General features: G+C 35.7%; 16 protein-coding genes and 2 long non-coding RNA genes across 27 annotated transcripts; 10 read left to right on the forward strand and 8 right to left on the reverse strand.

Moving 5' to 3' along the window:
• Positions 1-959: 959 nt before the first annotated feature.
• LOC135843638 (uncharacterized) lies at positions 960-1803 on the forward strand. Its single transcript, XR_010558362.1, has 2 exons — positions 960-1503; positions 1590-1803. It is a non-coding gene; the product is annotated as an uncharacterized LOC135843638 (long non-coding RNA).
• A 2564-nt stretch (positions 1804-4367) lies between these two features.
• On the reverse strand, positions 4368-40736 carry LOC135846047 (uncharacterized). 2 transcript variants are annotated; one of them, XR_010558874.1, is made up of 10 exons: positions 40488-40736; positions 38848-38927; positions 37693-37844; positions 35959-36105; positions 34336-34459; positions 34005-34126; positions 31807-33083; positions 31243-31372; positions 30934-31067; positions 4368-7636 (listed from the first exon to the last, which is right to left on the reverse strand). It is a non-coding gene; the product is annotated as an uncharacterized LOC135846047 (long non-coding RNA). The 2 variants fall into 2 exon arrangements; XR_010558873.1 differs by lacking the exon at positions 38848-38927.
• A 1789-nt stretch (positions 40737-42525) lies between these two features.
• LOC135843550 (uncharacterized) lies at positions 42526-45110 on the forward strand. Its single transcript, XM_065361482.1, has 2 exons — positions 42526-42873; positions 42944-45110. The coding sequence occupies exon 2, from the start codon at positions 42970-42972 to the stop codon at positions 44734-44736; it is 1767 nt and encodes a 588-aa protein (XP_065217554.1). The 5' UTR covers positions 42526-42873; positions 42944-42969; the 3' UTR covers positions 44737-45110.
• Positions 45111-45807: 697 nt separating this feature from the next.
• On the reverse strand, positions 45808-48506 carry LOC135844095 (uncharacterized protein DDB_G0271670-like). The gene is made up of 4 exons (XM_065362205.1): positions 47440-48506; positions 47161-47301; positions 46962-47030; positions 45808-46868 (listed from the first exon to the last, which is right to left on the reverse strand). The coding sequence occupies exons 1-4, from the start codon at positions 48060-48062 to the stop codon at positions 46676-46678; spliced, it is 1026 nt and encodes a 341-aa protein (XP_065218277.1). The 5' UTR covers positions 48063-48506; the 3' UTR covers positions 45808-46675.
• Positions 48507-58783: 10277 nt separating this feature from the next.
• LOC135845816 (protein dissatisfaction-like) lies at positions 58784-60689 on the forward strand. The gene is given in 5 exon segments (XM_065364654.1): positions 58784-59153; positions 59226-59387; positions 59490-59647; positions 59984-60125; positions 60305-60689. Coding segments are annotated over 5 exon segments (864 nt in total). The 5' UTR covers positions 58784-59023; the 3' UTR covers positions 60577-60689.
• On the reverse strand, positions 60666-62906 carry LOC135845815 (uncharacterized). Of its 2 annotated transcripts, XR_010558837.1 has the most exons (5): positions 62576-62906; positions 62214-62485; positions 61951-62123; positions 61163-61214; positions 60666-61083 (listed from the first exon to the last, which is right to left on the reverse strand). XR_010558837.1 is itself a non-coding variant. In XM_065364652.1 (4 exons), exons 1-4 carry the CDS (start codon positions 62637-62639, stop codon positions 61831-61833), a joined length of 540 nt encoding a protein of 179 aa, XP_065220724.1. In that variant the 5' UTR covers positions 62640-62904; the 3' UTR covers positions 61242-61830. The 2 variants fall into 2 exon arrangements, 1 of the variants encoding a protein (XP_065220724.1); XM_065364652.1 differs by lacking the exons at positions 60666-61083; positions 61163-61214 and adding an exon at positions 61242-61897 and having other exon boundaries at positions 61987-62123; positions 62576-62904.
• Positions 62907-63825: 919 nt separating this feature from the next.
• On the reverse strand, positions 63826-65533 carry LOC135845818 (peptidyl-prolyl cis-trans isomerase-like). The gene is made up of 3 exons (XM_065364657.1): positions 65257-65533; positions 64601-64817; positions 63826-64513 (listed from the first exon to the last, which is right to left on the reverse strand). Exons 1-3 carry the CDS (start codon positions 65434-65436, stop codon positions 64305-64307), a joined length of 606 nt encoding a protein of 201 aa, XP_065220729.1. The 5' UTR covers positions 65437-65533; the 3' UTR covers positions 63826-64304.
• A 209-nt stretch (positions 65534-65742) lies between these two features.
• Lamtor2 (Late endosomal/lysosomal adaptor, MAPK and MTOR activator 2) lies at positions 65743-66951 on the forward strand. The gene is made up of 4 exons (XM_065364659.1): positions 65743-65893; positions 65986-66169; positions 66279-66444; positions 66535-66951. The coding sequence occupies exons 2-4, from the start codon at positions 66087-66089 to the stop codon at positions 66679-66681; spliced, it is 396 nt and encodes a 131-aa protein (XP_065220731.1). The 5' UTR covers positions 65743-65893; positions 65986-66086; the 3' UTR covers positions 66682-66951.
• Positions 66952-67329: 378 nt separating this feature from the next.
• Pmi (Transmembrane protein Pmi) lies at positions 67330-68590 on the forward strand. The gene is made up of 3 exons (XM_065364658.1): positions 67330-67711; positions 67803-68029; positions 68129-68590. The coding sequence occupies exons 2-3, from the start codon at positions 67810-67812 to the stop codon at positions 68440-68442; spliced, it is 534 nt and encodes a 177-aa protein (XP_065220730.1). The 5' UTR covers positions 67330-67711; positions 67803-67809; the 3' UTR covers positions 68443-68590.
• Positions 68591-69149: 559 nt separating this feature from the next.
• On the forward strand, positions 69150-71790 carry LOC135845817 (uncharacterized). Of its 2 annotated transcripts, XM_065364655.1 has the most exons (5): positions 69292-69696; positions 69780-69950; positions 70030-70201; positions 70273-70388; positions 70950-71790. In XM_065364655.1, the coding sequence occupies exons 1-5, from the start codon at positions 69559-69561 to the stop codon at positions 71184-71186; spliced, it is 834 nt and encodes a 277-aa protein (XP_065220727.1). In that variant the 5' UTR covers positions 69292-69558; the 3' UTR covers positions 71187-71790. The 2 variants fall into 2 exon arrangements, with proteins under 2 accessions (XP_065220728.1, XP_065220727.1); XM_065364656.1 differs by lacking the exon at positions 70273-70388 and having other exon boundaries at positions 69150-69696; positions 70950-71090.
• A 7133-nt stretch (positions 71791-78923) lies between these two features.
• Sam-S (S-adenosylmethionine Synthetase) lies at positions 78924-139461 on the reverse strand. 2 transcript variants are annotated; one of them, XM_065364491.1, is made up of 9 exons: positions 139066-139461; positions 137893-137970; positions 125469-125591; positions 99703-99815; positions 85089-85232; positions 81382-81600; positions 81105-81287; positions 79609-79742; positions 78924-79511 (listed from the first exon to the last, which is right to left on the reverse strand). In XM_065364491.1, the coding sequence occupies exons 1-9, from the start codon at positions 139178-139180 to the stop codon at positions 79409-79411; spliced, it is 1212 nt and encodes a 403-aa protein (XP_065220563.1). In that variant the 5' UTR covers positions 139181-139461; the 3' UTR covers positions 78924-79408. The 2 variants fall into 2 exon arrangements, with proteins under 2 accessions (XP_065220563.1, XP_065220564.1); XM_065364492.1 differs by lacking the exon at positions 99703-99815 and adding an exon at positions 120438-120550.
• Positions 139462-140810: 1349 nt separating this feature from the next.
• Sec24CD (Secretory 24CD) lies at positions 140811-148073 on the forward strand. The gene is made up of 18 exons (XM_065361968.1): positions 140811-141064; positions 141371-141557; positions 141627-141745; positions 141820-142034; positions 142106-143447; positions 143519-143701; positions 143782-143977; positions 144055-144170; positions 144249-144458; positions 144553-144759; positions 145220-145346; positions 145426-145586; positions 145665-145844; positions 145933-146134; positions 146217-146411; positions 146498-146689; positions 146775-146968; positions 147111-148073. The coding sequence occupies exons 2-18, from the start codon at positions 141395-141397 to the stop codon at positions 147270-147272; spliced, it is 4164 nt and encodes a 1387-aa protein (XP_065218040.1). The 5' UTR covers positions 140811-141064; positions 141371-141394; the 3' UTR covers positions 147273-148073.
• Positions 148074-148231: 158 nt separating this feature from the next.
• Positions 148232-149554, forward strand: LOC135843921 (uncharacterized). The gene is made up of 4 exons (XM_065361973.1): positions 148232-148455; positions 148534-148643; positions 148729-148932; positions 149019-149554. Exons 1-4 carry the CDS (start codon positions 148445-148447, stop codon positions 149138-149140), a joined length of 447 nt encoding a protein of 148 aa, XP_065218045.1. The 5' UTR covers positions 148232-148444; the 3' UTR covers positions 149141-149554.
• A 536-nt stretch (positions 149555-150090) lies between these two features.
• Positions 150091-151435, reverse strand: LOC135843920 (chromatin complexes subunit BAP18-like). Its single transcript, XM_065361971.1, has 4 exons — positions 151204-151435; positions 151025-151131; positions 150855-150953; positions 150091-150759 (listed from the first exon to the last, which is right to left on the reverse strand). Exons 1-4 carry the CDS (start codon positions 151219-151221, stop codon positions 150369-150371), a joined length of 615 nt encoding a protein of 204 aa, XP_065218043.1. The 5' UTR covers positions 151222-151435; the 3' UTR covers positions 150091-150368.
• Positions 151436-151798: 363 nt separating this feature from the next.
• On the forward strand, positions 151799-155090 carry LOC135843918 (E3 ubiquitin-protein ligase RAD18-like). Its single transcript, XM_065361969.1, has 10 exons — positions 151799-152028; positions 152101-152219; positions 152309-152387; positions 152461-152781; positions 152855-153062; positions 153156-153299; positions 153376-153487; positions 153627-153687; positions 153774-154232; positions 154323-155090. The coding sequence occupies exons 2-10, from the start codon at positions 152136-152138 to the stop codon at positions 154457-154459; spliced, it is 1605 nt and encodes a 534-aa protein (XP_065218041.1). The 5' UTR covers positions 151799-152028; positions 152101-152135; the 3' UTR covers positions 154460-155090.
• A 252-nt stretch (positions 155091-155342) lies between these two features.
• LOC135843919 (EEF1A lysine methyltransferase 1) lies at positions 155343-156558 on the reverse strand. Its single transcript, XM_065361970.1, has 4 exons — positions 156257-156558; positions 155969-156119; positions 155687-155902; positions 155343-155587 (listed from the first exon to the last, which is right to left on the reverse strand). Exons 1-4 carry the CDS (start codon positions 156413-156415, stop codon positions 155442-155444), a joined length of 672 nt encoding a protein of 223 aa, XP_065218042.1. The 5' UTR covers positions 156416-156558; the 3' UTR covers positions 155343-155441.
• Positions 155530-171423, forward strand: LOC135843916 (protein dopey-2). Of its 4 annotated transcripts, none has more exons than XM_065361964.1 (31): positions 155530-155661; positions 157206-157252; positions 157427-157517; positions 157609-157795; positions 157880-158045; positions 158146-158335; positions 158437-158612; positions 158893-159046; positions 159177-159313; positions 159390-159609; positions 159685-160546; positions 160635-160918; positions 161013-161133; positions 161210-161342; positions 161874-162496; positions 162577-162869; positions 162949-163491; positions 163587-163864; positions 163948-164292; positions 164399-164567; positions 164649-164770; positions 164845-165004; positions 165094-165477; positions 165557-165719; positions 165796-165955; positions 166036-166247; positions 166324-166476; positions 166577-166772; positions 169912-170079; positions 170642-170777; positions 170902-171423. In XM_065361964.1, the coding sequence occupies exons 1-31, from the start codon at positions 155593-155595 to the stop codon at positions 171130-171132; spliced, it is 7173 nt and encodes a 2390-aa protein (XP_065218036.1). In that variant the 5' UTR covers positions 155530-155592; the 3' UTR covers positions 171133-171423. The 4 variants fall into 4 exon arrangements, with proteins under 4 accessions (XP_065218036.1, XP_065218037.1, XP_065218039.1 ...); XM_065361965.1 differs by having other exon boundaries at positions 169963-170079; XM_065361967.1 differs by lacking the exon at positions 155530-155661 and adding an exon at positions 156689-156889.
• Positions 171424-179705: 8282 nt separating this feature from the next.
• LOC135845705 (pituitary homeobox homolog Ptx1-like) lies at positions 179706-241018 on the reverse strand. 3 transcript variants are annotated; one of them, XM_065364487.1, is made up of 8 exons: positions 240863-241018; positions 236354-236551; positions 236085-236271; positions 234767-234950; positions 219617-220294; positions 205696-205812; positions 200717-201069; positions 179706-181158 (listed from the first exon to the last, which is right to left on the reverse strand). In XM_065364487.1, exons 5-8 carry the CDS (start codon positions 219963-219965, stop codon positions 180436-180438), a joined length of 1542 nt encoding a protein of 513 aa, XP_065220559.1. In that variant the 5' UTR covers positions 219966-220294; positions 234767-234950; positions 236085-236271; positions 236354-236551; positions 240863-241018; the 3' UTR covers positions 179706-180435. The 3 variants fall into 3 exon arrangements, with proteins under 3 accessions (XP_065220559.1, XP_065220560.1, XP_065220561.1); XM_065364489.1 differs by having other exon boundaries at positions 179707-181158; positions 200717-201066; positions 240863-241017; XM_065364488.1 differs by lacking the exons at positions 234767-234950; positions 236085-236271; positions 236354-236551; positions 240863-241018 and adding an exon at positions 228757-228998.
• Positions 241019-279750: the final 38732 nt, after the last annotated feature.

Below are 279750 nucleotides of genomic sequence, written 5' to 3' on the forward strand. Positions count from 1 at the left end.
AAGAGCATTCCCGTTCCCTCCTGTTCTCATTCCCATACTTTAAATATATACGTTCCCGTTCTCATTTTTTGAAGGAAATTTCAAAAGCGGGCGTTCTTTATGCGTTCCCGTTCCCATTTTCGTCCGTTCTCACAGCACTGTTCGTTGGATATTAGGAGGTCAAAAAATATAATTTTGAGTCAAAAAACATCAAGTTTGATGCTTTATTTGCCAAATTGAAAAAAATTTAAATTTTTTCCCATTTTCATCCCTGAAAATCAAGTGTTTAGTTTGAGATAAAAATAACCCTAGAAATGGAAACTGCAGATTTTTTATTGCTTTTTAAAATTTCATCAGGCTTATTCCGCTTATTCCCATAATGAATAGGAAAATTTAAAATTACAATTTTCTGACATTCTGACTAAAAAAAAACTCGAAGGAATTACCTAGATAGGTAACACAAATTTCAAAGCTCCATCATTTTTTTGACGATTTGTGTGCAATTTTAATTTTCAAGTGGAACTGTTGCCCATTTTTTTCACTTTTTTGGGACTAAATTTTGAAAAAACTTTGTTTTTGACTCAAAAAACAGTCGTTTGTATTTTCTTTTCCTCTTATTATGTGTGTGGATACCTACTTAGGTATGCAATTAGGCTATGTATCTTTTTTTAAATGCAAAGCACTTTCTGAAAAAAAATCCTTACCAGGTATTCAGTTTTCATAGATTACAAAATATACCTATTACTTATCAAGTTATTAGGTATTTTTGCTGGAAAATTTTCACAAATAGGTAACTAATTTATTTTTCAAAAGAATATTTCACCCTAATAAACATATCACATGCTGCTCAAACACATCTCAAAAAAATTGAAAAATTATTCCCTCTGAACACATATGTTTGGAAGGATAAATTAGGTACGCCAACTTCGCTTTATGTTCATTGTTCACTATCAAACTTATTTACAAAGTCGATGGTATAGTTGAATGAGTAACGCGATAACGCGAAGTTGAAAGAAGGATACTGCCGTTTCTATTTTCCATAAATTCGTTCTCCGTTTACCTGTTAACCAGGAATATGGGTGTTTTTCTCGCTGCGCTGTCGCGGAGGTCAAGTCGGTTATCGGTTCGCGTAATACTTGTGATAACGTCAATACGACGTTGCCATATGCAATATTGATAAAATAGTTTCTATGAATTCTATGGAGTATGGATGTCCGTAGAGCGTAGAGCCACATTGTCTATTTCTATTCTATACTACTGGAGAATTGTCAACGTCGCAATCCAGTTTTGAGCTGAGGCCTTGGTGGTATTGCTTGCCGCTTGGTAGCCGTTATAAAGGTAATGTGTTATGTGTTTGTGAGTTCACTGATCTGATCCTCAATACTGTTCATACCTACTGTGAAGTAAATCTATCTGTAAAATTCAATTTTATTGAAAGTTAATAATTAACCTATCAAGTCGAGATGACCGCTAAACCCCCGACTAAATCCCCGGTTGCTACATTTTGGTCCAGATTATCGAAAAGTAAGCATTTCTCCATAGGTATATTTATGGGTAAGCAATTAAGCATAACGCAATGTTGATCTTTTGTTTTGATTGTGCTTGTGCAGGTAATGCTGGTTCAGCTTGTGCGTCTCTCATCATGGTATCTAGTCTCCTTTACTTCTACTTTCGCGAGGAAAAGCACCAACACAAGCCTCTGCTAATCGATACACTGAAGAAAGAGTCTGTTACAAAGATGAATTCAGATTGAAAACTTGTGTTTTTTATTTCCTAAGCTTATCTTGAGTTCGTTAATATTAAATGTTCAAGTTCTGAAAATTACTGTTGAGTTATATGTGTTGATTCATGCTAATAATCCGATTCTAATGTTCAACTTCAGTGTGACCTCGATCTTGACTGTCATATTGTAGTTTTCGCTAAAGCGCTATAAAGGGAAGTGCTCGCATTGCCGTTTTTTTTTATACTGCATATGTCAACTTTAAACCAAAAATTGCCGAAGTTTTCAGTAAATCTATGCATATTTTAATAGGTATACCTATTTGATGATTTTTGAAGCTAATGAGATTAAATATCATGCGAGGTATCGAAATATATGTTTTTGAAGCTCCTGAGCACGAATTTGACATTACTTTAGCGCTAAGAGCATGAGGGACTGAATGGAAGGGGGTGCAAAATTTTAAAAATCGAGTTAAATGCTCAAAGTATTTTTTTTTAAACTCTCGAACACGATTTTGAGATTATTTCAACGATAAAACCAAGAATAGGATTTTTTGAAAAGGTGTAAAAAAATTGAAAATGAGCTTAAAAATAAAACAAATAATCGAAGAATAATTTATATTTTCTATATTTTTTTGAACTTACCGTTTTGGTTTCTTCGCATTTCACAGGACAGGTTACAAAATTGAAAATATCCGGCAATTAGGCACTTACCAAATCTTGTGGTGGGGGAGGGGGTTACCTTAATACTTCCTCGTCAAATTCGTAATTATTTTTTTAAAAAACCTCGAATTTAATTCATTTCAGTATCGAATCGACGATAATTTCTTAAAAATCGCATTCGTTGCAAAAAAAAACCACGTTTCGAATAATTTTTGCGCCTTACGAGTAGGCAACTTCTTTGACACGTTAAATTATTTTTCCATTTTTCTCATTTTTAAATCCCTTTACCGTTTACAAATTTGAAAAAAAGGGATTCGGGGGTGAATCGAGGCCACTGAGTTCAAATTTACAATTTATTTCAGTCAGAGATGCCAACTTACCAGTTTAAAAACAGATCAACATTCCGATCATTTCCATCATAAAAAATTAAACAGTTGAAAACCCCCACGTTTCGAGTAATTTTTGCGCCTTTTGAGTAGGCAACTTCTTTGACACTTTCAATTATTTTCCCATTTTTCTCCTTCATAAAGCCCTTTACGAACGTGAAAAAAAGGCGATTGGGTAAATCGAGGCCAATGAGTCCAAATTTACCATTTCTTTCAGTCAAGGATGCCAACTTACCGATTTAAGAACAAATCAACATGAAAATTGCGTATTTCTCCGATCATTCCCGTCATAAAAAAAATTAAACGTTTGAAAAACCCCACGTTTCGAATGATTTGTGCGCCTTATGAATAGGCAACTTCTACTACATGTCCAAATATTTTCAATTTTCCCCCCATTTTAAAGCCCTCTACGAACGTGAAAAAGGTGAATCTGGGGTAAATCGAGGCCGTAGAGTCCAAATTTACAATTTATTTCTATCAGGGATGCCAACTTACCGGATTAGGAACAGGTTTACATGGAAATAGTGGTTTTTCTCCGATCATTTCCATCAATTGAAAAACCCCACATTTCGAATAATTTTCGCGCCTTACGAGTAGGCAACTTCTTTGACACGTTCAATTATTTTCCCATTTTTCTCCTTTTTAAACCCCCTATGAATGTGAAAAAAAGTGATTCTGGAATAAATCGAGGCCACTGAGTCCAAATTTACCATTTATTTCAGTCAGGGATGCCAGCTTACCGGTTTAAGAACAGATCACCATAAAAATTGCATTTTTCTCCGATCATTTCCGTCATAAAAATTAAACTCTTGAAAAACCCCACGTTTCGAATGATTTTTGCCCCTTACGGGTAGGCAACTTTTTTGACACGTTCAATTGTTTTCCCATTTTTCTCAATTTCAAAGACCTCTACGAACGTGAAAAAGACTATACTGGGGTAAATCGAGGCCACAGAGTTCAAATTTACAATTTATTTCAGTCAGGGATGCCAACTTACCGGGTTAAGAACAGGTTTACATAGAAATTCGTGTTAGTTTCGTTGAAAACCCCCACGTTTCGAATGAATTTCGCGCCTCGAGAGTAGGCCACTTCTTTGACACAATCAATTTATCCAAGCCAGGGTTGCCAATTATCCGCATTAAATTCGTTGAAAAAGCTCACCTTTCGAATACAGTTTTTGCCTTGAGGGTAGGCAATTTCTTTGGCAGCCCTAAACATAATCTTCATTTGATAACCTAATGATATGCACTCCTAACCAACGTGAAAAATCTGGGCTAAATCGGAGCCGTTCAGTTCCAATTGACTATTCAAAATCCGTCAGGGGTGCCAAATAACTGGTTTAAGCACAACTTTACATCAAAATTGTATGTCTTGGTCAATTTGCATCAAATTTAGCGTTCAAAATTCGAGATTTTCCGTGAAAATAAGGAAATGTTCCGAATACGAGTAATTACAGCCATAACGAGTTCCTAACCATTTTTCTAAATGCAATCAAATTCATCATGATTATAGCTGATGAGCGAGTTGGCTTTTCGATCATTTCCAGCGCATTAATATAATTCGATCCATCGTCTACAAATGTGCTGTAAGAAATTACGATAAATAAAATCAAACACCACACAACCAGAAATCAAATCAAATCAGCGGCGAAGAAGAAAAAAATTGTACACTAATTCTACACAGATATGATCGATCTGGGCTAAAAAACACGCCGGCCGCTCGACGTGAAAAACCTTGATCGATCAGTACAAAATATTACATCGCATAAATTGATAATACAATACATACAATATAGGTGCGCACCAAATCAATAATGATTAAAATAACACAGTGATTACAAACTAATTTTCAAGTACAAACACACATTTATAATAATAATAGATTCAACGATAATAAAACAAATTCGGTACCGAAAAATTACGATCTAATGAAAGGTAGGTAGGGCTCGGAGGGGAGGAAGGGGGGGGTCATTAAAATTTCGATTATTCCGTTTTTTTTGCACATGATTTAACATTTTGGTATTCGCGAACAAAAAGAAGTACACCAAATTCAAATAAAAATTAACTGGCTAATAAAAACAAGAGGGACAGGTGGGAAAATGTTGTACAAACATTCGAAATAGGTAACTGTAAAAACTCTACGCCAATTTTTTCCCCAAAAATACACGTTTGTAACCCTCGAAAATGAATCATTCCTGCTCGTATCATCGCGAATTTACTCGAATTACGAAATTTCGACATTTTCAACGCGGCGAAATTCTCAAAATATTGCAGCTCGTATCGAATCGTATCGAAAAATCCAACTAATAACCCTTCGTTTGAAAAAAATCATTATTCAAAGCCCCATCAAATACCAACTCCGCAACTTCGAGTACGATTTTCAAATATTACAACAACCCGATTTAGCGAAAATTTCAACCGATTACCCTTCATCGTTAATTTACAATTACATCCCCACTACGTAATTTTTCATAAAATTTTTAAAAAAATGCAAATTCAATTAACAACCAGACATCGTACTTGGTCCAGATCACCATACACGCTACACACACGCTCACCTGCCTGGCAAGTTGACCGAAGCAACGAGACCAGGTCAGCCTTTGACATTTCTCTCTCAAAAAATCCTCGCTCTCACGCGAGCAAGTGATGCAAAACCTAGAGTGCACCACTGTACTGCGTGGGGTTGGATCGGAGAGACGAATCTCTGGGGATCCAGATGAAGGCAGGACTGATCGTAGACGGCGGGCAAATGGCAATACCGTTACGCAGGATAGGCTGATATTAACCATCCCCGCTCACATCTTATCAGCCCGGAAGTAAGGTTCGCAGATTGAGCTGGTCATAGGCCACGGCTCGCACCACTAGATGAAACGCAAACGTTTCCACCGTAAGAGTCATAACCTCTTATGACAACCCCTTATTTTGACTTGGATATACAGTCGAAGCCGCCGTAATGACGACCCCACTGAGCGTCGCAGGGGTGAGCCAGGGGACTACGTCACCATTGAGCAGGCCGCTGCGCCGAAGCACGATAGCAGACAAGTCGCCGGATGACGCTCCCCCAACACCGTACGGCTTTGATGACCACAATGGCGGAACCTGAGCGAGAGCCCGTGAACCGCGGATGCGTTTCGACTAACTTTTTGTAGATGCTGCATGAAATCCAGCTGATCAGCTCCGTACCGGCCGAATACAGAGGACTCCACGATACGCCGCGCGAGTACGTACGTGGATTCGCGAGTGCAGAACTACGCAAATGGCTAAGGTAGGCGCCATGCTATCAGAAAGTAAACAATTTTCAAGGGACACGACGCCAAGTTGTCGTGAGAGTGGAAAAAGTACAGTTGTGGGTTGATGCTTAACAGGCAAGAACGGACAGAACTTAACAAGACCGGCCACAACCGTATTCCCTATACATAAAATACTCACCACCAGCACTCCTCAAAACATCTCTATCTGCGCACAAAATAAACTCTCCACCAACGCTGCATGCAACTATCACACACCTGGAAAAAATTGTTACGATCTGCAACCAGTACGATACCCTAACTAGCCAAAAAAATTCACAACCCCGCGACACGTTCTGTCGTAGCGTCTCATTCAGCGTGCCTGTCTCAGCTGAGATGAAGACTGCAGAACACCTGCGTCGTGATGACCACCGATTACCTGGCAGAAGGACCGAATTGGTAACAGCGCCACCACCACACCCTCGGATTCGTGTCTAAAGCTGACTTGCTGCCGTATTCTCGGACTCCGAGGACAGTCGCGCCACATCTTTATCAGAATCCTCAGGTCATACCGATGTTGCCAAGTATCACGCGAACGTAATACTTGACAACATCGACGTCTAAAATGAAGGCTATATTTGCCTCGACGACCATCCGAACTAATCGACGTCACAATACGAGATTAATGACGGCGATTAGTTCGAGTAACCGGCGAAACACCTTCATCACCTACCTAACAACCAACCACCCGAGACCACCAAAAAATAACCATCACCCGATTTTTTTAAATAATCCGTTTTTTAGATACCATTCCCATCAAGACAGAACTTAGCACTATATTCGCGAATAGCCAAATGCCAAAACCCCACATAACACCAACCTTCACCTAAGAACCAACCACCAAAAATTTTTCAACCCCTGCTTTCGTAAATAACACCCTTAAAGTTCAAAATCAGAAAAAACGAACGACGAAGACAGATTTCCGCGGGAGAATCATATGTAAAATCGAATCAGAAAAAAAGCAGCAATAAAATATCCACCCACCCTCGATAATGCGAAAACTCTGGTCACAAACGCGAAGCAAGCAATTCGTTGGGGTGGGGGGGGGGGTAAAAAGTCAAAAAACGTTAACCCATTATTAGATATTTCAAGAAAACGATTAAGATTGAATTTGTGCAGGGAGGGGTGTGGGGTCATCGTTATCAATTCATTAAATAAAATCTACGGTAACGCGATGGCAAACAAGAAAATTTCCAAAAAAACATTAAAACGAAACAAATGACATCGTCGCCACATTCGGAAAGAATTTCAATGACCACATCGAGAACAAAAGAGGGAAGGGAAAGGGTGATCAACGCGTAAATTCTACCACAAAATTATCAAAACATACGATACATACAAGTATTAGGTAGAGTATACCTACAAACATATTAAACACTAAAATAAAACGAATAATATATCTATGCTGTACAAATCTTTCGGGAAAATCGAGAGATTTTCCATTCATCTGGTCACAGTCTGGAACAATTCTACTGGTATTTCTTTTCGTTCTCGAGTTACATAAAATCCGATACAAATTATTCCGTTTGCATTTCTCGTATTCGTTCTCAGCTGCGTAATCAATCTAGGTACCGGTGTTTCAATCGATGACACATTACAAAATCTATAAACAACAAAAAATTACAAAATATGAATAAAAAATTGAGATAACATCATCGTCTATGATGAATTTAAAAATATGTTTAAATTATTCTTAGGAAACAGAAAGAAAGGGTCTGTGAACGAATCGCCGCGGTCATGGAAAAATCAAATTCGGTAAAGTTGGCATCATGAAATTCAACAGCATAGTCCGGCATATGACAATAGGAGTAATTGCACCTCCCCCCCCTCCGCCGATCCTCTGGGACAACTTTTTTCTCAAAGGGGACATCCTACGGAACATTTTAAAGCAAACTTGCCAAAAAAAAAGTTGGCCTTACTTACAAAATGGCGGCCATTTTGATTGACAGGTCAGCCGAAATCGTAGATTTTGCGTTTGAACATAAGATTGTAGAGACAGATTGTGATGCATTTTCGGTCGCGTAAGCGAGAGAAATTCGTTCTGCCTCTAGCCAACATTAAATATAGTTTCGTAATACGACACCTAGCGGATTAGTTCTCGCTGTACATCGTAACGAGAGAACACATGCTAGAGAAACCAGTCATTTGGCGACTCCCGATGATACAACATCGGTAATCAATGTTCCGGAGATGGTATAGGACCACCTATACCATGCTATTTGCGTAAATCTAATCGGATAAATTAGTAGCACAAGTCCAGTCATATACGAAATATGAACTGGTGAAGCTTGCGATCAAGTGATCTATTTCGGATATGTTCTGTGTTCCAGTTACGTTGATAGAGTCGTTCAGATGCACTCGGGTCCAGTGGTTATTACGTAAAACAACTGAAGATCCTTATTGTAAATCTATATATTAAAATTATGACCGGATTCTTTTGACTCTGAGATCTCAGGAACGGCTGAACCGATTTTGCTGGGTGATGTCTCAAAAAAAAGCTTTTGACCCGTAGATGTGCAGGTTTTCATTGAAAGTTCGAAAAGTTACGCCGAAAAGCTCAAAAAAGCTCAATAATTGATTTTAGCCTTTACATAGCGCATTTGACGTATACATAGTAGTACGTATATTATACCTTGAAAGAGCATCGAAAGAAGTCTAATGTCGAAGAAAAAAGTTTACAAAAAAGCTGCGCCTTAAAGCTCAAAAAAGCTCAATAATTCTTTTGACTCTGAGATCTCAGGAACGTCTGAACCAATTTTGCTGGGTGATGTCTCAAAAAAAAGCTTTTGACCCGTACATGTGCAGGTTTTCATTGAAAGTTCGAAAAGTTGCGCCGGAAAGCTCAAAAAAGCTCATTAATTGATTTTAGCCTTTACGTAGCGCATTCGACGTATACATAGTAGTACGTATATTATACCTACCTTGAAAGAGCATCGAAAGAAGTCTATTGTCGAAGAAAAAAGTTTACAAAAAAGTTGTGCCTTAAAGCTCAAAAAAGCTCAATAATTGATTTTAATCATTGATTTTAGCCTATACGTAAGTACAGCATTCGACATATACAGAGAAGTGCGTCTATTATACCTTGAAAGAGCATTGAAAGAAGTCCAATGTCAAAAAAAAGTTTACAAAAAAGTTATGCCTTAAAGCTCAAAAAAGCTCAATAGTCTATATATTAATAGCAAAGGTGGTTTTTTTGTGATCTTTGGTTTGGAAGAACCGCCGAACCGATTTTGTTCGACGATGTCTCAAAAAAAAGCTTTTGACCCGTAGATGTGCAGGTTTTGGTCAAAAGTCCAAAAAGTTTTGAAAAAAGCTTTCAAAAGCTTCAAAAAGCTCAAAAATTAATACAGTATAAACAAGCGTGACGATGTATACGCGAAAGTACGTATGGTCCACCTAGAAAGAGCTTTCCAAAAAATACTTTTTCACCATATTTGCAAAAATTTTGGAAAAAGCTTAAAGCTGCAAAAAGTTGAAAAAGCTTAGATATGATTTAAAAATATAATAGCAAGGCAGTTTTTTTGTAATCGTTCTTTTGGAAGAACCGCCAAACCGATTTTGTTCGACGATGTCTCAAAAAAAAGCTTTTGACCCATACATGTGCAGGTTTTGGTCAAAAGTTCAAAAAGTTTTGAAAAAAGCTTTCAAAAGCTTCAAAAAGCTCAACAATTGATACAGTATAAACAAGCGTGACGATGTAAACGCGAAAGTACTTAAGGTCCACCTAGACAGAGCTTGCCAAAAAATACTTTTTGACCATATTTGTTAAGTTTTATAGAAAGCCTAAAGCTCAAAAAAGTTGAAAAAGCTTTGTACATGACATAAACAATTAGAATTCTTCAATATCCCATAAACATTTTAAATTACGTAAGAGGTCTACCTAGAAAGTGCTTGCCAAAAAATATTTTTTCGCCATATTCGTAAAGTTTTGAAAAAAGCTTAAAGCTCAAAAAAGCTCAAATGTCAAATTTTCCTTATATTATTGTGTAATATGTCGATTGATATGTTTTCGAGGTCGTACAGTTCGAATCTGGAGTCATTTTTTTGGTGGGGTTGTGGTATCAAAACTTCGGAAAGTTCTGATTAAAGCTTTGAAAAGCTTTGTTATCGTATACGTAGTTTTTAGTTCTATTTTCGTTCGTTCTAAATAGGTATCATATTTTTAATCGGAAATATTCGTCTATATTCGTGTAGTTATCTGAGCCGATAGAGGCGATCGCGTTTTCGTTTCATTAACTACGTATTATTATGTACGTATATGCGAATGTAGCTCGATGCATTCTCGGTATGCGCGTAAGCGCTTTAAGTTTATTTTTTTTTACTTTGTTACCATTTTTTTCCGTGTAATAAAGATTTTTTTGTACAGTTTTTTAAATATGATCGGTTTTTTATCGTGTGAAGGAAACAATGGTCCTCTGAGCCGGATATAATTACCAAAAGTAATTATGTTTTTTCGATCGTTTTCGTAATGTTGGAAGTTCGTTCAGAAAGTTTTCGGTATAAGGTTTGAAACAGTTCACTCGCTCGTAAGGTATTTGTTTCGTTTTCGTAAGTTTAAAGTGATTCGTGCACCATGTCTGAACTTGGTGAAGATTTAGAGAAGTTGAAACGTGAAAAACGTTGCCTACTCCATTCGATGCGGTCTGATAAAGCGACGATTATTTCATTACTCGAGCAAACGGTATCTAATGATGTAATCAACGCGATTTGGGCGAATTTGGAGTCTTGGTCAAGCTGTATCGAAACGTTGCAGAAAGTAGACGATGCATTGATGGAATTTATCGATTATTCGAAAGGTAATGGCGATAAGGAAGAAGAGAAGATCTTGAAAGATTATAACGATTTTCGTAAAGATTTGATACTTTATAAAGGTAAATTTAAAACAGTTAAAGATACCTTGACACCGGTAGAATCGCCAAGACGAGGTAGAGCTTCGATGATGAATTCTACGTTTTTTGAAGCGCAATTGACCAATCCTGTCATAAGATTGCAAGACATTCCCGTGCCTGATTTCGACGGTACGATTGAAAGTTATCCAGATTGGTTCGCTGAATTCGAAAATATCGTTGATAAAAACGAAGATTTGAATGATTTCCAAAAGATGTATCTGTTGCGTCGATGTCTTACTGGTAAGGCGAAAAAGTACCTGATCGATTTTGGTACAAAGGGTGAATATTATTTGACGGCGATGGAATTTATTCACAAAAAGTTCAACAATCGGCGTCGTATTATTGCGGAACATTTTCATCAGCTGTATCATTTGCCTGTAATGAAAAGCTCAAATATGCGAGATACGCTCGATGACGTTCAACGAATTATTCGTGGTTTGAATGTATGCGGGATTCAGACTCAAGCTTTTTCCCCATATATAACGTATATTGTGTCGCTGAAAATTCCTGAGAAGCTTCGGATTGAGTGGGAAAGCTCTCAACACGATTTTTCCTGTTACCCTCCGTTCGAAACAATGTACTCGTTTTTGATCGATAAGTGTTTTGCATATGAAACTGGTCCCAATCGAGACAAGGAGAAAGATTCGTCGAATGAATCTAAGGTTGCTACTGGTTCGTCGGTCAAAGGAAAACAGTCAGGTTCGAAACCATCGTCAGTTCCGGAAAAGAAGTCGTTTGCTGGTACTAAGGGTCAAGGACCACCGCCAAAAACGTCGAGTTCTCCGCCATCGTCGTTTCCGCCAATCGTCTGTGTTGGATGCGGCGAGCAACATTATCTCGATATGTGTAAGTCATTTTTGAACAAATCGATCAACGATCGTTTCGACTTTGTAAAAAGTAATCGTTTATGTTTACGGTGCCTTAAAACAGGCCATAATGTCGCTATGTGTAATCGTAATATCAAATGTAATTTGTGTAGCGGTAATCATCATAGATTGTTGCATAGGGAAACGGTTCGTTCAAATGTTCGAAATGAAGGAGCTGGTATGGATGGTTCTGGTAATGGTACGAGTACTGGTAATGCGAGTGGATCTACCGGCAGTGCTAATAGTGGTACGAGTGGACAGAGTAATAGCGGTTCGACTGCTACGTCTAGTTTAGGTAGCGTTTGTGCCTTAGGTTCGTCAAAGTCAGTATTTTTAGCCACTGCGGTAGTGAAAGTGCAAGGAGTAAATTGTACCGAAATGGGTAGAATTTTTCTAGATCAAGGGTCAGAAATGACGTTAATTACGCGTGAGTTCTGTGAACGAGCTAAATTGAAAATGGAAAGAAGTGAATCACCTACGATGTTAGTTGGTATTACGAATGATACGGTTCAACTCAACTATTGTGTTTCTTGTGTATTGCGTTCACGGTATTCGAATTTTAGTATTGCGATTAAGGCCGAAGTTGTTGAAAAAATTCCCTATGCGGTAAATAAGTCGAATGTGAAAAGCGTGATTGAGGGTTTTTCGTTGCAATTCGGAGAATCGACAGATCTTCCTTACAGTTCGGTTGATATTTTATTAGGCAGCGAGTACGCTGAGTTTGTTTTGAAGGATAAACGTCATTTTGTTGATGGTTTAGTTTTCAGAGAATCGTATTTTGGATATGTGATTTCGGGATCTGCTGAAAGGTGTTCGTTTTTCGGTCAAAAATTGTCTTTTTGCGGTATGTCGAATTTAGAGCTTTCTGAGCAGTTTCGCAAGTTCGTTGAAGTGGAAGAGATCCCTGATCCAAAAAAGGAAAAGATTGTAGAGCATGAATTGATCGATAAACATTTCGAAAGTACCTACTCGATTGATCAAGAAACCGGTAAATTTGTTGTTAGATTGCCCTTGAAGGAAAGTGTTAAAGTTTTGAATGGATCGTTCGGTAAAGTGTGTGCGATGTTGAAAAAATCGGAGATTCGTCGATCTGACGTTGTACAGAAGGAGTATGAAACGATTTTTGATGAATATTTATCATTGAAGCATATGACGAAATTGAGCGGTGAGCCTGATTTGAAAGCTTACTACATGCCACACCATGTTGTATCGAAAGGGGAAGACTCTCATCGGATTGTTTTTAACGCATCGTTTACGGATAATTCAGGTACTTCGTTGAATTCTCATTTTTTGGTAGGTCCGAAAGTTCAACCGGATTTGGCGGTAAATTTGATTCGTTTTCGTAGACATTTGATCGGTTTGGTGTGTGATATTTTTCGGATGTACCGTGATATTTTAATCCACCCTGATGATCGCATTTTTCAGCGTATTGTTTTCCGATTCAATTTTAATGATGAAATAGAAGTGTTCGAGCTGAATACTTTGGCGAATGGTATAGGACCAGCGTCGTATATCGCGCCAAAGTGTTTAGAAAAGGTCGCATCGTTTATTAAGGATTCGGATAAAATGGTTAGCGATATTATTATGCGAGATTTTTATATGGATAATTTGGCTACTGGTACAGATTCGGTTGAGGGTGCTATCGTTATTAGTCGTCGAGTTCATGAAGTTTTAATGAAGTACGGTTTTCCACTTCGGAAATATCAGTCGAATTCGCCTGAATTTTTAGCTAAAATTTCGAGTGAATTAATCGATACTGTGAAAGTTTGTAATGGTAAGAAATTTGTTACGTTATTGGGTTTATTGTGGTATTTAGATCTTGATGAAATTGGTGTCGATATTCGTGAGGAGGTGCTACCTTCCATTGTGACAAAAAGAGTAATGTTGTCCATAATTTCTAAAACGTTCGATATTTTGGGAATTCTAACACCGGTTATGATTCGTGCTAAGCTTTTGCTCCAAGACCTGTGGAAAGAAGGTAGACTCTGGGATGAAGAAATTTCTGTTGAATTGAAGGAAGAGTTCGCTCAATTTTTATCTGATCTATTGCTTTTACGTTCGTACTCGATACCTAGATGTTATTTTCGTAATTGTGCAATTGTGAAGGTACAATTGATAGGATATTGTGACGCGTCGGTAAGAGCTGCGTGTGCCGTTGTTTATGTACGATCAATCGATCCCGAAGGTATTATTAGGGTCAATTTTGTCTGTTCGAAATCCAGATTAGCGCCTCCCAAGGGAGCAGTTATTCACCGAATGGAGTTAATTGCAGCAGTTTTATTGGCCAAATTGATTAAATTTGTAAGTTTAGAATTATGTATCGAAGAAATTTTCTGTTTTTCGGATTCTCAGGTGGTTCTGAGTTGGATTAAAATTGATCCGGTAAAATTGAAGCAATTTGTTTCTAACCGAGTGTCAGTTATTAAATCGTTAGTTGATAAAAGTCGTTGGTTTTATGTTGAAGGTTTGAAAAATCCTGCAGATTTGGGAACACGTGGTATAACGGCATCAAAGTTTTTGTCATCGGAATGTTGGTTGAAAGGAGCGAATTTTTTGCATGAAAATGAATCGTTTGAGCAGTATGTTTCAGTTGAATTCCATTTGGTCGAAAAAATTCCTGAAATGAAGTTAGAGAATGTGTGTAATGTAATCGCAATCGTAAATCATCCGGTTTTATCTATTTTGAATTATAAGTCTTCGTTTTATTTGTCAGTTTCGATTGTTGCGTGGTGGATACGGTATGTGAGAATTTTAAGAGAAAGATGTTCGAGACGGAAATTAGGAGTGTGGAATAAAAGTTTGCCATCGAACGATGTTGAAAGGAAAGAAGCGATGAAAAAATTAGACAGGTTGACGAATGAAGAAAGAGATGCGGCCTATACGCAAATAATTCGAGTAACACAGTACGCTGGTTTTATGCAAGAGCAAGAATCGTTGTTGAAAGGTAAACCGGTAGAGAAGAAAAGTAAGTTGTATGCGTGTACGGTAAAGTTGGATCCGAATGGAATAATAAGAGCGACAGGTCGAACTGTGAATGCTAGTTTTGAATATGATACGAAGTATCCTATCGTTTTGCCGGTTGATTCACGCTTTCTCGAACTGTACATTCTATTTGTTCATGATAGGTTTCATCATGCCAATATTTCGTTTATATTGAATTTCATAAGAGCAAAGTTTTGGATTGTAGGAAATTTATTATCTCGAATTAAATTCTTGATACATCGTTGCGTCATTTGCGTGCGTGAAAATGGCAAGTGTCAAGTTCAATTGATGGGTGATTTACCCGCGGAAAGAATTACGGTTACAAGACCTTTTTCGTATGTTGGAATTGATTTGACAGGCGCTTTGTCTTTGAAATGTACGAATCATAGATCTGTGAAAAGTTACAAGGTTTATTTGGTCTTCTTCATTTGTATGACTACTAGGGCTATTCATATCGAAATTGTTGCGGATTTAACAACTGAAGAATTTTTGAATTCTCTTGTGAGATTTACGAGTCGTAGAGGTTTGCCTTGTAAAATTTTCAGTGATAATGCGACCAATTTCGTAGGTGCGTTGAACGTTTTGAATTGTAGTAAATTTTCGAAATTCTTACACGAAAATAGAATCGAATGGAAAACCATCGCGCCTCGAAGTCCGCATCAAGGTGGTATTTGGGAGGCGGCGGTGAAAGCGGGTAAAGCTTCGTTGTATCGTGCTATAGGTAATCAAAGGTTGACGTTATTGGAGTTGCATACCATTTCTACGAAGGTAGAGGCTATTTTAAATGCGCGTCCTTTAGCGTATCGTCGTAATAATTCGTTTGTTGAACCGATTACCCCCGGTCATTTTCTGATTGGTAGCGCAATGTTTGAATTACCTATTGATGAAAACGCTTCAGGCGTTAGAATTAAAGAACGATATTTTTTATGGCGTAGAATCGTGAATTCCTTTTGGAATACGTGGAAACACGATTATTTTAATCAGTTGAGGAATCGGACTAAGTGGAAAGGCGAAATACGGAATTTGAGAGTCGGTGAAGTTGTTATTGTGTCTGTGAAAAACCAAAGTTACTTTTCTTGGCCTTTGGCTATTATCGAAGAGGTTTTTCCTGATGATAGAGGTTTAGTGCGGAATGTGAATATTCGTTTAGCGGATGGCGAAATTCGTCGCTCTTCCGTTCAAAATCTAGTAGCTCTACCAATAGAAAACAAGGAATGATTTTTCTTTGAATTTTTCTTGTGTTGCCTGCTAGATTCCCGATTTTGTCTCGTAATATTGGGTGTTTGTTCGTGTTAGCACACCTTATATTTTTTTCTCGGATATGTCATTTTTTTTTTTTTTTGAATACGATGTAATTAGATTTAGAATCGTTCGATAGTGTATTTTTGTTATCATTTAATTCGCGAAAGTGTAATCGAAGAAGTAATATTGTAATTTTTGTTTTTTTTGGTGTTTTTAGTTTTTTTTGGAAAAAGGGATTGTGAACCCCTTTTTGGGGGGGAGTTTGTTATCGTATACGTAGTTTTTAGTTCTATTTTCGTTCGTTCTAAATAGGTATCATATTTTTAATCGGAAATATTCGTCTATATTCGTGTAGTTATCTGAGCCGATAGAGGCGATCGCGTTTTCGTTTCATTAACTACGTATTATTATGTACGTATATGCGAATGTAGCTCGATGCATTCTCGGTATGCGCGTAAGCGCTTTAAGTTTATTTTTTTTTACTTTGTTACCATTTTTTTCCGTGTAATAAAGATTTTTTTGTACAGTTTTTTAAATATGATCGGTTTTTTATCGTGTGAAGGAAACAAGCTTTAAAAATCTCAAAAAGTTCAATGCAGTATAAATGACTGTGTCGATGTATACGCGCGAGTACATATAGTCTACCTAGAAAGTTCTTGCCAAAAAATGTTTTTTGACCATATTTGTAAAATTTTGGAAAAAGTTCAAAGCTCGAAAAAGTTCAAAAAACGTTATACATGACATAAACAATTAGAATTTTTCTGTACCGAATAACTATTTTAATGTATGTATGGTCTACCTAGAATGTGCTTGCCAAAAATACTTTTTGACCATATTCGTAAAGTTTTGAAAAAAGCTTAAAGTTCAAAAAAGCTCAAATGTCAAATGTTCCTTATATTATCGTGTGCAGAGTTGGCGCGATTCCTCGGTTCGTCAGAATCGGATTCCTGAATTACGATTCCCATACCTGAGAGAATCGGGATTCTCCACTCTCGATTCTTTCACAGAGTGAATCCGGTTCTGAATCCGATTCTTTAGCGGTTCTCGATTCCCTCCGATTCCGATTCCCAAATACTAATTTTTTTCAACTTCAGGACTTGACAAATGAATTTTAAATGAAATCAGTAATTTCCCCAACTAGGTATATGATCATTTTTCATGTTCTATTCTTTCGTTTGTGGCTGTGAGTAGGGAATTGCAGAGAATCGCGAGGGCGCGATTCTCCATTAAAGAGAATCCGATTCTTGCATTGCGCGATTCTTTCACTGCATAGAATCACTGATTTGCAATATTATCACACAACAGCCAATCTTTAAAAAAATGTCACCAGTCTCAAACTACAAAATGCAAATGCATCACTAAAAGCCATTAAAAACAGTGCATTTTACTGTTTCAACACGTGAATAATACCTGCAAGGAATCGCAGGGAATCGAGAAGGTGCGATTCTCTATAAAAGGGAATCGGATTCCTGCGTTTTCCGATTCTTTCGACTTGAAGAACCGCGATTCGAATCCGATTCGAATCGTGAGAATCGGATTCTTTCTCGATTCTTTCGCGCGATTCGAATCGCGCCAACTCTGATCCTGTGATATGTCGATTGATATGTTTTCGAGGTCGTAGAGTTTGAAACTGGAGTTATTTTTTTGGTGAGGTTGTGGGGTGAGTCATGGAGGAGCTTAAAGCTTTAAAAAATTCAAAAAGCGTCATACTTCATAAGGACAATTAAAATTCTCCAGTGTCCAATGAATATTTTAAGTATGTATAGTCTCCCTAAAAAGAGCTCCCCAAAAAATACTTTTTGACCATATTCGCAAAATTCTGAAGGAAGCTTAAAGCTGAAAAAAGTTCAAAAAGCTTCAGATATAATGTAAAAATTAGAATACTCCAGTGCCCAATGAATATTTTAAAGTATGTATAGTCTACCTATATCGAGCTTGCCAAAAAATACTTTCTGACCATATTCGTGAAATTTTGAAGAAAGCTTAAAGCTGAAAATTTTTTAGAAAGCTTCAGATATGACATAAAAAATTAGTATTCTCCAGTACCGAACCAATATTTAGAGTACTCATAGTCTACTTAGAAAAAGCTTGCCATAAAATACATTTTGACACATTCGCAGTTTTGAAGAAAGCTTAAATGAAATCCTAAAGCTTAAAAAAGATGAAAAAGCTTCATACAATCAGTATTCTCTACTACTCAATAATATTTTAATTTGAAAATAGCTCTTAAACTTTAGTTGTGATGGTTTTTATCAAAAGTTGAAAAGTCTCTGAAGGGAGCTTTAAAAAGTTTTTCAAAAGCTCAAAACAGAAAAACAATGGTGTTGATGTACACATGAAGAGTGATATTCCAAAACTCGCTTTGTCCATTTTCACAACTTTTCAGGAGAGTGAAAAAACAGTTTCCCTTTAAACGTGTAAATTGGCTTTTTAGGCGAGTTTAGCACTTTATTTGGGTGGATTTATGATGTAGGAGTGTAGGTATACATTTCATCCACTAAATACTGCTGAAAAAAATTTCAATAAAAATGAACAAAGCGCGTTTTGGAACATTATTTTTTTTTAAATTTTTATTGAATTGGCTATTTAGGTGAGTTTAACACCTCATTTTGGTAGGTTGATGATGTAGGAATATGAGTTAATACTTCATCTACCAGGTACCACTGAAAACCCAACTTTGATAAAAATGGACAAAGCGAGTTTTGGAATATCACTCTTCACATGAACAAGTGCTATTTTTAGCACATTGGGTATCAAAATTAATCCTTGAACCATGGTTTCATTTTTTTAAGTTCTGGAGTAGTTATATCTAGCATCTCACTTTTTCATCAACTTATGCAAGTTTTGGACTATTTGGGAAAATCTCTACAGTTGTATGTAGGAGTTTAGATTTTTCAACTACGAGGTTGAATTTTTTTTGTGAGTCCTTGAGAAAATTAGAATCCGTTTTCAGGAAATTCCTAATTGCATTTTTGACTCAGAAATTTTGAAATATTTCTAAAATTTTGTCAAGTATTTTGTTAAATTTTTTTTTCTTCAGTCCAAAAGGCTCATAAATCTGAGGGGTTTAATTTTTTTGTGAGTTCTTGACAAAATTAGAATCCGTTTTAAGGAAATTCCTAATTGCATTTTTGAATCGGAAATCTTGGAATATTTCTAAAATTGTGTCAAGTAAGTATTTTATTGAAGTATTCTTCAGTACCGAACCAATATTTAGAGTACTCATAGTCTACTTAGAAAAAGCTTGCCATAAAATACATTTTGATACATTCGCAATTTTGAAGAAAGCTTAAAAAAGTTCCCGGTCAAAGTTAAGTGAAAGTTTGAAATTTTCAGTCATGTGGTATTAGATCCAATCCGATGTGTTAGTTTCATTTTAACTGTGGGAAAGATACGAGTCTTTTTGGAATTTTTCAGCAACTTCTGCTAAAAAAGTGATAAGTAGGTAGCCTAATTCGCAATTTTGCCTAAAACTTGAAATTTTTGCCAACTTTTTGAAAAATGAAACCATGACTTTTCAGGCAATTGTTATAAGAAAGATGATACTTTTTCTCAATTTTTGTAGAAAAGTAGGACATTATTTTAATGAATGATAAAGCGATGACAGAGTGATGCTTTAATTTAGGATATTTTAGAGAACAATTTACGCTTTGGGTTATTTTTGATTTAAAAGTAAGAATTATTGGAATTTTTGCTTTGAAACAATTTTTTTTCTGTCAATTATTAAAACAGCCATAACCTTTCACAATTTCCGGCAAAAAGCAACAATAACAATGTTAGCAAAAAGCAAGACTTTTTGGGAATTACAGGCGAAAAAAGATATTTTCTAAATTTTCAAAATGAACAATTCACGTCTAGAAGAGGAGCGCAGTATGCGCGAAAAACGGGTTATCTAGTCTCATCTTAATGAGTAACATATATGGACCTTCCCACATCCGTGTACTGTTCCCTACTCCCTGTGGTGATGTGCTTTGCACTTTCTGAGGCATTAAATGCCATCTCTCTCTTTCCGTAATACTGTACAGGCCAGTATAAATAATATAGCTTGAGTAAGTTGTTATTATGTACTTGATAAACAATACATGGAATAACAACTGAAGATGTGTTATTATTTCGTAAGATAAATAATCTTAAGGTAATTGTCTGTGTGGTATACGTAAATACACTCAGTGTCCGAAAAGTAGGTAACGAGGCGGTAAGTCGCCAGGTACCTACGAAGCTCTCAGAAGCTAGGTACTGCTAGACCTCGAGTAGGTAGCTAGCATATGTGAGACCTATACATGGAGATGTGCTTGTAAACAGCATATCGTAATGTGCAGAATATATCTCCACATTTGGCGCCCCCGGGTGGGCGCGAAGTGTTGAAACACTGTTCCAGAATAAATTCCAGCGAATTCTTCGTAATTTCAACACTCCTGAAACGACAACTTCAGGCACAAGCGCCTGCCAATATATCTTCTCTTACCTAGTTTTGCATGGGACACATTTTTATTCAATGTACGTGTTCGTGTCTATTTATAAGAAGAAATAGTTATAAGAAGATTAAATTTAAGGAATTATCCGGAGATATTCCAGAAGAAAAGATTTCGTAAGAACCTACTGCAGAGGTAATTTCGCAACTCAATTCAGATGGATTATTGAAGGCCATTCACGTAATATGATACACGTTGCATGTTCAAAACGTGTTGAAATGTTACCCATTTATTTCATGTGTAATCAGCAACGTGAGGTAGGTATACCTACTCGTCAGCGATATATTACGTAAAACAGCCAATTCGTTACGAAACTTGTTCAGATAACACTCTCATACAATAAGAGTATTGGAGCAGGTTTTTGGCTGAAAATAAAATACATTGTATAAGGTAAAATCTATCGAACGGATATATACGATGTATTATTACGAGACTAGACCATCTGAGCACATTACCTCGAAGTGCAAAGAGGAAGGGAAGGTTATCTACTCCCACTATACCTATTTTTCATCGATGGTACTAGCTAGTGAACCAAGCAACGATACGGAGTTCATATGTTTATTTTCTCTGCTTTGAGAAGGTGTTCCATTTCTGCTATTATCAAGCGTTGCTTAGGCAATTTCATCAACTGAATATTTCGAAATATTCTCTTATCCCTGCGTGAATAATTTTAATTATTCAAACAGCCAAACCATTACGCAAATACAGACGTTAGCCAAACGTGATATTTCGTAATAATTCCATCATCTAGTTTATCGTAAAACAAGACGTTAGCCAAACGTAGTATTTACGCAATAAACTTGGTATCCTGCTTATTGGAAGACATCAACGTTAGTCAATTGCAGTGTCTCGTTAGATTCTATTTTCTAAAATATGAATCTCCATCCAACGAACCAAGGCGGATCTACCAACGGACAAGCGAGTATCTTTCAAAGTACTCCTTTCGTGAATCAAACTGGCACTACTCCTGCTTCAACAGGACAAATGCTCATTCCGAATCCAGTCCCGACTGCACCTCAGGCAAATCCACCGCCGAATAATTATCATTTATTTCATCCGATCCCTTCGATTTGGGGCACAACCCCACCAGTTCAAAATGGACAAAATCCAAATTTGAATCAGACTGTTCCAGTACAAGGTAGCTTGATGGATTCTAACCCACCTCAGCAAGATCTGAATAGGTCACTGAATGTTCAAGCGATGTCACAGGCGAATCAGAACAATCCTCCCTCGAGTTTCTTCACGGCTATGACTCAAGCAAACCCCTTGTTACTTAATCAACAACCTATCGTAAACCAAAATGGTGCTCCGAATAATGGCAATCCGCAGCAAAACACTGCTGGGCAATCGAACCCAGCTGCTACAACCCGTAAAGGTAAAAATACCGGTCCTGTGGAACCACGTTTTCATCAAAGCACAAGGGCTTACGCTCGACAAATGTCTAAACTTGAAGCAATTAATACTACGGAAAGCCCCCAGATGAGACATCTCAAGAATATTGCTGCAAATTTACATACGAAAAAACTACCGAGAACTACTCCCCAAGGCCATCAGCTTATTTATCCAACCAATCAAGTAGGTCGTAATGAACAAATTATGAACAACTTACAAAATGATTTGCAACAATCGGTAGCTACTTCTACTCAAAGAATGTCAGGCCTCTTTGGAGGTCCTAATGTTTCACCTATACGTACCATGCCTCAGATTAATGAGCAAGAAAATGTAGATGATTCTTCATTCAATTTGCAAATAGACGATGACCCGAACGTTGGTAACATGATAGGGAGTGAGATTACGAAGCAAGTAAACGTTCACCAAATTTTATCAGTAGCTACTCAGAGCCAACGTCACGTACGTATATACGATTTTACACCTATCAATCATGAAAAAGAATTTGTCAAGGATGCGGAAAATGCAATTCCGGAAGATCCCGAAACAGTTACGCATAAAGATCATATTAAATGGTCTATTGAGAACGAAACTGCTCGCCGTGAAGCAATTTCTGACCTACAAGCTCGTATAAAAAATCTCGAAATTCAATTAACAAAGTCTCGTGACGACATGAATGATTATGTAGTGAACCAACCTGCCCAAATGGATAAATGTTACAAAAATATGCAGGCATCAATGGCTACTGAGTGTCGACACATTCGTGAACAATTTATATCGTTCCATCAAAAACAAATCCAAATCAGAGATGCCCTGTTTACTTGCATGAACACGTGTATACAAAGCGTGGAAGGAGTAGCAAGATTTTTCATGATTGGAGATGGAGCAATCCAACAAATTGTCCATACGGCCGTAAAAGCAGATCCCAGCTACGTAGATGCGATGAAATTTAATGACTTCATACAGCCAAACATCTCCGTTGACCAACTTGAACGTAATATTGACAAACACCTTTTAAAATCAACGCGTGGCATAATAATGTCGGTAGGCCACAAAGACCTCATGGATGGGACCTGTGAAGAAAAGTTAAAATCTCAGTATTTACGATTAATAAACACTTTGGAACGCAAAGGAGCAGAAACAATAGTGATATTACCTCCAATCTTGTTAAAAGAGTTTAAGGATCAAGGTTCTAGATTACGAGATTGGCTACAAAGGACAGCACATGAAAGACAGGAAACAGTAACTTACGTAAGACAGGCGGAATCCATACTTGATCGATCCACTCCAATTGAAAAAGGCGAAAACAAAGCGCCGACAATGATACAACATATCATTTTAGAATTGATCCTAGGTCTCATTCCATTCCTCACCGAATAGAAATTCATATACTGAATCATTTCGAAAATCTTCTGACCCTATGAAACAATTTTGACACAAAGTATTCAAACATTCCACATTGCGTAACACAAGAGAAATATACTTCCCGTAATGATCGTTCACAAATGATTTCAATGGAAATGAAGATTAAACCAAGCTATTATTCATCATCAAGATGGAAACCTGAAACAGAAAAACAGAAACACATTATTAGTCGTAAATAATTCAAACATTTTCGTAAAACACATACCTATACAATTTCCTAATTTTTATCTTTTAAGCAAGAAGCATTGTATATTTTTTCTATTATCTATAAGCAGTGTTATCAATTTTTTATTTTTTATTCTACAAATTATGTATTTTAATATGTTTTTTACCTAGTACAGTTTCCATTTTATCCATTCATTCATTTTTCGGAAGGTCCATATTCAAACGTAATAACCAAATGTTGACATAATTCGGGGCAGTAGACGAGGAGATCGCAATCATCTCTCAATTTGAGAATTTATGTAAACACTATGCCATTACACAAACTCGGGGCATATGTAGAGACAGATTGTGATGCATTTTCGGTCGCGTAAGCGAGAGAAATTCGTTCTGCCTCTAGCCAACATTAAATATAGTTTCGTAATACGACACCTAGCGGATTAGTTCTCGCTGTACATCGTAACGAGAGAACACATGCTAGAGAAACCAGTCATTTGGCAACTCCCGATGATACAACATCGGTAATCAATGTTCCGGAGATGGTGTAGGACCACCTATACCATGCTATTTGCGTAAATCTAATCGGATAAATTAGTAGCACAAGTCCAGTCATATACGAAATATGAACTGGTGAAGCTTGCGATCAAGTGATCTATTTCGGATATGTTCTGTGTTCCAGTTACGTTGATAGAGTCGTTCAGATGCACTCGGGTCCAGTGGTTATTACGTAAAACAACTGAAGATCCTTATTGTAAATCTCATCTTAATGAGTAACATATATGGACCTTCCCACATCCGTGTACTGTTCCCTACTCCCTGTGGTGATGTGCTTTGCACTTTCTGAGGCATTAAATGCCATCTCTCTCTTTCCGTAATACTGTACAGGCCAGTATAAATAATATAGCTTGAGTAAGTTGTTATTATGTACTTGATAAACAATACATGGAATAACAACTGAAGATGTGTTATTATTTCGTAAGATAAATAATCTTAAGGTAATTGTCTGTGTGGTATACGTAAATACACTCAGTGTCCGAAAAGTAGGTAACGAGGCGGTAAGTCGCCAGGTACCTACGAAGCTCTCAGAAGCTAGGTACTGCTAGACCTCGAGTAGGTAGCTAGCATATGTGAGACCTATACATTAGGGTGACCCTTAAAATGCAAAAGTAAATATTTTTTCAGTCTGACCCCCTAAATTTTTTAATTATATCATAAAATTCTCGAATACAAAATTTTAGCCCATTTGGAGGTCATTAACCCGTGCCGACTTGGCCTAGAATGTTTAAATGGGATTTAACATAGGTTTTTAAGTGAAAATTGCATTTAAATTCCTCTTAGGCGCCAAAAAAATAATTCCGAGGGGTTTTTACAAGAAAATGCTACAAAAGCATGTCAAAGACCATATAAGACAATAACAGGTTCATGGGGACCCCCCTACCCTTCCTTCCCACCCTGGAAATATTGAATTTTCCCCTATATTTTTAGGGCTGGAAGGAAGGGTAGGGGGTCCCCATGAACCTGTTATTGTTTTATATGGTCTTTGACATGCTTTTGTAGCATTTTCTTGTAAAAAACCCTCGGAATTATTTTTTTGGCGCCTAAGAGGAATTTAAATGCAATTTTCACTTAAAAACCTATGTTAAATCCCATTTAAACATTCTAGGCCAAGTCGGCACGGGTTAATGACCTCCAAATGGGCTAAAATTTTGTATTCGAGAATTTTATGATATAATTAAAAAATTTAGAGGGTCAGACCAAAAAAATATTTACTTTTGCATTTTAAGGGTCACCCTACTATACATGGAGATGTGCTTGTAAACAGCATATCGTAATGTGCAGAATATATCTCCACAAGATTTGCACGAACTTTTTCAAACTTTACAAAGATAGATCGAAAGATCATGCAAAAAGTTATCACCTGTCAAAATTTCAAGTGCTAAAGTGCGTTTTTCGATTTTTGGTGAATTTTTGAAAATCGAATTTAGACCAAAAATGAGGGAAAAAATCAAAATTTCACCAAATTGACCAACAAAGCTGAAATTTGGGATATAGGTAACCTATTTTCGACATGCCAAATCGATTGGAAACGGTTTCAACCCGTTTTGAGCAGTTCTGGAGGAGCCTCCAGCAGATTTTTAAATTTCGAAATTCCCACAAAATTCCATCAAATTGGAGTTGGAAAGCAAACATTTATTCTAAAAACTAATTACAATACGCTACGAAGTACTGCAGGTGAATTTCAAGTCGTTTTGGAGCCTCCGGCAACTTTTTGAAAGGTTGTATAACGTTTTTTGGAAAATTGAAATTTCCTAAAAGTAGCTCAAAGCTTTAAAACCATTTGAAACCACCATGTGGTCTGCGAAGTAAATTTCAGCTTGCCAACTCCATTTGATAAATTAATGTTGGGGAAATTTCAAGTTTCAAAAATCTACTGGAGGCTCCAGTAATTTTCAAAAAAGTCGCTGAGGGCCCTAAAATGACTTGAACCCACCTGAAGTCGTCTTCAGAGGGTGTTAAAATTGGGGTGTAGAGTAAATTTCAGCTTTCCATCTCCATTTGATGAAATTTTGTGAAAATTTGAAGTTTCAAAAATCTGCTTAGGCTTCAGGAATTTTCAAAAATTCGCTGGAGGCTCCAAAACGACTTGAAATTCACCTGCAGTACTTCGTAGCGTATTGAAATTAGTTTTTTGAATAAATTTTAGCTTTCCAACTTCAATTTGATGGAATTTTGTGGAAATTTCGAGAATCAAAAATCTGCTGGAGGCTCCAGAACTGCTCAAAACAGGTTGAAACCGTTTCCAATCGATTTGGCATGTCGAAAATAGGGTATATCCCAAATTTCAGCTTTCTTGGTGAATTTTGATTTTTTCCCTCATTTTTGGTCTATATTCGATTTTCAAAAATTCACCAAAAATCGAAAAACCCACTTCAGCACTTGAAATTTTGACAGCTGATAAATTTTTGCATGATCTTTCGATCTACCTTTGTGAAGTTTGAAAAAGTTCGTGCAAGTCCTATGTTAAAACGCAAAATCTGCAATTTCGGGTGACCTGTCAATCAAAATGGTCGCCATTTCGTAAGTAAGGCCAACTTTTTTTTTGGCAAGTTTGCTTTAAAATGTTCCTTAGGATGTCCCCTTTAAGAAAAAAGTTGTCCCGGAGGATCGGCGGGGGGGGGGGGTGCAATTACTCCTATTGTCATATGCCGGACTAGTACGAAGTGATAACAGACCGCCTGAAAGGCGCCAGCCTACATCCTCTTTGATAAGCCGATCCTGTAAAAACCCCGGTCGGCACGTGTACCGCCGGGAAGCTGTAAGCAAGTAGACGGCGCACGGATTTCTACCCTAACCTCGCCTAAGTCGGCCACAAGGGCAGTCCGAGCTCTGTCGACTCGGAGGTCCGTACGCACCAACCTCTGGCCCGTACCAATATTGAGGCGCCGAGCAAGCCCCCTATGTACCAAGTGTACCGTTCTTGCGGACTTGTCTCGAATCTTACCCCATATGCCTATTCTGAAGCCAGCGCCAACTTCGCGCACACTTCACGCGCCTCCTACACGGCGTAGCAGATGCCAGCTTCCAGACACGAAAGACTTTGCACAACGTTCAGCCCGACATCGGCTTACGGTTGCGACTTTTCAAAATTTAGACCCCCTTTTTTGGGCACAGATGGGCTTAGAGTGGTTGCACCCAAAAAATAAGTTTACATTCGTACTCGGCGAGCCCAAAAACATACCACTCGATATATCACACCGACTTGTCACGATTTTTCAAAATGTTGACCATCTTTTTGGGTCACAGAGGGGCATTGAGGAGTTGGAGTAAAAAAATAAGTTCATATTCGTACTCAGCGACCTTGAAAACATACCATTAAATATATCACTCGACTTTTCACGATTTTTCAAAATTTTGGCCCCCTTTTTGGGACACGGATCGCACGACACTTCTTCAAAAAAACTCTAAAAATCACACTTAATCTTGGCTCCCAAAATTCAGCAAAAAATGCTCAAAAGTCTTCGAGTTGAAGCAATATTGAATTCCTCGCGAAATATTTCTTAAAATTCACCAAAAAATGGTGAAAACAGGCATCGCAATTGAATTTTGAAAAAAAATAATGACTTTAATGACCTTTTTTCACCAAAAAAATGACTAAAAAATGACCTTAATATTTTCGATTTCTAGATGTTTAGACCCTATATCAACCAACACAATTCATTTTATTGGCTATGAACTGATAACATTTCAAGCTAAAAATGTACGCGGCAAAAAAGCTTTGAAATTACAGTAAAAGCTCGTTATAACGCTCTTCAATTGATCAAAAAAAAAGAGCGTTATAAGCAAAAGTCTCGTTTTAACGCTGATGAGCGTAATACCGCGAATTCTCGTTTTAAAGCAAAAAAAGCGTAATAAAAGAAGTGAAAACGTGAACTTCATTTTGAATTTGAACAACTGTTACAATTGAAAATGAAAAAAATCTGAAATTTTACTTTGATTTTGAGGTCTGCTATAAATAATAAATGAATAATTATAGTAATGTCAGTTTTACAAAATTGTTTTCTGTGGTCAAAATTTTCAGAAAGCCTTGCATTCTTGTTCAAAATTTTCCAAAAAACTAAAAAGTAATCAATATAGCTTACCAAAGTTTTGAAAAATTTCACTTTCAGTTTTTTTCTCAAGATTATGACAAAAAATTTAGAACTCTACTCTTTTGTAAAAATTCTAGATACTTAACTGCCTTTTTTGTAAGAATTGTAATCAAGCTTCTATTAAAGTTTGATAAGGTTATTGAAAAATCTTACTTTTTCTGGCCAAAATCGAAAGTAATTTTACTTGTTTGTATAACTGCAACTGTTGCAAAATTTTGCCATATAAGTTTTTTTTTACTGTTTCTAAAATCAAAACTGTAAAAATTGCACAAAAAAACTGTTCTTGCGGCCAAAATTTTCAGAAAGTGAGAATTTTTTACATGAAAGTAAGCTTTTTTGTCACAAAAAATTGGTTTTATGTTGTCAAAATCATTTTAAAAATGTGATTTTTCTTAAATTTTAGAGCGTTAAAACGCGATTTATAATCGCTCATGAGCATTATATCGCGAATAATTTTACATTGGTTTAAATGGGGTTGTCTAGGGACCAGAGAAAATCAGCGTTATAACCGAAAGCGTTATAACGAGCTTTTATTGTATTTTTATTTGGAATATTTTCACGAAACTAACAACAAATAGTAACATCAATTTCCATTAAAGTATAAAAATAGAAAAAAATGATGAAATATTTTGGAATAACTGTTACATTTTTCTTTTTTTTTGTGTAAAATTAAAAAAAAATTTAAAGACGAGGGAAAACCATGAAAATAAGGACCTAAAAATGACTTTCTCGAAAAAAATGACTTTTAATGACCAATATTGAAAAAAATGACCAAGTCATTATTAAAATGACCACTTGCGATGCCTGTGAAAAACCATTTTCGTTGAAATTCTTCAAAAATTCTCAAAATCAGCCAAACATTTGTCAAAAATAATCAAGAAACATTTTGGTCGAAATACATAATTATTTGAATTTCTCGCACCAAATTAACCCATTTCAGATAGGTCACATGACACTTCTTCAGAAAAATAAATATGTACGAGTAAAACAAAATCATGCCCAATCTTGAGCTCACAATTCTTCAAAAATGTTCAAAAAGGTTACTTTCGTTGAGATATCGAATTTTTTTATAAATTTTAACTTATTTATTGGACGGCTACTGTAATTTGAGCGGTCCGCCTAGCACCTGGAGTAGGCAACTTATATGACATTGTCCCCCAAATCTTCACCATTTAGCCACGCATGATTCGATTGCCAAACGCGAGCATGTGTCCGCACAATACATAGGTCATATGACAATGACATTTTTTCGATAATCTCAAAACTGTGACTCAATTCAAGGAGCAACATTCTTCAAAAATCCTCAAAAAGTGTTTTCTATAAAATATTCGAATTACACGCGAAATTTTAACCCATTTATGCGTATAGGTTACAGGAAACTTTTTCAAAAATCTCAAAAATCATGATCCAAATTTGGGCTTGGTAAGTATTTTTTCAAAAAATGTTCTCGCGAAATTTTGACCATCTAAATTGATCATCTTTATTACGATGGCAAAAAATTACACCAGAAGAATCATTTTGGAAAGGAAAACTTATTCAAATCAAAGGTACGTAATAGACGGGGAGGGGGAGCGCGAGCGCTTGTAATCCAAAAGACATCAAAAACTGGCAAAAATTAATCCAAGTAAAAAATTGTGAATACAACTTCACAAAAATTTAGGCACAAAAGCAACCATAACAATAAAAATAAGAAAGCCCAAAAAAAAATTCAAAAAAAAACATCGAGTCTTAAAAGTGCAAAAAAAAATAAATCAGAAAGATTCTGTAAAAAGGGGAATTTTTCAGCAGAAAAAATTAAAATTAGAAGAAAATTTCATGAAAACCACGAAAATTCAAGAAATAGATTTCGCCGAAATCAAGAGCAAAAATTGAGGCAGAAAAACGACTCAATAAAATTTAACACAAAATCATGGAAACGGTGAAAATTGGGTGCTCGAGAATGAAACTCAAAAACGAAATTCAAAATGAAAAAAAGCCTCCAAAAATAAGAGAAATTCTGCTAAAATTTAAAAAGTTGAAAAAAATTACGAAGATTCCAGAATAAAAATTTGATTACAATAATTAGAAAACCTCCTACGAAAAAATTAAAGAGCTTAAAACGCACAAAATTTAAGAAAAAGCATAGTAAAAATTGAAAGAAATTCACGATAAAACTATCGAAAAATTGGGAAATAGAATCTGTGCGAGAATTCACGAAAAAATTAATTCGAAATAAAACCATCGATTCATGAAGACCAAAAAAAAAAAAATCAAAAATGAGTAAGTAAGAAGGTGATTCACATAGAAATTCAAGCTGAAAAAATTACCAAAATCTGGGGGCAAAATTTTAAGAGAAAATTTGATAAAAATCACGAAAATTCAAGAAATAAGTTTCGCCGAAATCAAGAGCAAAAAGCCGAAAAACTACTGGAAATTATGAAAATCGAAAATTCAGAACAGAGAACTTACGAAAATTAAAAGTACGTATAAATTCGGAAAAAAATCGAAAAGTTTCAAGAAAAATAATTTGAATTTGAAAAAAACTGTCCAAAGAATTGAAACAACAGTCTGAGATTTCAAAGAAGACCAAAATAGGATAAAAGCCATTAAAATACGTTAAAATTGGCGTAAAAATCGTATAAAATAACTAAAAATAGACATTTCGCGAAAATTGATTGAAATTTTTCAAAAACACGGATTCGAACATTCTCAAAACTCGCTAAAATAACTATAAAAATTTAACATCACAGAAATTTAAGTTCAAGCATGCCAGAACTTCGGGAGCAGTACCAGTAATAGACAAAAAGTACCCGATGCTTCAATCATTTGGAATAATATCACTCACCAAGTATAAATTGTTCACATTTTCCAGAATTATAAAATCATTCGATGAGCTGAGCATTTACTTCATTTCATTTCGTACTCGATTTTTCGTTTTCTTTGTATAATAATCACCGGCATTTTTTCTCGTAACATGTTCTGTAAATACAAACACTAGATTATAATGGTTCTTCATCTTCGAATAAAATGAAAGATGAAAGATGGAAATTGGAAATATACGAAATACGAGTATAGAACAACAAAGATACGGAAAAACAACACGTCTCTATCTTCAAGTTTCAATCAATATCAATTGAATATTGAAATAACTCACCAGCAATTAGGAAACTGATTCCATCTTTGACAACTATGTTGTAAAATCCTTTGACGAGCATCTTTTACAAATCTATTCATTTTTTCATTTCCTTTGCAATTATTGCCAGCATTATTTCTTGTCACATGTTCTGTAAACACAAACACCAGATATAAGTTTTTCGTTTTTTTCTTTTTCATCTTCTAATAAAATGAAAGATCACAGATGGAAACATACAAAAATAGGTACGAGTATACGAGTGCAGAACAGCAAAGAGATGAAAAACACTTCGTCTTCAAGTTACCATCAATTGAAGAGCTCTATTCCAAAGTGGGTTAAGTCATTTTTTAAAAAAAGCCAGTTTTACGGAGATTTTTACTTCAAAAGTGAGTCAAGTCATTGATTTTTCAAAGTGATTTTTTCTACAAGCAATTGTTCAATGTCCAAAGAAGGGAAAGGTGCACTGACCTTTCGAAACAGAACAAATTTTAGCAACAAAAATTTATTTTTTGGCGAAAAAAATGACTTAACCCACTTTGGAATAGAGCTCTTCAATTGAATAACTTATTGAAATATGTAACTCACCAGAGAAAACTGCTTCCATCTTCGACAATTACTTTGTGAAATCCTTCGACGAGCATCATTCACATGTTCATTTTATCGTTGCATTCAATTAGAAGACACATTCTCTCCATCTTGGCAAAGTAAGTCCGTCCTACTTTACTCCTTCACGCATCATCATGAACAAGAATACCCCACCCAAAGGACTGAGAATGGGTTGAGGGAAGAGGATTTCTCAAGGAACCCGCGCCAGTATCGATACCGGGTACGTCCAGGAGAACCTGCGCTACGTCTTCCCTCGAGCGTAGCGATCTTTACGCGCGGTCCAAAAACCTAAAGTGCAGCTTTTTGCAGTACCGCCAACCCGATTAATGGCATTGCGAAGCGGTAAAGTTGGCTTATCCAGACTGTTGCTGCTGAGGGAGTGGGATCTCATGGGACACGCGGAGGCTACGCCGTAACGTCCAAGACATGAGCCGGTTGCGCAACTCCTCCACTCGAAAGTTGCGATCTTTTCGCGAAAATCAAGAGAATGTGCAGAAAAAAAATGTAATTTTGCATTACCAGTACTCCACAGGCCCGCCGGCAACAATTCCCTTGGGCCACTGAGACGATCTGGTAAAGTTGGACATAAGTTATGCACAGGGACAACTTTGATGAAAAAAAATAAATAAATAAAAAAATGGAAAAAATGAAATTTAGGTACATAGAAAACTCGCACGCCATACTTGCCTTATACATATTGAAACCAACCCGTAAAAATTGTTTACACCTTTTATAGAGACGGGAGAAGAATGTAAGAAAATATGAAGCCAAAAATAATGATTGAATTGAAAAAAATAAATAAATAAATAAAAAATAAAAAAGCAAGACAAAATTTAGAAGTTTACAACAGAAAAAACACTTGAATTTCAACCCCAACTAACACAGGCCATATAGCAGACTTTCTCTCCAACCATACCCAAGCTGACAGGATAGGAGAATGGCCAGGTGGAATACCTTTAGTGATCTCGCCACGGCTCGGATACACAATGAAATCAGCATCCACCAGCACGGAAGCACAATTTGTGTCAGGAAGTCCATCTGAGTAAGTCGCCACGTTGACCAATCATCCGGCTCATATCCGTCATCCACAATCATGCGGAGGCACTTCAATTAGTGGCCATCACCGACGGACAATGACGACCACTAATTCGCCTATAACTGCCAAGACAATACCCAATCCAATCCAATCCTAGCAGAAATTCCAAAAATCGCGTCGAATTCATCTTCGGCCAGGGAGGGGAAATATCTCGCGTACGCTAAACAAGAGAAGATGAGAAAGATTATTATAAAAAATCATAAATACAAATATAACTAACTTAACTTATATGTACACTAATACTTAGTAAACATTTCCCCAAAATAAACATTTCCCCGTGTTCATCTGCCGTATAGCTTCTCCAATCAGTCCCCATTCTCAAAATTGAAAAAAAGTGCCACGAAATACACTAAACTGACATAATTATAAATTGCGTACAACATCGTTAAAACTTGAGAAAGTTGATTAAAAACAATTGAAAAGAACAAAAAGTTGAAAAAAGCTCAGGAATTTGACCAAAAAAGATGAAAACACAAAAAATAAAATTTTCACAACACTGATTTTTTTCATCAGCAAACATATTTTTTAAAAAATTGTTTCAAATAAATTAATTAAAACCGCACGAATAATTGTCGATTCCACTTTCAAAACGCGACAAAAGAATAAAACATGCAATAACTAATTTAAAAACTTCAAAAAATAAAGAAGAAAAAGAATTCATTAAAACGACAAGAACTGAATGTAATATGTACCCATAAAAATGAAAAAATTAACAAACCAACATAGAAAATGAAAAATAAATGAATAAAAATACAATATTTAAAAAGCAATCCGAAAATCGAAACAAATAATTTCGAAAATAAACAATAATTTATAACAGGTAACTGGTAAGTGCATATTTCATCAATTTCTATTCTTCTACTTCTAAAAAATTCGGTAAAGCTAAAAGTCTACGGCGCACTCCTCAAAACAGCAGCTTGATAGAGGTACATAAAATCCAACATTTACTCCACAAAAATTGGAATTTCAACAACATCGAATGACAAAGACTCGTACGTCGTTGAGAGAACCAATTTACGAGAATATATATCTGAATAAAATAAACAACCAGCTAGCACATATAATATAAAACAAAACCCACCATTCGATCTATGCAGCTCAGCAATGTTAGTCAAGATTGTTCATAGTTCATATAAGTATCTTCAACCAGAAACGGAATCGTTATCATGTTTCTTCGTAAATTGACACCAAAAAAGTCAGCATCTGTAAATAAAGCACAAAATTAGTGATCAGGATCACAATAGATACCAAAATTTAAAATTTCCTCAAAAAAAAAATAATTAAAAGTTAAAAACTTCACCAATATCAAATTAATAAAACTTGAACATTTCCATTAACAGAACCAATTCACAAAATATCAATTCAAGTAGGTATGTAAACAAAACAGCAAAAATAAATAAAACAAAACGCACCATTCTATTTAATTAATACAGCACAGCTACGATACGTAATCAAGAATATCCATCAAATCATCACCTTCGACCGGATCTTCAACGTGTTTCTTCGAAAATCAACGAAAAAATTGGGAATCTGAATCTGAAAATATTAAGGCAAAAAAAGACCATTGTAATTTGAAACAAAACTAAAATCGCGAAGATTCATCGTTGAAAAAAACTGCCAAAACTGAAGAAACTTTGCCAAAATTTGAAGGAGAATAAAATGGAAATTTCGGGAAAATCATTGAAAAACTAAAACAAGAAAACTCAAGAAAATTCAAAAGAAAAATACCCCTCAAAATAGGGGAAAATCTACAAAACTTCAAAAGAAAAATCACCAAATCGGAGAAAAAGAAAACTTACAAGATTCGAGAAAAGTCATAAAAGTCTCCAAAAATAAGAGAAATTTTGCTAAAATTTAAAAAGTTGAAAAAAATTACGAGGATTCCAGAATAAAAATTCGATTACAATAATTAGAAAACCTCCTACGAATAAATTAAGAGTAAAAGGCACAAAAATTTAAGAAAAAGCATAGTAAAAATTGAAAAATAACTCACAAAAATTAACGATAAAACAATCGAAAAATTGAGAAATAGAACCTGTGAGAATTCACGAAAAAATAAATTCGAAATAAATAAAAACCATCAAGTCTTGAAGACAAAAAAAAATCAAAAAAACAAAATCTGTAAGAAGGTGATTCACACAGAACTTTAAGCAGAAAAAAATCAGTAAAATCTGGGGAAAAATTAAGAGACAATTTTACAAAAATCACAAAAATTCAAGAAATGGGTTTCGCCGAAATTAAGAGCAAAAATTTAGGCAGAAAAACTACTCAATAAAATTCAACTGAAAATCACGGAAATTATGAAAACCAAAAATTCAGAACAGAGAACTGACGAAGATTAAAAGTAGGTAAGGTACATATGTATAAATTGGAAAAAAATCGAAAAGTTTCAAGAATGATAATTTGAACTTGAAAAAAAATTGTTCAAAGAGAGAAAATTCGGAGGACCTTAAAAGGTGAAAATGAAGAAAAAAAACAAACTCATCACATCTTGAAGAATATCCCTTCCCTCCTTAAGAAAAGGTCAAAATTCAAAAAAAATGACTTTTGGAAGAAGAAAAATCACAATTTCACAAAAATTCGAAGCAAAAAAAATTGAAAAAATTGTTGAAAAACCCCACGTTTCGAATGATTTTTGCGACTCGAGGTAGGCAACTTCTTCTACACTTACAAATGTATTCGCGTTTTTCTCGATTTTTAAAACCCTCTAGAAATGTAAAGAAAAGTGGTCCTAGGAGAAATCGATATCACTGACAGTGAGCTCGATACATAAAAATTCAGAACACAATCATGGAAAAATTACTTTGGAATAAAATCTGAATCATCAAAATTCAAGAAACAAAAATCAATCAAAACAGGAGAAAATCCATTAAAAACTATCGAGAAATTCGAAAATAATGAGTAATAGGTCTTGTTAAAATTAGGAAAAACCTAAGAAAACTTTTTTTAAAAATCATCAAATGTGGAAAAGAAAAAAAAATTTGTACGAGCTTAATTCTACAGCTCGAACTATCGTAGTAAGCGTAGGTACTTACCACTGATAAATGTCAGATTCTGCATCATCACGAAGCTTGATTCGTATTCAACAACAATCACAGAACTCTGAAGCTCATTGCGATTTTACAGCGATCGTAGCATCATTTGGAAGTACCAATATCAATTTTCATTCTTCACAAGATCATCTGAAACAATTAAGAATATGTGCGTAAGTTATCAAATCAAATTGTAATAAAATTTTATAAGACTTAACTACCAAAAATTACTCAAATAAAAGTATACATGAAAATTCGAATGAAAAATCAACAAAAAATTACATAGATACCTCGTATGTATCAATAAAACGACTGTAAAAAATCATTGAAATTCACAGGGAATGAACTCAAATTTTTCCTTAAAAGGCAAGTAACTTCAGTAATCATAAAAGCTGGAAAAAGTATAACCAGAAAAAAAAATCCACGAAATTCGAATAAAAACGATTAAAAAAAACTAACGAAAACTCGCAACAGATAAAATCGTAAGTCCTTCAGAATAAAACTCGAGAGCAAAATTCAAAATGAAAAAAATCTCCAAAAATGAGAGGAATATCTATCTAAATTTAAAACGTTGAAAAAAACTACGAGGATACCAGAATAAAAAATCAATTCAAAGTAGAAAAACTCCTACGAAAAAACTAAAAGTAAAAAGCACAAAAATTCAAGAAAATTTTAAAAAAACCTCACGCAAATTCATGATAAAATAGCAGCACAAAAGAAAACATGAAAATTCGGGGAAAATTGTCGAAGAATTGGGAAATGAAATCTATAAGAATTCAAAAGAATAATCAATAAAGCCCCAAAAAAATTCGAAATAAAACCATCAAGTCTTGGAAGTCTAAAAAAACTCTCAAAAACTCTAAAAATAAAATCAGTAAGAAGGGGAATTCCACAAAAATTTTCACCAGAAAAAATTACACGAATTTGGGGTAAAACTGGGAGAAAATTTTACAAAAATCAGAAAATTCACCGAGAATTACTAACAATATTGGTAAAATCAAGATAAAATCAGAGAAAACCAGCTCAAAACAGCAATTAAACTTGTTATACAGCTCACTATCACATAAAAACAAATTGAAACAACAGACTGAGATTTTAAAGATGACCAAATACCTCGAAATTTGAGCGAAATCTTGTAAAAAATTCTCGAGACTACGGGGACTCAGCAAAAACCAGATCACCTATCAAAACTCAGAGGAAATTGAACGAAAAAAAAAACATAATAATAAAGTCGCTGGTAATTAGCATAAAATTAAACAAAAGATTCCGAAAATTGTCAAAAACTTATGATAACAGGCTTAAAATGACCAATAGTTGATGCAGGATCTAGAAATTTAAGCATAATCCAACAAAATGTTTAAAAACACCGAAACAGTTCTGAAAATTACGAAAAATTACACAAAAATCGCATTCGATTAAAATGCCATTAAAACCGATTAAAATTTTCAAATCACCAATAATATAAATGTTTACATTATCAAAACTAAATGAAATTTCGCCATAATTGCTCAAAGTATACCGGTATAGTAAAAATTGCAAAATTGAGTCCAAAGTTTCAAAAAATTACTCGAAAGCAGTCATTAAAGTGACTGAAAATGAAAAAACAGTTTCAAATATTGAAAACATTCAGAAAAGACACACAGATAACTGAAAACAAGTCGAAAAGAACGACGAAAAAACAAAGAAAACGCAGTCTAAAGTAACGGCAATGATAGGTAACAATATCTAGGTAGGTACCTTAGAAATACATAAGTTATTATCCAGATGAAGTAAATCGATTTGATGAATCGCATACTGCTGAGATTTTAATTGTGTTCGTTCGTATTCTAAATCGATATAAAAACGATCAACGGCGCCAATTACTCATCAATGTCAAAAAACTTTCGTATCTGAAAAAAAAAAAAAAATTAAAAGTATGCAACAACTCACAATATGATCAATACGACTAATAATAAGGTAAGAGGATAATCTTTCATTTACGAACATAGTTGAGAAACTCATTACACGACGACACACTGAAGTGAGCCAATTCCAGCCTACACTTCCATAAAACCATCCCAAATAAAATAATATTCTAACATAAACTGAAACATCTCCCTCGCCCCCTCATCAAAGAGGTACTTACCTAATAAAATTTCCTAATTATAAAATTTGAAAAAAAAACCATAATCTAGAAACTCTGAATAAAAATTGTAAAAGTGTCTTAGAATGACGCAAAAACAATACCAAAACGACTGAGAGTTGTTGAGAAAATATATCGGAGTTTGAGCCAAATCTAATCAAAGTTACAAATTTAAAGTCACTAAAAATTAATCGAATACGTAATCAAATTGTAATAAAATCTCAACAGCAGCATTTGATTACCTACATACATGCGTAATGAAACCACGAAGAAGAAAATAATAATTAATTGGAAAGAAAAAACGAATCAAAAGTACCGAACAAGTTAGAACAGAGAACATCAGAACAATATGATCATCAAGCACAGGGTGTTCAATCAATATACTAGCGGCAGCGTACGACATGAATTTATGTGCCGTTCCTACCGGCTACCGTTGAGTCATCGACCGGAGTATAGGTATGATTCATCTACAACGCTACCGCACAATGCTATCTTGTGCATGAAAATTCACAACTAATACACAATAAGATCGAATCGAACTCGGAACTAAATATCGGTGACGAATTTTACTCATTTCAACGAAATAACCTACTAAAAATCGGCGACGAATTCGAAATATAATACCACAATCTGCAGTCTCGATCACGAAATGTGTCTACTATACTACCACTACGTACACGAAAATAGGTATGTAGTTGAAAAATCCAAGGATATGGAATTTGGATACATTTTATTATTCGAATTAAAAGCACTGTAGCACATAACGTTACCTTAATGCCAAATCCGAGTATGTCCAAAATTTTCGATTTTTTGATTTTGGTATCACTGGAAAGCTGATGCTCAGCCGAATCTAGTGAAATAAATAATAACCCTTATAATTATTATGAAAATGTAAAAAAATTGAATTTAAATAAATTTTAAACATCGAGTATGTCCATTTAGAAGCTAAAAGCGAGTATGTCCATTGAGTATGTCCATTAAAAATAAAACCATCAATGATTGAGTGTTCCAGCTTGTGATTTCAACTATTTGTGAGGTTTCACAGATCAGGGTAAATAAATTACAATCCGCATTACAAAATATTCTAAACAGAACTCAATGAACTCATTGTGACTGCATGATAACAGTGATAACACATTTGACCATCTTCCGCAACTTTGATCTTCGAGAGCTTTCAAACGGTTGAAGGTACAGCTTTCGATAAACAATCATTTTAAAGAGGATAAAATTACGAACATTTTGATACATTAAAATACGTATGTGTCCACTCAAAACGTTCAGTAATTTCAGTTTGAAGTTCAATACTTGCAGCTTGCAGCTCTTTTTCGCAACTTCAAACTTCGAAAACTTTTGAACGGTTGCATGTAGAGCTTTCGGTAACAGCTCATTTTCAAGAGGATGAAAATCCGAACATTTTGCTGTATTAAAATACCTATGTGTCTACTGAAAATTTCGAGTATTTTTAGTTTAAAGATGACGTACGTAGTATGCAAAAATCAGTAAAATAGAAGTACTCATAAAATCGTTATTTTTACGCGAAATGATAAAAATTCAACGCCAATCGAATAGGAATTTCATTGTCTTTAATTTAAGACTGCATAACAGTTCACCCAAACCCGCGAACAAACGAAAAAATTTGATTTTTTACATGAAAAATTATATGCAAACTTACGTTCTGTTACTGTTTACTTTACAACGGAGGAAGGAAAATTGCGTATGTCCGCAGTTGTGTTGTTCTAGGCTCTAGTATTTGTAGGAGACAGGTTACCAAACACTATTTGGATTAATGGTTAACTAAATTATCATCAACTTAATTTAAAACCTAAACAGATACCGGAAATTCATAAGAAATTTGGGACATACTCGGATTTCAATTCTTAACAACATGTGGCATATAGAATCAAAACCCGAGTATGTCCATCACCGCTTGAAAAACATTTAATTACAGGTACTAAATTGAGAAATTTTACAAATGTAGCTCAGACAATCTCTTCATAAGAGATTGAGCTATCATACTTCAAAATTTTACTACTCTATATCCCCTCCATTTGTTTTTATCATCTTTCAAACTTTCAATTTCCTCTCCTGAAAAATTCACGTTCTTGGACATACTCGGATTTGGCATTAAGGTAACGATAACACAATCATCATAATTTCTACTGATAGCTAACGAAGAGCGTTCAAACATCATTAGCGAAGCGATCTCGCATGACGCTGCCGCGCTGCCGCCGACACTGCAGATCACCGCTCACAAACACATTGTGACATTGATTCAAAATTTACGGAAATATTCAAAATAATCGAAGAAATAAATTCGATGCACCTACCTACGTGACTTCAAACAAGTTTACCATATTCGAGTGAATCGTTACACAGAAATTACTATAAAATTGAAATATTTAGTACTTACAGCAACTCATGTGGCCGAACCGCCGCATACATTTCTACGATGAAAAAAAATACAAGTTCGCGTGATTCAGAATAATTAAATAGATCGACAACTAATAAAATTCGCAGTACTCTAACCGAAAATGAAAAAAATATCACGACATGGCGGCTAAAATGAAATGAATAGAAAATCAACGCAAAACAAAAAGAGCTGCACAAATTCTACATAATTCATTCGTCCTTCGTCGCCATGATGTCTACTTGTCTAGTTGTCTACTGAAAAAAAGTAAAAACACTTCGGTCTGGTTCAATCACCTCGTATTTGCAACGAAGTTCAATGTCAAGGACATTTATTTTCCTCTTTGGATTCATTTCCGTTCCTGGCGTTTTTTTCTGTGAATTTTTTTTAAGCTCATCAGGGATGTCTAGCCAATGGGATTGGCTAAAGCTAACGGCTAAAGCTAAAAAAATTTAGTGCTTTGGCTAAGCTAACGGCTATTGGCTAATGTCTCTTCATTGGCTGGCTATTGGCTGGCTATTAGCTGGCTAATTTTATGATTTTTTAAAAATCGAGTGACCCCTCTAAATACTCCTCTAAATGAGCACATTCCCATTATAGATATTATTTATAGTTTTAGGAAATGATTATTATTTCACAAACGTGAATCACAATTATTCGCATTCACTCATTATTTGATTATATTCATAAACTGATTTTTCACTAATTTTCTGGAACACAACGATCATTGAAAAAAATTCAGAAAAAAAAACCGGAACCGCCAATGTCAAACTACTTTTTTGGTCTTTTGCTTTTGATTTTATTACGAATTTTAAAATTTTAATTTTTTTTACCCACAGGAAACCCATTTCCTCACCTAATTATTTTCAATTTTAGCCAATCATTTTTAGCCAAAATCAATTGGCTAAAGCTGGCTAATGGCTAAATTTTTTCTTGATTGGCTAAGGCTCTATATAAAGTGGGTGAGCGCATCGGCCATTTTGTTCCCTGAGTGATAACGGACTAGTAAGTATGCATACAATTTCTCATGTAAAAAATACAATTTTTTCGATAGTTCGCGAGTCCGGGTGAACTTACGTGTAGTCTCAAATTAAAGACAATGAAATTCCCTATCGATCGATGTTAAATTTTGATCATTTCATGAAAAAATAACGACTTATGAATACTTCTATTTTACTGATTTCTGCATACTACATACGTCGTCTTTAAACTAAAAATACTCGAAATTTTCAGTGGACACATAGGTATTTTAATACAGCAAAATGTTCGTGAGTTAATCCTCTTTAAAATGAGCTATTACCGAAAGCTCTACATGCAACCGTTCAAAAGTTTTCGAAGTTTTAAGTTACGAAAACAAGCTGCTGATGGTAAGTACTGAACTTTGAACTAATATTACTCAAAATTTTTAGTGGACACATTGGTATTTTATACATCAAAATGTTCGTAATTTTATCCTCTTTAAAATGATTGTTTACCGAAAGCTCTACCTTCAACCGTTCAAAAGTTTTTGAAGTTCAAAGTTGCGGTTGCGGGAAGTGGTCAAATTGTGTTATCACTGTTATCAGTCACTAGTTTTGATCAGTATTTCACTTTCTGAAACTTTGATCTTCAAGATCTTTTGAACGATGAGAGGTAGAACTTTCGTTATAAGCTCATTTCAAAGACGATAGGTAGTCGATAAAATTACGAACATTTTGCTGTATTAAAATACCTATGTGTTCATTGAAAATTTTGAGTAAAATTAGTTCAAAGTTGAATACTTACTGCCCGCAACTGATTTTCGCAACTTTCAACTTCGAAAACTTTTGAACGGTTGCATGTAGAGCTTTCGGTAATAACTCATTTTAAAGAAGACAAAATTCGGAACATTTTACTGTCTTAAAATACCTATGTATCCACTGAAAATTTTGAGTATTTTTAGTTTAAAGATGACGTACGTGGTATGCAAAAATCAGTAGAATAGAAGTATTCATAAAATCGTTATTTTTACGCGAAATGATCAAAATTTAACATCAATCGATAGGGAATTGTATTGTCATTAATTTAAGACTGCATAACAGTTCACCCAAACTCGAGAACAATTTAAAAAATTGAATTTTTTACATGAGAAATTGTATGCATAATTACTGGTTCGTTATCACTTCAGGGAACAAAATGGTGGATGCGCTCACCTGGTTTATATAGAGCCCTAGATTGGCTGGCTAATGGCTAATGGCTAAACGTCAAAAATTCAATAAGCTAACGGCTAATGGCTAATGGCTATTGGCTAGCTAGACATCCCTGAGCTCAATAAAAAAATTTTCGCTACGTCAAGAATCCGAAACGTCAACTTCCTGGATTTTGATTTTCGTTTTTGTTGTCTCCTTGTCTCGTCTCCCCTCTGTCTCTAGTAAGTCTCTAGCTCGTGACGCACCTGTTATCAGTAATTATTACGTTAACAATTGTTTTCAACTTTTCAGCTTCGCCTGTGTGCTTTTGACTAATTATGAATTCCGATCGAGAATTTGTAATTGTTCAGTGCTGTGAAAAATGCCACAATAGGCTGTTTTGGCCGCCGAATGTATCACCGGCAAAAGAGAACCTGCTAGTTTCCATGACCTGGTGTCAACACTCTTACCATCCCGATTGTATTGATCAAATGTTTAAAGCTACGACTGCAAAGGACGAACGTGGTAACTTAATTATATGTACAAACCCTGAATGCAGAAGGGTTATCTGGGTTATTCGTCAAGATCAAATTACAGAAATAGTACCAATTACTGAACGTGTCCAAATCGCGCCGCTATCAGGTGACCCCAACCTACAGAAAGAGTTAACTCGTGCACAGCAGCTAGTCACCAACTACGAACGCATCATGAACGACTACCAGGAAACAATTCGCGAGTGCGACTCGTCTATCCGTACACTCCGCAATCTCCTGGCGACCAAACGCGATCTGAACTGTGCACTCCAGGCTGAAAACGCCAAATTTATAATCCCCAACATTCCAGCACCGCGCTGCAACAGCTCCAGGGTAGCTTGCCGCTTAAACAATGCGAACGCACAATCTGAACCAGCCACTAGCACCACTGAGTCCGGTCACCAGTCGAAATATCGTATGTCCGTATCTGCTTCCGGAAATTTGCCAGCATCACCTGACGAAGAGAATCGAGGCCAACAACAACAAGACACAGGTACTTCTGGTGACGGACCCATCAATTGCGTACCGTTCCGAAAAGGCGCTACAAATCATTCATCTTCAACGACTGCGAATCGATCAGCATCAGTGGCTACCTCATCTCACGCTGCTGTAGCAATGTCCAAGTATGAAAACGAATCGCCGCTAAATTCACAAACGTTGTATAATGCTGATGATAATGATGGTACGGCTGCGAACCCTGGCTTCCGTCCCATCCAACGATCTACGTCTACAAATCGTGCCAACTGGTATAACGAGGTACCCGAAAGCGCAAGAATGCCACAGGACCCTTTAATTAGAATACCAACCACACAGCCTGTCATCAAAAAGGTACGTCCGCCTTGTACGGCTAATTTGGCGAAATGCCACAATCGTTTCTATCGAAAATTCGGTATGGACTCGGGCATGTTGAAGCCCTTTTACCCGTTAAATGCGTTCGTGCATGAATTTACCACGCTTGGAATATTTGTCGGTGACAACGTAGTGAATACTGCCGTTGCAGCGCAAGATATCCTTCTCATAGGAGATGGATTGGTTTTCGGCGTCGCTCAATGGATTATGCTCGATCGAGACATTCGCGAATTCATGCATATGGGCTTGTATGGAAAAACACTCACCGCTAAAGCACTCGGCGATACATTACACCTGATCAAGGCGCTACCACCTCGTATGATTTTATCTATTGGGAACTTCGACGCTCTTCGAGACATAGATGGTAAATGTTTCAAGCAACAATTCCAACGCATCATCCGCATTTGCCGCCACAAAGGGGTACGCGAGATGTACGCCGTACCTCTAATTCGATACGCCGATCAAAACGAAGTCGAAATTGTCGCCATCGAATCGATCATCGCTGTAGATTACAGCAACATGCTCACCGGCGCGTACCATGTAATCGATCCATCTCCTTGGTTCCAAGACAAAGTACCGGTAGTTGACCACGAAGGCCCAATGTATCAAATCACCGAACATGCAGATTTTGCGAAGTGGATTCGAAATATGTTCATACCGCCCGGAAAAGACTCCACCGAAGCCGAACGAGCAATGTATCGCCAACCACCACGATTCGACTAACATGCCATTCGCAGCGACCATTCCGATTCACCGAAGAACTGATAAGAGGCGGCGATTTTCAAATTATCCTTTATTATTATTGAAATTTGCCGTGCATAATTAATTAAATATGTAGCTGATGGCTTGTTTGATTTAAATTTTAATAATTTTATAGTAAAAATTTTTCCACGTTATGTAAATAGAAAAGTGAATGAATTATTAGCGATGAATAAATCGCTGATTCGTCAAAATTCAAATAACAAAATGAAAGAAATCCTTAATTCTACCTCAAATATTCAATAATATACATATTATGATTCTATTGAACCTGTCAAACCTGTGTGATAGATTAGATGCCATAAAACTAATAAACTAAACAATCGGTGTTCTCATTTTTTCAGTTTACTACCTATGTCGCTTTGGTACGAATAAATATCTTCTGAGATGAATGATGATGAACTTTCACTGGCTAAGGAATGCCATTCAGTACCTATTTACGAAAATGTCGATCATATCGCCAATAGGTACGTGTGAAACATTTCACGATATGTCTACTCATCCAGGTCCTGTACCAAGGAAAAGGATCTCACTCTCAGTGACTAACTTCTATTCCGGAAAATGTAACTGCCACTCAGATCGATCCTACGTTGAACATTCTTTTGAATTGATGAGCTTAGATATTGGGCTGCAACCTAAAATAGGAACGAAAGATGTCAAAAATTTCGATTGTTATCTAATTACGCATCTGTAGCGTTGTAGACAGTTGTTCTTTTTCAAATAACAAAATATCAGAGAGAAAGAATTCATGCTTAACGATTACCTATGTCAAGCTGATTTATAAGAAGGCAGAGGGCAAATTAAGAAGTATCACAATGAAAATGGAACACATCAGTACATAATAACGTATTACATAGGTCATAGATACCTAGTATATGAGTAATATGTTTACGCATTACACCCAGCAAAGCTCAAAAAGCAGACAGCAAAAGGTACACAGTGCGATCGAGGAAATATAATAAACCTGAAACAGCTGCTGGATTACGATGGTACAGATTATTCTACCTCCATCATAAATAATAAATAAAAACTCGCTTCGGTCAAAAATTTCGCCATTTTTATTGAATAATAGTAACAGATTGACAATGTTGTCATTACACCTGAAAAAATTTCAAGTTGAAAAAACAAAATTACGAAGCAAGAATCTGTATCTAAAAAGAATTTGCTGGAAAAAATTAAAACTTAAAAGAAAATTATACGTAAATAAATTCCAGTAAACTGAATTCTCATCCTAAACGCGGTGAACCTAATAATACAGAATTGAAAAACCATCGAGTAGGTGAACAGTTGTTGAACACCTAACTAAAATTTTCAAACAATTAAAACCTTGGAAAATGATCGATTATCGAATTCGAAAGTAATGAATCCCAGAATTTCAGTTTAAAGGAACTAATAATTAAAATATCAAAACAGTATTTAATTAAATCGAAAAATGTAAAATAATAAAGATATGGGAATTACAAAACAAAAACCTTGAAAATTTAACAGAATGAAATTTGTTCTTCGATGCTGGTTAAGGTTATATTATTGAATTAAAAGTATATCTGAGAATATCATTTCGAAGGTTACCTACTGAAAATTAAAATATTAAAACGTTGATCGGTCAAAAACTATCAAATATTAGGTATAAAGTTGATAGAGAATCGTAATCTTGATAAAATGTTTCGAAGACAGCTTTTGAAACACGCTGATTGATACTTAAGCATGAAATAAAAAAGTAAAAATAGCTATATGTAATGTAGAAGCTTAATTAAAATAATTCGTAATTAAATCGACGAAATTAAAAATAAAAACACAAGTATGAATCAAAACATTCAACACAAAACGAGAAAACGTTAATTAACAATATTCGAGATGCTTTCAATACTGAAGCATGTAATCTCTTGTAGCTAAACTACGTTCTCTAGTACTTATAGTTATAACCAGGAAGCATATGATATTTCAAAAGATCCTGTACTTCGTAGAATTTAGATCTTTCATCATCGCTGGACTCCTCGGTATCGGATAAATAATCGGAGGACTCCTCGAACGGTTCGTCGTCGGAAGATTCTCCAGATAAATGATTCAAACCGGCACACTTCTCAAAAAAATGATATCTATATTGAAATACAAACAGAATAATCACAAAACAAATTAGTATTTGAAGTTGATGACGATATTGTAGCAATATGAAATACAGATTAACTGACTTTCTGCGACCGTTGGGTCCGCGTGGAGGTTTAATCGACTGCCACAGTTCCGTCGCACGAGTTTCAGGACTAGAAATGAAAAATTCAGAATTAGGTATACACAGGCAGGAAATAGATATTTGCATGGAAATATTCTTCCGTTTGATTTGATACCAAGTACGTGGAAAATATAGTTTGGTGACTATTTTAATCAACTTACGAAGCGTCTCGAGTAAATTTGAAGTGCCTCTGTCGATCATGGTACATAAATGTGATGCTTGGAGATCTGGTTGCGAGCAAATATTTATACGATTCGTCAGGATCGCGATCAGATTTGAAGACACGTTTGAACTCGGTAGATCTGTTCAGAAAAAAAAAACATAATTAATACGCACATGGGTCGTAGGATTAGGTGATAATATACATGCATAACAGTTTGATCGTTAACAAGCGTCTTAATGTCACATATTACGAAGTAATCTCAACATAAACAACTTACTTTTGATGTTTCAAGTATAACTCTTTAGTTTTAGAACTCGACACCCGCTTCAATTTCCTCTTCGAACTTGACCGGCGCGAAGAAGTCGATGGAAGTGAAGAGCTCGATGAAGAACTTGACACAGTCGAAGAACTTGACGAAGACGAAGAACTTGACGAGGACACAGAACTCGTTTGCTGTTTTGCTGCAGTGCCACGTCCACGTCCACGTCCTACTTTTGGAGCCGACTGTGATTTCGACTTGGAGCTATCCGACGACGATCTTGGTTTTTGTTTAGAAACCGCAGCACTTCCTACCGAGCATAAGCCTGATCCTGATCCTGATCCATCTTCGTCATTTCGTTCTTTCTTCTTTTTCGATTTTACCGACGAGTCTACAACGTTTCTTAACCCTGATGAGGGGGACACTTCCACATCCACAACTCGTCTCTTGTTCTTGGAATTCGGCGACGATGATAGTTTTCGTTTCTTCTGATTTTTAGTAGTGTTTTGAGCAAGATTCGATTCCGATGACGATAACTTGTCACTCGATTTCTTGGGTTTTTTCGAGACAGACGACGAATGAGTTTCCGATGTTGGACTTGCTGATGGCAAAGTCTCGTTGTTGGTTTTTTGTTTGGACATCTTGATTACTTACGGCGAAGTAGATTGCTGTATATAAAGCGCAGATAGTGTATTTTGATCGCGATTACTCCGGTTGAATCGGATAAAAGCAAACACGTGTGAAATCTTCAATCAAAATATCGCGAAGAGCACAACTTATTTTACATTACATTACATTACATTACATCAGATTACGCAAACGAAATTTACGAAGGAGGAAGGAAAGGACGAATAGTAAACAAGGAGGTTCCAGTTCAAGGATAATCCTATTGATATGCTAAATAATCTATAATTGGTGGTTGAGGTACCCACAAAATTGGAAAAAAAATTCCAATACTTTGGGCTCTTGAGAGAAAATTAATAGATTAAGATCCAACGATAAACTGGAATTCTTTTGAACTTTAATAATGATATTTTGAATACAATTTTTGCCAAAATAATAATTAAAACTCATCAATTTTTGGTAATTTTTTCTTCAAAGATTTTTTTATGCATTTTTTAGAGTTCTTATTCTTACTTTTACACGAATTTAATACTTACTTTTTTATACAATTTTTTTTGTCAAATTCCACTGAAATCGCATCAGTTTTAGGGTGATTTTTCAGAGAAAAATTATCTGATCTTCAGGTCTAATCGGATCAAAGTTTATATCTCAGCAGATCCGATTAAGGTCAGATTTGATCAGATCCGATCATTTCTCGTTGGGTAATTATGATTTATCCACTTGAATGTTTAAATCGAAAAAATTTCACAATTTGAGAGGAATGCTCGCTGTTCTCAAAAACAAAAACAGAGGCGTGGCAAACATGGGGTGGGGGTATCTCACATAAAATAGGGAATTTTTAGAAATATTAGGTGCGTTGAAAAAAGTTGGAAAATGTATAGTAAGGTTGGGAAAAATCAAAAATTTTCTTTTTTTCCCCTCCGATCTAAGTTAAAGAGTAGAAAAAGTTGTTTTAGGACCCTACTTGAAATTTTTCTAAAAAAAAAAAAAAAAAAAAAAAAGAAAATCACTTTTTTGAATCATCAAAAATTCTAGAATGATGTTGTTTTGAGTTTCAAACTGTCAATTTTTCACAGCTTTTGATCTCGCTTTGCTCATTCTACATATGTATAGATCATTCCCATTTTCTTCACTTTTGAATAACCTTGCAATAAAACTATTCAAATTTTTTGTCAAGTAGGTATAAAAGCATCGTTTTTGAACTTCTAAAATTATTCAACATTTCTGTTTCCAACTCCTCCTTCCCAAATTATAATTCGAACTCGAACCACATCTGGCTAATTTAACATGAAAATTACTGGTGGGAGGCTGAAGTAAAGAGAAAACCTGGCAAAAAAATTTGAGAAAATTTCCGTCTGTATCCCTCTAACTACCCTCATCCCCTATGCCACAAAATTACAGTTGCCCCTCCAAATGAGTCTTCATAAGGACAACGTTATTTTTTTATGTGCGTTTCAATCAAATTTTCAAATTTTAGAGGATGAAAAGCCTCATTTTTCGGCCAATATGAACCAAATTCACATCACCGGATACCCATTCCAAATTTCGTATACGCTCTATTTTCCTCACTTCATACTGATCTCATTCAAATGCTTCGTCGACGCTTAAAATTAACAAGTCGACGAAAAAGCCCGAAGAGATGATGAAAAGTATCGAGAACATTAACCGCGAGTTGTAGGTACGTGAAAAACTTCGAAAGCGAGACCAGGTATTAATTTTAATTTTTACACAACACGAGCGAAAGGAAAAGCTGGGGCTGGCGAGTAAGCTGCAAGTTGGTGGTTGTACGAGGGCGAGAGAGTAGAGAGATGAAGACGAGATTTACGATGATAGGCTATTATTATTTATTATTTACGGGTCGAGACGTTGCGTAAAGGGCAAGTCGTGGGAAAGTCGTCACGTGTAAGCTCTTAACGATGAAAGAAAACTGCTCTCCAGTTAAGTTATAGGTTATGTTGTTATTCCACCATATGCATTTATAAAAAGAAAGCCAAATTTGCATTGTACATACATATAAAGAACAGTTTCGTGGAAACAACGTTAGCTAAATGGAAATTTGTTACTCTTAAGGTGGTTTTTAAAATATAAGTTCCATTTGTGGTAGTTATATTGGAAAACAATGTTAGCTAGACAGAGAATTGTTACTTTTAACGTGGTTTTCAGAACATACATTCAACATCGTATTAGGAACAGTTTTCTGGAAACACTGTTAGTTAAACAGGAAATCGTTACTTGTGGATAAGCAGAAGGGGACAAGAAAAACTGAAGAAAATGCCGCCCAAACGAGCTGAAAATTTGAACGCAGTGGTTTTTCAAGGTGCTGAGTTCATTGCCAGTATCGGTTTTCCACCAAATTCACGTCATCACTCGGAAACGTTGTTGGAATGCACTCATAAGGCCGAAATTCAGAATTTTTTCCAAAAATGTGAATTTCTCAAGAATCGAATTCAAGCAAATGTATCGAGACCAGGATGTAGGGGGGTTTTTTGGGTTGAGGATTTCATTACGACGATTGGTAGCCTGCTAGAGTTTGATTGAAAGCCTGTGGTGCAGTTTTGCACAATGAAATTCCGCCGAACCAACGTTACCTACATAGAGAATTGTTACTCTTAACATGGTTCTTAGAATATGCATTGTATAAGGAACAAAGTCACCAGGGTATGAAAGATGACTTCTCAACGTTCTGGTGAATAGGTCTCTTCTTTCACCAAAAAGTCACAAGGGTATGAAATATGACTTTTCAATGTTCTGGTGAATCGTGGTGACTTCTGGAGAATCAGTCACCAAAATTCACCAGAAGTCTTTCGGTTTACAAAATCGCTCAAATAAGGCAACTTCTTACACCAAAAAGTCACCAGGGTATGAAATATGACTTTTTCAATGTTCTGGTGAATTCTAGTGACTTCTGGTGAATCAGTCACCAAGATTCACCAGAAGTCACCAGGTTTACAAACTTGCGCAAATATGGGCACAGCTTGGTGGATTTGTCACAAAAAAGTCACCAGGGTATGAAATATGACTTTTCAACGTTCTGGTGAATCCTGGGGACTTCTGGTGAACCAGTCACCAAGATTCACCAGAAGTCACCAGGTTTACAAAATCGCTAAACTAAGGCCTCTTCTTTCACCAAAAAGTCACCAGGGTATGAAATGCGAATTTCTCTTTCGAGTTCATTTTCAACCCTATGATTTTAATTTCTTTGGAATGAAAAATGTGAGTAGATCTTGACCAAATTCGGTCGAGATCTTCTTGTAGAGTAGAAAACAGCTCAGTTGGTATTTCGAAATTGCCAATAACCCGAGAGGGACCGAATTTGTGATTTTTTTTCATGTTTTGGTTATAATTTTTACTAAAAAAAAATTGAATCTCTTCTGGGAACCTCTGACCCCCTTTCGGAGTAATCCGCTCGGCCAAAATTCATTTACAGACTAACATCAATTCGAAATAGATCAATAAGTTTTTTTCCATTTGGAAAAATGCACTAATCGCAGGTAAAAAAATCGAAGATTTCCGATTTTTCTGGAATTGAAATAAGTACCTTATCTCATATCATAGAAAATTAATAACCCAATGGGCTATTTCGTTCATTTTCAAAAATTGGTTAAAAATCGAAAAATCAACTTCAGTAGGTAGCTAAAAATCTGATGCTGAGATTCAAGCGACACGGGTACTCTTTCAATGCAGTCTTTCAGCTCGATTGTAGTAGATGAGTTGTAAAGGTTCTCTTGTCAAATTTCTCCATTCCCGGCCATTCTGGAAGCTCCAGCCTCGTTTTCTATCAAAAACGTGGATAAACCCTTCAAACAGATCGAGAATTGACCACAACTCGATTTTCAACTCTCTAAATTAATTTCCACACGTGCTGGAGAAATTTTGAAGTTCTAGAAAGATCGAAAATCGAGCAGGAAATTATTCCAGAATGATCAGACACAACGGTTCGGGAATGTTGATATTAGTTTTAGAACCACTTTCCAATTTTCATCATTTGTTCGTAGGTATAGGTATAGGTACTGAATAAATATCTTTTTTTAAAAAAAAAAAAAAACACATAAACTGTCGAAAAATGGTCACTTTTGAATTGTTTTAAAAATTTGCTAAAATCGAAAAATCAATTTGGGCAGCTGAAATTTCGGTTATAGCGGTTTCAGATCGTGCTCTTTTCAAAAATTGTGGTCACGTTCAATTCGGGGACGAATACCTCGTAAGATTCTTTTGTGAACAATCGTTAAAGTTTTTTCTGTTTCAAATTCAAACGCGTTCGTTGATAATTTTACCCCGAAAGATAAGTCTATTACTCAGAATGATTCATCTTTCAAAATCCTGAACGATGATGGATGTTCCTGTGGTGAAGATTGCAAATTTAGAACAATTTCAAGGCCTATACTCGTATGTGGTAGGCTAGGCTATAATAGTCCGGCATATGACAATAGGAGTAATTGCACCCCCCCCCGATCCTCCGGGACAACTTTTTTCTTAAAGGGGACATCCTAAGGAACATTTTAAAGCAAATTTGCCAAAAAAAAAGTTGGCCTTACTTACAAAATGGCGGCCATTTTGATTGGCAGGTCAGCCGAAATCGCAGATTTTGCGTTTTAACATAGGACTTGTACGAACTTTTTCAAACTTTACGAAGGTAGATCGAAAGATCATGCAAAAATTTATCATCTGTGAAAATGTCAAGTGCTAATGTGCGTTTTTCGATTTTTGGTGAATTTTTGAAAATCGAATTTAGGCCAAAAATGAGGGAAAATATCAAAGTTTTACCAAATGGACCAAGAAAGCTGAAATTTGGGATATACCCTATTTTCGACATGCCAAATCGATTGGAAACGGTTTCAACTCGTTTTGAGCAGTTCTGGAGCCTCCAGCAGATTTTTGAAACTCGAAATTCCCACAAAATTCCATCAAATCGGAGTTGTAAAGCTGAAATTTATTCTAAAAACTAATTTCAATACGCTACGAAGTACTGCAGGTGAATTTCAAGTCGTTTTGGATCCTCCAGCGACTTTTTGAAAATTCCTGGAGCCTCCAGCAGATTTTTGAAACTTTAAATTTTCACAAAATTTCATCAAATATGGAAAGCTGAAATTTACTCTACATTCCAATTTTAACACCCTCTGAAAACGACTTTTGGTGGATTTCAAGTCATTTTAGAGCCTCCAACGACTTTTTTGAACATTACTGGAGCCTCCAGTAGATTTTTGAAACTTGAAATTTCCCCAAAATTTTATCAAACCCAGATGGAGAGTCGAAATTCATTCTGCAAACTAATTTCAATACGCTACGAAGTTGACTGCTGGTGAATTTCAAGTCGTTTTGGAGCCTCCAGCAACTTTTTGAAAGGTTGTATGACGTTTTTTTGGAAAATTGAAATTTCCTAAAAGTAGCTGAAAGCTTTAAAACTATTTGAAACAACCATGTAGTCTGCGAAGTAAATTTCAGCTTGCCAACTCCATTTGATAAATTTATTGTTGCGGAAACTTCAAGTTTCAAAAATCTACTGGAGGCTCCATTAATTTTCAAAAAAGTCGCTGGAGGCCCTAAAATGACTTGAACCCACCTGAAGTCGTCTTCAGAGGGTGTTAAAATTGGAGTGTAGAGTAAATCTCAGCTTTTCATCTCCAATTGATGAAATTTTGTGAAAATTTAGAAGTTTCAAAAATCTGTTGGAGGCTCCAGTAATTTTCAAATAAAGTCGCTGGTGGCCCTAAAATTACTTGAACCCACCTGAAGTCGTCTTCAGAGGGTGTTAAAATTGAAGTGTAGAGTAAATTTTAGCTTTCCATCTCCATTGATACAATTTTGTGAAAATTTAAAGTTTCAAAAATCTGCTGGAGGCTCCAGAACTGCTCAAAACGGGTTGAAACCGTTTCCAATCGATTTGGCATGTAGAAAATATGGTATATCCCAAATTTCAGCTTTCTTGGTCAATTTGGTAAAAGTTTGATTTTTCCCCTCATTTTTGGCCTAAATTCGATTTTCAAAAATTCACCAAAAATCGAAAAACGCACATTAGCACTTGACATTTTGACAGGTGATAAATTTTTGAGCTCCGTGTGGCCAGCCCCGACCATGTGGGGGTGGGGGTCGAAAATAGTGCCAATCGTTTGTGCACGTTTGTGCACTAATTACTTTCGTTTGTGCTCACCCCCTTCATGGCGTATTTGAAGGGAGCCTTGGTCGGGGCTGGGGACACGCAGCCCCGACCATGAGGGGGAGGGGGTTGAAATTAGTGTCAATCGTTTGTGCTTCGTTTGTGCACGTTTGTGCACCAATTGGTTTCGTTTGTGCTTGCTCCCCTACAAAGTGGAAATGGTCGGGGCTGGGGACACGCAGCCCCGACCATGAGGGGGAGGGGGTCGAAAATAGTGCCAATCGTTTGTGCTTTGTTTGTGCACGTTTGTGCACCAATTGGTTTCGTTTGTGCTCGCTCCCCTACAAAGTTGAAATGGTCGGGGCTGGGGACATGCTAATAGGAGGAGCCCATACGAAGGGCTTTAGAGGAATGAAAACCATACACATCGTTTGTGCTTTTGATGCTGAGGATTGTGCACTCATCAAATTGACCCATTGCGTTCGTTTTGTTATACTTGTAATTAAAAGCGTAATTGTGACGCGGCCAGCGATACCATACCATATGTCGGAAAACTTTTTTTTGAGATAATCGCGTTTTCATGGAAAAAGTCAGAAAATATCAAAAACATTTTTTTTGTCGATTCATATACTATGAAGCCTATACTTTGGAATGGGTGTACCCACCGATCTCAAACACGTCGTTTTAGTGGTGAAAAACCGGTTTTACAAAAGTGCTTTTCATAAAAAAATGTGAAAAAAAAAAAAAATATTATGATGTAAAACCATTAAAAGATGAAGAAAATCAAAAAAAAAAAAAAAAAAATTTTAAAAATGTTACAAAAATAACCCAAACTTTCAAACACGTTTTTCTCAGAATTTTGGTTTTTGAATTTCAAAAAATACGCAACTTTGAAATTTTGAAAATTTGTCAGATTTTAATATTTTGAAAATCTGTTTGCACCATTGAAAAGAGGAAGAAAAACACTACCAGAAACCACAATAAAACGAAAAAATTTTTTGCCGACATATGGTATGGTATCGCTGGCCGCGTCACAATTATTCTTGGTCGGGGCTGGGGACACGCAGCCCCGACCATGAGGGAGAGAGGGTCGAAAATAGTGCCAATCGTTTGTGCTTCGTTTGTGCACGTTTGTGCACCAATTGGTTTCGTTTGTGCTCACTCCCCTACAAAGTTTAAATGGAAGGGGGCTGGAGACATGGGGGTGAAATGGGAATTTTGAGAAAAATAACTATCAATGAGTAGGGTATCGTTTCCATATGATTCGATACCGCTGAGCACGGATATGACCTCAGATTTTCTGCTACACTCACCTACGCCTCTCTAGAGTCCCTCAGTCCCCCTCAGTTTTCACGATTTTCGAAATAAAGTTATTTTGATGACATTGGTGTCGTTTTAATATGATTCGATACCGCCGATCACGAATATGACCTCAGATTTTCTGCTACACTCACCTACCCCTCTCTAGAGTCCCTCAGTCCCCTTCAGTTTTCACGATTTTCGAAATAAAGTTTTTTTGATGACATTGGTGTCGTTTTCATATGATTCGATACCGCTGAGCACGAATATGACCTCAGATGTTCTGCTACACTTGCCTACCCCTCTCCAGAGCCCCTAAGCCCTCCTCAATTTTCACAATTTTCGAAATAAAGTTATTTTGATGACATTGGTGTCGTTTTAATATGATTCGATACCGCCGATCACGAATATGACCTCAGATTTTCTGCTACAATCACCTAGTCCTCTCTAGAGCCCCTCAACCTCCCTCTATTTTCACGATTTTTAAAATAGTTATTTTGATGATGTTGGTTTCAGAAGACAAAATTTTCAAACAACTAATTAACTCAAAAAGAAGCTACATATTTGGAAGTTTCTAGCCACTCAGTAAATGAGTAAAATCAAAAAACTGTTTTTGGATTTTGATGGCAATTGCCCAGGTGGACAGAAAACATGAAAATACAATCGGGTCATTTTATCCAAAAACAGGTTGGGTGGGTGGGGACCGATACCCCTCTCCAGAGCCCCTCAGCGTATACCTAGGTATGTGTTTAACAAAATACATGCTTAGGTATTCCAGGAGATCTGTACAGAAGTAAATTTTTGATCACTTTGCAAATGGTACAAAAATTGAAAAAAAAACAATCTTCCAAAAAAAAAAAATTCGTGGAACTATATAAACCAAATTGAATGCAATCCTTCATTACGAGCAAAAAGTCCCTCCTCAAAGAGAACTTATTTTTAATACCCTATCCTGATTTTTTTGCATCGGTCCCCACCCACCCAACCTGTTTTTGGATAAAATGACCCGATTGTATTTTCATGTTTTCTGTCCACCTGGGCAATTGCCATCAAAATCCAAAAACAGTTTTTTGATTTTACTCATTTACTGAGTGGCTAGAAACTTCCAAATATGTAGCTTCTTTTTGAGTTAATTAGTTGTTTGAAAATTTTGTCTTCTGAAACCAACATCATCAAAATAACTATTTTAAAAATCGTGAAAATAGAGGGAGGTTGAGGGGCTCTAGAGAGGACTAGGTGATTGTAGCAGAAAATCTGAGGTCATATTCGTGATCGGCGGTATCGAATCATATTAAAACGACACCAATGTCATCAAAATAACTTTATTTCGAAAATTGTGAAAATTGAGGAGGGCTTAGGGGCTCTGGAGAGGGGTAGGCAAGTGTAGCAGAACATCTGAGGTCATATTCGTGCTCAGCGGTATCGAATCATATGAAAACGACACCAATGTCATCAAAAAAACTTTATTTCGAAAATCGTGAAAACTGAAGGGGACTGAGGGACTCTAGAGAGGGGTAGGTGAGTGTAGCAGAAAATCTGAGGTCATATTCGTGATCGGCGGTATCGAATCATATTAAAACGACACCAATGTCATCAAAATAACTTTATTTCGAAAATCGTGAAAACTGAGGGGGACTGAGGGACTCTAGAGAGGCGTAGGTGAGTGTAGCAGAAAATCTGAGGTCATATCCGTGCTCAGCGGTATCGAATCATATGGAAACGATACCCTACTCATTGATAGTTATTTTTCTCAAAATTCCCATTTCACCCCCATGTCTCCAGCCCCCTTCCATTTCAACTTTGTAGGGGAGTGAGCACAAACGAAACCAATTGGTGCACAAACGTGCACAAACGAAGCACAAACGATTGGCACTATTTTCGACCCTCTCTCCCTCATGGTCGGGGCTGCGTGTCCCCAGCCCCGACCAAGAATAATTACGCTTTTAATTACAAGTATAACAAAACGAACGCAATGGGTCAATTTGATGAGTGCACAATCCTCAGCATCAAAAGCACAAACGATGTGTATGGTTTTCATTCCTCTAAAGCCCTTCGTATGGGCTCCTCCTATTAGCATGTCCCCAGCCCCGACCATTTCAACTTTGTAGGGGAGCAAGCACAAACGAAACCAATTGGTGCACAAACGTGCACAAACGAAGCACAAACGATTGACACTAATTTCAACCCCCTCCCCCTCATGGTCGGGGCTGCGTGTCCCCAGCCCCGACCAAGGCTCCCTTCAAATACGCCATGAAGGGGGTGAGCACAAACGAAAGTAATTAGTGCACAAACGTGCACAAACGAAGCACAAACGATTGGCACTATTTTCGACCCCCACCCCCACATGGTCGGGGCTGGCCACACGGAGCCAAATTTTTGCATGATCTTTCGATCTACCTTCGTAAAGTTTGAAAAAGTTCGTGCAAGTCCTATGTTAAAACGCAAAATCTGCGATTTCGGCTGACCTGTCAATCAAAATGGCCGCCATTTTGTAAGTAAGGCCAACTTTTTTTTTGGCAAATTTGCTTTAAAATGTTCCTTAGGACGTCCCCTGTAAGAAAAAAGTTGTCCCGGAGGATCGGCGGGGGGGGTGGTGGGTGCAATTACTCCTATTGTCATATGACGGACTATAAGTAGGTATGTAGTTCCGAGATGTAGTGAAAATAATCTTAGCGCCGTAAATACACTCAGATTAGGCAATATTATTAACATTTAGTTATAACTATGAAGATAATTCCATCGCCAATGTTTGATGTTTCAGACGATTTATAAAGAGTTATTGAAGCTTTTATGCTTTTATTTGTGTTTTGAAGAGATTTTTAAAACACGTTTCATACAATTATTGTTGCTTAATTACCGAAATTTTATCAACTTTCGAAAATTTTCAATAATTATTCTGTTGATTATCACAGCGATTTAAATTCTTCAATCAGTTTTTTTGTTATTTTAGCAGTTTTTTTTGAACGATGATTTAGGCTATTTTCAATTTATTTTTCCTTGTGCCAAAAAATTGTTCGCTTTCTTTGCAATTTATGTAAATGAAGAGAATACTTCATCCGTACACGAATTATACTCAATCTGGACAGAAAACTTGATTCATGGACAGACAGGAGAGTTCCATAATTGTGAGAAAATTTCCACATAATTCCGTATCCAAATTTACATTACTCATCTTATATGTTTTTCATTTTTATTTTATTTTATTTTTTTAGAGCGTTACGATAATTTTCTACTGGTTGGTTTTTTTCGATAATTACACGTTCAAAACATGGGATCAGGTATAGGATAATTACTTATATCATTTCCGAAATAATTACCTAACTATTTTATCTCGTATAACTTATCGGAGATCCGAAGTTACAAACTTCCCAAGTAGGTATACCAACCTAATGTTATAATGATAAACTTTTGATTAAATTATTCGAGCCATAAATATCGAGAACTTCAACCATTGATAAACAATTCGATATAAATTGAACGAAACTTAAATTAGGTTGTTGATTTTTAATTAATCGAGCACAGAAAATATTTAAGTATTACCTACCCACTATGATAATGATATTAAATATTTAATTTCTAGAATCCATGCAGAAATCCTTTTTTTTTTTTTTTTTTTTTTTTTTTAATACAGGCGATCGTCTATTAGACATACCCTGTGAAGAAGTATGCGGAGATCGCAGCTCTGGGAAACACTATGGAATTTATAGTTAAGACGGTATGAGCATAAAAATGCGACTCGAAAATAATCAAAAAATTCGCAGACAAATAAAAATATTATTTCTCGCAGGCTGTTCTGGATTTTTCAAACGAAGCATTCATCGTAATCGCGTATACACTTGCAAAGCTCAAGGTGAACTTAAGGGAAGATGTCCGGTAGATAAAACGCATCGTAATCAATGTCGAGCTTGCAGGTTAAATAAATGTTTTCAGTCTGCTATGAATAAAGATGGTGAGTATCGATACCTATCCTATACCTACATAAGCGTATTTCTATTCCTCAAATTCTGTTCGATCTGAAATTGAAATTTACAAATTCCGAATGAATTTGCAGCTGTGCAACACGAACGAGGGCCGAGGAAACCGAAACTTCACCATCCTCATCGTAGTGTTCAGTCGAAAGATGGATTTAACGAGTTACCTGTTCAACCTTTGCATGGATATTGTAAGTGGCCATTTTTCGAATTTCTCATTACGTCGGAGAATTGCCAAGTAAGATTTATTTTATCTTGCTTTAATCTCTGTTTTAAAAATACCTATAAGTACTTATTATTAACATCGAGTTCGAGTTCTATTTGATGAGTCTGCTGCGCTGCTGTGCTTAATGACAAAATTCATTTAAATTATAACAAAAAATTAGCATAAAAATATCGACCATACATGTAGGTAGGTACTTAATAGGTATATTTATATTTCTTGAAGGAGCAAAATTTCTGAATAATGTATGGTAATTGAGTACTTACTCATAGGTAATGAGAAAGATAAATTATCAAAATTACATACGCTATACCTAATACCAAATCGTTTATTTTTTACGTCAATTTTTAGGAAATTTACTGGGACGAAGACGGTAAATCTTCGGTGACGGGCGAAAAACTACCGAACAAATGGTCATTACCTTATATCGCCGACTCATTCACGGCGACAATACGAAAAATAGAAACCGACATAATCGTAGATTCTAAAGATGGTAAAAATTCATTCGCAGCAATATCCACGAAAAATTCTAAGCCTTTAGAGAATACATTTGGCGGTCTTTTTCATACGTAGACGTCACCGAAAAACCTCCGAAAAAGATATTTTTTCTACATTTTCCCATATTCTTTTTATAAATAGGTATCTAACTCGCATGATAATACTTTTCAATAGGAACTGCTGGTTTACCAGATGTACAACCGGTTGAAATGCTACACGATCAAGCTCAGTTTGTGCTCGGTTATTACGTAAGTAACCACTATTCCAAACAATCGGCGACCAGATTTGGAAAATTACTTTTAATGTTACCCACTTTACGATCAATCAATCAGAATTTAATCGAGCAGCTTTTCTTCAATGACATAATCGGTGCTGAGATTCGAGTGCAAAGTTTAATATGGAGAATGTATGATTCATCCGAAATGTATTATAGGTATACGTTGTAGATCATCGATCATTCCTCCTAGATTGAGGTTAAGTTACCTTATCTTATTTTTTAAACGTTTTAACATTCATTATTTACGATAAACATTTTTGGAGAATAAATTTTCCATCTTGAAAAAACTAAGTTATCTTTCTTCATTGTAAAAAAGATAAGGTTAGCTTTGTAGGTATAGTCAATTCACTGTACAGATGATCTTTTTTTCTCATGTACTTTGTTACTGTAAGTAACAGCTTAGTTGAGTGTCTGAACGACTTAATCAAGTTTTAAAAAATACTTCAATTTCCATAAAAATGACAATTTTCTGCGAATCAAATCGACAGAGCTTGTTAAAAGTTCAACTTCGAGAGATTAGATTGAGCTTCTGTATTGACCTTGTCTCGAAATATGTATCTCTTTTACTAGGACACCTTTTATAGATACAACTCGTTTTTTTTAAAACCAGGAATTCCGTTCGAATCGCAGCAAGTTGGTGTTAATTTCTTGATATTAAGTAATTCGTTATCGTTATCTGCCAAGATAATTTTCAAGAGTTGTTAAAAACTTTGATATCACCGACAGTGGTGAAAGTCAATACAGAAAATACTTACGTGATAACGCAAATTATCTTATAGCATTAACTACTCTTCATGCAATACATACCTGAAAAAAGAAAATAAGACGAGAAAATTAAACTAATGAAAGAAAATATTATTATTGAAAAATATAGGCCTATAATATTGAAAATACATAAGTACAATAAGTACCAATGTTTTTTTTACGGATTATCACAGATTCTCGAAAATCTAGATTTTGGCCGATGAAATACCGTAAGAGAGTTACTTGGGGATCATTTAAGCTAATTGGTGAATTTTAATTCAATTTTTCTCGTACACGTACGAATAAAAATTTCATATTAATTTTTATTTTTAAAATTATAAATTGATTGTACATCGGAGTCGAATCTCTCAATTGAATAATGGAAAAATGGCTGAAAAAATTGCTTCTAAATTCATCATTTAGCCAAGGATCCCTAAGAATGAATACAGCCCTTGAAACCCAATATCTGGCTAGGGTAGTACCTTTTGAAAAATGGATTTTGGATTTTACAGCTGTTGGAACATGCTTTCAAGGTTTTGAAAAGTAAAGGATATTCGAAAAACGTCCAAAACCATATTTCCGAGATGAATTAGCATTTAAAAAAAACATATACTTGAGTGTCTACCTAAGTAATCATTCAGCATTTAGAAAATTGAAAACATAACTTCAAATTTAAAATTTAAATGATTTCTGAAATTACAGCTGGAAGATACGGAGGTCTACCGCCATTTCCAATCACAGATAAGCTGAAAAACAAATCACATAAATGAAATGATTACAATTATCATTTTATACTTACTAATTTTTTGATATAAAAAAATGTTTTCGCCCTTACAAATTGGTAAACGTTTTCATCAACTGTGCTAACAATAGACGAATAATTCCTTTATCTTTCAGAAATCTTTCATCATTCAGGTGAATTTTCAGAAAATGGAATGATCGTTGTATTATGTCTGGGATAGTAGTGAATTTCTGTAACAATACAAATGCACATCTTATCGAGACTTCAGTTCTGTTCTACCTAATGCAATTTTAGTACGGTATTCGTTACTTTCATCTTACCTCCATTCTTACTACAATTTTGGTTTCATCTTCCTCAAAAGTAACCAATGCCAAATTCTCACGAAGGGAATTCAGAATGTTGAATTGTCTGCACCAATGCTCGAGCCCATCGCTTTTTATAAACTCATTGAATTTCCCTTCATCTTGAGGTAGATCAGTTTCGTAGTTCAACACGTCCTTAAAGCAGCTTACTACGATTATTTTCGCTTTTCTAAACGCGGAACAATTTTGAGCAGCGATCCTGGCAATAATTGTATCAACCCCGACAGAGTCTAAAATATCAAATCATTCATAGGAATAGAAAATATAGAGGAGTGTAATAAATTCAGGTACAATACATTTATATGACTTATTTCACGTACCTTCTTCTGGCCTTTGATTACCTCTATGGGATTTCAAAGGTTCGAAAAGAGTTTTGTTGTCCATTCTTTTTGGTATATTTTTCTGGTGTCTTCCTAAACTTCCGATCAGAATCAATAAACTTCGCCTACCTGTTGAACATGGATGAGTTAAAGTGCGGAAGAGTAACTTGCACTTGCAACTGATAAGTGCAGATAATTTATAATTTTTTCTATAATGAGCCTAATCTGGAAATTGAAGGGGCAGGGTAGCATTCTTCGAGATGGACATCAAAGGTTCTCTGACAAAATTGCCTATAATACCCATTAATACCTCCAAAACTGAAGGCATACTTTGCAAATAGAATTATAGCCTATATATTATATAGGTACATATAATTATATAGAATAAATTTTCAATTTTTTGCAGTAATTTTTTTTCAAAATTCTCAAAAGTTGAACGTTGTCAATTTTGATTTTTTGAAGGTGAAATTCTATTGTAACTTTTCAAGATGAGTAAAAAATTGCCATTATATGAAATTGTTCAACTGTGTTCAACTTTGAAATTGAAGGAGCCACGAACCAGAAGGCAGAAACTAGTCAACAAAAATTTGAATTTTGGCCTTTGATACATCCTTGAATATGCATCTACCCGTAGCATCTTCAGTTTCAGAGATAGAAAATTTTGCCAGAGAACCTTTTACTGTTCCTCTCAAAAAAATATGCCAGAATCCATGGTCAAAGATTGGATTTTCGAAAATCCACATACCCCTGTCCCTTCATATTCCACTTTCGCGAATATGCTCATTACAGAAAAACTACATCAGCTGCCATTGCGAGTTTGCTCTTCCATGTACAACACGTAGGTGTAGTTTCGTTCAGACTTCAGATCGGCGGTTATCACATCATTCACATCTGACCTTTCCCAATGCAATCCCTCGTCAGTTATTTGGACAGAAGAGAAAAAACTTTAAAATTTTCGATTGATGAAAATAATATCTGCAAAAAATATTTAGGCCTAAGGCGCTGCAACCTGAACTGATAATTCTAGATAGCGTTGCTTTGAAAAAAAAGTGAAGAACCGCTGTTTCTAATTTTCAAGAGTTAAGAACTTTGATCTTTGATATCACCGACGATGGAAAAGTTTCTACAGTAAATAAGCGATAACGTAAAACAATCTCATATCTCTTCGATGCAATACCCGAAGAAAGAAATTAAGGCGGGTATTTCTCTAAAACTATTTATTCCCGCTTACAGAGAAAAAACGAAACGGCTCAATTTTTAAAATGTTATTTAATTACATTAAAATTAAACAAATTTCAAATATGTACTCTTTTGTAATTACAGATTTTGTTACCATATTAATAAATTATGTTTCATCTCCGTCTTACGTGTTCGTATAATAGTATATTCTAAACATGGATCTAATCACCTATTTTTACTAGAAAAAATAACGATTACAATAATAATTCGCGATTCAAATAATAAAATACAGAATAGAAAAGAGGTAATTACGATACGGCGTGCCCTTCGAACGAATTACACCCAGAAATAAGATAAAATTTGTTCCAAGTAATTGTGTCGCACATGCAACTCGGACGAAACATAGTTTATTAAGCTGTAAAAAATATTCACGAAATGCTATACCTTGCGCATGAGAAATACTGATTGGAAATCGATGCAGCGATGGAAAAATATCGCAAAAAATATAGCTGGATTTTTTTTTTTTAGTATGGAATATAGCGTGTTTCTATTACAATTGGCCGCTGTTTTGCACGACGACTTTCTTGGTCGTTTTGCCGCTCTGACTACCGTACGATTCTAATTTCTTCACAACATCCATACCTTCGATGACGGTACCGAATACGACGTGTTTGCCATCTAACCATGTCGTTTTTACAGTTGTAATGAAAAACTGGCTACCGTTGGTGTTGGGTCCGGCGTTGGCCATTGATAAGACACCTGCCATGTTCGAAGAATAAAAATTCGATTAGAAACACGTGAGGCGTGTGATGTTACAACAACGGTTAACTAATTAAAATACGTTACCAGGTCCGGTGTGTTTCAAGGTGAAGTTTTCGTCTTCGAATTTGTTACCGTAGATCGATTTACCGCCAGTGCCATTGTGATTGGTAAAGTCACCACCTTGGCACATGAAATTCGGAATTACCCTGTGGAAAGTACTGCCTCTGTATCCGAAACCTTTTTCACCGGTACACAAAGCGCGGAAGTTCTCGGCAGTTTTCGGTACAACATCGCTGCGTAACTGAAACAACACCACGCGATATCATTAGCTGAGACAATGATTGTATATATTTACATTAGTAATTAAACGTAGGTACATGCGCAAAATGTGTGTACCTAACAATGAATTATAATGATTAACCGAGTACTTAATGAAACTAAGAGATGCGAAAGCAGCGATGTGATAAGTGTGATAATTATTATCAGGCATTTCGAGTGATCGCAACAAGTACACGACCACTCGGAAAAAGATCGCTTTCAGAATTAAACGCATAATAAAATATACACTAGACAAACATCAATCGCATACATCATACGGTAAATCGAAGGATTAACTCGTAATAAACCTTAATCGAGTGAAATTTGAAAAAACGGAAGTACATGCCTAACGATGGGAAACATTCTAGAAACACGCGGGTTACCGGAAAGCTTACACCACGAAAGTTGAAATTATTACTTACTTCGACGACAATTCTTCCAACTGGCTGGTCATCCGCAGTCATATCGAAAAATACTCTCGGTAGCGATGCCATTTTTGAAGCTTGACGAATAAAATTAAACGAATTTACTTTAATAGAATGCACAGCACTACCGCAAACAGCTAGGCCGAATCTAGAAGCAATTACACCGGTATACACCATTACCAACTAATGCGAATGCCCGCATACGCCGATTTATCGATTATACACGAATCAGATTGGACGTTCAGAAAACTCAACCACCAACGATAGCACTGGCACAGCTAGAAACAATACAGACAAAGAAATTATAGTCCCTCATCAACGAATGAAAATCTGGCGAATGACCAACTTTTGAAAAATCAACCAATCACAGCGCTCGAACGAGGTAGCGGAGTAATACAAAATAGGCGCAGTACTCGTTTATAATATCCTTGACAACAAATTTTTCAACTTTGGATTTTGGTATAAGTTAAACTGGCGTATTTACAAAGTCAATAAAGTTGATTTTTTTTTATCAAAATCTTATCAAAAAATCAAAAATCAAAATTTTTCAAAAATTTCTTCGTAAATTTCAGAAATTTTTTAATAAATTCGTAATTATTGTATAATTTCTTGCAGTACATAACCACTAAAAAAGGTAACTTCGACTCGTTTTTAACCCAAGATGGTCTGATCGTTAACAAGTACGCTTGACTGAAAAATTAATTGTTCTGTTTGTGTTTTGAGCAGCCGATCTTGTACCATATCTCCATCTTCTAAGAACACTAGTCAGCTAAAGTCTCACCCCAACAAACGATTTTTGGAAACAAGATTGCAATATCAATATAAAGATGACTCTGCCTATGTTGAATACCAAAGTATTAGTCACTATACTCGATAAAATCACCGCCACCGAAGGAGTAGACGATGCTGTGTAAGTATCATCTATAAAATAGGATATCCGAAGGAGAAATGAATCTACATTTATTCCATTGTGATGTAATGATCGAATAATTCAATTCACACGTCTCTGTGTTTGACAGAATTTTGAGTAATTCCGGAGAAGTGCTCGCTTACAGCGGAAACGACGAGAAAAAGTTTGTAGACGTAGTCAGCGCTATCACTAATAATATGTGGCTTGTGCTACAAAATTCCGGTGAAGCTGCCTTAAATGAAGATTACTTGGATTATGTTCTCATTCAATGCACAGTAAATTGTTCAATCTTTACGAATACTCGAATACTTTCATAATATTGATTAATACTTGCGATTATTGATCCAATAACACTACTGTTGCAGGAAGGCAAAACTATTATAAGGAAGATGGCAGATTTTTTGTTATGTATTCGTGCTCGAGGATGTATTGGCAGCGGGCTGCTCAAAAAGAAATCGCAAATATTGAAAGAATATTTCGAACAACCTTTGAAAGAAGTTGGCTATTCTTAACATGTTTTCAATTAATTATTCCATATTCCTTACCTATTTTTTTGTATTCACTTGTATGTATGAATCGTCTAGCTACGTATCATGTAAAATGTTCTTACGTCGGATTTCAGAGTTGATTTTCTAGTTATTTATTATTGGTATCGTTTTTTATGCGCAATGTGCGTGTGTGTTATGTATTTGTGTTATCGTGGCATTTTTTTCATAATTTATAACCATTTCAATAATATATCATCGTGTATTTCTTATTGAAATCATGTATTTTTTTTTGTATATGTTTCCTTTCTTTGTTCATTTCGTACGAGTAACTACTGCATGTTTTCGTGCAGAAAAGTCACTTGAAGATGACCATTTTGACCAATTCTCCTTCATTCCACTCTATTTCAGGCGTTACATTTTCGATAAAATTTCAAATTTCATCAGTACGTTCGCGCAGCGAAATACGTTAAGAAGGAAGTAACGAAGGAGCAATAGTTCAGAGTTCATTACAGCTCACATCTGTACTCTTTTTTTCATACTACAGCCTAATTTGAAATTGAATTAATTTGTAGAAAAAATTAAATTACTGAATTTGTTCTTCAGTAAGCGTTTTATTTACATTATTAGTACACGCTTGTAAGAGTAGAGGGCTCTGAAAAGCTAGCAAGTTATCAATTTTGAAGTTCGAAGATGATAACAATGAGAAGATTTCAGATTTATTGAAAAATATGCAAGCGAAAACGTGAGAATAATGTAGGAATAATCATCTTCGTTGAATATTTATCGCTAGAAAACAACTACCCGTTCTAGCAAGATCACGAAACTACACAATCGTGGTGTTTTCCTGCAGCGAACGAAGAAATCTGGGTAATCTTTCGGTGTATGTGTTCGGATGCACGTATCAATCTGTTGCATAACTATTTGCGTTTTATCGTGCGAATCATTCTTGAAACTTCGAAATACGTGAAAAAATATATCTGGAATTGTTCAAAGTGCGGTATTTAAGCGAATCAGGTTTAATATACTTGTATTTTCCTCCATTCTGACAGAGAAGGTGAGTAATATTGAATAATAACTTGTACGCTATCGAATGATGAAAACAACGAGTTGAATTTGATACTTAATGCGGTGATATTTTGCTACAGGTGAACGATGAGTGCACCTCAACCGTCTCCGGTAGTTAGAGTGATTAATGATGGAGATCATTCGGCCGAATATTTCGAACAAGAATTGGAAAAGGCTTTAGATAATAACTGCGATATAATTGTCATCGAACCGGTACGATTAGGTGAAGAAACCGTTCACTGGATCAAAGTTGGAAATTATTTGCACAGAATAGCTGTTATTAGTGGAATACCTTCTATTTGCATTAGTAAGCATTTTACATAAAACAAACCTTTCAACTTATCTGTGTATTATTATTAATTATACGTAGCAGTTTCATCTAATTGTATCAATTTTACATTTTCAGACGTCGCTTTTTACCGAAACCATTACGCAGTAACCGTACCACTGACCGTGATGAGCGTTTTTTGCGCTGGATTATACATGATTAGTTGGCAATTCGATCCATGTTGCAAATACCAAGTAGTCAGCAGGGTTGAAAAAATAAACGCGTCTGAACTATCGCCGGAAACTCTGTACTATAATTTACTAGAATCGGCGCCGAAAGATTCAGCATCGCCGGTAATTATTGTGAAAAAAGATGATACCGTTCGCAAAGTATTCCATACCATTGTGGCTGTTTTCGCGCTAACTCTTACTATTTTTCGCGCTTGCAAATGATATTTTGTTCGGATTATATCGTGATATTTGAGGTGAATCAGTACTGATAGTTTAATTTATTTTTAATGTTAATTTTAATGCTGTCGCCTTTTATTCTTATATGTTATTTTCAACATTCGTCATCAATAAATACAGTCCTAAGTTTTTATTCCGAGTGTTTTTTTAAATTCGTCGCAAGAACGGTTTCAGGTGTTTTCTAAGTTTTGGGGTTTAAATTCGATTTGACTTTACAGAATTATACAGATTTTTTTTTCAAGTTTACGATTTTTTGCAAATTTTGGATTCTAAAAAATCTAGAGAGATCTTTGAAGAGTCGTAATGAAGATGAACTGATGAAGTGAAATATTTCAATTTGTAATTCGGATCTCATTGGGAAATTGAAGTTGATATCAACCTGAATAATTATACAGTGTACTGAATCAGATTTTACCGATCGGCGATCACATAACATAACTCGATGGCCAGGATGATTCGTGTTTTGGTTTTTCAAAACTATGACGAAATCAATCAGTCTACGAAATAATTATTTTCAAAATTTCAATATAATTTCGTAATGAAAAATAAAAATCACTTTGCACCACACCAGGAAATAAAGGTTGCTCATTGATGCTCAACAGACGTGTTGTTTAGAATCGTTCGGGAGTGCGCATAGAGTGCGTGTGTGGACTACACCACGTGGATCTGTGGAAGTAGGGTACTGTACATTGGGTATGATCGACGTCAGCCATTTTGGTTGTCTCGCGTGTAAATGTTGTATAAGTGTGAGTAAGTCTCACCCACACTTATACCACATTTACTATCGATGCATTGTACACAACGACATGAGACAACCAAAATGACTGACGTCGATCATACCCATTATACAGTACCCTAGTGGAAGCGTGCGTGAGTCATAGATAACCTATCTAATCGACTTTTGTCTTTTATTATGGCGTGAGTGCGATTATTAATTTTTTGAAATATAATTCGAATTCGACTAATTCGAGTACAAAATTAAAATATACAGGCAGATAAATAATTATATTTAAATGTAAAAAGTGCACGATCTGAGCTGGAGAACGCGTAAGTTGAAGGAAGAAGAACGCAAACAAAAAGAAGAAGAAAAACGACAGAAAGATGAACAAAAACGTCAAAAAGAATATCAAGAAAGAAAAAACTGCCGCCGCTTTCACTAATTTTTTCTTGCCGAAAAATAAAGAAATTCCCAAAGATGAGCCGGATAGCTTCGATAGACTGGATTGTACCACATTTATAGTACGTAATTATTCGCTCGATCTCGATATACGAAATTCCTGTCATCGCATTCTGAAGAGGTAATAACGTCGATTTGATTATAGGTTAAAGAGGAGAATATGAGACTCGCTACCGTTCTTAAAATGGAGACTGATGATTCTGCCTCTGCCTCATCGCGACAGCTGGTTACTCAGAAAGCCGGCGAAGACGAATACGATGACGTTTTCGCGGTCGATGATAGCATGAATTTGTCGATCGATGTCGATTTATATCAGGTAAAATGAGATGGTCAAATGTAAGTTTTAAATTCATAAAGGTCTGTATTTATTGGTAATTTTTAATCGAACCTTGCAGAATGATGGCAGATTTAGTAAGACAGAATCATCTGCACCGGTTACAGCGGCTTTCAAGTTGAATGCTGAAAAGAAACCGTCAAAGTTAAAGGCGTTATTGCATTCCTACCGGGACGAAATTCTAGAGAATAGGAGTCGCCAACGCCGTTTGCTTAAGAAGAACACTGCATCAAGTGAGACATCTGCTTTCTTGTGATTTCTTTATAGTTATTTTTATAAATTTGTCTACTGAATGCATTTTCAGGGATCTGTAAGATGATTACCAATACAAAATGCCTAAAAAACTCGACAAATGAAACTTATTTGCAAGAAATGATGGACACGGATTATGATTTGACTTCGTTGAAAGAATTTTTAAAGGTACCTATGAATGTACCATGTATCCAAATAAATAACGAAGGGAAGTTCGGGCAAGAGGAACCACTAAGGCCAAAAAATACTGTAAAATTGAGGTACTTTAAGGCCACTAAAATTTGATTTTCTGGAGCACCTTATTTTCAACATTTGAAGGTAAAAAAAGTAAGCTATTGAACACCATCTAGTCAAAAAGTAATTTCAATTTGACTACTTATTCGTTTATAATTTTATGTGCAGAAAGTGAATTGTGAATAAGGCTGTAAAGTGGTTCCTTTGGCCCAAAGTGTTTTATTAACTATATGAAAAAGAATGCATACAATTTTTCGTGAAAAAACGGCAAATTTTTCGATTGTACGCGAGTTCGGGTGAACTTTTAATTAGTCTTAAATTAAAGCCAATGAAATTCCCTATCGATTGATACTAATTTTTCATCATTTAGAGAAAAATTAACGATTTAATGAAGTTACTTCCTCGCTTTGCTCTCATAATTCATGAAAAATTACATTGAGATTGATATAGATTGAAATAAAATCAACGACGTACTGTGATCTAAACTTTTTACAGGACCAGATTTCGACTTCCAGCCTGAATCGTTTGTGTTCCACTGAAAGCCTGAAATCAGCGATAAATAAAGAGCAACAGACGTGCACTGCACGAATAGCATCGTTGGAAAAGAAGAATGATCCTGCTGATGCGTGGCTTTTGGAACGGGCGAAACAATCGAAAAATATATTGCAGTGGATGTTTGATGACGTCGTTCGCACAGATCGTGAAATTTTAAAATTAACGAACGCTAATTAAAATAATTCTTGTATAAATTCGTTGCCATTTATAGTCAAACAATATAATACTCATTGTGTAAAGGTAAACGTATCTCGTAAATATCAAGTTTTATCAGTAGGTATTGAATAACTGAATTGTGCGTTGTAAAATTTTGGTTAATTAAAGGAGGATATAAAGAGTTCAACCAGGTCAAATTCGTGATTTCAAGATTCAAAAACCTATATTTGAATAGGTACCCAAAATGATAAGTAGGTATGCTTATTTTTAAATTTTATTTCTTCATTATTGAAGGCCCACCCTGTAGCAGAAATTATATCAAATTTGCGCTTGATGGTTCTCAACTACGTAATTAAAGGTCGCCGAGTCCGAATAATCTGGTGTCCAATGTGAGCGCCAGCCCATCCTTTATCAAAATCCGCGAATTTATTTCCATAAAACTGCTCAAATTCTTTCGCTCAAAAATGACCTAAAATTTTTGTTGGAAAAATAAATAATTTTAGATGACGATTGTTAGTTATTACGTGCAAGGTACTGTGTACCTATCTATTCGTACCTATTCATGTACGTATTCTCGTATGTGTTATCTTTATCTTGTTGAAATATATTTTACTCGTTTGTTGGCCATGCCACAGTGTGGTTCTATTCTTCTTTCTCTCGTACGTATATATCTACGTTGGTCTCTCTCTCGCATATTCTAACATGGTAGCGAGCGTTAACTTGTTTTAAAGTGCAACTTTTTGAACTTTTCGCGGTTTTGGCGAGTATTTTGTGAATTTTTGCAGTTTTAATATGAGCTTTTTGTAAGTTTGAACTCGTTTTACGCGATTTACGTATTGGTATTACTGTGTGTCGCGATATGTCTCAGTCAAACGACAGATCACCGGTTCCTCTTTTCGATGGCATTGGATATTCTGCCTGGCGTTTTCGTTTGGAGCTGTTTCTTGAGGAAAAAGAGTTGCAAAAATGGCTCACTGAGGCTCCTACTTCGGCGGACGATAAGAAGGCGGACTTAAAGGCGAGAAATTTTATCGTAAGGTTTTTGTCAGATAATCTACTAGAGCTAATTTCGAACGAGTCAACTGCGTTTGGTATGATAACCAGATTAGATGAAGTTTATCAGCAGCAAAATGATGCTCTTCAGATCCTAGCTGTCCATGAGCTAAATATGTTACAATTTTGCCCGGAAAAAGAAACTCCCAACGATTTCGTTGCCAAGTTCAATACGGCTGTAAATAAAATCCGAGATGCTGGTAAACCTATGGACGAAAAGTCAAAGCTCCATAGCTTTATATTAAAGTTACCAGATTCGATGGGCCATATTTCGGATATCGTTGATGTTTTACCAGAGGGAAAATCGAAGTTGTCATATGTCCAATCCAAGTTTATCACGCACGGCGCAAAGTTACTTACCAATGAGCCAAAAGAAAAATCAAGTACACCAGTGTCGTCTATATCTGCGGCCAAATCAGAAGTTGAAGAAAGAGTAGAAGGTGCCGAGGTGTTTAAAGCTCAAAGAGGCAGATCTCATCAATCGAATCACTCTAGTCAATCCGGTAATCGTGTTTGTTATTATTGTCATAAACCTGGTCATTTAAAGAAAGATTGTTGGCAGAGGAGTAATTCTAATCGAGGTAACAATCGGAGGGGTAGAAGTAATAATTATCGTGGTAGAAATTTTGATAATAGTAATAATGGTAGAAATTATGATAATGGTAGAAATAATGATAATAGTAGGAATAATTACGATAATAATGGTGGAAATAATCGTAGAAGGGAACCTAGAACGTTTTTGGTTGAGGTAGGGCCTCATGATGTGTCTAATAATTCTTGTGTCGTAAATTCTAGTTCAACTGGCCAAATGAAATGGCTCTTGGATAGTGGGTGTACGGATCACCTTGTTAATGATAAAAAGTACTTTTCAAAATACATTGAATTAAAAACACCTATCAATGTAAAAATGGGTGACGAATATCCGTTGAGTGCCAAAATGATAGGCACAATTAATGTCGAATTTAGAGTAGGTTCCGAAGTAGTGCCATGCACAGTGAAAAATGTTCTGCTTGTTGAAGAAGTGCCTTATAATCTCCTTAGTTCTGGTAAACTCGATGATGCTGGGTATTTTTGTTTGACTGGTCAAGGAAAAGTGGAAATTACGGATGAGAATGGCGAGATGGTTGCTATTGGTCGGAAATCAGGGAAACTTTACGAAATCGAGTGTGATTATTTTTCTGATTTGGATAGTTGTGTAAATGTTGCGTCTGTGGAAAAAGATAGGAAATTTTGGCATAGAGCACTTGGGCATGTTAATTTCTTTGATTTACGAACTTTGTGTAGGGAGCAAGCTGATGATGGTCTTCCTGATGAAATTCCTAGCGATTACGTAAACTGTGATATCTGTGACAGAAATAAATTGAAAAAATTGCCTTTTAAAAAAAATTGTAGGTTTCGAGCTCGTCAAGTTATGGAAATTGTTCACACAGATGTCAGTGGTCCTCACAGCACCCTCGGATACTTAGGTCAGAGATATTTCGTTACATTTATAGATGATTTCAGCAAGTATGTTGCTGTGTATACGATTAAGTCGAAAGATGAAGTTTTACAGTGTTTTCAGCATTATTATAATGCTATGTGTACTCTGACTGGAAAGAAAATCAAGTATCTGAGGTGTGATAACGGTAGGGAATATATCAACAAGCATTTCTATTATTTTGCGAAGGAGAAAGGTTTCAAAATTCAGAAGGTACCTCCATATACTCAAGCTTTGAATGGTGTAGCTGAGAGATATAATCAGATTATTATGAATCGATCTATGTGCCTGTTTGATGAGTCAAATTTGGATAGAAAATATTGGCCTGAGGTTGTCAAAACGTCTGTTTATTTGGGTAATCGAATAATGGCAAATTCTCAATTGAGTGTGACTCCTTATGAGATAATACATGGTCGGAGGCCAGATCTCAGCAATGTTGTATTGTATGGTTCGTCTTGTTTTGTCCGTGTACCTGACCAGAAAAGAGTTGATAAATTTTCGAAAAAAGGTGTACAAGGTACAGTTGTTGGGTATGGTGATACTGGGTATAGAGTTTTAATTGCTGGTGAAATTGTAATAAGTCGTCATGTGAAAATAATCGATAGTAGTAAAAGTAGGATCGTCTATCTTGATACTGATGATGAGGAGGAAGAAAGTGTACCTAAATTGTCTGTTTCTGGGGAAAAAACGCCAAAAAAAAAAAGATCAGAGAGTGAGAATTCCGAGCTGAGAAGGTCTCAACGAGAAAAGAGAAAACCAGATTGGTATGGAGAGCCTGTTGCCTATTTCATTGAAGTAGGGGCACCTCAGACCTATTCACAGGCTGTTGGTGATGAAAATTCGGAAAAGTGGCAAGAAGCCATGGAGAGAGAGTTGGAAAATATAGAGAAAAATGAGACTTGGTCGTTGGTTGATTTACCTGAGGGAAAGAAAGCTTTAGGAGTGAAGTGGGTTTACAGTCGTAAGTGGAATGGTAAGTACAAGGCAAGGTTGGTGGTATTGGGATATCAGCAAGAGGAAAACGGAGAAGAGAGTGTGTATTCGCCTGTGGCTAGTATGACAGCAGTGAAAAGTGTACTGGTGCTTGCTCAAATAAATGGCTGGGAAATTGAGCAGTTAGATGTTGATAGTGCATTTCTCAATGGTACTGTAAAAAGTGAAGTTTACGTTGAACAGCCTAAAGGTTTCAAAAAACGAGAAGGAAAAAAAGTGTATAGGCTATGGAAGGCATTGTATGGTCTTAGAGAGAGTCCTAGGTGTTGGTTTCAACATTTAGATGAATATCTCAAGTCATTGGGCTTTCGTAATTTTGAAACGGAAAAATGCGTGTATATTTTGGTAAAGGATGGAAAGGTGGTTTTTCTTGTCATTTTCGTTGATGATTTTCTGGTAACTGGTGATAGTGACAAATTTATTGAATACTTAAAGTCAAAGTTGTGTGCTAAATTCTCGATGAAAGTAATGGGCAAAGTTAAAAATTATCTTGGTATTGAGATAACAAGAGATTCAAATAGTATGAAATTGAGCCAACGTGCATACATCGAAGAGTTGGCAGAAAAGTACAGGGTTAATGGTTCTTTATTTGGTCGTTTCAATACTCCGATGGAAACAGGTTTAAAATTGGTTGCTCAGGTTGATTCGGATTGTGATTTGCCCTATAGAAATCTAATTGGTGCATTATTGTACATCTCTGCAGCAACAAGACCTGACATCGCTTTTTGTACTGCTTATCTTAGTCGAATGCAAGCAGGTTATACCAAAGAGCACTTTGAATACGCTCTACGTGTACTTTCATATCTGTATCATACTCGAGCGTTATCTTTGAATTATTCACGTCGACAAGATGAGGTACTTGATGTCTTTGTAGACTCGGACTTCGCCGGAGATATAGGCGATCGAAAGTCCACCACAGGGTTTGTTATTCGCCTATTTGGGAATCCTATCTCTTGGAAATCGTTGAAGCAGGGAGCAGTGACACGTGCTTCAACTCATGCCGAGTATTACGCACTTGCGGATGCAGTGCAGGAGGTGGTATGGGTCAAGTGGCTGATTAGCGAATTTGGTCTTGGTGATAGGATAGGAAAAATCAAAGTCTACGAAGATAATCTAGGTGCAAGACAACTAGGTAACAATGGTAATTTTACGGGTAAAAGTAAGCATATTGATATTGCTAAGAGATTCGTTGTAGATTACGTTGAAAAAAAGGAAATTGTAATTAGCGAGGTGGCGTCTATTGATAATATCGCTGATACTTTTACGAAACCCTTAGATAAGAATAAATTTGTTAAATTTAGATCCGATTTAGGTGTATATTGAAATATCTTATCTGATGTACTGATTCGTTGATTTGTTACCAATTTATTTATCTCGTTGTAATTTTATCTTGTCGTATGTACCTATTTGTGTAAATTTTATCCCGAATTGTGTTATTATTTTATCATGTTTTAACTGGTTTTAAATTGTTTCAAATATGTTGTAATGTATTATTTTATTGAAGTATTTTAGCATAAAAGTTCATAAGCCACAAACTCGAGGTGGCGTGTTAGTTATTACGTGCAAGGTACTGTGTACCTATCTATTCGTACCTATTCATGTACGTATTCTCGTATGTGTTATCTTTATCTTGTTGAAATATATTTTACTCGTTTGTTGGCCATGCCACGGTGTGGTTCTATTCTTCTTTCTCTCGTACATATATATCTACGTTGGTCTCTCTCTCGCATATTCTAACAACGATTTCTTGCTTCTTGCTAATTGAAGGCACTTGAGAACGAAAATTACATCCAATTTTAGAAATTGAAAAAAATCACTTTGCACCACACCAGGAAATAAAGGATGTTCATTGATGCGCAATAAACGTGTTAATGAAATTGCCTAACCAGTTTGCCGTAAATACGAATAAGCGCTACTTTTTTTCAAAAAAATGAACCCTTGTATTTTGGAGCAAATCGAGTGTACCTAAATTTGGGCCAGAAGGGTTTTTCGAAACGGTGAATTCATTTCCATTCTTGGGCAGAAAAACTTTTTTTTCGGGTGAGCGAATTCATCGTAGGAATCATATTTCTGCAACAGCGCTTCGTCGGGGCAATTAGAAACCGGCATTGAATTCCCATTTGTAAAAAAAAACCTGTGGCCGAAAATTCAACTCATTTACGATTAAATTTCGATGAATAATTTTTTATTTTCGGCGTGAGAGGTTTTTTGAGAGGGCGAGTTCATTTCCGGTGTCAGATTGTCGCCACGACGCGACGTTTCTCTCCACTGAAAATTTTCCATTTTTTTTACTCAACATGAGCTGGATGAAATTGGTCAAATTTTGCATTTTTAAAGAACGTTTTCTGACTAATTTGAGCTCGCTGAATTCAACAATTACGTTTGTTTTGCGATCGGACTCGTATTTAGCGAAATAGTCGCAATTTCTCCCTTAAGCAGGGTCTCTCGACAAAAATGGAGAGCAGATTCGGACTTGGCGACCTGAAATTAGTCGAATACGACCCTTTACTCGATTTTTTTGAAAATCAAAAAAATCCAAAGGGGTACGTTCATACATTTTTTTGGAAAAAAAACTTTTTGTCGCCAATCGAGCTGAAAATCTGGTTATAGGGGTTTTTTGGAACGGCGAATTCATTTCCAACGTCAGATTGTCGCCACGACACTTCCTTCTACTGGAAATTGGCCATTTTTTAGACTCAAAATGAGCTGGAAAAAAGTTGTGAAATTTTTCATTTTTAATGACGTTTTCTGACTATTTTGAGCTCGCTGAATTCAAAAATGACGTTTGTTTTGCGATCAGACTCGAATTCGGCAAAATATACAAAATTTCTCACGGAAGCAGCGTCTCTCGACAAAAATTGACACCAGATTCAGACTCGGCTTGCTCGAATTAGTCGAAAACGACCCTTTACTCGATTTTTTTGAAAATCACGAAAATCCAAAAAATGCAAAGGGGTACGTTCATACATTTTTTTGGAAAAAAAAACTTTTTGTCGCCAATCGTGCTGGAAATTTGGTTAGGGGGGTTTTCTGGGACGGCGAATTCATTGCCGGCGTCAGATTTTCACCAGAGCGCTGCATTCTCTCGGAAACGCGCTTTTTTGACATCAAAATTGACTTGAAAAAAAGTTGTCAAATTTCGCGACTTTAATGTCGTTTTCTGACTCACTTGAGCACGCTGAATTCAAAAATGACGTTTGTTTTGCGATCAGACTCGTATTTGGCGAAATATTCGCAATTTTCCGCTGAAGAAAGGGCCTACGACAAAAATGGACACCAGAATCGGACTCAGCTAGTTCGAATTAGTCGAATACGACCCTTTACTCGGTTTTTTTGAATATCCAAAAAATCCAAAGGGGTACGTTCAATACACTTTTTTAGGAAAAAAAACTTTTGACCTCCAATCGAGCTGAAAATTTGGGTAGGGGGGTTTTTTGAGACGGCGAATTCATTGTCGTAGTCAGATTTTCATCAGAGTGCACCATTCTCTCGGAAACGCCCATTTTTGACATCAAAAATAACTTGAAAAAAGTTGTCAAATTTCACGATTTTAATGTCGTTTTCTGACTCACTTGAGCACGCTGAATTCAAAAATGACGTTTGTTTTGAGATCAGACTCGTATTTGGCGAAATATTCGCAATTTCCCGCTGAAGGAAGGGCCTATGACAAAAATGGACACCGCATTCAGACTCGGCTTGCTCGAATTAGTCGAAAACGACCCTTCACTCGATTTTTTTGAAAATCATAAAAATCCAAAAAATCCAAAGGGGTACGTTCATACATTTTTTTGGAAAAAAAACTTTTTGTCATCAATCGAGCTGGAAATTTGGCTAGGAGGGTTTTTCGGGACGGCGAATTCATTTCCAACGTCAGATTTTAACCAGAGCGCTGCATTCTCTCGGAAACGCCCTTTTTTGACATCAAAAATGACTCGAAAAAAAGTTGCCAAATTTCGCAATTTTAATGTTGTTTTCTGACTAATTTCAGCAAGCTGAATTTAAAAATGACGTTTGTTTTGCGATCAGACTCGTATTCGGTGAAATATTCAAAATTTCGCACTGAAGCAGCGTCCCTCGACCAAAATGGCCACCGGATTCAGACTCGGCCTGTTCGAATTAGTCGAAAACGACCCTTTACTCGTTTTTTTTTTTTTTTGAAAATCAAAAAATCCAAAAAAATGCCAATTTTGCATAGGATTATCTAAGATTACCAACGTAAAATCAAACACGATACGTTTTATTTGAATAATTTATTATATTCGTACAAAGAAATGAACAAGTGATGGTCTCAGTTACTACCTAGCTAATTCAGCAACAAACTCGTGGAATAAAAAATTACGGTTAATACCATCAACGTTTACGTATATGAATTACAAGAAGAAAAAAAAAGAGGAAAAAAAAATACAGAACGGACAGAAAAATACTACATGAACTTGAGAAAAATACAAATATATATATGACGCAGTCACGATCTAATAAAAGAAGAAAAAAAAACATACAACGGTCATGAAACATTACAATAAGTATAGAAAAAAAAAGGTGATTAAAAAGAGGGGGGAGGATAAATGTGAAAAATTGGCCGGGTAAATTGGTAAATTTTGTAAAAATCTAGAAAAAATATGATCTGTATAAACATCCAGGTCGAATTATTATATACCTTATCACCACCGGAGCATTTCAAATGCTGTAGTCTTCAAGATTATGGCGTTCTGATAAACTTTCATTCGATTAAGGGCTTGGGTTGCTCCCAAGGGAATATATCGCGTCCAAAATGACCGTAAGTGCTCGTCTGTTGATAGATAGGATTACGCAAGTTAAGTTCTCTGTAACAAAAAAACAAAATAAACACACAACAATTTAGTACCAATTTTCCTTCAATTTGAGTAGTCGAATAAAACAATAAAGAAGAAACTCGCTTACTTGACGATTTTACCAGGTCGTAAATCGAAGTTTTTCTTCACGATATCTAATAATTCTTTTTGCGTTTTCTTCGAAGTACCGTAATCGAACAATGTAATAGAAATAGGTTCGGCAACACCAATGGCATAAGATACCTGTAACAAAAATTCAATATAAGATCATTGTTTCACAGTCAAGCAACGTAAATCGATGGCAGAGCTTTTTCATTTTTTTCCAACATAAGAAACTTTTGAATTGGCACTTTCCGATTTGAACGAAATCCAGCTAGATCGAACCCGCATCTCATAAAACCACCGTAAATAAAAATTCAGACTTCATAATTATGTTCTGGATTTTTGGCAAATTTTTGAAAATTAATAAAATTCGAAAAAATTGCCTTAAGGGCGTTTTTAAAACTTTCTCAAGGAATATAATTTTTTTGAGCAACTTGAACCAATGTTCTTCAAGTTCAATTCAATATTTTCTGATAATTTCGACATTAACGAAGACTTTTTGACTTAGTTTTCAACAATATTGACAAAAAAAAGGAACTTCGTGAAAATTTTTACATTTTTTTCAAAATAATAATTTTGTGGCAATTTTAATAAAACATTGAAATTTTTTTCAATGCGAAAAAAACATAATTATTTGGCATTGTTGGTTCAAAAAAAATATGTACTTTTAATTGAAGATTTTGGAAAAAAGCAGAACTTTTTGAAAAAAAAATAGGATTTTTTTGGACAAGTTTCAGAAAGCATGAAAACTTTTTGACAATCGCCATGAAATTGAAGACTTCTTGACAAGTTCGTCGAAAAAACAGAATTTTCATTAGACAATTTTGAAAAATGACAAAGAACGGATCTTTTTGAAAACTTTTACAAAAAATTAAGATTTTTTCAAAATGATAATTTTGTGGCAATTTTGACAGAACATTGAATTATTTTTCGAAATTTGAACGAAAAAAACTAGGATTTTTTGACGTTATTATTTTAAAAAAATATTTTTGAAAGTTTTGAAGAAAAAGGATTTTTTGACATATCTCCAGAAACTTCAAAAACTTTTTGACTACCTATCGTGATAAAAATAGACTTCTTTCTGGCCAGTTAAGGCAAAAATCGATATTTTTCAAACGTATTGAACAAAAAAATTTCAAAATTCTTCGCTAGTTCGATAAAAATAAGAAATTTTTGGCAATTTCCACAAAGTTGGTATTTTTTGACAATTTTGATAAAAAACCGGGTTCTTTTTGGTGATTTTGTGGAAAACAAGACCTATTCAGAAATAACGACATTGGTTCACTTTGCTTAAAAAATGTTTCCATCACGAAAAAGTTTGAAAACAGCTTTTTTAAATTTCCAAAAATTCAAAAATGGATTTTAGGGCTTGAAATTTATATTTAGGGGGGGGGGGGGGAGGGTCTTCGAACATACTCTTTCGAACCAAAAAGTACCAATTCAAAATATCTCCTTGTAAGCTCATCGGTACACTTATCAAGTTATTCGTCGAGTCTTCCTCACCTGTACTAAGCATCGTCTGCAGAGTTTCGCTTTAACTAACGATTTGGCAACCCAACGAGCAGCATACGCAGCTGATCTGTCTACTTTAGTGAAGTCTTTACCGGAAAACGCGCCTCCACCGTGGGCTCCCCAGCCACCGTACGTATCAACGATGATCTTTCTGCCGGTCAATCCAGCATCGCACTGAAAATTTCCAAAAAAGGAACATCATTTTCAAATACGCCAAAAAATATTAGTATTTTTAAATTTGCTACTCGTAAAACACGAATTTAGTTACCTGCGGTCCTCCCAAAACGAATTGTCCGCACGGATTAATGTGGTATACTGTACGTTCGTCTAAATACTTTTCTGGAATTACGGCTTTGATAACTTTTTCCATAACATCTTGTCTTAAATCTTCTAATGTAATTTTATCCGAATGCTGGACAGATACGACAACCGTATGCACTCGACTCGGTACACAAGCGCCTTTCAAAAAGTAGTATTCGCAGGTCACCTAAAAAAAAAACCAAAAACAACTATTAGTCGACTGGAAGAATACGTATGTAGATCGAGAATAAGAATACGAGTATCAATCATCGTTCGTTAAATACGCTATTATTTTCGCTCAAAAATCAACCTATTTTGAGAAAACCTTGACATTGTGACGTAAATATTTGACCGAATACCTATATCGGAATCGATAACTACTACATACATACATAGGTAAGTCAGCACAAAATCCTAAGTACGTAGCTCGAAGAAATTTCTCATCAATGAGTTCGTTATAATGTTTAAATCATCCAAGCAGCAAACCAACGACGACGACGCGACGCGACGTAGGTATCGCTAATTTGAACAATATAAATGATTCATATTTGAAATTTATGAAATCGTTTATAAATAACTCTCGAATCCGAATCGTCGAATGGGTTTTCTTTTTTCTAATGCTGATTTTTTTTAAATATATTTTTATTCCTCGCCAGTGTCATTGTTGTAGGTGCGAGTACCTCTCTACCTACGTTGATGATGATGCGATTACTAAAGCAAAAATTATTATAATCGATGTCTTAAGGTGTTCTATAAATAGGCGATTAATTTACATAGCAAATCATACAATCCGGTCGATTGCTTATTTTATTCTCAATCTTCTTGAGATTATAAATATGGTAGAAGAAAAACCTAACAAACTCGACAAAAAAAAGAAAATCTCATTAAAACGTCAGTAAAAGCAGCGATGTCATTCAAAAAATGAATAAATTTAATTATTTCCAACATATTCCATAATATTCTGAATAGTGTTGAATAAATTGAATATAATTTTAAAAAACACACACACACACAATTGAAACAGATCGAAAACTGGTAACATATCTCAAATTTTGAACTAATTATAAAAAAAAAAAAAGAACAAAAAAGCACAATCTGAAAGGGAAGGGTCAAAATTTATTTAGAACACAGGGAAACCAAGAAATGTTACCATACATTTTAAAATAAAAGGCGAATAGAAAAGTTGATTCAAAATAAAAATTTTTACTAAAAAAAATTCGAAAAAAATAATAAAAAAAAAAACATTTTACTGATACTTCCTATTTTTTTGTTGCAATTTTAATTTCAATGTTTTTTTTCAAATGGAAGACAGAAAAAAAAGTTACTCAAATCGAAATTTTAAATTTTTTGTTGCAATTTCAAATGATTTCAATGTTTTTTTTTTTTTTTTTTTTTTTAAATGGAAGACAGAAAGAAAGTTACTAAATTCAAGAAAAAAAATGATTAATAAAAAGAAACATTTTATTTTTTTTGTTGCAATTTCAATGATTTAATGTTTTTTTTTTTTTTTTTTTTTTTTTAATGGAAGACAGAAAAAAAGTTACTCAATTCAAGAAAAAAAAAAGATTAATAAAAAGAAACATTTTACTTTTTTTGTTGCAATTTCAATGATTTCGATGTTTTTTTTTTTTTTTTTTTTAAATGGAAGACAGAAAGAAAGTTACTAAATTCAAGAAAAAAAATGATTAATAAAAAGAAACATTTCATTTTTTTTGTTGCAATTTCAATGATTTAATGTTTTTTTTTTTTTTTTTTTTTTTTAATGGAAGACAGAAAAAAAGTTACTCAATTCAAGAAAAAAAAATGATTAATAAAAAGAAACATTTTACTGATACTTCCTATTTTTTTTGTTGCAATTTCTATTTCAATGTTTCTTTTTTTTTTTTTTTTTAATGGAAGACAGAAAGAAAGTTACTCAATTCAAGAAAAAAAAAAGATTAATAAAAAGAAACATTTTACTTTTTTTGTTGCAATTTCAATGATTTCGATGTTTTTGTTTTTGTTTTTTTTTAAATGGAAGACAGAAAGAAAGTTACTAAATTCAAGAAAAAAAAAGATTAATAAAAAGAAACATTTTACTGATACTTCCTATTTTTTTTGTTGCAATTTCTATTTCAATGTTTCTTTTTTTTTTTTTTTAATGGAAGACAGAAAGAAAGTTACTCAATTCAAGAAAAAAAAAAGATAAATAAAAAGAAACATTTTACTTTTTTTGTTGCAATTTCAATGATTTCGATGTTGTTGTTTTTTTTTTTAAATGGAAGACAGAAAAAAGTTACTCAATTCAAAAAAAAAAATGAATAATAAAAAGAAACATTTTACTGAAATTTTAAATTTTTTTGTTGCAATTTCAATGATTTCGATGTTGTTTTTTTTTTTTTTTTTTAATGGAAGACAGAAAAAAAGTTACTCAATTCAAAAAAAAAAAAAAACGATTTAAAGAAACATTTTACTGGAATTTTATATTTTTTTGTTGCAATTTCAATGATTTTTTTTTTGTTTTGTTAAGAAAACGTTTTGAAGTGGAAGACGGAAAGAGAACTTAATTCAAGACAACAATTTTATTCCAAAAAATAATTGATAAAATAAAATTTACTTACTGAAATTGTATATTTTTTGTTGCAATTTCAGTGATTTCAGTTTTTTTTTTAATTTTAAAAAGTCATTGTGTTGTTTTAAAATAATTTCAACCTATTTTCAAGACTTTCTCATCCGAATTTTTGCCAAATTTTACTCAAAACTTGATAGTTTTTTGATGATTTCCACTGATTTTTATTCACGTGGTCTGACAAAAATTCGAAATAAAAAAGCGAGACTTTAGCAAGACTTCTTCAACACTTGGGATTTTTAAGAGAACGGAAGGGGGTGGGCGATGCGAAATATTTCGGAATTACATATACGAATCATTGAAAAATTTTAGTGCATTTTTACATTTGGCAACACGGCGAAGTTCCCACGGGTCAAGTTGAATGAAACCGAATGTACGAGTACATATACAATATACATACAAAGGACTCATTCAAACCTCGCCATTGCCAACATTGTGCACAACTTCCCTTAATCCATCAAACAACCTTGACAAAGCAATACAATATTTCTGTCGTTGGCGAAAAAAAAAAAAAACTACACGATAACTAGAGCGAAACGCCATCGGCATCGCAGCCACCAGTGACCAGGCCACCGGTGTTGAGTAGGTAAGGTAATAATCCGCATCATCAACGCGTACATCACGACCTTGCCACCATGTGCATCTCATTCGCAATTTTCTCATTCTCACCCACCGACGACGACGACGACGCAGGCATGGCAGGGCGAGTGCAATGGGCAAAAAAAAGGGACGAGGAGAATAAATAAGAGAAAACCGTCATCGAATATCGATAGCACATCTTGCGCAACAGTTTGAATTTTGCATTTACCTTACCTCATCTTTACCTACGTCCACATCGTCGCATCGGTCGAATAGGTGTTCGAGCGTGGGTGTGAAACAAAAGGACGTAATATTGCGTAGGTATTTGTAAGTCTATCGAGCGTAGTATGTAGTTAAATTTCAGACTTTTCTTTTACCCATCCCCCATAGTACGTATGCATCGTAAATTAACCAACAACGAATTGAACCCATAACAAATATGGTTTTTTTTTTGTTGTTTTTTTTTTGCTAGATGCGAGTATATTTACTTGTGTTTTAGTATCCGGTCTAGCCCACCATAATACTCCGCTTCGTCTTAATTCGGCGATTTTTTGATTAAGCTTATGAGCTAGTACCACAGTTAAAGGCATACACTCTTCCGTCTCGTCAGTTGCGTAACCGAACATCAAACCCTGTAAAACAATACATAATTATTATTATCGTTTTCATTATTATACTCCCTTCAACGTACATAATTAATACTCGTACTTAGATTCCTAAACATTATGATATGTACAAATAAAATTAAACCAAACATCAAACAAATAATATTAGCAATGGTTTTTTCAATCAACGATCGAAAAAATATCGTGCATTATTTCCAAAGAAAAAAGCATTAGGTGGTAGGTTAAGGTAGGTGAAAAGAACATGCAGACAAACGTTATAACTTATAAAGTAGGTATCCAAGCACACAATAAACATAACGAATTCGCTCAACAAATAGACTTCTTCATGCTCTTCCATATTCCCAAGACTTTTAATCCAGTGACCAGATGTAAGTGAACTGCATTTCACGATAGAAGCACAACATTTCTTATGCGAACATACCAAAGGTCCCCAAAAGCAATTTTTAGGCACGAGAGGCATTCGTCGAACCACATTTCTTAAAGGGTTCAAACAGGAGGGGGGCTGGTACCCAATTTTTAAAAATTTGGTTATCTGGTCGTTTTTGAGGTGATTTCAACCCCGCTTAGTTCGAAAATCTCATTTTGGTTCATGTGAAAAAAGTTCTGTTTTTTTTTTTTTTAAATTTCTGAAAAGGTCTGATTTTTTTCAGGAAGTTTCACTTTTTCTCAAAACTGTCAAAAAGTCTCACTTTTTGTCAAAACGGTCAAAAAGCATTAATTTTTGTCAAAACTGTCTTCAAATCCCAAGTTTCGTTCGTGTTGTCAATAAAGTCTTAATTTTTGACATAATTTCCAAAAATCCTCATTTTTGGTCAAAATTGTCAAAAATTTCCAATTTTTGGTCAAAATTGTCAACAAAATTGTAAAAAACCAATTTCAATAAAACAAATACCTATTTACGTTTATTCAAAAAAAGTAAAAATTCTCAAAGTATTGACTTTTGTTCAAATTCTCAAAAAATTCTCAATTTTTGCCCAACTTTCGAAAAATTTCCAATTTTTGATTGCATTACGAAGAAAATCTAGAAGCCGACTTTTTTTTTGGTAAAGATTGTCAAAATGTTTCAATTTTTGTCACAAATGTAAAAAAATCTTAATAGCTATCAAAATGATTAAAAAGTTCAAAATTTTGTTCAAAATTGTCAAAATACCTAATTTTGCCAAACAAAAACATGTTTTTTTTATAAAAATCGTTTGGCCAAAACTGCCAAAAAAAGTAAACTATTTTCTTAAAAATGCTCTGGAAGTCTCAATTTTGCGAGATCTTGTTTTTTGTCAAACTTATTAAAAAGACTTATTTTTGGACAAAATGTTCAAAAATCCTCAAAAATGCTCAACTTTTGTCAAAATTGTCCAAGAAGTACAATTTTTGCTCAAAATTGTCCAGTATTCCCAATTTTGGTCAAAGTTGTCAAATATTCCAAAATTTTTGTCAAAATTGTCAAAAAATTTTAATTTTGGCAAAAAATTTGTTTCTTGTCGAAATTTTTTAAAAGTTTTAATTTTTGTCAAAATGTCAAAATTTTGCTCAAAATTGTCAAATATTCCTAATTTGGCTCAAAATCGTCTAATTTCCTTAATTTTTGGTCACAGTTGTCAAATTATTTCAAACTTTTGTCAAAATTGTCAAAAATTGTCAATTTTGAAAAAACTGAAAAAATGTTAATTTTTGAATAAATCATCAAAAATCTTCATAATTTTGTCACAACTGTAAAAAGTTCAAATTTGGCTCGTAATTTGTCAAATATTCCTAATTTTTGCTCAAAATTGTCCAATATTCCCAATTTTGGTCAAAGTTGTCAAATATTCCAAAATTTTTGTCAAAATTGTCAAAAAATTTCAATTTTGGCAAAAAATTTGTTTCTTGTCAAAATTTTTTAAAAGTTTTCATTTTTGGCAAAAGTTCCAAAATTTTGCTCAAAATTGTCTAATTTTCTTGATTTTGGTCATAGTTGTCAAATTATTTCAAACTTTTGTCAAAATTGTCAAAAATTGTCAATTTTGGAAAAACTGAAAAAATGTTGATTTTTGAATAAATCATCAAAAATCTTCATAATTTTATCACAACTGTAAAACAGTTTAAATTTGGCTCGTAATTGTCAAATATTCTTAATTTTGCTCAAAATCGTCCAATATTCTCAATTATTGTCAAAATTGTCAAAAACTGACAATTTTTATTAAGAAAGAAATCTTTTTCTAAAATTCCAGAAAAGTACTATTATCTTAAAACCTTTCAAAAAGTTTCAATTTTGCAAAAAAAAATGTTTTGTTGTACGTCAAAAAGTCTCAATTTTTGTCAAATTGTCAAGGAATCCTAATTCTGGAATAATTATCAAAAAAATCTGGAATTTTATTCTATCCAAAAAAAACGTGTTTTTCCAAAAAAAAAAAAAAAACTAAAAGAGTATCAACTTATAGTGTTTTGTCAAAATGATCAAAAAGCCCTAATTTCACAAACATTACCAAAAAGTCTCAATTTCTGTTAAAATTGTCAGAAAGTCTCCAACTTTTTAAGAAATTGTCTAATAGCCTGTGAAAAAATTTCATTATTCCTCAGCTTCTCCCTGCGCAGCCTCCTCCCTGTTTTCTCTACAGCCATGCACATCCCTTCAAATTTTACTAATAAAACTGAAAACAAGACTTAATTTTTGGGGCATGAAAGTTATCAAAATACTGGAAGTATGTACCTACAATATGATTATGCATCATACCAAATATCATGCTTCTGCCAGCTCCACCATGCAATGCAATTTATTGAGTTCAGATCCTAAAAATTGCCACATTTTTAGAAGAATAGGCTGAAAATGCAATTTTTATTCGAATAAGTTGATCGAAAATCTCTATCGAAAGGCCATTGCAAGTCTTGCCCAAGTTTTCAGCATCGAGAGAAGACTCGTTTCATTATTTTTAATTCAGGAGCAATCGAATCATTCCGCATTCCATTATAATGGAATGCGTACTTACTCGATGTCGATATTAATATGTAAGTACGTATTTTTGTATTTTCGATGCACGATAGTCGATAAAGACATCATTCACGAAGCTGAGACTTGTGAAAATACCAAAATGTGGTCGCACAACAAGAACAATGCATTTCAGGTACTGTACACATATCTCTTCTTTGACACACTCGAACCGCCAAGTACGAGCAGCCGAGTAGGTATAAACGAACCTTGTCGTAAAGGTAGCCTAAGTACAAAAAAGAAACAGGTAAAACGGTTGATCAGCCCTGCCACGACGACGAGGAAAGGTACGAGAACGTTTATAAAAAGTTGTGAATACCGTTTGTGAATCGCAACCCTGTCACCAAACAAAAAAAGCCTTCAGCTGAAGAACAAAACAACTACACAAAGTAAACATTTCGAAGCGCAGTATGAGTCGTATTATTGAGACCGTGAGTACCTTCTACTTTTCCATACCTATACCAATTGTAGCACAAAATTTATAAGGGCAAAATATTGTAAAAATATACGCAAAAAAAACGACGAAATGCAGTCTGAAGAGAAAGTGAATCGCCAAATCGACAGGGGCGATTGCCATTTGCAGCCTGCTCCTCAGAGGTAACTTATATTCAATTCAATTCGAGAACTACGCTTGGATATTGGATAAGGTACCCACTGATAATAATTTCCGAAAAGATAAAAGGCTAAACCATCGCGACTCTAAGGAGACTCCACGAAGCTGACATGATGAGAGATCATTATTACGAATAAAGTGTAATTTTAGCTAAAAAAATGTGTGGCTTTGTTTCAGATGCTGTAAAATTACACATTGTGTACAGAGAGTTTCAAGCAATTCCACACAATTTACGACCGCACGAATAACAATGTATGCACTTTGTACGCCTTTTCAGGTGCGATTAGCATGTCACAAATTCAACATGGCAATGGCGCTATCTCGTACATAAACTAAATACGTAAAACCGAAATAATTATAAACTCTCGACAGATAAGAAATAAAACCGAAATAAATACAACCGTTATAGAAGTAGAAATTAATTATTACGTAACGTGTACTTAATTCGAATGAACAGTGAGAATCTGTGTACTTATTAGAAGGCCTTGAAGGGCCGAGAGGGGAGGGGAGGGGTGATTAAAGCTCTTCGTACATTAATGCGTCTTTGGGACTCCCAAGATCATTGCTCGTACTCCTAGACAATTTCAAATTCAACTTTTGTGCTTCATTGCAGTCATTTTTGGTCTCCGGGTTATTGTAAAAGACAGTGTAGAATGGCAAAATGTCCGAAAATTACCGAGACACCGAATTTCAACATTTTCAAAGCGTTCAGACCCTTTCCTCCCTCTCAAATGGTCCAAAAAAATTTTTGATCTGAAAAACCCAGGTGAAAATCAAACAGAATAATTTCCCATTTCTCTGAAATACTAGATACACTTTTATGAAAGAACAGATGGCTGGCGAGTACGAACGATAAGGATAATTGACTTTTTTCACACACCGTACTAGGTACTTGGTTATTCACTCCTCATCCTCTTCCTACGCCTTATCAGTTACTTATTCTTGCAAACAGGTCGTAACTTGTTCGGTTCTGAATAATTATGGTAGCTACGATTATTTTGTTTGAAGTAGCAAGGAGCCAAGGACGAGGATATTTCGCTAAAAAACAAAGAGTAATAATTTGATCCATGAACCTCCCTAAAAAGGAAGATATCCTGCAGAAAAATGAATTTTGTTTATTTTTCAAGATAAAAAATTGGATCAAATCCAAGGAGATGACTGAAATTTCGTACTCTTTTTAATGACCTTCGAAATCGATTGATGGCGGTTTCAAGTCATTCTGAAGCATTCGGCGGAATTTCAGATTTCTTAATTTTGGAAAAGATACAGGAAAATCATACAAAAACAGCACTTTTTTCAGAAGGAAATTTTCATTTAAAAAGTTTCAATTTGATGGGAAGAGACGTGAGTCAATTTGAGTCAATTCAATTCGGGATTTTTCACTTTCAAAAAAAAAAAAAAAAAAAAAATTGAAAATAAATTGAAAAAGTTTTTTAAAAGCAGAATGCTGAGTTTTCTGAGATTTTCAGTAGTTCGTGTAAAAAAACAGAAAACTATTACGATTATTTTCACTGACAAAAGAATAGGAATTTTTGGTTACAATAATTTTGACAAAACTAAAAATATTTGACAATTTCACAAAAATTTGAACTTTTTGACAATTTTTACTAAATTATGAACATTTTTGAAAATTCTGTCAAAAAATCAAGACTTTTTGACAATTTTGACGAGAAATTGAATTTTTTTGGCAAAGTATGACTTACCGCCAAAATTAGGAATTTTTGATAATTTCGACCAAAAAAATCTACGGCAATTTAGAAAACAAAATAATGTGGATTTTTTTGGACAAAAAAAATGAGAATTTTTGACGATTTCGACAAGAAATGGAACTCTGAAAATTTTGACAAAAATTGACTTTTTCTGACAATTTTTGAAGAAATTATGGCTTTTGGAGCAAATTAACAGAAAACAACAATTTTTAGCATTTTAGCTCAAAAAATGAGAGTTTTCGACTAAGTATGACTGTCGAAAATGGCGCATTTTTGACAGTTTTGACTACAATGTGGACTTCTGGAAATTTCAAGTATCAAAAATCAGAAATGTTTGACAATTTCAATCAAAATTTGGTCATTTCGACATTTTTGACAGAAATGAAGGTTTGTGAAAATTTCAAGTTTTCACAAAAATTACAGCTTTAGAAAATTTTTGGGTAAAAAATCAGTTTTTCGAAATTATTCTGACAACAAAGCAAAACTCGATACTCGATTAATAAAATAGATAAATTCTTAGCAATTTCGGCAAACAAACCGAAAATTTTGACAATTTCGTTAAAAGAGAACAAGAATAGTAATTCCAACCTAAAAGCAAGAATTTTGGACAATTCCAGCAAAAAATCAGGATTTTTTAAAGCAAAGTTGGCAACACAACAGAATTTATTGGTAATTTTATTAAAAAAAAAAAATCAAAAATGATTTTTCACCAAAAAGAAAGAATTTTGGGCAATTGAAAAAAAAGTAAGGATTTTTCGAAGCAACACGTTGACATAAAAGTAGAAATTTTTGGCAATCGTGTTTACAAAAGAAGGAATTTCTTCAACATGAATTCTGTTTCAATAAACAGGACTTTTCAAAGCATTTTTGGTAAAAAAAAACAGCAGAATTTTTTGCAAATTTTGTACATAAGAGCAACAGAGTAGTAATTTTTCCAAAAGGGCAAGATTTTTGGCAATTTTATCGGAATAGCAAGAATTTTGGTAAATTTAAGCAGAAAAACATTTTTTTTTTAAATCTTGAAAAACGGGTAAAAATTGTTATTTTTGGATTTTTGACAATTTTGAACAATCTACGCTCATTCAGCTTCCTCCAGATCCTCAGCCTATCCTCTCCCCTCCCTTCAACCACAATTTCTACTATTTTTCGAAAAAGAGAACTTTCACTAATTAATTACATTTGATTTTGCGCTACGCTCATTCATCCCCCCCCCTCCGAGCCACACTCCACAACCATCCTAACTTCAAACTTGAAGCTTTTCAAATTTAATCGAATTTTCGTAACTTTCCACAATTTTCCTCATTTTTCAAGAATTTTATTTTTGTTAGTATGCATAGCTCAAATTTTGTCGCATGGAATCAATTCATGGCGTTGTGATAGATTTTTAACAAGTTTTTCGAAATTTTGCTCACTTCTAACATTTTTTCATTCATTTGCGGTAATTTTCCCAAACTAATCTCGATCTGTTCGATTTTTTTCGTGATAATTTCCGTATACTTTTGGCATCTCTTCATTCAATTTTCACAATATTCGATCATTTTTCAATATGTATTATGACTTTTGCTAATTTTTGGTCAAACCAAACATTTTGAAAACTTGCATTCAAATTGCTTTAATCACTGGTACCCTGATTTTGAAGCTGATTTTGTAAGGCGGTTATCAAAGAAATCATAGAAACCGGTTGGCGGAAGGAAATCTCTTTCTCGATTGAGTCTAATTTCGTCCAACCACGTCATTTAGAAAATATTCGTTACCTATATTCGTACTTGGTGGATGAGAATAGATCAGTGTGTAAAGAAGGCGGGTATCCTGGAATTGTATACGAGTAAGTTGACCGACAAACGTCGCGTCGCGTTGTCCCGTACAGGCAGGTAAGATTAGATAATAAGGATAGGATACTATTTGTAGACGTATGTGTATTACTATGTAGAGCATAATTGTACTCCACATCCTAAGTATAGAAATCATCGCACACATAGGAATTTTCAAGTGAACGCGCGCACTCGTACACTCATAATAATTACATAACGCGTTACCTTCTGCGCTGCCCTGCTCCTCACTTTTTCTATAGCTCGGCGAGCCCATTCGACTACAGGCACACGCAATTCGAATCCACTCGTACTCACTCATCTTGGTTTCTCGATTTTTCCACATCTCTCCGTTCTGTGCTCTGTGTTCTCTGTCTGACACATGTGCCCACGACAACCACCATACACAACAGTCAATGTATCATCTCACTTCTCACGAACTCGATCTACATAACGCGTGGTGTTCTTGTATTCTTTTTTTCACCTGTGCCCTGTCACGAGCGGGAGCGACGAGGACGGCGGCTCGCGGCTTGCGGTGTCGGTAACCGCGATTTGCGGGGTCCCCTGCAGGCCCCGATCCCCCTCATGCGGCACACCACCGTAGTACATGCGCTCTATAATTACTGTTACTACACAAACGTAATTTATAAATAGCCGCCTCGCCTCGCCTCGCCTCCTCGTCGTCCTATCACCAAGTGAGGAGGAAATGGCAACTTTTAGAAACATGTCAACAGTACCAGAGACTAGCAGAGACGACACCGCATCCGATATCCGCAGTCCGCACTCCGCGGTCGCGGTCGTGGCCGCCATCGCCTTCGCCATCGCCACCGTCTGCGTTTCGCTCTTTCTCGCGCGTCATCATTTTGATCGTCTCGCAGACTCGCATGTATGTACCACCAACACACACACGAGCAGACACAGACACAGACCAGCAGACAGACAGACTGACTGACCCACCGACCGACGTTCGCCATCGCTGACCACGAACCAGCGCCCAGCCGCGGTGCGGCCGCGGCGGCAGTAACCCATCGTTGTCCTATGTCCACTGTCCAGTCAGCGATGCGATTGCGATGGCGATTGGCGATCGTGATAGCGATGCAATTGCGATTCATTGCGAATATCTATGTTTGGTGATGCAGAGTACCTTATCTATACTCGTACTACCTACACTCGGTGGGTGGTTGCCAGACACGCTGCACGCTCGCACAGCACAGATCAGTCAGCCTGTCAGCGAATACGCCGACATAATCGTAAAAATATCAAATCCTCCGACCGAACTGAATAAATGCTGATTAATCGTCTACACTCGATGAAACACCTTGCGCGACCCGACGATCACAAGAAAAACGCTTCGTTTGCGAATCACCACCATTTTCGTACGTCGTCGTTTCACATCCAGTCTAGTTCGATCAATTTCGTTTGCATTTTAAAACCAGCGTTTTCTCTTCCATTTTTGACAAACGGTTGCAAAACGACATTGCGAAAATTTCATCGCCTTTCTGTTCAACCCATGGCTTCAAAAATGCGACAAAAAAGTTGGATAAACGATAACGAATTCAAAACTTGAAACTTCGAATGACTAAAAAAAGAGGGTTCCTAGAGCCGGGAGAGACTAACGAATGGAGGGGGAGTGGAGGGGTCGAATCGAAAAAATAAGTAGATATTCGTATTCAGCGCTCCCAAAAACCTAATAAACCATATGTCACACGATTTTTTCAATTTTGGGATAATTTGAAAGACTGACGAGGGGAGGGGGAGGAGTTGGAGGGATCGAATCGAAAAAATAAATGGATATTCGTGTTCAGCACTCCCAAAAACCTAATAAACCATATGTCACACGATTTTTTCAATTTTGGGATAATTTAAAAGACTGACGAGGGGAGGGGGAGGAGTTGGAGGGGTCGAATCGAAAAAATAAATAGATAATCGTGTTCAGCGCCCCCGAAAACCTATAAAACGATACGTCACACGATATTTGAACATTTTTGAAAATTTTGACCAAAATTTTGGGGCTTTCTCCAGCCCCCATCGTCGGTGCCCAAAAATTTCAAGAAAATTTAAAAAATCGTGTGACATATGGTTTACTAGGTTTTCGGGAACGCTAAATACGAATATGGACTCATTTTTGCGATTCGGACACTCTGACGCCCCCCCCCCCCCAGTAAGTCACCAAATAATTTGAAAATCGAAAAAATCGTGTGACGTGTGGTTTACTAGGTTTTCGGGAGCTCTGAATACGAATATGGATCAATTTTTTTGATTCGACCCCTCCAACGCCACTATTTGACCCTCAAAATAGCTGTAATTGGGGGAAAACGTATGTAGATTTGGTTATTAGGATTTCAACGAAATGATACGCGAGTGTGTGAAAACTATTCAATGAAATTACATGAAATAATATGTATTGAAACTGGGCCATTTTTCCCAATACAGGTTGGATAAAGACTGAAGTGAAAGAAATCACGATTTTTTTCGATCTCCCCTCGAGGAACACCTCCGGGGGCAAACATTTTCAACTAGAAATGTAGGTCTCCTTCTACACTAAATTTGGTCAAAATCCTACTTTTTTTTTGACGATCCACCAAAATACAACACCACTGGATATACATATGTAACACACTACAATATTACCACGACAAAATTGTCAACTTCGGACCAAGATATTTCGCTTCATCGTTCTTCTCACAACCGAGGAACCGTCAATAAACTTGACGATTGCGAGAGTTTTTCCTTCTTTCCAGGAATTCATTAGCGTTCAACACTCACGAGTAGGTACTTTCTCAGTATCGTTACAACAATAATAAAAAAAAAACTTGCCCTCGCATTCAAACGACTTTGACGTCAACGTTCATACGCTTATTAAAGGTAAAGAGTCGAGACATCCATATTTCATAGATCCAATATCCTAGTGGCATGCTGTGCTCCATGACGTCACGGTAAAAAACCCAAATGTAGAAATTTTCCATAACCCATCTATCAGCTCGTATAGCTGATCAATGTCCTGGTCGTGTTGCCCGCCATGTGGCATAAAAGATCAGCTCTCAGACATCGCTCTCAAGAGGATTTGGTAACTCAAGCTACATTTTTTTTGTAAGATAATGCGAGTGTGTACCTAATACCTCTCTAATAATACATCGAGCACATCTACGAGTACTTTAGTAGTACATACATACATGCTACGAACAAAGCTCGTTACTTACTCTCACTGTCCATTTGCGTGCGTACTTGAGCCACTGATCGAAACTAGCGTCACACAAGTTGCCAAAATTAAACCTCAGTACTTTGGCGCGTAGTGCTATAAATTTTAACGTCGTCGATGAAGAAAAAAAAGACGAGTACTCGGCGGCGTAATTTCATGTGTGAGTACTTTCGATACGTACTACCACTCACATGGTAGGTATTTGTGTACACAACTCTTAGTATTTAGTTAACAAGTACCTACTTGCTCTTCCTTCGTTGGACTTTTTTTTTTTTTTTTTTTTTCGAAAACTTCTACAAATGCACGTTAAACATTACTTTAGTCTTTGGCGGATTGCATCATCTGTCGAGTGGAGTAGATATTCTTAATCGTCGGCGACATTGTCATTTTGTCAAAACGAAATTTCAATTACTCGAGTCAACGAGGAGTTCGAGAGACAAGCAACGAATGAAATGAAATTATAACTTCACACTGGCTTTATTTAATCAAATTTCAAAAAAATGTACTTTATTTTTCGATTTTTCGCGAATTTTTGAAGGTTTAGGCTAAAATTTAGTTTGTACTCTATTTTCCACATTACGAATGGTTTCAAATCGTTCTGAAAAACAACGATATTTAGCATTTTCCGCCTCCCCAAAAAAACACGATTAAAATGACCAAAACATCAAAGGGATCTTATGAAAAAAATCCTGACAATTTTAGCTTTCCACTTCGCTTCAAAAAAATTATTTTTTACACTTTCGAGTCAGAATTCTCTTAAAAATAAACCCTTTTGAGAAAACAGAATCCTTTTATCCCACAATGCTTGCGACCTACTCGTAATATGAACGAAGCATCTCAAAACTTTGAAAAAATGAATTAAATCAAAAATAGGTCCTTTTTGGAAAATTTCCTATGCATTAAAATAGTCTATTTTCAAGAAAAAAACCTTCCTCGGTTCCCCAAATAATATTGGTCTCCTCGAATAAAGCTCCTCAAAATTGGAAAAAAATTTTCAAAAAAAAATTGAAAATTTTTCATTTTCGTTCAGAATTATTCTAACAATCCCTTTTTCATGAAAAACGCTTCTATGCCCTCCTCCCAAGAAATAATGAGGTTTCCTTGCATAAAGCAGACCAAAATTGGAAAAAATGAAACTGAAAAATTAAAGTAGAAAAAATTGAAAATTTTTTATTTCTGTTCAGAATTTTTCGAACAATTTCTTTTTCCATTAATAACTCTTTCATGACCCCCCCCCCCCCCAATTGATTTCCTCGTATAAAGCAGCCAAAAATTGGCAAAAATAAAAATAAAAAAACTATGTAAAAAAAAATTGGAAAATTTTTCATTTTTGTTCAGAATCATTCTAACAATCCATTTTTTATGAAAAGCGCTTCCATGCCCTCCACCCAAAAAATAATGTGGTTTCCTTGCATAAAGCAGCCCAAAATCGGAAAAAAATGAAATTGAAAAATTGAAGTAGAAAAAATTGAAAAATTTTCATTTCTGTGCAGAATTTTTCCAACAATTCCATTTTCCATTAATAAGTCTTTCATGACCCCCCCCCCCTCCCCAATTTATTTCCTCGTACAAAGCAGCCAAAAATTCAAATTGGAAAAAAATAAAAATAAAAAAACTATGTAAAAAAAATTTGAAAATTTTTCATTTTTGTTCACGATTTTTTTCAACAATCCCTTTTACAAGAAATAATCTTCCTCGATCCTCCCCTCCCCTCTCCTCTCCTCTCCCAACAATAAAAAACCCCTAATATGAGTCCCCAAAAATTCAAAATTATTTTTTGGGGAACCAGGGGAGAGGTTTTTCTTGAATTGATGATACGCAAAAAAAATGAAATTTTTGGATGAATGGGATTCTTCCATTTTTTTACTAGCTGGAAGAAGAGTCCCTCCGCAACTTTCTTTGGACTCGCAAGAGAGTGGTATCCCAAATGGCGAAAAAAATTTTGACCCGAAAGTAGTTGAATCAAAAGACCGTGCGAAGTACATTGACAGCCAAAATTTTAAAAGCTGAAGGGCGTTTTTCGATTTTAGGTAAATTTTTGAAAATAAAATTTGGGTCAAAAATAAGAAAAAAAAATAAAATTTCACCAAATTGACCAGAAAAGCTGAAGTTTGGTTTTATTCTACTTTCGACCCCCGCAATCGATTAACCGTTTTGAAGCCCTGTAAAATTTTTGAAAATTGAATTTTCCACAAAATTTCAGCTTTTAAAAATTTACTGGAGTCTCTAAAATTGTTCAAAACGGTTCAAACCCGATCCCAATCGTTTTGGGGTATCGCACGATTGGCCCTTCAATTTTTAAAAATTTCATAAAAACGACAAATGCACTTCAGCAGCGGAAATTTTGCTTTGTCCGATTCAAAGATTTTTCTGAGTTGAGGAACCTTTCCGATCAGGAGTAAATGAAAAATGGGAGGATTATTTTCTCATACAAGGTGTCTAACAAAATTTCAAAATGCAAAAGCATGATTCCAGTAGGACATTTTCCTCGAAGTTCACAAAATTTTCTGGGGAGGGGGGAGGGGGGAGGGGTTCAAAGTTTGTCATTTCAATTTCTGATTTATCAAATATTTTCGAACATTAAAATAATTTTTTGAGAAGGGGAAAATACTGTTCCTGTTTCCATTTTCAACTTTTTTGGATGAAAAAAACGAAATTAAAATTTTTCAATAATAATAATTTTTGAACTGTTTTTTTTTCTCGAAATTCTAAAAATAGAAATTAATAAAAATGTTGAAATTTGACTGGAAAAAAAGAAAAACAAGCAGGACATTTCAGTGAAAAGCAGGACTTTGGCAGTCGAGTGCATCCAATTGACAAAAACACAAATTCTCAAACTTTTCGAATTCTAGATCATTTTCCTTTTGAAACTCATCTTCCAATTAATTTCAAAAACAAAAAACAAAACTCAGTTCTGTGGCTGGAAAAAGCTTAAAAAACCAACCAAGATGCACTTTCGTCAAAAAAAAAAAGACAATATTGTGCAGGGTAAGATTAGGAGAGATATTCGTGCTTTCCACCTTCCAGAGCTCAATTAATACGTGCCAATAATGGGTTCAGCATTTATTACACACTGCATCACATACGATGGACAATGTAATTCATTGTTGCTGCTCGTTCGAATCTCTCGTAGAGATAAAAGATGAGCTGAAACGACCTCACATTTCGATAACACGAAAGAAACACTTTTCAGGTAAATTCCCGCACCACTACCTACCGCATGATACACGTTTACGTACACCATACAGTCCATACACATACTGCAAATACCTGGTATGGTATATAAATAAATATACCTACCTACGCACAATTGCACATAACGCATGTAATCATATGTATATCTATAACCGAAAGCTTGTCATTAAAAACGACACGAAGGATCATGCAGCACCTGTCATAAGCTATCGTTAAATTGACGCAAAAAGCAAGCGCAGCAAGCGTAATTCTAATTACACACGAGTACATTGCATGCCACATCGCGCATAGCGCATACACATACAATTGACTTAAGCCTATATACTGTTAGTCAAGACATTACATTACACATTGGCCCGATAATTCAGTCTAATTGGTATTTGGCATTAGTATCTCTCGTAATAATAATACCCTTATATAGGATAACAAAACCAAAAAAAAAACACATATCGCATCGAGTATCGTATCGAACTACGACTGCGAGAATTTTTTCAGTCCTAAATTTGAATTTCAAAAAAAAAAAAAGACCAGACCGGTCAAAATCGTATACTCTACATTCTACGAAGCGTTTCGATCAGATCAGCCCAACAATAAAGAGTTATTATCGGCCATCAATCAATTAGGTACATAAAGAGCGTAGAAAATTAACGACAAGAAAGAAAGACAGACAAAAAAAAAATGATGCACGTGTAAAACAAAACAAAAAAAACATCGGAAAAATACAGAGAGCGAGAAAGAAGCGTGTTGGCAGGAGGTGATAGTGATTTACCGACACCTGAGGAGCAGCTCACACATCACACGCAAATCAAGCCGGCTACAAAAGTACATAGAGTACATACAATGCAGCCAAGAGAGCTTTTTTTTTTTTACATTACAGCCGAGTGCATAGAACAGAGAGCACAAGAGCACGCAAACAGAAACAGAAACACACACAGAGAATGATCGACAGTATACGAGTACGAGTATAACTTTGATGATTGATCAATTTACCTGATCGCCGGCACCCAAATCTTCTATACTTCGATTTATATGAACTCCAGCCGCGATATTTGGTGATTGTTCGTCTAAGGCCAACATTACCGTGCACGTTTTGTAATCGAATCCTGTCAATAGGTTAATTTCCAAATCAGACAAGAGTAAACGTACAGGTAATGATATTCAACATGTAGTTACAACAACAACAAAAAAAGAAAATTCAATCGGCGCGTATTAACCCTTTCTATGCTACACTATACGCCTCCCTTCTGATTCTTCTTCTTCTTCTTCTTCATATTTCATAAGTATACCTACACTACACCACAGCACATTCATATTGTATACTCGTACGAGTACATTGATTTCACTTCAGTTTTTCGCGGTTATTTATGAATGAACATTTTTTCAAACAAAATACTGTAGGTATAGGTATTAGGTATCCAGGAACAGGACGAGGATGCTCTCAGCAGCATGAACATGGAAGATTCCGATCGCTGGCCTGCCAGATGTCCATTGTCCTCGGTCGTAAAATGTACCCGAAACAAAAAAACTCGTCCCAAAGCAGACCAGCACTTACACAAAATCAAACAAGTTTCTCGAAATTAAATCTCGAATGGAAACGGGTCCATATTCAACGGCGGACCCGTTGAAAGGGTTGTTGACCTGATCACCACCTCTTCACCCTCTCCCAATTTCGAGAAGCCGTTATCGCGGAAAATTAATTGAAAAGAAAACTTCTCTCTCACGACGTACTCGTGTTTTCAACTCCCTTCCGTCTCATACACTGATCCTATCTCTCAAAACAATAAAGGATTTTCCATCGTTTTCAGAGTAAAATGTTTTATTCTTCGAATCGATCTGTATACGAAAAAATGAATTGAAACAAAATTTGAGAGCGAGAAAATTTTATTCAGGAAAATTCACTCGATTTTTCCGGAAAAATCTTTATTTTCAAATTTTTGAGGGAGGTATCTCAACTCGTAGAAAAATTTTTGGACCGGGTAAAGTTGAATCGAAAAAGCATGCAAAAATACATCACCAGTTAAATTGTCAAATTCTGAAAGTGATTCGTGTTAAAAAAAAAATTTAAAAAAAAATGGAAATCTATCACGAAAATTTCGACTGACAAAAAAAAAACAGAAATTTTTGGTACCAATAATTTTGACCAAAACTGAAAATATTTGATAATTTTGACCAAAATTTGGACTTTGACAATTTTGACTAAAATATGAGGATTTTTGAAAATTTTATCAAAAGTCAAGTAAAAAAAGGAACTTTTGAACAATTTTGACAAAAGTTGAAATTTTTAACAATTCTGACAAAAAATGGAGTTTTTCAGCAATTATGACAATTCTAATCAAAAAAAGTTTACTTTCGTGATACGCGATTTTAAAAAAATATATTGCATCACTTTTGACAAAAATTAGAATTTTTGACAATTTTCAAACAAGAAATGGAATTTTTTGAAAAATTTTACAGAAATGAACTATTTTTGACGATTTTTGTCAAAGTCAGACTTTTTGATCATATTAACAAAAAACAACACTTTTATAGCATTTTGGAAAAAAAAGGATCAAAAAAGGAAGTGATAAAAAGTGAAACTTTCGGACGATTTTTACAAATATTAAAATTTTTAACAATAATTTTGACGAGAAATGGAATTTTTGTTAGCAAAACATGACTTTTTGCCAAAATGAGGAATTTCTGATAATTTTGACACAAGTTTCGCCTTTTTTAAGCATTTTGATAGAAAAAGGATTTTTTGACATTTTCGAGTGAATTTATGAGAATAATTTTAATAAGAAATTTCACAAAAATTAACACTGTCGGACAATTTTTACAAAATCGAGGTCTTTTGAGCATAAAATTAACAGAAGAACACTTTTTTAGCATTTTGAAAACACAGATTCAAAAATTGGGAGTTTTTGACTATTATTTGTCAAAAATTAGACATTTTTGAAAATTTTGATCAACAGTAAGCAATTTTCATCTCAATTTGGTCTTTTTGACATTTTTGACAAAAATGTTGTCAAAACAAATCAATTAATTTTGACTATAATTGAAACTTCTGGACATCGAACAATGTTGACAAAAATGTAAATTTTGAAATAATTTTGACAAAAATTAAAGCTTCAATGGAACTTTGGGTAAAAAACCCAGGAGATTTCAGAAATTTTAGCAATAAATTCAAAATTGATACTTAATACTTGATAGTTGTAAGTTGATAATAAAGCAATGAGTTTTTAGTAATTTTGACAGAAAAACAGAAAATTTTGATAATTTAGTTACATTTCTTAAGAAGTGATTTTAACCAAAAAAACAAAAACTTTTGGACAATTTAAGTAAGAAAAAAATCGGGATTTTTTAAAAGCAAAGTTGAAAAAACAGCAGGAATTTATTGACAATTTTGTCATAAAAACCGGATTTTTCCAAAGGTGATTTTTCACAAAAAAAAAAAACGAGAATTTTGGGCAATTGAAAAAAAACAGGAATTTTTCAAATCAACAAACACCCCCCCCCCCCCCCCCCACAACATAAAAACCGAAATTTTTGGCAATGTTGAGAAAAAGAGGTCATTTTTTAAAAAATTTCTATTCCAAAAAATGAGATTTTTCGAAGCATTTTTTGTGAAAAAGCAGAATTTATTGAAAATATTGTATAAACAGTAGCAATTTTTCCGAAAGAGCAGGATTTTTGGCAATTTTGTAGGAATTGAAATGCTTTTTTTTCTCAACTCAGGCCAAAGATTTACAAAAATTCGAGTAAATTTTTTTTTTTGCCATTTGGGATACCTTATTCCGTATTGAGAAAAAATTTAGGTATTATTTTTCTTTTATAATGCAGTTTGCTAATATTAGAAAAAAATATTGTAAAATGAAACATGTGAATCAAAGTGAATTGAAATTTTACAAAAATTCATCTAATTCGATAATTTTTTTCGATGAAAAAATTGAAACGGAAACGACAATTGAAAAAGAAAAATCACTTTCACTACCGTCACATAATTTAATTATTCGCATATTAAACGGCGAAACACGTCAGCAGAAATTTTCATTTTTAATGTAAATAAATTCTGTGACGGTGGTAAAAGTGATTTTTTTTTCTTTGTTAATTGTCATAAAATGACGAACATCTTGGAAGTGACCTCAAAAGCATCGCTGAATTATTCATTTTTTCAAAATCGGCTCGTTTTTACGTCAAGTTTTACAGTTCTAAAAAGATCATGCAACGCTAAAAAAAATTTGAAAACATTTGAATTTTGAAATAGAAAACTTTCATAGCACCTTTTTTTGCTATTCACTTCAAGTCTTTCAATCTCAAGTTTCAATCCAAAGTATATATTTTCCATTCGAAAATCAATTTTTAAAATTAGACTAATTTTTGTATGTAGTTTCTAAAAAAATTTTGAACACACAACCGTCCATCCAGTTTCAAAGTCAATGGGAGGAGGAGGAGGAGAGATAGTGATTTTCAAAGATTTCAGAGCCTTCAACCCCCCCCCCCCCAAAAAAAAGATTGAAATATATACTTCGATTTTTCAGTGAGTTGAAAAAATTCCTTAATCAGAAAAATAGTCGATGTTTTCAATGTTTTCCATACAGCAAGTCAAAAAAGTATATCTACGTATATTATATGGGTCCTATGTCAAATTTAGAATAAAATTCACTCAGATTTTCAAAACAAAGTAAAATGTATTAGGAAAAGGTGTGCATACGAAACCTCAACATCATCATACTCGTCATCTTTCCATTGCCAGTACACGAGTACAGAGTACACCCATCCCATCATAACATGTGGTTTTTGGTCAACGTGTACATACGTTTGTCTCTCATTTCACACACCTCTCTCGTCTCCCTGCCTGCCATTCGCTCTGTCGCTCAGTTCCTTTCTGAGATCTCTATGATGCCAATCATTGCCGACATTGTCTTCCAACATATGTATTACTACCACGTTAGGTTACTACGTACTTATATAAAGTATACACGATTCGTAGTCGTACATACGAGTATACGACAGCTCATTTTCTGGCTATTGTACATTATGGACGTGGACGACGATGTGCAAAATGTGCCGCAAGAGAATTACGGCGATTCGCCGAAAAAAAAAATACATTTAACGAACGAACGCGCCTTGACCTCGCCCAAGTTTTCGACTATTGTTTAATTTTTGTACTCGAATAAACGTCCCATCACTGGCGACACTATGTATACTTTATTTATTATTGTTATTTTATTAGGTACTTAGTATATTTTGATTTTTTCGCGGAAAAAATTTCACATTTGTATTCATCTCGAGAGCCATCCATCGTTATGAAATACAGCACAGAGAATGAGATGACCTCAGTCAGGCTTCGTATACTTAGTTCGCGTCGCTGCGCTGATGATGTTGCTGCGCTTATTGTTCGCGATGAATTGTAAAAATATTTCCTCATTGTAGGTATGTACTTTGTATGGTGCATGGTTTTTTTTCTATCTTCGAATAACACACCGAGAGGAAGAGTTGAAAATTTGTTTTAGCCACAAAACATAATAGTAACTTATCTGACTCGAGTGATGAGAGATACGATACAAATTCTGGTTCATCAATCCCTCAGAAGAAAGATTGGCTTTCTATAAGCTCAAAATGATACAATTTTAAACCAAAATTTTAGTATTCAACTGTCTTGGTACTTTTCAAAATCGCCATTCGAGTACGATGGTCGAAGAAAATAGAGTCAAAATGATAGAAAACCACGAGCAAAAATTCAAAGTCTGGAAAACTGGTTAAAGTATTCTACCGATGTGCTAATTTGCTGCACCTTTTTCCCAAAATCGATTCAGAATCATGGCTGAACTAATTCGGAACATCCTTTGCTGAAGAAAATATTCTTTTATTAGCTCCCTCGCGGGTTTAATTAGGTATTCGAACCAACTCCTTCATTCAAAGAGCTATACTCGGCGTGTATTTCATATTGGTATAATTTTTTTGACTTTTTTCTCGCTGCTGTCGGTCACACATGCACGTGGTTTTATCAATTCTAATTAGTCGGCGGTTTTTACAAATAGCAGCAGCGGCGACCCAGTCTTCATCGTATTAATTAAACAACGCTGAACAAGTTTAAAATTGAAACTTATACGCGTACGTCTACGTAGACGCGACGAACGGACGTTCCTTCGCCGCGCTGCTTTCCCCATCTATCGTCGCCTCTTGCGCCTTGCTTCTCCATGTCGTCCTTTGCTTTTTATACATAAAGTTAATAAGTGTAGTAACGTTACGTAGCAGACCAACCAAGACCAACACACTATTTATATCGTATATAAATGAGAAATCAATTGACCACTTATAAGTGCATAAGAAAAGATGCGAAAATAGCTCTGCGGATTGCATTTTTTGTCGTCTGGTGCTTTTACGAGTAGCTGATGCCATTTTGCAGTATCGACGACCGCGACAGCTGCTGTGGTGGCGATGTAACGGTTGCAGTTAATTGTACTAATTCACATTAAAGCGACAATTCCGTGTAATACGAGTAGTTTAGCTCGCTACTGCTGGGTCAGCAGAATTACATTGTTACTCGGATCTCTCAAATGACTCTATAATGTGTACAAAAAAATCGAACGAGTTGACCGACGCGACGATGAGATTTTTAGTGCAAATGTGGTCTGTTGACACGAAAGGTAAGTATTTCAACTAGTTGAAAAATTATGGAACCAGACGACGCGAAATCGAAAGATAATCACAAAATACATCTCCGCGACCAAAATTTCAACTGCTAAAGTCCATTTTTTCTAGAAAAATTGGCTTGAATTGGTCAAACAGGTCGATAAATTGCATCGAATGTAATTTTATAGGTGCTAAATCTCATTTCAATATATTTTATAAACTTTTTTTTCAAGTAGAGGGGACATGAAAATTTCTAAAAAAAAAAAAAAATGAGAGGCTCCAAAAATGGCCTGAAACCATCTCCAGCCGACTTGGCATAGCAGAATTTCAGTTTTCTTCGTCGAACAGCATGACATGAATACTCGATTCGAACGCAATGAAGCTAGATGTAAAGAGCATGTCCTGATTCCTGAAACCCCCGCAATCAGAATTTCTGGTAATAAATTCAATTTTGAATTTTTTGAAAATTTATAATGCATTTTTTTTTTTTTTGAAAAGTGAATCGATGTGAATAATTTTTCAAATTCAACTACCACACATCAACAGCCCAAACAGCTGCTAGTTTTGGGCTATTTTGGAGCCTTCAACAATTTTTCAATTTTCTTCAGAAATTTCAAAAAGTTTTTGACAACTCAGGCGAAAAACAAGAAATTATAATTCGCAATTTTGGTAAAACAGGACTTCTTTGAAACAAATGAGGACTTTTTCGACGATTTCGACAAAAATTAAGACGTTTTACAATTTTGGCACAAAAACAGGAATTTTACTTGTCAAATGAGTTTTTTTGAAAAAAGTAAGTATTTTGTAGACAATTTTTTCTGAAAATGAAAATTTTTGACAATTTTTACAAAAATTGAGACGCTTTAACGATTTTGGCAGAAAAAGGAATTCTACTAGACAATTTTGATAAAACTGACTTTTTTGAAAAAAGTGAAAGTTTGTTAACATTTTTTTGAAAATAAGAATTATTTTAGACAATTCGACAAAAATTACAACTTTTGGATAATTTCGACGAAAATTAAAACGTTTTAACGAGGAATTTTTTTTGGCAATTTTGATAAAATATGACTTTTTTGAAAAAAGTGAGACAATTTTGACAAAAACGAATATTTTAGAATAATTTTGAAGAAAATTATGTACTTTTGGATAATTTCAACAAAAATTAAGATTTTTCAACAATTTTGGCAAAAAACATGAATTTTACTCGGCAATTCTGACTTGAAACATGACTTTTATTTGTCGACAATTTTTTTTGGAAATAAAGAATTTTGGACAATTCTAACAAAAATAACACCTTTTGGATAATTCTGACGAAATTCTAACAATTTTGCCAAAAACGTGATTTTTTTGAAAACCGTGAGGATTTTGACGAATTTTTTTTTGGATACTTATTTTGAAGAAAATTAATACCTACTTTTGGAAGTTTTGGACAATTTTGACAAAAGTTGATACTTTTGAACAATTTTGAAGAAAATTAATACTTTATTTAGATAATTTTGACGTTGGTTTTTCAACAATTCTGGCATAAAAACAGCAATTTTCCTAGACTATTTTGATAAAACATTACTTTTATGAAAAAAATGAAGATTTGTAACCAATTTTTAAATAAAATAAGAATTTTAGACAATTTTGACAAAAATTACAACTTTAGAATAATTTTGACGGAAATTTTACCATTTTGACAAAAAACAGGAATTTTACTTGGAGATTGTAACAAAACCTGATTTTTCTGAAAAAATGGAGATTTTTTGACAATTTTTCTTAAAAATAAGAATTTTGACAAAAATAACAATTTTTGGATAATTTTGATCAAAATTAAGACTTTGCAACAATTTTTGCAAAAAACAGGAATTTTTTTGGAAATTTTGATAAAGCATGATTTTTTTGGAAAAAGTGAAGATTTCTTGACAATTTTGACCAAAATTAAGAATTTTATACAATTTTGACAAAAATTACAACTTTTGAATAATTTTGAAGAAAATTTCATCATTCTGACAAAAAACAGGAATTTTACTTGAATATTGTATTGAATCCTGACTTTTTTGAAAAAAAAGAGGATTTTTTGACAATTTTGCTTGAAAAATGACAAGTTTTGGATAATTTTGATCAAAATTAAGACTTTGCAACAATTTTCGCAAAAAACAGGAATTTTTTGGCAATTTTGATAAAGCATGATTTTTTTGGAAAAAGTGAGGATTTTTTGACATTTTTGACCAAAATTACAACTTTAGACTAATTTTGATGAAAATTTCACCATTCTGACAAAAAACAGGAAGATTGTAATAAAACCTGATTTTTTTGGATTTTTTGACAATTATGCTTGAAAATGAGAATTTTGACAAAAATGACAATTTTTGGATAATTTTGATCAAAATTAAGATTTTGCAACAATTTTTGCAAAAAACAGGAATTTTTTGGCAATTTTGATAAAGCATGTTTTTTTTTGGAAAAAGTGAAGATTTCTTGACAATTTTGACCAAAATTAAGAATTTTATACAATTTTGACAAAAATTACAACTTTAGACTAATTTTGACGAAAATTTTACCATTCTGACAAAAAACAGAAAGATTGTAATAAAACCTGATTTTTTTGAAAAAATTAGGATTTTTTGACAATTTTGCTTGAAAATATGAATTTTGACAAAAATGACAATTTTTGGATAATTTTGATCAAAATTAAGACTTTGCAACAATTTTAGCAAAAAACAGGAATTTTTTGGCAATTTTGATAAAGCACGATTTTTTTGGAAAAAGTGAAGATTTCTTGACAATTTTGACCAAAATTACAACTTTTGAATAATTTTGAAGAAAATTTCATCATTCTGACAAAAAACAGGAATTTTACTTGAATATTGTATTGAATCCTGACTTTTTTGAAAAAAAAGAGGATTTTTTGACAATTTTGCTTGAAAAATGACAAGTTTTGGATAATTTTGATCAAAATTAAGACTTTGCAACAATTTTCGCAAAAAACAGGAATTTTTTGGCAATTTTGATAAAGCATGATTTTTTTGGAAAAAGTGAGGATTTTTTGACATTTTTGACCAAAATTACAACTTTAGACTAATTTTGATGAAAATTTCACCATTCTGACAAAAAACAGGAAGATTGTAATAAAACCTGATTTTTTTGGATTTTTTGACAATTATGCTTGAAAATGAGAATTTTGACAAAAATGACAATTTTTGGATAATTTTGATCAAAATTAAGATTTTGCAACAATTTTTGCAAAAAACAGGAATTTTTTGGCAATTTTGATAAAGCATGTTTTTTTTTGGAAAAAGTGAAGATTTCTTGACAATTTTGACCAAAATTAAGAATTTTATACAATTTTGACAAAAATTACAACTTTAGACTAATTTTGACGAAAATTTTACCATTCTGACAAAAAACAGAAAGATTGTAATAAAACCTGATTTTTTTGAAAAAATTAGGATTTTTTGACAATTTTGCTTGAAAATATGAATTTTGACAAAAATGACAATTTTTGGATAATTTTGATCAAAATTAAGACTTTGCAACAATTTTAGCAAAAAACAGGAATTTTTTGGCAATTTTGATAAAGCACGATTTTTTTGGAAAAAGTGAAGATTTCTTGACAATTTTGACCAAAATTACAACTTTTGAATAATTTTGAAGAAAATTTCATCATTCTGACAAAAAACAGGAATTTTACTTGAATATTGTAATAAATCCTGAATTTTTTGAAAAAAAAGAGGATTTTTTGACAATTTTGCTTGAAAAATAACAAGTTTTGGATAATTTTGATCAAAATTAAGACTTTTCAACAATTTTTGCAAAAAACTGGAATTTTTTGGCAATTTTGATAAAGCATGATTTTTTTGGAAAAAGTGAGGATTTTTTGACATTTTTGACCAAAATTAAGAATTTTATACAATTTTGACAAAAATTACAACTTTATTACAATTTTAGTAAAAATAGAACTTTCTAACATCTATTTAAAGTCATTGGACATCGGATAGAATTTAGGTGGAAATTTCAATTTTCGAAAATTTGCTGGAAGCAGGCTCCAGAACTGCTCAAAACAGTTCGAAATCATTTCCAGTCGAAGAGTGGGGGGGCACTAAATTTCAGCTTTCTACGTCAATTATCAGTGATATTTTTTGATTCATCGTCATTTTTTGGCCCCTACAAATTCAAAAATTCGCAACAATTGGGGAAATGAACTTCATCAATACCTGTGATTGGGACTGGTGACGTATTTTTGCATGCTTTTTCTATCAAGCTTATCAAGTTTTTTTTTGCGCATTCAATTCATGTCATCGATACGATACACCCAATGAGTTATCAAGTGAAAATCACAACATCGAATCAAAACTTTCGATTACACAAGTGAAAGACAGATAGCAGGGGGGACTGATTACATGCAGAGTAGGTTCGGCGAATTCGAGAGCAGATCGAGTTGAATTTTGAAGAGTGCTTCCGAAATGTTTTTGGCATCAGTGCCGACGACGGGCCAAATTCGGCGAATTTTTCGCCAAAAAAGGGCGTGAAAAAAGCTCGACTCGAGTGACACCGAGTCAGAGGAGGACATGGTGGAACATGCACGCGCACGCGAACGCGAACGTTGCGCATAAACGATCGGAAAGATCAGCCGGTTCATTAGTTGCTAGAGAAAGATGGCGAATGGCGAATGGCGAAAAAAATTCTACGAATTATTACACTACATTTGGCGATTCGTACTCGTACTCGTATTTCGCACATGGTGCGGCGTGGCCGCGACGCGGCGCGTTCGACGCGGGTCATCGCACTTCTGCTGCCAAGGTTCTCGCGAATTTTTTTCTTTTTCTTTTCTAGACGATACGTAGACGTACGTAATGTAATTTACTCGCGCTTATGAGCCAGAATAGAAGCGAAGGAGTGCCGATGCCGATATGCCGACCAGGCGACCTATAGAATTATCGCCTGCGCGAGGTACCGCAGCAAAAAAATTCGCGCTCGTACAACCATCATCAGGTAGAGAAGTGTACCTATTTTTAGAGCATTTTTTTTTATCCTCCATCATCATCATCATCGTCGTCATCGCAGTCGAATTTACTTTTATTACAGGTGCGAAGTTACGGGCGAGGTCGGCCCTTGGAAACGCGATCTGATCCGATACCTACGACTACGACGACGACGACCAGTGTAAATGACCGAGATGGTGAAAAATTGAAGCTGCGACCTTGTACGGAGCAGATTTCTATTCCTAGTCCTACGTCTTCGGCATCGTGCCTCGCCGCATGGAACCCGTAAGAATGAGACAGCCATAGCCACCACCGACCAACGAGTTTTTATTCCTACGACGATGACGTCCATCACCCGTACAAACTCGTACATTAGTATTTAGTACCTACGAGATACGAGGTAATGCAGTCCACAAAACATCTTCTCAAAAAAATGACCACTATATCGCTAATACGAGTACAGCCTGTTCTCACTAACTATTACATAATTTCTATTTTCGATTGCGAGGAAATATAGCCACAAAGTTCATCTTTACGCCCGGTTATATCTTTTTGATCGCTTTTCACAACTCATTTCTCAATCCAAAAATGTGATTTTTTTTCACCACATTGTCTCAGGAATCAGCCACATTCTGGGCGCCACTGTGCAAATTTAATAATAGGGACAATCTTTTGAAAGAAATACATCTTTGTGGAATTTTCATGAAAAAACGGCAATTTTTTGGAAAAAGGACATAATTTTGGAATTTTTCACAAAAAACTTAAAAACCACAACTTTTAGTCATTTTGCTAAAGAACGAGATTTTTTTTTCAATTTCTAATAATTATTGATGAAGCTAGAATTTTTGACAATTTTAGCAAAAAAAAAATGCAAAAAATCACCCAAAACGATTTGAAAAAAAAAATACATATTATTAAGATCTCTTTCCTCACTATTAGGATTTTGCGAAAAATCAAAAAATTGACTAAAAAAGCAATTTTTGGCCCCCATTCCCCCAAAATAATTGAGTGAAGAGTCGAAATTTTGGTTAAAATTTGTTCTCATCCAGGTCGACTTTTAGGGCTTACGAGGGAACCTCTTGAGGTGTCCGCATCCGATTTGAACGGGACTGCGATTTTTGGAAAGAGCATGTTCTAAAACCCCCAAATCCAAATTTTCAGCTGCCCAAGTTCATTTTTCGATTTTTGGCGAATTTTTGAAAATCCAAAATTGACTATTTTGGTGATTTATGCTTTTTTTAAAAAGTTCGTACTTGATCAGTAAATATGTTAAAAATATGTCCTAAAACTGATATTAACCCCCCCAAATCCAAATTTCGCCATTTCCAGCCATTCTGGAGCCTCCAGTGCGATTTTTCAATTTCTCCAGAATTTTCAATTTGCTCCAGAAGACGTGAATATGAAGTTGGGCAGCTAAAAATCGAGTTGTGTGTTATACTCGAACTGTTTAACGAATTTATTCACATTTGAGCCGATTCTGGAGGGGACACCTCAAGAGTGGGTTTTTGATCAGCTTTTTTCATAACAAAAATATCAAATTTTTCAAAGGGAGGTCCAAGACAGGCTGGAAATGGCGAAATTCGCTCTCGTGTGGTTAATTAATGACAAAATACAGTAATTCGCACAAATTTCAAAGAAAATTTTCGCAAACGAGAAATTTTTGATTTTTGAATATTTTTATTTTGAAAAAAAGCTGGTCAAAAACCCACTCTTGAGGTGTCCGCTCCAGAATCGGCTCAAATGTGGATAAATTCGTTAAACAGGTCGAGTATAACACACAACTCGATTTTTAGCTGCTCAACAACTTCATATTCACGCCTTCTGGAGCAAATTGAAAATTCTGGAGAAATTGAAAAATCGCACTGGAGGCTCCAAAATGGCTGGAAATGGCGGAACTCGGCCTCAGGGGGTTTGTTGTGTTCGAAATACAGCGATTCGCGCAAATTTCAAAAATTTCTTCGCAAACGGTAGAATTTTGATTTTTTTGGATTTCTTATTATGAAAAAAGCTGGTCAAAAAACCACTCTGGAGGTGTCCCTTCCAAAATCGACTCAAATGTGGATAAACTCATTAGACAGATCGAGTATAACACACAACTCGATTTTTAGCTGCCAAGCTTCATATTCGCGCCTTTTGGAGCAAATTCAAAATTCTGGAGAAATTGAAAAATAGCCCTGGAGGCTCCAGAATGGCTGGAAATGGCAAAATTTATATTTGGGGGGTTAATATCAGCTTTCGGACATATTTTGAACATTTTTACTGATCAAGTACGAACTTTCAAAAAAAGCATAAATCACCAAAATAAGTCAATTTTGGATTTTCAAGAATTCGCCAAAAATCGAAAAATGAACTTGGGCAGCTGAAAATTTGGATTTGGGGGTTTTAGAACATGCTCTTTCCAAAAATCGCGGTCCCGTTCAAATCGGAGACGGACACCTCAAGAGGTTCCCTTTTTAGTTTTGTTTGGGAAGCTTTCAAGGGCTGATTTGACTTACTGGAACCTTTTTCAAAAGCATTTGAAGAAATGATTTTAGCGACCAATTTGATTGAAATTCTGCAATAGCTCTATCTCTAAAGACGAGGAATTCGAAAAATGACCTATTACTTCACGTCGAATTTGTCCTAGATTGAAAATAATCACACCATCTCCACATTACTCGACACCAGTGAGAACTTGGCGAATAATTCAGACCATTCGGCTTAACAGTGACCACTACGACGACGACGTCGACTGGTATTGAATTTCCTCCATAGATAGATACGCTGCAGCAAGCAGTACTGAACCAACCAGCCATTTAGTCAGTTGATCTAACATTGGAAAAATACTGCACCGCAGATTGTTAGTAATTTATATTTATGTCAAATAAATTGCCAGAAACCGATCTCGGCGGAGTCAATTTATTTATAAATCAATTTCGTACCGAGTCTCGTATAGGTCACCGTACTACGGCGAAGGGACCGAGACCAAGACCCGGACCCGGACCCAATGGCCGTTTTTTTTTTTTTTTTCTAATTTATCGGCGAGTTTAAGATACTGTAAGACACCACAGAAGCACAGACGCGCATAAATGTATGTAATTGACGCGCACGAGCTGGCTTCTGGTGCGCGCGTGCGCGGATCTCATAAGTGTCGATAAGACCAGTTGAAAGTTTAAACGATTCGAAACGATTAATTTGCGTGTGCCCCAAAGGTCAATAAATCGCTCGCATGGTTCGCGTTCCCAGTTCTGCGAGTGCAAGACCGAATCGTCGTGCTGGTTAATTACTACTATACGAGTAAGTATATGTATTATTACGGCGCGGTGGAGCGGATTACTATACTTATACACTCTTCGTACGAGTACATATTATGCGACGCAGATTTATTATTCGGCGTTGCCGAAGAATTGCGAGTCTATTCTGCTCCTGCTCCTGCTCCATCCGCGTATTAATTGATCCCTATGTACTCTGACTCCGGCTGCTGCGGTCGCAGCCGAACGCCGATCGATGACCAAGGTGAGATTCACCGGACCCCTCGCTGCGTTCATACAATGTTCTCTTCTCTTAGTTACTCGCTTTTTTATGGCCACTTCTCTGCACCATCAACCATCACATAGCAGACGCAATCCAAATGCAACCGCCAAGGTCATTAAAAAAAATTACAAATTTTCCAACCAGTTCGTCGTCTATCACTCGCTAGTTAATTCAATCAATTTTTTAGCGGGCCATATTAGCGGTTTGCCTGCAGCGCAGCAACGACCACAATGATGATGGTGATGATGATGAGTATAAAAATACTATACGTATTTAGTTACCAGAGTCCACAGTCGAGCTAATCAAACGATTATTTCTCAAAATAACGCTCGGCTCGAAGTGCAACGAGATTTTTCGTTTTTCATCTTTCTGCTCGAAGCCGATAGGCGATCGCCAGACTCGTTCATTAAGTGTCGTGTCAGATTGATCTACGTCGTTCGTCGAGTCGTTAATTTTTATTAGCGCAATTGAACTAGCGCGGTGGGCAAGCAGCTCGACCACTTTTTACCCAAATTGAAAGAAAATTAGACGCTAATTTATGACGTTTGGCAAACTGGTAAATTTTGTTAAATTGAACCAAACGATAATGGCTATTCGATTCCATCAGTAATCAGTATACGAGTATCAGGAGGAGTGCGGCATGCGCCACAGGGCACCGATCGTGTCTCGATTCTTTATTGTGTGATTTTGAGAAATCGTTGATGACGATGACGGCTATCAAGGCCGAAGATTTTCCTCGTGCAAGTCCCAAGAGAGCTCACTTGGCCAGCAGAACAACCGATAAAAACAGGCGTGAAATCCACTATTTTTCATTTTTTTTTTTTTTTAGTGACTTAAGTGACTGAAAAATAGCAAAAAAAGTGACCAAAAATTTGAGAAAAAGTGATCAAAATTTTGAGAAATGAGAGCAAAGTATATAACCTTATGTTAGTCGGGGAGCCCGCATAAGGATCTATTGCACCCCTCCCGTTCGATCCTCCGGGACAACTTTTTTCTTAAAGGAGGAGTCCTATAAGGAACATTTCTAACCCTTGTCCTAAAAAAAGGTGGTCCTACTAATAAAATGGTGACCATTTAGATTGACAGGTCAGCCGAAATCGCAGATTTTGCCTTCTAACATAAAATTTGCACGAAATTTTTCAAACCGAACAAAGGTAGATCGGAAGATCAGGCAAAAATTCATCATCTGTCAAAATTTCAAGTGCTTAAGTGCGTTTTTCGATTTTTGGTGAATTTTTGAAAATCCAATTTAGGCCAAAAATAAGGGAAAAAATCAAAATGTTACCAAATTGACCAAGAAAACTGAAATTTGGCATATACCCTATTTTCGACACGCCAAATCGATTGGAAGCTGTTTCAACCCGTTTTGAGTAGTTCTGGAGCCTCCAGCAGACTTTTGAAACTTGAAATTCCAACAAAATTTCATCAAATGGAATTGGAAAGCCGAAATTCATTCTGCAAACTATTTCATTATGCTACGAAATCAACTGCAGGTGGATTTTCAAGTCGTTATGGAGCCTCCAGCGACTTTTTGAAAATTACTGGAGCCTCCAGTAGATTTTTGAAACTTCAAATGGAGATGAAAAACCGAAATTAATTCTGTAAACTAATTTCAATATGCTACAAGTCGACTGCTGGTGGGTTTAAAGTAGTTTTGGAGCCTCCAGCGACTTTCTGAAAGGTTATTGTACGGCGTTTTTTGGAGAATAGAAATGTCCAAAAAGTAGGTACCTGGAAGCTTCGAAACCATTTGAAACCACCGTGCAGTCGACTTCATATCGTATTGAAATTAGTTTGCGAAGTAAATTTCAGCTAGCTAACTCCATTGGATAAAATGTTGGGGGAATTTCAAGTTTCAAAAATCTGGCGACTCCAGTAATTTTCAAAAAGTCGCTGGAGACTTCAAAACGACTTGAAATCCACCTGCAGTCGACTTCGTAGCGTATTGAAATTAGTTCGCAGAATGAATTTCAGCTTTCTATCTCCATTTTGAGGAAATTTTGAGTTTCAAAAATCTGCTGGAGGCTCCAGAACTGCTCAAAACGGGTTGAAACAGTTTCCAATCGATTTGACGTGTCGAAAATAGGATATATACCAAATTTCAGCTTTCTTGGTCAGTTTGGTAAAATTTTGATTTTTTTCCTCATTTTTGACCTGATTTTCAAAAATTCACCAAAAATCGAAAAACGCACTTTAGCACGTGAAATTCTGACAGGTGATTTTTAAATGATGATTCTGAAGAATTTTCATGAAAAATATTGATCATTCCTAAAATTTTGCACTTTTTTTTTTTACACGACAAATCTTCAAAAAAAAGTGACCACTATCCGGAGGTTTTTGTAACCCAAAGCATCCGGCTAATTAGCTGGAAAAATCCCAGAGGGGGGATCTGACGTAAAAGTTGGAAAAATCTGGCGAAAAAAAACTGAAAAAGTTTCAGTCTCAAGAGCCCCCCCCCCCACGACACATCATAGGAATCGCTCAAATTCACGAGCATATCCGTCAGACAAGGCAAAATAATCGCGTTTTCAAATTCTAGCACCTGATAAGAAGACCATACATAGGAATTCATTTCGAAAACACACACACTCGACAATCGTATACCTATTCTGTAGACTCGAACTCGAGTATCAAAGCTCAACGATACGAAATGAAATAAAACGTCGCAACGTCGAAACACCCTGTATGTACTTCAATCGACACTCGAACATCAGGAAACTTCCACGTATTACTCATACCACAAGTCCAAAGTCAACACCATCACGCTCAAATGGAAACCTATACGTATAGGAAAGAAATACCTACCTATCGTGTTGGTGTTGGTGGGTTTTCGGCGGACTTACGCAATTTCCGGTGATATGATAAGTCTACGATGACGTATTCACTATTCACTTTCGAGTATTGTCTAATTTCATTCGAATCCTGTTGAGAAAAACCGACGTCACAGTCGTCGTCTATCAATATTTTCATCGGCACTGTCAACCTCACATCTCAACACCGAACACATCGTAATTATTGTGTAGATGTACCATGCTATTTGAATCCTGATCACGGTGGTCGGCGAACGGCGACCAATAGCAATAACCACCTGTATTATAGTTTTTAATCAGCGACTTGCAAATTTTTCAATGTAATCCTCACGAGACCGCGATAAGAAAACACTCGAATGCAACGCTGCCAAGTGCCAACGTCTGGCCATTCTTTTTTCGTAATTCTTTTCACTTCTTATCAATCGATATCGGCGATTATGTCCGGTGGTGACGACGACGATGGTGGCGGTGACGGCGGCGGTGTTCTAAGTAACGCGATATCACTACTGTTTTCTTTCTTCGCAATCATTAACATGTGTAGGTATTGTGTATGTGTACCTATTTTTTTAATTCTTCAATTAAAATTTCGATAACGAGCACGCCCCATCGAATGAGGTGCCCTACAACTTGGTCTTCCATTGTTATGACTCTGCACAACGAACGCAGTCTAAACAATTATTCGTCTCTAAGTGATCGCCGCCGCCGCATCCCTGGCTAGGCACTTCAACGCTGGCATTGGCACCCTCATCGAGAGTGAACCAAAAGACCACAACACCATTACCAGGCACGAACCGTCAGGTTTTCAATCAACAATAGCTAAAGTTGGCTTGGAAATTCATTTTTATCGTATCATCTTAGACGAGCTGTGCTCCGCCATTCATCTTCATCGCAATCAATACAATCAGTATTCGCACTTTACTGATAACTTCAAATCTGTTCTTTCACAACCACGGCCACAGCAGTGCTGATAACCTTTGTGAACCGCCGAAATTACAAGTGTACATACATTTCAACATGTTGTCGGAGGTCCTATCGAAGGAGGACGTTGACCCCGATGTCAAGAAATCTGGTAGCTGGCTGGATTCAGACCAAGGGTTTCGATTTCATAGTAACATAAGTAGAAAAAGCTTCCACATCAGACCCAGATATTTTCTCACTGATGCCCACGAGTTCGCCATTACAAGTTTCTTCAGTGAGGTAAATAAAAGCAGCCTTTTTTCAGTAAAGTGGACCTTTTCAATTTCAATAAAGGGCAGAGCTTTTGTCAAAAAAGTGAGATTTGGAAGCAACTTTAGGGGAAAAATTGAGACTTTTTGAAATTTTTAAGCAAAAAACGACAATTTTCAGTAATTTTCAGCAAAACGTGAAACTTTTTGGCAATTTTTAGTGTTTCTAGGAAAAAGTAAAATTTTTGAAAAATTTGGTAAAAAACGAAAATTTTCATCGATTTTTACAAAAAACGAGATTTTTTACAAATTTTTGACAAAAGGCAAAGGGTATTCTCGGATAAGGTAGGTGAAATGCCCCTATCCTCGGATTTTTGATTTCTTGATTGAACATTGTTGGGTACCTCTAAAAAAAATTGTAGACCCAAAAATTTGCCCCCACCCCTCCCCCTTGTCCACAATGACGAAAAAACACGTTTTTCGTAAAAAAAAAATCGCACTTCAATGAGTTTTGAATAAAAAATTTCGATTTTACCCAAAATATGTACAGGAAGCATGGGTCTATCCACATGAATTTTTTAGAAATTTTTCGGTCCCGGGGGGGGGGGGATATTAACAAAAGAAAATTTGAAACCGCCATATCTCCGAACCTAATTCTTGTGCCCAACATTTTTTTTCTTCTGAAAATATGTTCAGGTAAGTATGTACTATTTTTGGAAATTTTTTCAAATTTTTTCTCCAGGTGGGTCATCTTCAAAAACTCAAAAAACTCTTCAAAATGTGCTTTTTGTGTCATAATAGCACCGCCAATTTCAAAAATACTCGTAATGAAATTCTGAAGCTTTGCACGTGAACCTTGAAAAACTGTAGAAGATGCAACAATTCCTCTAAAAGCTCATTTTGGGCCCATGGGCACCTTCCCACCCAATTTTGGGTCTGAAAAATGTTGGCAATATGGGTGTCGTTTTCATATAAATCGAACCCCCTGAACACGAATATGAAGTTGAATTTACAGTCGGATCCTTCCAAGGGCCCCATTTGGCGAGTACAGTGCCCCAAAATTGAGTTTGTGGGGTGGGGGGGGGGCAAATTTTTGGGTCTACAATTTTTTTTAGAGGTACCCAACAAAGTTCAATCAAAAAATCAAAAATCCGAGGACAGGGGCATTTGACAATTTTAGCAAAGCAAGGCTTTTTTGCAGTGTTTGGTAACAAAGTGAGATTATTGAGAAATTTTTGAAAAAAATTAGGCATTATACTGTGTATTCAAAGGCAAACGAGGATCGATTTGCAGCATTTTCTGCCAAATCACATAAATAAGCTGATTCGAATTCGAATATTTCTCGAAATTTTACCCAATCCTGATACTGGAAGTATCTTCAGTACAGTCTGCCTATTCTACCTGGTATAAAAATCTACTTCCTAAGATTATTTCGGAATATTATGAATAAAGTGTCTCGAGCTTAACCCGCAAACACGAGTAAAAAATTGACAAGTTTAAAATATTATTTCCGCGTTTATACGATCAATATTAAAAGGGGTAAGATGACGCAAACAATGTTCTATTCGTGTGCGTAAATTTCTTATGGTAAATGAGCTGGAAAAAAAGGAAGAAAGTTGAAAAAATTATTCCAAAAATCGATAAGAAAATCGTCGAACAGACTCTCCAAGACCTAACCACTCATTTTTGAGGTGAATTTTAAGGCAATGTTTGATGGATATCGTTCCAGAAGACCATTCATCTGATAATATCTTGAGTAACCATCACAACATTCACAACCAATAATTGATAAGAAGATCATCGAATGAATCATCCATTTAAACTCGTTAAATCAGTGATTTCGGCACGACTTGCTCTTCGATCACTAATCATTGTGACAAAATCAACGACAAGAGTATAGAATAAATTAAAACGAATGATTATTTTTTTTTCGATTTGTCAATGACTCGAATTCGTACCTATTATTATAAATTGATCAAATAGCAATCTAGATCAATAAAAGCCATCATTTATCCTCATCTTATACATAATTGGCAAGCGTTTTATATAGGATAACTTATTGAAAATATCCCACCGGATCGTATCGATAATAATATAATGGATCAAGCAAACCCCGAATGCAATGGCAGCAGTGAAAGCTTATAATCAATCGTTTCGCACATCTTGTTCATCTTCTCCAGTCCTCAGAGTGTGGTTATACACACAAAAATTTTATTAACATGCTCAAACTGTCCAATTCCATCCTTACCGAAGTGAGGATGATGAACAGTTCCCTATACGAGTATGTTGTATAGATGAATCCCGCAATATATAGTTTAGCATATATCTTAAGGATGGTAACACTACATGGAATCACATGCAATGGGTTCAAAATTCGGCAATCAGCATGCTTAATAGCCCCATACATATCTGATGAGGAGCCCCATATATTTGCTCGGATGCTTCGCTTATTCTCTCGTGTTTTAAAAATACGAGTAACCCAAAAAAATTAATTTTAAAGTAAAAAAAAAATCAGGCGGTATTAAGATGCCGAGCGCAGGTGCCACAAATCCCATTTCATTCGGTGGCACAAGCGCGTCGCGTCCCAAATTGTAGTAAAAAAAAAATAGCAGGTAGTAATTTTTAAAAGAAAACAAAATCGTAATAAGGTGTACCTGATCCCCCGCCCCAATGGATTCTTCGTCTCTATTAATGTGTACACCCTGCGCTATATGGAGCGATTGGCTGTCCATAGCTACTAGCACAGTGCACGTCTTGTAATCCAGACCTAAACAGGTAAAAATATTTCGTGTGTATATACGTAATTTATTATGGTAAATATAGCGAATCGACGCCAACGACGTCGTGTCGCGTCACGTCCGATTGTTACTCACTGCCCCCCCCCCCAGCCCAACCCAACCCATCCCAGCCTCACACTGATGGCTGCTTCTGCGGCGCTTCCATCGTGTTAAGTGCACGACTTGTCATGTCACACTAACCGATATACGAGTATGTACCTTTCTTTACCTATACACACAAGTACGTATGAGAAGAGTAATGTACCTACGTCTACGAATGAGTAAAATTTTGGCCCCGATTCAATGCAATGTAACAACCAACACACCGACCAGCACGTTTCTCTCAAGCTTCCCAATCCGAATCTCAATCCGAATCCCCTTTCGCCTGCGACCGCCAGTGAAATCATACATAATCATTCGAGATGCAGTTGCAGTTGCAGCTGCAGCTGCATACGTCGTCGCTGATAAATCTTCAAGCGCCATTTTGGCATTTTCTTCTCTCTCTTGTAGCGCAATACCTACGTCGCCACATCGCTCGCCTGGGTCGTGCTGTACTACCATGTACCTTTCCACCTTTCTTTATACATACGTACGTACAAGCGTTAGAAAATTGATCGGCTTATAGTAGTACGCGAGTCAACCGCGACAAAGATATCCATTAATCATCTGCAGAATGACAATCTCGCCCCTCGCCTTGGCATCTATGTAGTTTGCGCCCAATTCCACCCTTTGCTTTTGGAGCGTCGTTCGCGTTCGTTCGCCTTCAGCAGTTTCTCGCACACCCTATTCAACGTTTGAGCCGAATCGCCGAGGCAAAAACCCATCAGCGCCAGTGAAAAATTTGTCAGTCGGTTGTGCACTCACTCGCTCGCTGCCTCTTCTCTCCTCTACCTCATTGTACCGTATGGTAAAGGCTACGCATTATCTAAACGCAGGTATTACGCAACGATTCTTCAAACGTGAAGCACGATCGATTGATTTAATGACACCTCCGCTCAGCTCACAGCTCAGTCCTCTCCTCCTCCCCTCCCCCACCTCTTGCTCTCTTCGGCAACTATTTCTACTTGGTCTCTTTGTATACTACGCGATACCGGAACGGGATTACGGATTACTTTTTTGACAGGGCGAGATTGAACAGCTTTACTCGTAGTATCCGGCTTTATCCGACGTTGCTGCTTTGCCCTCACCCGCCAAACCATACGATTTACCGCGCGATAAGCGTGGATTACCGAAGGCCGACCGCGACATTCCTGAATATGGTTTTCTTTTTTGAAATTCTTGGGCAATCCTTCTCGAAAGAACACGAATAAGTGACATTCGAACAGAATCGAGTTTTCTATCACCGGTATAAAATTGGGATTTCCAAAACAATACTCGATTCAAAATGGAGTATGATCAAAAAATCGATCTTTTGCAAACATCCGAATGCTTTTGATATTATTTTTGTTTCTGCCAAATTTGCCCAAGTGAGTGTGTCCATTTTTGTCAAAATTAAAATTATCAAAGGGCCAATTTTTTCCAAAATTGTCGAACAATCCTCTTATTGCCAAGTGCTTTTGTCAAAATTGTCAAAAATTTTCCGTTTTTTGTCAAAATTGTCAGCGAGTAATTTTTCTGATAGAATCATATGGTCGTAATTTTTGCCAAAATTGATCAGAAATTTTCATTTTTTTGCAAAAACGTCCAAAAAGCATTGATTTTTGTCTCGCATGCCAAAAAAGTTCTCTTTTTGTTTCGAAGTTTGCCAAACAAAAGTTCACCCCTATTTTCGACCCTCGAAATCCATTGAAAACGGTTTCGAATCATTTTGAGCAGTTCTGGAGCCTCCAGCAGGTTTTTCGATATTGAATTTTCCAAAAAATTTTACCCATTGAAGTTGGTAAAACGTTGAAATTTATTTGATACCCTAATTTTAATATACTGAGTCAATTTAGGGTGATTCAGGTCCCTCTGGAGCCTCCAGACAAAATTTTGGAATTCCAGATTTTTAGAAAATTTTACAAAAATTGTCCAAAATTAAGTCTCGCGTGTATTTTTTACCCTCTGAATGGATTGAAAATTGTTTCAAAGCTAGTTCTGGAGCCTCCAGCACACCAGCAGATTTTTCAATATTGAATTTTCCAAAAAATTGTATCCAATAAAGTTGGTAAAACGTTTAAATTTATTTGATACCCTAATTTCAACATACTGAGTCAATTTAGGGTGATTCAGGTCCCTCTGGAGCCTCCAGACAAAATTTTGAAATTCCAGATTTTCAGAAAATTTTACAAAAACTGTCCAAAATTAAGTCTTGCGTGTATTTTTTACCCTCTGAATGGATTGTAAATTATTTCAAAGCTAGTTCTGGAACCTCCAGCACACCAGCAGATTTTTCAAAAAAAATTTATCCAATAAAGTTGGTAAAACGTTTAAATTTATTTGATACCCTAATTTCAACATACTGAGTTAATTTAGGATGATTCAAGCCCCTCTGGAGCCTCCAGACAAAATTTTGGAATTCCAGATTTTTAAAAAATTTCACAAAAACTGTCCAAAATTAAGTCTTGCGTGTATTTTTTACCCTCTGAATGGATTAGAAATTGTTTCAAAGCTAGTTCTGGAGCCTCCAGCAGATTCATTTTACACCCAAATTTCAAAAGGCTGGAACGATTGAGGTGGTTTCAAATTGTTCTGGAGCCCTGGCCAAATTTTGGAAATCCCAGATTTCCAAAAAATATCACAAAACCTGTCCAAATCAACTTCAGGATGTATTTTCGACCCCCCCCCCCAATGATTAGAAACGGGATCGAACCGTATTCGGCAGTTCTGGAGCCTCCAGCAGATTTTTTAAAGTTGAAATTTCCACAAAAGTTTACCCAATTAAGTTGAAAAAGGTGTTGAGGAAATTTTAGCTTCCTGATTTCAATGGGTTACATTTTGTGGAAATTCAACATTCAAAAATCCGCTGGGGACTCCAGAACTGCTCAAAATAGTTCAAAACCATTTCCGTCTGATTTGACGTGTTAAAAATAGTGCACGTGCCAAATTTCAGGTTTCCGAGTCAATTTGGTAATTTTTAATTTTTTTCACGTTTTCGACCATTTGGTTTTTAAAAACCTGGTGATTTATTTGGGCATAATCTTTCACTTGAGCTTAGAACGGTTCAAAAAAATTCCGCCAGTTGGGATAGCTCTCTTGAAAAAAAAAAATTTCAAATTTGATCATTTAAAACGGTCGATTCCAGAAAAATGGAAAATTACAAGAATTTAAAATTATTCCAGAAACGAATTAATTTTTTCCAGCGCAAAATAACGCGTAATTTCGCTATAATTTGCAAAAAGAAATTACAAAAATAGGTAAATAATTTAGACTCCCGTTATTCGAAATATTACAACGTATTTCAACAAGTTCGCAACATTAGGAATATAGAATAACGTTTGTTTGGCGAGAAAGGAAAAGCAGCAAGGGCACTTTTACTCTTCGTAGTATTTTTCTTCTTCCTTTTTTTTTCCAATACTTGCAAGATTTACTTGATCATCAATTCCATTATTAAACGACATAATATACGAGCGAATTCTTCAATTACGCGAACGTCGTGAATTTCCATACCAACACACGTTACGAACATTCGCATATAAAAATCATTACCAACGCATTGTTCGTGGTAATTCCATCGCTTCGATAACCTCTCGCGTACTCGAGAGCCATTTTTTCCCTCCATAAATCACTTGAAATTTCGTAACTCGAGTCTCTCAAGTTTTAACACCGACGAAAAGCACAAAAAAAATTTTTAAAAAGGGAGTAGCAAACGAGGAAATAAAAAATTATACGTCGTTATCGTGAAATTATATAGTCTAATCTTCATATCGCGATTAAAATCCGTCGTAAAATACGCATCTTGAAAAAAAAAAAACCTAATCAATCTTTCAATGACTATTTAATGCGCAGAATAATTGCCCCACAATCATTTAGCCCAAAGCAACCTACATAAGACTTAGAATTTTCTCTATATTTTAGACCCGCACAGATGAAAAATGAGGAGTAAAATGCGTAATTTATATTCTCGCGTTTTCCCTCATCTCATAGTAGCTCTTTGAGGCTCTCTTGCTTTTTAGTTTTCTCTGCTCTCAGTCTCATCCGACGACGACGACGGTATCGCGTAATCGTGTATTCTCTAAACTACATACAAGTACGAGTACACTCGTATGTAACCTTCTATGCAAATAAAGTTTTTCTTGTTCGCTGACATTACAATTAAGTGTACACTACGTACGAGTACGTGTACATTACATATACCACCAGCGTTGCGTTATAAATATAGACGAACAATTGATCGTTAATGAAGTTCTCCAATATTATGTGAACGACATAATAATTGAAAAAAATAATAAATAAATAAAAAAATACGAGTAACAGCCGACTGTGCGACTGATAGTGAGACTTGTGTGCGTGTATAGTGCGAAAATTTCCTCTAGCAGCCCAGTTATTGCGCCAAAAAACACATAATAATGAAAATACATACAGTCGACTCCCAATTATTCGACCTGTTCCGGGGAAGGGGGGGAGCCAGATCGGATAACCCGAAACGAATGTTTTTAGTGTAGGAAATGACGTGTATGAACGTGAGAAAATAATTTTTCATCTCGAAAAATCAAAATTTGGCTCAAAACAGGACCAATCGAATTAAAAAACGATGACCGGATACCAAATACCTACCCACCCCCAGTAATAATTTATAAAAATAAATAAGGTCGATTTCGAGAAAAACTATACGCTGTTTCAAGTGAAAAAATTCAGAAATTTGGATTATCCGACCTCGTCGAATCGGATAACACGAAAGTAAGGTCGGATGAATTCGTACTACAGGATAAGCCGAAAGTCGAATAATTCAGAGAGTCTACTGTATTGAGAGTATTCGCAAGTATGTACCTTTGGAAGAGTCGTCGTATCCGATGTGTTTGATCGTATCGCGTACTACTTTTTGATAATCGATGTTGGCTTTCGATGTGATCTCACCACACAACAGAATCATTCCGGTTTTTGTGACGGTTTCTGAAATACAGACAAGAAAAACATAATTATAACTCATTAGATGAAAATTAGCTATTCGAATTATTTCATAAGATACTCGCAACCACATTGAACAAATCGTTAAAAAATAAAAACCAGAATTCAAATTTCCTTACAATTTCTGACGATTACGAGCTGGAGCTGTTTAGAAAGACGCGGAAGAAGTGGTAACGATGAGATTAGGGGTGTCGAAAAACTATAATATTCTTGAAAACCAAGTCATAAAATGGGGTTGTTTTTTTTTCAAAAATAAGGCTTAAGTATGCTCAATTTTTTTTAAAAAAGTAACATTTTGATACCCAAAAAATAACAAAAAAAGTTACGAAACTTTAGCAAAACATATTAATGTAGAAAACACAACATTTAAAAAAATTTAAAAACAGATCAACCTTTCAAAATTAAAAACCAGAAAATTTCAAAATTTTTAATGAAAAAGCAACACTTTTCAGCAATTTTTCGCAACAAAGTAAAAATTTTTACAGTTTTTGGCAAAAACAAAAAGAATTGTTGGCAAAACTTTGACAATCTTATCAGTTATCAACAGGAAGGGGTTTTTTGGGGACAATTTATGGAAAAAAGTAGAACTTTTGGAATTTATTTTTTTGCAAAAAAAAAAACAATTTTTAGTGATTTTGTTGAAAAAGCGAGAATTTTTGGGAAATTCTTTCCCAAAAAACCACAACTTGAGCAATTTTACTAAAAAACAAGATTTTTTTCAATTTTTGAAGAGTCGAAAATTTTAGAAAATTTTTGGTGGAAAGCATTTTTGCAGTTTTTTGTAAAAAAAAAAAAAAAAAAAAAAGGCAAAAAGCGATACTTTGATAAGCTAAAAAAAAGAAAGGTCTCTTTTGGAATTCATTTTTTTGCAAAAAAAAAAACAACAATTTTTACCAACTTTGTTGGAAAAGACAGTTTTACCAAAAAATAGGATTTGTTAGCAGTTGTTGGCAAAAAAATGATACTTTTTGCAATGAATGTTGAAAAGGCGTTTTTTTTTCTTTACAATATTTTGGCCAAAAAGCGAGACTTTTGGGAAATTTCTAGAAAAAAAATTCAACTCTGGAATTTTTAGCAAGCAATGAGGCCATTAAGCAATTTATTTTTGGCAGAAATCGTGACTTCGATGATTTTAGCAAAAAGAAGAGCATTTCATGAAAAAATTGTACCAAAAATGACAATCCAACTCAAAAATTCCCCCTTCCCCCTTCTAAATATTAATTCTCGAAAATTTATCAATAGAATTACCCTCCTTCCCCCTCCGGCCTCTTCTCCTCGATTCTCGAGTATATTTCTAGCCTTCCCAGGTTGACTTGGAGTTTCTGAAGAAAATTGAAAACTCGTTGAAGGCTCCAGAATGGCTCAAAAACCACGAGTTGTTAAAGTGGAGGAGTTCGATTAAAGGAATTATTCGCAGTTGTTCACGTTGCTCAAAAAATTATACGTTTGACAAATTTCAGAAACTGCCTTCAAAACAGTTTTCTTGAATTTTTTAAAGCTTCAGTAATCCGCGAAAAATTCAAAAATCCACTTCAAGAGCTGAAATTTCATGTCCATATTTGTATAGGAAGGGTTGGAGGGAGGTGAAAGCGATCAAAAACGTCAAAATAGAATCAATCGAAAGGAAAATATCCAAAAATCAGCATCGTAGAGCACATTGGGTAAGCAAAAACCAAAATTTTTCGTGATTTTTGACCTCGAAAGGAATTTTGTCTTTTCAACTTCACCCTACTACTTTTCTCGGGTGCAAAAAAGTGAACTTTTTGCGTTTTTTTTCCACGAGCTCGAGAACTACGCGTTACAATGGCTCATTTTTATTTCTGATTTATGAAAATTGTACTCGAAACTGACCTTCGAGATCTTATTGTTCTAACACCTCTCGAGTAAAAACATTATAAACATCTCGAAACAACTTCCGAAGATAATGTCGTTAAAAAAACGTATAAATATATCAACATTTCAGCAAAGTTTCATCCGCGACAACTTTCTAAATCCCAGTCCTAAATTTTAAAGTGATAAGAAGCCGAGAGCATACCCTTGATAACTCGAGATATGCAGAACTACATAATATATGTATATCAGTAATGATACTATTGTTGATTTTTCAACAATTTAATAACATCAACTTACATAGTGTACCTAGTGCCATATGCGTTATCTCTGAGCTTTTTTTTTTATTATTGGATAAGTATTAAGTATCCTCGACTCCTCGTGTACTTGTAACAGGTATAATCTTCGCGAACCGAGTTACTCCGCGTGAATTTAGTTCACTTTTAGGCGAATTTAGTATTCGTTAACGACAATTGTAGCGAATGGAACTTGAACAGAACAAGTTTCCTCATCAATGAACTTGAAATTTTTTCAAATGAACTTTGCCATTCGTTTTTTTTTGTAAATGTTTTTTATTCGTTCACGTGTGAGCCTGTTGGAGGCTCGACCGGTTGCAATGATTTTAAAACCAGTAAATTATCGAGCAATTCGTCCTCCTCTGAATAAGAATGAACAGCTACAGCTACGGTAGTGAATAAAACAGTCTCACATATCGCAATTTTGTCCCTGACCATTTTAAAAATCATTTTTGGGAACATCTCACTCCCTTCCCTCGTCTCCATCTCTTTTGATCGATGCTCATCATCTACTCGTGGACGCTTTCAGTAGGTCTAGATATGTTATTCGAGATAGCATTTCCTAAATTTTGAAAAAAAAAAGTTACCATGGTTGGAATTTATTTGGGGCGAAACTAAAATGGTCAAAGAATTATAAAATTTTGTGATTCGGAAAAAATTTGACAAAAACAGAAATTTTTAAAAATAATTACCGATCTGAAAATGTTTCTCTTTTTGAATTTGTGGAAAACTGCAACAATCATACCAATATTAAAACCTGATAAAAACCCAAATCTGGCATCCAGTTATCGCCCCATCTCCTTAACTTCAATTCCTTGCAAAATACTCGAAAAAATGGTTATTAAACGTCTTAATTGGTATATTGATTCCTCAAACTCTCTTAGCATTTATCAAAGTGGTTTCAGAAAGAAAAGATCTACCCTAGATCACCTCTTTAGTCTCCAAAAAGAAATTAATTCGGCCTTCCAGAATAAAGAAAGTGTTCTTTCAGTCTTCTTTGATCTTGAAAAGGCATTTGATAAAGCCTGGCGTAATAAAATTCTCCAAAAATTACATTCCATCGGAATTAGAGGACATTTGGCCTACTTTATTCAGAATTCCTTAACAAACTGTACTTTTAGAGTGAGAGTTAACAATACATACTCAGAATTTTTTTTAATTGAAAATGGAGTCCCCCAAGGTTCAGTTCTTAGCACAGTCTTATTTATACCTACTTTTGATTGATGACATTTCCAATATTGTTTCTAGACCCATTTCTCTGAGAATCTTTGCTGATGATATAAACATTTCCTTTCGTTCAAATAATATTCAACTAGCTCTTCGAGTAATCCAAGAAACTCTTGAAAAAATTGAATCATGGGCAGATTCTAATGGTCTAACCTTCTCTGAGCCAAAAACCCACTGTATACTTTTCACCAAAAAAAAAATAATAATAATAATAAGATTCCTCCAGATCTCATTCTCAACTTCAAAGGACACTCTTTAGAATTCAAAACCACTACTAAATTTCTTGGCTTAACTTTTGATAGAAAACTAAATTGGACTAGTCATTTTCTAAAAGTAAAATCAGATATCATGAAACGCCTAAATCTGTTAAAATAATCAAAAATACTAAGGTATAATCCATCTCGCAAACTTCTACTTCACTCGTATAAATCTCTAATTCGCAGTAAAATTGAGTATGGAAGCCCATGTTTTGCAAATATCTCAAATAAAACTTCTAATATCCTAAAAACAATTCAAAATTCAGCCCTAAGGATCTGTTTAGGAGCCCTCTATTCCTCTCCAATAGATAGCCTTTATTGTGAAGCAGCAGAATTACCCCCAGATTTTAGAAGAACTCTCGTAACAAACAAATTCATCTCAAATGCATCCACCAACCCTTCCAATCCACTCCAAAACTCAATTAACCCACCCAACCACCAACATTTTGACCATATAGAAGGACCCATTTCTAATTTCATCGCAACGTCGAATGATCTTCAAATCAATACTAAAACACTCATCCAACCACCAATATCATATCCCCCTTGGCTCCTCAGGCCTCCTCAAGTCAATACACAACTTATTAACTACCCAAAAAATAGCCACTCTCCACTAGTAATAAAACAAAACTATCTCGAACCCTTATCAGAATATAAAAAATTCAATCTCTGCTTTACAGGTGGGTCAAAAATACCAACACTTCATTCAGCGTATGCTTACTCTATTAATGATAAAATTTCAAATTTTAAAATCCATAACTGCTCTTCAATCTACACTGCCGAACTCGCAGCTATTTTCCACTGCCTCTGCGATATATTCGTTTATGAATCAGAAAATAAATCTTTCTTAATTCAGAGTGATTCCCTCAGCTCACTAACTGCGATCCAAAATCTATTTTCTGACCACCCCCTAATTCAAAATATCCATAAAACTCTACTTGATTTACAAAATTCAAACTTCTCCATCCAGTTTATGTATGTACCCAGCCATGTTGGAATCACAGGAAATGAAATTGTAGATAAAAATGCAAAATCCGCCACCACCCTTTCTCCCTTTATATTTATCACAGCTGACGACCTTAAATCTATCTTCACCCAAAACACACTTGAGAAATGGCAAAACGTTTGGTCCCTCCAAACATCAAACAAGCTCTTTCACCACAAAAAAACTACTCAGCCTTGGAAAAACCCATCTCAACTAAATAGACTCGAAGAAATCATTATAACCAGATTGAGAATTGGCCACACAAAAATCACCCACAATCACCTCTATGAAAAGACCCCAAAACCCACATGCCAGTTCTGCAGTTCTGCACGTCAGAACTTATTATCTGCCCAACACTTACTATTTCGCTGTCCCTCCTTACATCAGCACAGACTATCCCTACAAATAGATGAAAGATCCCTATTCATACCAGACGACCCTTCCGAAATTAAAAAATTCTTAGACCTAATTAAAAAAACTTGACCTTAACACTCGATTTAAATCTCACACGACGGGTGTAATAATAATCAAGTAATTACAAACACCAAAAAAAAAAAAAAATTGAAAATTTTATTTTGAAATTTTTAAGGTGAAAATGAGATATACTCGTAAGTTGGGTCTCAATTTGACAGAAAAATACCGAAAATATAAACATTCGTTCTAAAGAATTGGTTTTCAAAATTTTATTCAACTTAATAATGGAACTAAAAATGCAAAAATTTCAAAAAAATTGTTCCAAAGTAAATTTTAAAATACTTGTTTATCACCATCCAACGCGATTTTCCATCTTGCCGCTCTATCTAGACGTGCTCAAATTTTTTTTCTCGAAAATTGCATAAAAAATTTCTGAAAATATCGTCGTGAGAAAATTTCCGAAATTTATCAGTGTTGAACTTGTTTCGGGCATTAAAAAGGTTCGCTATATTTGTACTTTCCACACGATACAATCTTTTGAAAAATCCTCGTCTCGCTCTACTTAACTTTACTGGGACTCTTGCACGGTATCTTATGTGGCGACCTCCTGTCCCTGCCATGCCACTTTTTGACACGATAAACATTTCATAACATCTGGCCATCATCATCATCATCACGCCACACCATTCGATATTCGACCAAAAATTATAATAAATTACTAAGAATTTACAGTCGATTAAAATTGACTCCTCGCTACCGATATATACCGCCCTTTAGATAAGCAGGTTCATTATCACAATCACACAAACGCAACCGAGAATCCACTTTTAAGTAAATATTGTTTCGTAAATTAGGCTGGTTCGAGTAGGTAGGTACACTACAGGCTTCTTATGCACACATATGTACATAATAAGATGGTACCGAGAGTACAAGGGGTCATAGTATATGCGACCATATACTCGTATATGTATAGTAGTCAACCCAAACTTCACATACTCCAACTCGAACCATGAAAACAACACCGAACACCGGCAATTTGCCTCCCGATATCGATATCAATAATTCCATCTAACGTACATATATGTACTCGTATTTTGGTACCACACACACTCGTACCATATATAAGTACTATATTGTAAAATTGATAAAAACCTTTCCTTCTTTTTTTTTTTTTTTTTCAACTTCGATACGTAAAAACCACCGTACACCGTACGACGTAACCACGCGGGAAGTTCAAAGTCTCGCACCATCTTTCTTAATGATCTTCTTTTTTCTCTCTTTTCAAACTAAACGCTAATAAACTTGGCTATACTCGTATAATATACGTACGACGATGTTTTGTATGCATATCTTACACTACGTATTTCCTTATATGAAAATTTGTTAATCGATGTTTTTCTCGACTTTTCAACTTTAATTACCAAATATAATTTCAATTTTAATTCAACATTTTGCCAGCGAAGCTACCGAGATGTGATAATTTCGTACATATATACGAGAGCAAACGAATCTACTACTACTATAACAAGATGTAATTTCATTCATTTTGCATTAAATTTAGAATCGCAATTATATTTTTTTTTACACTCCGCTGAGCATCAAAACGCTGGCTAATTTTTTTTTTTGCTTTATAATCTCGTTATCGTAGACGTTTATATAGTCACCACGTGCGTTTTTTTTTTTTTTTCATTATATCCAAGAAAAATTGTCACCTCGAGCAGTCTTCTTAGTAATCAGCACATCTGGACAGTCAAGTTACATCGCGCATTACCTCTAATTAAGAAATGGCTGACTTGCAACGTATCATCTTGCATACGGTTATTCGAGCTGTATTCTTTATTTCTTATACTATGTTCTGTCTACATACTCGTATATCGTCTCTCTCACCCAACATTTTACACCATCGACGACTTCGACGAGTCCAACTTGACTGCCAACTGCATTCTGCCATCATTTTGCAATCATTAATCATCTCTTTCTCTCTCGCTCTTTTCTTTTTGTTCTCGAATCACCTTCGAAAACTACCTCTTGACAACAAAAGGTAGACAATGGTGGAGAAGAAAAAACTCCAACCAGTGGGAAATATAAATACACATACGTTTCAATATCGACGTGAGATATTTTCCCTTATTTCAATGTATGTATAAGTATGGGCACAAGGAAGCGCGCAATTTACAATGTAAAGGTATGATTTCCATTCCAATATACGTCGAGAGAGAAATAAAGCTTTTTTTCTAAATTCTGGAGACGCAAAGACGGGCGGGTTAATCGACCGTAATATTGTTCATTGGTTCAAAAAAAAGTCTACGACTTCGGTTAAATACACGAACAATAGGAATAATTTGTGTTTTTTTTTCAACATTTTATACGATAAATAACTAAATGGAATGTTAAAAGGAAAGTAACAAGCGAGGTTTTGGAATAGGCACGTTTGCTGAAAATCATGCCAAATAAGGGAATTTTTGAATTTTTTTTCAAGCCCCGGAGCTGAGTAATTGAAAAAATTATCCTCGAAATCAGAAATGCACTCGTGACTCGGAGACTTCAATTTTTTTGAATTTTTTAAAACGATTTTCTCGTTGACTTATGGTATTCTGAAATGTACGTAATGAGTCGCCATTTTGTTCACAGAATATGCGCTATTTATCCTTAAATTTATTGGACTTACAGGTTCAAAAAATTTCAATTCTTACACCCAGGCTTTTTCTCGTCACTTCTTGAGTGGGGGCACGCTAATTCTCGAAAGTTGTACCGAAACCCATAATTTTTTGTACCTTCCCCCCTCCCCTCCCGCCGCCAAAAAGACTCGATTTTCGCCTATAATCTGTTCAAAAAATTGTCTTTTAATTCCAAAATTGAAGTCATGTTCTTTTTGTCAAACTCTCTTATGAGGTTCTGGTACTAAGTATTTTTTGCCAAATTTTCCCAACTAAAAAATCGTCAATTTTTGGCCAAATAGTCAAAAAGTGTTCATTTCTGTGAAAATTGTCAGAAAATGTCCATTTCTAGTTAAATTGTCAAAAAGGGCCAATTTTTGCCCAGTTGTCAAAAAGTCCTGTTTTAGTCAAGATTGCCCAAAAAAACGCTGTTTTGTCAAAAAATGCCTGTTTTTTGTCAAAACTGTCGAGTTGTACCAACCTAACGTGTTTTTAGCCCAGTCACATAGCAGAAAAAAAATGGGCGAACCCACACATAATTGCAAACAATAGTTTTTGTTTGCGAATATTGTCTAAGATGGTGTGCTGAACAACATACTAAAAGTCCCCGCCCCTACCCTACGAGCTAACCCCCCCCCCAGTGGATCAAAGCCCCCCCCCCCCAAATCAGTTTTTCATCAAGAACTCCTGAAATATTGAATTTTGAGTAAAATGAGCCCAATAATCATTTCATCTCCTCCCCAATACCTATCAAATGAGCTATCGACCAACTCCCTAGCCTCAAGGGGGTGGCGCTGCTACAACCCCTCAAAGTGACATGATTTCAATAATTTTACATTTTATGATTTGGGACTTGTAACCGGTTCTAATTGATAAAATGAAGTCAAACTTGGGGAATGAGATTCTTTTGGGAGCTAGAGTTGACCTCTGGAGTGGGGAGGGTCAAAGTTGAAAATTACAGAAAGGTCATTTTTTTTGGAGGGGCATAACATGACCCCAAATGGATGAAAAGGGTCCAAAACCATACCATCGGACAGTACCCTATCTGTGATCAACATATCCAAATTTCAGCTTCCTAAGTCATCCCCACCCCATTTAAAGCGGAATTAAGCTAAAAATCCCCTTATTTTGCCCCTATTTTCGGTTTTTTTCATCTTAAAAGGAGTGGGGATGACCAAGGAAGCTGAAATTTGGATATGATGATCACAGATAGGGTACTGTCCGATAGTATGATTTTGGACTCTTTTAATCCATTTGGGGTCATGTTATGCCCCTCCAAAAAAATGACCTTTCTGTAAAAAATTATGGGTTTCGGTACAACTTTCGAGAATTAGCGTGCCCCCACTCAAGAAGTGACGAGAAAAAGCCTGGGTGTAAGAATTCAAAAATAAACAAATTTTTATTTTTTTGCCGTGAGTGTGATTTTCATCAACTTTCTCATAAAATACGTCAGAAAGAGGTCAAAATAAGACAACCGAATAAATTTAAACTTTTCTTGATGTTTGGAATTGAAAATTGAATTTTTTGGAGTTTTGATTTTTTTGTGAGGAGTTCATTTCATCGAGTGGGGGGGGGGGGGGGGGTGGGGGGTTCAACTTTTTCAACGGATACGTAAAATAGGGGTCAAATGGCTCAACTGTACCAATCAAAACTTTTTTTCATGTTTTAAATCAAAAAATCGCAATTTTTCGCAAAGTTTGAATTTTTTTAAATCGACTTTGCGACAAGTTACCATCCCAATTTTTTAATATGTTGTTCAACATGAAAAGTTGTCCATAATATATTTTTTTCAGAATTTCAGAGAGTAAGAACGATATGAAAACTACGTTTTGAAACTTTTCGAGCTAATTTTTTGTACGAAAAAAAGTGGCAACACTGATTCTTATGATATCACCAAAAAGCCTTTCAAAACCCCTAACTATGGGAAAAAGTTGCATTTTGGTAGGTATCGCGGTTATCGAGTTATCCACTGCTGAAATGGATGATATTTTAGGTTCACTGAAAACGTTGACACCCCCTGGCTGGCGTTAAAAATGGCCTAGAGGGCTGCGATTTGCGCCATTGGTCATCCCTTCGGAAGGTCTTTCCACAGGAAAAATTTCAAAAAAATCGCTGAACCCAACTTCTTGGTCCAATTGACGTGAAATTTGAATTCTGGCCCTCTTCTAACTTGAATTCTCCCCCTCCCCCCCACTTCACTCCAGGTATCTCCCGTCCAAAACACCGGATTCAAAAATTCCAACCAAAATGGACCAAGACAAAATTGAACTAAGTTTTAGGGAGAGCGAAAAGCTGAAAAAGATTGTCAACTGCAAACTTTGAATTTTAAAGCCATAAAAAATAAATGAATAAAACTGAAAATTTTTCTGAACTTTTTCCAATCTCCTTCTTACCCCCCCCCCCCCCCCCTAAAAAGTCATGTCATCCACATTGTAAATTTCACAAATATGTAGATCTAGATTTTTTCAACTTCGAAATCAGAAAGAATTCCAACATAAAAAAATTTGAGAACTGTGAAAAAATCGACTTTGACAGATTTTTGAATTTTAGCCCTCTCATCACTTGAATTTATCTCACGATTCACAAAGAAAACTGCTAACGTAACAGAAAACTCAGAAAAGCAATTTAGTATTATATTTTTTCCAAATTATTCTCGAGTCAATCCAACCCGGGGAGCTCTGTTGCGTTTCCCACGTGCTATCGTGGGAAGTTTCACGCTCAGACGCGGTCGAATGGTTAACGTGCACGGTTTTCATTTTTTTTTTTTGACAATGTTGCACCGCTTGAAAACTTTTAAAATTTGTATGGAGTGTTTTCGGATAAATTACGCATGTTTTGCGAAAAAAAATGGCGACTGTACCTTCGCAAAATGGGGGCTTGAAAATTTCAAAATTCCGTAAGTTAGCGAAAAATCATTAAAAAAATTGGGGGGAAAATTCATAGGTTCCCTTATTCACTAGGAACATATTTTAGAAAACACGAACTTCCTATCTCAATTTGACGAAAAATAAAAAATTGACTAAAAAGTTAGACTCAGACCTTCCGGCTCCCATTCTCTAGATAATTGCACCGAGGGTCCAAATAAATTTTGTTCAAATTTTTTTTCCATCTCAGCCAACCTTTTAAGGCTATCTCCATATTTGAAAATCCGCCAGGGTGCTATTCGACCATCTCGAGCAACTACTTTTGAAAAAAAAATTCCAAAAAACTTTTAAAAAATGCAACATTCACTAAAAATAATCTAACATTCGTCTCCATCAAAAAAATATTCGCCTTACACCTTCATAAAACCTCTCATACTCGTACTCCACGAGTCCACGACCCAAAATCTAAATCACACCTGAACAATCAAACACAGAAGACACCTCACCATAAGTATAATATAGTACCTTAACCGATGGTTATTTTTATTCGAAAAAACTGACCCAATTTAATGGCATCATCTGATATACATATTTTCACTGACGCAACTCGTGACGTACTTCCTATTACTACATTGCAATTTTCCAGTTACGCAACATTCTTCGAAAACTATAATTACCCAGACGTATACGAATCTGAACCTTGAATCACGTGCTCCAGTAATATACCTCCTGCGACCTATCGATCAATTTTTCACAACGAAAATGATTTTTCTTTTTTTTTTCAATTTTTACGACGCGACGATCAGCTGATCAATTATCCGTAACACATTCGAGCAACAAAATAACGCTCGAAATCTCTAAATGTAATTATTATTAATGGTTTTTTCTTCTTGTTTCTGAAAATTTTATCATCGACAAAACAACGATTGCTTTAGTTTCCATCTTCAACGATCCGAAAAGCGATAATGTGGTGTAGATAAAGATTATAATAATTAGCAAACGAGTATACGTAATTAATACGTAGCTTTACTCAGCGTGTGTGATGTGATGTACTAGGTATACTAATTAACCCGAGTTAGTATTCGATATTCTGATTGGTTATTTAGGTAGAATTTTTTTTCCCCAAAAAAAGTGTTCAGATCGGGCATTTTTTTCCTATACCGAAATGTTTTGCTTTTAGCGATAGAATCGTATCACGAACGAGTAAGACGTACCTCTACCTACGTATTGTAGGAAAGGAGTAAGAAGAATAATTTTTAGCATGCAGCTGCCTGGTGCGTTCGTTTTTTTTTTTTAATGACTCATATTCCAAATACGTGTAGCCATGTTGCGGCTTCGGCTTCACCGACACCGACATCGAGACCGACTCACCGTGCAGTTAATAATTGAGAGAGCAAATATTGCATCGCATCGGTGAAACATGACGATTCAAAGTTGGGAGATTTTCCACTAAAATTTATAGTTGCCCGGCTCGTAATCGGGTAATAAAATTTGCGCAGATAAAAAAATGTCATATTCTGAGAACAGCGCCGGATGGCGGATACATAAGATAAGAGGTACTCGTAGAGTTATACGGCATGGCACATGGCACATGGCGATGGCGGCGGATCTGAATCTTTCCAACCATGGCCAATGCCACTGGAATGCTATGGCTATAGTTAAGTTACTCGTCTCGTACAAACGGCGCGAAAAATCATTAATTTTTTCGTTTCGATTCGAACAAGTTGCGATAAAAATTACATAATCGTGGTCTTACCGCAGGCTACTTTAGCATCGGGATCTTGTTTCAGATGAGCATCTAATACAGCGTCGCTAATTTGATCGCACATTTTATCTGTAAAAATCAAACGAGAATATTTTTATTATTTTTAATTTCCATAACGGTTGGTAAACCTGCCAATATTATAGCGTATAGCTTAGCGCCAATATTTCTATTCGTATTCGCATTTTTTTAAAACTAATAAAATAATTATATAAAATTAATACTGGTAGATACATAAAATAAAGGGATGGGTGTTGGTAAAAAATGTATCATATTATGCATACGATGTGGAATGAAGATAACGGTTTCGGGAACGGAAATTTCGGAAATTAAAATTATTCTACATCGTCGAAATAATATGTTTCAATTCAAATATATGTATGAAGATAGGTACGATACGGCCGCTGTAATTATAATAATTTCATTTCAACAAATCTTCTCGAACAATATCAAATCACCCAGTATCTATTTCCAATTCATCGCATAATATATACGGATAGATTACAATTTTTACTAACCTTATTAATAGACTTAAAACTCGAGTTATCAACGAACATTCGTATTTCCAATTAATTACACACCACAACCACGAGTTGTAGCAAACGAATCGTTTCATAATTTCCATTTTTTTTTTCTTTTTCTTCGACGATAACAATATTATCAATTGATTCGTGGTGGAATGAAAATTCACTGCCAAATACCGAACTAAAGCAGCTAATTTTTTACGACTCGAAGCTACGACTACGAAGAAGGGTTCGAGAAGAGGCTCCCTTTTGAACAATACAATGTAAAAAGAAAAAGATTCGTGATCTTTTGAGCAAAGGGATAATATACACAATACAATATCGACGTTAAGGTATAATAAAAAACTAACCGAAGGTAGATTATTGTAACGGTAACGGTCTCGTTTCGATGGAATATATTTTAAAATAGAAACATATTCGAATAGTGAAGTGAGCTAGCTCGTTAATCTAATTTACGTCGCGCCAAGACTTTTTTTTATCACACATATGGTATTATAACTCGAGTCAGAGTCACACATGAATAAGAAAGTAACGTATTTGGGGGAAAAAAATTTCAAACATATACAATGTAAAATGAGGAGTACATATTATTATACAAAGTGCATTACACTGTTAGATAATTTAGAAAATTTTTTCTATTTACCTGGATGTCCTTCGCCGACAGATTCGGAGCTGAAAAGAAATAGCTCGTTGTCGTGAAATTCGTTAGCGACACATCCACTCTGAGGATATCCATTAGTGTAGCGTGTTTCAGGCATGATTTTTTAGATTTTTATAAATTTTACAAAAAAAAACTTTCGAGTGATAAAATCGATGAAAATATGACTGCGACAGTACAGTACGCGAAACAACTATCACTGATTGGCTTCGAATCGAATAAATAATTATTTATAAAAATTTACAAATCCTACGCTACACGATTTAAAAAAGAAGCAACCCTACGTCGACCAGCGAGCTCCGGCATTCAAGCTTCCCAAATAGTAAATGCTGATGCCAATACGATATAACATTAGAGTTTAGAAGTAGAAAGTAATATATTCATGTCGGTAGGATTTATATGTACATAAGGCTAGCGCTAGGCTACACATGTTTTCTGACGAAATATGATTTGGCCGAGCCGATCTTACCCGAACGTACTGCCATCTGATTGGCTAACGTGCAGTTGTAATTTTCAAAAAGACACATGGTCGTTTGACGCCTCGAACGAAATATATTTCAATTTTTATTACCTCAAATTATTTACGTGTAATTGACGATGCGATTTGAAATTTTGAATTGACGATTCGGGTACAAAAAATAGCCCTTTTTAGTTTGAGAAAAAATTGGCGAGGAGCTTTTCTTCTTTGTTTGGTATGGATTCATACAATACCTACGTTTCTCTGAGACTGAGCTGAGAGTCCAGTCCTGCTAGTTTTATATTTTCATTATTGACAAGGGCTATTTTTGTATTAATCAAGTCGACAATTCAATCTAAGTACATAATATTTTCATTTAACGAAATGTCGACTGATTATTGCCGCCCTATCCCCTCTCCATTAGTAGTGATATTCGCCTATGATATCGAAAAAAATTCTCCTCGCTTTGATATTTTACTTCCTATTTTGAATGAAATTTCATTGATGATTATTTATAATTAATGGATTACGATTATACCTTAAACCTTAACTAATCAAGTCTACGACGAATCGATGTTCGAGTTTTTTCACCTAATATTGCGACAGCGTATGACACCATACAACATTCGCAACAATACTCAATCATAAGTCAGAATCTTATTCAAATTCGTGATTATTTCATCAGGTTCATGTGCGCAGTAAATTTGCGTATACATACACGTCATACCTGCTGACTCATTACTCATTTCATTTCAAATTGAAATGGAAATGTTGAGTTCATTTTCAATAATTTTGCATTATGGTGTTTCATCTTTCAAGTTCCAACTTTGATCATGTTGGGTTGGGTCAAGTCGATCTGTCCTCAGCTCTGCTTCACCAATGATTCATGTGATTCATCTACCTACCCTACTTGAATACTCATTCAATGAATTGCATTTCAAGTGTATTCAAATCCATGTTTTCGATTTCTTTAATTCATTATTCAAATGAATCTCTTCACTCTTGTTCAAAAACGAATGCAAATGGTGATTTTCATTTTTCTATTTCAGAAATTTCGGAAAAGAAATGAAGAAATCCAGAAAAATTGTTTAGATCGGCGAACCGAATAACCCACATTCTAGGATTCATTTTGTTTTTATTTTTTTCAAGAAAAAAAAATTAAAAAACGAGGTAAAAGTTCAATTTGCGTAATTACCATTTACCGTTAATTACGACATGGTCTACTTTTGGGAACGATTTGTAAACAAGTGGAATAAAATATAATCAAGATTCTGATGTGTCTACTTTTTACGATACGTGGCAGAGGAAGTAAAACGTAAACTAAGTGAATAAAAATGAAAATAATTTTAGAAATTTCTTCGATTTAGTGATGAAATTTTGGTTCAATTTGTGTAGTTCTCGTTCTGCTTGAATTTCCGCGTTCGAGCTCGTATTCGAAAGTGCCCATCGGTGAAATATCCAACCGTACAAGCCAGCCAAAGGAACATCTTCAGTGATAAGATTTTTACCAATTTTCGCCTTTATTCAGTAAGTTAAAAGATCAAAATTCACTCGTTATCGCATCGTTCTTAGAAATCGTATCTCTCACAGTACACTTGAAGATGATTACGAAGTCGCTGTAAAGTAATTTGAACGAAATCTGCTAGTCGTTGTGATGATGACATACTTTGATTTTCCTAGTTGCAATCAGCTTTCTGATTCAATTCTCTTGTTCCCTAGTTATTTGTCAACTTGAGCATCTTCGTATCACTTCTGACTGTCGTATTTTTTACTAGTGTTTACATTTTTTTGTCACCTAGTTCGTAGTTACTAATACTAGTTTATTTTGATTAGAGGTGAAAGTAATGCTATAAGGCGATGAATGCTGGATCGTATCATCAGCAAGCGCAGCATCCGTTGCAATTCAACATAAATCAACATCATTCCTCGCCGACTGGATCTAATGACGCAGATAACGGAATGAATAATCATAGCATTCCTAAATATCCTCCGGGAGGTATGAACACCATGATACCATCAGGTTTGTGTTGCAATATCGTGAAAAAAATCGTCATTCTTGCAAATTCTTTAATATTTCGTACTTTTTCAGGTAATTCGGATGGACCAAATATGCCACCTGGTATCGATCATATTACCAAAAATGTAAACAAAATGACGGTTCAAGATGGTTTACACTACGAACGTCCTTCGTTTCCTACACATTCTGTGGTACGTATATGTAAAATAACTTGATTTAAAATTGTTATTCCGGATGCATTTTAAATTCGTGATTATTTTTATAGGATCAGAATGAAAATATGGCGTCTAATAACAGTTTACACGGGGCGAAAAATTATCCTCACGAGTTCAATAACGTGACTAATAATATTCCAAATGTTTCGCCCGCTTCGAATTACCAATGGAAACAATCTGCAAATGACGGTTTGTACCCGAATAATAACGCTGTGTTGAATAACGCTCCTGCTCCTGCTCCTGCATCGTATACTTTTGGCGACAGGTATGTTTTATATTGAAGAAAATTATCGAATACCTTTGCTATAGTAGATTACATTTTGTGAAATTTCACAGTCTTCAAGCCACCAGCAACAATGTGCCGCCTCGTCCACCATCCACTCAAATGAATAGTTTTCCTCCGCAGAATAAGTCATATTCGCCAGCACCTCAGAATAATTCGTATCCGTCGCCACCTTCTCAGAATAACTCATTTGCTGCGATTAATTCTTCGTTTGGTGGAGCGTCTCCGGCTAGTAAGGCTTTTCCATCTCAGAATGATTCATTTTCTGCTGCCGGACCTCCGAAAGCTAGCGATTCGTTTCCTTCGCCAGTTTCCAATGCGCCTTATTCTCCTTACACGCAATCCAATTCGTTTTCTAATGATTCCGGACCTCAGTCGAATTCGGTTAATTCGAAATTTGCGACTGATTCGTTTAGATCATCTATTCCGCCTTCTTCTTATCCCGCTAGTGCTGAATCTAAACCGCTGTTTCCTCCGGCGAGTTCTACGATGAATGCTGCGTCAGGGCCTCAGCAAAATTCTGCGTTTCCAAAAACGCAGAATAGTTTCATTCCACCTATGCCAACTCAATCATATCCCGCTGGTGGTGAATCGCAGCCGCAGTTTCCGGGAGCAGCGGTAAAACAGCAGTCCAACTCTACACCGGGGCTACAGCAGAATGCGATGCCTTCCAAACCGCAGCACAATTTCCCTCCTACAAATTATCCTTCGAGCAACGAATCGCAACACGGTTATCCTCCGATGTCAGGACCGCCGCAATCGGTATCTCAGCAGAACTCGATGCCTCCCAAACCGCAGAGCAATTTCGCTCCACCCGTATCATCGTCGAACTATCCTCCGGCTCCTAGCTCTCTAAGCACGGTACCTTTGAAACCGCCTAGTTCGTTTCCTACTCCAACGAATGCGTCTTATCCGGCGGCGCCTCCTACATCGGAACGAAACTCTTTCGCAGCTGCTGCCAAGCCTCCAAATTCGTATCCTCAAAGCGCATTTGCACCGCCTACTCAACCAGGATCTTATTCGATGCCTAATAAGATACCGAGTTCGTTCCCTGGAGCACCTCAAGAGCAGTCTTTCGCGCCGCCATCTCAAACTTCATTCGGTGGACCGCCCGGAGCACCTCAAGTGAATGCATTTCCTCCTTCGTCGTCGGTGTACCAAAATCAGCCGCCTAATAGCGGCTATCCGAATAACGCCAATGGACCTCCGGCTGCGCAGGGATATCCTCCGTATAATCAAAAATCAGCATTTTCACCTCCGTATTCAAAAATGCCAGGTAGTCCGGATATGCCGCCTCAAGGGGCATACGGTGGCCATCAATACGGTGGTATGCCTCAGCAACCACCCCAGCAACAGTATCAACGCAAATTGGATCCGGATAGTATGCCCAATCCGGTACGCATTGTTTTTGGTAAACTTTTCTGATTCGTGCTTCTCGACTTATAAAGAAGTTTTCAATTTTACAGATCGAAGTTATGTCGGAGGATCGTAAAGTATTTTCTAATAAACCGTTCCATACGAATCAAGCAGGCTTGGTGCCGCCTTTGGTTTCCACTGAATTCCTCGTCGAAGACGAGGGTAACGCTAATCCTCGTTTTATTCGATCCACAATGTATAACGTGCCCTGTAATATGGATATGATGAAACAAGTAGGCCACAGAATTTATCCGAAGAACATGCTGCGATGTGTTTCAATTGAACTAAAGACTCGATTAATTCGAATTTTCAGGCCGACGTACCTTTCAGTTTGGTAATTACTCCTTTAGCAACGTTAGCACCCGAGGAACAGTTACCGCCAATCGTGAATACCGGAGAATTTGGTCCTGTCAGGTGTGTCCGATGTAAAGCGTACGTTAATCCGTTCATGAAATTTGTCGACGGAGGTCGCAGATTTGTTTGCGCTCTTTGTAAAGCTGTCACCGAAGGTAAATTTGATACGATCAACTGTGTAAAATATCGTCGAGTACTTTTGTTACCTCGGAGTTTTATTTTTCTATTTCAGTACCAGCCGAATACTTCCAACATTTAGATCATACCGGAAATAGAGTCGATAGATACGAAAGACCAGAGCTTTTATACGGTGCTTACGAATTTACCGTCACGAAGGAGTATTGTAAAGTAAGTCGAGATTCAAATTGGCTCCTCTCAAACCATAAATTCTTCCAAAAAGTATACTAAAATTTTCTTCTCTCGCAGGATAACGAAATACCAAAAGTACCAGCGCTGATATTCGTCATCGATGTATCGTATAATAACATTAAATCCGGAATGGTTAAAATATTATGCGAACAAATGTCCGATATCGTGCAAAATTATTTGCCAACGGACGATAACGGCGAAGAAAATCCACGAATGCGAGTCGGTTTCATTACTTACGATTCTACCGTACATTTTTACAATATTAAGGTTGGTTTCGTGACATACGTCGATTGACGCGTTAATTTTGCTTGTAAATTATTCTAGACGTATCGTTAACGTAATATCGTTGTATTTTATTCAGGCTTGCCTCGGACAACCTCAAATGATGATCATCGGAGACATGGAAGATGTATTCGTTCCACTTTTGGACGGTTTCTTGTGCGATCCTCTCGAATCGTTGACTGTTATTAATTCGCTTATGCAGCAAATTCCAGCAACTTTTGCCGAAACTAGAGAAACCGATACTGTTTTGTTACCTGCTATTCAAGCTGGATTAGAGGCATTAAAAGTACGTCAGTAGTGAACTTCACACGTGACCCAATTTTTGCAGAAACTGAATTTCTAATGCGAAAATCACCTTTTTTATTTTTCAAAAAAAGAGAAATTGAATTACGAGAAAGATTTGGTACAAAAAATTATGTTTTGTTCGACTTCATTGTGGATATCGAACGAAGTAGATCATTTTTATCTAACTAAATTGTACGTGTAGATGCTTTTTTCGAGCCTATCTAAAGAACCCTGCATCTTTTTGTTGTCTAACGAATCGAAATATAGGTCAAGGGATACCGATAAATTATTTCATAACGATTTCAATCTTGTTTACCAACACTTATCGAAGGCAAATTCGGTGAACGAACAAACGTTCGATATTTTCGCATTAAATATGCATATAGGTCTAAATTTTCAGTCGTCGCAACGTTGCCAAATTTAATCGAGATAAACTTACGAACGCGATGTTTTAATTTCAGGCTGCAAAATGCGCCGGAAAATTATTGGTATTCCATTCCTCATTACCAACGGCCAATGCTCCTGGTAAATTAACCATTCGAGAAGATCGTAAATTATTAGGAACGGATAAAGAAAAAGTGCAATTATGTAAGCGTTTCTCACTAGCTCAACCATACTCTACGTGTCATGACGCTGACGTGGCATAATAATTCGGATTTTTTTTCAGCTCCACAAAATTCAGCCTATACGAATCTGGCCCAAGAATGTGTTAGCGCCGGTTGCAGCGTAGATATGTTTATATTTAACAACTCTCATATCGATTTAGCCACCATTGGACAAGTCAGCAAACTGACCGGTGGAGAAATTTATAAATACACTTATTTCCAAGTACGTGATTTTTGTAGTCTCGAGAAAGTTTTACGATTAATTATTACGTGGTAATTATCTAAACGCGTTATCCATTAGGCCGAAGTACACGGAGAACGTTTCATCGAAGATGTTAAACGCGATACGAGCAGAAATATAGCGTTCGATGCTGTGATGCGAGTTCGTACGTCGACAGGCGTACGACCAGTGAGCTTCTACGGTCATATGCACATGAGTAACACGACTGATATCGAATTAGCTTCTATTAACGCCGATAAAGTGAGTATCCAGTTAGCAGAAGCTCGATTGTTAGCGCCTGATTCGCACATTACACGAGGTTTTTCGTATTGTTTTTCATTTTACGTAGAGTATCGCAGTCGAAATTAAACACGACGATAAGTTAGCCGAAGAAGACGGCGTATTTATACAAGTGGCATTACTCTATACGTCTTGTTCGGGCCAAAGACGCGTACGTCTGTTGAATTTGGCGCTGAAATGTTGCACTCAAATGGCCGACCTGTACCGTAACTGCGAATTAGATACTATAATTAATTATTTATCCAAAGCTGGTAAGTAATAACGACGAGTATTTTTATCGTAGATAAAAACGCAGTTTGTTCTTAATCCTCGATTAACGATTGGTTCCGATAGCTGTAACAAAATTACTCGAAGGAACGCCTCGACAAGTTAAAGAAGGCTTGGCTACCAAATGCGCTCGTATTTTGGCCTGCTATCGACGTCTGTGTGCCGATCCTTCGACTCCTGGCCAACTCATACTTCCAGAATGCATGAAACTTTTACCATTGTACACGAATTGTTTACTGAAAAGCGACGCTATCTCGGGAGGTAAACTGAATCGTATTTCAAATAATAATGTTAAATCGTTAAATATGTATTGAAATCGCTAATTGGTATGTTTTTTTCTGCAATAGGATCGGATATGACGGTGGATGATCGATGGTACATGATGCAGGTTGTTCTAATAAGCGATATTCCATCTTCGGTGAATTATTTCTACCCTCGACTTATACCGTTAGTTAATGTTGAAGTATACTCCGATGAAATACCAAACACAATTCGATGCACCAGTTGTAAATTATTAAATAACGAAGCGTATTTATTAGGTAAAAAAAAAAAATCACGTTACTCGAATCGTAGAATAATATTTTCGAGTAGGTATACTTAATCATTGAGATTTTTTTGTTGCAGAAAACGGAGTCTACATGTTCTTATGGTTAGGATCGCAAGTTCCAGTCGAATGGTTGAATAATGTATTCGGCGTGCCAAACGTATCCACGGCTATATTGAATATCGCAAAAATTCCCTTAAGAGATAATGCCCAGTCGAAAAGACTTTATTCGTTGATAGATCGAGTGCAAAAAGAAAGAAGGCATACGATGAGAGTACGTATCTTTCTCGAATCACGTGTACATATCGTAGAGAAACGAAATTTATATCATTTTTAATACGATGAATCAACCATCGTAAATTTTATTGTATCGGATTGCGCTAATAATTATCGAGAATTTTCATCTGTTCGTTTAGTTGACTGTTTTACACGAAAACGATAAAATGGAAGCAGTTTTCAAACACTTTTTGGTCGAAGATGGATCGAGCGGCGTAAACGTCGGAGACAATCTTTCATCAGCGTCGTACGTCGATTTCCTTTGCTACATTCACAAAGAAATACGGAACATGCTGTCTTAATTAAAATTAATTAGCCAATACGCCGTGTAAATATGTATTATACGATACCATTATTGATAATCGCTTTATGTTTTCGGATACCTATTTAAGATTTTGTGATGTTGAAAACAATAACCGAACGATGATTCTACCGCGTAGGTTTGTTTGGCTTTAATTTATTTTTACGTATTCGGATTTCAAACCTTTGAATCATTATACGGTGTTAGTTTTTTTTTCTCTTTTTAGTAAATTGTCTCTTTTAACCGTTGCTTCGTCGTGCATGTTTTTATTTAAAGAAAGAAATGAAGAAAAAAAAATTAATAATAGGAGAACCAAACTTATTTATTACTACATGAAGTTGAGCATTAAAAGCATTCTTTAATTGATAATTTTCTCATTTTTTTATGAGTTATTTACCCCCCGAGATTCCTCGCGTTTCGAAATCTGATCTACCCTACCTGTTGTATATGATGTGTAGAAGTATGTATTTTACCTACTGTTGTATGAATCACCTAAACGCACGTGTGTCTGTTTTTTTTATATGATGCGCTAATCAAATATCCCAAAAGTTGAATTTTTATTCCATTTTTTTTTGTTTTTGTTTTTTTTTTTGCCAATCACGTCGTCGTTCAGATGATCGGTAGTGAAATGAATTTCGTTCATATCAATTTAAGAAGTCGATGACAACTGGAATTGATGTTTTGCCATTTTCACGTTGATACGTTTTTTTTTTCGATAGCTGGCCTTTTGATTTTATTGACATGTTATTGTTATATGTAATATTATCGATTATTGTTATAATAAAATTTTATTATTCTTCTATTTGTATTATTTTCGAAAGAACCAAACTACAATACTTCTACAGTAACGAAACAACTCGAGTTGTGAACAAAAGATGAAGATGATTTAAACAGAACGATGTGATTTTTCTCTCGTTATTGAAAGAAGAACAAGAATTGTTGAAAGAATAGTAATAAAATGAAACAAAAACGCAACGAAAATAAAATAAACTTAGTATATCAATGAAAATTACCAAAAACTGAAGAAATATTGAACGAAATTGCTGATGCAACATGCAGCGAAAATTGACCCAAATTGAAGCCTGAAGTGTCAATAACACAGAGTAAACAAGCATTATTAAAAAGGTTGTTACAGACAAAGTGTTGTGATATTGTGATATATCTACATATAAGATGATTCGCAGGTAATGTTTAATTCTTAAAGTTGATAGCTGAACTCAATTGTGTTGTTTCTCGAATGTATAAGCATTCGTTGGTTTCAGAATTTTAACCGGTAACCCATTGCAATTGAAACAAATTCAGTTTCTCAACATTGGATTCAAGAGTGAAAATTCTACAGAACTCTTGAAACGTGGTGTAACATATTGCCGCCGTACGTATCGAATACCTAATTTAGTTCTATACCTAAGCCTAGAACTTAATTATAATTACTGATGTTTGATTTTTTTCAAATTCAGAACCTACTCATGTCTTGAGAACGTATCTGAGACAGCGTAAAACCGAACCGGATTTGGATTGCATTATCAATAGGATGGAAAATAGGGTGGATAAAATGTGCGCAAAATTTGATAAATCAGAACGTATATCCAACATCTTTCTTATAGGAGGCGTTTTTTGCACGCTTTGTATCGAATTTTGGTTTTTCTGGTTCTGTTCTGGACGTAAGCAAATCTTTATAAATGAGTGTAGGTCTAGGTATGTATTATTAGGCAAATGTGGAGAAATACATTTTTTTTTTACGTTTCAGACTTGAAAGGTATTAAAGCTATTCATGTTGAACAAGAGAATACACGGAAATGTTCGGAGATGTCGTCGTTATTTATTTTGTTGAACAGAAGTGCAACGTGCAGTATTTTTAAACCATTTTAGCAGCATGTTTACGTACAGTTTGAAAGTAATCTTCAAAATAGTTTGCCTATCATTACCATTTTGGTTATTTTGAAACTCATTTTGCAGTTCTCATGGCATTTAATGGAATTTTCGTACAGCTTTTTCAGTCATTCGATACATTTTTATACTTAATGACTTCTCGTAGATCCAGATCGTGATGTTTTGTCAATTTTTAATCATTTTTATTGCAGTTTATGTATGGTATTAATTTTTGAAGTGATTCTTTTACCAAATTTTGCTATATTTTCGTTAAATTTTAACGATTTTGAAGCCAAACTTCTCAATTTTTATATTTTTTTGCAATTAATGATGTTTTGTTAATTTCAAATGATTTCTTACATTTTTTATTACAATATTAAACTACATATTTGTAATAAAGTTATCATTACTTTATCCAATTTTGATATTTTTTCGTCAATTTTTAGCGAATTTCAGTGATTTTTATGTTAATTTTACAATTTATTTCAAGCGTTTTTATGAAGTTCTATTACGGTTTGTGTGATATTATGTTTTGTCAATTTTTAGTCGTATTGAGCTAATTTTTTGTACTGCATTTTCAGCAAATTTTGATGATTCAATAATGCGAATTTTGTCCCGAAAACTAAAGAAATGGTGGCAAAATTACTCATTCAACGGGTGGGTAAAATTGTTACAAGAAACAGGTAACTTCATAAAGGTGATCGAGAATGAGTTGACACCCGTTAGTCGTCTATTTTTGACTTCGTAGAAAAAAATTGTAAATCGAAGTCAGTCCTCGGTTTAAAGTCCTTCAAATTACCATTACCATTTGGTCAGGTAGTACAACCAAAGATGGCGTCGCTTCTCAGTATGTACAAAATAAAGGATGCAAAGATAAAACATCGTACAACATTCCAGAATTGTCAGCTGGTCATAAGTTTATCATGGATTATTGACGTAGAAAAAAGAAGTACAATTTCAACAATAATTTATTTACGACACCTAAATAACATAAATATTGTGTACCAGACAGAGAAGATGAATAAATACATAAAACGACACATATGTATACCCGATATTTACACACAACACCAAACATAAGAGTACGTAAAAAGAAAAAAAAAGAGAAAAAAAAAGAGAAAAAAAACACGTAAAAACATAAAATGTTACACAACGTCAGTCCGAAAAAAAAGGCTAACAATAAAGCTTTTACCATCTAGGTACATTCGCATTATTTTATCATCGATAACTAAACTGAATTAAAAACAGATAAACCGATTCGACCTTCGTCATCGGAATCATCTCGAGCATTCAGCATATTCAGCGTTATATCGGCGGATTTCCTCAACAAAGGATAATGTAAGAAGGGTGATGGAGACGAGCAAATGGACGTAGTCGTATTAGACGAAGCCATCGTATTCGTTTGTAATGTCGATGACGAAGATGGAACTGCAGATAGTGGTTCCGAATTTGGAGAGATCGATGACATACTCGGTAAACGTGCTTCGGAAGATATACCGGCAGTTACAGTGGCGTTAGGGCGAGGTGTTTCTTCTGTCGCGGTATTAATTTCTTCGTACGGTTTCGAAGCAGTAGCGAGCGATGGCTGGATTTTTTTGTACGTTGATTTAATTTGACACCTGTGTGTAGTGAGACGAAACAAAGCGGTGGATTACGGATTAGCTTGCTAGTCAAACAGAAGATGGTTACTTGGAACACTTATACAGCAACTTACATTGTTTTATCCTTGATATGTTCACTAATCACGTTCAGATCGTCGCCGAAACGTTTCACCGCTAGTTTCAATAGTTCGGTGTCATCGGCCGACCAACCACTGTATTGCAAATTCATAAATCAATGCGGCGTTCAGCCAGAAATAAATTACAAGCGTGAAATTATATGTACCTATCGGCGTCGTTTAATGATCCATTATTCATAGGACTCTGCAATAAACACGTTAATTCGGCTAGTTTTGAAAACGCTTCTCCCGCCGCGGTGAATAAATCTCCGACCTAGATATTACGTTATTAATAAATCACGTGTAGAAAATTTGATAAAAAATATGAAAATACTAGTAATCGAACCTTGCTGGCCGTGGTCATATTTACAAAGGATTTACAAACGGGATCATCAATTTATCCTAAGAAGTTTCTTGCGAATCAATTAGAGTTGATACATTGGTATTGAACTAAGCAAACATCATTCATTAATTAGAAAACAGATGTAATTAAAACTAATAATTATATCTATATTTTTGGTTAGTTTTGCAGCAACAATTTCGGCTTCACGTTCGTTTACAATTTTAACTGAACTGATTAGAGAGTTTGCGATAGCGAGTAAACATCAAAAGTTATAAAATCGATTTACACGTACAATGTACGTTTATTTTTCGAGTATCGATTATCATAAGTTAAAATCGATGGTTGAAATGAGTGAAAAAAAAACAAACAGAATGATTGCAGGGTTTCTCAAATTGTAACATTATTTTTTGATGTGTGATATTTTCGTCAATTTTCATCGTTTCGGCTCTTTGCTTTCACTTTACAACAATAATGATTTATAATTTCATGCTCGCTTCGTTATTTTTCAAATTTAAAGCGAAAATAATTAAAAAAGCTCCATTTTGCCATTGCCTTGGACTTTTTCTTCAGCGAATTTCACATTTTGATATCCACTAGTGTAACTCTTTTTGCCTATGCTAACAACGCAGGAAGAAAAATACAAACATTACAACTGATAAAAAAAATTTCAAAAATCATAAATCAAGATCAATCAATCACGGATCAATCAATAATTTTGATGATCATTGATTAATTAATGGTTCCGTTGCTACAGCTACATTTTGAAATGAAACCGAAGCGAAGTAGATGATCACATAATTTTTTCAATTTCAGTGGAATCATACACAGGTAATCCGATCATTTTATTTCTCATCATTGCGTTAGGATTAATATTTGCATTACATTGTTTTAATATCGCAGAACGTGAAATCTTCCCCAAAATTGAGTAATAGACGATGGCCGAAGGAAATTTATCAAATGGCTGTTTATCAAATTTCGAAGAACTGAGTGCAACAAGTAACGATGTCGAACAAATGAAGGTGAAATTTCCTCAAGAAAGAAAGAAAAGTACCTAGCTACCTACAAAAGCTTAAGCGAATAATTTCATATTTTTGATTTTTATTTTCAGAACATAGATAACTTGCTAAAATGCGGCATTTGTTACGAATATTTTACTACCTGCGTAGTTACAGAGTGCTCTCATAACTGTAAGTATAATCCATTCAAATTCTATTACTCTCACGAACGTAACGATGATTTTACATTACGATTGATTTTCAGTTTGTTCGCTTTGTATTCGAAAATATATCCAGTATAAAACAGAATGCCCAGTTTGTTTCAAGCCATTGTACGATTCTCAATTACGAGCGAATCGAATTGTCGACAACTTGGTGAACATTTTTCCAGATTTGAAGGATCGAATTATTCGTCATCTACGAACGTTGAAAACGTTGAAACCGAATTGCATTTACGTTTCTCCGCAAAAAAAAAGTGAAGTAACGCCTGTAAAAACATCAGTTTCACGTAAATCTATTTCAAAAACGCCGAAAAGTTTTATCATCGAAAACACCGAAGCAAAAGAATCAAATACTCCAGTTGCTGGTGAGCATTCGTGAATAAAATTGATCATACTCAAAGTATATGTGAAATTTGTAAAACGACGAATTTGTTGCAGGTTCAAGTCGACACAGTACACAGACCCCGGAACCCAGTAAAGTGATAATTCCAAAAATATTCCAGAGCCCCGTGAAAAAAAGTCATTCCAGTAGTGATAATGTTGCTCAAAAACACGTGAAATGTCCAGTGTGTTCAGTTGATATTTTAGAACGTAATATCAATCTACATTTGGATGACTGCTTGAATAGAAGCAAAGACGAAAAAAAGTATAATCGGTTCATCGTAATTTGCATGCCCTGTTAAACTATACATTAGTGCGAACGTGCGAACATAATTTTTAATTTATTCTACGGATTCAGAAAAGAACAAATACCTCCGAAACGCCAGCATTTACCAAAGCTCGTATACAGATTAATGTCTGAGAAAAGTTTGCGCTCAAAAGTTAAAGAACATGGATTAAACGCTCAAGGAGACTTTGAAACGTTGAAAAATCGTTTACAGAAGTGAGAATTATTGGACTCATTTTTTTGATCTATCTGAGAACGATATATTTAATAATACTCGTAAAAATATTGACAGGTACACTGCTTTGTACAACGCAGAATGCGATAAAACTGATCCGAGACCAGTTCAAGACATAATTCGTCAACTGGAGAGAGAGGAAAAAGCGCTTTCAAGTCAAAAGTTACCAGTAAGTAATGATTATTGAATAAATATGACAGAATTTCTGACGATTCGCACGTATAGATTTAAATTAATCCGTTATTGAAGTCAGACTATATTGTAAACATATTACTAATTTCCATTAATGTGAGTGATGCTCGTTTCAGAAAAGCATCTTTAACGTTACTCGGGACGAAGTGTCAAAAGAAGAGCTCAATGAACAATACTGTAAGATGATTTTTTTAAAAATACAATTCAAAAAAATCAGGAAACTGGTTGTTAATCATGCATATTATATTTTTTTCTGATTCTAGTGAAGGAAAATAAACCCACTTTTCAAAAACTAATCGAATCCGTCAAACAACGCAAGCAATCTAAAATTCCTGAAACGAATTCTGACAACGAAAAAGATTCTAAGGAAAATATCCTAATATTCCATTGCGAACCGTCCACGTCGAAATCGAGTTTCAGCAATTGCTACAACAGTGACGTTGATACAAAAGATTGGATCGACATCGAAGAACACGATATAAAACACGAGCCAGCGGTTGAAATAAAAGAAGAAAACGTTGATCAAAAACCTGAAGTTAGTAACGAAGCAGACAAAAAAGAAGAAGAAGATGATGATGATGATTTTGTTTCCACCCTTTTACAAAAAAGTCGTAGAAAAAGTAAACGAAATCTTTTTCGAGCTCCCTCGTATAATAATTTGGACAGCGATGATGATGATAATTTTCTGTCTTCGTCGAAGAAAAGCCTCGAATCGAGTGATGGTGAGTAAAATCTGAAGTTATTTCTGGTTTTAATTTTATTTCATCTTATTTACTACGGATTACTTAATACCGGTATTATTATTATCGTAGATATTTATTCAAATCATTCCGACGATTCTACCGATTTTGAAGACCATTCCAGCTCTCCCGTGTTAGAGAAAAAAAACGCAAGGAAACGTGGTAAAAAAGAAACACGTGGGAAGAATATTAGAAAGAGAAAGAAGTGAAGATTTGTGCATTATTAAGAATGTTGTTTTTCATTCAATTTTTTTATATTGTTAATTTACCAGGTATCTATACGCTTAATTATGTAGTACAGTGAATAAGAAATTCGAATTGCTCTGATCGAGGATTACGTATTGTTATAAAATTATGGGAGAAACCAGCTTTATTAATCATTAATTGAAACTAAATGCGAACTTGTGTCGTTATTCGTAACTTACTCATACAACGTTACGACATTTTTTGATGTTTGAATTTTAATTTTCGATTTTTTTTTTATTTTTTACTAAAATAATGATTTGCGAGCAGTAAATTGAAATTGTCTGAATTTTTCTTGTTCATGTCGTGTATCTAATAGAGCTAAATTTTGCTGAAATCTCGATTTCAAATGTTTTTTGCTCGACTTATACTTCTAAAATCATACAATAATAAAATGAAAAAATTTGAGATGTTTTGTAAGGTTTAATATGCAACGGTTTCCTCGACCAGGGCAGCTTTCGGAAAGGTTCGTGTGTCTTTAATTGATTGCATAATATGACAATCAGATCCAGAACTTGTGATATCTTTATAATCTATGTTTAATGTTTTCTTAATTTTGTTTATCTTTGAAAATTAAAATGCCATGTGAATTGTGAAGTATTTTATTTACTTTTTTTTCCTTTTTTCGTGATTAAATTTAAATGATGTTGAGGAGATATTTCTAATGCAATGTTGCACACCCGAAATGCTTCATGGGACAAACTTTAACGCCATATTACAACTATAATAATTAGTCATTTCAATAATTCCGTCAGCTTACGAACTTTTTAGTTTACGAATCATTGAGTGATCACGAGTTGATTGTTTGACGATACGAATTAACGTTTTTGAAAAATCGACTCATCCTAGTAAGTTTCACAGCAAATGTTTATATTAGCAGTATAAATATTTACAGCGACGATTTTTGTAAGAAAACATTTACAAGTTGGATTGTATCATTGCGTCGGGCTACGACTCTGAAGCCAATTTCAAAGATTTACTCGAATAGTTTATATAACAACAGAATTCATTCGCCAGATTATTCTTGTGCTTTGGTTCGAAAGTTGTCTTGTTTGCGTTCAGTACTTTTTTAACGAACGATTCCATCACAGCTCCTGAAATGTATAAAAAATTAAACGCAAAATGTTATCACGTCAGCGGTTGTGATTCGTGCAGAATAACTCAACACGTATGTCACCTATATAATCATTTACCTGTACATATTATAATTTTATCTTTAGCGAGGTATTTCGCGGTAAGGGCACATTTCAGGAAACATTCTTCCGAAAGGAATGGAGGATCGAGTACGACAATATCGAAATAATTTTTCCATTGGTCTTTTATGTGCGGTGGTAATGGTTCGTTGTAATCGTAATAAATGAAATCGTCTTTGTAAGCTGAGAATCGTTTGTCAACATCTAATAACCTGACTGTAAAATGAATTGTTAATTTACGATAACATGAAATTGATCGAGTGATTGCATTATTGTACATACTGGAGACTGAATCGTTGATTCGTTTCTTTAAAAAGTAATATATAGATGGGCATCCTATTAGGGCTATTTTCCCACTATTTTCAATCTCATTTAGTGCTTCGGAACTTAGCTGTTCGGCAGTTTGGTCATCGTACCAGAACTGGCTCAGTTGCTGAAACAAATTACACAAATTTTTCAATTTTATCGCCGGTATTTTCGTACCAGAGTGTACTGCTTCGGATTATTTTTGTGTTCGGTTTCTGTTTACAGATCTTCCATTTTTCTATTCAAAATTTCAATAATTTTTACCCAATTTTCCTCAATATCGTTCACTTTTAGCGGTTCATCGGTATTTGAATCGGAGCTCAGATTATTTTGCATTTGTTTCTCGTTCATGAACTCTTGTAAAGCGAGCATAGCTTCGGTAGAAAGACATGGCATGTCGTCGTTATCGTCTTCGTCAGTCATGTTAATAATTTAACGTTTACGATAGTCGAAGGAAGCGTGGAACACTTTTATTTTGAAATTTAAACTAGAAATTTAGCCGAGATTACCTGCTACTACGCTACATACCTGCAAACTCGTAAAAAATTAAATTATCCTCAAGTCGAGAGAGATAAGCAAGTGTGTATAAATAGTGATAAGGATAAAGTATTGTTGCCATTCTAGATAACTTTTTATGTAATGAGGTTAATTAAGTACGGTCGGTTCTTACCGCGTTTGTGCCTTTTTAAAAAAAATTGACGAGTTCGACGAAGTGAAAAAGTATTATTCGGAGGCTTTTTTGCCAATTGAAAACCCCAAAGCGAAAGAATGCTCTAATTTCGTCGCAAAATATCGTGAACTTTTTTCAACGAAAAGAGAAATCCAGTGTTACCCAACGTAGATTACGTCTGACTTGGAGCGTTCAGTGATGTGTAATTTGCGCAAGTGAAGAAAAAGGTGATGATAAAATTTTTATAATCTTAAAATAATGGTAGTGTTACGATTATAAAATAGACTATGTCGACGTTAAATGTTGATATGGGTAATCTCCGTTGTAGCAAAAATGACTTAACACCCATTACATTCATTAATTATTGAGTGAGTTTATTTGATTTTACGTAAAAGTTTGCCCATCTCAAGTACGTCCTACTCAACATAAACTTTCGAAAATGAGTTCTGTCGCGTTTGAAGAATATGAATTAATGAACGACTCGAAGTACAGAATGTAAGTTATATCGTTACTTTATTATATTGATTGATAGTTTTTTTACAGCATTACTCGACTGGTATGTCTGTCGATCGAAACAAGAAATTCAAAAAGTACGTATACAAATTCTGTATCACTGTGTTGCGTCGAAATATGTACTTATTTCTAGACAAAGAGCAGGTCAACTTCCACGTATTTTCATCAATTTGTGCAATTTTCTGTGTATAATTTATAAGAACAGATATTGATTGGTAATTGACGTTTTCTATTTTTTTTCCCCCATCTAGATATGTCACGTCTATCGATAAAGCTCTCAAGAGCTTCGAATACACCAGTGATTGGGCAGATCTCATCTCATTTCTGGGAAAACTCAACAAGGTAGATGGCGATGAGTCATTTTTGTTAACCTAATGGCTAATATACCTGGTACCTCGTGTGTAACTAATCAGCTACGTTTATTTTGTCGTAGATTTTGTTGAATCATACCAAGTATCCAGTGATACCTCGTCGTATGAAAATAAGTAAACGATTAGCGCAATGTTTACATCCACATTTACCTTCGGGCGTGCACCTAAAAGCACTGGACACTTACGATATCATGTTTCGCACCATGGGAACGAATCGTCTCAGTCAAGAGTTATTTATTTATGGCTCTGGTGAGCAGAAAACTTAAAACCTTGAAAGAAATTATCGCGTTTCGTGTACCTATATTAATGAATTGACATTATTCGTCGCCGTAGGTTTGTTTCCTCTACTCGGACACGCTTATACGAACGTTAAACAATGCTTATTGACAATTTACGAAACGCATTTCGTTCCTTTGGGCGAACGATTAGTTCCTGGCTTGAACGGATTTCTCAGCGGGGTTTTACCCGGACTCGAAGAAGGAACTGATTACTACGAAAGGTATCGCAGTAGCAGTGCTATTATCGTTTTTCGTTAACCGTGAATCTTCAAATTAAAGTTATCGATTATCCTTGACTCTCCGCTGCTATCATTTTTCTAGGACAAATTCATTATTAGAGAAAGTTTGCATGGGCGTGAATCCGTCAGTATTTTACACATGCTTATGGGAATGTCTAACATCGAACGCCGCAGTCCGATTGCCTGCCATTTCATTCATCTTGTCGCATTTCGATAAACATTTGACTATGAAGGAGCAAATGTATTTAATGGGAAACGATGTCGAATTGATGGTAATGATCGTCGAACGACGAATACACGCCTATAGAGTACTTAGAGCTCAGCGGTTGTTTTTTTTCTTCTTCGGAGTATTAATTACGACATTATTTCACAGGTGAATGGTTTATGTACGTGTTTTCAAGATTCGAGCGTTCTAATTCAACGCAGCGCTCTCGATTTTTTACTAGCCGGCTTCCCGATGCATAATAATATTTTATCAAAAGAACATTGCCAGCTGTTACTCACTTCTGTTCTTGTCACATTGTTGAGAAGGGATATGTCCTTGAATAGGTACGGAGGTTTATTTGAAAAATCACTCCTCTCTTGCGAACTTACGGTGATTGTACGGTACTCGAGATGGATTTAGTCATTTTTTATTTCTGAGCTCGCGTGTATTGATTTAATTATTACCTACGTCACGTTGAGCAACAGATTGTACACACAAACCTGCGTTGACTGTTAACTTATTTATTAAACATCTCGTGTTCGTATTACCAAAGTTTGTACACTATGGGGATGCGTCTACACAATTATCGAAACAATCAATACCTACGATTTGTACTTATTTCAGACGTTTATACGCGTGGCTTCTCGGGTCCGACATTACGTCAAATTCCACATCTCCTAGTAAAGATTTAATCGATCATGTAAAGCAGTCCGATGATAGAAAATTGGGCACAGCTGATCAATATTTCAAAGCTTATTCTAAAGAGCTGTTAATTAGTGTAAGTACTTCGCTGGTTTTCCGAACTACAAATAATCGCCCTTTGGATATTTTTAGAAAACGTAAAATGCGTTTGATTTTGACAGAAGAATTTCATAGATAATGTGACGATGGTATTTTATATTTTTCAGGCTATACAGCGTGTGCTGAAAAACGCTACGTGTGAAAATCCTCACGATCTAAGACCATACCGAATATTAATTTCGCTTCTAGATAAAAGTGATATCGGACCCGTTATCTTGGATGATATATTATTCGAAGTATTCAGGTAACCCGAAAAAAAAACGGCTAAAAATACTTCAATAACGAATTCTTAACCAATTATGATTGTTTTTCGCCCTCAGACTACTATACCTGAGCTGGAAAGATCCCGGCAGTAAAGCATCCAACGGAAGCGAGTTATTAAAATCAGCTAATCTATTATTCAGTTCTTTGGAACCGCGCTATCTGTGGCAATACGTAGGTGTTTTGTTCTCAGACGCTTGCCGTAAAATGCCTCTTACCACCGAAGACGAGGACGAAAACGTGAAACCGGTCGGTAGCGGCGACCCAGCATTAATGGAAGTAAGCAAAGTATTCTGCAACTGTACAAAAATACCTTTATCAACGCAGTATCTTAACGTTGATTAATTTTCGCAGGTCTGTAGCATAATCATATTCTTACTGGACTCGTTATCTTTGGAAATTTACTCGGAAACTTTCAGCGAGTACTTACCGGATTTATTTCTACACATTATTACCTCGTTGAACGATCACTGTGATACTATTAACGCAGCTCAAGTAGCCGCTTCGTTGAAATTATGTTTAAAGATTCTGTCAAAAGTTCGATCTCCGGTGCTAATATCGCATACGGCGAGCTCAGTTTGCGATAATTACGATAACGAAAACTACACCGTTTTAACGAGTGAAAATAAAATGGCCGAACCCGGTAAAATAATTCAACTACAAACTAGCGACTTGTCCGGTGATAAATCGGATAAAAAAAGACCATCTAAACCCGTATCTAGTCCTAATAGTCGCGACAGTACCGAATCATCGATTGATAAATCCGAATCGGACGACAGTACCGATCAAATTGACGATAATCTTGTCGAAGAAGAAGTCACATCGATGGAAAAATGCCTAGAGCACTATAAAAAGTTCTACGTCACTTTTATCTACGGTGTTAGACTGAAAATCGGCGAAACTAGGAATATTTCTAGTTTATTTAAATTATTACTGGTTAAATCACCCGATGCGGCTGCCGAAGATAAAGCCAAGTATTTGGAATTGCTGTTACGTGAAATACTGTGCAGGAATTCCAGACAGAATTATTCGAATTTGAATTCGTTCCCTGTTCCGTTCAATTCGAGAAGAGATCTCGATTGCGGCTTCTCTAGTATTACTCAGAGTAAAAAGAATATCGGAATGGAGTGGAAAGAAGCCGTAGCATTCGCTTCGAAATTATTAATCGAGTTGTCTACATTCCAAACTTCGGTTCCTTCGGCTAATTTATTCAATGGTAAGATGATTTCTTTCGTTGAATCGTTTCATGAAAAAAATGGTACGTGGGTAAGTAATGAAATTTAACGTTCGTATTTCTCATTCAGATACGCAAATCGACAAAGAAAACGTATTACCGGAATGGCTGAAATCTATTATAATATGTTCCTGCTGGCTGGGAAACATCGCTGTACCTCTTCAGCTAGTCGCCATTTCTACTTTATTAGACTTGGCACTTCTTTGTCGGCGTTCTGAAATGTATACTCAGCATGCCGTATCATCCAATTCAAATAATTCCTCATCGAACCAAGTCGTTACCGTAGTCGTTTTCGTTCCATTACTAACACCCAGTCAGTTACTATTCATCGAATATCAAACTAACGTATTTCAGGTTAGTATTGTGATAATTACATTAATTACGTGATCGTAGTTGCGATGAAATTCACGATTTCGAATGCATTTGAATTATTAAACGATGCTCGTAGGTTATAATACATTGGCTTTGGTTGCATCTTGGTGACCCTACGTACGAAGTAAAATGTGCCGAACTGATATGCCAATTACAGAATACTCTCAATATTCCCAATGCCATTGAGAATTGCATAGGTTGGTTGTTAATTATTAGTAGATTTACATAGTTTTCAATATTCATTCGGAGCTAACGATCGTTCAATATCCTCAGGCGATTCATTATCTCATCTATTAGAAGAATCTAAACGTTTAGAAGCATTCCGCAAATTTGTGAAATTATGGCATATCAGTAGAGAAGTAGTCAAGTGTAGTAATACTCCTCATACTGAGGATACATTCTATAAGTAAGTATTTTTGCAAAATATAAAGTACTGTTCGTCTTCGTAGTTCGTACGAGATCAGTGCTAAAGTTTAGGATCATGATACTTTGGACAATAGGCGATGAAATTTGAAAAAATTCCGATATGTGTTTCGGAATAACGTGTTGTTTGAAAATCGTTCGAGAAATATTGAATGAAAAATAAAAGAATATAGTAGGAGTGAATTTTCAGAATTTTGGACAAACAGCTGATAACGCGTAGGCGTTTTTTTGTCCAAAATTTAATCATGATTTCCATTTTTTCAAAATTAATAACTGAGATTTCTGAAATATCTCAAATAATATCCAAAGTATAATATTTTAGAATAATTTAATCGTTGAATGCGGAAATAATATTGCATGTTTAAATTTCCTACTGATAACAATTATACCGAATACCGAACGTGCGGAGACGAAGACTGTGGACTGATTTCGTACGTCCTGTGTTTGACGTCGTACGCTTGCTGTTGAATAATGAATTTGTATAATATATTTATCGAAATTCGAAATCTTTCAGATGCATGTTGAAAATCTTGGACGTTTTACCAATCAAAGAAAGCAATTGTTTGAAAATAGAAGCCGAAAGCTGGTTATTTCATTCGCTAATGCGAGGTGATTGCGCCAGAATAGTAGAACCGTTGCTTCTGATTTTAATAGAACGAAACACTGCTCGTGTTAGCATATCGCATGCTAAAATACAACAACATCTTCAAAGCGACAATCAATCTTTAGATAGCGAGAATTCGGCCATATTTGCAATATGTTCGACGTTCGGTAACCCGGTCACCTACCATTTGATTCAGAATATCTTACCATCAAATGCGATACAAGATACTAATTTCAACGTTATAAATAATCAACCTACGAAAAATGATAGCATCGATGATATTTCCATTAAATCTAGTAAAAGCGTTAACGCTGAAAACGTTCCGTGTCGAGAATACGTTAAGAAATTACCTTTTTTACAAAACATATCGGTTTTCATCGATCGAGGATCGATTGACGATGCTGCCGAAGTATCGCAAACGGTATCTGAGTTCGATTCGATGGAGGATAGAGAAAGGAGTATTTCCGCTTCCGAAGGTAGCAAAGACAGTTTACAAAGATTCAATACGTTACCGTTGATCAAAGATAAATTAGGTATGCGATTATGATTGTTTCGATAGTGAGCGATGAGTCGATGACGATAGTGTTTGATTTCAATCTTATTTTTGATTCAGGTTCTATGGATACGATCAAGTGTAATACCGGTACCGGCGAGATGAAGAAATCACGTAGTTTCGTCTCTGATAACGGATTTTCCAAGGAAAACATCGACGACGATTCGAAAAATGGCGAGTTAGTTCGTAGCTTGTCGTTTTCCGGACGAGATAATACTAATACAAATTCCAACAAGAATACTTCGTTCGCGTTTCTTTCGAACGGTAAAACCGAAGGAATAAATATCGCTAAAGCTGTCATCGAAGATGTACTTACAGAAATCGTTGACAACGTCGTCGGTGGAAAGAAATCGGTTCGTATCTTTTTCTTCGATCTCTCTTACCTCTCTCTACGAATAAAAACGTATTAATGGTTGTTCGATCTTGTCGTAGGATAAATCAATAGAATGTGAAAAAGAAGAAGAAGCCGATTCGGCTATCAGCTGTAACAGCGGATGCTCTTCGGTTACTCTGGAGTACGAAAAAGAAGACAGTTACGCCGACGAAGAAGAAACCAGGTGCAGAAAATACGCTGAAATCGATAACAAACAATTGGAGAAATTCAGCTCGAACCTAGGAGCTGTGCAATTTTATTCGCATATGTTGCTGTATTGCGATTTATACGATACGAATAGAATTCTGTACACTTTGAACAAATTTCGAGATATTTTAACGGTGAACGCTAAAGCTTTCTTGTTCGCTACGTCAACGACAGTGGTACCGAGTTCGTCTCCTCTTGTGCATTTGTTATTGAAACATCGTAATTCGATTTTCGCTAGAGGTTTCCAATGCGAAGAGAAATCCATGGAAGCGTTCAGCAAAAATACCACTTACCTCGAGGTGTTGATTACTATTTGCTTGTATTATGTACGGAGCTATTATCCAAATAGTGGAAACCCGAAGTTGACTGAGAAGGAAATTTTCGGAAATAAACAGGTGCGTTTAAAGCATCGTTGATTATGATTTTTTTCCATAAAATATTTGTGGACCGAAGTAGATAAGATATTTTATTAATTTATTTTTTGTTGCAGGTGCAATTGGCTAGTATAGAATTACTTTCGCAAATATTTTTCCAATTGTGCGGAGTCGTTCAGAGCAACAAGAACGAAATGGCTCCGTTTATTCGAGAGCTTTTGAGTCGATGCAAAGTTCAAAAAATTGCTCTTCATTGCGTTTGGTGCTGTTTATACGACGATAATCAAAATCTACACTTGTTCATCAAAGAGATACTCGTATTTAATCGTAAAAGGAATAAATCTTCCGATAATGTCTGCGAATACAATCAGGCTTTCCAGATACAATTTTTAAGGTACTATAATTCTATCCTTTCGCATTTTTCTAGATTTTTTTCTCTACTGTAATATTGATCAATTATGCATTTTTCTCGCTTAGATTGCTTTTATCTTTGATTGTTTTGGAAAACGATATCTATCAAGAAGAAAACACGGTGAACGTGACCGATAACGACGAAGATATTTCGATAAAATGCGATTACATTTGCGATCGTCAAATCATCCAGCAACCTTTGTTCTTGCACTTATTGAAAAAAATGCTAGAACCTAATCCGTGCGCTAGACCGAACCACGAACGTGTCATATCCTTCATTATCACCTGTTTACCATATTTTAAAAAATCATTACCTAAAATCGTCGTTAAAGTTATTCGACAAATTTGCTGGAACATCGAAGTATCTTCGGATGTTTACATCAAATCGGTCGATTATCGAATGAAACAAAGGTGAGTGAACGTATTTATCCGAAGGGATCGTTTTTAGGTTTCTTATTTCGTTTGCAATTTATTATGTGGTCGGATTTTTGTGTTATTTTTTATTTTTTGTTTACAGTATACCTTTTAATTACATGGTGATTCTGTTGGACGCCTTGACCATTCTGTCGCATTACTGCGTACTCGACCAAGTAACCCAACTCATGTTGAAACCTGTCACCGATACTACTTCGTTGAGAACGTTCAACGGCCTGTTCCAGATGTATAGCGATTTTCCCAACATCGGGGTAATGATTTCGAATCAAAAATTATCAACTAGGTGTTTATTGAATTACGAGAAAGATTAATTCGTGCGATTTTCATTACAGAATTTTTGTAACGGTAACCGAAACACGTGCCCGGAAGCTAAAGAATCGGTATTGCACAATTTACCGAAGATTTTCTTCAGCGTTTCTACTCTGTGGCAGACTATCACATCGTCCAAGCAAAGGTTGGTATTTAATGTACTTTTGGCTCGTTTCAACCGTTACGACGCCTTTTGACGTATTTTTTAACTTTCTTCAGAGAATATGAAAACGTTGCTGGAAGTTTACTCGTTGTGAAGAGTCAAATTTTGAATTTACTCAATCCTATCGCAGTTCATCATAGTATGCACTTTTTCGTATCCGTTGCCATCGTATGGAAGGATAAAAGATCGTTCGTTATCTCGAGTCCATCGAAAATGGTACATATTTGTGTATTGCGAGTAATCAACTCATTCTTCGACTCGAACCAGTGCCTTTTGTATTCGCTAATATTTCATTCGTCTTTTAGACCGTAGTTCCGGAAGCTTCAAAAGATCAATCAGTCCTCGTGCATTTGATCAGCTCTTTGAATTCCGTCAGTCCGGATATCCTCATGAACACCATGCATCGAATAATCAAACAACAATTCACATTTGGTGGCGAAAATAGCACCGAAATCGAAATCAGCGCTTTGGAAGTGCTCGTTCATTACATTCAACTAATAACCATACCGCGTCTGATGGAATGCTGGAATTGTCTATTGCCTTTGTTGAAAGAAGCACCCAACGTCAGTACGAGATCTCAGTTTTTATTATGCGCCGCTGTGAGCCATTTCGTTAATCGAATGCCTTCGACACCCGATCGTCTCATGGATAAAAAAGATTTCAAAGATTTACAAGATATCATTATCAAGGTAGTATCGCGTAATTTTTGCAATAGATTCCGATTTTTTTACTCGCGTATTAATCCATTGTACGGTTTTCTTCGAACAGATGGTCGAATTATGCACCCAGATTGCCGGTGCTGGATTAGAACAGACGACTTGGTTACGTAGGAATCTAGCTGTTCGTGAAAATGATTCTTCGTCGCCGATGAGTGGTGTTACTAGTGTCCTGACTCCTAGTCTTTTATTCAGCAAGGATTCGGATAAGCAAAGTAAGTCGATAATGCGAACCAACCGCGCTCTGGTTTCCCTCCATAAATGCTAACGATCGAAATCTTCCTGCCGTAGATTCTGCCACTGCCCAATTCAGCGTCGCAGCTCAACTGGTGTTGGCCGAATTACTGATCCCGTTACTAGATACCGTGTACACGAATCAAGATAAAGAAAAACTCGTCACATTGTTGATAAACGTCATGTATAATATTACTCCTTATCTGAAAAATCACACGTACGTATCCGTTGTTTGCGTTTATTCGTCTGCATCGAAGACGACGAGTTTATTTTGCCTACTTTTTTATTTATTCGCAGCCAGAAAAACGCCAATAGTTTTTACGCGTGTTCGCAACTAGTAGCCAGTATTTCCGGATATCAGTACACGCGTAAAGCGTGGAGAAAAGATGTCATGGATTTACTTCTGGATTCGAGCCTGTTTCAAATGGAAGTCAGAAGCTTAAGGCATTGGAGAGTAATCGTCGATAATCTAATGTCGCAAGATATTTCTTCGTTCAGAGATCTATTGAGTAAGATATAAAGACGGTTTGCTGATTGTTTCGGTCAAAGAAAGCATATTAATTTGTAAATCTTCTCATTGTCTAGGTCGAGTGCCTCTAAATCAAAATAACGCGTTGAATTTATTCTCGAGTAAAGATCAAGAGTACGAACAAAGGTCGCAGGTGCTGAAAAGACTGGCATTTGTTATACTCTGCAGCGAACAGGATCAGTTTCATAAGCATATGCCTGATATACAAGGTAATTATTGTTGCTCCAAGTCGTTGGTTATTCTACTACAAAGAGCTATATAAATTATATTTCGTTTTTTTTTCTCTTAAATTTTGTTTGTTTTTTGCAGAAAAAATCACCGATAGCTTGAAATTACCTCAGAGCACTCCTGGTATTCAAGCTCAAGTATTTTTATGTTTTCGAGTACTTCTGCTTCGCATGTCTTCGCATCATATTACGTCACTTTGGCCAGCCATTATCACCGAAATGGTACAAGTTATGTTGCAAATGGAACACGAACTTTCTACTGATACCGAAGAGTTCGGGTGAGTAGTTGACGGATCTTAGTGTAGAGATTTTTTTTTCTCGTATCCGGTCGACATGCCTAAATTAACATGCAAAACTCAATCTAAATCTTAATCTACATCTAAATCTAAATACCCTTCTCCTGCAAGTACTCCAGGAATCTAATTGCTTCATCGTCAAGTGCCCCATTTAATTTTCCAGGATCGATTTTTCCTGATGGTTCACACTCAAATAAGTGTCTGTCAGTCTGAACATCGCCGCATTCACACAGATCATCATCAGCCAACTGCCATCTATGAAGGTTGTACTTAGATCGTGTGACTCAGCTCCTCAATCTGTTTAGTGTTTTCCACAGTTCATATTTCAAATATTCTCCACTTGATAGGGCTTCCTGCCTAGTTCTTCCCTTAACACCTGCATTCCATATGCGACATCTATCTGTGCTAGGGGTATCTTTTAGTTCTTCAACGTCTGTTTTCATGAAACTGTGTCTAGATTTGAGGTGGGTTTCTACCAGTTCTTCATATCCATACATAGGATGCAGCGGATTCTTTAGCATCTTTGTCTTCTCTACTATGGATGCAACTTCACATCTGACTGCTGGTGGGCCAACTCCACTAAACTCAAATAGGTTATTCAATGATGTTGGGTGTAAGCACCCTGTCACCAATCTACATGCTTTGTTTAAAGGTATATCGACTTTGCTTGCATGTGCTGAACAACTCCAAACAGGGCAGGCATACTCTCCCACTGAATAGCACAGTGCCAGTGCAGATGCTCTCATGACTTGGGTCGAATTATATTTGTTCTAGCTGCAACTTTCATTTTAGTTGCCTCACAGTGCCTTTTGTAGGTCAAGGACCTATCTAGGGTTACACCCAGGTATTTGGGGTTATCTGCATGCTTCAGATCTGTTCCACCCCATCAAATATTCAATTGTCGTTTTGCTTCACGATTTCTGAGATGAAAAGAGCATGTCTCTGTCTTTGTCGGATTTGGTTTGAGGTGGTTATCTTTATAATATGTGTCCAGTTCTTCTATAGCCTGGTTTAGTGTGTCCTCCACCTCCGCAAACGTATTATGTTGGGCAGTTGGTGCAAGATCATCTGCATACAGAAAGTGGTTAGTATCTGGTCAAATTGGTTGGTCATTGGTGTAAATGTTGAAGAGAATCGGTGACCAAAACACTGCTCTGAGGCAATCCATTCTTTTGCCGCCTCCAGGTGCTGTGTTTACCATTGAGTGTCACATAGAATCTTCTGTCTTTCATCAACATAGTGACTATCTGTGTAAATTTAAAATCCTTTGTAAGTTAGTACACCTTATACTGGAGTACTCGATGGCACACTGTATCAAACACTACTCCAGTGACTTTCTTCTTGTCAAAGCCATCTTAAATGTGCTGTGTTAAGAGTAATATCTGGCCAGTGCATGATTTTCCTGGTCTAAATCCAGCCTGCTATCTGATTAGCCCCTCATCTATGCAGTCAGCCATGCGATTTAGAATGACTCTTTCAAAGATCTTGTATAGATGACACAACAGGGAGATAAGCCTGTAACTCTTTGGGCCATTTGCATCTTTGCCTGGTTTCTATAATGCAATAACATGTGCCTGTCACCATAGTCTTGGCATTTTTGAAGTTTCTATACAGGCATTAAACATTTTTTGGATCCAATTTATTGCCTTTGGTCCGAAATGTTTGATCTGTTCAGTGTACATGTTATCCACATCAGCAGCCTTCCTATTTTTGGACAATTTAATTGCAGACTTCACTCCTTTGTTAGTAACTGGTGTGGCAAAGTTATTGACTTCCACATCCATGCATCTTACCACTTTTGTTCGGATGCTTTTGCTGTCAGTCTTGCCATTCAGGAGTAGTTGATGACTTGATGGGCTACTTGGTTAGCTGTAACCTAAGTGAAATTACTCTGTTGAGTTTTGCCTCCATCAAGTCTCTTCAACAGTTGCCAGGCTCTTCAGCTATCTTTGCAGAAATCCAGATTTTCTACTAATTCCTGCCATTTTTTCTGTCTAGATTCTGCTATATCACTTGCTAATTGATTTCCTAGTTCAATGGTTTCCTCACTGAAAGGATTTTCATTGAATTTTTTAACATACTCCTTATATTGTGTCATGAGGTGCATCTCCATTCCAGAGATATACTCCTTTTTTGCTCCCCTTGGTATATGATCTTTTGAGGCTTTCTTAACTATTTCATTGAAGAGTTCATAATTTTCTGGTATTGGCAGTAGGTTGTCCATCTTTTCTTCAATTACCTGTTTAAAAGATTCCCAATTGGCCTTTTTGAAATTGAATCTTAGAGGTGAGTTTTCACATTTAATTGGGCTGATGACCGCCTTAATTTCGCATATAATTGGCCTGTGTTGGGTTTGGAGAATTGGATCTGCTACCCATTTGTGACATAGACTTGAGATTCACTCTGAAACAAAAATGTTATCTGGGTTACTATATCATTTTCAGCATACCCCCAGCTTACACTATGGCTGTTGAAGTCCATGTAAATTCTACATTTGGTGGTTTGTAAACTGATGAGATTGAGCAGTCTCCCATGTTGATTGTTAGAATCTCGACATTGTTTTCATCAGACAGTGAAGTACTTATTAGCTCCATGTTTAACTTAACTACTAACTAGTATGGCACTTCTATATTTCTCATGGGGTCTATCAATAATAAGTTTCATTCCTTCAATTTTTAGCTTCCGGCTTTCTGTGCACCTGTGTGTTTCTTGAATGGCAATCACGTCTATATTCAGGTTCTTGACCATTTCAGCTAGTATAACTTCCTTTGGCCGTGACAGGTCCTCTATGTTTATGGACATGATCCTTAAGGGAGGTGTCCTTGTCGGAGGCCCTGAGAAGGGCCGTTTTAACCCGGGTGTAGGGTGCATGATTGACCGGTGATGGGATGATTGGCCAGTAGTTGAACTACTGTTTCTATGGGGCGCCAGCTTACCGAGAAAATTTATTCACAGTTCTTAAAAAAAGCATTCGCAGAGGCTCATCCCTTGCCCCCCAGTGTAGAAAATAAAGGGAAGGTATTTCTCGTTAGATTTATTGAACGAGAAAATATTACCTACATTGTGTTATACTAATTTTGTTGTATTAATTATGTAATGTGCATCTTGTTTCACTTTGCAGGTCCCATATTCGTGTGTTATCATCGTTGGATTGGCCATGGATTGTCAACAGTAATAACGGACTTCACGCTAGCGGTCATCCGCATTGGTTGCAGTTGCAATTAGCTGCAGCCAAGTTACTTAAATTAGCCGTGCAATTGCCTGCAGATAGATTACCTCAGTTTCAAATGTAAGTTGAATTAATCTTTTTTTCCCCTAATGGGAGCGTTGAAAAATGCGCGAAAATGGAGCTTCGAACGATTTTTCAATCGTGGAATTTTACAATTTCTATCTTGTACGGTCGAGAAGGAGCCCAAAAGGCAACCTGCCAATTTAAAAAAATGCATTAGCAACCGAAATTTTAGGTTCTAAAACGTATTTTTCGATAAATTTTTGAAAAATATTAAATTTTGGACAAAAATTGTATAAAATTAGCTGAAATTTAATACTTAGCATCTTTTGAACTTCCTGAATTGATTGGAAATAGTTTCGAATCGTTTTGAGCAGTTTTGTAGTCTCCAGCAGATTTTTGAAATTCCTAGTTATAAACCGGTTTGGAGCCTCCGGCAATTTTTTTAGAAATTCCAGTTTCACAAAAAATCGAGAACGTCGAAATATATCATAATTCATAAGCTCATCTGTTAGGAGACCGATTTTTTTCACCATTTTACCTCGAATCCTGGCTTTGAAAACTGAGCCAAAGAAATCTGCATATCGCACGAATTTGACCACTCGACGTTGAAAAATTACAGGTACCGTTGGGCTTTCGTAGGAAGTGCCGCACAGCAATCAGATGTATCGAAGAATCTTTCATTCATACCGCCGAGCAGCTGTGCCGCCGATTTCGTACCTCACGTTGTTAGAATAGCATCTTTGATGAATAATAAAGTAAGTGTTGAAGTAAAATGAATCTAGACCGGACCAATAATCGCGGTCGGTCACCTCGCGTTATACTCTTACTGTCTTAATAACGCAGTTGTTTTAACGATTCATATTTATGCGATATTCGCAGTTCGGAGAATCACCACCGCCTTACACTCAGCTCGCCGATTCGCCTCCAAGTACCGCTAAACTGCTCCCTTCAGCTCGTGAAATTCGCGCTTTGCAAGATCTTCAGCCGTTTTTCACGGCCTTGAGTAGAGGCGAAGTAGGCCACGTTAGCGGCGTTACCGAGCTCGAGGAAGAAATCGAATTGGATTTCTTGGAACAGTTACCATATTCGTCGTCTTCGCAGTTGAAATAAACAGTCCCGGATATAACATATTATTATTATTGGGAATCATTTGCGCTGATAACGTATGTACCAAACAGCACGTGAGGAATAAATGCCCCATCGTGTCGAGGAGAGCTTGTGCAATCGGCTTTGCAGCCACGCATACTATGAAATAACCGAATGAAATTATTATTCTTCTTTTTTTTTCTCTGTTTTATCGCCGTTCACTCGGTACCTATTTTGTTATTTTTTTTGTATTCTTTTTTCTCGTTTTTGTTTTCGATGTGATCTGTAAAAGTAATAAAGAGTATTTTAGATGTATTCGAAATTTTTCGACATGTGGTCCGGATCCGTATTTGTATCGATATTACCTACTCGATTTCACAAGTTTAGTTTTAATTTTGGTTTGTTTTTGCATTTTTTTTTGACCTCAAAACTGATCTGAATAAAAGTTGTCAAATTTTGCTTTTTGGCATTTTCTGACTAATTTGAAAGTCACTGAGCCCGAAAATAACGTTCAATTTTCAACTTTTACATTTTCCTTTGGTTAGGAAATGATGGTAGCAATTCCTCATTTTTTAGAACAGAGAATAAGGGCTGAAAGAAATCAATGTTGTGTGAACTGTGAAGTAAACAGATCAATCTTTGAGGATTTGTACCCAAATAAATCTTATTTGTTAGACGTAAGTTGAAATTTAACTTGAACCATATCAACCTGTTACACACGAAGGGTGCTACATATTTCTATTTACACGCCGTCGCTTACAATTTGACGGTATATATGTACGTATTTATATTACAACTGAACCGCATTCTCTTCTTCGTAAGCCTGTTGAGAGAGGGTGGGATATTTTGTTTAATTAGCCGTGTAATTGCTTACACACGTCCTTTGTACGTAGGTACTCACTCGAGCAGCGAGCACATCGTTATTCAGAAATAAAAAAATTCATCCCAACAGTTGAGTTGAACTTCTAAAATTTATGTAAATTCCCTGAAATACATATGAAGCTTTAGCCTTTTTCTTTAAAAAAGTTGAACTTTCAGGTAGAAAAAAGCTCAATCGATCAAAATAAACAAGCATGACGTGATCAGCGATGCTTACTTAGTGATAATCGACCATTCGTACACCCTGATTGACGCTCATTCGACCAAAAAGCTCAATTTTGAAATAGCACAAATTTTCCAATTTAGATCATTTTCGAGTATAAAAGATGCGAAATAAGACCAATTTCATTAGGAGAATATAGAGTATTAGGAGGTTCGATACTCCTAATACTTGAACTTTTGAATCGATTTTGCGGGCTTTAGAGAGCTTTTTAAGCTGTACGAACTGGACGAATAGAGGGGTTTTTGGGTACGGTGAATTCGTTTTCGGTATTGGTTCTTCCAAAAAGCTCAAAGTTTCCTCCGAAATGAAGCTTTTTTTCAAAAAATGTGGGCTTTCAGGTAGAAAAAAGCTCGATCGATTAAAATAAACGTGATTAACGTGATCAGCGATGTCGAATTAGTGACAATCGACTATTCGTACACCCTAATTGGATTTTATTCGGCTGTAAAGTTCAATTTAGAAAAAGCACAATTTTTCAAATTTTGGTAATTTTTGAGTATAAGAGATGATAAATAAGACCAATTTCATTAGGAGAATATAGAGTATTAGGAGGTTCGACACTCCTAATAATTGAACTTTTGAATCAATTTTACGAGCTTTAGAGAGCTTTTTAGGGTGTACGAACTGGACGAATAAGAGGGTTTTCGGGTATGGAGAATCCGATTCCAGCGTCGGTGCAGTTCAAAAGCTCAAAGATCCATCAAAAATGAAGCTTTTTTTCAAAAAAGTTGAACTTTCACGTAGAAGAAAGCTCGATTGATTGAAATAAACGAGCTTTACGTGATCAGCGGTGCTGAATTAGTGATAATCGACTATTCGTACACCCTAATTGACCTTAAATTGGCCAAAAAGCTCAATTTTGAAAAAGCACAAATTTTCCAATTTCGATTACTTTTGAGTATATTTGATGCTAAATGAGACCAATTTTATTAGGAGAATATAGAGTATTAGGAGGTTCGATACTCCTAATAATTGAACTTTTGAATCAATTTTGCGAGCTTTAGAGAGCTTTTTAAGCTGTACGAACTGGACGAATAGGGGGGTTTTTGGGTACGGTGAATTCGTTTCCGGTGTTCGTTCTTGCAAAAAGCTCAAAGTTACTCGTGAAATGAAGCTTTTTTTCAAAAAATGTGGGCTTTCAGGTAGAAAAAAGCTGGATTGATTAAAATAAACGTGATTAACGTGATCAGCGATGTCGAATTAGTGACAATCGACTATTCGTACACCCTAATTGGATTTTATTCGGCTGTAAAGTTCAATTTAGAAAAAGCACAATTTTTCAAATTTTGGTAATTTTTGAGTATAAGAGATGATAAATAAGACCAATTTCATTAGGAGAATATAGAGTATTAGGAGGTTCGACACTCCTAATAATTGAACTTTTGAATCAATTTTACGAGCTTTAGAGAGCTTTTTAGGGTGTACGAACTGGACGAATAAGAGGGTTTTCGGGTATGGAGAATCCGATTCCAGCGTCGGTGCAGTTCAAAAGCTCAAAGATCCATCAAAAATGAAGCTTTTTTTCAAAAAAGTTGAACTTTCACGTAGAAGAAAGCTCGATTGATTGAAATAAACGAGCTTTACGTGATCAGCGGTGCTGAATTAGTGATAATCGACTATTCGTACACCCTAATTGACCTTAAATTGGCCAAAAAGCTCAATTTTGAAAAAGCACAAATTTTCCAATTTCGATTACTTTTGAGTATATTTGATGCTAAATGAGACCAATTTTATTAGGAGAATATAGAGTATTAGGAGGTTCGATACTCCTAATAATTGAACTTTTGAATCAATTTTGCGAGCTTTAGAGAGCTTTTTAAGCTGTACGAACTGGACGAATAGGGGGGTTTTTGGGTACGGTGAATTCGTTTCCGGTGTTCGTTCTTGCAAAAAGCTCAAAGTTACTCGTGAAATGAAGCTTTTTTTCAAAAAATGTGGGCTTTCAGGTAGAAAAAAGCTGGATTGATTAAAATAAACGTGATTAACGTGATCAGCGATGTCGAATTAGTGACAATCGACTATTCGTACACCCTAATTGACCTTTAATTGGCCAAAAAGCTCAATTTTGAAAAAGCATAAGTTTTCCAATTTCGATCATTTTTGAGAATAAAAGACGCTAAATGAGACCAATTTCATTAGGAGAATACAGAGTATTAGGAGGTTCGATGCTCCTAATACTCGAACTTTTGAATCGATTTTGCGAGCTTTAGAGAGCTTTTTAGGCTGTACGAACTGGACGAATAGGGGGGTTTTTGGGTACGGCGAATTCGTTTCCGGTGTTGAATCTTGTAAAAAGCTCAAAGTTTCCTCCGAAATGAAGCTTTTTTTCATAAAAATTGAACTTTCAGGTAGAAGAAAGCTTGATCGACCGAAACTAACCAGCTTGACGTGATCACCGATGCCGAATTAGTAGTAATCGACTATTCGTACACCCTAATTGACGTTCATTCGACCAAAAAGCTCAATTTTGAAGACAGCAAATTTAGAAAAAAAAGATGCAGCGCTTCAGGTGGCAGAAAATGGAAGTTCTTTTGTTATCGTCAAAAATACATTCAAAGTACCCCTTTCTGTATCCAAATTTCAGGATTTCAAAAGAACTTCTCATTTTCACCGCCTGAAGCGCTGCATCATTTTTTTCTAAATTTGTCTTCTTCAAAATTGAGCTTTTTGGTCGAATGAACGTCAATTAGGGTGTACGAATAGTCGATTACTACTAATTCGGCATCGCTGATCACGTCAAGCTGGTTAGTTTCGGTCGATCAAGCTTTCTTCTACATGAAAGTTCAACTTTTTTGAAAAAAAGCTTCATTTTTGATGGATCTTTGAGCTTTTTGCAAGAACCAACACCGGAAACGAATTCGCCGTACCCAAAAACCCCCCTATTCGTCCAGTTCGTATAGCTTAAAAAGCTCTCTAAAGCTTGCAAAATTGATTCAAAAGTTCAATTATTAGGAGTATCGAACCTCCTAATATCCCATATTCTCCTAATGAAATTGGTCTCATTTAGCATCTTTTATTACCAAAAATGGTCAAAATTGAAAAATTTCAGTCTTTTCAAAGTTGAGCTTTTTGGATTTTGGCAAAATGATAGTCAATTGAGGTGTACGAATAGTCGATAATCACTAATTCGACATCGCTGATCACGTCAAGCTCATTATTTTCATTCGATCAAGCTTTCTTCTACCTGAAAGTTCAATTTTTATGAAAAAAAGCTTCATTTTGGAGGAAACTTTGAGCTTTTTACAAGATCCAACACCGGAAACGAATTCGCCGTACCTAAAAACCCCCCTATTCGTGCACTTCGTACAGCCTAAAAAGCTCTCGAAAGCTCGCAAAATCGATTCGAAAGTTCGAGTATTAGGAGCATCGAATCTCCTAATACTCTATATTCTCCTAATGAAATTGGTCTCATTTAGCATATTTTATTCAAAAATGATCAAAATTGGAAAATTTGTGCTTTTTCAAAATTGAGCTTTTTGGACAATTTAAAGTCAATTAGGGTGTACGAATAGTCGATTGTCACTAATTCGACATCGCTGATCACGTTAATCACGTTTATTTTAATCGATCGAGCTTTTTTCTACCTGAAAGCTCACATTTTTTGAAAAAAAGCTTCATTTCACGAGTAACTTTGAGCTTTTTGCAAGAACCAACACCGGAAACGAATTCGCCGTACCCAAAAACCTCCCTATTTGTCCAGTTCGTACAGCTTAAAAAGCTCTCTAAAGCTCGCAAAATTGATTCAAAAGTTCAAGTATTAGGAGTATTGAACCTCCTAATACTTTATATTCTCCTAATGAAATTGGTCTCATTTACCATCTTTTATACTCAAAAATGATCAAAATTGGAAAACTTATGCTTTTTCAAAATTGAGCTTTTTGGCCAATTAAAGGTCAATTAGGGTGTACGAATAGTCGATTATCACTAATTCAGCATCGCTGATCACGTAAAGCTCGTTTATTTCAATCAATCGAGCTTTCTTCTGCATGAAAGTTCAACTTTTTTGAAAAAAAGCTACATTTTTGATGGATCTTTGAGCTTTTGAACTGCACCGACGCCGGAATCGGATTCTCCATCCCCAAAAACCCCCCTATTCGTCCAGTTCGTACAGCCTAAAAAGCTCTCTAAAGCTCGTAAAATTGATTCAAAAGTTCAATTATTAGGAGTATCGAACCTCCAAATACTCTATATTCTCCTAATGAAATTGGTCTTATTTGGCATCTCTTATACTCGAAAATTACCAAAATTTGAAAAATCGTACTTTTTCAAAATTAAACTTTACAGCCGAATGAAAGCCAAATAGGGTGTACGAATAGTCGATTATCACTAACTCAGCATCGCTGATCACGTCAAGATATCGAGCTTTTTTCTACCAGAAAGTTCAACTTTTTTGAAAAAAACCTTCATTTCACGAGTAACTTTGAGCTTTTTGCAAGAACCAACACCGGAAACGATTTCGCCGTACCCAAAAAGCCTCCTATTCGTCCAGTTTGTACAGCTTAAAAAGCTCTTTAAAGTTCGCCAAATCGATTCAAAAGTTCAAAATTTACGATGCAGCGCTGCAGGCGGTGATAATGAGAAGTTCTTTTGTGATCCTGATTTTGGTCGACAGAAGGGTGTATTTATAACGTATTTTTGACGATAACAAAAGAAGTTCCATTTTCTGCCGCCTGAAGCGCTGAATCATTTTTTTCAAAATTTATTGTCTTCAAAATTGAGCTTTTTAGTCGAATGAACGTCAATTAGGGTGTACGAATAGTCGACTATCACTAATTCGGCATCGCTGATCGCGTCAAGCTCGTTTATTTCAATCGATGGAGCTTTTTTCTACCTGAAAATTCAAGTTTTATGAAAAAAGCTTCATTTTCGATGGATCTTTGATCTTTTTGGCTGCACCAACGCTGGAATCGGATTCTCCGTCTACAAAAACCCCCTCATTCGTACAGTTCGTACAGTCTGAAAAGCTCTCTAAAGTCTCCTACTAAAATTGGTCTCGTTCAGCATCATTTATACTCAAAAATGATCAAAATTCGAAAATTTCGGGTTTTTCAAAATTGAGCTATTTAGCCGAATGAAAGCAAAGTAGGGTGTACGAATAGTCGATTATCACTAACTCAGCATCGCTGATCACGTCAAGATATCGAGCTTTTTTCTACCAGAAAGTTCAACTTTTTTGAAAAAAACCTTCATTTCACGAGTAACTTTGAGCTTTTTGCAAGAACCAACACCGGAAACGATTTCGCCGTACCCAAAAAGCCTCCTATTCGTCCAGTTTGTACAGCTTAAAAAGCTCTTTAAAGTTCGCCAAATCGATTCAAAAGTTCAAAATTTACGATGCAGCGCTGCAGGCGGTGATAATGAGAAGTTCTTTTGTGATCCTGATTTTGGTCGACAGAAGGGTGTATTTATAACGTATTTTTGACGATAACAAAAGAAGTTCCATTTTCTGCCGCCTGAAGCGCTGAATCATTTTTTTCAAAATTTATTGTCTTCAAAATTGAGCTTTTTAGTCGAATGAACGTCAATTAGGGTGTACGAATAGTCGACTATCACTAATTCGGCATCGCTGATCGCGTCAAGCTCGTTTATTTCAATCGATGGAGCTTTTTTCTACCTGAAAATTCAAGTTTTATGAAAAAAGCTTCATTTTCGATGGATCTTTGATCTTTTTGGCTGCACCAACGCTGGAATCGGATTCTCCGTCTACAAAAACCCCCTCATTCGTACAGTTCGTACAGTCTGAAAAGCTCTCTAAAGTCTCCTACTAAAATTGGTCTCGTTCAGCATCATTTATACTCAAAAATGATCAAAATTCGAAAATTTCGGGTTTTTCAAAATTGAGCTATTTAGCCGAATGAAAGCAAAGTAGGGTGTACGAATAGTCGATTATCACTAATTCAGCATCGCTGATCACGTAAAGCTCGTTTATTTCAATCAATCGAGCTTTCTTCTGCATGAAAGTTCAACTTTTTTGAAAAAAAGCTACATTTTTGATGGATCTTTGAGCTTTTGAACTGCACCGACGCCGGAATCGGATTCTCCATCCCCAAAAACCCCCCTATTCGTCCAGTTCGTACAGCCTAAAAAGCTCTCTAAAGCTCGTAAAATTGATTCAAAAGTTCAATTATTAGGAGTATCGAACCTCCAAATACTCTATATTCTCCTAATGAAATTGGTCTTATTTGGCATCTCTTATACTCGAAAATTACCAAAATTTGAAAAATCGTACTTTTTCAAAATTAAACTTTACAGCCGAATGAAAGCCAAATAGGGTGTACGAATAGTCGATTATCACTAACTCAGCATCGCTGATCACGTCAAGATATCGAGCTTTTTTCTACCAGAAAGTTCAACTTTTTTGAAAAAAACCTTCATTTCACGAGTAACTTTGAGCTTTTTGCAAGAACCAACACCGGAAACGATTTCGCCGTACCCAAAAAGCCTCCTATTCGTCCAGTTTGTACAGCTTAAAAAGCTCTTTAAAGTTCGCCAAATCGATTCAAAAGTTCAAAATTTACGATGCAGCGCTGCAGGCGGTGATAATGAGAAGTTCTTTTGTGATCCTGATTTTGGTCGACAGAAGGGTGTATTTATAACGTATTTTTGACGATAACAAAAGAAGTTCCATTTTCTGCCGCCTGAAGCGCTGAATCATTTTTTTCAAAATTTATTGTCTTCAAAATTGAGCTTTTTAGTCGAATGAACGTCAATTAGGGTGTACGAATAGTCGACTATCACTAATTCGGCATCGCTGATCGCGTCAAGCTCGTTTATTTCAATCGATGGAGCTTTTTTCTACCTGAAAATTCAAGTTTTATGAAAAAAGCTTCATTTTCGATGGATCTTTGATCTTTTTGGCTGCACCAACGCTGGAATCGGATTCTCCGTCTACAAAAACCCCCTCATTCGTACAGTTCGTACAGTCTGAAAAGCTCTCTAAAGTCTCCTACTAAAATTGGTCTCGTTCAGCATCATTTATACTCAAAAATGATCAAAATTCGAAAATTTCGGGTTTTTCAAAATTGAGCTATTTAGCCGAATGAAAGCAAAGTAGGGTGTACGAATAGTCGATTATCACTAATTCAGCATCGCTGATCACGTCAAGCTCGTTTATTTTAATCGATCGAGCTTTTTTCTACCTGAAAGTTCATTTTTTTTGAAAAAAAGGCAAAAGCTTCATATTTCAGGGAACTTTGAATTTCCACCAAATAGAACCCAGAAAGCGTTGTTGATGTTGTTGTTGTTGTTGTTAATATTTCGGCTGCATATTATCCTCTACTTTTATAGGCTTTTTCTATTTTTCAATGGCGAGAGTTTCAAATTTAATCGTCTTAGATATGTGATGTGTCGATTTTGGGGTAATGCGAAATTCTTTATATTTCGAAGAAATGATACAAACGTTTCGATCAACCTTGTAGATTATCGAATATTATCAGCAAGTATCTCGTATTTTTCATATTTTACGACGCGGCGACTTTCGTGAAAATAAAAACACATTTTTAAAAAAAATTTATTGGAAATAAATAGTCTTCTAAACAATTTTTTTCATTACTTACTGAAACAAAATTCTTAATAGAATATGGTACATAAATTATACTTAGCGAATTGGAATAACGTAGTTAATTTCAAAACGCTCTTTGGGAAAAAATTACACACTTGAAACGCGTATACAAAAAATAATCGCTGGCCAACGACGATAGGAAGATTTTTTTTTCAAACGTATCAACAATTGAGATCATCGAATCATAGTATCCAACTACAATAATATGTACCTACTTATAAGACTTACATAGTCACTCTGGCTTCCCAGGTTTATGGCGCTCGCTTCCAGCGACGATTACTTTTAACTTATCGCGGAGCTGATATCTCCACTGTAGAATAACGATGGCCGACGACGAGATAAAATAAGGGGAGGAGACCACAAAAAAAAAAGAAAAAAAAAGGAGAATAAATAAGAGAAAAAGAATTATAAAATTTTACATAATACAGTCATCGAGAATACGAGTATATTACACGAGACGATTTCGGATTTACATACGACTCACGAGACGAAAATTGCGCGAGACGTTTACCTATTTTTCGGCGGATTTACGCAGACGATCTGCTGAGACCGAGCGTATCCGGCGATATTGACGACGACGACGACGACGAATACTGGAAATTTATTCAGCCTGAGCATATTGGACATGGACACCCGGAAACCAAAGGTGTTGTTGGTCGCCGTTTCATACGGGCGTACGATTTTCGTCGCTGTCCGAAGTGGCGTACTGGCAAGCGGATAGGCCGCCGGATGACGACGGCCTGCTGTTGAGCGATCCGACCGAGGTGACGGCGGCCGTCGTCGTGATCGGCGAAATAGGGTAACCGAAGCTGCTCTGGTGCTGTTTGGCCTTGAGGCGTAGACTAGCGATGCTGGAAGACATAACGGACGACGGTTCGGCCGCGATGGCCGTCTTATGATGGTGATGGTACATACCGTACGGCGTGGCCGGTGGCCCGTACGGACACGGGGCCGCGGATCCGGCCGGTGGACCGGCGCCGCCACCCAGCGACGACGGCGACATTCCGCCGCTCGGTAACATGGATCCGCCGGCTGCGGCCGCGGCGGCAGCAGCCGCAGCCGCCGACATGGACGACATCGAGGTGTTGGCCGACGGCGTGAAGCAGTTCACCGAAGGCTGGTGGTGATGGTTGACCGCATTCGATAACGGATTCATCGTCCACGGGAACGTCTTGCTGCCCAAAGGACTGGGCACCTTTGTCGCCCAGTTATTGTACGACGAGTACGCCGAACTGTACAGAGAGTCCGTGTCCGTGGTGAACGGTTGCGTTATCAGTCCGTTGAACTGGCTGCCGAAGCCGTTCTTGAAGTCGACCGCGTTCATCGCCGCATTCATCGCGTTACGTTCGCGTTTTCGCCATTTCGCTCGACGGTTCTTGAACCAAACCTGTCAACAAGAAAATACCACCAATTACTTACACGAACAAAATGCTCTAATATTATGGTGTATGAGGCATTAAGATATCAAACCAAAAGGATACATGAAAAGCCAACTTGAGAGCAAAATTTAACGCCGAGATAAAAAAAAACATTAAAATTTTTGACAAATGTGAGAATTCGACGAGTTTTTTGACTGAAAAATTTAAATCGATAACCTCCCAGTCTTCAGGGAAAAATTGGATCTAATAAGGTCTACTCAGATCCGCACATTCCATTGATCCGATTTGACGTTGTCAGGAGAATTTGAACAGATCTGGTTGTATCCAAATAAAGTCCGGATATAGTTAGGTCTAACCTGCTCTGATCAATCAGAACTCAGCTATTGCATCTGATCAGATCTGAACAGCTTTAAAAATGCAAAATTTAACAACTTTTTTAAAGCTCATTTTTAGTCCAAAAATTGGCAAATTTTCAGTAGAAGAAAGCGTCTTTGGGATAATCTGACACCGGAAATGAATTCGCCGTCCCAAAAAACTCCCATAGCCAAATTTCCAGCTCGATAGGACAGAAGAAGATTTTTTGGCCAAAAAAATGTATGAACCCCCTTTGGATTTTTTTGGATTTTTTTGATTTCAAAAAAGTCGAGTAAAGGGTCGTTTTTGACTGATTCGAGGTCGCCGAATCCGAATCTGGTGTCCATTTTTGACGAGAGACGCTGCTTCAGTGAGAAATTGCGACTATTTCGCCGAACACGAGTCTGATTGCAAAACAAACATCATTTTTGAATTCAGCGTGCTCAAATTAGTCAGAATCCGTCATTGAAATTTGCAAAATTCAACAACTTTTTTTCAGATAATTTTTGAGGTCAAAAAAGTGAAATTTTCAAGTAGAAGGAAGCTTCGCCCGTGCGATTGGACACCGGAAATGGAATTCTCCGTCCAAAAAAAAACCCCTAGCCAAATGTCTAGCTCGATTGGCGACAAAACGTTTTTTTTTCCCAAAAAAATGTATGAACGTACCCCTTTGGATTTTTTTGATTTTCAAAAAAATCGAGTAAAGGGTCGTTTTCGACTAATTCGAGCAAGCCTAGTCTGAATCCGGTGTCCATTTTTGTCGAGGGACGCTGCTTCAGTGAGAAATTTCGAATATTTCGCCGAATACGAGTCCAATCACAAAACAAACGTCATTTATGAATTCAGCGTGGTCAAATTAGCAAGAAAACGACATTAAAATTGCGAAATTTGACAACTTTTTTTCAAGTCATTTTTGATGTCAAAAAAGGGCGTTTCCGAGAGAATGCAGCGCTCTGGTGAAAATCTGACTCCGACAATGAATTCGCTGTCTCAAAAAACCCCCATAACCAAATTTCTAGCCCGATTGGTGACAAAAAGTTTTTTTTCCCAAAAAAATGTATGAACATACCCCTTTGGATTTTTTTGATTTTCAAAAAAATCGAGTAAAGGGTCGTTTTAGACTAATTTGAGGTCGCCGAGTCCAAATCTGGTGTTCGATTTGAGCGCTCGCTTCTCCTTCATAGAAGACGAGCGCTTACCTCGGAATCTGAGAATCCCGGATCAATTTTGAGGTTATATTCGAAATCAGCGACCTCAAATTAGTCGGAATTCGTCATAAAAATTTCAAAATTTCACAACTTTTTTTCAGGTTATTTTTGAGGTAAAAAAAGGCAGTTTCCAAGAGAATGATGGACTCTGGTGAAAATCTGACGCCGGAAATGAATTCGCCGTCCCAAAAACCCCCCTCGCCAAATTTCCTGCTCGATTTGAGACAAAAAGTTTTTTTTCCAAAAAAATGTATGAACGTACCCCTTTGGATTTTTTGGATTTTTTTGATTTTCAAAAAAATCGAGTAAAGGGTCGTTTTCGACTAATTCGAGCAAGCCGAGTGCAAATCTGGTGTCCACTTTTGTCGTAAGCGTTATCTTCAACGAGAAATTGCAAATATTTTACCAAATACGATTCGGATCGCAAAACAAACTTCATATTTGGATTCAGCGTGTTCAAATTAGTCAGAAAACGCGATTAAAAATGCAAAATTTGACAACTATTTTCAATCTCATTTTGAGTCCAAAAAATGGCAAATTTCCAGTAGAAGAAAGCGCCGTGGCGACAATCTGACACCGTCAATGAATTCGCCGTCCCAAAAAACCCCCGTAGCCCAATTTCTAGCTCGATTGGCGACAGAAAGTTTTTTTCCAAAAAAATGTACGAACGTACCCCTTGGATTTTTTGGATTTTTTTGATTTTCAAAAAAATCGAGTAAAGGGTCGTTTTCGACTAATTTGAGTAAGTCGAGTCTGAATCCGGTGTCCATTTTTGTAGAGGGACGCAGCTTCAGTGAGAAATTTCAAATATTTTGCCGAATACGAGTCCGATCGCAAAACAAACGTCATTTTTGAATTCAGCAAACTCAAATTAGTCAGAAAACGTTATTAAAAATGCAAAATTTGACAACTTTTTTACAGTTCATTTTGAGTCTAAAAAAATGGCCAATTTCCAGTAGAAGGAAGCGATGTGGCGACAATCTGACGTCGGAAATGAATTCACCGCTCCAAAAAACCCCTCGAACCAGATTTTCAGCTGGATTGGCGACAAAAAGGTTTTTTTCCAAAAAAATGTATGAACGTACCCCTTTGGATTTTTTGAATTTTTTGGATTTTCAAAAAAATCGAGTAAAGGGCCGTTTTCGACTAATTCGAGCAAGCCGAGTCTGAATCCGGTGTCCATTTCTGTAGAGGGACGCAGCTTCAGTGAGAAATTTCAAATATTTTGCCGAATACGAGTCCGATCGCAAAACAAACGTCATTTTTGAATTCAGCGTGCTCAAATTAGTAAGAAAACGACATCAAAATTTCAAAATTTCACAACTTTTTTTCAGGTTATTTTTGAGGTAAAAAAAGGCCGTTTCTAAGAGAACGATGGACTCTGGTGAAAATCTGACGCCGGAAATGAATTCGCCGTCCCAAAAAACCCCCCTAGCCAAATTTCCTGCTCGATTTGAGACAAAAAGTTTTTTTTCCAAAAAAATGTATGAACGTACCCCTTTGGATTTTTTGGATTTTTTTGACTTTCAAAAAAATCGAGTAAAGGGCCGTTTTCGACTAATTCGAGCAAGCCGAGTACAAATCTGGTGTCCATTTTTGTCGTAAGCGTTATCTTCAACGAGAAATTGCAAATATTTTACCAAATACGATTCGGATCGCAAAACAAACTTCATATTTGGATTCAGCGTGTTCAAATTAGTTAGAAAACGCGATTAAAAATGCAAAATTTGACAACTATTTTCAATCTCATTTTGAGTCCAAAAAATGGCGAATTTCCAGTAGAAGAAAGCGTCGTGGGGACAATCTGACACCGGAAATGAATTCGCCGACCCAAAAAACTCCCGTAGCCCAATTTTTAGGTAGATTGGCGACAAAAAGTGTTTTTCTCCAAAAAAATGTAGGTAAGATGAACGTACCCCTTGGATTTTTTGGATTTTTTTGATTTTCAAAAAAATCGAGTAAAGGGTCGTTTTCGACTAATTCGAGCAAGCTGAGTTCGAATCTGATGTCTAATTTTGTCGTAGGCGTTTTCTTCAGCCAGAAATTGTAAATATTTCTTCGAATACGAGTCCGATCGCAAAACAAACGTCATTTTTGAATTCAGCATGGTCAAATTAGTAAGAAAACGACATTAAAATTGCGAAATTTGACAACTTTTTTTCAAGTCATTTTTGAGGTCAAAAAAGGGCGTTTCCGAGAGAATGCAGCGCTCTGGTGAAAATCTGACTCCGGCCATGAATTCGCCGTCTAAAAAAACCCCCCTAGCCAAATGTCTAGCTCGATTGGCGACGAAACGTTTTTTTCCCAAAAAAATCTATGAACGTACGTACCCTTTGCCTTTTTTGGATTTTTTTGATTTTCAAAAAAATCGAGTAAAGGGTCGTTTTCGACTAATTTCAGGTCACAGAGTCCGAATCTGCTACCCGATTCGAGCGCTCGCCCTTCCTTCATGGAAAACTGACGCTTATCTCGGAATCAAAAAATCCAGTCTCAATTTTGACATCAAATCCGAAATCAGCGATCTCAAATTAGTAAGAATCCGCCATAAAAATTGCGAAATTTGACAATTTTTTCAGGTAATATTTGAGGTCAAAAAAGGCTGTTTCCGAGAGAATGGTCCGCTCTGGTGGAAATTTGACGACGAAAATTAATTCCTCGTCCCAACCCCCCCCCCCTCAACCAGATTTTCAACTGGATTGACGACCAATAATTCTTTTGCCTAAAAAATCCATGAACTAACCCCTTTGCATTTTTTTTGGATTTTTTTTAGTCTCAATTTTGACGTCAAATTCGAAATCAACAACCTCGAATTAGTAAGAATCTGTCATTAATCTGATCAAAACTCGGATCTGATCTGATCATGGTTTGATCAGATCTGGGCATTCGCTTAATCTACTGATCAGATCCAACATGGAAAATCAGATTGAATCTGACCAGATTTGAATAGGGCTCTGAAAGGCAAAATTTTGAAAATTGAGCTTACAAAAAAACTTGGAGGAAATGCTTGCTTTTTAAATTTTATTTTTTCCGTTTTCAAAAATAAACTCCACCTTCAGCACTCCTAATTTTGGTTACCGTGCTTTTTTGAACCTATTCCCTCCAAAAAGTCAGAACTTTCCTAGGAACCAGGAAGCAACAAGCAACAGAGGTGTTACTTCGACAACGCAAAAATTCGAATGTAATCTTTCGAACAAATTTCGCTTCCCTCGACTTACAATAAATTGAATACTCGTATCATCGACGACGCACTTGCTCCTCCCTAAATGAACATGCGTCATATCTGTGTGTTCTCCGCTTTAGAAAAAAAAAAAAATCATCACCCGAAAGATATCCGTCCTATACCATAAGGCCCATGGGGATAATCGTACGCAAATTGACCCACTAATCATTCTATTCGTACGCCACATCTCTCACATCGTTTTTACTCGTATGTACTACGAGATATAGATACGTTGACAAAATACCCTTCGCTTTCTGTTGTAGGCAGTATAGGCCCAATAAAAAACCATTTGTTCGTGTGTTCGGTGTTGGTTGCCCTTTCTCTCTCTCTCTTTGTGTCCCTATCCCTATATGTTTGTGTTTTTCACAACTCGGGCTAATTAATTTATTGGTTGTCATTCGGTTAGGCGGATTCGAATTCAAATTCGAAGCAGAGGGAGACGCCAGTCGCAAAACGATTAATTTTACGTCGACGTGCATATTTCCACGTTATACGCGTACGAGGGAAATGCGAGTATCGCGAACGCGTAAAACTCACACCGACAGAGTCATTTTTGCCACACGTCTAGGCTTACCTACATAAATAATATTTGAAAATAAAAACTGTTCGCGAACCGATATAGGTAAAATATCGACAAATACGCGACATTTTATAAATCATCATCTTCATCGCCCCCTTTACATGGGTAGGTAGTTAGGTACTCAATAGAGTTGGAAAGCTAAAATTTAATCTATACCCTAATTTCGGATTCGGATGTTTGCATGCTCTTTCGATCCTGTTGTATCCGGTTCAAAAATTCTTCTGTCGTGGAAACTTTCTTTTCAAGAATAATTTACGGTTTTTTAAAATGAAAATAGGTATAGGTACTGTTGGAGCAAATTTAGCGGAGACCTCAATTTTAGGTTGAAAATCACTCGGAAAAATGTTTAGCTCCGGATTCGTCCCTGGTGGGAAATTTGGATTCTCAAAGAGGACATTTTTGATTGGTGGTTTTTTGGGAAAAATGTCCCACTGAAAATTTTCAAATCCTGACCATTTTTCTTCAAACAGGTTGGGTAAAGGCAGGAGTGAAAAAAATCATAATTTTTTCGCAAATTCCCCCTCTTTGAATTCCCATTTCTCTCGTACAGGGGCATCTCCGGAGCTAAAAATTTTTTTAAGGTGACTTTGTACCCAAAATGAAAATTTCCATCAATTTTGGTCAAAATTATCCCACATTTTTTTTCACTATCTGCCCTGGTGACTAAACAAGAACCGGAATACCTAAAGAATGGTATCCTTGTTAGAACAATATTTACAATTTAGGAGCAAGGAAAGATAGCATCAACTGTAGCAAGCAAAGCAGTGCAACCCTATAACCCGAGTAACAGATGGCGATCAACTCGAGCGATTAATCGTCGCATCGGAGAAGAAAATGACTACGACAATGACGACGATGATGATGATGATGATCGATTACAATAAAACCCCTCTCGGTTTTCCAATGAATCTAAAATTAAGTAATTAAATTCGCTACTGCGACGCACCCGAATACGCTGCGGCTGCGATTTAAATTGTAAATGAATTAATGGTGTAGACCGTAAAATTAGTACGTGAATTTTAATTGTATTTATTATACTCGTACTCGTATACGAGACGATGAGGCCTAGATGTGTAGTTGTGTACTCGCATTCGGAGCATCATCGTCACGACCACGCTTTCGATTAATTAGTCATAGCAATCGTGTTGGCGCTGGCGTGAAATTATCCTGTCAACGGAGGTAAAATGGCATTAAAGTCACAATGATCGAGGGGAGGTACGGACTGAGGAGGGAGGGCATTAAGGCGAATTTCAAAAATACAAATTTCAAAATTGCCGGAATATGGAGTCAAAAAATGTGGAGAGGGACAAGTAGGTACCTGTACCACCTGTAAGCATATCATTTATTCGTTTTTGTGAGAAAAATTCGAAAAATTTGATTATTGTTTCCAACTCACAATAGTCCAAATATGCAAGTCTGAGAGTTTTTTGATTTGTAATTTGGCGTAGCTGAAAGAGTAAAAGGTTTATAGATGACAAACGACTGGTTAATTTAGTGATGTATACATCCCATTTTAAATTGCATTGAACATCAACCCCTAAGAACTTTGCAGCACAAGAGACATTAGGTAGAGTTGAGAGAGTTTCTGCTACCAGGTCTGCCTCCTTGGGGGTTACATTGAAAGGCACTGTTACTGTTTTTTCCAAGTTTAAGCTCATGCAATTTGCATTAAACCAGCAGATTAAGTTTTTGAGAACATGTTCTGTTTTTTTAAGCAGTGTGTCCCAGCTACCACCTTTTAAAAACATAGTTGTATCATCTGCAAACTGGGTTAGAAGTGCATTAATATAAGATGACAAATCGTTAACATAGAGAATAAACAATAAAGGTCCAAGTATGGAACCTTGGGGGACTCCTATGTCTATTATTTTCTCTTCAGAAAAGGTGTAAGTCTCGCCATTTTGGATTTTGACTATTTGTACCCTATTTTCAAGGAAGGATTTCAGCCAACTGTGGATTGGACCTCTTATTCCATATTTTTCCAACTTTCCCAGTAGAATTCTGTGGTTCATGGTATCAAAAGCTTTCGATAAATCACAGAATATTGCCAATGAATTTCCACCCTCTTGGCCAGCTTGGAGAATTTTGTTCAATAAATTAAATATTGCTTTGGTGGTGTTTTTTCCACGACGGAAGCCAAATTGTGTTTCACTTAGAATGCTGTTAGCTGATAGGAATCGTATCAGTCGATTATACAACAGACACTCAAAAATCTTTGAGAATACTGGTGTTACAGAGATGGGCCTATAGTTGTTTAAATTTGATTTTTCTCCTTTTTCATGTACAGGGGTTACAATACTTGATTTCAAGCTTTCTGGAAATTTTCCCTAATCTATGGAGTCATTAAAAAGTTCAGCAAGTATATGAGATATGTAGCGATCAGCTTGTTTGATAAGACCTACATCTAAACCATAACTATCCCTGGAGTTGGAATTTTTGAGACCTTGTATGACATTAGAGACTTCAGCTGCAGTAGCTGGGTAGCTATTCCTGAAATTTCGGTAAGCGTGATAAGCCAGTTATGATGGTTAAGGTCCGCAAATAACATTCAGCATTTTCATTTTCTATCACTATACTATCACTCTTATTGATAGACATTAACTGATGAGTAGCCACAAGTTTTCGGAATAATGGAATGGGCACTACTCGTACCGTCATAAACTATTTTCATATTTTTAAAGAACTAACATTTTTAATCCGTATTTTGTATTTTCATCATTTGCTAATACTTTAGGTGCCATAGCAAAATTACATTTTAATCAAAATAGTTGAAAAATCGCAATTAAAACAAAATGAAGCAATAAAGAAACTTCATTTACCTACATCTCCAAGACCGCAACCATTAGTTTTTTTAGCTTAATTTTGGAGTTAACGCGAGTTAACATAAGTAAGTTACCGACATATTACCAATCCGTAACTGTGTTAACTGCGTTTGTTAACGGTTTTGAAACTCTCATAACTCGCTTATCACGCATACCGAAATTTCAGGAATAGCTACCCTGGTAACACAAATATTGAGGAATCATTAGCTAGAATAAGGGATAATGGGTCCAATGTTTGAGAAGAATTAACTACGTTATTCGCAACAGTTGCAAAATGTTGGCTGAATAACCTAGCCATATCAGCTGAGTTGGTATATTTGGTATCTTGGTATGTAATATGATCAATGGTTTGTTTGCATGGTTGATATGAGTTTATTATCTTCCATGTAGTTTTGCAGATATTATTTGAGATTGCAACTTTGTGAGAGTTTGATTCTATATTTGCCCAATTAATCAATTTTTTATAGTCCTTTTGAAGGAGCTTGTATTCAATTTTATCATCTTCAGACCCACCAAATTTCCAATTTGAGTAAGAGTCTAATAGTCTAGTTTTTAGGGTACGTATTTGGGTTTGAATACTGTGAGGATAATGTAAGTGGTTAGGGTTATGATTTATGTAAGTTTGAAGTGGGAAAGATAAGTTGTAGTGGTTCACAAAAATATTAAAAAAATTATAAAATCTTGAATTAATATCACCTATTTTCAGTGCATCCCAATTTTCAGAATCCAGAGAGTGGAAAAAATTTTCAAAATTTGTTTTAGAGAACATACGTTTTTTTAAAAGAGGTTGCTTTGCTGTATTCACAGATTTTTTGACCAGTTTCAAGGATAGGAGAACACTATTGTGATCCGATATATATGTGGTGTATCTACCCTGGAAGAAAACTCAGAATCCCTATTACAGATAAAATTATCAATACAATTTCCAAGCCTGGTGGGCTGATAACATGTCAGCTTCGGACCATAAATGATGACAGTAACAGGAAAAATCTACGAGATATAACATTATCATCTAAAATATTGATGTTAAAATCACCACCAACCACATAATTCTTACCTACTCTTTTCTAAAAACTGGCCAAAAATTTTGCTTTTTCCATAAATTTCCAAAAAATTCTAATTTCTTAGCAATTCTCTTGAAAAAATGTCTTTTTTTGAAAAATCGCAAAAAAAATATTTTATTGCCAATAATTTTCAAAATTTGTCAATTTTTGCTAAAATTGCCAAACTCTTGCTTTCGACAAAAAATTCTCGCTCTTTCAACTAAGTTATTTAAAATTGTTCAAAAATCTCGTTTTTTTTGCTGATAATTGCTAAACGCCCTTACTTTTTTTAAAAACTTCCAGTCTCGCTTCATTTTGCCAGCAGAAATTGCAGAAATGCTGACGTTGTTACCAAAAATTGTCAAAAAGTCTCTTTTTATCGAAAAGTTTTTCACAACAGTTTTTTTTTGAATTTTCGACCCTTGGAACAATAAAATGAAAAAAAAAGTCCAAAATATCTAATCTACCTACCAAAAAAAAAAAAAAAAAACAAACGTAAACATAATACACAGTGTACAAACACGTGTGTAGCAATAAACATTGACTGCAGAGTTCTTCGAGTTGGATGATGATGACGCCTTTGCCCTGGGTGCCATTGCCATGCCAGCGGCCAAACAGAGTATCTGTATTCTGTACACACTGCACAGCTCTCTGTCTCTATACCTAGTCTCCTAAGTTGGCCTAACGTAAGGTAAACAGAAATCCTCGTGCTCGTATAAATAATAATTCGGCCTGATAAGGTCTTAGGTTAGGTGTAACATCGTTTACTTACAGGTATTTTACTCGAGTTAGATAGAGGTATAAGGCTTTGCCACCGAACCGAAATATGTAGGTACATATTTTTTTTTGTTCATCGTTAATAATTCAACATGCATCGGTTTTTACATGATACCTACTCGTATTTGTACGAGTAATTGTAACCGTGAGTAAGCGAGTACACTGCACACATTACTCTCAAGTCTGAAGAGGAGAAATAAAAACTCTACGACGCTTATCTAAAATAAACTCTGCGAATGTACTCGTATATGTACCTACGAGTAGATGTACAAATGCACAATTGTACAGGGTACATGTGTAAATTTACGTATACTTACGAGTAGATAGGAAAAGATATACCTCACACATAAAAAAAAAAGTGTAATGATGAACCTTTTTTCGAGGTATAGCGAAGGAGGGAGGAAGGAAGAGGAACGTGCGCGAGATAAATAAAACGTGTAGAAAAAACAAACAACAATTTATATAATTTTGTATGAAATAATTCCAAAACGAAACCAGGATTCAGAAGTTTATTTCAGAATTTTAGGATAATTTTTTGAAATTTTTGATAGACTTGGTTTTGTTCAAATCGGAGAGTGCCACTTCCAAAAGGCTCCTTTATGAGATTTTGTGCATTTTTTAATTACCAACACTGACCTGAGCAAAAAAAGGGGAGGGAAAGACTGAACAAACATCGCATCAAAACTTAGTAATCGTAACCTCGATCACGATCAAACAAACGATAAAAAAAATCGGCGTCGGCATCGTGTTGATCGTTTGCAAAAGCTGCGGCAAAGGCAAAAAGTGCACCCGTGCTTACAATACGATTACGTCGACCACCTACTCGTCGTAAATCCTACAGCAGTCAAGCGCTTTTGTACATTTTGTTTATTTTAGTCAATTACCCGGTTAATAAACAACGACAAGAAGCGTCTCCGTCTATAGTTGGAAAAAAATACAAAGGCTGATATGGTGAGAGATGCGAAGATCGGGCCGTTTCAATATTAATTTCATCTTTTGTCGAATCGAGTTAAGGGGATCGGTCGCGTGTCAGTCGGCTCGGCGAGGGGATGAACCTTAGCCCAAAGTTATTACATTCTAATAGGATACGTGGGCCTTGTGGGCTCGAATTACCATCCATAATGTATTAATGTACTAGTCACTATATGGTCGTCGTACACGACGCTGACGACACGTTCACTATGCAATAAAGCACACACAGTAAATATACCTACGTACAAATGTACGAGTTAGATTCCTTCCTTTTTAATAGTGAAACTGCTGTCATGTGTGTCTCTGTCTGTGTTTCTAAAACCATTACGCCTTTCGCCAAACGTACGCCCATCAGCCCATGAAACAAAGTATAAAACGTGACATCAGCACGTGCAATCTTTTTCGCCTGCCTTTTCACTCACGGATCGAGATTAAATGTTGCCAGAAGGAATGCTCGCATTCGTTGAAACGACATAAGAACAATTAAAATTACTAAAAATCGAAAAAATACCATGAAACTCGAGTCAAAAACTCACTAAACTCACAAAATTACCAGCTGATAAAAATTATGAAAAATTGAAAAAAGATCACTTAAAATAGACGAAAGTTCGTAAAAATTGCATTCGAATTATAAAAGTTTGCAAAAACTGCGCAAATGTTGTTAAATTTTACTCAAAGAAGTTGGCCAAATACTTGAATAGGTGAAATTGGTCCTCGCTCTAATTTACTTCCTAATGAGCTCAGATGATGTCTCTCGATGAGAAAACATCCCTCAAAAATTTTTGACCCCCCCCCGGCCACTTTTTCGAAATTCATTTTTCAGTAAGTAAATGTAGAATTACACTGTCAATTTGATTTTTTGTTCTAGGGGCCAAAAATTGCAAAAAAAAAACTGTAATAAAACATAAGGTTTTCATTTTCATTTTTTTTTTCAGAGTTAAAATTCAAAATAGACGTTGGGAGCGGCGTAAAATAAATCAATTTGATAAAAAAACGCACAAAATTTACAAAAATAATCACTTTTAAAATTCAAAAATCTGCTCGCGACTTCGGAATTGCTCAAAACGTTTTGAAACTGTTTTCAATTTGGTAATGTTTCGTCATTTTTTAAAGCGAATTTCATTTTCAATAATTCACCAAAAATCGAAAAATGCAATTCACAGAGCTCGTACTTCATTTTTTCGAAAAAAAAATCAACTTCAGTAACCCAAAAAGAGCTCGAAAAAAAGGTAAAAAAGTAACCAACAGAAGTAACCCGATCAAAACATTTCAACAAAGAAAAAAAAATCATTTGAAAAAACACAGAATTGGTTCTTAATTTTCAACGGTTGAATTATTTTGAAAAATTTCTTGATATGTATTTTTGGTAACAACGTCAGCATTTTTGTAATTTCTGGCAAAGTAAAGCAAGAATGAAAGTTTTAAGTAAAAAAAGAAAGAGGGCTTTTTAGAATTGGCAAAAAATTGATAATTTTTGGCAATTTCTGGCAAAAAAGCAAGTCTTTTGAATACTTATTTAGGTTTTTTTTTTTTTATTTTTTTTTGAAAAAAGAAAATAAAAATCTTGAAGATGACAAAATTTTTTTCAAAAAGCAAAAATTTTACAAGTTTAGCAAAAATTAGTAAAATTTTGGAGATTCGCAATTTTTTAAAAGAAACGGATTTTTTTTAATTGCTAAGAATCCAGAATTTTTTGTTGATTCTCAAGAAAAGCAAAACTTTTGGGGAGTTTTTGTAGGCGAAAAAAAACACGAGAATTTCTGACAATTTTTGGCGATAATGAAGACTAAAAATTTCAGCAAAGCGCAGAACTTTTTGGAACAATTTACAAAAAAATGAGACTTTAGAATACTTTTTGAAAAAAGAAAGTGAAAACCTTGAAAGATGCAACATTTTTTTCAAAAAGCAAACATTTGACAATTTTGGCAAAAATTAGCAAATTTTGGAAATTATTGACAATAAAATTACACTTTTTTCGCGATTTTTTATTTAAAAAAATGCTTAAACAGGATTTCTCGACAATTTTTGAAAAAAGTAAAACTTTTGGTCAATTTTTGTAAAAAAAAAAGTAAGACTTTTTAGAATTTTCAGCAAAACAACCGAGAATTTTCAACAATTTTTGGCCAAAATAAAGACTGTAAATTTTAGCAAAAAGCAGAACATTGGCAAAAAATACTTTTTCACAATTTTCGTTGGAAATGGAAAACTTTTTTTTTCAATTTTTCAATCGAAAAGTAAACTTGGCATGAAAGCGAGACTTTTGGATAATTTTTAGAAAAAAATGAAGGCTTCACAGTTTTTGGTTTTATAAACAAGATTATTCGAAATTCGAAAATGTTGACAAAAAATGAGATTTTCGATATTTTTGGCAGAAAACGACACTTTTGGAAAGGTATAACAAAAATGTATAACAGTACGAGTATCTCAAATTATTCACTCATTAATCCCTATTGTTAGTGTTTTTTCTTTAGGGTTGTAGGTATAGATTTTTAATTTTTTCCCCCCATTCAAATGCTCAATTTTTTTCTCATTCATGGTCGATTTACCTACTCGAATCTGACGAGCAAAACAGTCGGTCTTCTGAAAGAACCGTATCTACGAGTATGTTATCTGTAATTTTCGAGAGGGACCTAGGTAAGTAGGTACTAGTAAAATGAATCGTATTTTATCGAAAGCTCGGCGCACAAATACGATTAGGTATCTAAAAGCTCTCCAAAACAAGGCTAGATATACTCGTTACTCGTACACCAGCAGTTCTAGTACGCTCGATAATCAATTATCGAAACATGTGTAGGTAGTTACTCGTACAATGACTGACTGAGTTAGTTGCGGACTATTATGTTTCAAATCTTATCTAGAAAAAAGTAACTCGTAAACGTCGAGTACATAATATAGTACTCGTAATTGACTCTCTTCAGTCTTCGGAATGAATTTCAAAGTCATTATTTAGAAAATTTAGAGCACTCTGATTCAAAGTACATACGTACATACGTACGTACTACGATGGTTGAGTCAGGTAATCGTTTTGATGACCAATATCTATGCACCTGTACTAAGGTATAGAGCCTGCCCCATGCAACATCCACATACCACTATACCAGGGTTTACGACCTCAGAATTTTCAACAACATACCAAAGCCATAGGGATAGGGACGGAAAGAAGTAGCAAAGGTCCTCGAATATTTCTCACACTCTGATCAAACAGTGTCTTGTTGTTGTAGTTTTTTATTCCATTTTTATCACCCTTTTCTTGCCTCTCCGTGTTTGGCTTCGAGTAAACATTAATGCTCCTCAAATATACGCGTACCTATGTCCTACACGACTAAAGGGTGCTACTTGCGTACAATAAAAATTACTAAACGCGAGTCCACCAAGGTAAATTGTAAAATGTAAACAGCGAGAGGACCGGAGGAGAAAAATTTACGATTTACTATCTCGCGATACGATACGATACAGATATAGTTTACTTATCAGTTTTTATATCGTGCGGTTAAAAAGCGACGACAGACGATATAAAAAAAAAAGACAAGTAACTAAGTGTTACATGATGGTAGGCTAAATAATAAGTACAAAATATGTACAAATACATCTACATTCTAACGTGTGAGTAGATGTGTGTGTCTGTGTACATGTACATGTGCTATGAAGAGTATACATCTATCTATACGAGTATAACTGATTAGCGTTTTGACATGTTGAATACGAAGTAAAGCTTGCGCACACTGTGTACTTAATGTTGTTATAGGCCTAAGCTGTAGGTATTTGTAGGCTAACGAAAGTTTTCACTCGGCGCTTAGGCTAGGATTAGCTTAATCGCAGACGATTTTTGCGTCGATCGTTTGGAAAATATGTGTATATAGTCTACTACACACAGACACAGCCTGCAGTATAGCCGGCATAAGCATAAAGCTTAACATCTAAAGATACCCATCGATTACAGATCCGAGGGTTTATATGTCATTGTCGTCATTTTTTATCGACTGCAAAATACACAGGTGTGTTTCTGTTTATACGGCCATCTACGAGTTGTAGGTAGTCGAAATAAAGCAATGGAGGAGATGAAATTATTTTGCAACAAATGCTCGACAATCACATTTTGAGTCACCCTATAGTTGTTTTTTTCGATTTTTAAAAGAATTTTTTGAAATGACCGAAATAGCCCATTGAGTCATTCCACGTCGAATCAGTGACCGATTTTCCATCATTCGTCATACAAGAATGGTACAAGAAAATCGAAGATTTTGCGTTTCAACATGTGACTTGCACACAATTTTTTAAACTTTACAAACGTAGATCAAAAGATCATGCAAAAATTTATCACCTGTCAAAATTTCAAGTGCTAAAGTGCGTTTTTCGATTTTTGGTGAATTTTTGAAAATCCAATTTAGGCCAAAAATGAGGGAAAAAATCAAAATTTCACCAAATGGACCAACAAAGCTGAAATTTGGGATATACCCTATTTTCGACGTGCCAAATCGATTGGAAACGGTTTCAACCCGTTTTGAGCAGTTCTGGAGCCTCCAGCAGATTTTTGAAACTCGAAATTCCCTCAAAATTTCATCAAATTGGACTTGTAAAGCTAAAATTTATTCTAAAAACTGATTTCAATACGCTACGAAGTACTGCAGGTGAATTTCAAGTCGTTTTGGAGCCTCCAGCGACTTTTTGAAAATTCCTAAAGCCTCCAGCTGATTTTTGAGACTTGAAATTCCCGCAACATTAATTTATCAAATAGAGTTGGCAAGCTGAAATTTACTTCGCAGACTACATTATGGTTTCAAATGGTTTTGAAGCTTCCAGCTACTTTTAGGAAATTTCAATTTTCCAAAAAAACGCCATACAAACTTTCAAAAAGTCGCTGAAAACTCCAAACCACTTGAAATCCACCAGCAGTCAACTTCGTAGCGTATTGAAATTAGTTTGCAGAATGAATTTCGACTCTCCATCTCAGTTTGATGAAATTTTTGGGGAAATTTCAAGTTCCAAAAATCTGCTGGAGGCTCCAGTGATTTTCAAAAAAGTCGCTGGAGGCTCTAAAATGACTTGAACCCACCTGAAGTCGTCTTCAGGGGGTGTTAAAATTGGGGTGTAGAGTAAACTTCAGCTTTCCATCTCCATTTGATGAAATTTTGTGAAAATATAAAGTTTCAAAAATCTGCTGGAGGCTTCAGGAATTTTCAAAAAGTCGCTGGAGGCTCTAATATGACTTGAACCCACCTGAAGTCGTCTTCAGAGGGTGTTAAAATTGGAGGGTAGAGTAAATTTCAGCTTTCCACCTCCATTTGATGAAATTTTGTGAAAATTTCAAGTTTCAAAAATCAGCTGGAGGCTTCAGGAATTTTCAAAAAGTTGCTGGATGGCTCCAAAACGACTTGAAATTCACCTGCAGTACTTCGTAGCGTATTGAATTTAGTTTTTAGAATAAATTTCAGCTTTACAACTCTAATTTGATGAAATTTTGTGGGAATTTCGAGTTTCAAAAATCTGCTGGAGGCTCCAGAACTGCTCAAAACGGGTTGTAACCGTTTCCAATCGATTTGGCATGTCGAAAATAGGGTATACCCCAAATTTCAGCTTTCTAGGTCAATTTGGTAAAATTTTGATTTTTTTCCCCTTATTTTTGGCTTAAATTGGATTTTCAAAAATTCACCAAAAATCGAAAAACGCACTTTAGCACTTGAAATGTTGACAGGAGATAAATTTTTGCATGATCTTTCGATCTACCTTTGTGAGGTTTGAAAAATTTTGTGCAAGCCCTACGTTGAAACGTAAAATCTGCGATTTCGGCTGACCTGTCAATCAAAATGACCGCCATTCTGTAAGTGAGGCCAACTTTTTTTTTTGGGCATGTTTGCTTTAAAATGTTCCTTAGGATGTCCCCTTCAAGAAAAAAGTTGTCCCAGTGGATTGGCGGGGGGGGGGGGGGGGTGCAATTACTCCTATTGTCATATGCCGGGCTATAATAATGTTTTCTGGTCAAATTGACTTGATGCTCGATGATACACCAGATCAAGCCTGAGCTCTACGCTGAGGCGTTCCGCAGCCTGACAAGGTTGTCTGTCTGCCTGTTTCGCCTACTCGAGGTCATTGACCCGTCTGTCTAGTTTTTCAAAGTCATCCGTTTGCCCTGCTGAGGTCATTGCCCCGTTGTCTGGCTTCTCAAGAACGTCTGACTAACTGTCTAACCTCTTAAGGTCATTGACCCGTTTGTCTGGCTTAACGAGGTTATCTGTTTTTCAATCTGACCTCGTGAGGTCATTCACCTGTCTGGCTCACTGGCTTTTAAAAATCGTCTGGGTACCTGTCTGAGCTCTTAGAGTGATTATGACCAGTCTGTCTAGCATCTAAAGATAGTCCGTCTGTTCACCTATCTGGCCTCATGAAGTCATTGACCCATCTGTCCGGCTTCTCGCGGTATCTGTCTGACCTTGTTAGGTCATTGACCTGTCTACCTGTCTGACCTTTCAAGGTCGTCTGGCTTCTCAAGGTCATTGACATGTCTACCTGTCTGACTTTTCAAGGTCGTTTAGCTACCTGTTTAGAGATCTTAAGGTTGTTGACCCATGTGTCTGAGTTTTTCAGGTCGTCTGGCTTCTCAAGGGCATTGACATGTCTGGCTGGTTTCTGAAGATCGTTCGTCCGACCACCTGTCTGGCCTCATGAGGTCATTGACCAGTAAGTCTGGCTAAATGTTTGTGCTCTTAAGGTCATTGATCTATACAGTTCACTTTCTGGCATCATGATGTCATTGACCCATCTGACTTGCTTCTCAAGGTCGTCTGTCCACCTGACTAGGCTCTTAAGGTCATTGACCCCTCCATCTGACTTCCCAAGGTCGTCTGGCTACCTGTTTAGAAATCTTGAAGTCATTGACCCCTCTATCTGGCTTTCCAAGGTCGTCTGGCTTCTCAAGGTCATTGACATGTCTACCTATCTGACCTTTCAAGGTCGTCTGGCTACCTATTTAGATATCTTAAGGTCATTGACCCCTGTGTCTGAGGTTTTTTATAGGTTGTCTGGTTTCTCAAGGTCATTGACATGTCTGGCTGGTTTCTGAAGATAGTTCGTCCGACCGCCTGTCTGGCCTTGTGAAGTCATTGACCAGGCAGTTTGGCTAAATGTTTGTGCTCTTAAGGTCATTGACCTATATGTTCAGTCGTTCCACTTCTGGCATCATGATGTCATTGACTCAGCATGACTAGCTTCTCAAGGTCGTCTGTCCACCTGACTAAGCTCTTAAGGTCATTGACCCCTCTATATGGCTTTCTAAGGTCGTCTGGCTTCTCAAGGTCATTGATATGTCCACCTGTCTGACCTTTCAAGGTCGTCTGGCTACCTGTCTAGATATCTTAAGGTCATTGACCCCTGTGTGTTTTTTTCAGGTCGGTTGGCTTCTCGAGGTCATTGACGTGTCTGGCTGGTTTCTGAAGATAGTTTGTCCGACCACCTGTCTGGCCTCATGAGGTCATTGACCTATATGTTAACCTTCTGGCATCATGATGTCATTGACCCATCTGACTAGCTTCTCAAGGTCGTCTGTCCACCTGACTAGGCACTTGAGGTCATTGACCCCTCTATCTGGCTTTCCGAGGTCGTTTGGCTTATCATGATCATTGACCTGAAACCTGACGTTCGGGCTTCTAAAGATCGTCTGCCTATCTGGCTTCTTAAGACTATTGACCTGTCAATAAGGGTTTCTAAGATCGTTGGGTTTTTCAGCAATTTAGTAATGTTGTATACAATACATAAGTCAGATTTGGTATCAAAAAGTCTACTTCAATAAGTAAAAATTCCTCTGTTTAGTAGTTTTTTTCAAGTTTTGAGTCCAGCACATTGTATGCAATTATTTTCAAGTACTTAAAGTCAGATCAACTCTGAACATATTACAAATCCATCTTATGTTTTCTTTGTCAAGTTTCAAAAGTCTTAGGCACTTAAAGGCAGAAGACGTTACAAAGAATTGTACAATTTGTTTTCAAGTTTTCAAAGGTCAGCATGATAGACATTTTGGACGCCCCCCCCCCAAAAAAAACAGCTTCTGTAAAATTCGATCGATTTTCTTCCAAGTTTTTAATAGTCTGACATAATGTAAAAAGGTCAAATGAACTTTTTTCCAAATTTTCAGAAGTCAGCCTCGCTCGGATTGCGGTCTTCAAAATTTTGAACATACCCTCGGCGAAAAAAACATATCCAGAAGAAAAAGTTGAAAACCGGTTCTTATATTAATGCCCACCGGGCAAAATAGATTGAGGCCATTTTCGAACCGATCTAGAGCTTCCAGCAAAAGTTGACCCCCTCCCTCCAGTAAAAACTACGTATTCCTAAAAATGCCATTTGGTCAAAAATTTTTCATGGATCGGGGTGGGAGATGCAATCTCAGAAGGAAAATGCACTACTCTACTGTAAAGTGGGAGGGGGGTTTGAAGTTACTCTCGTGAAATTTTAGTAAATTTTCATGAATATTAAATGGCTCAAACATTTGCTCAAAATCAAGGTGGCCTTATTAGACGTATCAACTCCAAAGGTAATTAGATGTTGAATACTCGTAAATTCTAGACTACAGGTATTAAACATGTAAAAAAAGACTCACCCTAACTCTGGCTTCGGTCAAATTCGTCCACATGGCGATCTCCTCTCTGGTACTCATATCCGGATATCGATTACGAGCGAATGTCGCTTCGAGTTCTTGCAGTTGTTGCGACGTGAAGTGAGTCCTCTGTCGTCTTTGGCGTTTGTTGGTTTTGCAATTATTATTATTGTTTTTGGCGGACGCGGACGACGAGTCTTTCGATGATAACGACGTAATGGTTGTCGTTGATACGTTGATAGTCGAATTACCGTTATCGTTGCCGTCTTCCGATTCGCCGCCGATTGACCTCGAACCGCCACCACCGCCGGCGCCGCTGTTTTCCGTTTTGATTGCAGTATTGCCAATGGAATCTGCTGCAACAGAATATGTAACATACCGTTTCAGAAAATTGCCTCAAAAATAATATCCAAGTTGAACTTTCACACAAAAGTACACATAAACCGTTAAATGGGAATCTATGCGAGACGCAGATCGTTACTTTCCAAGTCCCTTCCTCACAACTCGCATCTTATCATATCTCTCCCAACCGTTGCGTTGGATCTTCCGCAGTCTTTTACGTTTTCCGGGTTGATACTCGTACATATAAATCAATTTCAAATTAATCGCGTATCTTCTATCCTGTCGTCTACATTTATCTGCTTTTAAATAGCGTACAATATGCGACGTTCGCATCACGTAAAAGTAAAAGTTCAAGGCGACTAAAACCTACCGCATGCATGTGCGATGTTTTCGTACGAAATCGAGCCACGAACGTCGAGCCTCTTTCTTCTTTTGCTTAATCCCTTATAATTTCTTTATTTACCTTCGCACGTTTGCGTCGCTTGTTTTGATGAACAGAAAAAAAAACTGCCAGATAATAAATCACCATTTAGAAAGACGCTTGCTCGCTCGCTCGCTCGCTCGCTGCAGGATTAACGCGGAATTTCCTCAAGACTGCCACTATATGCTGAGCTACGCTATGCTATGTACCATAACATTGCTTACTTCGTCTTCCGATTGAACATTAAATAACTAGTGTAGCGAAACAGCTTCAAAAGTAATGCTAATGATACTCTCGAAGTTGGTTGATATCGTTCTTAAAAGGACGAACCGAAATGGGGCTTCTCCAGGGGGGGGGGGCAAATTGGCTAAAAATGCTAGCTGTGTCACCAAAATTTCCCACATTATTTGCTGTTTTACAGACTTTTTTTTTCAAAATTTTTAAGCATACTAATGTTTTTTTTTTTTTTTAGAAATTTCAATCGTGAAACACAAAAGCGAAAGACCCGAGCAGCGAAGCAAGAGCAGAAGCTTTACAAAATTCGTACTTTGAAAATTTTGGCTTCAAAATTGTAGAATTCGAATGATGGTTCTTTTTTAGAAATTTTAGAAACTGAAAATCAAAATACACTCGAGCGGAACGAGGGCAAAAACTTTTGAAAAGTTGGGTTTCGAGAAGCAAAAAAGCGATATTTTTTATGTAAGTAGGTAAGTTCATTTTGCAATAAATATTTTTTAAATCTGAATGGCAGTTTTTTAGAAATTTCAATTTGGGACAAGATCCCCTATTTAAAAAAATAAGTATAGTCAATTTTTCCACCCTTCCAATTTTTAAAACTTTCAAGTTCAAATCAATTTCGCTGCTTCAACATTTGACGCATTTTTTGAATTCGTCATTTTTCAATTTTCTACAGAACGTTTAAAGTATACAATTTTTCATGATTTTGTCAACATAAAATTTTCCAACTTCTAGTCCATTTTTCAAATTTTTTTGAAACAATTTCGTGTGCTTTTGCGCTCGCTTCGCTCGGAAAAATTAGAATTTTACTGCGCAATTTCTCAAAAATGTTTAATAATGAAAAGTTGACTTCAGATTTAGTAATTCAAGAAACATAACCTAACCAAATCAATACCTACAAAATTGGTACCGATGCGAAAAAACGCAAAATAGCGAAAAAAGGTACGAAGTTTCATTCAAAAATACTAAAAAGCACTAAATTTTGGTATTGAAAATTCTTATATATTGAAAAAAAAAATGATTTTTTTGTACCTGATCAATTGTAAATTTTCTGAAGCTTTCGCCCCCCCCCGTTTCGTTCCAGAAAAATCGAAAATATTCTTTTCTCTTTTTAAATTTCATTTTCAAAGGCTTAAAGGCTGGGGAAAAAACGAAAAAATTGCGAATTTTTGATTTTAGATTTCAGTACTAATCTTGCAATAGAACAATTCAATTTTTTGGCAAGTATAAAATAAAAGCATCGTTTTTGAACATTTGACAATATTCGAAATTTCTGTTTCCAATTCCCCCTTCCAAAATTTGTTCGAACCACATTCGACTAATTAGCATGAAAAATACTGGAAGGGATAGGGGGTCTTCGTCACGCCTCTGGATATGGGTCTTCAGACAGGGTAAGTTTAATGACATTTCTTTCAATTTTGGTACGTAATACTCATTCGATTATCGGTAAGAATGATAAGTCATAGTTTACACTAAATCTAAATGGAGGTTTCATTTTCACACGTAGTGAATTTGAATCTCAGTTTTGAAAATGACCGAGTCATTTGGACTTAATTTTTCAGATTTCAAAATATGCTAATGCGATAGTTTTTCTAAATTTTAATCCATATTCTAGTAGGTTAATGCAGGAATGCTGTGATGATATTTTCTTGACGAATAACTCATCAAATTAATTTTTTTCTAGGGGGAGTGGACATATTTCTCATTTTTACCTTCCCACCAATAAATTAAACTTATACCCCCCCCCCCCCCGTGAAAATATAAAATTTACAAACTTCACAATATGCGTATTGAAATTAGTTTAAAGAGTAAATTTCAATTTTATTATTCATTTGATGAAATTTTGTGGAAAATTCAAATTTTAAAAATCTACTGGAGGCTCTAAAATGACTCGAACCCACCAGCAGTCGACTTAAATAACGTGTTTAAGTTGGAGTAAAGCCTAAATTTTGGATTTCCAACTTTATTCGATGAAATTTTGTGGAAATTCAAAATTTCAAAAATCTGCTGGAGGCTCCAGAACTGCTCATAACGGTTTGAAACCGTTCCCAATCGATTTTACAGGTCGAAAATAGGGTATATCACAAATTTCAGCTTTCTAGGTCAATTTGGTAAGATTTTGATTTTTTTCCTCATTTTTGGGCTAAATTGGATTTTCAAAAGGGTCATTCCACGTCAATTGGACCAAGAAGTGATAGGGGGTTCGGGGATTTTTTTGAAATTTTTCCTGCGGAAAGATCTTCCGAAGGGATGACCAATGGCGCGAATCGCAGCCCTCTAGCCCATTTCCCATTTTTAAAGGCAGTCAGGGGGTGTCAAAGTTTTCAGTGAGCCTAAAATATCATCCATTTCAGCAGTGGATTACTCGATAACCGCGATACCTACCAAAATGGAACTTTTTCTCATAGTTAGAGGTTTTGAAAGGCTTTTTGGGGATATCATAAAAATCAGTGTTGCCACTTTTTTTCGCACAAAAAATTAGCTCAAAAAGTTTCAAAACGTAGTTTTCACATCGTTCCGACTCTCAAAAATTCTGAAAAAAATATATTACGGACAACTTTTCATGCTGAACAACATATTAAAAAATTGGGATGGTAACATGTTGCAAAGTTGATTTAAAAAAATTTTAAGTTTGCGAAAAAATGCGATTTTTTGATTTAAAACATGAAAAAAAGTTTTGATAGGTGAAGTTGACCCCTTTGACCCCTTTGACCCCTATTTTTGCGTCTCTGTTGAAAAAGTTATAAAAACCTCTTTCACTCGATGAAATAAACTCCTCGCAAAAAAATAAAAACTCGAAAAAATTCAATTTTCAATTTCAAACATCAAAAAAAATTTAAATTTATTCAGTCGTCTTATTTTGACCTCTTTCTGACGTATTTCATGAAAAAGTTAATAGAAATTACACTTACAACAAATAAATAAAAATTCGTTCATTTTTTGGATTTTTTCGAATTTTGATTTTATTGTGAGGAGTTCATTTCATCGAGTGAAAGGGTTTTTTCAACCTTTTCAGCAGATACGTAAATGGGTCAACTTCACCTAGCAAAACTTTTTTTCACGTTTTAAATAAAAAAATCGCATTTTTTCGCAAATTTTCAATTTTTTAAAATCAACTTTGCAACATGTTACCATCCCAATTTTTTAATATGTTGTTCAGCATGAACAGTTGTCCGTAATATATTTTTTTCAGAATTTTTGAGAGTCGGAACGATGTGAAAACTACGTTTTGAAACTTTTTGAGCTAATTTTTTGTACGAAAAAAAGTGGAAACACTGATTTTTATGATATCACCAAAAAGCCTTTCAAAACCTCTAACTATGAGAAAAAGTTCCATTTTGATAGGTATCGCGGTTATCGAGTAATCCACTGCTGAAATGGATGATATTTTAGGATCACTGAAAACTTTGACACCCCCTGACTGCCTTTAAAAATGGGCTAGAGGGCTGCGATTTGCGCCATTGGTCATCCCTTTGAAAGGTCTTTCCATAGGAAAAATTTCAAAAAAATCGCCGAACTCCCCTACCACTTCTTGGTCCAATTGACGTGGAATGACCCAAAAATTTACCAAAAATCGAAAAATACACTTTGGAACTTAAAATTTTGACTAGTGATAAATTTTTACATGCTCTTTCGATCCAGCTTTGTCCAGTTCAACAAAATTTCGTGGGAGTCCTATGTTGGAAAGCAAAATCTGCGATTTCGACTGATCTGTCAATTAAAATGGTCGCCATTTTTTCAATAAGGTCAACTTTTTTTTGGCAAGTTTGCTTTAAAATGTTCCTCAAGAGTCCCCTTTTTGAAAAAGTTGTCCCAGAGGATCGGCTGGGGAAGAGGGGAATGGTGCAATTACTCCTACCATCACATGTCGACCTATAAGAGGCCGAGGGGTTCACTGAAAATAGGGGGGAACTCATCAAGTGCTCAGGGGGATCACAGCACCTCTAGGTATAGGTATAAATGTAGAAGTTGGAAACATTACCTTTTCGATCACGCATTCGATTATTGCGCGCGTGCAAAAAAGAAGTCGTCTGGTTATGGTCCATGGACGTATTATGTGAATGCGGAGCATCTCTAAAATCACCCGTTTCAGCCCAAACTGTGAACAGAAAAATACACATTTTTCAAGATTAGTTTTTAGGTAAATATCATATATAGCTAGATTAGGATAGGTTATGAGAAGGGTAAAGCAATGTTCAAATGGGCAGGGGCACGTCAAACATTCAAATATATAGTCCAACTAACTGAACCAACTGAACGTGTCTCTGTCTGATGTATCGGCTACATCCGCGTAATAAAACCAAAGTCACCGGTATCTTTTATAATAACCTTACACATAGAGCATATTTTGTCGGTATAGGTAGGTATTTTGTATTTGCCATTGCCATTGCCGTTGCCAGTTCCCACAATTTACCAACTTCCTTTTCCTATCACCATCTTTATCCATACGTAGACGTACGAGCAGAACAATAATAAATCGCAGCGTACGTATAAAAAGGTACGAGTACGAGTACGAGTGAAAAACGTATACGTATAACGTTACCATAACGTATATGCGATACGTACATGTACGAGTACAATATGTTAACGGTAGCGTAGCAGTTATAGGGTTCAAAATTATGTTTAAGTCACGTTTTACATAAATCTTACACTCGTTCTGTTCTGTTCTGTGTGTACGAGTACGAGACTATACGAGTACATTGCTCATCGTTTACACCACCTCCACCTCCAGCTCCGCCACATCCAACAGGGCGACCGTATTTATATAAGTCATTTTACAATTTCCAAGGTGTCGTAATGCGTCTTCTCATACATATATTAGCGCGAAATAGCATTGCCGTCAACGCCAACACCCGCCTGCTGCGCCATCCCTTCATCATTCGCCTATAACTAGCTGCTGTACGAGTAGCTATAGCTAATAGCTAGTGTACGTACACATACGTATACGATTTTTTTTTCCTTTTTTTTTTCTTCTTCATTCCGACTTTTTGACATATTACAAATTATATCGTCATTAACATCGTGTCGTACACGATGCGACGATTGCGTTAAATTTAAACGTCTTTAATGAGTTACTCTGTCGCCTCCTCCCTGCATCGAGCATTTAGCACCGTTTACGACAACCAGTGTGACGACGACTCTTTTGCACATCCCTATCCCTATGTTCTTCCGAATATCAAGTTATCGTACCTACGACCTCCTTTCCACGATCATATGCGTATCAACAGGTGACGTGAGTCGGTGCTTTTGACGTACCAAGTACTTAGAGACAATCATGTAAAAGTGACAAATGGGTATAACATAAAATTCATTCCAAAGGTCCAACGAGAATTTCAAGTTCATCTCCCCATCTCCTGAATTCCGATTGTAAATGTCAAATTTACAAGTAGGTAATACCAACCTACTTGGAATACTTCACACATCTACATAATCCAACTTCAAGACAAAGTAGTTGAATGAGCTGACGTTTACGAGCTCAACCTATATTATTCCGCAAGTTTATGCATTCTAGAGTAACCAGTCGAAATGGACGCACGAAGCGCTAAATTTTAGCAAATCGCCAATTTTTGACAAATTTACGCGAGAAATGTTTTGAATTCGGCGACAAGAATTATCGTTTCTTCGTATTTTACGAAAAGAAGAGGACAATGCCACCTACTACATTGTTGAGTCTAAACACTTCTATTCAAAGAGCGCGAGCGGCTCTTATTTAAAATAATCAACTTTTTTCATCTCACACTCACAGCAAATTGTCGTTTTTTTTTGTGGACAAAAATTTCCTGAAAATTTTATAGCTCTACAACTTGCGAATAGGTTAAGAAAAATTGTAATATTAGTAAAATCTGAAATAAATTTATATTCATTATTAATTCAATAAATTATGATTTGAGACGTTTCTCAGTTCAATATTTATAGTGGAATGAAAACAATAATTTTAACAATTCAGAAGATGAAAGTTTGAAGTGGCCAACAATAACTATAACCAAAACATTTAATCTTAAGGGTGAAGTCGCCCAAAACCGACCACTTTTTGTAAAACCGCCACCAATCGAAGACTATTTCACTTCACAACGTGGTAAATGGCTTAAAATGTAGGTTGAACCTTCCCCTAACTCATATCAAAATTTTGACGTAAATGAATAATCCTTAATATTATGTTTTTTGAATTTTTTCCAAAACAACTGAAAAACGATTTTTCAAAATTTGGTATCCTAATCCTGACCACCTCCAACAGTAAATGGCTTAAAAGATAGATTGAACCTTCCCCCAACTCATATTAAAATTTTGGGGTTATAGAATAATTCTTTATGGCTTTTTGGAATTTTCTTCCGAGGCACCTCAAAAATGACTGTTTGAATTTGGTACCCTAATCCCGACCACCCTGAATTTACATGATCTTATGGGTAGTCAGGATTAGGAGACCCATATTGTTTTACACTTTTGCAAAAATTTTCTATACATACCTGCGATTGATTATATAAAAATGGCAATACCATCAAAATCTCACTTTAATTACGATCACAAATCATATTTAACACCACAAAATTAGTTATAACAAGTTGAAAATTTTTTGCGATAAAAAATGGTGAAAAACAATTTTTTGATCATAGAATTTCGTCAAATTCAATTTATTTCGCGAGTTTTGGCTTTACAATGGCCAGGAATGTCTCAAATTAATTGTCTGTGATAGAATAGAGGAACACATTTATATCACTTTTCAATAGGTAGCGCTAATAATAGACGAGATATACATGGTGGTTGGGATTAGGCACTGGGCAAAATAGGGGTGTTTTACCCTTACTTACCTACAAAATACTGCCAAATATATTATTAATCTTCGAAATATTTATTTTTATTTTTATTCAACTTAATCGCGATTCGCGACATTCCCGAAGAGAAACAAAATATTTTACATCATACTTGCACCGTAATCGAAGCGTAACTATCGCAATTTTAGGGACGTAAGTCCAGTATAACGTCTCAGTTTTTCTTTACCATCCCTAGAGACGGACAGTGATTTTTAAAGAAAAATTACGCTTCATTCACTCATTAACATACTCGTATTTTTTAAATCTTTCACGCCTTGACGCGCTACGAATATTAAGCATTGTATTTACATTACGCCACTCGAATAAGAATAATTGTTGATAAAAATGAAAAAAACGTCGATCGCACGAACGGAATCTCATAACCTTTGCAATCACGCTAATATCCTCGCAAGAGTAGATATCCTACATACCAATTGACCATTTGACATTAGCACGGATTCTGGGAGGCGTTCGAAATATATTTTCTTAATCAGAACTATCCTCGCAACTTATTTTAAAATTATTTTTTTGAAAAAAAAAAAGGGAAAATTTGAATCATTTCACAATACGTAAGATACGAAACAGGAATGAATTCATAGATAACAGAGAATGATTGCTGATTGAACAAAAATAAACAACGTGTATGCTAGCCAAGCATTTCTCATTTGTAATTATTGGCGCAAGAAATGAGCAAAATGAATCATTGAATTATTTTTGATTTCCATTTTTTATGGCATAAATTTAGAAATTTTTGACATAATGTCCCTAAAATTGCATGATTTACGCTTCTATTCACAGTGCAAGTATGATGTAAAATATGTTACAATGCAAGAGACATACACGAAGTTTAACTGCCTTGTGCGATTCACTCCCTCGCCTTCGGCTCGGTCGCGAACCTTCGCACTCGGCAGTAAAACTTCGTGTACGTCCCTTGTATAGTAATATACTATTACATTAAAATTTACATTAATTAAAATTAAGTTCTAAAGGGTACAATTTTCTAATGGGTCTCGTTAATACACCAGTTTTTACTTTAACGTTTGCTGAACGAATATTTCTGTCACTGCTAATGAAGCTGATCCACTACACCTAATCTCCATTCATCTCTCAAAACGTCCTCTTCTATTAAAACAGGCTCTCCAACACTTGGTACTCGACAAACAGCGTTTCTTTGAATAGAACTATCCTTTTTGCATAAATTGGATAAGTAATCTTTATACCAAATAGACCAAAATAAATTATTTTGAAGATTGGCTAATTCAGATCTCATACTAGCAATACCCAATTCGTTGTCGACTGAAATATGACTTCGATTATAAATGAAATGAGCTGGAGTGACGACATCTTCAAGGTCTCCAGAAACATACGTGAATGGTCTCAAGTTTAATACATTTTCGAGTTCTTTTAACGTTGTTTTCAAGTTTTCAAAATTAACCATGCCAGAAACTGATTTTTTTATACATTTCTTCACTGACAGAATCAAACGCTCATAAACACCTCCCCCCCATCCAGGGAGCATTTTCAGGAATGAAGTTCCATTTGATATTTTTTCCTAAATTTTCTCTCCAAATGTGATCGATAAAAGATTTAAATTTTTTAAATTGTGCGGCGTTATCAGAAATATGTAATCTTTTTTGGCATGTTTCTCTCCATCAAGTCAGAGAGAAATATTAATTGAGAAATCCAATTCATCCATTTCCATTTTCAGATAATTATTTTTCAAGGAAAAAAACCTCTCCTATCCAAACGCCGGTGACAATGCTGGCAAGAACGAAACTGAAAGGTTTTGTTGGGGTGGAGGGGGGGGGGGGGGGGTCTGACCAAAAATTTACAGACCAATATGAGAAAAAAAATACCAATTTTGCCGAGTAAAACGAAAAATGAGAAAACAATTCGGCCAATTGACAGTATTTATAAGCAGGTCCAAGTATCCTTTTAGCCTATCATGACTCATAAATTTTGTTTGGTGTTCCTGTTTAATTTTTAGAAGCCTCAGACATGGAAGTTTTTATTCAGTAAAAGAGAAAAAATTTAGCCTTTCAAAAATTCGTATTTTTGATAAGTAGGTAAGTATTAAAGCAATGTTTTTCTGTGTTTTTTTTTTGACATTTCAACTTTAAAAAAAGCAAACAAGGCGAACTGAGGGCAAAGATTTTCGAAAATTTGCATTTTGATGGGTGAAATAAGAGCAATGTTTTTAATACGATGAGTTTGATTTTCTTTTTCTCGATTTCAAAATTTTAGAATATGAACTATGGTTTTTTATAAATTCAAGCTTTCAAAAATGTGTAATTCAAGTTCCCAAGAAGTCACAAAATTAGCCTCTTTATTCAGACTAAAAATTCTCAAAATTTGCCAACTTTTTCAAAATTTGACAACAGGGGGAGTGACCCCCTTGGTTTCATCCCTGAATGCTGGACCTCTTTTGTATAAAGCCCTCCACAACATGAGAAAACATTTTTAAAAAATGAAAAAATACAAGGTTCAATATTATAGGGGGGAGAGGGAACCTCAGGAAAATTTCTGCATGAAAAAAATGGATCATTCAGAAGGATTCTGACCAAGGAGGTACTGAGGAAAATTTTTTCACGAAGTTTTTTCTTTTGAATTTAAAAAAAAATGGTGAATATCAATTTTTTTGTATAATTAAAATTTCAATTAGAAAATTGCGATTTTTTGGGTGGAAGGGGGGAGGGGGAGATTTGAGGTGTTGACTGAAAAGTATATTCATTATTAAACTAATAAAAACGCTATCGAGTGAACTCTCCTTCCCCAAAGTCAGAAAATGAAATGATTTGCGCCAGTTTTTTTTTCATCCCATAATAATTTCTTGGTATAAAGAGTAATGAATTTTGATTTTATAAAAGATTGAATTATCTGAAGAAGGTGTCCTTCAGAAAGTCCTGCTTCCCCCCACTTTTTTCATGATGTCCCTGTTTGTTTGACACTTTGTACCTACTCAATTTTTTCTATTTTTTAATCATGGTACAAAAATTTTGAGACTCCCCCTTAGGAAAAATATTGAGGTAATTTTGGAAAAATAGCTTGTTTTTTTCATAGGTACCTATTTTAAATCAAAATTTTTTGAATTTCCCATTTATTCTTTCCTTATTTTGAAAAGTCGAATTTCTAAAAATTCTCTCAAGTGATGATGAATGGGGGGGGGGGGGGGGAGAAAGAAATCTGAACATCTGAAAATTTTGAATTGAAAAAAATATATCGAAAACATGTTTTCTCAAGTAGTGAAAAAAATCTTCTGTCTTTTTTTCTGTTTTTTAATCACGGAACAAAAATTTTGAGACTTCCTCTTCAGAAAAGGTTGACGTATTTTTGGGAAAATGATTTGTCTTTTCATATTTCGAATCAAAAATTTTTGAATTTATTCTTGACAGTTTCTTCCCTTAATTTTGGAAATTTTAATTTCTAAAACTTTTCTCTCAAGTGATGATAAATTTAGGGGAAAAGATCTGAACATTTGAAAAATGCGAATTGAAAGAAAAAAAATCGAAATGCTTTCTTTAAAAATCACCAAATCATCAAAAAAAATTAAGAAATTTAAAAAAAAATTGAACAAAACTCAGCCATCACAAAAAATTGTAAAATTTGTCAGAAGTCAGAAAATAACCAAAAATTGATGAAATTTCCGTAAATAGCAAATCAGCATCGATGATAAATGTACAGCAGGTGGAATAGAAGTAAGGGCAGGGAGTTGCAGCATGATTAACATTCAAATGACGAGCGTTTTTTACCCGAAAGCAAAGTTCTGTGATAAAGTATACCAAGAATGGACCGTGAGCTAAGGGTGCGGTGCAGGCGTACCTAACACGAATAATTTCTAAATAACATCTACATAATATAATCAACAATGTGGTCATGTACATACATAGCTTAGCTCGCAAAGGGGAATTGTGATGACATCGATTTGGACATAGGCAACTGGGCATAACCGCTATGTTTCGGTGTTGTTGCTGTGGTCTAAGAATACATATATGTACGAAAATACATCGTCGTATCGCAGAAAGAAATAATACTTTAGATGATAATGATGATGAAGGAGGAGAAGGAGGATGAAGAAGATGAAGAAGAAGTTAAAATGAAATGTAGCTGGGGTTCGGACAAACTGCATGGAAGGCAGAGTATGAATGATGATGGTAATATTGGTAATGCCTGTGTACGCACTCGTAATGTATACATTGCATACTTACACTATATACAGTGTACAGTGTACATGTTGTCATCGCGTATGTTACCAATTACCATAATTCATCTAAATTCTAATGCGATGAGAAATGAGAAAATAGATAGGATGCGAGCAATATGCGCCCAATCGTGGGGGAAATCGTATAGTGCCAGTTGCCACTGCCACTGTCAGCTATCCATGTACATTTAAGACGATCACCGCCTAGATGACAAAGTTTTGGGTCCGTCAGATGCGACAATTGCGAATCTGTGCACTGGAAGAAGGGTAGAAGGGCAGAAGGGTGGACCGTGGACCGCTCTATCGCTATCAGTTTTCTGCCAAATAGTTGCACTGGTGGGTGATGGGTGATGGGGTGTAGCCGAGATTCAATCTTATTTAACGACGTATTTCGTCGCAATTACCCGAACAAATTATTTATCTGATATACGATATATAGGGGTGTGTAGTGTGTATAGTGTGTATACTGAATACACGAGTAAGTAGGTACACTGTATATGTAAAAGAAGAAAAAAGAAGGGAGACGGTGTTATTTATGGTGTACCAGTAGCGCGCCCCTTTGCCCTATTCGACGAAACTATTTCACCCTTCGTTAGCTGGGTAAACGCGTTCAAATAACTATTAGTAATTTGCCGGCCTCGGCCGCGCACGACCAGAGGGTGTGCGCTGTGCGATGTGCATTCGGGTAACCTCTTCGTTAACTGCGGCTTAAGGCTTATATTATACTAACTGATGTAAGCGTCTGACTCTGGAGCTGGTGGTGTCGCTGTTTAGCCCTTTTTTTTCGCCTTTTCCTCCTCCTCCACCACCGACTCTATTTAATGCCAAAACAAATAACGATTTAAAATCTCATTCTAGTCGTGATGTGATCAACCACCGATGAAATTAACGTCGCTACCCCAACCCCTGCACGCCACCGCGCCTCGCCGTCGAGTTATTACACCTCGATACGCTTCGTTAAGACGAATTTAACCAATTTAAAAGATTTGCAAAAGAGAAAAGAAACAATATCCAGTCATACTTGATTGCGTCCCGCTCTCGGCTGTGCCAATTGTTTTCGCTTCAAACCACCACTTTATTGGTTGGCAATGTAAATTCCTTAACCCCTGCCTAGTTGAAATCTTAGGTATCCAACCTACCAACTAACTACCTAATGTTTTTTCTTGGAATTCGACGAGTACGCGTATCTTCACGATGTTTATTTAGCAAATTAAAAAAAAAACAAAGATTCAGGATTCATTATTTTTAGCAACTGATGATCAGAGGCAATCTTTTAACCCTATTATTGACCTATCCTTGACAGAATTTAATAAAAATCACACCAACTCCATCATATTTAAAAGACATTTTCTTCTCCTTGATAAGTATGAAGAATTCAGTCATATATTTACTGATGGTTCAAAAACTCAACAATTCACTGGATGTGCAATTATTCATGGCGATGTATCTATCCCCATTGATCTTTCCTCCCTTTGCACTATCCTTACTGCTGAACTATACATGCAATTAAATCTGCAATTTCATATTCCCTTGATTTTTCTTTAAATAATGTTAAAATTTTTCCTGACTTACTATCTGCTCTTTCATCAATAAAAAACTATAAGTCAAAGTATTCACATCCTATATCACTTGAGATCATTGAACTCCTTCAACTCTTCCAAAATAGCACACCCATACTATGTTGGATACCTCTTCACACTCCCAGATTCAAGGAAATGAGATAGCAGATAAAATAGCTAAACAGGCACACCTCCACCTCCCCCTTGCCAACATACCAATCCCTCTATCTGATTTGAAACTCCATTACAAAACACTAATGCATGAAGTATTTCAATCTTCATGGTTCAGGTCCCAAGTTCAAATAAACTCAAAAGCATTAAAAACACCACATCTCTATGGAAAACTTCTGAGCAACTTCAACGTAAATCTGAGGTTCTTTTCACCCGACTCAGGACTGGCCACTCCCTTCTCACTCACCAATTCATATTCCTTAAACAGCCTCCACCATTATGCCCAGAATGCAACAACATCCCCCTAAACATTGCTCATTTACTAATAGACTGCCCTTCCTACCAGAATTAACGCTCCAGACACCTAAATTCTAACCATCTCCAGGTCCTCCTTTCTGACAACCCTTCTCACACAGACCAAGTTATTAAATTTCTAATCTCAACAAAATTTGATAAAAAAATTTAAAATTGTATGTACCTACATACTTAACTTTATTTCCTGTGTATAACCTAATTTTAAGCTTTTCACTCGTAAATACGAGCCTCTAGCCAATAAGTTGCTGCATATGGCTCATTAAATAAAATAAATAAATAAATAAATAAAAATTTGATTTTAATGGCATTAGCATTTTCAGTTTTCAGGAAATTGTAATATTTTCAAAAATACGAATGGGGTTCAAGCGAGGCGAGGGCAAAAGCGCTCAGAAATTCACAATTCTTCATTTTTCAGGACATAATTTTTATATTATCAGAAACAAACAAATTTTAGCAAAAATTAGAAATTAGGTATCGTTTTCGAATTTTTGGCGAACAATAGGACATTTTTTGATATTCCAGCAGAAGTTGGGACTTTCTAGCAGTTTTGACTGGGATGTACTCGTAAGTACTAGAGACAGTTTTTTTTTTTTTTTTTGAATAAATTCATTATTTTTGATGCAAGAAGTCAATTTTTCTACTCTGTAACTTTTTTCGGAGTAAGGAATATGAAAATGATATGCTTGAGCCAAGCAAGGCGAAGACTTTTGAAAAATTATAATAATTCAAGAAGTAAAAACTCGTGGTTTTTAGTCAATTTTTTATTCATTTTTTTCCATAATTTTTTCAACCGAATTTTCAAAAAGCTCTCCACTCGATTTCACGGGAAATTTTTCAAAAAAATTGAAATTGGAAGAAAAGTATGGGTACAAAATATTTTATTTCAATTGAAATTATAATAAAAAACAAAAAAAACAGTAGGTACAAATGAACGAAAAAATGAATTTCTCAATTTTTTCACTATTTTTTCACTACTTTCACTACCTGTTATTATACCCTGTGTTCACATAGATAAGTAATTTCTTCCCAACTTTCCCAAATTTCTCAACTTTTTTCCAACTCACTCAATTTTTCTCAAAAATACTCAACTTTCTGCCTAAATTTTTCAGTTGAGAGAGAGGAAGAGAATTTGGTGAGGCCCCCCCCTCCCCACCGGTTCGGCACGCCTTTGATGATGATACAAAATAAAACTGAGTAATTTTCTGAACCCACGCTCTCCGATTTCAACGAAACCAAGCCTAAGACCCGTAACCAAAATTTAGGTTCTAAAGTCCATTCTTGACAAATTTAGTGTGATTTTTCGAGCCCTCATTTTTTTATTTCAAATCAAGATTTTCATTTCTGGTCAGAACTTTTTTCAAATAACTCCTTTTTCAAGAAAGCCCGCTTTCTATTTCCTAAAAATTTTGACCATTTTGTATCCACAGAGACTCCCAAAGTTGAGAAAAATCAAAAAAGTAAATGAATGATTCTAATCTCAAAAAAAAAAAAAAATCGATCAAAATTTTTTCAATGTAACAAACTCCAAAAACCTGCAGAAGGCTTTAAAAATTCTCGAAACCATTACAAATCTATTTAGCACGATAAAAATAAAGTATCCATAAATCATGTTTCAGTTTCAAACCGCATAGGCTATTTTCTTGATCAAAAATTTTTGGATTTTTCTATAAAAATTGAGTCAAATTTGGAAACGAAATTTAGACCTAGAAATTTGACGTGATCAGATAGTATACTTTAAAGCACATTTTCATACAGTTTTTCCAATAACTAAATCATTTCATTTCAAGATGAATTATTCAGCTGTCGTTTTCAAACCTCCCATGAAATAAATAAGTACCCAACTAATTAAATAGATTTTTAAAAAAATGGGCAGGATTATCTCAACATTGTCTCAACCGATACGATAGCGATACAAGAAGCCGGATTTCGATCGAAGAATACACTATAATTAGAAGAACATATATACGAGTGCGCGCAATTCTGTCACATTTCACTACATTGGACGGATTCCAAATTTTGTTGACTTTTCCACGGGGCTTAAACTTGGCTCAGGCGAAAATTCAACATAACTCCGACTTAATCCCAGCGCTACGATGTAGAAATCTCTAAAATATATGACTCTTTGAAAACTATACTCGTATACGAGGAGTATGTGTATGTACCTAAACACTACCTACATCAGACTCGGGCACGATATCTATTTTTTCCTTCTTCTTCGTTTATAGCTTTTCGAGTGTTTTTGATGCTTCCACCGACACTTTCTATTCTTTTCGCTTTATTTAGACTTGTCATTCGGGTCTGTGAAAGAGTTCGACCCAGAGATCCTTGTACGCGATCATCTCGGATTATATGAGAAAGCGAAAACAAAGGTTGGGATTAATTTGAAAAATATGCTCGAGAATTTCAAATTAAATGAGGATTTCAAACAGTAGTCGTTCTACATAAGAAAACAGACCTACACCCATTTTGAAAATTGTGACCCCCCCCCCCCGAGGGGCTTCCATATCAAAATTGGCGTCTTTCAACTGATAAAAACAGACCTCTTTAGGTCCATGTAGGTAGAAGTGATTTTCCTATCTTTATAATTTTTTTTACTCAAATTACAGTACCTCCTCATTCTAATAAAATCTTAATTTTGAAAAAAAAAACACAAATTGGTTCGAGCGAAGCGAAGGGAACAGTTTTCAAAAAATTTAATTCAGGGAATAATATTTCATCGAGTCGTTTATTTTTATAGGATCATAACTCTTTGAAAACTTCGAACAGTTATTCTCTCAAAATTTCAAAAGCTTTAAAAATTTATGATTTACGAATTTATTTTTATGATGTGAGAAGTTATTTTTCAATTTCGATATTAATTTTAAAAAGAATAAAATATCAAGAAACGTAGAAATTTTTTTCCACTCGATCTTTTTTTCAAAGTCGAACCCACTAAAACGGACAGAATTTTTCAACAAAAATGTTGAACAATAAATTGCCAAAAATACTCTAAGAATCAACAAAAAATGATGCCTAAAATTAGAAAAAATTTCAAAAGTGTAATGAGTAAAAATTGTGTAAGATCACTGAAAATCGACAAAACTTGACAGAATTTCAGTAAAAATGATCAAAAATGCATAAAAAAGTACAAATCAGCCAAAAAATGTAAAATTTTGATAGTCAAAACTTAAAATTTAGCTTAAATAACAAAAAAAACAAACTTTGAAACCCTTTCAAAACAGAAGTAAAAGCAAAAAAAAATTCGTTTTTTGTAGTGGTGGGATATTATCGATATTTATCGATATATATCGATATTTGCCGCCGTCGATATATATCGATATTTTAAATCCGATAATCGATTATCGGAAAATTTTTAAAAATTATGCAAAAATCCTGTAAATAAATTGTGCGAGGTGTTTTTTGCTCTTTTTGAGCATTTTCAGACTTTTTTAGTGTAAAATAGTGATTATCACAGCTATTAATGGTAGCCATGGGCCATGGGCCGTATCTGTAGAATGATGAAATGTTGACATTACGTCATCAATGTCATCATTATTTTAAAAAGCGCCAAATAGGTACCTAGCTAGATACTGAAAAAGCAAAAAGTAAGGAATAGAAACAGCTTAGAGATGACTCAGTTTCTCTTTTCATCAAAAATCAGCTGTTTTATGGTCTTTTTATGAACGTCAAAAACATCCGATATATATCGATATTATCGATATGAAACCTCCGATATTTTGACGATATCGATATTCCGAAATATCGATAATATCCCATCACTAGTTTTTTGAACTGTTTCAAGCTTTTTTTTGGCAAATTGAAATTTAATCCCTTTTTAGTGTAGTTTTCAGCGATTTAAAAGTTTTTTTTTAGAAATATTTTTATATCGTTTTAACGCATTTTCAACATTTTTGCAAAAATGTTGCTGAAATTCCTTTAGTTTGAGGTAATTATAAGCAATTTTAGTGTATATTTGATCGTTTCAACATCATTTTAATAGAATTTCAACACGTTTTGCGCAGTTTTGGCAAAATTTAATAAGAGTTCATCAATTTTGAGTAATTTTAGTGATTTTAATGTATTTTCAGCAGTTTTTTCATCATTTCAACCGTTTATGTGTATTTTCGACAGATTTTCCCGAAATATATATATATATTGGGGGGGGGGGGTAATTTTTGATGGCTGCAAATTTCATGTTTTTTTTAGCATTTTTAAATCATTTTAATGAGTTTTAAACAATTTTTTGTGCATTTTGTAAAAATTTTACTGCTCTATCAGCTTTGGGATTTTTTTGGAAAATTTTCAATGATTCTAATGCATTTGCAAACGTTTTTACATTCTATATCATTTTAAAACGTTCTAAATGCATTTAAACTTTTTGAAGATTCCAAGAGGGTGCGAGACCGAAAAGTATCAGAACATCAAATTCTTGAATACTTTATCGTTAAATCCGGTTTTCGAAAAAAAAATTGACACTAATTTGATAGTTTCTTGAAGATTCGGAGCTTTCTTTTTGATTGGCTGCTTTGACAATACTTTATGGATGAAAAAATCAAACCCACTATAGATGTACAGGAAAGCCCCATTTTTCACGAGGGTTCCCCTGGCTACTGCCCTTTTTCTGGTACATGTGATGAATCTGCCTCTGATCTCAAAGATCGTAGATCAAAATTTACCATTTTCAAACATTTTGGTGAAACATTGGTGGGAAAATTGGGATAGGTAAATTCTGCGCAGATTGCATTTATTCATCTTGCGAATCATTATAGATCGTTTGTTTGAATCTTTCATTCCTCAGACCTCCAGACAGCCATACCATTAACATATACGATACTTAAGTTAATAATGTTCAGTACACTCGAGCAAACTTACCCCTTTTGAGCTTTTCCAAAGGTTCTGGATGAAGCAGCGTGGGCGGACAAGGAACAGGATGATGATGATGGTGCGGATCATGATGCATATGATGATGGTGATGGTGGTGATGATGATGGCCTAAACCGGTCAAGCTGGATTCTTGATGCAGCGACGAATTATTATGCAGGGGTGAGGAAAGCGAATGATCCGGACCGCCGACCACGACCGAATTCGAATTATTAGCTATGGCGACGACGTGAGCGGCATGCGCGGCAGCCGCCATAGCCGCGTTCGATGTGACTAAATCTTGCAAACACAGACTCGACGAATCGGTCAAATTTTCCAATCTATCCATCATATTTATCATATACAAAAAGGCTCAAAGCCCAAAGCCCAAAGCCTAAAGCCGGTTATAACGCCGCACTGATTACGATTACGAGCACGAGTAAAGTGGACACTTTTGCGTCATTTTAACGCGTCTCGCGTGAAAAACTTTCCGCCACAACGATATTTTTCAGGTATTATACGCGAACGTGTAGATAATAAACGTGTACGAACAACGCAAAAATTCATCCGATCAGCGCACACTTTTCTTTTTTTATGACAAAATAACAACCACTCGGAGCTTCATCGACGGCGGCGTGTTCATGTTTAGATAAAAATTTCACCGCTACACTCGAGTCGACTGTTTTCAACCTGTAACATAGGTACACATTACACATATAATAAAAAAAAAAAAAAAAATGAAATGAAACATCGCTACACCTATGTGTATTACAACTAACATCTACATACATATATAACAAGTAGATAGAGATACCTAAGTTAACGTGGTAACGTAATAAAAAAAAAAAAAATTACAACAGTCAATAAATGATAAGGATTTAATTTTAATTTCGTTTAAGGCGCGAGCCTCGCTTCGGGCGCCATCTACACAGCGTGTAACGCCGCAGCCGAGTTTATTTTTCGCAAATTTTTTTCCATTATAGGTATATAGGTATAGCTGATGAGGGGCCACGATTCGACTCGAGTCTCGCGAGACGATATATAGGTAATAATACGTAATACAACGGAGGTGGATTTGTAAAACTTACCACGTAATTAAATCGCCTATCGTGGTAAAGTTGCGAGTATAATTTATTCGTATACGGGTGCGTGGCGAGAAGCTTGGGAGCTTTTATACGAGTATATTCCTCCCCCGGATCGCGGATTATATTCGACGATGGCTATGGCTCCGCAGCCCAGAAAACCCAAAAGGGGGGCAGAGAACGAGCGAGGGTGAGGGTGTTCCGTATCGAACCGCAAAACGCCGCGAAGAAGTTAATCAAACGGATAAAAAGGACAAACTGGGCGCAGGTGCTGTACAATCGATTATGCATAGCGATGCGAAAATTGATGCTTGTAAATTTGCCATGCTGTGCCCTGCCGCTGCTGTTGCCTAGCTCGACGCCCTCGTCGCTTTTTCTTTCGCATTTTGCTCAACGATACCAGAACCCCTATATTCTGTTTTCCTTTCGAGTTTTTTGTTCGCTAACTTTTTGCCGACATTTATACCATACCTTAGCATCGAAACGATCCCTGCACTGCTTATAAGGGGTGAATATTTCGAACTGGCTTTCTGCGATTTGAACGAAACCCAGCTAGATTGAAAGAGCATGTTTTGAAACGTCCATAACCAAAATTTCAAGTGCTCTAGTTCATTTTTGGATTTTTGGCAAATTTTTGAAAAATTAAACATTTTTATTTATTTACCTATTTATTTATTTTTTGAGCAGAAGGAACCCATGCGAATAATTTCCATAACTCGTTGCAAGCACATCGACAACTAAGTACGAAGTTTGGGCCATTTCGGAGTCCCTCAGTGACTTCAATTTTCTCCAGAAACTTCAAATCACTCAAGAAAATCACTGTTCAACGCATTTTCAATCAAAATTGGTCACTTTTAGATTCAAACAATTGGCATCAATGTAGAGAATATGTTGAGACCAAGATGAATGGGAGACAATAATTGATTTTGACATTGACTTCTCACTTTTCTTGCATCAGTACTGGACATTGGTGTTGAATAATGTTGAGTCAACAAGTGACAAATTAGGGATCTCATTTTTTCCATCAACTTTGGCATCAATTGTATGTACCACGCAGGAAGAAACTGAAACGGCAATGTTTGCTGATGACACTACAATTTTGCCAGTTTGTTCATCCTAAGCCCAAATGATAGTTTATTGTGGTTGCAGCTCCTTTACAGGAGATAGTGTACATCTGATTCTATCTGTTTATATTAATCAGTTTATGGCATATTTGATAGTTTTTTTTCAGGGTTTTGCAGGAAGAGTTAGCTGGTGAGTTTGTTGTCAGCAGCTCTGATCATCTTCTACCCCTGGTTGTTTTCCCTTGAATTTTTCCCAGCAACACTAGCATGAAAATACCGTGTTCTCGTATTTTGGGTGCAATATACTTCATTTTCCTATTTTTGATATCCTCTGCTAGTACTTTCCTTTCTTCCACTATTCTTGCTAGGACTTTTGGGTTGATGATAAAGTCCTTCCATGAGATCTTCAGTAGCCTTCCATAGCACCACATCTCAAAAGCGAATACTTTATTTTCACATTCCTCACTCATGGTCCATGTTTCACAGAAGTACTTCAGAATGGTCCATATGTAGCATTGCATACTTATGATGAGTAATTACTCTTCCTCAGACTTAGATTCATCGTTTGATTGCCAAGCACATTGATGAGATTATTGAACCGGCTTCTTGTCATTCAGACAGGGCTTGCAAACCGGATAGATCTCACTCTTGGTTTTGGTTTCAAATTTATGTTTTTTTGAAAATGTTTTGATTTTGGTTTTTTAAATACAGTAAAACGTCGTTAAGTGCCAAGTGCAACCTTGACAAGTGCAATTTCGCGTTAAGTGCAACAAAAATGTAATCCCAGGTCCCAACAGTCAATTTACCATGTAAATTCACTTTCATAAGAGCAAACACTCAAACAGTAACCTTGATAAGTGCAGCAATTTTTTGGCAGTAGAAAGCACTTTCACCTCTATAAGTGCAAAATTATGTCTATAATAAAAATTGTAGGCAAATTTAACCTCTATAAGTGCAAGTTGCTGTACGTTTTGCCTCTATAAGTGCAAAATTACCTAGACAATAGAAATTGTAGGTGAATCTAATCTCTAGAAGTGCAAGTTGCTGTATGTTTCACCTCAATAAGTGCAAAATTACGTAGGCAATGGAAATTGCAGGAGAATTTAACCTTTGTGAATTTGTTTACCTCGATAAGTGCAAGCTGTGGAAAAATAACCTTGCTAAATGCAAACCTCTTCAAGTGGAAAACTCGATAAGCGCAATAATTTTTCCTGTCCCTTGAGTTAGCACTTATTGAGGTTTTACTGTATATTGCTCTTTACTTCCAGTTTTGGTTAAGGGATTTTGATTTCAAAGGAATCAGTTTTGGTTTTTGTTTCAGTTTTTTCCTTTTTTCTCAATTTTTTTTTAGAGGGAAGAAGGCCAAGATGGTGATCAGTGATCACTTTTTCAAATACTCTGTGTATGTGACTAGAAAGCGCCACTTTGGCAGTGACTTTGTCAACTTTTTTATTTTTCATCTTGTATCATTAGTTTTTACTTCATTTTTACCAACAATGCAGTATTAATTAGGCTAATTACCTGAAAAATTCCCCGAGATATTTGAAGCTTTTAACTTGTTCCACTGACAGTCCATTTACAACGATTTCACTGCATATTGGCTCTTTTCCCTCGAAGGCCATCACCTTTGTTTTTGACGACGAGATTCTCATTCCGTACTTATCAGCTGCTTTCTGAAGAGTGTACAGTGCTCTCTGCAAGTCATCTTTGTTGTCAGCAAAGACTACCTGATCATCAGCAAACAGCAGCGTATTGACATGGGTGTCGTTGATGTCTAGCCCTTTTGGCTTGGTTTTCAGCCATTCTTTAATCATGTCATCAAAGTAGATGTTGAACAGACTACATGACATTGGGAATCCCTGTCTTACTCCTCTTCCTATCTTCTTTGCTTCCAACATATTGTTTCCAGATCTTAATCTTATTACATTATCCGTGTATATTTCCTCAATTAGGTGTACTATTTGTTCATACACTTCGATTTTCCTCAGGATTTCAAACAACTTCTTCCTTCATACTTGATCATATGCCTTCTCCAGATCAACAAAGCACATGTGGGTCTCTACATTATATTCTCGTCTCTTCTCCATCAGCAGCTTTGTTGCGTATACCCCATCTATATATTATTGGCTCCGCATGGCTCTCAATTCTTCTTGCTAGCATCTTTGCAAGTATTTTGTAAGCAGCATTTAGTAAGCTAATTCCACAGTAGTTCCCTGGGTCATTTTGGTCTCCTTTTTTGAAAATGGGTATTACAATTACAGTGAGGAAGTCTTCTGGTATGGTCGCACCTGATAGTATTTTGTTGTAGAAAGCTGGCAGTCTCTTCTTAATGGTTATTGTGGCGTTCTTGAATAAATCTGTTGGTAATTTATCACTGCCTGGGGCTTTTCCATTTCTGGAGCTTTTCAAGGCTCCATCTAGCTCTTCCCAAGAGAATGGCTCATACTCGTTCTTCTCATGGTTTGCCGCTTCAATTTCATCATCAGGATTCGACCATTTTTTCACAGTCTGGTGGGGCAATGTTGGCTCTGTGTACCTCATCTTCCGATATTCTTTTGATTATTTTGTACACTTTTGGTTTCTTAATAACCTTGGTCAGAGCCTGCATTCACCTTCATTCCACATTTCAATCCAGCGCTGTTTATTTAGTTGATCATTACCTGCATTTGAGCTTTGGTTCCAGCAAGAATCATTTTGTTGTCTGCATAACTTATTTCATTGATTCCTTCGTCATTGATTTTGAGTCCCATTCTCTCAATTCTTGCTTCTCTCATAATTTCCTCTGCATACAATAAGTTGGACAGCCTAGGTGATAATGTGAATCTCTGCCTCACACTTCTTTTTATAGCACATCCGTTCTCTGAGTATACATTTCCAATTATGATGTTTGCACTATGTTCCCATTACAGATTCCTTATTATTTGCAGGTCTTTGTCTTCGACATGGTACATTCTTTAGAATCTTCAACATCTTCTCATGGTTAACACAATCAAATGACTTTTCATAATCGATAAAAGATGCAATTATATACCTGTTAGCATTCAGTGATCTCTGAATGACATTGACGCTGAATGATCACTCTCAGTAAGTCTATTGCATGTCTGGTAACTTTCATGGCTACAAAGCCATATTGAGTTTCACTGAGGTTCTCATCAATCTTCTTTTCTATTCTGGCATTTATCTTATGATGGAAAGTAGCAGCTTTATGTGTGACTCATTAATGCGATGATTCTGCACACTGAGCATTTTTGCACAATACTCTTTTTTGGTATTGGTCTACAAAGTTCACTGCTTTGAAGTCCTTTGGTAGCACACCTTCATCATATAGGCTACTTCATTTATCATTTTCAAAAGCTCCTTTTCATACCGTGGTATTATATGCTTGATCAAGTCTGCTGGTATGAGGTCTTCTCCGACTGCCTTGTCAGCCTTGTGGTTTCGCTGCATTCCTCAGCTCCCACATTTCTATTTGTGGTGCCTCTTCAGTGGATGTAACTTCAATTTGAGCTGGTTGTGCATCATCTCCATTATAGTTCATCTATATGTATTGTATAATCTATCCAGACCTCCTCCATATCTTGATCATTGATGCAGTATTTTCCATATTTCTCCCACTTATATATGCTATTCTACTTCTCTTTTTCTTAAGGGTGGTCATCATTTGTTTTATCTTAGAATGCAATTCTCTGAAGTTGTGTCTTCTATCCAGATCCTCAATTTCTTGACATTGGGAATAAGTCTGCTTAGCCAAACCTGCCTTTAAACCCTCACACCCCCTCCCTCCAACTCAGCTAAAAATTCAACTCAATTTGCGACCAATGTATATTTTTTTTTGAACAAAATGCACAAAATTCAATAAACAAAAATTGAATCGAGTTGATGAAATTTTATAAAACCTGGCAAAAAAATCATACTAGTCAAATAACCTTAACAAAACATAGGAGAAATTTCAAATTTGTAAGATAGTGTTAAACACCCCATGGCAAGAACTCAAAATTTAAAAAAAATTGTCAAATATTATTGTTTTAATGTGTTTTTTATCAATTTTTGGTTTAGGCGGTTTGTTGATTAGAAAATATCAAAATTAATGACTGTCCACTGTCCAGTTCAAGGGTTTTCAAAATGAGAGACCCAAAAAAGTACCTCACGGTAAAAAAAAGGGGGTTTGAAAAAGAACGCGCTAGAAAGGCTCGTCACCATTACAAAAAAACTTCAAAAAAATCTCCATAATATAACTGAAAAATATCCAAAAAAAAAATGACCCAAAACAAAAAATTACTGATATCTACTTTGCAGGGAGTTGGAGAATGATTGGTTGGTACCTACCTACACACCTGCCTACGTTCCTACTTAAGAGTTTGCAAAATAATGAACAAAAATTTCCCAACTTCCGCTCGCTTTCTAATGAAGACTAATCAAATTCGATCATGGAATACTTCATGAATGCTGGAAATGGATGTGTATTGTGTACCTACTTGTCTAAAGAAGTGGGCGGAAGTTGGGAAATTTTTGTTCATTATTTTGCAAACTCTTAAGTAGGAACGTAGGCAGGTGTGTAGGTAGGTACCAACCAATCATTCTCCAACTCCCTGCAAAGTAGATATCAGTAATTTTTTGTTTTGGGTCATTTTTTTTTTGGATATTTTTCAGTTATATTATGGAGATTTTTTTGAAGTTTTTTTGTAATGGTGACGAGCCTTTCTAGCGCGTTCTTTTTCAAACCCCCTTTTTTTTACCGTGAGGTACTTTTTTGGGGGGATATCACCTATTTTTTCTGAAGATGGTGAAGAGTTTATGAACAAAATATTGGGTTAGATTTGCATTCACTTTCACTCAAATAAATGGTTTCCTTAAAAACCTTGTGGAGGCGAGGGTTCAATTCTTTTCTGCACTCTGGAGATTTTTTTTTCTAGTAAATTTTAGGTATTTATTTATTTATTTATTTGTCAAAATTCCAACATAAAAACCTGCTGGAGACTCCAGAACTGCTCAAAATGGTATGGAATTATTTCCAATCGATTTGAATTGTTTGAAATAAATTTACATACGAAATTTCAGCTTTCTAGCTCAACATGGTGAAATTTTGATTTTTTTCATTTTTTAAATAAATTATTTCTTTTACATAGATTTAAAAACAAAACAGAACCAATTTTAAAGGTTGAGATTCAAGAATATAAAACGCAGTGATAACAATTTTTCAATAAAAAATAATTACTTGAAAAAATTTTTAAAAATAGGTACAGGCGGGATTCGAACCCAGGGCCGCCTGCCTGCGGAGCCGAAGCTTAAGTCAGGCAGCCACTGCGGCTGCGTTGTGGATCGCGCGTTTCAACTCCATACAACGCGGGATGCGCCGAATGCAACGTACATGATATGTTTTAAATCTAACGGCCATTTAGATTGGTACAAATTGACGTTTCATTGAGTTATTTGAACAAAGCTGCAGACTTTTAGACTGAATTATTTCGAATGAGCTTTGGGATATGGATTATTAAAAGAATAGAGAAGTGCCTTTTGTATGTTTTAGCTCACTTGCAATAATAGTTTCTGAATAATAATCGTTTAAAATTTTCAAATTTGGAAAAAAAGTGGTTAAAATTCGTTTTTTGAAAAATCCCTTCGTAGCGACCTGAATTGTGATTAAATACACCATCATGCAAAATTTCGTTGAATTTGGCCGAGCAGATTTTCTGAAAAGTCTATTGAAGAAAATGAAGAAAAAAAAACAGTGAGAAAACGACATGTTTGAAGATCTCGTTCACTTTTGGTATTAAACCTACAACTTTCAAATTTTAGTATGTTGATAAGCTCGTCGAGATCTTCAAAATGACATATTAATCTTTGAAATTGGTGCAGTTGTTTTTGAAATCTGAAGGTACTAATTTTCGCGTTTGTTGGTCTCGGAAGAATAGGCGTTTGCGGTAGCGGCGACGTTCTTTTTCCCAACCCCCTCGCCGTGCTACCGCCCGGCCTGATCATGCCATTAAAATCAAGATGCATAATTTTGTGCTTCTTCAAAAACAATTGAAATTTTTTCAAGCTTGAACTCTCGTTGCAGGGGGAGGAAGTGAGGTATTGACCTAAACTTTCGAATTTACATGTTCACAATCACATTCGAGCCCACGGCTTTTTCTCGGCTCAAATTGAGCATTGAGGTAAAAATAAATTTGCCCCATTCCTCGAATTAAAAAAAATCAACGTTCTAAGTGGAAAATGTTGAAAAAATTAAAGCAAACGATCTAGGCAATTTGAGCACTATAGACAATAAGTCTGCACTCGCAGCCCTCTAACACTTGAAACCTATAAATGTACCAAACATAGGCTACCTATACGTGCCACACATACGAATACACCACGAAAACCATCTCATAAAAATCCTCTCGCTAGAATCATGCACATGGTAGATAGAGATACAGCCACTCGAGGAAGAAGAGGAGAGAAGAAGAGTGAAAAAGTAAAAATATATAATAAATCACGATGACACCGTTTCAACTGCCATATACACATAACCCGCGCATCTAAATCCTTAGGCTTAACTCGGGCTCTGTATCTTTATAGATAATATGTCGTCGTGTCGCGTATGTATACAACTATACAGGTATGGTATGGCATGGTATGTGCGAGAAGAAGTGCTTATGCTCGCGCCATCATCATTTCTACTTACCTGCGAGACCTTGAAATTAACCAAGCCAGCTATTGCCATGCCAGCGCCACCGAGAGCATCTCCAATTTTTAATTGGAAAACTCCGATCAGGGTACTCGACTATAGAATATAATACGAGTAACTACGCCAGGATTAATATACGATGATGATGGCGGATTACGAGAGCCCTGCAATAACTCACTCAAATTCTGATACACCTTATCATCAAAAATGAGAGAAAGTTTGTTTGAAAAACACTTAATCGAGTTTATATACCAGTACAATAAGCGATGGCAATTGACTTTCAATCGAATGATTCGAATTCGATTATATTTAATCATCGTATTGGTAAGGTAAACCTACTCGTATTTGGGGATACCTATCTTACGCAGTAAATTGGCTTTAGATAGGTACCCTGTAGTTCTTCACTTCCTCGGGGGCCTAACAATGAAATATACTCGTATCCATTTTCCATCACTTACGTACATACGTATGGAAACGATAAGGTACACATACTAGGTCAAGACCTAATAATCTCTCGACTGCTTTCGATATAGAAGAAAAATCTTCTCTTTCACCGCCGAAACGTGCACAACGATGGAATTCGCGTCGAATTTCCGCAACGACCAACGACAAGAAAAAAAAACACATTCATTTAACCCATTAATACCGAACACAATCTCACATAATCCGCGCTAATCATGGCACGACGCGATGTTTGGATTAATGGCGGATTTTCATATACGAAAACAATATTTGACGAGTAAATTACCTACTCGGATCGCGGTGTATTCCTCTACATATGCCATCATTTTTCCTCCTCCGTATACATGAATGAGCGTTATAGGGATAGGGTAGAAGCCTTGCCACACCAACACCGTATACACGCGCCTGTCGTAATTTTTTCCGTACACACTGGATATTGGATAATCGTCGCTTTAAGTCTTTGTTTGGGTTTAGATTTACACTCCTCGAAGGCGCAAGTTTACATCTCAAATGCATTATCATTGTTTTCGAGAGTTTTGCCAATCAAGTTCACTTCGTGTACTCGTATATATAGGTACAGTCACAATATGCAAGACAGAGTGCAGATTTCTCTATTTGAAGAGCTGAATTATAGTTTGATTACGATTAAATGCATGGCAGAGATCTACGGTGAAGAGGGAGGGAACCGTTCAAACATCTAAAGGCTTAGCTTTTTTTTAAAAAAAGGGAATCTTCAGGCACCTCCATGATACCCAGAAAATTTTAGCAGCAACTGTTTTTCCAATTTTCAACGAATTTTTGAAAGTTTAAGAATCTTTCTTCTTTACTAAAAAAAAAAATTACAATTTCAGAAGGCATACTAAATAAAAAAAAAAAAAAAAAAACACAAAATTTATTGAAATTCATTTTTGAAATAATGTGTTCTAAAACTTCCAAAAATCAAAAAAACTATATCTAAGTATCGTATCCTATACACAATCAGGGTGTCTAAAGAAATTTCAAAATAAAAAATCAGGACTTTAACAGGATATTTTTTAAAAACTTTGGATTTATTAAGAGAAGAAAGGGGAATGGGCGAGACAAAATTTTACGTTATAACTTGACTTTTTTTTGATTTTCCAATGTTTCCAAGCATCCCAAGATTTTTTTCAAGCAAGCAGATGTCGAAAATATATGTAATTCTATCATTTCAATTTTTGACTTTATTGTCCCCTTAAAGGTTCACCTTGCTAATGTAATGAAATTGGGTAAATAAAGAACTTTTTCTAACATGGCAAATTTTTAAAAAATGTAAACAAAATTAATGGAAGATTTGAACGAAATTTCAAAAAAAAATACATACACCAATTTTTCGAAATAGAACGGCGAGTTTTAAAGTATCTAAAATAAGTAACAGATGAAATAACAAGAAAGGAATAATTTTGCCTAATATTCAAATAACGTACCTATAAAAATTTTAATTTCACCTTCACGTCTGGAATTTTTTAATTACGGAAAAGAGAAACAATTGAAATTCGAATTATGATTTTTTTGAAAAATTCAGAAATTTATTATTTTTGCTTCAAAATTTTAAAATTCGAATGATGATTTCTTTAAAATTTCAAACTTGAAAAAATAAAGTAAACGAGCCCGATTTAAGGGAAGTCAAATGCTTTCAAAAATTCACGTTTCAAGAGGTAAAAAAAAGTTTCTGAATTTGAACAATAAGTACTTTATTTGAAAAGTGAGGGCAAAAGCTTTGAAAAATGTGTATCTAACTCAAGATCTAAAAAAGTCGACAAATGAACCCTTTTCTACGAATTTTTTTCAAAATTCCGGAAAAAGGAGAAATTAATTTGATAAATTTCAAGTCTGATTGAAAAAAGCAGGACTTGCAGAAGCGTTAGACACATTGACAATATTTTTGAAGCAGCCTCAGTGACCTGTTGTAACGAAAAAACGAACTAAAGGTACCAAAGTACTCTAAAAAGCGACCAATTTGCGATGAAAATCAGGCTAAATTTTCCTAATTTTCTTGAAAACTGCGTAAAAAGTAAAAACCTATTAGGTAAATTGACAAGAAAACACTGAAAAAGCATTTAAAATCATCGAGTATAAAATTACCAAAAACTGATGAAATAATTTCAGGAAAATTTGACGAAATTTATAATGAAAACTGAATAAAACATCGTTAACGTATTTTTTTTTTTTTTTTTGGGTGTTTATAATTACAAGATTATTACACCCGTAAGGGGGGGGGGGGGTTAAATTTGGTTTGTGAGGTTGATGTTTTTTATTAGGGAGATGAATTTTTGTATTTCTGAGGGTAAAAATGAAATTAGCACACATTTATAATTTGACAAAAACTAAAAAAATTGCACAAGACGTACCCCTAGTTGAAAATCTATTGAAATGAAAAAAAAAAACACACAAAAATATCATTAAAATCATTTAGAATGATCAAAAATTGGTGAAATTTTGTTACAATATCCGACTGATGAAATTTCGTTCAAGTTGAGCAAATTTCTCAACATTCAGAGATTTTTAATTAACACGATTTTCACTAAATTAGTCCAAATTTCGCTGAAATTTCATTTTCAGACCACGGAAAAAAAATAAGTAGTTTCAAGGCAGTAAAAAATTTTCAAAAAACCTTTGAATTTTGAAAAGTGCAATTCTGAATTCTGCTTTTCAAATTTGCAAACTGGCACTAAGCAGGCTTCTAAAAACAGCTCATTTTAGGGGCCACTCGCAAATGGCTCTCTAAATGAAAAAATACGTACAATTGTTGCAGCTGATTCACACTTCTTGATATTTTGTGTATTATTATTACTTTTCTTTCTAGTCCATAGCCTCTGAAAATATACTTTTTCTTATTCAGATCAAAATATGGTTCAGGAAAAGTATGGTTGCAAAAATAGGGATAGTAAGAATAGAAAATTTTCAAAAATTTCAGCTGCAGCATTTTCGTTTTTTTTTTTTTTTGAAATGTTTTACGTTTTTTTTTTTCTTGAAAAGTTTGAACTCAAAAATAAACTTACGAGAGACGAAAAGTTCCCAACATTACAATTTTTTGGGTTTGAATTTCATTAATTAGGCCCCAATTTTTCTCAGCTCTTTCTCATCGTTACTCATTGACTTTCCGAATCAACTTAACTTCACTCTTGATTTTTTTTATGGGGAATGAGCTAAACTCGAATTTTTAAGTCTCAAACTAAAAAATGAAATTCATAGGAAGGAATAAAATGCCTTTTTAATTGGTCTTGGTCCGGAACAAATAATAATTTTTTTTTGAAAAAAATGACAGCTGAGTACGATACCAGTAAAATTGCTTACACTTAAATTCATTCTTGGAGAAATTCTCCAACATTTCAAAAAAGTCGTGTTTCATCAAACATTTGATATTTTTGAAAAGAAGTAATTTTTGGATGAAATTGATGAACATCTATTCCATAAATAATGCTGAGAATTTGACAAGTGATCAACACTCCACCTCTTTTACACAAAATACCACACTTCATCTTATCAGCCTTTCTGGAACTTTCGATAAAATTTTGATTTTCTTCATTATTTTAAATTATTGATTCCACAAAAAGCAATACCTATTTTACTTCTTTCCAAGACGAGATATGTCAATTTCAACGTCATCAACATTTTTTCCTTCAAATTTACAATTTGTTACTTGAAAAAATGGTACATATTTAAAATACCTACTCGAGCCTACGTTTGCTAAAATTATGGATTGAAAGCAATACGAATGCTTAACTTTCCGAAGTCCACCTGATCAATTTTCACAACTTTCAAAGAAATTTTGTAAAAACATTCGAGAAGAAGATCAAAATCAAATGCTTTGAAATGATGAAATTTGATTTCATACATTTGACACCTAACTGAAAAAATGAATTCATTAATAATTGTTAACGAGACAATTTTTGGAAAATTCAGTCATCCGACTAAAAAAAATTGAAGAAATTTTTGTAACATTGAAAAAAGAAATTGGAGCGGCTGAAGTTTTTAATCGTAGTCTTTTGTTGAATCAGAACTGAAAAATAACATTGTTTCATAAAAATTCTAATAATTGCCTTTTTGGAATAAATCGATTAAAAAATAATAATGGTTTTCCTGCACATTTTGAAATCACGATTACAAAATTCTTTTAAAATCAGCTGGAGATTTTTTAGAACCGAAAATATGTACCTATAAAGTTGCCCAAAAATATATATCTCAACAAAACAAAAAACGAGAAAAGTCATTTATTTTAATATTTTTTTTTCAAATGGAGAAATTTTGGATTTAAAACATCGAAAAAATAATCCTAGTTTGAAGCGATGAATTTTACATTGTATAGTTTTTTCAAAACTGCGAAACTCAAAAATTATCTGGAAACTTCAAATCAGCTGAAACCTTTACCAATTGATTTCAGGGCCGAAATAAAAATAAATTTAAACCCATAGGTAGGCTATTAATTTTCTACAGCTGAATTCTATCAAATGAAATTTGGTCTAGAGGAGGTTTTTCTTAGGCTGGACTGCTTTGTACCTACTTCATGCCTACGATTTCTAGGCAGTGAATTTTATCTGCGCAATTTTTATTTTTCAAACTCACGAACTAATGAAAGTTATGTGAAAATACCTGATTTGAAAAATCAAGGATACCTTTCCATCGCAAAAAATTGCCAACAATGTTAAGTAACTATAATATTTTCTATAATTTTGAAATATTTTCAAAAACTTTCAAACCACTAAGTATCACCCATGTTTTGAACCCCTCAATTTTACAAAAATTTCCGTCTTCGCTTCGTTCGAGCTTCACAGTTTTTTGTTTTTTGTTTTTTTTTTTTTTGGAAGATTGCTGCACTTTAAAAATGAGTACCTAGGTATTTATTGCAATTTTCAAGAATGCCAAAGGATTTCCTCGAATTGAGTAGAGTAGGTACACATTTTCGAAAATTTTTGCATCGCTTCAGTATTCGAGTTGATTTTTCTATTCCAAAATTGAATTTCTAGAAAATTATCGTTCCAATTTAAAAAATCAGAGAACTAAAAAAATGAACTTTTCACATCAAACTCACCTAATTTGTACCTCTAGCACAATTTCTCAAATTATACGAGTAAATGTAGGTACGATGAGAGCTTTTGCCCCAGAGCTTCGATCCCCCCAATTTGGTTTTCTTTTCAAAAATTGAAATTTCCAAAAACCTATAGTTCAAAATTTAAAAAATATCAAGACCAGCTCTAGCAAAATCAAATTCTCCCTAAAATTTTGAATCCTTCAAAGCTCATGCCCGACATTACCTACGTTTTGTAAACGTTTCATTATCGAATTCTTCTTTCGGTTTCACACTCCAGGATCATTTTTCAAAATAGTACACTAAATCGTGGGCTCAAAAGTCAAAATTGTACTATCCGAGAACGAATCGGAATTGCGAAAAATTAGAGCAAAATATTCTTCGTCTTCCTCTTCGACCGTAGTATAGTAGGACAATCAACATCGAACCAAGTTAGCACACAGAACCAAAACACACGCAATAAAAAAGATAAAAAAACATCGTTTCAGGAGCTGCTGAGCTAATATTCGCGAGCAAATACGACGTGATAATTTGATAAGGAAGCTCGAGCTGTAAATTTCATCATTCTCATCGGGTACTGGTACTATTTGGATCCAATTTATATTATATTTGATTAATGACGAATAATCTACCCGAGAGACTGAGAGAGGAGAATTTTTTTAAATGCGCAAATCCTCGCCCACCATGCAGAAGGAGATGGCTAACACCAAAGTGCATAAAACTTTCTATGTAGATCAGTCTTCGAGTCTTGAAACCGGTTCGATTTGCTCGCAGATGAAGAATAAGGATACCTACGTATACTATAAGCTAGGTAGGTATAAAAATATAGTATCAAATTACCGGTATTCGGTGGTATTATAGAGTCTTTATAGATGCGGTGTAGATGGCCAGCAATAAAAGCGTTCTATTCGCACGTGGTTCCGGGCGCACAGACGACGAGGACGACGACGACAGCTTCAACAGCACACAAATGCGACATCGGTCGTAATCATCGATAAATTATTAGCATCGCGTCAACCACCATCTATACGTATACGCGGCCGCGATCATCGACGTACCAAAAATCAAACCAATAAAAAACCAAAATTGAAAAAAAAACAAAAAACAAAAATAACGAGTAAATAATAATAATAAAAAAAAAAAAATGAATAAACAAAAATTGGCGTGTGCGTGCGAAGAAAAACACAACAAACGAAACTATAGAAAAAGTAAAAAAAAAAAAAAAAAAGAAAAAAGGAAATAAAAACGTTGATATTATAATGCGTTTGGATATAGCTGCCGACGAAACAGCCTATTTGATCTCATTGTCTTAACTTTAACAAATTGACCTCGGATTATTCGGCGGCCGCAGTCTGAGCCGTAGGCTTTAAGAAAAACCCTTTTGATAGAGATACTCTACGGTGTAGTAGTCTAAAGCCAGAGCTTACAGCGCGAAGCGACGCGGCATCGGCATCGATAGGACCGCCGCGCGCGGTCGCGGCCGAGGCGCGAGGCGCGCACCCGAAGGCGCGGCGGCGGGTCGAGGGCGTTAGCAACCGCTCTGCCGGTCGTATAATAATTAGCTGTCGGGCTCGGTTATCGCGCACGGCGCACTGCCGGCGCTGCTAAATACCGACAACATCGCCGGCTCTCTGGCAAGGGGACACAGTAATCGAGACCTCGTCGCCAATAACGTCGACTCTGCCAACCATTCTGTACGTCGAGAAGGCGGTATCGCTCTCCTTTCGCCATTCAAATACCGCGGCGAGTCTCCGCCTTGAGCTGCGGTACTGCACGGCTTCCCTGCAGTACCCTCGGACCCCACGGTACGCCTCCATTTTTCAAAATATCGCGCCGTCGCACCTTCCTGTGCCTGTGTACTGCTGTACTCGTATGTACTCTACCGTTCCACCGTCGTCGTTTTGCTCTTTTTTGCTCCTGCTCCTCGCCGGCCTCTCCATCGACGACGATGACGACTCAACGTTGCCGAATGTGCGCGCTCTCAGTTCTGCGACCCGCCGCACCAAATATATCGAGCAAAAAAACAAAAATCGAAAACAGAAACAAAAACAAAACCAAAGACTCGTATCGTCGTGCAGCAGCTTACAATTGAAGCTATACAGCAAATAATACAGCTTGCATGGTTAAATTTCAAAGTTGTACACGCAATATAGTGTACCTATATATCTGCTGAAAATGTGTCGCAGCATTTGATTGAATCCACCGACGTTCGTAAAAATCGTAAACTATTCGCTGCCGATACTTGGCAAATGCTCTACATGCAGTTTCTGAAGGTTCTCGAAGTCGTGCCTCAATAAACAGCCCCATAAAAACACACAAAAAAATGAAAAATTCACTCCACATGCCTACAAAACAGAAAACAAACGCGTTAGTAAATGTAGTATGTATATGCACCTAAAATGGTACCAACTGAAGAAATATACTCACCATATAAGTATACGCATGCGAATATCCTTTTTCCTCCAAGTCCTCGAATTGGTCTCTCGTATGCACTCCAGATCGACATCATTACTTTATTCCACATCAGCGATGTCAAATCAATAGCTTTGGAGCATCGATGCGTACTTTGAGCCTCGATGAAGTTCAAACTCATTCGTTATTCGCCACAGGTTGGTACATCCTTTCCTGAAATGTGAAAAATACAAAACGAAAATGAATACAAAACATTCCAAACGAATGAAATAAAATTTCAAGAATCACGATACGGTAGCACGATGAAAATGAATTTTAAAAAGATTGTACGATTTGAATTATGAAACTTAATGCAGAAAGTATTTTAAAAACATTTTCACAGAAATTAATAAAAGAAAAGTCTGGTGATAAAAAAAATAACAAAAAAACATAAAAATTACTGTCAGGTTGATTTAAACTTGGAAAATCTTTTTTTTTCTTTTTTTTTTGTGGATGATGCATGAGGAAGGAAAGTTTTGAAAAAAAATCTCTTTACCTCCCCAAGGGGGGTAACCTAGAAAAAAATGGTGTCAATTGTGTGAAATATGAAATAGTGTGTTTTCGATATCGCTGAACCAGGGGCGTAGCAAAGTGATTTTACAAGGGGGGGTAAATTTTAAAAAATGCCAACTTTGTAATGTTAAAAATGCCAACTGCAAAATCGATTAAAAATTTGCTCAAATAAAACAGCTTTGCTTGTACTTTTTTTGCTCGGGCTAGAAATTGTGATTTAAGGTAATACTCCCAATTTTTGTATTTGACCCAATGTTTTTATTTAACATTACTGGAAATTTAAAAAAATTGAAAATTACCTAACGCAATTTTATTCAAACTTTTATGTATAATTGGGGAGTAATTGCATTGAGCTTAAACAAAAAACGAAATGGAATTGACCCAAGCAGAGCTAGGGCAAAAACTTGCAAAATTTTATAACTTGAGAATCTGAAAAACGTCATTTTTCAAAGTCAAAAATGATATTTTCCAATCTTGATATTTTTCAAATTCGAGACTTACTTACCTAATATTTTTGTAGAAATTTAGAATTGGGAAAGTGAAAGCAAATGGCCCGAGCGAAGCGAGGGCAAAAGCTTTTAACAATTTGTAACACAAAAAACCGAAGAACGTCATTTTTGACGATAGAAAATCATTTTTCTGATCTTTGCATTTTTCAAATTCTTGCAATATTTTTCTAGAAAATGCAACCTTACTGTGAAAAAGGAAAACAAATTAGCCCGAGCGAAGCGAGGGCCAAAGCTTTTGGAAATGTACATTTTAAGAACTAAAATAGCATAAAAAACTATTACAATATGTAATTGTTTTATTTGGAATTTTGGAAAAATAAATAAGCAAATGAAAAAATGAATCAAGTATAAATTTGTCAACTAAGTAGGTGCAACATTATTGGTCAATTTGGGAACTGAGTCCTCAGGTATTGTATCATGCTCGCATCAGTTGGCAAATTTAGAATAAGAATAGCCGAATTAAATTTAAATTTAAGGGGGTTTATTCTGTTGGTTTTAATTCTCTTCTATACTCAATTAAAAAATTCCAACTTTTTAAGTAAACAGAATAAATGAGAATTGTTGATTTTCGAACAAAATGAATAATTTCCTTGAAAAGTTGGCAATTTTGAGTTTCCAATTCTCAAGTACTCAGTTGGCAAATCAAAAATGTACCTACAATATAGGTACATTACATTTGAAATTAATTGTATGTAGTTGGCAAATTCAATTTAATTTTAACAATTGCAAATTGTCAACTTTTCAACTAGATAATAAGTAGAAAATAAAGTTGACAATTGTGAGTTCTGAAGTTCTCAGTTGGCAAATCAAGCTGAGTCAAAAACGCCAACTTTTCAACTAATGATTAATTGAAAAGTTATCATTTTGGAATTTTCATCCTCGTAAACTCAAAAATGCCAACTTTTTAACTTTTCAAAACCTGCCGGGGGGGGACCGTCCCCCCCAACCCCCCGCTTGCTACGCCCCTGCGCTGAACACGAATTTAGCCGTAGTTTTTCAAATTGACCTCACTCATGGCTCCCAGAACCTCCCGCAAAAAAATTGTTGGAGGCCATAAATGGGGTCCAACCAAAAATCTGACATCGTATTCGTATTTAGCGTCACCAAAAACATACTATGTAATGTGTCGCACGAAAAAACCCTATTTTGAACTTTGACCCCCATTTGGGGAGGTGCTGGGGGCCGTGGATGGGGTCCAATCAAAAATATAACCTCATATTCGTGTTCAGCGTTACCAAAAACATATAACTCGATATATCACAAGCCCCAGATTATTTTTCAAAAGTTTTGCCCTTAATTGGGGGTGGTGGTGCTCCCCTTCAATCGAGAGATCCCATCTCGAAACGTGAATATTTCAAAAAAGCATCAAAAGGTACACCTATGGAAATTTTTCCAGAATTTTAAATGGTTGCTCCCACTTACAGCGCCAATTTGAAATTTAAACTTTCAATTTGAAAGTTCAACTTTCGAATTTTGAAAATTTCAAAATGCTTAAAAAGTTCAAAATTCAAGACCCTTTCGAACTGTGAAATCAGTTTTGATGAAAGTATCATAGTTTTGGACGAATGGGCTGCTGAAGTTGAGTACCTCGAGACAATGTGAAAATAATGGAAGCCCCCCCACCCGCCCCCTGAGGGGGCTGGGAACAAACTGATTGCGGGTTTCTTACTTACTGGATGGGTAGATATTGTAAAAAAAATTTGAGCGAAATCGAAAGACATGACTCAAAAACGTTGGTCGAATTGACATGACATGACCCTAATCTAAAAATTTCCCATTTTTGCGTCAGAATTCTTCTAAATAATCCCCCTTCAAAGAAAACATTTTTCATTTTCTGGATCCCTCAAACAATCCTGGTTTCCTTAAATGGAGTACCTACCCCAAATTGAAAAAAATTCTCCAAGTTCCATTTTTATGTCAGAATATTCTTCTCAATTAATTAATTTTGAAGAAAAAACCTTCCTCTATCCTCCCGCAACAATGAGTTGATCTCCTCGTGAAATCCTCTAAAATTGGATAAAAATTTAAAAAAAAAACAAAAACAATAAACTAAAAGTTTTTGACAATTTTTCATTTTTGGTCAGAATCTTTCTAAACAACTAATTCCAAGAAAAAATTTCCCTCGAGCTAGAGCGCCCCAACAATATTGATTCCCCTGCATGAAGCCCCTCCCCCTTCTTCTGAAAAGAGAAATTTCATTTATCTATCTATGAGATTTTACAGTTCATTCGAATTGACTCGAATAAAGCTCATCGAAAAATGAATTTTTCTCGAGATGATTTTGAATGCTTATTTCAAGTTCATATCATTCTCGTATTAGGTTTTTAACCATGTTTTATGCACTTTTTGCTAGATTTTAACAATTCTTGGTCGAATTTTATAGGAAATTGAAGCAGAATCTTCAAAATAATGTTTGAAACATAGTGGCAACTTCAGGTATGAAACTAAAGGGGGGAGGTTCCGTCTCCCTTCTGGACATCTGGAAAGTTGGAAAAAATGGCCAATTCGTTTTTTTTTTTTTTTTTGGCACAATTATAGGAAAAGTTGACATTATTCATTAAAAATTGATGAAAATTTCCAACTGTTTAGAACTGTTTGAGAATGCAAACTGACGACTTGAGAGTGAATTTTTTAAAAATTTCTAAATAATTCACTCTCATAACTGTGACAACTTGAGAAAAATTTTCAAAAAAATCGACAAAAAAATGACAAATTTTATAATTTTGATGAGTCACTCGCGCAAAATTGTTGGGAAATTTTGAAAAATTGATAATAAAAATTGGAAAATTTTGTGATTTTGATAAAATTAAACGCTTTGAAAAAAATTTGAAAATTGATCGAAATGCTGAAGCAGAAAAACTTACCTATTATGAATTTGAAGTAAATATTCCAAGGATAGAAAAATTAACTTCTCAGTTTAAAAAATAGGTACTCAATGTTTTACTTATTGAATTGCATAAATTTTCGAAAGATTTGCTAGTTTCCAACTGAAATTTCCAAAGTACAGTCATTCAAATTCAAAAAATATTGAAGCCAAAAAAATAAACTTCTCGCATAAAAATATCATTTTTTCAGTTCTCGAAACACGAATCTTCAAAAACTTTTGCCCTTCAATTTTCTGTTTCATAATTGAAATTTGTAAAGAAAAAAAAATTCAAATTCAAAATTTCGAAGCCAAAAAAATATAGGCTGAACATCTCGCGTGAAAAATGAAAGAGAAAAAAAGGATTTCTCTAAGCTAGCATCTTTTTAGGGAGCTTGCATTTCGGACCCTTAGAAAAAATAAAATTGAAATCACCGCGAACGGGAACGTGTCCGCCCTGAACATGATCGAAGTCAAATTATTTATTTCAATGTTTTAGTCAAAAAGCGAAACGTTCAAAATTGACTGAATTACAGTGAAAGCTGCAGAATCCCCTGGTTTTTCATAAACTGAATATATTCGTAGGTGATTAGAACTTACCGCAATACTTTTCATTGGAACAGTTCGCTTCCATCTTTCTATATACGCATAAACCAGTTACTCTTACTCGGCAAATCTCTAAGGGGAATGCGTTGAATTGATTTTCAGCATTCATTTGAAACAATCTACTGTCGTGAGATGTCAGAAAAAAATTCATGTTCATTTGTTGATTGAGGAGTAGAAACGGCGTATGAACTCGGATTCTTCCATCTTTTCACTTCTGAAAAATAATAAAACGGATTGTTCATGGTAAGTCAACTTGGCCATAATTAAGTAGATATAAATAAAATATAAAAGTCACATCATTAGTTTTCCATATTTTGTACTTGTAGAGTGATGACAATTGAGTAGAACTCTCAAAGCAAAAGTTTGAAAATTTGTTTTAAATCTGAAATTTTACCTAGGTAGGTACTACGTAGGTAGATGTACCTATTTAATATTTTAGCTCGCAATTTCCACTCATCGTCAGTAGAACCCTAATAAAAGTACACTTTTAATCAAAATTCAAGACCACAGAAATGGTCTAAAATTAAATGGACGGGGACGCAGAATCTCAAATACTCTGCTCGTTTCCAAACGGTTTCAAAGCATTTTGAGCAACCAGCAGATTTTAGGGGAGTTGTAATTTCCACGAAATTTAGCCAAATAAAGTCGAAAAACTGAAATTTTAACACGTCGAGTCGATTGAAGGGCGTTTCGAGCCAAAAATGAAGCTTTGCAGAATTATTCAAAAATATCCTCGCAGCTCATCAAAATGAGCTGAAATGAGCTGCGCGAGAAATTCAGTATTTCGACAAAAATGCGTTTGGAGCATTTAAAAAATACATTATGAGTAAAAAAATTGGGTCCTGATTTTAAAATGAAAAAAAAAAATGGAAGCAACCTATCAAAATTTCCTAAAATTTTATACTTCAACCAAATTTCTTTTTGAGCAAGGCTAAAAAATTACAAGCCTAAAATTGGTCAACGTAAACGATGTTTGGAATATTTTGAAAAAATAGTCAAGCAGCCTCTCAAAATAGGCCAAAGTTTCGTGAAAAATCCAAATACTGAGACGAAAATATTTTCTGAACGATTTTGAGCTCAAAATTTATTGGTTATGATTTGTGGTCAAAATTCTTCAAGGAATTCCAAACCTTTGGGTAAATTTCAAGTTCAAAATTGAGTGATAATTTTCAAAACTTTTGAAACAGTGTCACGCGACCTCTCAAAATAGATTAAAATTCGACGAGCGATTTACCTACATTATTGTGATGAAATCATTTTCGAGCGATTTTGAAGAATTTTTATTAGCGCAATATGAAGTTGAAATTTTTGCGTTTTTTGAGAAAGTTGCACGCTTCCTTTCAAAATGAGTTAAAATTTTAGCAGAAAATCGAAAATTTGTGTCTGAACTTTTTTGAGCCCTTTTTATCGAGTCCGCAATAGCGTCGATCAACAACCAATTAAATTTTAAGTATGCAATTTTTCAAAAAAATGCTCAAAAAGGTATCGATACAAATTCGTCCTAATTTTCTCACAAAATGTTTACCTACCCATAAGTATAGTCCGGCATATGACAATAGGAGTAATTGCACCCCCCGCGCACCGCCGATCCTCCGGGACAACTTTTTTCTTAAAGGGGACATCCTCAGGTACATTTCAAAGCAAACTTGCCCAAAAAAAAGTTGGCCTTACTCACAAAATGGCGGTCATTTTGATTGACAGGTGACCCGAAATCGCAGATTTTGCGTTTCAACATAGGACTTGCACGAAATTTTTCAAACCTTACAAAGGTAAATCGAAAGATCGTGCAAAAATTTATCACCTGTCAAAATTTCAAGTGATAAAGTGCATTTTTCGATTTTTGGTGAATTTTTGAAAATCCAATTTAGGCCAAAAATGAGGGAAAAAATCAAAATTTTACCAAATTGACCGAGAAAGCTGAAATTTGGGATATCCCCTATTTTCGACATGCCAAATCGATTGGAAACGGTTTCAACCCCTTTGGAGCAGTTCTGGAGCCTTCCAGCAGATTTTTGAAACTCGAAATTCCCACAAAATTCCATCAAATTGGAGTTGTAAAGCTGAAATTTATTCTAAAAACTAATTTCAATACGCTACGAAGTACTGCAGGTAAATTTCAAGTAGTTTTGGAGCCTCCAGCGGTTTTTTGGGAATTCCTGAAGCCTCCAGCGGATTTTTGAAAACATCAAATTGGAGATGGAAAGCTGAAATTTACTCTATACTCCAATTTTAACCCCCTCTGACGATGACTTCTGGTGGGTTCAAGTCATTTTAGAGCCTCCACCGAATTTTTTGAAAATTACTGGAGCCTCCAGCAGATTTTTGAAACTCGAAATTCCCACAAAATTCCATCAAATTGGAGTTGTAAAGCTGAAATTTATTCTAAAAACTAATTTCAATACGCTACGAAGTACTGCAGGCAAATTTCAAGTAGTTTTGGAGCCTCCAGCGGTTTTTTGGAAATTCCTGAAGCCTCCAGCGGATTTTTGAAAACATCAAATTGGAGATGGAAAGCTGAAATTTACTCTATACTCCAATTTTAACCCCCTCTGACGATGACTTCTGGTGGGTTCAAGTCATTTTAGAGCCTCCACCGACTTTTATGAAAATTACTGGAGCCTCCAGTTGATTTTTGAAACTTGAAATTTCCCCAAAATTTCATCAAACTGAGACAGAGAGTCGAAATTCATTCTGAAAACTAATTTCAATACGCTACGAAGTTGACTGCTGGTGGATTTCAAGTCGTTTTGGAGCCTCCATCGACTTTTTGAAAGATTGTATGGCGTTTTTTTGGAAAATTGAAATTTCCTAAAAGTAGCTGGAAGCTTCAAAGACATTTGAAACTACCATGTAGTCTGCGAAGTAAATTTCAGCTTGCCTTCTCCATTTGATAAATTAATGTTGCGGGAATTTCAAGTTTCAAAAATCTACTGGAGGCTCCTGTAATTTTCAAAAAAGTCGCTGGAGGCTCTAAAATGACTTGAACCCACCAGAAGTCATCGTCAGAGGGGGTTAAAATTGGAGTATAGAGTAAATTTCAGCTTTCCATCTCCAATTTGATGTTTTCAAAAATCCGCTGGTGGCTTCAGGAATTTCCAAAAAACCGCTGGAGGCTCCAAAACGACTTGAAATTTACATGTAGTACTTCGTAGCGTATTGAAATTAGTTTTTAGAATAAATTTTAGCTTTACAACTCCAATTTGATGGAATTTTGTGGGAATTTCGAGTTTCAAAAATCTGCCGGAGGCTCCAGAACTGCTCCAAAGGGGTTGAAACCGTTTCCAATCGATTTGGCATGTCGAAAATAGGGGATATCCCAAATTTCAGCTTTCTCGGTCAATTTGGTAAAATTTTGATTTTTTCCCTCATTTTTGGCCTAAATTGGATTTTCAAAAATTCACCAAGAATCGAAAAACGCACTTTAGCACTTGAAATTTTGACAGGTGATAAATGTTTGCATGATCTTTCGATCTACCTTTGTAAGGTTTGAAAAAGTTCGTGCAAGCCCTATGTTGAAATGAAACGTAAAATCTGCGATTTCGGCTGACCTGTCAATCAAAATGGCCGCCAGTTTGTGAGTAAGGCCAACTTTTTTTTGGGCAAGTTTGCTTTAAAATGTACCTGAGGATGTCCCCTTTAAGAAAAAAGTTGTGCTGGTGAATCGGCGGGGCGGGGGGTGCAATTACTCCTATTGTCATATGCCGGACTACACCATAAAATAAATGCAGATACAGATGCAGAAGAATCTGATGTTGTCGATGAGGAACTGATAACTCTCAGCAATGATGAAAACGATGAACTATAAACTAGATTTTCAAACTGATAATTCTCATCCATTGAGATTATTTTCCCAACACGGGCAGTTTTACAAAAAAAAAAAAAAAAAAAACTGGAGGAACTAAAAATTTACTGAAGGCTCCAGAACATTTTGAAATTGTCACCAACCAACTCGGGAGGATGAAAATAGGGTACAAACCAAATTTCAGCTTTCCAAGTCAATTTGCTGAAATTTTGACTTTTCTGATAATTTTTTTCCAAATTTGAATTTTTAAAAATTCGCCAAAAATCGAAAAGCGGATTCCAGCGCCTGAAATTTCAGCTGGTGGTATATTTTGGGGGTCCTCTTTCGATTCCCCCACCCGATTTTAAAAAAATTTATGTCGGTGGGATACTTCCCTTGTAAGATATAAAATGGTATCTAGCTATATCGACCAAGTACACTATATTATACTTGAAGCATGTAGTAAACAATAAAGTAGGTATATCCACGCGCACGATACAAAAAAGTAAAACAAAAAAAACAAAAAAAAAAACAGAGCGAGCTCCCTTCTGCTGCTGCTTCTGCTCCTGCACACGGCAAAAGGATTAAGCTGGCAAAGAAAAAAATCCCTCGTACGACGCCATCGTGTATTTCTAACGTACCGCTGGGAATTGGAAATTACGGGGTACATCGTATACAATGTAGCAGTATAGCACTTTACTACGCGGTTAGCAGCGCATTAAAATATAGCAACGAAGACAAAATGTGTGCGGTCGCAAAGGATCAGCTGAGGAGGTACGACGAGTACGAGTAGATATTGCGAAGGCTGGAAATTGGAATGACGATGGCAATTACATGGCATGGCAAAGCAAAGCAAAACGAGCGAGCGAGCACGAGACCCGGAGACCGTCCACATAATATATTCAGGATCATATAAAGGGTAATGTAGATTTAGTAATTAAAATTGGCGTCGTCGTCGTCTTTTCCTTAGAATAAAAGGGAGCCTTGGCTGGTGGCTTTCGGCTTCGGCTTCGGCTTTGTTTAAAATTCTGCGCTCGCAATGGAGCGGAGCAGAGTGTTCGGGTATTCGGGTATCTCGACCGTGTACTTTTCGGCTTTCGGCTTTCGGCTGTATGATAAACTGCGTAGTATTCGGTTTTGTAATTTGTGGATTACGCCGGATATATCCAAAGGTATACTCGTATAGCAAGCATATAGCATACCCTACACTCTGATTTTCTGTATAATACGAGTACGTATGATGTATGCTTGTATTGCTCGTGCCCCCGTACGTCGTACTGGGTATCCATTGCTGGCATGGTTATATGGTTGCAAAATTATTTACTCGCTTACAGCTTTTACCTACCTACATATAACTTATAACCACGAGTAAGTATAGCCCATACCCCATAGCCTACGTTTGACGATAGCAATATCAACTTAATCGATTAAATTGTATATACAAGGCCGAAATTCCGTCGACGAAACGACGCCATTATTATTTTTTCAATAAAACTCTCTCCGCTCGCCACCTTCAGCATCAGCAAACTAGCCCGCAGTTTTCTCTTTCACTCTTTCCATCTTTTCGTGTACCTAAAAAAAAAAAAAAATGCACGACGACGACGACGAAGAGCTTATATACTACGAGTAGGTATACCTCATCTACCCGACAAAAAGCACTTTTTTACGTGCCACCCTTTTGGCAGAATGTTTACCATTACCAGCTTATATTCGTACAGCGTACTTGGCACGAGAAAAACAGAGAGAAAAAAAATGAAAAAATTCCCATCGTTGAAGAACACCCTTGTTGCTTTAACCAGTCAAATGGTGCGTCGCGTCGTGTCCCGTTCACCCCCTCCCCCTCCTTCCACTCCTCCTTTTCCTCATCCTGCTGCGTACCCCAACAAGAATGAAGAAAAACTTATCGAGTCGACGATGCCCTCTTCGTTTTTTCTTTACACTTTAGAAGTTAGTTAGTATAGGTACAGTATAGAATGTACACCCCGACCAAAATGTTTGGTTTCGGAAATTGCCATCATCCCTCATTGCGTTGTTGCCATTTTGGATTGCAACTTCCATCGCCATCGAGTGAAATTAACGATCGGTCAATTTGAAATTGTAACTTTTGGGCTCGAATATTGTAACATAGAATTTTCTCGGATTCCATTTTTCGACCACAGGCGTAGTTTGGAGGACCGCAGGATTGATTTCAATAATTGTCCACTTTCGGGGTTAATTACCTAGATACCAATTGCCATAAGGTGAACATGAAACATCAAACAAGTAAGGAAGTTTATTCTTGAAGAGAAATCATTTAAAAGAACTCTGAAAGGAGATGGAATTCAAAACATGTCCAATTGTCCACAGACATCAACTTTTCAAACTTTATCATTTTTTCCAAATTTGGAGGGCTCCATACAAGTCATACAAGAGATCCAACATCATTTGGGGGCCCAAAAAAGTTTTTTTTTCAGAAAAATGAGTCATGTAGAATAATTATTCTAGTGTAGAAATGAGATATTTTCAAAAAAAATTTTCCTGATTTTGATTTTTTTTCAACATGGGTTATTCCACGTCAATTGGACCAAGAAGTGGTAGGTTGGTTCGGCGATTTTTTTGAAATTTTTCCTGCGGAAAGATCTTCCGAAGGGATGACCAATGGCGTAAATCGCAGCCCTCTAGCCCATTTTTAAAGGCAGCCAGGGGGTGTCAAAATTTTCAGTGAACCTAAAATATCATCCATTTCAGCAGTAGATTACTCGATAACCGAGGTACCTACCAAAATGGAACATTTTCCCATAGTTAGGGGTTTTGAAAGGCTTTTTGGTAATATCATAAAAATCAGTGTTGCCACTTTTTTTCGTACAAAAAATTAGCTCAAAAAGTTTCAAATGTAGTTTTCATATCATTCCGACTCTCAAAAATTCTAAAAAAAATATATTATGGACAACTGTTCATGCTGAACAACATATTAAAAAATTGGGATGGTATAACATGTTGCAAAGTTGATTTTAAATAATTGGAAGTTTGCGAAAAAATGCGATTTTTTGATTTAAAACATGAAAAAAAGTTTTGATAGGTGAAGTTGACCCCTTTGACCTCTATTTTTACGTATCTGTTGAAAAAGTTGAAAAACCACTTTCACTCGATGAAATAAACTCCTCGCAAAAAATCAAAAATCGAAAAAATTCTATTTTCAATTTCAAACATCAAAAAAAGTTTAAATTTATTCAGTCGTCTTATTTTGACCTCTTTCTGACGTATTTCATGAAAAAGTTGATAGAAATTACACTTACAACAAAAAAATAAAAATTCGTTCATTTTTTGAATTTTTTCGAATTTTGATTTTTTTGTGAGGAGTTTATTTCATCGAGTGAAAGGGTTTTTTCAACTTTTTCAACAGATACTTAAAAATATGTGTCAAATGGGTCAACTTCACCTATCAAAACTTTTTTTCATGTTTTAAATCGAAAATTCGCATTTTTTTCGCAAACTTTCAATTTTTTTAAATCAACTTTGCAACATGTTACCATCCCAACTTTTTAATATGTTGTTCAGCATGAAAAGTTGTCCGTAATATATTTTTTTCAGAATTTTTGAGAGTCGGAACGATATGAAAACTACGTTTCGAAACTTTTTGAGCTAATTTTTTGTACGAAAAAAAGTGGCAACACTGATTTTTATGATATCACCAAAAAGCCTTTCAAAACCCCTAACTATGGGAAAATGTTCCATTTTGGTAGGTACCGCGGTTATCGAGTAATCTACTGCTGAAATGGATGATATTTTAGGTTCACTGAAAATTTTGACACCCCCTGGCTGCCTTTAAAAATGGGCTAGAGGGCTGCGATTTGCGCCATTGGTCACCATCCCTTCGAAAGGTCTTTCCACAGGAAAAATTTCAAAAAAATCGCCGACCTCCCCTACCACTTCTTGGTTCAATTGACGTGGAATGACTCAACTGTGAGGGGCTCCTTATTAGGAGGCCATTATGTTTTGAAGAACCTGAGAAAGTTTTTTCTAGAAAAGGAGATTATTCAGAAAAATTCCGACGCAGAAACAAATATTTTCCATAAATTGAAATTTTTTTCATTTTTTTGATTTTTTCAACTCGGGGAGAGGGCTACCGACATTACTTTTTTGAAGACGGGGAAAAAAATGAAAAATAACCGCAATAATTTTCTCACCCGAGGCAACAATTTTGCGGGATGGGGAAGTGGAAAATTCAAAATTTGCGGAATATTCCAATGTGAATTTGAGAAACTGATAGCCTCGTATTCATTTTAGTGTGCAAAAATAATATACCTACCGAAATTCCGAAACGATAAATTGATATAAACACCAAGAGCAGGGTGATTTCGAGAAAAATATGAATTTGGCGCGTGCCCGCACAGTATGCCACCGCCGCCTGGTGCGAATTGTGATGCATTCGTTCGGGGTCTGATGTTGGCAGAGTCCATCGTTACGAGGGAGCTACTCTATTATAACTGCAATATTTTCAACGTATTTAATTAATTTTTTCGAGCTCGAGCATTTCAAAATATGTACACCAAAATGCGTTTTTTGATTTTCGACGAATTTTCAAAATTTTAAATTTGGCCCATTTTCCATGAAAACACCTGAATCAAACTGTAATCAAATTAACGTGTAAAATGCTCACTTTCGAGCGATTACCTATATAGTTTTGAACCTCTCTATATAATCGATTGCTCACAATTTCGGAATGTTTTGGAGCCTCCAGCGAATTTTCAGCTTCTTAGATTTTTGAAAAAAAATTCAGCTTCAATTGCTTTTAATCTCTTTATTTGGTTTCAGCGAGTCAATTAATCTAATGTTCATTTTTTTTTTTTTTGGCAGCGATTTAGCTACTAAATTTCAAGTATTCCTTTTGCACACTGAAATTTCAAGTTTTTCACGAAGTGATTATTTCCACATTCCGCCCCTCGTCCAAAATTTCACCTTGAGCGTATGAAAAAGCTCGCGCAGAGAACCCACTCAACCAATAGACCGTTCATCGGAACACTCTCTCGCACTCGCAATCAGTACAAAAATAGCTTTAAAGCACTATACTTTATAAAGCTTCGGTCGGATAGGTTGAAAAAGTTTTCGTAACCGATTTATCTACAGGTTCACCAATAACAGTGGGAGTGGCTAACGAGTGTACGAGAATAAAATTTTCAACTCGTATATTAGATAGGTACGAGTACATATTACGAGTATATAGATAGAAAGATGGGAGAGTGGAGACGGACATGGCATGTAACTACTACCAGTATGTATGTACATTACGTACATCTACAATCTACATACTGTAATTGTACAAGTGTACGCGTACATGACGCCATTACGTGCTCTAGACATGTTTTTTTTTATGGCATGGCATTTCATAAATATGCGATTTTCACGCGTAACAAGACGTGGCCTATTCGAGCAGCCATAAGCCATGTACACTGTACCTACAGTATTTATGTAGATGAACTTGTACGCGTGTACTTGTAGCGCACTCGAACCACGCTCGCGCTGCCCTCTGCCCAAGTGACGAGTGCTCGTGCCCAAGCCCATAGCCTTAAAATTGGTTTTAATGACACGTGTCGTGTGATGCAACACGACGACGATGCTCAACTATAGGCCTATAGAGTATAGACTATAGAAAACATAAGTTACCATTCCCATAATCTACATGTACATCGCTATAGTGAAAGCAAAAACGACCGGAAAATCTTGGCTAATACAACACGTTCGAATGTTTTTATTTGGAGGCAAGTTCTACACCGTCTACCCCCTAACCGATCGGTGTCAGGATTAGTAATCTAAACAGAGGGGATGCACTTATAAGTGCTAAGCGGCGGCATCGGCATGCTGTAGTTCTTATTCACATCTCTCATCTCACGTATTTACAAAAGATGCTGTGATTGCCGAGTATGGTATCATTTTCCCAAACTTTAAACTTGGATCGGATCGAGAGTCTTGTGAAGTATACGTAGGTAGCAAATTATCCAGAAAAAAGCATCACCGAGGGAAATAATCCACACAAGCCCTACTCAGATTTTGAAACTGACTAGTAGTACGTCGACTCGACTCAATTAATACATATATTGTGTAGCAGCAAAATTGAGAAAAATTACGCATAACTGTGCAGTTTTGTTGAAATGTTAGATACCTATACGAGTGAAAAAATGAAGAAATTCTGCAAAATTTCAGCCAAATATTCGAGAATACCTCAAGAATGCCATAAAGTACAAAAAATCGAATAAAGTGGGGAAAAACTAATCAAATTATACTAAAATAAAAATGTAAGAATAAATTTTGAAGAAAAAAAAATTATTCGAAGCATCCAAATAAAAGTAAAACTGACAATGAAATTCGTCATAGAATTGTGAAAAAATGACAAAATTTAGCACGATTTCGCAAAAAATTCGCCAGAATGCCGTCAAGACCGTTAAAAAATGAATAAAAGTTTATGGAAAATGGCAAAATCTAGAGAAATTTTGTAAAAATGCTTCAATTTGAATGAAATTTGTTGAAAATCAAAAAAAACTTGATAAAATAGTGTGGAAACTTTCACTAAATTTTACAAAAATCTGGTAAAATTGGAACAAAAATCATCGAAAGTTATCAAAAATTAGGCGAAATTCCAGTAAAATTGAACAAAAACATAAAAAAGCAGCATTAAAACATACTTATTGATTAAAAACCAATAAAATATCTTGTAATTCGGTCAGAAATGACAAAATCACCTTATGAGTTATCATTCTCTATGTAAGTAATGTTGGTTTTTTTTTTTTTTTTAAAAGTACTCTTAATAAACATGCAGATGCATGTATTTGAAAAACCACCTAATGAGATATAATTTTCCAACTAGCTAAAGTTGTTTTTCAAAAAAGGATCATTAATAAACTTGGAGATGCATAAATGTGATAAACCACTTTATGGGATTTGATTTTTGGAACTAGCTAACGTTGTTTTTTTAAAAAATACCCCAGATAAAACTTGCAAATGTACGTATTTGGAAAACCACCTAATCAGATATAATTTTCCAACCAGCTAAGGTTGTTTTTCAAAACAGTATGATCAATAAACATGCAGATGCATAAATGTGATAAACCACCTTATGAGATATGATTTTTATACTAGCTAACGTTCGTTTTTCAAAAAATACCCCGGATACATCTGCAAATGTGAGTATTTGGAAAACCACCTAATCAGATATAATTTTCCAACCAGCTAAGGTTGTTTTTCAAAACAGTATGATCAATAAACATGCAGATGCATAAATGTGATAAACCACCTTATGAGATATGATTTTTATACTAGCTAACGTTCGTTTTTCAAAAAATACCCCGGATACATCTGCAAATGTGAGTATTTGGAAAACCACCTAATCAGATATAATTTTCCAACCAGCTAAGGTTGTTTTTCAAAACAGTATGATCAATAAACATGCAGATGCATAAATGTGATAAACCACCTTATGAGATATGATTTTTATACTAGCTAACGTTGTTTTTCAAAAAATACCCCGGATAAATTTGCAAATGTGCGTATTTGGAAAACCACCTAATGAGATCTGATTTTTCAACTAGCTAACCTTGTTTTCAAAAAAACACCTCAAATAAACGTATTGGTGCATGTACTTATTTGGAAAACCACCTAATCAGATATGGTTTTCCAACCAGCTAAGGTTGTTTTTCAAATAGTATCATTAATAAACATGCAGATGCATAAACGTGATAAACCACCTTATGAGATTTGATTTTTAAACTAGCTAACGCTGTTTTTAAAAAATACCCCGGATGAACTTGCAAATTTGCGTATTTGGAAAACCACCTAATCAGATATGTTTTTCTAACCAGCTAAGGTTGTTTTCCAGAAAGGACCATTAATAAACATGCAGATGCATAAACGTGATAAACTACCTTACGAGATTGATTTTTGAACTAGCTAACGTTGTTTTCAAAAAAAACCTCGAATAAACATATTGATGCGTGTATTTGGAAAACCACCTAATCACATATAATTTTCCAACCAGCTAAGGTTGTTTTTCAAAAAAAATATCAATTATAAACTTGCAGATGCGTAAATGTGATATATGTACAACCTTATGAGATTTGATTTTTAAACCAGCTAACGTTGTTTTTAAAAAAATACCCCGGATAAACTTGCAAATGTGCGTATTTGGAAAACCACCTAATCAGATATGATTTTCCAACCAGCTAAGGTTGTTTTTCAAAAAGTATCAATAATGAACATGCAGATGCATAAACGTGATAAACCACCTAACGAGATTGATTTTTGAACTAGCTAACGTTGTTTTCGAAAAAATACCTCGAATAAACATATTGATGTGTGTATTTGGAAAACCACCTAATGGGTATGATTTTTCACCCAGCTAAGGACGTTTTTTAAAAAAAAAGTACTCTTGATAACCATGCAGGAGAGTAAATTTGAAAAACCACCTTATGAGATCTGATTTTTCAACTAGCTAACGTTGTTTTTCATAAAGTACCTTGAATGAGTAAACATGCAGATGCAAGTACTTAAAAAACCGCCTTATGAGATTCAATGTTCCAACTATGTGGCTAACATTATTTTTCAAAAAATACCACGAATAGACATACTGATGCATTTATTTAGAAAACCACCTAATGGGATGTGATTTTTCAACTAGCTTAGCATGTTTTTAAAAAAAGTACTCTCAATAACCATGCAGATGCATAAATTTGAAAAACAACCTTATGAGATTTGATTTTCCAACTGGCTAACGTTGTTTTTTTTTTTAAAAAAAAAACTCAAATAAACATGCAGATGCAAGTATTTGAAAAACCAGCTTATAGAGTTATGATTTTGCAGCTAGCTAACGTTGTTTTTGAAAAAATCACAACTCCCAAGTTGGGTTTTCACATGTATTTGATCATTTGAACTACAAGTAGGTATGTATTGAAAAACAGCGATAACTTGACGCATATTCCTGACTGATAGTGGTTTTAATATTTTTTGTCCAACTTACAGACAGAGAGTAGGTATTTTCCCAATTTTTAACAGTTTTAAGTGATGGTTTTTAGGACGTTTTAACTAGACTTTGTCAAGTTTTTAATGCACATCGCTCATTGCTCAATTCTGCTAAAATTTCGTCAATTTTTGTAGTAATTTTCAGTAATTTACGGAATAGTTTAGTTTTTGCGTATGTACAATTCAAACGAAATTTTTACAAGACTTTCGTCTTGTAACAGACATGACGATAAAAAATCAACAAATCGTTTTGTTTCCATCCCGGACGGGCCCCCATTTATGTAACCAACATGACGATATGAAAAGTAAAAATCGTCATTAAACAAAATCATTTATAAAGAAAACATGAAAAGTACATGAAACAAATAGATATTATAACCAACATGACGATATGAAAAGTAAAAATCGTCATTAAACAAAATCATTTATAAAGAAAACATGAAAAGTACATGAAACAAATAGATATTATATGAATTTCGCGAATTCGCGTACATAAAAAAATTATAAGAAAAAGTACATTGACGAACCAACGAATTGAAAAAGAATGGAAAAAAAAAAGACAAAATTTTAGCGAGTACATAAACAAAAATCAAAAAACCGAGCACGGCCAAATATTATTGAGAAAATTCTCGAATGCCTCGAAAAATTGGAAAATTTATCGGATAAGTTTGGAATCATAATTTTGGCCGTTGCATATGCCCCCTGGCTAATTCAAATTTCTCAAAGCAAGCTTAGAGAAAATTGAATTGGCCATAGATGAAAATAGCAAAATTGTGAAATAACAATAACAATAAAAAATTAATTAATCATTAAATCACATTTGAATTACACAAATTATGAATACAGAAAAAATATAAAACAATATTATGAAAACGAAAACGGGATAAACATTTGACAAAACTGCGTAATAGATAAGATAAAGTAAAGAGAAAAAACAACAGAAACAAAGACATTACAAGGAAAATTGGAAAAAGGAAAGGGAAAAGAGAGTGACACCAACGTGAGACTCGCGTAGATGGAAAACAACGAGCCTACACCATGGTCTGCCACCTTCTCTGGAATGTAAGGCTTGGACAAAAGTCCCTCACCCCATTCCAGAGAGTAGGAAAGGAAAACAAAGGAAAAACAAAAAGATTAATAGGAAAACTAGGAAGAAAAATAGGAAAGTTGGAAAATTGGATCAGAAAGATGTGCATAGAAATGCCACTAAATCAGAAAAAATTAATCATTTTCATTTCGAGAATAAAAATTAATTGATCAGAAAAATCAATAACTTTGAGCAGTTTGAGCGAATAAATTTACAGAGGAAAGCGAACCATAAAGACCTAAAAAACATTTTTTCCTTTTGCGTTTCAGATAAATCAAAATAAATTTCAAAATCGATTGATCATTGAACATTTTATTATATCCACAAAAATTATCATCCTGCAAAGGTTTTACAAAAGATACAGACTTGCCCCCTGCATGAGAAAATGCAGTAAAATAAGAGAGATCAGTTTTATCAAAAATCATTTTTAAATAACGTTTTGTTATACTGATGATTATAAATTTTGTATCAAAATTATTGACAAGTTTGAAAAAAGGATTTATAAGTTTGATTTCAACTTCAAGATCTTCAGACACGTTGGATTTGTGAGAGTTCTCACTTATAGTTACATCTAAAACTAGTTTATCATGAACTTTTGGAATTTGCGATCCTAAATTTATCAAGTTTGAAGTTTGTGGTCTAGTAACACTATTTGAAGACGACTCAAACATGATTGGCTCAAAAAATATTTCATTTTCTAGTTTCAACAAATCAAACTCAGAAAAACTTGGACTGAAAACATAGTTTTCCGAATCACAACAAGCTTGAGATAAAATTGAGGGTTCAGATACCTCAACTATGTTAATATTTTCAATCTCCGAAAAATTCTCAACTGAATGAGCCTTTTCATATATTTTGATCTCACGAGTTTCAAACTTTGGTGAAAAATCAAGACAAAAATTATCTGAGTTTTCTGCTTTGGGAAAATCATCAATGATTTTAAATTCAGTTTTCAAAGAATTATGAGTGAAATCACATGCGTGATTTTTGTCTGAGTTCAAAATTTCAAGTTGGAAATTATTTGTAGTTTTGTTCAAAACTTCCAAAGATTCGCTCGATACTTTTGCCTCACAAAAATCATCCATAAAAGACATATCGATAATTACATGATCGGGTTTTTTGTGAACTCTCAGACCTATATGGTTTAAATCGAGATAATTTCCATAAGTTTGTTCGTAAACTTGAGAAACAGATACAAATTTAGGCTCAATAAAATTATTAAAATCCCTATTTTCAGAAGGACACTGTTTTGTATCGCTAAAATCGAGATAATTTCCGTAACTCTGTTCATAAATTTGAGTTGAGTTCGTAGAAACGTAATTATCGGTTGTATTATTTGAAGACAAATAATAATTACCTCTAAATGTTTCGATAAAATTTGATACTGGTATTTGAGGTAAACATTGAGAGAAAGGCTCACCATAACTTTTTTCATTATTTTGAGATAATAAATTAGACGAAAAAGAGGTCTTTTTACCTTCTAATAAATCTAGGTGATTATGGAGTCTAACCAAAGTTTTAGTTAATGTAAGGAGACAATTGAACAATTTTGGATTATTTGAGAATTCCTCCATGTCTTTCTTTGATCAATCAATTTTCAAAAAAAAATAGCATAAGGTAGGTAGGTAATTACTTAATTACGTAATATCGTTGGTTATAAGTATGCGAAAATGAATTGACAATTTATCAAATAAAACATCGTGAATAAATAAAAATTACAAAACCGTATTTTTTTCGAAACATAAATACCATGTATACTTGAATACCAAACGAAAACAATGATGTGATGACGTGAGAGGTGATGAGCTGAACGAAATAAACGAAAACAGCAAAATATTATTACCAATCAATTGACACAAGTGCTGGTGGTTCAGGCTGAGAAAAACGACATCGATAATTGCAGAAAATTGAACGAATTTGGCGAATTATGCAGACTCATTTGACAGAAATCGAAGGTAGTGACGTAGTATCAAAGGTTGATGCATTCGGCATACTCAAACTCCGCGGAGAAAATGTAGTCGTAGATATGTACAGATGTTTGGATCTTGGTTCAAAATTTCAACCAAATGATTTTTTTGATCGAACATTTCTTTTAAAAAGTTGAAAAACAAAATATGTAAAAAACGAAATAACAAACCGTTTTGTTTCCATCCCGGACGGGCCCCCATTTATGTAACAGACATGACGATAAAAAATCAACAAATCGTTTTGTTTCCATCCCGGACGGGCCCCCATTTATGTAACCAACATGACGATATGAAAAGTAAAAATCGTCATTAAACAAAATCATTTATAAAGAAAACATGAAAAGTACATGAAACAAATAGATATTATATGAATTTCGCGAATTCGCGTACATAAAAAAATTATAAGAAAAAGTACATTGACGAACCAACGAATTGAAAAAGAATGGAAAAAAAAAAGACAAAATTTTAGCGAGTACATAAACAAAAATCAAAAAACCGAGCACGGCCAAATATTATTGAGAAAATTCTCGAATGCCTCGAAAAATTGGAAAATTTATCGGATAAGTTTGGAATCATAATTTTGGCCGTTGCAGTCTTCCATGTAAAATTGATGATGTTCAGTAAACATTTTTATCCAACCAGTTTTCTTTAATTTGAGGCATTTTATGAGAAATTCATTTTAATTCTGGCGATATCTGATCGTCTGTTATTTATTTCCTACTGTTTTCATAAATTACAAATTTTTCAAAATTTTCAGCAAAAATTTTCCATTTAAGTTTTAATTTTGTAGAATAATTTCAGTGAATTTTAATATCAATTTCACACTTGTTTTGGGCCCTCCTAGTTCAGTGTAATTTGAAATTATCTAGAAGAAAATTGAAAACTAGCTGAATAGGCTACCTCGAAATGTTCCGAGGGTGATTATTTTCTAGGTGTGGGACTGTGGGTGTGTGTGTGCGTGTGGGGGGGGGGGAATAAAATGAACAAACTATATTCGCACCAATTCGTTTGCTGTGTTGGCAGCTATTTTGAAATTTCAAAAATTCACTAAAAAATCTAAGATTAATTTTAAATTATCTAACTTTTAAATTTTGGTTAAAGTTGAGCCGTGACCCCCCCCCTTCCACCACCAAAAGTTTGACAATCCTTCGCATTGTATCGCCATCCTCCAGAAACGAATAATTTCAACGTTTTTTTCCGAGATATAAATTTTATTAAGGCTACCTATATCAACAGATTGGAAAATGAGTGGAAAAAAACAGCAAAAGACAAAAAGAAAACGTCGAGAGATGGATGAATGGAAATGTCGCGTGTATTCTTGGTTTATTTAGACCGGATGAAGTTTTGGCCTTTCGTCGCGTCACCGTGCCCGTACGTATAGTAACCTTTATTTTTTGATTAAATTTGAAATTAGTAAAGCGAATAATGGAAGGCGTGCCACGCCAGCGTCGGTGTGAGCGCGGGCGTCTGTGTGCGGACTTGGGACAGATAACGATTTTACTGGTATATACGGCTTAATCGACTATGACAGTTACCACCTCGCCAAAGAAACCTTATATCCTTTTAACGTTGTGTAATTTATTTTTCTTTTCGTATGCCGGTTTATACGAGTAAATCCGCTCGGGGTGTACTTCGCAGTGTCATACTCGTATACGAGTAATAACAGTATTAAGGGACAGGGAGTACCATACGTCGTATTTATTGCTTAGGTACTAGGAGTTTTGAATTTCTTTCTCCTCCAGACTCTAGTGTAGTAGATGATGTTTGTTTTTGTTTTTTTTTCTCAACATACTGGTACTTTGCTCCAAAAAAACATCGAACAGGTGACGAATAGTTGGACCCAACTCGAGGGGATTTATAGGGTGGCGGTATTAGCATCGTGATGCATATTACGAGTAGGTATCTTCCATATCATCGGCGCAATATTTTAAATAATCCTCGCGTCTTTCGTCGCATTAACTATAAAGATATAGATTTTTCATGTCCAGATAAATATTTGACTTTCTGTATGCAGCACTAATCGACACATACACATATGCGCTATAGGGTACAATATTGTAAATAGTATTGTAGTTTCCGAAAGTGATGGTACGACGTACGAGTATATTACACGTTTATTTGAAGAATATACGTTTACGTAGTCTGTCTATTTTTTCGATGATGTGTGGTGTGCAGTGCTGTGTATCTAAATTTACTATCTACTGTGCGTAGTACTCGTATGTACTGTAGTACCATATATATTCTGTATACTCGTCAGATACCTTCATAAGTATACGAGTGTAATCAACTCGTACTCGTATATATAACCTCAGATTATCGTAGATACCATTAAAATAATCCCCGAAGCAAGTACAAGACGTATCGTATCTCTTCTGGAGTACCTTACCTACTCAATATACGAGTATAACACCAAAGATATGAGAATGATATACAGCAGTGTAGACTAACGTTGCAGACTTGGTTATTGCGAAAATACCAGAGTTGCACTTTTATCGATGAGGAAAAAAGCCAAATAGCACCAACTTTCCTACACAAATTGCGTTAATTTGCATGAAAAATTTTCCAACAATATTTTTTAGCATGTATATCTGAAAACCGCCACAGGGCTATATCGAGGTCCATGTTTTTTGGTAATTCTTTGCTTTTTCCTGCTTACACAATTTCTCCCCACCTTTTCCAAATTTCCCAACTTTTTCCCAAAATCACCCAATTTTATTTATTTCGAAAAAAGTGATCCAAAGTACATGAAAAAAAATCACCCAATTTTTCCCAAAAATTGCCATATCTGTCTGGGAGTGTGAGACACACTCCACCCCCTCACCTCCACTTGATCATGCCTCTGCTATGATACTTCCCTTGTCTCAGTCTCGTAATAGAAATCAAGCACATTATTGTACAAAACGAGCTTTAAATCCTGGAGAAGGAGAACCAGCAGCAGCTTTGCGCTCAAACACGCAACAGCGAATGCATACCTAGTAGAAGATAACGACTAAAAGCACCCACTAACTTTATACGCAATATAAATGAACTTTTGCACTAGATAAGGCTCCGATTGTACGTATGTAGACTAGGTACTCGTAACTATAGATAGATAAATCTTACGTGCACGTGCTTCGCTTTCTCAACCAATAACTTTTCTTTATTCGGAATTCTACACCAAGTGTAATGTGCATCTTATACTTATTTCTCATTTGCCCCTTGTCATTCCACTCATACCCTGGGTACCGTTTGTGTAAATTTACTGTTTTGCGAGCAGCTAGCTTTAGACAGACGTGTGCACCTCGAGCAAGCTCGTTTGATAACTGATTTGAGAACAAAAATTGCTGAGAAAACGGGACCGACAAACTTTTTGAACCTGACACTGGGGAATCGAAAGAGTATCCCGGAATATACCATCGCAGCAAAAATTTCGGAGGCTTTGGATTTTTGGTGACATTTTGAAAATTCAAAGGATTGAGAAGGCTGGAATGAAGGTTCCAGATTGGTTCGAAACCATCACCATCCGACTTGAGTGGACTTGAGTGGACACAATATGGTAGGTATCTATTTGTCTTCAACCAAATTTTTAGAAAGCTCTCCATTTGACCCCCCCCCCCCAACACACACACAAAATTAACAAAATCAAATTTTTCACAAGAAATTTTTCAACCAAAAACAAAAAAATGAAATTGATAGAAAATTTGTATACAAAGTATTTCTCAATTTCAATCAATTTTTTCTGTAGATAATTGAAGACTTTTGTTGCGCGTTTGAATTTTTGCATTTTTTCACTACTTTTACTACCTGTTACTAGATACCCTGTATTTTGAAAGGAAAAAAATCACACTGGAGTTATTTTGGACGGTTTTTAGACCACTTTCTAGAAAATCTTAAATTTTCAAAATATACCCGAAAGCTCCAGAGCAGCCTGAAACAACCTCCAATCGACTCAGCATATCTACCTAAAAAAATGGATTACTAATAAATTTCGTTTCAACAACTCAATAGGGAAAAATGTTGTGGAAATTTCAATTTTCAAAAATCTGCTAGGGCGGTGCTCCAGAACTACCACTGAAAATGGTTCGAAACCGTTTCCAATCGATTTACAGGGTTGAAACCAAGGCACACGCCAAATTTCAGCTTTCTCGGTCTATTAGGTAAAATGTTTATTTTTTTCCACTTTTGACCCAAGTTTGAATTTTTAAAAATCCATTAAAACTCAAAATCGTTTGTGAGCTCAAAAATTTGATCTACTTAATGCTTCCAAATTCTTATTCGGAAAATTAGATCACCTCAATTCAAACCTGATTGTCAAATTCCGTGATTTTAGAATTTTTTTTCTTGATTTGCCATTGAAAATAAAAGGTTACAGATCTACAATTGACTTGTAACTTTTCTCATAACAAATATAAAATTACTCACTAATTCTCATACGCGGGTTCATAATCAATCATTTTTGGAAGGAAATTTGTACTCACCTGAAACAAAGAAAAATTAAAATGGTTTAGTTAGTTATAAAATTATTGGCCAATCAACAGGTAAATATATGAAATAATAATGGTCGAAGGCCAATGTAAAAATTCTGACGATCTCTTTGTTTAATAAATAGCCATAAATTAATATTCACAAATACAGTATCATATAAAAAAATTGTAAAATTAATTGTGAAAATCACTCAAAATTATCAAAAATTGATGGACCATCAGAAAAAAACGAAAATTTGAGAAAATGTCTCATTTGGGTAAAATTTTGCACAGACTGCTTACAAGTTAACCTCTTGAGGTGTCACTTCGATATTTGGCGAATTTTTGAAATAAGTCCCAAAACTAATATTAATTACCCAAATTAAAATTTCACCATTTCCAGCCATTCTGGAGCCTCCAGCGCGATTTTTCAATTTCTCCAGAATTTTGAATTTGCTCCAGAAGGCGTGAATATGAAGTTGCGCAGCTAAAAATCGAGTTATATATTACACTCGACCTGTTTAACGAGTTTATCCACATTAATTGAGCAAATTTTGACAGTGACACCTCAAGAGTGGTTTTTTGAGGTGTCACTCTCGCTCCAAAAATGCTGTAAATGGTAGAAATTGCGCTCCGGGGGTTAGTTCTTGAAGAAATACAGCGATTCGCGCAAATTTCAAAAATGTCCTCACAAACGGTGATCTTTTGATTTTTTGGATTTTTCAATTTTGAAAAAAAGCTGGTCAAAAAACCACTCTTGAGGTGTCACTCCCAAAATCGGCTCAAATGTAGATAAACTCGTTAAACAGGTCGAGTATAACACACAACTCGATTTTTAGCTGCCCAACTGCATATTCACGCCTTCTGGAGCAAATTCAAAATTCTGGAGAAATTGAAAAATCGCGCTGGAGGCTCCAGAATGGCTGGAAATGATGAAATTTGGATTTGGGTAATTAATATTAGTATTGGGACTAATTTTGACCATTTTTACTGATCAAGTACGTACTTTTTATAAAAAAAGCATAAATCGCCAAAAACAGTCAATTTTGTATTTTCAAAAATTCGCCAAAAATCGAAAAATGAACTTGGGCAGCTGAAAATTTGGTTTTGGGGGTTTTAGACTATGCTCTTTCCAAAAATCACGGTCCCGTTCAAATCGGAGTGTGACAGCTCAAGGGGTTCCCTTATTAGATTATTGAAATACCAAGAATTAATCAGAAATTCTCAAAATTGAATAATAATTCGTCAAAACTGCAGAAAGTGTCATGAAATTTTTCGATTTGACCCCCCCCCCCACCTACCAATCCGCATAATTGAAAATTAGCAGATTTTTTCGAAGAAATCACTACTTTTTTCAATCAAATTTTTATAAAGCTCTCCACTCGATCATCCCCTCCTCCCTCACACACAACGGATTTTTGGAACTACACATAGTGTAGGACTACACTTTAGAATAATCCCTACTTGAATTTTTTCATATTTTGTAAGATTGGAGAGCTCATCGACGACATTTATTTGGGGGCTGACAATTTCATGGCATGATTTTCTCACCCGAGATAACAACTTTAGGGTGTAGGAACGGAAAAAATGATTTCCATCATAATAATAAATAAAGTAAGTACACCCAACCATCTACTCAGGAATATACGAGCAAACGAGCATTGTTTAAAACCCTGGGGAATGCGGAATGCCATTCCAGGACTCAGAAGGGCACCGTGAACGTGCCAGTCGACTCGATTTTCAAACGCAGGTACCCAAATAATCGTACGAACATCATCGTGTACCGCGTACATGTATAGGACCAGCAGCATCCAGCCTCTGTAGAGGCAAGTGGTTGAGTGTTGAGTGATATGCGATGTAATTTAATAATTACTCGCGGTAGAGTAATTCCGTCGTGTCGACGTCATTTCTCTTTTTTATTACGACTGACAGCTCGCTGCTCCTGCTCTGGCTGCTGCGATCACTGGTGAATGAAACTGATAATGATGAAGGCGTCGTTGTTGTTGTTGATGCTGCCGTTTTTCACGATGCCGACAACGCCTATCAAGTCGCACCGAACACAAAAGCCGACGATCGCTCATTTTCCCACAACGTATTTCAGCCGCATCAGTGGGCACCTAAAACTACACCCCTAGCCCTACTACACAGATACGTAGGTACGCGAATTCGATACGATAGCTTGGTCTGAAAATTTACGTAGTACATCTCTGTACTATTCGCGATAGTAGTAGTAATAGTGGTGCTAGTTTAGGCGTAAAAAAGTGCCACTTATTTAGCGACCGACGACGACGCTGAAAAGTGGAATATGCGTCACGTCAGCTCGCCAAATATCAAATAAATAACGCTATTGTAAGCGCATATGTGTATTTACGTACGCCGAGCTGCAGACGTCCAAAAAGGGTATACGTTTTCAAATTTACCACCTCGTCGTATCGTATGGTGTTTTTGCTATTTCTCTTTCTCTTTCTCTCTCTATTTTTTTTTTACCAACTCGCTCGTAAACCACAACGCCCTATTCGCATAAATACTCGTACTCGTACATACGAACTAGAGCTCACAGTAGAGCTACACTAGCACTAGGTAGGGACGGAGCACAGCGAGAAAAAAAAATGAACATTAGTCGGAAAATTTACGTTATTCAACACGTGAATGTGATGCGATGCGATATTACTATTGCCAACACCACCGACACCAACACCCCGTAAAACTTTTATTTCTTTCTCGCTTTTCTATTTTCACTGGCATTGGAAAATATAAAGATATGCGTCGTCGTATAAGTAGATACCTACTTGTATGTAGTTGTACAGGCCTGAAATACACACCATGTCTCGCCTCCGTACATACTTTTATATTTTTGCATTAATCAACAAGCATGCTAAATGTTACGTGAATAAAAGAGTAAAAAAAAAAACTTCCAACGAACCTATCGCGCATCGCTGAACAGTGAACAGTAAAAAAATAGCAACAACACCATATTGTTATTTTCTCAGGGCGCGAGGAGCATAAAAATCTGTCATACGCGATACGCGAGCGTCGAGTTATAATATCGCTGCGTCAAGAGGCGTTGAATAGTTTCGCAATTAGCGTATCCTTGTGAAGAATCGATTACGCTTCGTAGGGATTCTGGCTTAATTATTTTTTCATCGCCGTCGTCGACCAAAAAAAAAAAAAAAATGTATTACAGCGTGCAGCGTGAGCGTAGAATAGAGTAAACGAGTAAACGAGTAAAACCACACCTTTCATATACACGCCAACTAGGCGATTATCCTGCCAGCTTCACTGCTTGATCGTTGTCAAATGGTAGCAGAGCACGTTTATTTACAAGTTCCGTGTCGTTATAATTTACGTATAAGTTACCAGAGAGCTTTTTGTCAGCCTAAATCCTTCATATACGCTACGAAATGAGCGATAAATGTTCGAATTTTTGTAGTCTAGAGATAGGTAGAGAATTAGAGATTGCTTCGAAATTTAATTTTGAGCTGCCCAATTTGGTTCTAGATGAAATTTGAAACTTTCCAGTTGAAATTTATTGAGAAAAAAAAAGGTGCATTTCTCTGATGAGGCAATTTTACCAAATTTTTCAATTTTCACTTTTTTATTATCTTTGGTCTAATATTTGAAACACTTTTTGACTCTATTTTGAATTCGCCTAAAAGTAACTGTAGGTAAATGATTTGAAAGTTGAAAAAATTACCTACCATTGAAATAATGAAAATATCTGAAAAACCACCTAATGAATTTTGAAGACGACATTATCCAAAATAAATCCCAAAAAACTGCCTGAAATAATTCAATATCGGTTAGGTATTGGTTAAAATTCGAAACAAGTGAAAAAAATGTACGTTAAAGATTGTTTACGAATTAGGTATTAAATAAAATTGTCGCAAAAATTAGATACTCTAATCAACAGTAGAGTAAAAAGTCATTGAAACTACAAAAAAAATATCACGAATTCGCCTCGAAATATCCTGCAAGCGAATGGAATTTATTGAATTTGTACTTATAGTCCAAGAGCTATACCTACTGCGATTGCCCCGAAATAACTGAAAGCTGGGACTGGTCTCAAAAGTTAGTATACATACCCCTATTTTAAAAGCACTCGGTCTGCCAATCCGCAGCTGCTGCTTTAAAGCTCAGAGAAAGCTCAAAAGATCACAATTTTGTGAGGAGCAGGATGCCCATAACCGCCTTGGCGATTATTAGTATAACTCCCTTTTTGCACAATATTACTCGATCTATTTATAGAGAGAGACTTCGTTACTTGCTCTCTCTAAAATTATACCTATACTGGAAGTAAGGGGAATGTGGGGGATTCCCTGCTTGTGGATCCGGCAACTGTTGCAAGATCACGAGCAAGGCTCTTCACTTAGCACTGGAATCTCGAGCTCTCTGGAGCTAAGTCAATGTTGTAAATATGTATTCTCGCTTCGGCACCGGAAAATGTGAAAGTGCATGTTTAACCCACTTCTAACGTGGTAATTAGTGTTTCCCTGAACATATTGATTAATTCTACTTGATCAATATGGTTCTTTTGGATGCATATTTGATCACCCCGGGCATCAAAGGCATTTCTCACAATATATCAAACCTCGTGTAGTACGTACCCATCAAGTACCAGGATTTAGTGAGTACATCGATTGGATAGGTAATATGTACAGTGTCTTTGGTAAGTATTGAGAAATACTTATTTGGGCCTGATGGTTCCCTCAATTAATAATTTATAGTTTAGTGTTAATTAATTGAGTTAGTCGAAGTAGGAATATTATATTTATGAGACCTACCCAAATTAACTCGTAATAATTGTAACTACATCTCAATTATTGGTGTTATTCTGATCAATTAAGTATTAGGTACTCACTTAATACGTAATTAATCGGAATTCTTATATTTATCCAGATTGTAAGTGGCAGGTAACGTGCCTGATCATTTCATTATGTTCAATTGTGTAGTTTGTAATTGCCCTCTACGCACCTTCTTATACTTATGTAACTAATATTTAATAAAGACATTTTAGTAGTCATCACAAATGTGTTTTATTATTATTAGAGTACATACGTGATTAGTTGGGAAGGATCATCTACCCATATCGTCTCTATAGCTATCCAGGTAAGTGGTAATTATTCTCCTCTTAGGGAATAATTATTGTCCCGATCCAGTAGGAATAAAATACAACTATTCCCACCATCTAGGTAATTCCTAAATAAAGTATATCAATTTTTCTGAACTTTTGGCTGAGAAAACTGATGGCTCAAATTGGTGCCAAATTATAGCATTTTCCCCGCTGAATCCGAATATGTAGGTTTGCCGACCCTAAAGTGCTGTCAAAAAATTTCATCTTTTTGGGATAAATTTGCATAAAAAGCTATAAGGTGCACCGGGGGAAGTTGGAATTCGGGGTAAGTTAGAAAACTTGCTCTAGCGCCTAGAGGTTTATATCTGGCGAAGTGCCACTGAAGGTGACTCAAGGGTACTACCCCTACTTCATCACGGCATAAAAATTTTTGCAATTCAGTTTCATTTTAGATGTCTTTGGTTCAATTGTATTTTGTTGTTTTGAACTTATTTTGAATTTGGTCTAAAATACAGACTTTCTATTTCTTAGTTTTTCGCATATAGCGGACGAACCGTGCGTCCTAGTGAAAATCTGGTGAGAGTGATCTCAAAGAGAATTAAATTCTCTACAATTTTGTTTCTATGCAATTTTTCTAGGATGCTCGGTTTGTGATCTACGCCTGTGCAAAGTTTAACCTGTTCTGACTTCCCCCAATTGGGGTAAGTCAGGACAGTTTATATTTTATTCCACTGAGTAAAAGCTACTGTGTCAATCGCGCTCAAATTTTTACCATAGGTTAAGAACCCTTATGGGAACCTACATAATAAATTTGATCCATTTTGGTTCATTAGAAGGGGAGTAACAGCTGGTCAAATTTGAAATTGCAAAAAATCATTCTGACTTGCCCCGGTGCACCTTACTTAAGATTGGTTTTAAAATGATTTTCAAGCAGTTTAACGAAATGCTCTCTAAGGGTAAGATGATTTTTAGATGCCAAAATTTTTCAAAATTTTCATTGGGGGGGGGCAAAGGGGGATGTCGAGAAATTCGCCAAATATGGCCTTATTATACATCAAAATGTATGTTTTTTGGGCAGCAGGATTTGATTACGGCAATATTTTTTACATCATTCGGTTTCCTGACCCGCAGCTGCTGCTTCAAAGTTCAGCGAAAACTCAAAAGTTCACAATTATTCTGAACTTTCAGTCAAGAAAACTGATCACTCAAATTAGTACCCAAATATATAATTTTTCGCGCTGAATCCGAATACGTAGGTCTGCCGACCTTAAAGTTCTGCAAAAGCTCCGCCAGACTGGTTTAAATGGGGAGTAAAGACAAATTTCATGTTTTTGTGTTTTTGGGCTAAATCCTTTATAAAAATTTACAAAATTGGGTTAAAAATTATTCTCAAGCAGTTTAATGGAATGCTCTAGGGCTGAGAGATGATTTTTAGACAAATTTGCCAAATTTACTCCATCTTTGAATCAGTCTGGCGAGACTGATTTTTTTCCCCCAAAACTGGGGGCTCATCACGTAGCTTACAAAAAAGAAAAAACCAGATGCCCACTCAAAAAAATTGAGAATTGAAAATGAGGAAAATGGAAAATTTTTCAACTTGTAAAAGTTGGATTGATGGAGAGGGAGGGAAGGGCATACATATTTTGAGAAAAAATGGTATCGAGACTTGAATATTATAGATTATTGCAACGAAGGCTTCATTTCGAAAAATCAATTTGGTAGGAGGAGAAGGGGGAGGGGAGGGATAAAAATCTCACGAAAAATATATGTATTGGGAAACAAAATTTCAACACGTAAACTTTTTTCCCTTCCAAAAAACTCGAGGAATTTATCAAATTGAGCAATATTCTTTTGACGAGAAAGCCATTTTTTAAAAATTTTTAAATTGAAATTTTAACACGAATTATTTATTGAACGAACGAAGAGGGAGGGGGAGAGTTGGGTCTGTCCAGAATTTTAGAGACATTAATTCACGTAACGTCGACTTGTGAACACTTAAGTCCATTTTTCAGGTTCTGGTGAATTTTTCAAAAAACGAAGTTTGCCCAAAAACGGAAAAAATCGAAATTTTATTACATTTAACGTAAAACACCGAAATTTGGTATGTACCTATTTTTCAGCACTCCCTCCATTTACTGAAAACGATTTCAAACTGTTTTGAGCAGTTTTGAAGCTTTTAGCAGATTTTTGAGAATTTAAATTTCCACAACATTTTACCAAATACAGTTGAAAAGCTAAAATTTATTTTACAGGTTAATTTCAACTTGTTGAGTAGATTGAAAATAGTTTCAAGCTGTTCTGGAGCCTACAGCCATATTTTAAAAATTTCAGTTTTTGAAAAAAAACACCCAAAAACCCCGTCTAAGCGTTTAATCAATGCAAAAGTTGAATTGGGCAGGTTTTAAGGCGTTTTTTTCTCACGAAAATTTGAATTCTCGAAATAAAGCTTCAGGTTTCAAATCAGCTGACAATCACCTAAAATTGATTTAACATGTTGAAATTAAGTTATAGAGTAAATTTCAGATTTAGACTTCATTAGTTCACTTTTTAAAAATCTTCTGGAGGTTCCAGAAATGCTCAAAACTGTTCAAAACAGTTCCCAACCAATTTATGGTATGTAGTAAGAGGGGGGGGGGGGGGAGAAGTGAAAAAAATGGGAAACATTCCGGGAATTTCAGCTATTTTGGTCAATTTGGTGAGATTCCGATTTTTGGTCCGAATTTAATTTGCAAAAAAAATTCCAAAAATCGAAATAATAAAAATGCATTTTGGCACTTGAAATGTCGAATGTTGGTGCATTTTCGCGTTCTCTTTTGATTTAGCTTTTCACGGTTCAGAAATTTCTCTGTCAATTCAAATTCATTTCTTGATAGAAAAAAATTTGATCAATTTCCAATACCTAGATAATTCGGAGTACAATATTTTGATTTCACTAGGATTGATAATAATTTATTATTTAATTCGCTTTTGGATAAATTATTTTCCCTCCACTTTTCTCATTTCATGGGTTTTCCAAACCAAATTTATACGGATTTTCAGATCTTTCAAAAAATCAACTATAGATCGCCAAACTTTTTCCGGGTGTTTATAAAAATTTTTAGGATGAGAGGAATCAGGTTCGGATAACTTTGGTTCTAAATTCGTTCTAGTTTAAGAATTGTTGCATTTCCTGGCGACAGTTCTCAAGAGAGGGGTTTGTTTAAATACTCCATTAATTTATAAAGAATCGGCATTCGAGTAATTTTTGGACATTTTGGCATGATTTAAAGCTGATATTTTCACCCTGAAAACTCAAAAAAAAAACTTGTAAAAAAATTTCAATCAATTTTGGACTCATTCGAGAAAATTTATAAGCACCAACATTTTCAAAGACGACAAACATTCGCTCAATTTGATTCAAAAATATTATATCGAGACCACAAGTACATATTTGGAACCTAGGGTCAGTTCAGAGCGAAGACGAGGAGCTGTTTGAAATGATTCAAGACTTGAAAAATCAGCATTCCCTGTTCGCTTCCAAGAGGATTTTTCGAAGCTCTACACATTGAATAAATTTGGCAGCAATTGAAAACTTCAAGTTTCAAAAATCTGCCTTACGCTCCAGAACAGCCAAAATGGTTTGAAACCGTTTCCAATCGATTTGACAGGTCGAAAATAGAGTATATCCCAAAGTTCAGCTTTCTACGTCAATTTGGTAAAATTTTTATTTTTTGTTCTCATTTTTGGGCTAAATTTAATTTGCAAAAATTCGCCAAAAATCGAAAAATACACTAATTAGCAATTATTGAAATTTTGGCCGGTGATTAATTTTCGCATGCTTATTCGATCTGGCTTTGTCTAGTTCAATAAAATTTCGTGCGAGTCCTATGTTATTGGAAAGCGAAATCTGCGATTTCGACTGATGTCAATCAAAATGGCCGCCATTTTGTTAGTAAGGCCAACTTTTTTTTTTTGGCAAGTTTGCATTGAAATGTTTCTTTAGGATGTCTGCTTTAGAGAAAAAGTGGTGCCATTGGATCGGAGGGGAGGGGGGGGGAGTTCTCTGAAAATAGGGCGAACTCACCAAATGCTCGGGGGGATTACAGCAACCCTGATTAACTACACGATTGGGAAAAAAATAGAACAAAAAATAATGCAAATACGAGTACTTCAATGCCAGATAAATTTGACATGAAATACCTGCTAGGATATGAGTCATATTGAGCGAAGATGTTACCTACAATGATGTAACTGTACTACTCGTATATAAGATGTAAGCTCGTGACAAACATAAACCTCCTAAACATACATTCGTCCTCCATTTAGATAATGATTTTTTACGTAATGAAATTTTCATCTACGACTATACGACTACGACTACGAGCGCTGTTGAGCATACGAAACACTAGACTGAGTGATAGTTTCGCGATTCGCGTGAAAAGCAAATAAATTGCCACCTATTTAAAGCGTCGTGGTACAATTCGACGAATATACACGGAGGAGATACCCATACTCGATGACAAATCTACGTTGAAAGATTAACTCGCGAAAAAAAACTCCATTTCGCTGATTGGTTTTTTTTTCCGCCACCGAAGTAATCCCTTATAGCATAACTTGTATCGTAAGTGATTAGAATAAAGGGTTAAAACACGTAACGTTAAATTATTTACTAATTGATGCGTTAGACCCGGCAGACCGCTTTCGCTAACTCGAAAATATATTAATAGGTTTTTAAAATACGCGACGACGAGACGAGCGAAGGCCGCGAAGGGTGAAACGACGCGATTCGTTATTCTGCAATAATATTATGTACGTCGAGTAGTAATATTTTCAATATGCAAATCAATCGCAGTTCGCGGAGCAGCGCAAAGGCGGAAAAGGTTTGTCGTATACGATTATACGACTTGTACAGACTACAGAGTAATTTCGCACGTATAAACACGCGCTGCTGATGAAGGAAGGAGGAATTTAAAAATTGCTAGTTTGCTGGCGAGAGGCAGAGGCTCGGAGCCGTTAAAATTCAATATGAATTAGCGGATCGCGCCGGATCCGGCTTCGCAAACGCAAAAGGGCTGTAAAAGGCAACGCTGCCAGCACCGTTGAGGAAAAGGTACGTAGGTTAGGTACTCGTAGTCGTATTTATACGTAAACGTATACAGCATAGACTGGAAAATACATTGTATCGTATGTATACGTAGGGAGAAAAAGGCAGCAGGGGCTGCTGAGGAGTGCAGGGCCGAAAGGCGAAAGGCGAAAGGAGCGCAAAAAGACCCAACCAGCCCCGCTGCGCCTTGAAGAAAATAAAAATAACGACGAAGGGTAGATGATACATCAGCTTTTTTGGCAAAAGCTCTTCGGCCGGGCTTACTCTGGCGAGCTCGGCTTCGGAGTTCGGGTACGCCAGCTATATAACATTAATCCGAGTGGATTAGCGCGAGAGAAGGATATCGCAGCGAGCAGCGAGCAACGAGTCAGTCGAGTCGGTATAACGTTAACGTAAACGTAAACCTAACGTATACGTATATACGTATATTCGGAAAACGAGGAAGCATGATAACAATATAAAGTTGCGAGCCTAAACGCCGGTGTCGGTGCCGGTTGCGTTCCATCAGAATTGAATTGGATTGGATTGGGGTGCACTGGGCTGGGTTCACAGTTGGGCTGGGCTGCTGGGTTGGATTTGCAATCGGCTTCGGGCTTCGGGTGTGTTCACGTGGCCGTCGTACCGGTACCTCGAACCTCTCGTACCTACCTACGTTGGCAAGGCGAACTCCGACTCAATTTCTTTATTACCACCATCCACCGAGCACCGAGCACCGACTGCTCTCTACCTCTACTCTACTCACCATCTTCTCCAACGACGACGAAGACTTACATTTCTTCATCTTCTCTATCGCTAGTTCGCTATATACACGCGGTATACCCTGCCACTCTATACCTTACCCTCAGAGTTCGTCTTCTTACTCACTTACTCACGTTCTCGTATCTCGCAGCCAACACACTCTCACTCTCACTCGCAAAATTTCACCCTAAACGACGAAGCTGCCACAGTAGTTGTACCCCTCTCGACCCTCATCGCCCCGAGTTGCGCATCTTTCTCGTTCGTACGTACGTACGTACGTACGTACGTATCTCGAGCTTGCGACTCACACAGCTCACAGCTCACTGCTCAGTCTTTCTTTCTCTCAGTTTCTCACTCGCCTTTCCCTCTTTTTCTTTAGTATATATATGTACTCGTACCTCGTCGAAACGTCGCTAAAGTTACCAGTTTCGGTTTACAACATTTATACTACAGCTAGGCTAAGGCTAAGGCTACGTACGTCTTCTTGCGTTGCGCCATGCAATTCACGTTTCGTGCCAAATAAACTTTTCCAAAAAATAAACGCCAAGAGAGGAGTTAAGCTCGTTATTGCAATCCTCCTTACCAAACCGACATACAGTATATACGTTTATGTGGATGTATTTTTTCATCAAGCGTGTGAGGGGTAGATCGCTTCACTTACAAACACACTCACACACACACACACACACACTCGTACACCAGAACCAGACAATGGTACTCGAAATTACAAATACAGAGCATGCAATTTGACGGCGTCGCTGGTAATTTTTTTTTGTCTCGTCATCGTGATCAGCATTCGAATTTTTTTCGAGTGTTCCATTCGTAGGTACTTGAAAAAAAACAAACCGATAAGCTTTATCAGTTCGAAATTTTCGATTGCTCGACATAAATCAATTAGCTGGCGAAATTATACACGCCTCTGCAAATAATCTCGACGAGTACGTTCGCGTGAAATTTAAAAAATTATCCATTTTTCGATGGCTTAAATTTTCCATCAGTTTAGCGACACGATAAATTAGGTGATCGATTGCCTTAAAAGCATAATATGTAGGTATAGGAGTAGGGTGGAAGGGGGTGGGGGTTCTGGGATCATACGTACTGCTTCAATGATCTACTAAAACCGAAGATTTGTAAGCATTACTTACGTTACGCTGCCGTTAAAAACACATGTAAGATGAACAAGTTGCCAATCTTGAAAACTGAAGGAGAGAACACGCTCTCAAAAATTGAACAAAACCAATTCACATCTGTATAAATGGACAACAGAAGCATGTTTTGAGAATTTTTTTTTTTTTGATTTTCGCAATATACTCAAAGGGGCGCGCCGAAGGAGAGAAGGGTGGGGAGTGCCTCCACCGGGCAGAAAAATTCAGGCGAAAACCTGATAATTTTTGAGGAAAATTGAGTGACTTGGAAAAAGTTGGAAGAAATTATTGTGCAAGTAGGAAAAATCAAAGAATTACTAAAAACCATGGGTCTTAGTTCTTGAATTTTATAAATTTTCAAAAGTTTTCGCTCTCGTTTCGATCGGGCCAAATCATTTTCCTTTTTCATTTCTACGATCAAAGTTGGAGAGTAGAATTTTCTCACATCAAAAATAATGTTCATCTACTTGAAATTTTCAACCAAAAAGAAAAAAAAACAGTTCAACTTCTACTTACTACTCGTACATATCTAAAAACATCCTATTTCTCCTAAAAATTCCAAAACAATAATAAAATTTCCAATTTTCGTCAAAATTGTTCGTTTTTGAAGATATAAAAATTAAGTATGTCCTGAAGGGGAGATTTGATTTTTGCAGTGCAGTTTTTCAAAAACTTTCAAGAATGAATAATTTTTTTCAAGAATTCCAGAAACATAACCAAATCAATGCCTACAGGGTTGGTACCCACTACAAAAAAGTGCAAAATAACGAAAAAAGACGAGCATTTCAATCAAAAATACCGGAAAGGAAACAATTTTGACGTTGAAACTTCTTATATTAAAACTGATTTTTTTGTACCCCACAAATTATAAATTTTCTGAAGCATTCGAATTTGATTTTCAAAAACCAAAAAGCTAAAGAAAAACACGAAAAAATTGTGAAATTTTGATTTTGGATTCCAGTACCAACCTTGCAATAGAACAATTCAAATTTTTTATCAAATATACTTAAAAGCATCGTTTTTGAACATTTAAAATTTTCCAACATTTTTGTTTTCAACTCCCCCTTCCAAAATTTATTCGAACTACATCTGACTAATAAGCATGAAAAATACTTGTGAGGAGAGGAGGAGGGGGGGGGGTAAACAGTTGGGAAAATTTCAGTACCCCCTCCCCCCACGACACATAACTTTGTCATGCCTCTGGATATATTTTCTGTTTACTTTCATTTCAACCAATTTTCAATATTTTTTTACAACATTTTTCTCAATTCTGCCTTTTTTGTGTTTCTATACATACAATTTAAATAGTTTTTAAACCAAATAAGTGAAAAAACAGATTTCTTTTTGAGAAAATTACTGAAAAATTTGTCAAGATGACAATACGAGCCAAGAATAAACGTTGGCTCAACATTGCAAAATTCAAGCAAATTATCAAAATAATGAAAAAAAAAATATCAAATTCTCTGACAATAGAATAAAGTTTTGCAAAAATTACGTAATATTGAAAAAACTGTCGAATTTACGTAAAAAAGTTTTAAAAAATGACTCAAAAATGCATGAAATATTGACGAACTGACGTAAGCAAAATCTCTCTAAAAATACTTCGAGATTTGTTAAAACGTCTTAAAAACATCTGAAAATCTTTAAAACTGGTTGAAGGAGGGAAAACGTCAAAAAATGGTGAAAAATGAGAAAAAAATAAAATTGCTAAAATATAACTTGATCAAAAATGGAATGTCATAAAAATTACAAAAAATACGACAAAAAAGTATTTATAAAATTGGTCTGAAAAATCGTTCATGAAATTTCAGTAAAATTAGCACGAAATTTCGCAAAAATTTCGAAAACATCAATAATTATATGTGTAAAAATACAAAAAACTACCGAATGTTGACAGCAATTTTTGCAATTTGAACAGTGATCTTTTACAAAAACCGATTCTTTGAGCTCACGACAACGTTGAATTTTGAAAAACTACCAGCTCCTAACTCTCAAAAAAATTGGTGCCAAAGTTGAAGCCCCCTAAGTTGTAAAAAATGAAAAATCAAGAATGATATTTGGAAATAGACATTAATTTTTCATCTAACTTGTCCATAAAAATTTCATTTCCACTTCAAAGTTCCTTTAATATCTTCTCGAGGACCCTCCTCCATCTTCTAAGCTTTTGGTGCCTACCTTCGAATAAAGCTCTCGAAAATATGAAAAAAGTAAAAATTGAAAGCTGTAAACAAATTCGAAGATTTTTCATATGATTTTCGTCAGAATTCTTCTAAATCACACTCTTTTCAAGAAAAAAAGCCTTCCTCGTACTCCCCCCCCCAATTTTTGCCCTTTCGTACGCAGTTCTCCATAAAATGGAAAAAATCAAAAAAATGAAATAAATTACGAACTTTTTTCATTTCGGATCAGAATGAATCAGCTCTGAAAGATTTTTTCAATGGTTTTTTAAAAAAAGATTTTGAAAATTTTCCAAAAATTCTTACACATTTGACTTTTACTTTTGGTCGATTTTTCCCAATTTTGAGGTATAGGTACTCTATTTGAGGGTATTAAAATAGCTCGGAGGAAGGGAAGCTTTTAAGTGATTATTTTAAAAAAAAATTAAACAGAAGTTGGAGGTATTTTTCTCCACTTTTTTTCAACTTGAGAGCTCCAAGAAAGTCTTCTTTTGAACTTTGGGGAAATCGAAGAAAAGTAGGAACAAATTTTAGAAATTAAAAAAATGAAAACCAACAAATTTGAAGGGATGAGGAGCAAAAGGAAACATGAAAAAAATTGTAAGGTTTTTGGAGATGGTGAGTCCGAACTCCGGCTTTATTTTTTGATCAGGCCATTTGAACACCCCCCTCTTCTCCCCCCAAAAAGTCACCTCAATTTTGTCCCTAAGATGTAAAAAAACAATAATGTGGTGTGACATATCGTGTGTCAGGTTTTTTAGACCGTCAAGTCCGAATATCTGCATAGTTTTTTGATTCAGCCCAATCAACCATCTCTGCAGGTCCACTAATTTCGATCATTAATTTTTTTCTTCAATTTTTCGAACTTCCCAAAAAGTATTAATACTTCGCATATTCAATTGTACATCAATTTTACTCTCGATTAAACCTTTCACAAGTTAATATCTGTGTTATGCATCAAAATGCGCAATCTCGCACGCAGGAAATCACTCACACTACAAGAGCAAAAGGGGCGAAATCACAGTTCGAGCTAATCAATCCGACCAACCCCTGGTGAAAAATGATGAAAAATTCCAGCAGTTAATTTAACGCTTGATTAGATGCGGCAGCTTATGACGTCTCGGACGTGCCGCGTGCGCGTGCGGTGAACACATACAAATACATATAAAATGAAATATTCGTACACCATGCAGCAGACTCATCTTTACGACAACGGGGGTGATGATCTGCGATTGTGTGTGATGAGGGGAATGGGGAATGGGGAATTTGAAAAAATCGCCTTCGTAATTATTGAAGTCACGACTGGCTTAGATAAATCATTTCATCGTTATGAGATCGCGTCGAGTCGGGTTAATAAAATTGCTAATATCGTTTACATTGGCACGGGGTGGCAACTGGTATTGGTAAAATGGTAATGTAGTCGGTGACTTATGAAAAATGATATATACATAGTACAACATTTCATGTAGCTTTTATCCCCTATAGTTTTTTTTGCTAGTTTGGTAGCTTGTGGGGCGGCCCTGCTGCTGCTGCTCACGCACTGTACACTGTACAGTGTACATAAGCAAAAGCACAACACCTCGCGCCACGATATTATCTCTGCTCGCGCTAATGTCACCACCATTTCTCTCCCTAAAACCTAACACTGTATTAAACAATACAATGTTTGCAGTGTTTTTGCTCTTTCATATGGTAATGCGAATTGCTACGTTTAAAATACTCGTATCTATTTCTCGCCGCCGCCTTCTCCCCTCATCTGCTCCATTCTTACACAACAAACCCCACAGTCCATATTATACACATCGGTTCCAACCAAAGCATTGTCTATTTTCTTTGTGTTATTCTACTCGACTGGGCGTTCCATCTTCCTTTCTTTTTTCTCTTTTTTTTTTTCAAATTCGATCATATTTTTATACACGTCATTGTTACGATAATCGGTTTTCTCTTTTTTTTATCGCGCAAATGCGCGTGGGCCTTCCCTTGTTGACAAACTGTGCGTTGGTCACACACGCCTATGAAATTTCACACGCGATGAGTGGACTCTAAAACGTTGACCGGACTTTTTGAAGGTTCGAAGAACGCGATGTTTTGATTACACCCCTCCCTCCTCTAAATTCAATCAATCAATCAATCAATCAATATTTATTTATTTCTAAAATATTTCGAAATTACAAAATACCCCCCCTCCCTATGCGCAACTACGCGAGCGAGGGGGCCTCCATGGTAACATTGTTTATGTGAAAAAAATTTAGATAGATAGATAGATAGCTTTTATGTATTATTCGGTTCAGCGCTTTGCGCTATTCACGAATTTGACAAAGATTGAAGGAGGAGAGAAAAAAAAACAAAAAAAATGAAAGGGAAACAAACCAAAAAAAAAAAAAAAAATAAATAGATACGTAATTAAGCAAATGAAAGAATATAAAACAAAACTAAAAGCTAAAAATAATGAACACACAGGAAAGTTTAACGACAAATTCATTTATCATCCTAGAATAAAAAAATGAGTGCATCTACAGTAGTCTGTAAGGTGTTTTCGCTCTCCAGTAACCACTGGACTAGTGCCAGCCGAGAGCCCAAGCCTCTACTCATCTTTGCGTTAAACAGAGTTGGCAAACACCACGGAGCCTGAGCACCAGATCTTTCTCGTCAGTACCTAGGTAGGGGAGCAACGGTGTAATCAATTTTCCTCCCCCTCTCATTCACATAAACTCTAAATTTGGACCTATTCCTTTGTATATACCTAGTCAATTGCCTGGACTTGATAAGAGTTTTTGAATAGGTAGAATTTCTAGTTTTTGAAAATTGCCTTTTTTTTACCTACAGTGCTCCTAACTGCCCATTTTTGTAGAATATGGATAGGTTCTAAGTGACAGTCCACTATCCCCCCCCCCCCCAGATGAACAAGTCATACTGGAGCACAGATTGATAGAGAGCGTAATACATTTTTACCATGTGTTGAGTGCCAAAATGTTGTGCCAGGAAGCGAATCAAATAGTTTAGTTTTTTAAGTTTAGTTTGTAAGTATAAACTCTGTCCTTTCCAGATCAATTTGGAATCAATCATTATTCCGAGGTACTGAGTTGACTCAACTTGTGACAGGGGCATGCAGCCACATGGAGCCCCACAATCCAGGCATTCATGCATGTAGCACCTAGACCCCAAGTCAGGGAATCCCTATAGCCAAAACTTGACAATTTTGATTTGGACGAATTTGGTTTTAATTTATGTTGCCAGAACCAGCCTCCCAATAATTTCAAATCTTCATTAATAAACTTGACAAGATCATCTTGATTCTTGGCTCTATTTACTAAGGTTGTATCGTCTGCAAATCCATTATAATGTCCCATTTAATTTTAAGGTAAGTGCAGGTAATTACGCCAAGCTAAGGTTTGAGGTCATTTAGTGGGGTTAAAATGCATCTTTGGCAAAAATGTGAATGAACCACCTCAAAGTACATCTTATTGGCTACCTTTTCCAAAAAAAATGTTTTTCCTACCCCTCCCCCAATATCGCCCATCTCCTCCTGAAAAATTTTCACAAAAGTGGCGTAATTATCAACACGTGCAGGTAATTACGCCACCGCCCCAAAAAACTATTTAAAATCGATGAAAACATTGGTAAAAATCATTTGTCATTTTGGGCATCTTATTGGCTACCTTTCCCTTAAAAAAATGTTTCCATTGCCCCTCCACCTATCCCGCCCCTCCATCTCTGAAAATTATTCACCAAAGTGGTGTAATAGTCAGCATATGCAGGTAATTCCGCCACTCTCCCCCCCCCATTCAAAAAAAATTATTTGAAATTGATAATAAACATCGCTAAAAATTATTTCTTAGCATTTTGGACAAAAATGTGAAAGTCCTGACAGAGTTTTGTTAAAGTGGCGTAATTTTCAACATTGGTACTTTTGTATATTTTCATTTTTCAACATTTCGATGCTTACTTTCAGAAATAACAAAAAATTGTTTATCGCATTGAAATTGGCATTAAATTTACTACAGGAAACATATCTTCGATAATTTTTTTCGCCATTATTACAAATTACAGCACTTGTCCAAACTGTGATCAATTTAACATGACAATTTTTTTTGGCATCAAATTTACGAAAAAGCGAGCCACAGATCAGAAAATTATCCGGTCCACAGATATTTTTGGTTTTCCTACCTTGGTTTTAACAGTACAATCACCTAAAAATCGTCACATGGAGCCATCTACCTGTTTACCATGAGAACTGATGTAGTGGCGTAATTGCCAGCGTGGTGTAATTAGCTGCACTTACCTTAGTTCAAAAATGTCATTAATGTAAATTAAAAAGAGGATTGGTCCCAGTATGCTGCCCTGTGGTACCCCATGCACTACAGGTAAGAAATTTCCAATTTTATTCCCAACTTTAACAGCTT

This window comes from Planococcus citri, chromosome 4, assembly GCF_950023065.1.
Source record: "Planococcus citri chromosome 4, ihPlaCitr1.1, whole genome shotgun sequence".
Classification (NCBI taxonomy): domain Eukaryota; kingdom Metazoa; phylum Arthropoda; class Insecta; order Hemiptera; family Pseudococcidae; genus Planococcus; species Planococcus citri.

What these genes read in the sequence shown, in the direction of transcription:
- LOC135845815 (XM_065364652.1), bottom strand. Translation starts at nt 62,639, where the DNA reads ATGGACAACAAAACTCTTTTCGAACCTTTGAAATCCCATAGAGGTAAT. An exon ending in AAATTGTAGTAAGAATGGAG is followed by an intron (nt 62,124 to 62,213) that starts GTAAGATGAAAG and finishes GTATTGTTACAG; the next exon opens with AAATTCACTACTATCCCAGA. An exon ending in ATGAAAACGTTTACCAATTT is followed by an intron (nt 61,898 to 61,986) that starts GTAAGGGCGAAA and finishes TTTGTTTTTCAG; the next exon opens with CTTATCTGTGATTGGAAATG.
- LOC135843919 (XM_065361970.1), bottom strand. Translation starts at nt 156,415, where the DNA reads ATGACTGACGAAGACGATAACGACGACATGCCATGTCTTTCTACCGAA. An exon ending in ACGATATTGAGGAAAATTGG is followed by an intron (nt 156,120 to 156,256) that starts GTAAAAATTATT and finishes AATTTGTTTCAG; the next exon opens with CAACTGAGCCAGTTCTGGTA. An exon ending in AATCAACGATTCAGTCTCCA is followed by an intron (nt 155,903 to 155,968) that starts GTATGTACAATA and finishes TTCATTTTACAG; the next exon opens with TCAGGTTATTAGATGTTGAC.
- LOC135845705 (XM_065364487.1), bottom strand. Translation starts at nt 219,965, where the DNA reads ATGATAAATATGATGGATAGATTGGAAAATTTGACCGATTCGTCGAGT. An exon ending in TTTGGAAAAGCTCAAAAGGG is followed by an intron (nt 205,813 to 219,616) that starts GTAAGTTTGCTC and finishes TTCTGTTCACAG; the next exon opens with TTTGGGCTGAAACGGGTGAT. An exon ending in TGACCGAAGCCAGAGTTAGG is followed by an intron (nt 181,159 to 200,716) that starts GTGAGTCTTTTT and finishes TCTTGTTGACAG; the next exon opens with GTTTGGTTCAAGAACCGTCG.
- LOC135843920 (XM_065361971.1), bottom strand. An exon ending in TCATTAAACGACGCCGATAG is followed by an intron (nt 150,954 to 151,024) that starts GTACATATAATT and finishes TTTGCAATACAG; the next exon opens with TGGTTGGTCGGCCGATGACA. An exon ending in CATATCAAGGATAAAACAAT is followed by an intron (nt 150,760 to 150,854) that starts GTAAGTTGCTGT and finishes CACTACACACAG; the next exon opens with GTGTCAAATTAAATCAACGT.
- LOC135843921 (XM_065361973.1), top strand. An exon ending in TGGTGTAACATATTGCCGCC is followed by an intron (nt 148,644 to 148,728) that starts GTACGTATCGAA and finishes TTTCAAATTCAG; the next exon opens with AACCTACTCATGTCTTGAGA. An exon ending in TTTCTGGTTCTGTTCTGGAC is followed by an intron (nt 148,933 to 149,018) that starts GTAAGCAAATCT and finishes TTTACGTTTCAG; the next exon opens with ACTTGAAAGGTATTAAAGCT.
- LOC135845817 (XM_065364655.1), top strand. Translation starts at nt 69,559, where the DNA reads ATGAACAAAAACGTCAAAAAGAATATCAAGAAAGAAAAAACTGCCGCC. An exon ending in TGGATTGTACCACATTTATA is followed by an intron (nt 69,697 to 69,779) that starts GTACGTAATTAT and finishes ATTTGATTATAG; the next exon opens with GTTAAAGAGGAGAATATGAG. An exon ending in TAAGAAGAACACTGCATCAA is followed by an intron (nt 70,202 to 70,272) that starts GTGAGACATCTG and finishes ATGCATTTTCAG; the next exon opens with GGATCTGTAAGATGATTACC.
- LOC135844095 (XM_065362205.1), bottom strand. Translation starts at nt 48,062, where the DNA reads ATGTCCAAACAAAAAACCAACAACGAGACTTTGCCATCAGCAAGTCCA. An exon ending in TTATACTTGAAACATCAAAA is followed by an intron (nt 47,302 to 47,439) that starts GTAAGTTGTTTA and finishes TTTTCTGAACAG; the next exon opens with ATCTACCGAGTTCAAACGTG. An exon ending in GGACCCAACGGTCGCAGAAA is followed by an intron (nt 46,869 to 46,961) that starts GTCAGTTAATCT and finishes ATTTCAATATAG; the next exon opens with ATATCATTTTTTTGAGAAGT.
- Sam-S (XM_065364491.1), bottom strand. Translation starts at nt 139,180, where the DNA reads ATGCCTGAAACACGCTACACTAATGGATATCCTCAGAGTGGATGTGTC. An exon ending in ATACGACGACTCTTCCAAAG is followed by an intron (nt 99,816 to 125,468) that starts GTACATACTTGC and finishes ACCTATTGACAG; the next exon opens with GATTCGATTACAAAACGTGC. An exon ending in ATTTGGGTGCCGGCGATCAG is followed by an intron (nt 85,233 to 99,702) that starts GTAAATTGATCA and finishes ATTGTTTTACAG; the next exon opens with GGTTTGATGTTCGGTTACGC.
- LOC135843918 (XM_065361969.1), top strand. Translation starts at nt 152,136, where the DNA reads ATGGCCGAAGGAAATTTATCAAATGGCTGTTTATCAAATTTCGAAGAA. An exon ending in TTTCAAGTCAAAAGTTACCA is followed by an intron (nt 153,488 to 153,626) that starts GTAAGTAATGAT and finishes TGCTCGTTTCAG; the next exon opens with AAAAGCATCTTTAACGTTAC. An exon ending in AGAGCTCAATGAACAATACT is followed by an intron (nt 153,688 to 153,773) that starts GTAAGATGATTT and finishes TTCTGATTCTAG; the next exon opens with TGAAGGAAAATAAACCCACT.
- LOC135845818 (XM_065364657.1), bottom strand. Translation starts at nt 65,436, where the DNA reads ATGGTGTATACCGGTGTAATTGCTTCTAGATTCGGCCTAGCTGTTTGC. An exon ending in TTGGAAGAATTGTCGTCGAA is followed by an intron (nt 64,818 to 65,256) that starts GTAAGTAATAAT and finishes GTGTTGTTTCAG; the next exon opens with TTACGCAGCGATGTTGTACC. An exon ending in CTTGAAACACACCGGACCTG is followed by an intron (nt 64,514 to 64,600) that starts GTAACGTATTTT and finishes CGAACATGGCAG; the next exon opens with GTGTCTTATCAATGGCCAAC.
- Sec24CD (XM_065361968.1), top strand. Translation starts at nt 141,395, where the DNA reads ATGAATGCTGGATCGTATCATCAGCAAGCGCAGCATCCGTTGCAATTC. An exon ending in GAACACCATGATACCATCAG is followed by an intron (nt 141,558 to 141,626) that starts GTTTGTGTTGCA and finishes GTACTTTTTCAG; the next exon opens with GTAATTCGGATGGACCAAAT. An exon ending in TAATTATTTATCCAAAGCTG is followed by an intron (nt 146,135 to 146,216) that starts GTAAGTAATAAC and finishes TGGTTCCGATAG; the next exon opens with CTGTAACAAAATTACTCGAA.
- LOC135843550 (XM_065361482.1), top strand. Translation starts at nt 42,970, where the DNA reads ATGAATTCCGATCGAGAATTTGTAATTGTTCAGTGCTGTGAAAAATGC.
- Lamtor2 (XM_065364659.1), top strand. Translation starts at nt 66,087, where the DNA reads ATGACTCTGCCTATGTTGAATACCAAAGTATTAGTCACTATACTCGAT. An exon ending in GAAGGAGTAGACGATGCTGT is followed by an intron (nt 66,170 to 66,278) that starts GTAAGTATCATC and finishes TGTGTTTGACAG; the next exon opens with AATTTTGAGTAATTCCGGAG. An exon ending in ATGTTCTCATTCAATGCACA is followed by an intron (nt 66,445 to 66,534) that starts GTAAATTGTTCA and finishes CTACTGTTGCAG; the next exon opens with GAAGGCAAAACTATTATAAG.
- Pmi (XM_065364658.1), top strand. Translation starts at nt 67,810, where the DNA reads ATGAGTGCACCTCAACCGTCTCCGGTAGTTAGAGTGATTAATGATGGA. An exon ending in AATACCTTCTATTTGCATTA is followed by an intron (nt 68,030 to 68,128) that starts GTAAGCATTTTA and finishes TTACATTTTCAG; the next exon opens with ACGTCGCTTTTTACCGAAAC.
- LOC135843916 (XM_065361964.1), top strand. Translation starts at nt 155,593, where the DNA reads ATGTATAAAAAATTAAACGCAAAATGTTATCACGTCAGCGGTTGTGAT. An exon ending in CGAAACAAGAAATTCAAAAA is followed by an intron (nt 157,253 to 157,426) that starts GTACGTATACAA and finishes TCCCCCATCTAG; the next exon opens with ATATGTCACGTCTATCGATA. An exon ending in GTTATTTATTTATGGCTCTG is followed by an intron (nt 157,796 to 157,879) that starts GTGAGCAGAAAA and finishes TCGTCGCCGTAG; the next exon opens with GTTTGTTTCCTCTACTCGGA.